The sequence below is a fragment of the Pan paniscus genome, chromosome 4 (assembly GCF_029289425.2).
Source record: "Pan paniscus chromosome 4, NHGRI_mPanPan1-v2.0_pri, whole genome shotgun sequence".
NCBI lineage: Eukaryota > Metazoa > Chordata > Mammalia > Primates > Hominidae > Pan > Pan paniscus.
The window spans coordinates 136547650-136763535 of record NC_073253.2 but is presented as its reverse complement, the minus strand read 5'-3'; the positions used below and the strand labels follow the sequence as shown (position 1 = coordinate 136763535).

At 44.6% G+C, this 215886-nt stretch overlaps 5 protein-coding genes across 27 annotated transcripts; 2 read left to right on the top strand and 3 right to left on the bottom strand.

Moving 5' to 3' along the window:
- Positions 1–1202: 1202 nt before the first annotated feature.
- LOC100979108 (protocadherin gamma-C3) lies at positions 1203–192537 on the bottom strand. Of its 23 annotated transcripts, XM_034960656.3 has the most exons (6): positions 192399–192537; positions 186850–188752; positions 180396–185722; positions 19262–19320; positions 8686–8774; positions 1203–3232 (listed from the first exon to the last, which is right to left on the bottom strand). In XM_034960656.3, the coding sequence occupies exons 3-6, from the start codon at positions 182814–182816 to the stop codon at positions 3006–3008; spliced, it is 2796 nt and encodes a 931-aa protein (XP_034816547.1). In that variant the 5' UTR covers positions 182817–185722; positions 186850–188752; positions 192399–192537; the 3' UTR covers positions 1203–3005. The 23 variants fall into 23 exon arrangements, 22 of the variants coding, with proteins under 22 accessions (XP_034816547.1, XP_034816544.1, XP_014200510.1 ...); XM_034960653.3 differs by lacking the exons at positions 180396–185722; positions 186850–188752; positions 192399–192537 and adding an exon at positions 172089–174725; XM_014345024.4 differs by lacking the exons at positions 180396–185722; positions 186850–188752; positions 192399–192537 and adding an exon at positions 167028–170099.
- Positions 85206–87620, bottom strand: LOC130541557 (protocadherin gamma-B2-like). The gene is given in 3 exon segments (XM_057302402.2): positions 85206–85693; positions 85696–87312; positions 87315–87620. Coding segments are annotated over 3 exon segments (2406 nt in total). The 5' UTR covers positions 87616–87620.
- LOC100983852 (protocadherin gamma-B7) lies at positions 93031–96033 on the bottom strand. The gene is given in 2 exon segments (XM_003846076.7): positions 93031–95933; positions 95935–96033. Coding segments are annotated over 2 exon segments (2427 nt in total). The 3' UTR covers positions 93031–93605.
- Positions 192538–192585: 48 nt separating the features above from the next.
- Positions 192586–195010, top strand: TAF7 (TATA-box binding protein associated factor 7). The gene has a single exon (XM_008954534.4). The coding sequence runs from the start codon at positions 193456–193458 to the stop codon at positions 194503–194505; it is 1050 nt and encodes a 349-aa protein (XP_008952782.1). The 5' UTR covers positions 192586–193455; the 3' UTR covers positions 194506–195010.
- Positions 195011–206491: 11481 nt separating this feature from the next.
- Positions 206492–211364, top strand: SLC25A2 (solute carrier family 25 member 2). The gene is made up of 2 exons (XM_063604352.1): positions 206492–208342; positions 208507–211364. The coding sequence occupies exon 2, from the start codon at positions 209600–209602 to the stop codon at positions 210503–210505; it is 906 nt and encodes a 301-aa protein (XP_063460422.1). The 5' UTR covers positions 206492–208342; positions 208507–209599; the 3' UTR covers positions 210506–211364.
- The last annotated feature ends 4522 nt before the right edge of the window (positions 211365–215886 follow it).

The following is a 215886-nucleotide window of genomic DNA, read 5'->3' as shown; positions in this document are numbered from 1 at the left end:
GCCTGGAATAGAACCCAGGCGCCCGGCACCCCGCCCCTCCGCAGCCTGGCTCTGAGTAACAAAACCCTGCTTCCATCTCAGCAACCGTGCACACCACCCTTCCTCCCACGCTAGAAAGTCGCCCCCAGATTCTTAAGTTGGAAGGTTTGGTTCCCATGACAACAGACTTGAGCTGGCAGAATGGGTGACCTGGCTCTGGGAGCCTCCGCAGCGCGGAGGAAGCCGCATACCCTTGCTGACCAGCCAGATAACCCCAGTGGCTCTGTCTTTGTGTTCTTGGGTCCTTCCGGGTAGTTCCCCTTTTAAGTCCCCCTTCACCCCCAGCTCCGTGTTTTCTGCAGCTTCTCTGGCTGCAGCAACCTCGGAATCCCACAGTGCTTCGAGGAGGCAGGCGGAGGGGGCGGGGAGATGGGAGAGCAGGCGAGTGAGTGGAAAAGCACCGACAGGAAGGAGGGAGGGGAGCTGAGTCTGCGATGGATCTAATTTCCTGCACGTCCTTTCAGTCCCCTTGACCCCCGCAAGAAGAAGATGAGCCCTCCAATTTCTTAGGCTTCGCTACGGAGATGTCAGCGGGAAGGCGAATTCCAGATGGGGAAACTGAGGCTCGAGCTGCAGACTTGGCTTTGGAAGAATCGCCTCCCGCATTCCCTCCCACTCCCGCGGCTTTCCCAAAACCCCTAGGCAGCGGGGGTGGGGGTGCGGGGGCAAAGGAGAGTCTACCCTCCTCCCGTGAAGCCCTCCGGGGCGCTTCGGGTAGGCAACTTTAGTCAGGAAGGGGCGGGAACTAACGAAACGTCCTCTCCCCTCTACCCAAGGCGTTTGCCCGGCGCCAACCCGCCCCCGCCCGCGCCGGGGTCTCCTCTTCTGCCTGGAGACAGCCGCAAGCGTAGACTGCACACTCCACTGCACACTGACACGCCGCACTCAGATCCCCACCCCCACAGCGGACCGATCACACAATGGCACACGGTACACAGATCCATAGGCACACAATCGCACACTGTCTCATAGGCACAACGGCATTGCAAGCATACACAACCATATTGCACAGTCTCACACACACACACGCAATTCGGAAACATCTAGACGCGCAGTGACACAAAGTGGCCTCCGGATTCCGCCCTTCTTCCAGCACCCACCTCAGCTCATCACTTCATGCACACATGCCTGGAGCTTCCATCGCTTATACAGAAACGTTCAGCTTTTCAGAAGAAACTTTTAATTATTTTTTTGTCGAAGAAAAAAAGCCATATAAATATTAGAGTATAAAACTTGCGTGAGACACAGGAAGAGGGTGGGGTGGGAGCTACGTGACTATGCGAAGAGAAGCGCTTATAGGAGAAGTCAGTACGGGGGAGGGGGTCGCCTTAGCGCGTGGACACAGCACAAAACACAACACGGGCCGCCGCGGGCAGATCAAGGACAGACGGCTGCGCGGAGCCCGCCGCCCGCTGCCCACCCGCCATCACGTAAAAGCACACCGCACTACACTACTGGCTATTCTACACCAGCCGAAAGAGGGAGGGGGCGCTACACTACTGTAAGGGCGGGTCTGGGGTTCTCTGGCAGCCCCGCTGGATGGCCGGGGACCCAGGGGCAGAAGGGGGTGGGAGAAGAAGGTCTATGCACAAGGAGGCACTGGGGAACTTTAACCAGGCTATGGCCACTAGGGGGCGCACTGGGGACCTGGGCAGTGGCCTTCACGGAAGAGAAACGGCACCTGGCAAGGTGAAGGACTGAGGCTTCAGGAGGGCAGGGGCCCTGTTGAAGAAGCCCCATCCTGGGCTGAGACTTTCTGTTCATTTGGTCCCTGCCCTAGCTCCCTGCCTCCCCAACCCAGGGACTAAGAATGGCCTGGCTGGCCCACCCTTCCTGCTGGGGCTCCGCTGACCCTTCCACCAGTGGCACCTCTGGAGTACCCAGCACCCACAGAGGCCCCTCTGACCTCTCAAGGGGACCTGGTCCTAAACCTGCTTCGAGCTTCCTTGGACTGAAATGCCAGTTTAATCCATTGGTCCTGTTAGCTCAGCCCAAAGCTGGCTGCCTGGGCTGAGCCCTATTATGTAGTGGGAAGGGTCCAGCCTAGTTATTGGTTTATGGCTGGAATCTGGAGGATGTTGTCAATCCCCTGAGGACATACAGAGCCTCCTCCAAGGCCTTGATAACTTGATGTGTCAAGCTTTGTCCATGCCCCCACCATCCACATCCACACACTTCCCTTCTTTATCTTACCACCCCATACTGTCTTGGAACATGCAGTGGAGTCTCTTGTTTGAGGAGGAGGTGGGGGAAGTCACGGCATGCAGTGGAAACGTCAAACAATGAAAAACAAAACAGAAGACTGGTCCCCAGGGCGTTGGGAAGAGGCTTGGTAGCAAAATGCCCTCCCTAAATCCAGCAAGCATCAGTACCATGGGGATGGTGATCATGTCCTCCAAAACTTGAGCATTGATCTTGGGCTCTGGAAGGAGGTGAAGGGGCTGGCACCAAACCATGCTTTGGGGGAAGATTGAGAATCAAAGGAGAGGCCAAGAGGTCATGATGCCCTTCCAACTTTTCAGAACTAGGAGGCTTGTAGGTTACTTGGTACTTCAACACCCCAACCACCTTACTCAGGAAAGAGGAACTGTTGGAGTGGGGTGGGGAGGAGGGAGGCATGGGATGGATGGGCCTGATTGATTTGGAAGATGGAGGAGTTCAGCTGTAACTAAACGGGGTGTGGCAAACGGTTCTTGGTGTCTACACTAACCCCACTACCCCCATGGGTACAGCAATTGATTGGATGGGGGTTCCCAGCAGAACTCCTTTTGCATATTCAACCCCCTGGGGGGGAAGGGGGTAGGTGTTGACTGGGCACTTGTTTCTGTTTCCCAAGGGGAGCATGGCCTTGGCCCCTACCAGTATTCTGGGGGTTAGCCCTGAAACTCTGAGGCCTGGGTACAGGTAAGGAGAAGCTGGGCTGGTTGGGGGGAGGCCGCCCTGTGGCTCTTGGCCTGGCCTCCATGTTACTTCTTCTCCTTCTTGCCCGACTTCTTCTTGTTGCCATTGCCACCTGCTGGGGCCTTGCCATCCCGCTTGCCAGCTGCGTTGGTCAGTGTGGCATTGCTGCCTGGGATGTAGACATTCTGGCGGTAGTCGGGCACGTGCTGCAGGGTGAACTGGGGTCCGTAGCGGGCGCTCAATCCCATGGTGCCGGCACCCCCTCCCAGGGTGGAGCTCCCATCAGCAGCTTCTGCAGAGACAGAGGAAGATCAGGTGGGAGCTAAACTTAGGGTCCTCAACAGTCACTGTCTTATATCCCCAGCAGTTAATGAATGCCTATACAGCACCCTGGGCCTTGACCACGTTGAGCACTGGGAATATAGGGTAGTCTCTCTTCACAAGAGTTGAAGGTAGAGGTTAAGAGGCTCTGGAGTGAGAAAGTCTAGGTTTGATTCCTAGCTCCTTTCCTTACTCACTGTGATCCTGGGCAAGTCTACCTAACCTCCCTATGCCACTTCAGTTTTCTCATCTGCAAAACGGGGATGATAATGGTAACCACCTCTTCGGGTTTTAGTGAATGCTAAATTAGAAAATGTATGTCAGGTACGTAAAATAGTGCCTGGTAGATGTAAGTGCTCAAAACACATTCGCTGGTATTTCTCTCAGGGCTGTGACATGGGCTCTCAGTTCCTTGCCCTGGCTTTCTCAAGGGAGCCTCTGACTCCCCCACTAGACCATGGGCTCCTGGAGGGCAGCAGCCATGAAACCATGGCTTTACATGCCCCTAGCCTTTGCCAAGCAAGGCCTGGCACGGAGTAGAGATTCGGTAGTTCCGTTAGTAATTGTGTGGGGTGGGGGTGAAGAGCGCTCTTCCAAGCCTCCATTTCAAAACAGCATTTTTTTTTTTTTTTTTTTTTAAGATGGAGTCCTGCTCTGTCGCCCAGCCTGGAGTGCAGTGGCGCGATCCTGGCTCACTGCAACCTCTGCCTCCTGGGCTCAAGTGATTCTCCTGCCTCAACCTCCTCAGTAGCTGAGATTACAGGTGCACACCACTAGCCCAGCTAATTTTTGTATTTCAAAACAGCATTTGAGCACCTACTGTGTGCCAGGCACTCTGCTGGATGCTTCACATGCACAATCACTTTTAACCTCTACATAACAGCCCAGCCAGCTATGTGGTATGACCCTCATTTTACAGATGAGGGAACCAAGTGTTAGAAGGACCAAGGCCATACCCAGTAGCATTTGTTAGAGGGGCATTCAGGCCCAAGTGTACCTAAGCGCATGCTGGAAGGGACAGTCAGTCACCATCACCACCAGCAGCTTGGACCTTATCCCTGTTCTGAGTGAATGGGAGGTAGAGAGAAGATGGAGAAGAGCCCTGCTCTATGAAGCTGAGGAGATGATGATCTCAGGGACTAGACATCTCAGGGACACTTTAGGCACAGGCTCAGAGTGTCACAGCTAGGTGACATCAGACAGCACCTCCAGTCCAACGTCCCACTGTACAGAAGAAGAAACTGGGGCCCAGAGAAGTCCACACTCTGGCCCTGGCTCAGCATCACCCAGGAACTTGTTTAGAATGCAGCCTCTCGGAATTGCCAGCTGATTTGTACGCACTGTGAAGGCTGCTGTGAGGACTAAATGAGATGGTGCTTCATCCTGTGCAATACATCATCAACACCGTCACATCCAGCATGCCATCACCTCTACCCCTCACCTGCCCTGACTGGGTCGGGGGTGGGAGAGGAGGAAACAAGAATTTGACTCATTGGGGCTCGCTGCTGGAGGCCCTGAGAGCCTCTGTGGTTAGGAGACAGTTAAAACCTCAGGGATGCCCAGGCCAGCCCAGGCCCAGCTGGCAGTAGAGCTTCTCTCCCAGCCTCCCTCTGCCTCCACCCTGGACCCTGGGAGCGGGTAGAGAGAGTGACTAAAGCCGGAGAGGCTGAGTAATCCTGGGACATCAACCAGGGATTGAGAAATAGAGAGACAGGAAATATTTTCAAGCCGGCATAAGAGGAGGAGGGCACACGGGAGGGGAGAGCCGGGATGCGCCTCGGTTTTTCTCTTCACGCACCAGCGCTCAGGTTTCTACAGCCCCCATTTCATGTCGCAAATCCCCGGAGCTGAGAGCTTTCTGGGGGCGGGGGAGAGGGGTTGAGTGGGAGGGAGCAGCTGCCCACTTCCTCCTCTCCTACCCCAGCTAGCCCCCACCCCCAGCCGTTTCATTCCGCTGACATTTCTCTGTTTTCCCTAATTAACTCCAAAAGGAAGCCAGATCCGCCACCGCCCCGCCCCCTCCCCTCCAGCCGTCAGCCTCTTCAGCCTTTCCCAGCCTGGGAATGGAAGGGGTAGGGGAGGGGGGCCCAGATCTGGCTTCAAAGAGCCAGGATTCCAGAGTGATTTAGGGGCTAGAGGGGGGACCTCAGAGGCGCCAGAGAAAGAGCGGGGTGGGGGGTGTAGTCTCCCTGCACACAGAAAAGAATGAGGAGGAACACGGAGAAGCAGGGAGAAGGGAGGCAGAAACAGAATGACAGGAAGGGCCTGACGGAGTAGCTAGAAGCTCGGCCCACCCACGTCCTATGTGCACCCAAGATCTCTGAGTAGCACCCCGAGTGGGTGCAAGTGACAAAGCCATCCCCCGCCCACCTCGTGGGGGGTGCCCTGAGGTTGGGCTGGACCAGGAGGGAGAGAAGATATGGAAATGCAGAATGTAAAAGAAAGAGAATATTTGCTCTGCTCTGCCACTAAGGAACTGTGTGAGCTTGGTCAAGTCTCTGCGTGGCTCAAGCCTGTTTTCCCATCTATAAATCTGAGGGGAAGAAGTTGGATTGCCAGCTTTGACTTTCTGTAGAGTCAGTTCTCCAGTGCCCCTCCCTCTACACCCCACTCCCCCCAAGGCCCACCTTGGTCAAGGACCGGGATTTTCTCTTGGTCCAAGGAGAGGCAGACTTAGGAGAGCCTCAAGAAGCTGGACATCTTCTGGCCTGGACGAGGTGGGGGTGATGCCTTCTCTCCTGTGCCAGCCTCTACTCAGGGAAACTCAGCCCCCAGCTCCCTGACCTCCCTCTGTCCTCTTAACCTACCCCATCCCAGGGCCAAGGCAGCAACTCCAGAGTAGCCCAAGGAGGCTGATTAGCTGGAACACAGCTGGCTGAGCTGCAAACTGCAGCCTCCTTGAGAGCATCCCTCCCCGCAGATGTTTATTTTAAAAGCCTCCTCCCAAGTGTCGGTTTTTACTCTCCCTCTTACTTAACCCCTCTCAGCAGCCCCACAGGCCTGGCTGGGCTGGACTTCAGGAACCTCTCTGGTTTCAGGGCTAGGAAGCGGGTGTGAAAGTGAGAGCAGGGCCTGACCCACCACCTCCACCCCCAGGGTCCGTTCCCCAGGGCGCAGGCTTAGACGAGGGTCAGGCCCTGTGTGGGCCAAAGGTGGGAGGCCTTGACAGGGGAACGAGCTGCATGACTTGCTTGGAGGGTTTGGGGCCATAAATACTGATTTCATTTCTGTTTTTAACATCTGGATTTAGGCTAAAAAGCTGCTTCCTGGCCTCAGGGCGCAAGGCCACAACAGCTAAATATACCTGTTTATTTCCCTCAAGAGGCCAACTTGGCAACTCCTCAGACCCAGCCGCCTGCCACTTTCATACTCAGTCTCTGGCCTCTCTGGAATCATAGCCCCACCAGACCTGGGACAGCTCTGCCTCAGGAGGCCAGCAGTCCCTGCCACCTCTCTCTCTGTCCTTCCGTCAGCTGTAGGCCTGGCCCCACTTAACCTCACAGACATCTGGGGTAGAGTTGCCAGATTTAGTAAATAAAAGTACAGGGCTCCCAGTTAAATTTGAATTTCAGGTAAACAATAAGCTTTTTTTTTTTAGTAGATTATGTCTCATGCAACATTTGAGACTGACTTATGCTGAAATAGTACTTGCTGTTTATCTGACATTCAACTGTAACTGGGCATCCTGTATTTTATCTGGCAACCCTGATCTGGAAGAATAAAGCAGAGCTCGAGGAAGAGGACAGCCTCTCATCCTGCTCAGGTAATAGAGAAGCCGAGGCTGGATCCAAAGGCAGCCATGGTCCCTATAGTAGAAAGAGCATAAACTTAGGAGTTGAGCCAGGTTAGAACCTCAGCTTGGCAGCTCAAAACTGAGGACCCTGGGGCAAGTGCCTTCTCGGTTCTCTCATCTGTCGAATGTGAGAAATCAGACCTGCCTTGCAGAGCTATTGAGAGGATTCATTGACAGGAGGCCCCTAAAGTTTGTTTAGCATGTGCCCAGGTGTGATGACAGTGCTTCTTGTGATTTCACCTGGTTCTCTACCCACCAGTCCTCCAGACGTGCTGGAGGGCAGGGCTATCAGTTCATGATATAGGGCAATGCCTTGATCCTCTGCCAGCCTCCTTATAAGCCCAGGATTTGCTGCTCCAGAAGCTAGTCTTTATTAATAGGCATTATTCTAATTCTGCTTTCTACCCAGTAAAAAACGGGTTTGGGTCAGCAAAGATAATAATATATTGTGCCCTTACTCTCTGCCAATCCTGTGCTGAGGGACTTGCATTTGGCCCTGGTAACACCACAGTGAGATCCGTTAATACTGTGCCCATTAATAGTAAGTGAAACCGAGGGGGTTTAATAACTTACCTAAGGACTCATTGCTAAGTGGTGGTGCCAGGTGCCAGGATTTGAATCCAGATTGGCCTGCCTCTAAAGCCTGTGCTTTTTTTTTTTTTTTTTTGAGACAGAGCGAGACTGTTGCCCAGGCTGGAGTGCAGTGGTGCGATTTTCTGCTCACCACAGCCTCCACCTCCCAGGTTCAAGCGATTCTCCTGCCTCAGCCTCCCAAGTAGCTGGGACTACAGGCACGCACCACCATGCCCAGCTAATTTTTGTATTTTTAGTAGAGACAGGGTTTCACTATGTTGGCCAGGCCGGTTTCGAACTCCTGACCTCATGATCCTCCCGCCTCAGCTTCCCAAAGTGCTGGGATTACAGGCGTGAGCCACCACGCCCAGCCTAAGCCTGTGCTCTTAAGGACAAATGATATTCTTCTTCTCCTGCTCTGGGCCCTAGTGACTCTTCAGGGACAACCACCACTAGCCGAATCTCTATTACAAAGGAAGCCCTTAGTCAACCTTATGGGAAAACCAGAATCCTACTCTGGAGTTAGGGGCAGCGAAAGAGGAGCCTCGCATAAAGAGGTGTTCTCTCTGCTGGGGATTTCTACACCCACTTTCATTGCTTGAGGGCTTCCAAGCGCCAGGCCCAGAACTCTATGCTTTGTGGTATCATCTCATTTAATCTCTACAACAACCCTTTGGGGTCCCTGTCCCCACTTTCTAGGCTGAGGAAACTGAGGTTTAGAGAGATTGAGCAAGTTGATCCAAGTCCCAAGGATAGTAGCAGAGCTAGGACCTGAGCTACACTGTCCCATTCCAGAGCTAGACTTGTAACAACTATTCCCTCCATGAGTCTTTTCCTTGTTCGCTCTCCTCCAGGCATCCCAGGACCCCCAACCCCTCTGCTGTTCCTTAGCCACAATTCCAGGCTTTATGTTTGGAATTGTGGGCCCTTTCAGACCTGCCGAAAGATCTGGAGAAACTACACAGGTTTGACATCCAGTCCGTGGGCATGGTGGCTGTGAGACGCACCCCAGAACCCCAGGTCTCCCACTCTTCCATACACACACTGACACCACTTACCACTGGCGGAGGCCAAGATCATGGCTTGCAGCATCTCTGTGTCAAACTGGTTGTTGGGCCAGGTGCCGGTGTCATCGCCATTTTGGGAGCTGGGGAGAAAGTTGGATGGTGAGCACAGACTCCCAGGCCGGCACAAGCTCATGCCCCTCCTGTCCTCTCCCAGGGCTCCCAAACCTAGTACCCTAACCCTACCCCATGCCCAAGACCTGTTTCTCTCAGCAAGGTAGGAGGCATTTCTACAATCCTTCAGAAGCCAGAATCCCACAAGTCAGTCCCTCAAACCAGCTCTTTGCTGTCTCCGATGCTTTTTTCTTTTTGTTTTAGACAGGGTCTTACTCTGTCATCCAGGCTGGAGTGCAGTGGCGTGATCTTGGCTCATTGCAACATCCACCTCCTGGGTTCAAGCGATTCTCCTGCCTCAGTCTCCCAAGTAGCTGGGATGACAGGCACCTGCCACTGTGCCAGGCTAATTTTTGTATTTTTAGTACAGATGGGGTTTCACCATGTTGGCCAGGCTGGTCTGATGCATTGAACATAGTGCATTCCCCCACCCACCATGAGAGAGCCTGGCTTCCTGTCATAGTGAGGGAGATCAGACCTTCTCCAGAGGACTGTGAAGGTGGGAAATGGAAGAGAATGTTCCAGAGCTAGAGAAAAAGTGGGGACCTAGGAGGTACCTAGGGGGAGATGTAGGAGGCCCCAAGAGACCCTGGAGCAGGGAGAAGAAATTTCTAAAATTCAATGGCTTCCTAAGCCCTCAGAGTAAAATCCACGGCCATAGAAGAACCTGCCCCTCCTATTTTACAAGAACCCCCACCCCCCGCCCTCAAACACTCTATCATCAAACCTTTTCCAAGGTGCACTTTCCTATCCCTCAAGTTCCCTCTTGCTGTGAATCCTGGGCAGATGGTGTTCCCTAGAATGCCAGTCCCCCAACATTTGCCATGATGACATGAATAAAATATATCAGAGGAGATCCACTCAGACTGGGCAGGTGCCTCCACTGTACTCCCATCCCAGCGGCTGCCCCACATGGCACTAGTCACACTGCAGCTGTTGTAGTGCCTGTCTGTTCCTCCACCACACTGACTTCTGTGAGGCAGCGACTCCACCTGCTTCCTACTGAAGCACCTAGCACAAAGCCTAGCACTTGGACCTAATTGAGACTTTTAGAAACTCCGAGTGTTGAAAAAACATGAAATGATTCATAATTTAAAAAAATACTAAACCATAAGAAGAACTCTCTGCTTCTTAGAAGGTTCAGCTCTACTTGGAATTTTCCCACAGTGACAATTTTCATGATTTTTTTGAATTTCCAAGGATGAAATTATTTCAATTTGCAGGGGAGTGTTGGCGGCAAACAGCCCTGGCACACACACAGTCTGCCCTTTAGGTAACTGTTTGGCACCATCTGGCTCAGAGAAGTTTTTCAATAAATATTTGTTGCCTAAATGAGTGGGAAGAGACCAGCAGAGACAGTTAAGTGACTGTAAGGTAAGAAGAAGGGTTTGGCACCATGGGAAAGGCTGTAGGGTAGGCCTTGAAGGCATGAAAATGTGTGTGTGTGTGTGTGTGTGTTGCGTTGTGTGTGTGCATATTTTGTCATGGTGGGTGAGCACAACCAAGAACTGCTTTACAATTTTTCCAAGGTCTGTCCCTGCTTTTGGTTTTGCCCAATCTGGGATTCCCCGTCCCTAAGTAGATGAACTCAGCCTAAGAACAGACACAAGGCTGCCATGTGTGACCTCTATACCATCACAACAAACATAAAGCTAGGGTTGAAGGGGAAAGCAGGAATCTCAATTCTCCTTCCCAAAAGTGGGAAGAGTTGTAATTCTGTTTCCATTGATTCAATAATTATTTCTTTTCTTTTTTTTTTTTTTTTTTTTGAGCTGGAGTCTCGCTCTGTCACCCAGGCTGGAGTACAGTGGCGCGATCTTGGCTCACTGCAACCTCTGCCTCCCAGGTTCAAGTGATTCTCCTGCCTCAGCCTCTTGAGCAGCTAGGACGACAAGTGCACACATGCCACCATGCCCAGCGAATTTTTGTATTTTTAGTAGAGACGGGGTTTCACCATATTGGCCAGGTTGGTTTCGAACTCCTGACCTCATGATCCACCTGCCTCCGCTTCCCAAAGTGCTGGAATTACAGGCGTGAGCCACCGTGCCCCTCCAACAATTCTTTCTTGAGCAATTACTATGTACCAGACACAGAGCTAGGTGCTGGGGTTATGGCTGTGAATATGATAGAAATTGTCCATCTTTACAGTGCTCATGGTGGGCACTGAGAGGCTGATTTTAAATAATTACACAATAGAGTAATTGCAATTGTGATACTTGCCATGGGCTGTGTCAGGGGCTACCAGAGGGTATGAAGAGAGGCAGGGGCGGGCAGACCACGAGGTCAGGAGATCGAGACGATTCTGACCAACATGGTGAAACCCTGTCTCAACTAAAATAGATATTAAAAAAAAAAAATTAACCGGGCATGGTGGCACACGCCTGTAATCCCAGCTACGTGGGAGGATCAGGCAGGAGAATCGCTTGAACCCAGGAGGTGAAGGTTGCCACTGCACTCCAGCCTGGCAACAGAGCTAGACTCCCTGTCAAAAAAAAAAAAAAAAAAAAAAAGACAGAGAGTCAGGGTTAGGCAGCTCAGCCAGTCCAGGCTTCCCCAAGGAAAAGACAGTGAATTTAAATCTGAAGAAATCATCCAGGTAATTTTCAGAAGAATACCAGCAAATACATGTAGAAGGAATGACAGAACATCACCGCTTTGTAATCACTGATGTAAAAACAGATACAGGCAAGGATCATCAGGGAATACTAAAATTGCATGAAGGGTTGCTGCCTATCTCAAAGTATCATCCACAGATTACTTATATTTTCACAAATATTTTAAAATATCTTTATAAAAATATATTTTTATAATGGAGAGATCTGGGACACTGTTTTTACCACACGAACAAACTCAGCATCACTGATAGTGGGACAGGCCGACATTAGATGAGTCCCACTGTGATGCTGCGGGAAGTATTCCTACCAAGGTGTGTAATCTGAATCTAACCATCAGAGAATAGCCAGCAAATCCAGGTTCGGGGACATTTTAAAGGACAACTGGCCTGGACTCTTTAAAAATATCCATGTCATTAAAAAAAATAGAAAGACTGGGAGCTGGCTCCAGATTAAAGGAGAGGAAAGACGTGACAACCAAATGCAATCTATGCTCCTTGATAAAATCCTGGATTAAAAAAAAAGGATAAAAGAACACACAGAACATTTATGAAAATCTGCTGGTGGATTCTATATTATTGTATTAATGTTAAATTCCTCAACTGAATATCTGGGGTCCTTACTTCCAGCCCGACTGAGCTCTGTGGGCCTGGCTGAGGGTGCAGGGTCAAGGCCAGGTGTTCTCAGCCCCAGGTGAAGGGGGCTAATGGGAGTAAAGTAGGGAGAGCAGGCAAGCGGCGGGGGTTGCAGGGAGGAGAGCATGCGGGTTGTCAGGGAGACAACGGGACCAGATGCCAGAGGTTAGGAGGATGACCTGTCACAGGGAGCAGTGGTGTTGAGGGAACAAAGCTGAGTGGAAAAGTGGGGTTGGAACCATGATGATCAGGAGTGTAAGGAGGCGTCCTGGGAAATGGTTGAAGGTTGAGGGCCAAACAGGTGGGTGGGCTGCCAATTATGTGAAGCTGGGTAAGAGATGAGCAGAGGGAGAGAGACCTCTTTTTTAACCATTTACTGAGAGCTTCCTATTCTAAGCTGACTGGGTAATATATTTGTCTTTTTTATCCTCGGAACCACCCTGCAGATAAGTGTTGTGATTATCTATATTTTCCAACAGATGAAAACAGGGCTCAGAGAGGTTGAGAGACTATACCAGAGTCACACAGCTGGAACTGGTAGAGTTGCAACCTGAAAGCCAGCCTAATATGATTCCAGGGCCTATGATCTTATGCACAACAACGTACTGGGCTTCAGCTTGGAGGCCTTGGAGCCCCAGCAGCAGATATGAGGGACTCTTCCAGGATTTGGGGAATAGTGAAAAGTAAAAATGGAAGAAATGGACTACATTTAGTCAACTATTTTCCAAGCAGTGGCCTGTGACAGGACCTAGGATTTAAGAGATGATGAATATGGTTCTTGCCCTATTGAGTTTGGGGGGTGTGTGTGTGTGTGTGTATAAGGGAATATCCCATAGACTGGACTATAATAAAATACTCCCTACATCATGCTCAAAAAACTGAGAAATCTAGGAAGTCACCCTGACAACAGCCTGAATTTAATTGTGTTAAAATGTAAATGAGGCTGGGGATGGTGGCTCCCGCCTGTAATCCCAGCACTTAGGGAGGCTGGGGCAGGCGGATCACGAGGTCAAGAGATTGAGACCATCCTGGTCAACATGGTGAAACCCCGTCTCTACTAAAAATACAAAAATTAGCTGGGCGTGGTGGCGCGTGCCTGTAGTCCCAGCTACTCAGGAGGCTGAGGCAGGAGAATTGCTTGAACCCAGGAGGTGGAGCTTGCAGTGAGCCGAGATGGCGCCACTGCACCCCAGCCTGGAGACAGAGCGAGACTCTGTCTCAAAAAAAAAAATTGTAAATGAATGTGTATGTTTTCTAATGTAGCAAAAGCCCATTAGCATTAGAAAAATAATATGTATATTCATATGAGGACTTATTCTGTAAAATAATATGTATATTCATAAGAGGAGTTACTCTGCAAATGACTTGGGAAGAATTTTGAAAGACATGGGGAAATTCTCATGATACACTGCAAAGAAGAAAAAAGCTATAACTCTGTTGGACAGTATGGCCTCAGTTGCTATTTTTAAAAAACTAGTAGGAAATGTACCATATGACTGGGAATAACAGTTCTTAATATGTGAATAAAGTGTCACATGAAAGTGTGACAAGTTTGTGAACAACTTATTTAGGTGAATGAGATTTTTTTAAAATGAAGCTTGGCCAGGCGCGGTGGCTCACGCCTGTAATCCCAGCACTTTGGGAGGCCGAGGCGGGCGGATCACGAGGTCAGGAGATCGAGACCATCCTGGCTAACACGGTGAAACCCCCGTCTCTACTAAAAATACAAAATAATTAGCCGGGCGTGGTAGTGGGCGCCTGTAGTCCCAGCTATTCTGGAGGCTGAGGCAGGAGCATGGCGTGAACCTGGGAGGCGGAGCTTGCAGTGAGCCGAGATTGTGCCACTGCAGTCCAGCCTGGGTGACAGAGCAAGGCTACGTATCAAAAAATAAATAAATAAATAAATAAATAAATAAAAATAAAAATGAAGCTCATGCATGTTCTTTGATTACACAAAGAAAAGTTTAGAAAGATACATATGAAAAGGTAGGGATTCAACAAATAAATTGCAAAAATGGAAGATGGAGGGGAAGTCTTTTACATTAAAAGAGCGTAAGATACTTAAGAGACACTCACTCAAATATAAAATGTGGACCTTATGAAAGAATCATCTGGCCGGGCAAGGTGGCTCACACCTGTAATCCCAACATTTTGGGAGGCCGAGGAGGGTGGATCACTTGAGGCCAGGAGTTCAAGACCAGCCTGGCCAACATGGCGAAACCCTGTTTGTACTGAAAATACAAAATATTAGCTGTGTGTAGTGGTGCACACCTGTAATCCTAGCTACTTAGGAGGCTGAAGCATGAGAATTGCTTGAACCCGGGAGGTGAAGGCTGCAGTGAGCTGAGATTGTGCCACAGCCTGGGCAAGAGAGTGAGACTCTGTCTCCAAAAAAAAAAAAAAAAAAAAAAGGTCATCTGTTAAAGATGGTGGAGACCAAGATGAAATTATATGATGTCTGAGATTTGCTTCAAAAGAATCCAAGGACAGGATAAGGGTAGGGATATAGGTAAAACAAGATAAGGCATTAGTTGAAGCTGGATAGTGGTATCATACAGGTTCATGACACCATTCTCTCTACTTTTGTACATATTTGAAATGTTTCATATTAAACTGCAGTTGGTGGTGGTTCTCCCTAGATTGTAAAATGATGGGTGGTTTTCCTTTTAATTTTTTTTCTATTTTTCATGTTTCTATAATGAGCATGTACTATTTTATAAGTGGAAAAAAATTAAGTTGCTATTTGTTTGTTGAATGACTGCCCAAACTGAGAGAGAGCAGGGATACTGTCTCTCAGAGGAGGGATGGTAGTGTGGAGCCATCAGAGAACAGGCTAGGGACCAAATGGAGACTCTTTGTGCAGAGGCTGGGGACAGCTGCAGGGCAGGGCCTGGGTTACAGCCTAAGAAGGGGGAAATGGTTTGCTGGGCTCAGAACTTGAGACAACAGCTATTGGGATCAGACACCCAAAGGATGACCTGAGAAGGGATAGTGGTGGTGGGGAGGAGAAGCATGTGCCAAGCAGGAACTTCAGAATGTAAGTCTTCTTCATTTTTTCTCCCTTTTTCTTTCTTTCTTTCTTTCCTTCCTTCCTTCTTTCCTTCCTTCCTTCCTTCCTTCCTTCCCTCCCTCTCTCTCTTTTTCTTTCTTTCTTTCCTGATGGAGTCTCGCTCTGTCACCCAGACTGGAGTGCAGTGGTGTGATCTCAGCTCACTGCAACCTCCGCCTCCTGGGTTCAAGCGATTCCCCTGCCTCAGCCTCCTGAGTAGCTGGGACTACAGGTGTGCACCACCACACCTGGCTAATATTTTGTATTTTTACTAGAGATGGGGTTTCATCATGTTGGCCAGGCTGGTCTCAAACTCCTGACCTCAGGTGATCCACCCACCTCAGCCTCCCAAAGTGCTGGGATTACAGGCGTGAGCCACCACACCTGGCCAGGTCTTCTTCCTTCTGTCTAGGCAGTGTGACCCAGTGCTGACTTGAACTTGAACCGAGTTTACTGAAGCACTCAACACTAGCCCTGCTTTGAAGCTGGTGTGTCTGACCAGACCAGGCTGGAGAGCAGTGGGCAAAATGGTGGGGAGGGAGTGAGGCAGGGCATCAACAGAAGGCTGGAACCAGGGTTAGACTGGATAAAAGGAACCTCTCCTCTTCATCCCCTCACTCCAGTGCCAGCAAAGAGAAAACTCCCTGCCATTCCCTTGATCCCAGGAGGCCTCACCACAAGGCTTTTGCATAGGCTTTTCCCATTTGGAATGCTCTTCCTTCTGTGTAGGCAGTGTGACCCAGAGCTGGCTTGATCTTGAACCAAGTTTACTGAAGAACTCAACACTAGCCCTGCTTTGAAGCTGGTATGCCTGACCATCTGGAATGCTCTTCCTTCTTTTCTTTAGCTGGTTAATTTGTATTTGTCTTTCAGATCTCAGCACAACTTCATTTCCAGGATGTCCTCCTGCTCCCTAAATCAAATCCCTATTATACGCCCACACCACCAGATACAATTCTACCTAGCATTTATGACAGTTTCAGTCTCACATTTATTTTTGTAATTATTTGGTCAATATTTGTCTCCTTCAGTGCACTGTAAACTCCTTGAGGGCAGGGGCCTCCCACATCGAGAACACTGCCTGGCCAACAGAAAGTGCTCACTGACCATTTGTTGAATGAATGAAGGAGAGAAGTTGAAGTTACTGGACTAGATCCTAACGCTTATTTCACTTTGGAGCCGCTGAATCAAAAATGTTTGTTGTGGCCGGGGGCGATCACACCTGTAATTCTAGCACTTTGGGAAGCTGAGGCAGGTGGATCAGTTGAGGTCGGAGAGTTTGAAACCAGCCTGGCCAACGTGGCGAAACCCGTCTCTACTAAAAATACAAAAATGAGCTGGGTGTGGTGGTGCACACCTGCTGTCCCAGCTACTCGGGAGGCTGAGGCAGGAGAATCGCTTGAACCTGGCAGGCAGAGGTTGCAGTGAGCCAAGATCGCACCACTGCACTCCAGCTTGGGCAACAGAGCAAGACTCTGTCTAAAAAAAAAAAAAAAAGGTTTGTTGCATCCTCCACAAGTTAACTAAGGAAGCAGAGAGAGGAGAGAGAGAGAGGTTCTGCACCTTCTCCTCCATATCTCCAAGAGCTCCCACATGTATTCCAGGCCACTAAGCCTCTCATTTGATGGAATGGGAGTTGAGGCAGGGGTAAGGTGCTCACCCCAGAGGACACATGAGAGGCAGTTGGTGGGGCTTCCAGGTTCAATGGTGAATTCTGCTTCAAAGCCAGTGTATGGCCTGGGGTGGTGGTAGGTAGAGGGAACATAAATGGCCTAGAACTTCTCAATGTCACCTCCTCCTAGAAGCCTTCTCTGATCTTCCCCCCCATTACACTCACATTGTTCTCTGCCTCTCAGAACTTACTGTGATTTGTGGCTAGATTATTTTTTTTTCGTGACCTCAGCTCACTGCAACCTCTGCCTTCCGGGTTCAAGCAGTTCTGCCTCAGCCTCCTAAGTCGCTGGGATTACAGGTGCCTGCCACCATGCCTGGCTAATTTTTGTATTTTTAGTTGAGATGGGGTTTCACCATGTTGGCTGCCAGGCTGGTCTCAAACCCCTGACCTCAAGTGATCTACCCACCTTGGCCTCCCAAAGTGCTGGGATTACAGGCGTGAACCACAGCGCCCAGCCTTTTTTTTTTTTTTTAAGTGTTACTTGTTGCAAATTTTCAGTCTCCTCTGCTGGCCTGGAAGCCTATGAGTTCTGGGATCACATCTACTTGTTCACTCCTATAGCCCAATGTTTAGCACGGGGCCCTGCTCATAGTAGATGCTCGATAAATATTTGTTGAATAAATGAACGAATGAATACATTAATGACTTAATGGATAACTTATGAGAAGGTTGGCAAGGCCAGCAGGGAGAAGGACAACAGCTGGGGTCAAAGGAAGGGCAAGGGCAGCCCAAGCCTTTTGATCTGCTGCTTTTTAGGGGCCTTCTAAGAAGCGCTTTGCGTTCCTAAAATGGGTGACAGGACTGTGCATGCCCAGAAGCTGGAATCTCTGCCATACACCAAGGGCTCCTGGGTCCTTGTGGCAACAAGGGTTTGGTTGGTTGCAGGATGGGGGAAAGATAACTCTTGGAAGCTCAGCATCTGTAGCAACTTGGCAAATGTTGACAGCAAGTACTCAACCATTGAGGAGGTAGGGTAAGGTGGCCCAAGCTCCTGCTTCTCTCCCTGGGCTCTGAGACTCCTCCAGGCTCCTGACTTCTAACTGGGAGGCCTGGCGCAGAGCCTATCCCACTCTGCTCAGACCAACTGAAGGTCTTTCTGCTGAAGTTTCCCTCCCCTTCAGCCCGCAGGGGGTTCCTGTCTCAGCAGGAATTCATACCAGATTGAAATGAGCAGCTGGGGCTGCTTGGATGGGAGGGTGTCTGGTGGAGAGCTGTGATCAAAGGCTCAGTGTGTGAGGGGCAGGGAAGGAAGAGAGCGGGGTGTTGGTGGTGTGTGGTTTTGTGTGCTGGCTTGCCCACAAGCACAAAAAAATGAGAGACAGAGACAGAGGCTCAGAGAAAAAGACAAGATAAAAGAAAAAGAGAGATAAAGAAAGAGTAACAGAGAAAGAGGCAGAAAAAGACAACAGGCACAGAGACCAGAGACAGAGACAAAGAAAGATATACAGAGACAGAGACAAAGAGAGACAAAGAACAGAGAGGAAAGCAGAAATAGTGAGAGACAGAGAAACATAGAGGCTGGGGATAGAAGAACACAAGGCGCTAGGAAACGGTGAAAGGAGAAACAGAAAAGAGGTCCAGGACAAGGACAGGGAGGCAGAGAGAGAGAAGGAGAAAGAGACTAAGGGTCCCGTGTAGTTACTCACTCCACATTTATTGAGCACTTATGCCATGGCAGGCACAGTGGGCGGTACAGATCAATGCAAGTAGACAAATGAAAGGGACTGAGGCTGAGGTGCAGCAATCAAGACGGAAGCTAAGACAGAGATGGAGAAGAGAGGGAGAGGCAGAGATTGCAAAGCGAGATAGAGACTGAGGGAAGGACTGAGAGGTAAGAGAGAGTGGCAAAGACAGAAACTCAAGAAAAAGGGGCAGAGACACGGAGACCCCACAGACAGAGAGCAGGACAAGTAGGGGCAGAGGACAGTGGGAGGAGGGGCCGGAGAGGGGGGCCTGCTCCATGCCCCGCCCAGTCCTTCCTCAGTTCCACCTCCAGCTGTGCTGCCTCCACTCTCCCCAGGCTGCAGTCAGCCTCGGCTCTGGAGGCTCTGGAGGAGGCGCTGAGTGCGGACCGCCTCCTCCGGTCAAATGTTTTTCTGCCTGAGCCCCAGGTCAGAATGGAGCCCAGCTCAACTCAGGGGAGGGGGTTGGCAGTACATGGGCATAGAAAGCCTCGCTTTCACCCAGAGACCAGCTTAAGACCATCCTTTGGTTCCACAGTGCCCTCAGGGGATAGGAAAAGGTGCCGGTCGTGGGGAGGAGGGAAGGGGCAAGCATGTGAATTGAGCTTCCTGAACAGTCAGGGCAGTCGCCTCTTCCTTCCGGGGTCTGTGTGCCAGCCCCCCGCACACCAAGACCTCCCTGGGATCTCAAACTGAGGGAGAAGCCATTTGTAGCAAATGCTGGGCCCTCCCCCATCTCCTCCCACGTCATCCCTGAGAAAATGCCGCAGAGAAGAGGGTGGGCTGGAGAATCAGTCACCTACCCGCTGGTGCCGGGTCTCTGGGCCTGAGAGAAACGCCAGTCCGTGTTGGGCGGGGCTTGCTGTGGAGAAAACAGAGGGAAAGGGGCTGAGTACCCGTGAGAAGTTAGAATGTCACCCGAGCCCCTAGGGATGGGCCGGGAGAGAAGGAGGGGAGTGGGCACAGAGAAGAAAACGGACTAAGAGGGGGCAGGGGTGGACTCATCTCCAAAGACAAAATACACCTCAGGTCTCAGAGGTCTGAGGTACCAGAAACCAAGAGATAAATCACATTTCATCTGACCACAGTGAGCAAGCTGAGACTCCTTTCCTAAAGAAATGGCCCCTTCCTCCCTGCCCCCAGAGTCAGAACTCCTAAGCCAAAATTCAAGGACTGAAGGCATCTTCTGTGGAACTGGGGGAAGAGGTGCAGAGAAAGCCCCCCTAAAGTGGCAAAGGAGGCTTTTCAATGAGAATTCTACCAGCCCTAGAATGAATTTATTCAACTCCTCAGCTGGGAACAAAGCATCCTCTGCAGCAAGATGGCTGCTGTTCCTGGTAACCCTTTTGGTGCCAGGTTGTGCAGTGACACATTCACAGGGACATCTTCTCTGGGCCCTTGGCTCGCAAGAATATCTTCCCACAGCTAAATACATTATTAATTTAGGAGTCATGCCAGATTGGGCCTTTGCGGGGCATCCAAGTCCCGGGACACTTCTCACCCCTAGAACTCCGTGCCAGACAATGGTCTGTGACTAAGGAGAAGAGAACAAGGCTGCTCTGTCTGAGACGGAGAAAAATGGAAGGGATGCAGCGGGGAGGGATCCAGCTCCCACAGCCTCCAAGCAGGGCCAACTAAGTCTCCAGGGCTCTCAAGGGGCTGATGTGTAGCCATCTCCCACCTAGCTGAAGGTGTGGGGCTCTGGCCAGCCACTTCATTCCTGAGTCCCTTCTGGTCTTTCCAGGGGATGTGTTATCCCATTGCACACTCTCATGGAGCACTCCTAGAGCCACCTCCTCACTGGTTCTGGGGTGGGCTGGTAATTAATACTCATACTTGCTCCCAGAAGCAGAGAGTGTGAGTATCTCAGATTACTCCAGGGAGAAGGAAGCTCCGGAACTGCCAGTGGCTCACTCAAGGCTCACAGGTGGCAGTGATATGAGCAGAACCCAGAAACCTAGCATTCCAGGTGTATTGAGAGTCACCAGCACCATTCTGGGGCTGCCATGGAGAAGGGCACAGGGATGGCCAGCCCTCAGCCACTGTATTCTTAGACACAGCAGAATCTACATGGAAATGCAGTGATTGTGATAGGAGGAAACGGAGCTGGGGGAACTCAACCTCCAAAAGGATAACTGGCCAAGTTTGCGCTGCGGGGACTGCTCAGAAATGAGGAGCCACAGAAGACTTTCCCCACATGTAAGGTCCTAAAAGGGAAGGAACCCCACCCTTGCCCCATCCCAGCAGAAGCAAAATCCCAGCAGAGGCAACTCCCCTCTCCTGTCCTCAAGCTTTTAAAGTTCCAAGTGCCAAGAAATTAAAAGCACACATTCTGGAGTTAGACAGGGGTTAGAATCTCTCTTACTTGCTCTGTGAACTTGAGCAAGTCACTTGACCTCTGTGAAGCTGTTATAAGAGAGGCATGTTAGTACCTAGCCAACAGCAATGGTGGGAAGAGCAAATGAGATGAGGTTCTCAAAGGAGTTATATAGTAAGTTTCTCTCAATCAGCTATCAAAATCACCTGGGGGTGTTTCAAAATACAGTCCTAGGAGCAGAGTTAGACATTGATATATTTTGAATAAAAGCTCCTGGAGTTGGGGAGACTTGTGTTTTTTACTATTGTAGTTTCCTCACACATAAGGGCACCCTGGCATCTGGCAGAGCCTATAGCTTTCCATCTGCCAGAGGAGACAGGACTTGTTAGAGTCTCAGATAGTTTGGTCACCTCCAAATCTCTGACCCTAGATCGCTGGGCACATTGTGATCACGACGGCGCCAAAAGCCTGTATCTCTGGGGGTTGAGAGCCAGGGCGCTCCAGGCTTTCACTTCCTGCGGGAGGAAGGGGCCGCTGGTGCCACTGGAGTCCCAGGCCTGCTGTCCTATACAGGCTCACTCACTCGCCCAACGCCGAGCCCTGCCGCGCCTCGGCCACTGGGCAGCTCTGCCTGTCCGCCTGCTCGAGGCTTCTGGGTTGAGGGGTCGCCGACCCTTGAGACGGAGTCCCGGGACCATCCGGACCTCTGGCCCAAGGATCGTAGAGTCCTGCCCGCCCGGCACTTAGAGCGGCAGTCGCTCCAGCGCTCCTGGCCCCGCGCCTCGCTCAGGCCGCCCCCCAGGCGACCCGGCCCAGCCCGGGGCGCAGGTGGGAGAGGTGAGAGGAGGCTCCGGAGTCCTCGCCTGGTCCTGGGCGGCCGCGATCTGGGACCCTCAGGCGCGCACAATCAGCTACGAGTACTCCTGAGCCCGGCGGAGGGAGCGGCAGAGGGGAGCTGCGAGTGGACCGGGACAGGCCTGTGAATCTGGCCGCGAGCGAGTGGCAGTGAAAGCTGGTATTCGCGTAAGCCCACGTGCGAGGAGTGCGTGCGTGCGTCCGCGCACGTGTTGGCGGGGCGTGGCGAGCCCGTGCAACTTGTGTGGGCCGTGGGGGTGGCCTGCAGGGAGGACACGCATGAGCCCCGCGCGCACACCTAAGTCCCGCAGACAGGTGCGGTTGGGTGATGCGGGGATAGGGAGGGTAACAGTGAAGTCACAGATGCTGGGAGCTGGGGAGAAATCGAAGAGGAAACCTACAGACCGGCGAAGCGTGCCGGAGCCGGCGCCTAGGAGGCTGGCTGCAGGGGTGGATCTGTGACTGCCTCCTCCCGGGACCCCCGACACCCGCGGAAATCGCCCGAAATTCACCGGAAGCTCGAAGGGGGCCCCGGCCTTTTTTGAGTGTAGGGGTGGGGGTCGGTCCCACCTCCCCTCGCCCACAGTCGCCACCACCCCCGGTGCTCGGAGCCCCATCCCTTAATCGGCCTCTCTGGTTCCGCGCAAACGGTCCAATGATCCCGAGAATCGGGTGGAGCGCAGCCAGCGACCAAGCCGGCCGGAGAGGAGTGGATGCAAGTTCAATCCCTTATGAGGACGGGCGGCTTCTCCAGTGCCGCCCCCTGGGGTCGCCCAGGGCGGCGCCGAGCCCCTCACCTGGCTCCGCTCCCGCAGCGTATTAGAGCGGGACCGGATGGCGTCAGGCTCCAGCGCCAGAGCTGTGGGCTGCTGAACGCTGAGGGGTCTTAGAAAAGTGAAGTCACTGCCGTCCGAGGCCGGTGAAAAGCACGTCCTGTAGCAGTGGCTCTGCGAGTCTGTGGGCCGCAGCGTCACCTCCATGTACTTGAGTGTGCCGTCCGAGCTCACCTGCAGGTTGGGGCTGGACTGCTTATAGAAGTCCGGGGAGGGTGAGTCCTGGCGCCTGCAGCACTGCCCTCCACCCCCGTCCCCGTCTGCGTTTCCCTGAAGGCACTTCGCTGACAGAAAGGTGAAGGTGACTAGGGATAAGAGACTGACGGTCGCTAGAGCCACAATGAGGTAAAGAGTAAGGTCTGAACGCTCAGGAGGGTGTATGAGGAAGTCACTGGATTTGGGCATTTCCTCAGGGTCCTCATCCTCCAGAACCAGCAGCACTGTGGCTGTGGAGGAGAGTGAAGGGTCACCATTGTCCCTCACCAGGACCACCACCTGCTGGGTGTCAGAGTCATCCTCCAGTAAGGCCCGGGCTGTGCGCACCTCACCAGTGTGTGTAGACACGAGGAACAGTCCTGGGGCTGTGGACTGTGGCAACAGTGAGTAGGAGAGCCACGCATTGTGGCCTGCATCAGCATCCACGGCTGTCACCTTGGTGACCAAGGAGCCAGGAGGAGCAGAGCGAGGGAGACGCTGGGGGGCTGAGTGTTCCCAGCCTGGCCGTGGGTGCAGCACAGCTGGGGCATTATCATTCTCGTCCAGGACAAACACATGCAGAGATGTGTTGGCATGCAATGGGGGAGAGCCGGAGTCTCGAACCCCTACCACAATCTGCAGCATCTGCAGCAATTCATAGTCAAAGGTACGCTGGGCAAAGACCCGTCCATCCTCTGGGTTGACATACACAAAGGAGGAGGCTGGGGCTCCCTGAACCTGATTTCCTACAACGGAGTAGGTGAGGCGGGCATTATCCCCAGTGTCTGGATCTGAGGCAGCCACAGTGCAAAGAAGGGAGCCCGGAGGCCGGTTTTCTAGGATGTAAGCAGTGTAAAGCTGCTGGTTGAAGCGGGGTGCATTGTCATTGACATCTGAAATGTTGAGCCTGATGGTGAGATGTTTGTGTAGGGAAGGTGAACCAGCATCGCTGGCCAGCAGCTCAATGATATAGTGGGATGTGGCCTCCCGGTCCAAAGGCTGGCTGGTTAGCAGCGAGTAGTGGTTCTCAGAAGGCTTAATCTGAAATGGCAGGTCCGGAGAGATATCAAGGCTCACTTCACCATTTCTACCTGAGTCCCGGTCTCGCACATTAAACAACCCCACTACTGTGCCCACTGGTGTGCTCTCTAGGACAGGGTTGGCCAAAGAGGCCAATAGCACCTCTGGGGCATTGTCATTGACATCCCCCACATCCACTTGAATCACACAGTGGCCCTCCATGGCAGGCTGTCCCTGGTCACGGGCTCTTGCATGAATTTCATAGAAACGTGACTCCTCAAAGTCTATGGGACCCAACACATGGATTGCCCCACTGCTAGGGTCTAGGCCAAAGAGGTTCCGCACTGCCTCAGATGTGTGGTCTCCAAAAGAATAGTCTAGTTGGCCGTTGGTGCCCTCGTCTGGATCAGTGGCATTGAGGCGGAGCAGCAGAGTACCAATGGGTGCATTCTCTGGGATTCCCACACGTAGAACTGAGGATTGGAAGGTTGGAGCATTATCATTGATGTCCAGCACGATGACAGAGATAAGGGTGGTCCCTGAGCGGGCTGGGGTCCCCCCATCCACAGCAGTAAGCACCAGCTGATGTCTTGCCTGGGCTTCACGATCCAGCTGCTGCTCTAGCACCAGCTCTGGGAATGGCTTCCCATCTTTTAGGGTCTTCACATTCAGAGAGAAGTGGCTGTTGGGGCTTAGAGTGTAAAAGCTCACAGTATTGGTGCCCACATCCGGATCCTGGGCACTGTCCAGTGGGAATCGTGCCCCAGATGCCGCTGATTCTGAGATGCGCATCTCTCGCTCAGGGGTGGCAAAGCTAGGAGAGTTGTCATTGAGATCCAGGATCTCTACCTCTACACGGATTAGCTCCAGGGGGTGTTCAGTCACCACCTGCACTGGCAGCAGGCAGCTGGTGCTGGCTCCACATAGGCTTTCTCGGTCAATCTTTTGATTCACTGCCAGGGCACCACTCATCAAGCTCAGGGAAAAATAGCGCCCATTCTCCTCAGAGCCCAATTGCAGCCGCCGGCTCAACAGATCTGTCATCTTTAAGCCCAGATCCTGAGCAACATTCCCCACCAGCGTCCCCGGCTCAGACTCCTCCACCACTGAGTAACGAAGCTGCCCAGACACCCAGCCCCAGCAGCACAAGGACAACATGCACAGCACTTGCCATTTCCCAGCGAGCTGTGGGAGTGTCTTGGGCCCCATGACCCAGAAGTCCCTTTGTGGAGAGTAAGTCTGTGCTGTCCTGTCTCCAAGGTAGACCCAGGGCTTGGAATGCAGCAGCTGAAGTCTCTTATGTCTCCTTCCAGCCTCTTAAAAACTGCTCGGAGGTTTGCCTGCTTGCAGCAGTTCTTCTTAGTCACCGAGTGGCGGGGGTGGGCAGGGGGGAGGGGAGCTGAATTTGAGTGGAGCCGGGGAGCTGGAGGAGGAGAGGCGGGCTGGAAGAGCAGATCTCCCACCTCAGCTCTGAGTCTGATTGGCCAAAAAGTCTGTGTGCTCTCAACCAATTATGGAGTCTCCTCAATCCTGGAAACCTTGGGAACACAGGCTGCAAATCTGTGTCACAGAAGCTTCCTACCTCCCCACTCACTTCGTGCTGCAGGTTGATTCAGCCCCCTTGGCAGCAAAGTTTGACAGCTCAGATGGTACTCAACAGGGAAGACAAAGTGATACAAAACTCCTCAGCGTTCTGTCCCAGCAACTTCCTGCATGACTTCAGAAGCTTCCACCACTTTGCTTGAACCAGCAAAATCTTGTCCTTCTGGGAGAGGCAAAGCCCATGTATTCCCCCACCCTCCCCCATCCTGCTGAATGCTGCTAAGGTGAGAGAAAAGATTAATAAGAACCTTGTAAAGTCTTGTCCTGACTCTCCAGCAATGCTTTGCGGAAATCTCAATGTCAGCTGACATGGGACTTAGCTTTTCTGACACCCCAGACCCCAAATGTGGAATGAGTGTTACAGTTTTTGGGTAGGGGAACATTTCTGGGGCTGAATCAGGTCACCCAGGAGGGTGGTCAGAGGCCAAGCATGGATGGCTTGGCTTCTAGGTTTCATGGTTTCACCAAATTCAGGAGAACTCAACTTAAAGATGCACAGGGTGGCTGTTTCTATGAATCAGCCAACTGTAAACCAGTTTTCTGACATAAGTGATTTCACTTACTGTTTTTTCCAAAGGTGATGACCAACCCGCCCCAACCTTCCAATTTACCGCATCTAGTTCAAATCCCCAGTAGGGACTTGATATGAGTCCTAAGACCCAGACCAAAAGATCTATGCTACCACTCTGATGCGTGCCTCTCTATTCCTTTAGTTCTCTCCTCTTTCTGCTGTCTCTATGTTTCAAATAGAGAGGTCCCTTCACAGTGTACTAGATACTGGGAGACAAAGATTTTATTTCCCCTCAATCCCTTGGGAAATGGTAACCTAGAGTTAAGGTACTTCAGAATCTGATCCCCTCTTTCAGGAAGAGTAGAGAAAACAGCCACCTTTGTCCAAGTGACTGCCTGGTGCACTGTACCCTGTGCACTGTAGCCTCCTGTGCTCCCACATTCCATCATCATGCTTCCACAACAGCCTGGCTCTTGATCACCAATTACTTTCATTTCTTACTCAGATATAGGCATGACCCGCCCCCAATGCTAAATTGTGACAACTCTGGTTAATTCACGAAACAGTTACAAAGCACAGCGTCTACCACATAGTTACCTCTTACAAAAATGGTGACATCACTATGGGCACTTACTGAGAGGCCAGTACTCTCTAGGACATGGCCTAGCCATATGCCTGGATCAGAATAACCCTCAAGCATTCGTTGAGCCTGCAAAGGTCTCACCTCTAGCCCATAGAGAAGATCAGAGGGTGGGCAGCTTGGGCGAACAGGCTCCCCTGCCATAGGTGCACTGGGTGACTTCACCATCATGAAGCTATCACTCCGAGTGGGTGCAGAAGCCAAGGGTGTACAGCCGTGAGAGTGGCCTCCCACATCAACAAACTTGATAGGGTCATCTGACCCTAGCTGGATTCGGAGGATCCCATTGGAAGGGGGAAGCCCCTCCCTCCTTCGAGATCTGGTGAGACAGGCACAGGTGCCAGCAGGAAAGCATGTCACTCCACAGGCTGCCCCACGAAGACACTTAGAGAGTAGTGCCACGAATGAGCCAAAGGAGACAAAGCAAATTGCCACTAGGGACACAGCCAAGTAGAGGGTTAGACGAGATTCTCCTTCCCTTGGAGCTGAAGATTCTCGAAGATCTGGGACAACTGGATGAGTGTCTTCCTCTAAGGACACTAAGAGAGTAACAGAGGTAGAGAGTGGTGGACTACCACTATCCTTTACCACAATGACCAGCTTCTGTGGTGGGAGGTCAGCTGGGATGGGAACAGCCGTCCGCACCTCCCCAGCATATCGAGAGACGGCAAACAGGCTGGGATCTGGGGCCTCCAGGAGCTGATAGGAAACCCAAGCATTGTAACCTGAATCCAAGTCCACAGCAGTCACCTTTGTGATTAGGTGGCCAGCACCAACTGATGGAGGCAGTGCTTGGGGACATAAGGAACCAGGCCGGGCCCGAGGACGGAGCACAGCTGGGGCATTGTCATTGAGGTCCAGCACAAATAGACGAACTGTTACAGTGCTGCTAAGGGGTGGGTTGCCCCGATCCCGGGCCTGCACCTCAAACTGCAGTGTCTGGGTTTGCTCATAGTCAAAGGATCGAGTAGCATGAACAGCTCCTGTCTGGGGGTTCAGAGAGATGAAAGAGGAAGCTGATACATCTCGATTCCTGGGCTCCAGGAGTGAGTAGGAGATAAGCGCATTCAAGCCAGAGTCTGGGTCAGAGGCTGCAAGGGAGCAAAGCAGGTCCCCTGGGCGATTGTTCTCAGGAACAAACACCTCATGTGACCTCTGAAAGAAAGAGGGTGGATTATCATTCACATCTGAAATATTGAGGAAAATAGTTCTGTGGGTACTGAGAGGAGGGTTCCCAGCATCAGAAGCAGTGACCATGATGTCATAGCTAGATTTGGCCTCTCGATCCAAGGGTCCAGCAGTCACCAGGGAGAACTGGTTCCTGAAGGCAGACTTGAGGGCAAATGGCAAGTGGTCGGGAATGCGGAGGCTCACATCTCCGTTTGACCCTGAGTCTGGATCCTGCACACTGATAAGTGCCACCACAGTGCCAGGTTCTGCACTCTCGGGGAGGGTTCCAAGCTCTGAGGTCACTGTGATGTAAGGGGCATTGTCATTTACGTCCAGCAGATCCACTCGAAGGCTGCAATGTTGCTCCATGGCTGGAGAACCCCCATCGCGAGCCCGCACATCAAATTCATAGTAATTCTCACTCTCAAAGTCTAGGGGCCCCAAAAGAGTAAGCTTTCCAGTAGTGGGGTGCAGGCTAAAGAGGTTTCTTACACGATCAGGGGTATGACCACTGAAATAATAGGTGACGTTACCACTGGGACCCAGGTCCGGGTCTGAGGCATTGAGCTGGATGAGCACCATGCCCGCTGGTGCGCTCTCCAACACACTAATCCTGTAGCTGGATTGCTGGAAGGCTGGGGCGTTGTCGTTTACGTCCAGCACGGATACCCGGAGCTCTGCGGTGCCAGATCTCGGCGGGTTCCCTCCATCGACAGCAGTCAGCACCAGGCGGTAGTCCGATTGCTTCTCTCGATCCAAAGGCTTCTCCAGGAGCAGCTCTGGGACCAGGCTGCCGTCGCTGCGCTTCTTCACATCCAGTGCAAAGTGTTCATTGGAGCTCAGCCTATAGCTGCTAATCGAATTGCTCCCCACATCTGCATCCTGAGCCTTTTCCAACGGGAAACGCTGTCCTGGAGGAGCTGCCTCCCCAATTTCCAAGTCCAGCTGCTGCCGCGGAAAACGGGGGGCGTGATCATTCACATCTACGATCTCTACCTCTGCTCGGTACATTTCCAAAGGACCTTCGGTGACAAACTCCAGGGGCACGATGCAGCTGGCACTGAGCCCACACAGTGCCTCTCGGTCGATTGGGTTCTTGATGAGCAGGGCTCCGCTGTCCAAATCCACACGGAAGTGTCTTTGGTTCACCTCTCCAGCGACCTGCAGCCTGCGAGCTGACAGACTGTCCGTATCCAGCAGGAAATCTTGAGCGACATTCCCTACAAAAGTCCCTTCCTGTGACTCCTCTGGGACCGGGTAGCGGATCTGCCCACAAACGTAACCCAGGTGGTAAAAGAGGAACAAAAGGGTAGCCCACCGCCAGATTTCTGTCCAGCTTCTCACCTTGCGGAGCATTGCTGCCGCCCGCTAATTCTCTACTTGCTCCTGAGACGCGGATGAAGCCGACCCGCCCCAAACAGCCACAGCAGCTGGAGACACCTATCTCCCTTTCCCCGCGCCAGCTCTGGCGCGGTTCGGCCGGCGCCGCAAGGGTTACGCGCCGTTTTTGCTGGTGGCGGGGTAGATTTGTCTGCCTTTCACCACCCGATTGGCAGACAGCGGCTCCCGGGCTCAGCCAATAGGCTGAGCAGAGAACGTCCCAACAGCAGCAGGGTTAATGCGTCGCAGCATTGGAGGGGAAAAAGCCCACCCTATCCTCCACGCTCCCCCACCCCCCAAAAAACCCAGCCTATCTTTTCGCCTTCCTCCCGCTCAACGGCATGTTTTTCCACGGGTTGTTACCTCTGTGGGGAGGCAGACAACATATATATATATATATATATATATATATTTTTTTTTTTTTTTCTAACACACCGACTGACCCCGCCCCTTTTCGGCGGGGAAAACAGCCACAGCCTGAGCCCTAGCAACCTGCGGCCCACTGAGAGGGAGAGTAGCCATTGGAGAGTGGTCACTTTGTTCAAGCCAGTGTTGTCATCAACCAGTATTCTAAATGAGTAGCTTCCGTCTCAGTCTGATTGTATTGGAGCAACTGCTAATTAGAACCACTGCCATATACTCAAAACTCTGCCCTTCTGCAGAATATTCAGAAACGGATCCATCTCTTTGCAGAAAAGGCTTACACATTAATGTAGCCAATTAAATTTATGCAGTACATGTTCTCATTGTAACAGGAGGCACAGCGGAAACCAAACCTCTCTTATTCAGACATTTGCTAGTGATACACTAGATACACTAAATTACCATTCATTGATTTCAAGGACAGTATGGAAGCGGGGTGGAGGAAGCCAGGAGAGGGAGATGTTTCAAAACAGTAAAGAATCAGTGTGTCTGGGAGGTGCTAAGGACCAGATCTCTTTACCTGGCAGAATGCTAATGTTCATAGATTTAACAGCTTCCTTGAATGATTGAGATCAGCTACCAACAGCATTGTGCCTACAAATTCCCTTTATCTGACACCAAGGTATTCTTGATCTCTTGTTAATTACCAACGAAGACCATTTCAAAAGAGCAAGCTTTTCACTTAGCCCCAGGGGACCTCTTGGAGCTGGAGACTTGATCTCACCCCACCCCCACCCTCATCCAGACCTCCCAGCAACCTAGCTACTCCCTTGCACAAGCACAGAAACACAACACAATTCACACTGTAGGTACCTAAGACCTGCAATCTGAGTGGGAAACACACCAGAGCTCAGAGAAATAGAAAAATCCATCCTGATCTGGACATGAAATTTCTTAATTCAACCAAGTCCTTACCTAGGTTACACTGGCTGCCAAAAAAAGCAGCAACAACTGGAGTTCTTATCCTTCCCCAATATTTTTCCAAGCCTCGATCCTCAGGAATATCCTTTTGACTATGGTGGGAACCAATATTCTGGTGTCAAAAAGAGGAATCTGGCTTTCTGTGTTCTTTTACACACACACACACACACACACACACCCCTCTATACCTTCTCCCATGGGAATGATGGAGGTGTAAACCAGCCTGACCTATTAGGTGTTTATGCCAGAATTCACTGTCTCTGTGAATGGCACTGTCAACCACCCAGCTTCCTTAGTCAGAATCTAGGGGGATCAGCCTTGACTCATCCCTGTCCCTCACTTCCTATATCATGTCAATCAACAAGTCCTGATGATTTTATTGTAGTCAGCTCCCTCCATCTGTACTGCCACTGTGCTGGTTCAAGCATTTATCAATCTTCTCTTCAAATATTGCAATAGCTTTCAAACTATTGCAAAGAGATAAGATCTCTTTGCCTCCAGTCCCAATGTCCCCAGTCCCTTCACTTATGACTGACAGAATAATCTTTCTAAAACAAAAAAACCTCATGATATATGCATATCAGTTCAAATTTCTGCAGTGACTGTCATCTATATGGAATAAAATAAAAACTCCTTGGCTTGGCCCAAAGGTAACTCAGGATCTAACTCCTGACTACTTGCTTCACCTCATCTCCTACAAAGACTGTCTGTTTTACACGCACACTTTTTTTTTGAGATGGAGTCTCTCTCTGTTGCCCATGCTGGAGTGCAGTGGCCTGACACCAGCTCATTGCAACCTCTGCCTCCCAGGTTCAAGCAATTCTCCTGCCTTGACCTCTCAAGTAGCTGGAATTACAGGCACCCACAACCACACCTGGCTAATTTTTTGTATTTTTAATAGAGATGAGGTTTCACCATGTTGGCCAGGCTGGTTTCAAACTCCTGACCTCAAGTGATCTGCCCACCTTGGCCTCCCAAAGTGCTAGGATTACAGGCATGAGCCACCGTACCCGGCCACACACACAGTTTAAGGTTCAGTGATAATGAAATACCATAATCCCTCTGCATAGAATTTCTTGCAATGGCCCCTCCCTGCCCTGTCCTTTCCCCTTTACTGTCTGACAAGCTACTACTCAACCTTTAGTTCATAGCTCAAGCATCACCACCTCTATCATTTCTTCCTTTCTCCAGGCTCATTTAGGTGTTTTTTCCCGTTTGGTCCCACTGCATCTTATGCTATGCAGATCTCCATTATCTTTTTTTTTTTTTTTTTTTGCATGTCTGTCTCATACTGTTCTCTGGGTACCAGAATGATAACTTTTAATTGTTTACAGTGTCTGGCACATAGGGATGCTAATAAATGGTGAATATCAGTATTATCATTTTTAGTTCAACAAATAGTTATTGAGTACTTGCTCCATACAGGGACTTTATATGCATTACTTTTCACTCTCACAACAAGTTTGCAAAGTAGATATTCTCTTTATTTTATAGATGAGGAAACTGGAGTTTAAAGAGATTAAAAGACTTATCTAAAGCTAAACAACTAATATGTACAGTACTATACTTATATTGGCAATTTCACACCAAAACAAGTACCTGGTCTGTTTTACTAGAAGATTAAGGCATCGTAAAGCCTTAATCTTACATATCTTTGACTTGACCTTTTTATGCCAGCCATATGATTCTCCCATCTCTAGATTTTTTTTTTTTTTTTTTGAGATGGAGTGAGTTTTGTTCTTGTTGCCCAGGCTGGAATGCAACAGCATGATCTCGGCTCACTGCAACCTCCACCATCAAGCGATTCTCCTGCCTCAGCCACCATGCCCGGTGAATTTTTGTATTTTTAGTAGAGACGGGGTTTCACCATGTTGGCCAGGCTGGTCTTGGACTCCTGACCTCGTGATCCGCCCGCCTCCGCCTCCCAAAGTGCTGGGATTACAGGCGTGAGCCACCAGGCCCAGCCTGATTTTTGTATTATTAGTAGAGATGAAGTTTCACCATGTTGGCCAGGCCAGTCTTGAACTCCTGGCCTCAGGTGATCCGCTGGCAAGTACTGGGATTACAGGCAGGAGCCACTGAGCCCAGCCCCATCTCTAGATTTTTACTGAGACATAATTCACATACCATGCAAATCACATATTTAAAGTGTATAATCCGATGGTTTTCAGTGTATTTACATGTACTAAACTGATACAATCATCATCACAATCTAATTATACAAAAATTTTGTCACATCCCTCCAAAAAGAACCCAATATCTATTGAACAGCTGTAGATGTTTAAATAATAGTTGTCCAGGAGCTAGTGCTTTAGGAAGGTTTTTCCCTTAGATGACTGAAATACCATTTTATGTCTTCCTACAGTGATCTTTTAGAGCTATGCTATGTAATACTTTAGGGCTGGGAGACCTTACCATGTTTTTTAAAAAAATTGGGCCTGGCCCAATAAAGCTGGATTCTGGTTCTGCAAATACCAGAATAACACTTTACTTCACAAATATGCTAAATGATGGATTGGTAGGTTCCAGAGTACTGCTTTTCTTTTTTCTTTCTTTCTTTTTTTTTTTTTTTGAGGTGGAGTCTCGCTCTGTCGCCCAGGCTGGAGTGCAGTGGTGTGATCTGGGCTCACTGAAACTTCCACATCCTGGGTTCACTGATTCTCCCTCACTGATGCTTCCGCCTCAGCCTCTAGAGTAGCTGGGACTAAAGGTATGCGCCACCATGCAAGCTAATGTTTGCATTTTTAGTAGAGACGGGGTTTCACCATATTGGCCAGGCTGGTCTCAAATTCCTGATCTTATGATCCACCCACCTCAGCCTCCCAAAGCTGTGGTTTTCAAATTTGTCTGCACATTAGGATCAAGTGGGGACCTTCAAAAAATGATGCCTATGTCCCACCCCCAGAGACTGTGCTTTCATTTGTCGGGGTGTGGCCTGGGTTTCAGAATTTTTAAAAGGTCTCTAGGTGATTTTAATGTGCAACCAAGTTTGAAAACATTGTTCTAGGGAAAATGCCAGTTGCTTTCCAGGCTGACCAGAAGAGCGGCAGTTATTTCTTGCTGGCTTTCATGCTTTCTTAGCCTTTTCATATGTGCTTCTACTTTGTCATTTTTGGTTGTTCTCATATGTGTATTTCTAAGGTGTGTTTGAGATTTTAGGTGGGTGAAGAACTAATAAAAATAATTATAGTAATAGCTGATAATTTTTTTTTTTGAGACAGGGTCTCACTCTATTGCCATGGTTGAAGTGTAGTGGTGCAATCACAGCTGACTGTAGCTTCAACCTCCCAGGCTCAAGCAATTCTCCCACTTCAGCCTCCCAAGTAGCTGGTACCACAGGTGCATGCCAACACACCCAGCTAATGAAAACACATTTTTTTTTTTTTGTAGAGACAGGATCTCACTATGTCGCTCAGGCTGGTCTTGAACTGCTGGCCTCAAGCAATCCACCTGCCTCAGCCTCCCAAAATGCTAGGAGCTGGCTAATAATTGTTTAACAGTTATGATATGCCAGGCACCATGCTAAACACTTTGCATACATTATATCATGCATGAATCTTATAAAACACTTATTATTCCCTTTTTGCATATGAAGAAGAGGCTTAGAAAGGAGATTGAGTAACTTGGCCACAGACTCATAGTTGGTAAAAGGTAGAACCTCATTTGACTAACTGCCAAATCCAAGAGTTGATAGCAATGATGCACTGAGTAACAAAATAACAGTGTTTCTCCTACAGTTGAGAGTATGTATAGGGTTCTCTCCAGGGCAAAGGCCTTGCAGTCACCTTGCATGGATACCATGCCTTGGATAGTATCCTTGCATACCACCCTGAATTAATGAATGCTTTACCTGTCTAAGGATATGAATTTATCTACCTTTCACATTGTGCATATACTTAAGAAAAATAAGGCTGGAAGGACAGGGACTAACACTGGAGGCACCAAAAAGACTCTCCTTTTGTAGTTTCTGGGATTTTTGTTGTTGTTGTTGTTATTGTTAAAGAGACATGGTTTCCCTATATTGCCTAGGCTGGAGTGCAGTGGCTATTCACAGATGTCATCCCACTACTGGATAGCACAGCAGTTTTGACCTTCTCCATTTCCAACCTGGGCCAGTTCACCCCTCTGTAGGCAACCTGATGGTTCTGCCCTCCCAAGAGGTCACTGCATTCATGCTGAACTTAGTGCAGACAGTGGATTGATCAATTGATCAGCATAGTGCACCACAGCCCAGAACTCCTGGGCTCAAGCAATCCTCCCACCTCAGGCACTGAGCAGCAAGAACTACTGATGCACACCACTGAGTCTGGCTACTTTATGTTTTCTTGGGTTGCCTAGATTTATTTTTGAAATAAATTATTACTTTTATAATTAAAAATGGTTATCTTTGGGTTTGGAGATTATAGTTTTAATTTTTTAAATACTTTTCTGTATTTTCTGAATTTTCTAGCAAACACGCATTACTTTTATAAGGTAAAAATATTTTGTAAGCAGGGTGCACATCATTTCCAGTAGAATGCTTGAAATAAAATTTAAAGGATGCCTGGAATTTCATTTCATTCATAAAAAATTATCTGAGAATGAGGTACACGATCTGTATAAACAAAGGAAAATTATCAAAAAGATATTAGTTTTAATACAAATGTCACAATCACTTGAAAGGTGGAGGAATGAGGTAGTTTTTGTATTCCTAGAAGCTGCCACTGGTTAGAGGTATCCAGCAGCTTATTCCTAATGTAAATGATACCAAGCTAAACTCTGATCGCTGAGATCTTGTGTTTTAGCTTAACCATCCCTTAGCAAGATTGGTTAGTTGTGATAGCAAAAGAGTGCTGAGGATGTGAATTAGGTCCACAGATGAGTCAAGTATCTTCCCCCTGAAATGGGACCACAAACCACACTCTGGCAGGCCACCATCTCACAAAGGCACTAACTTTGATCTAGGAAGGGCCAGTTGAAAGTGTGAATGCATCACCAGGAAAACATCTTCATCACTAAAAAAACAGCTCCATTCCTTCCTCAATATGATGTAGGAATAAAAAAGCACTAACAGGGTCAAGCATGACTTGCTAAACCTTACCTGTCCGGGAGGGGCGCTCTCTGCACCCAACACCTGCCTATAGAACACGGGATCACAGCTCCGCAGCGTGTTCTGGCGGCTGGCCAGTGGACTGGCTGCACCAGGTTTCTTCAGCAGCGGGTCGCTGCGGCGGGAGTCCGTGGTGAGATACACCTGATGGTAAAGGTGCGGCGACATCAGGCCTCCCCGCACGGCGTCCGCGTGCAAGGAGGGCCCTGGTGTTCGGTACAGTGAGCTCACCGGGGCTCGGTATAGGTCTCTAGACTGCTTCCACTTGTAAACTTTGAATATGATTACTCCGAACACTGTGACCACGAACCCCACAGAAACCAGGATTAGAGAAAGAAGTAGATAAAAGGTGAGATTTTTGTTCTGCTCCCGGGGGGCAGAGCCAGAGGGGAACTCGGCTCGGGCTTCAGGAGAGTCCTCGGTTACTGACACAGTGAGGGTAGCAGTGGTGGAGAGCGAAGGCTCCCCATTGTCTTTGATCAACACCGTGAGAGTCTGCCTGGGTGAATCTGTGTCTTGGACTGGACGGGCAGTACTGATTTGACCAGTGTGGAGCCCTATGGCAAAAAGGCTCTGGTTAGGGGATCCCAAGAGACTGTAGGAGAGCCAGGCATTGTGCCCTGCATCTGCGTCCCAGCCTACCACCCGTGACACTAGGTGGCCTGCTGAGGTACCTCGAGGCAGCATCTCCACCGAGCTCCCACCTGGCCGAGGATATAGGACCTGGGGGGCATTGTCATTGCGATCAGTGACAAATATGTTCACGCTGATGTTGGTGGCTAGGACCGGGGTGCCCCCATCGCTGATATGAGCTGTTAATTCAAATTCCCGCCGATCCTCATAGTCTAGGGGCACTAAGGATGACACTATGCCATTGTCACGATTTATTGTGAAATAGCGACCCACTAGCCCGGTTTCAGCTCCTTGCTCCAAGAGAAAGAAAGAAAGCCGAGCATTCTGCGGGGCGTCGGGGTCCCAGACACTTAGGTTGAGTATTGGAGCCCCGGGGAGGTTGTTTTCTTCTATGTAAACGTCGTAGGAAGATTGAGAAGATTGTGGAGGGTTGTCATTGATGTCGGACACTTGAACACGCACTATTGTAAGGGCTGAGAGGGAAGGGGTTCCGGCGTCTCGGGCGGTGATGCTGAGGTTGTATTCTGGCACAGTCTCCCGATCCAGGTCTGCACTGGTTTTCAAAGTGAAGTAATTCTTGAGGGAAGAAGTAAGGCTGAAAGGGAGACCCGGTGGAACTTCGCAGGTCACCAGCCCGTTCTCGCCAGCATCCAGGTCAGTCACACTGAGCAAAGCGATGACAGTCCCCAGAGGGGCATCCTCGGGTACTGGGCTGTACACGGAGGTGACTGTGATCTCCGGGGCATTGTCATTCACATCCACAACCTCCACCAACACTTTGCAATGTGCTCCTTCGGGATTGGCGCCCTTGTCTTTGGCCTGGATGTAAATCTCATGGAGTTTGGTGTCCTCGAAGTCCAGCCGACCCTTGATTGTCAGCATCCCGGTTACAAGGTCTAAGGCGAATAGTTCCCGCACGCCGGCGCGGTTGTGGCTGCCGAAGGAGTAAATAATTTCACCGTTGGGGCCTTCATCCAGATCCGTTGCAAGGACTTGTACCACGCGCGTGCCGGAGGGTGCATCTTCCAGGACGCGCGCCCGGTACAAGGACTGGTTGAAGACAGGCGCATTGTCATTCGCGTCCAGCACCTTGATGTGAATAGGCAGGCTGGCGGAGAGAGCTGGGGTCCCTCCGTCCAACGCCGTCAGCACTAACTGGAGACTAGGCTCCCGTTCTCGGTCCAGGGCGCGCTCCAACACCAGCTCCGCGTACTTGGTGCTGTCCTCCCGCGTCTGCACGCGAAGCGCAAAGTATTCATTTCGGCTCAGCTCATAGGTTTGTAAAGAGTTGCTTCCCACATCGGGATCGTGCGCGCTCTCGAGCGGAAAGCGCGTCCCCGGAGCCACGGCCTCGCTAATCTCCAATTTCATTTCCTGGGTAGGGAAAGCAGGATTGTTGTCGTTGATGTCCTGGATCACCACTTCCACGCTGAACAGCTCCAGCGGGTTCTCCACTACCAACTCCAGAGTTACAGTGCAAGAGGGCAGTGTCCCACACAGCTCCTCTCGATCCAGACGGTCGTTCACAAACATCTCTCCGGTCTCCCGGTTCACCTCAAAGAATCTTCGGCTAGCTCCAGACACCACCCGGAACCTGCGGGCTGAGAGGCTACCGAGATCCAAACCAAGGTTCGCGACCACGTTGCCCACAGCGAAACCCTTCTCTCTTTCCTCCGGGATCTCATAGTGAATGACCGTGGAAGCCTTGTTCAAGGCACCAAGCAGAAGCAAAACTCCCACTACCCTCCCGGTGCTTACCAGTCCGCTCCTCCAGGCCTCTGGGACCATCTCACTCAAAAGCAGTTCCTCTCAGCGGGGTCCAGATCGTCCCTGAGATTTCGCTGAGAAACTTTCAGCGGGTTAGCGCTTGGGCGCTGGGCGCCGAGTCCGACATGGCTTTCTGGATGCCGTTGATTTGCTCGCCGGCTGTTCAGTCTCTGCCTCATCCCGGGGCGCAGAAAGGGGACGGGCAGGGGCCCGATCTCCAGCGTCTTCATTGGCCGACAGCGGCACACAGAGTCCCAGCCAATAACTGCACGAAGAATGAGCTAGCGCCGGGCTCTCTGAGCAGGACACGCGCTAGCGCCAGGAACTTCACTTTCCTTTGGCTTCCTTCCAGAGTTTCCAGCCAAAGCGCCTTGCCAGTATCGGTGCATAGAAAACCTACCTTAGGGAAAGCCAGCCTTGGGGCTGTGAGGCTAGCCGTTCTGCAAGTCTCCAATCCAAATCAAGACCCATTAAACATTTGAATCACTTTCTTTGATCACAAGAAAGGGGATCGAACCAAACCGAAAACTACACAACATTGTCTGGAAAAACACCAACAAATCTGGCTTGTTGGAAGACAGACAATTAGCTGGACCCTACTTGTAAGGAGGCATTTAGCATTTCCGTGGAGACATTAATAATTTCAGTTTTATCTCTTACCAAATGAAATTAGCATTCCCTGTCACTTCCTCATTATCTGGAGCTACTATCAAATTAGCAGGAGTTACAATCTATTGGTTTAACTCTGGCTTATAAAATTTAAAAGTACAATTCAGATTTTATTTCTTTTAAAACTGGGTGTCATTGTTAGCTCTCATTTCTTAAGAACCAGGGAGCAATAAGAAATTTCCCTACCCTGTCTTTCACAAGGAGCATGATCTCAGTTGTAGAGCACACTCTCTCTATCATTTCCCTTTACTTGATCAATCATTTCCCCAAGATCTTGGGTACCATATGCCACAAGAAGTTGCACTGCTAATGAAGAAGAAGACGGAGAAGATTTTAAAAAGAAAAAAAGCCAGGCCTATTTACCACCTAGGATCTTTATAAAATTATTGAAATAATGGCAGCAAAGCTCCACAAATCTTTAGAGAATACAAAGCCTTTAGTCACAGCATAAAGAGCCTTAAGTTTTCTGCATTTAGAATTGTTGTCACCAAACAAAATTATAATGATTAGGATAGTGAATAAAAGAGTCCACTGTGATATAAGCCAGAGATGAGATGTATATCCTTGAACAAGAAATGAACCTCTAAGGGTTCCTGCTCCTATCCTATTAAATGAAGAAGGCAGGTAAAGTGCCTGGCACAGAGTAAGCCTCAATTAATGATGCAAACCACTCCATTAGATGTAAAGTGTTAGAGCCTCATACTATTTCTGTATATTTGTCTTGGACATCACTTTGATTGCATAGAGTCCTTTTGAAGTATAACAGAACCTTGAACATAAGTGAAGGGGTAGGCACATAGGTTAGGTAGGTAGAAAAGAAGTAAGGATATATAGGATATTTCCAGAAGAGATGAAAAGCCATATGTGACCTATATTTCCATGTCTTTAAAACTTCAATTAATCTCTGAAAACCCCATTTTAAATGCTCAAGTTTGATAATTAGCCAGACCAGCAAGAGGGCTAATAGGCATTAGAGGATAGAATACATTTAGAATTTAGAACATAGAGTATAGCCCAATCACTTGCTACTCAAAGTGTGAGGACCAATGGTCTAGGCATCACCGGGGAGCTTGTTAGAAATGCAGAAATGCCCTCCTCTAGACCTACTGAGACAGGACTTACATTTTAACAAAACATCAGGGTGATTTGAAAACACATTAAAGTTTGACAAGCACTGATCTAGTGGGTTATTCAGAGATACACTGGTTTATCAGTCTTTTTTTCCCCTATTCAGCATCACTTAATTCACAATCTGGTTTTTGAAAATCAGCTTTAAAAATGTAAGTAGTTTTCTCAATAATAAGGCCTGTCATTTTCTTGATAATAAGGCCTGTACTTTTCTGAGACTTACGTTGTTGTTGTTTTTGTTGTTGTTTGTGTTTTGGTTTTTGTTTCTGAGGCAGGATCTCGCTCTGTCATCCAGGCTGGAGTACAGTGGAATAATCATAGCTCACTGTAACCTCCAACTCCTTGGGCTCAAGGGATCCTCCTGCCTCAGACTTCTAAGTAGCTGGGACTACAGGCCTGAGCTACTGCACCCAGCTCATAGTTTTCTTAAGACCTCTTCATGAACCAACAGAACCCTTGTGTATGCATTCTCCACAATAGCGAGGTTCATCTTCCTAAAATTTTAATTGGATCACACAATTGTCCAGCTGCTCCTCAGTAGCATCATACTGCTCTTGAATTAAAATACCAAATCCTTTGCATAGTATCCAAGTTCTCGTGTCTTCTCCCTCTCTCACTATACTCCATTGCACCACTTGGAGGGTGGTCAGAACCCCAGCCCTTCCCTGTCTCAGGGCCTTCACACGAGTTATTCGTTTGCCAGGAAAGCTGCTTTTTCCTCCCTCCCTTTGCTTTGCTAATTTCTACAGGTCTTTCTGGTCTTAGTTTAAATGTTATTTCCTAATAGAGGTCTTCCATTAGGCCCCAGTTAAAACCAGGATCCTTTGTTATGCTCTCTCAGAACACCTTATATTTTTTCCATTGAACTTGGCACAACTTTAAATTTTATAATTATTTTTGCATAAGCAAAGTATCTGCTTCCCCCACTGAAGAAGAAAAAAAGAAGCTCCAGGAGGGCAGGGACTATGCTATTTTGGTGGCCACTTGTATCCTCACTGTCTAGCACAGCAGGCACTTAATGCTTATTAATATAGCAATCTTTATGCTACTGACATAGTAAAATAATCATAGCATACACTAAGGACTATATATGTATTCACTTGTGTGGATCCAATCTCCCTGGAAGTAAGCATTTTTTAGAAGATACATTTACTCCTTCAAGTTACCAGTGGGCCTTCCTAGCCCTAGTGATCTGAAGAGATAATATAGTTTGCCAAAGAGCCAAGTAAAGTGTGGTAATACAACTCACAGTGGATAATAAACAAAGATGCCGTAACTTGTTGTATCACTTCTTTCTTTCTTCTTTCCTTCCTTCCTTCTTTCTTTTTCTTTTTCTTTTTTTTTTTTTTTTTTTGAGTTTCACTCTTGTTCCCCAGGCTGGAGTGCAATGGCATAATCTTGGCTCACCACAACCTCCTCCTCTCGGGTTCAAGCAATTCTCCTGCCTCAGCCTCCCGAGTAGCTGGGAATACAGGCATGTGCCACCACGCCCAGCTAATTTTCTATTTTTAGTAGAGACGGGGGTTTCTCCATGTTGGTCAGGCTGATCTTGAACTCCCAACCTCAGGTGATCTGCCAGTCTCCGCCTCCCAAACTGCTGGGATTACAGGTGTGAGCCACAGTGCCTGGCCTGTATCACTTATTTCTAGGGGAAATGGAAGGACCGGTATACAGGATTTATATACTGATTCAACACAATTTCCCAGTCTTTATCTTTTTTCTTCTTTGTTTTATAATTTCAAGAGAGCTTCTGAGCAATGAGATGCAGCATTTATAATATAATTTTTTTTTTCTTGAGATGGTGTCTCACTCTGTCACCCAGGCTGGAGTGCAGTGGCATGATCTCGTCTCACTGCAAGCTCTGCCTTCTGGGTTCAAGCGATTCTCCTGCCTCAGCCTCCCTAGTAGCTGGGATACAGGTGCGTGCCACCACGCCTGGCTAATTTTTTCTATTTTTAGTGGAGATGGGGTTTCACCATGTTAGCCAGGATGGTCTCGATCTCCCAACCTCGTGATCTGCCTGCCTCGGCCTCCCAAAGTGCTGGGATTACAGGTGTGAGCCACTGCGCCTGGCTATAATATAACTTTAAAATAGAAAGTGAATGTATTATATGATCGAGAGTAAGGTCTCAGTGTCAATTCCAATACTGGATATTACACCTAGTAGCTATGTAACCATGAAACTTTTATTTTTAACTTCTTTTTTATTTTCTTTATGTATAAAATGGGAATAATAATAGTACTCATTGATATAACCACAGACATGTCAATCATTTTTAAAATCTTTTCACAGCTTTCTACGTACAATATAGTGCCCCTATACGATGCAGGGATTTTTAATAAATTTATACAGTAATGCAACCAACCCCACAATCCAGTTTTAGAAAACTCTCATCACCCCCAAAATTTCCCTCATGCTTGTCTGTAGTCAATCTTCCTAGCTTCAGCCTCAGGCAACCACAGTTTTGCTTTTTCCGAATATTTTATTAAAAAGGAGTTATAAAATAGATAGTCTTTTATATGTCTTTTATATGACATAGCATAATGTCAAACTCATCTTTTGACCACACCCTCAAATATGTTATGTCTCCAACCTTCCTTAACTGGTAAGTGGCACTTCTATTCCAGCCAGAATTTCAGAAGTAATTTTTAATATTTTTTTCTGCATCCCCACATCCAGTATATTACTAATCCATACCAATGCTTACTACTCCCAAAATATATTTTGAAACTATCAATTACTTACCCTATCTACTGCTACCCCTGAGTCAAAGCAACCTTAAATGCTATCATAGCTTCCTCGCTGTTATTTTTACTCCCCCTCTTGCATTCCCTAAATTCCATTTCACATGCAGAGACCTGAGTAATCTTTCAAAAGGTACATGAGATTATACACTTTCCTTGTTAAAAACATAACTAAGCCTAGCTACGTAACTTGTAGGGTCAGTGCAAAATAAAAATAGGGGGCTTGGAGGCCGGGCGCAGTGGATCATACCTGTAATCCCAGCACTTTGGGAGGCCGAGTTGGGTGGATCACTTGAGGTCAGGAGTTTGAGACCAGCCTTGCCAACATGGTGAAACCCCGTCTCTACTAAAAATACAAAAAAATTGCCGGGCGTGGGGGTGGGTGCCTGTAATCCCAGCTACTAGGGAGGCTGAGCCAGGAGAATCACTTGAACCCAGAGGCAGAGGTTGCAGTGAGGCAAGATCGCACCACTGCACTCTAGCCTGGACAACAGAGGGAGACCCTGTCTCAAAAAAAAAAAAAAAAAAAGAGGGCTTGGGCTTGTTAATAAAAATGATTGACCAGGCACAGTGGCTCATGCCTGTAGTCCCAGCACTTTGGGAGGCTGAGGTGGGAGGATCACTTGAGGCCAGGAATTTGAGACCAGCCTGAGCAACATAGGGACAGTCCCATCTCTACAAAAAACAAAAACAAAAACAAACAAACAAACAAAAAACTTATCTGAGCATGGTGGCGTGTGTTTGTCGTCCTAACTACTCAGAAGGCTGAAGTGGGAGGATTGCTTGAGCCCAGGAATTCAAGACTGTAGTGAGTCCACTGCACTCCAGCCAGGGCGACAGAGCAAGACCCTGACTCAAAAAAATAAAATAAAAATTATTAAGAATTTCAAGACGGTAACAGCAGAGCCCTAACAAAAGGGTAGGGGCCTTCAAAGCAAGGGGGCCTATCTAAGCATGAAGCCCTGTGTCCCCGCACAGGTCGCCTGCCTATGAAGTTGATCCTGCTTGGCACAGAGGAAACTCTCAATAAATATTACCTGATACATATTTTAATATTAGCTAACTGTCTAATTACCTAATATTATTCCCAGAGGGTTAGTAATATCAGAAAATCCTATTCAAGATGCTATTAAATTATTGCACACAAGGAAAAAATACATAAAATCCTCTTAAAATCCTAAATATCATCGAGTAGTCTTTCCATTCAACCTAATGTGTCTATTTGAACAGCTTCCTAAGGTCAAATTATGGGATCATTTGAGGAAAAATGGAATAAAAACAGTTAACCAATAAATCAAACAAACATGTATCTCAATTTAGACAGGTGGGACATTCAAGGGTTTGGTGAAGAAGCTGAATGGTTTAGCCTTCATATTTATCTGAAGTTTACTTGAATATTTTGCATACTTTGATTTGATAAGATGATCTATGAATCTTTTTTTTTGAGACGAAGTCTTGCTCTGTTGCTCAGACTGGAATGTAGTGGCATGATCTCAGATCACTACAGTCTCTGCCTCCGGGGTTCAAACAGTTCTCGTGCCTCAGCATCCCGAGTAGCTGGGATTACAGGCGTGCCACGACGACCAGCTAATTTTTGTATTTTTGGTACAGATGGGGTTTCACCATACTGGCCAGGCTGGTCTCAAACTCCTGACCTCGGGTGATCTGCCTGCCTCAGCTTCCCAAAGTGCCGGGATTACAGGCGTGAGCCATTGCACCCGGTCTGAATCTTAAGAATAACTTTTATGTGACCTCCATTTTATCTACAATGTTTTTGCAATTACAAATAACGCTGTAATAAATAAGCTGGTATATATGTATTTTTGTAATTTTTGAGGTGTGTATTTATGATAAATTCCTAATAGTGTGATTGCTAGGTCATAGGACAAATGCATATGTAGTTTTGTTAGAACAAGAAGAAATTATGTCATCAAAATATTTTGGAACTACAAACATTTATTTTATTTTACTTATTTTGTTTTATTTATTTATTTATTTAGAGACAGAGTCTCACTCTGTCGCCAGGCTGGAGTGCAGTGGCACAATCTTGGCTCACTGCAACCTCCACCTCCCGGGTTCAAGCGATTCTCCTGCCTCAGCCTCCCGAGTGGCTGAGACTACAGGTGTGCACCACCACGCCCAGCTAAGTTTTGTATTTTTAGTAGAAACGGGGTTTCACCATGTTGGCCAGGATGGTCTCGATCTCTTTACCTCATGATCCATCCACCTCAGCCTCCCAAAGTGGTGGGATTACAGGTGTGAGCCATCGTGCCCAGTCTATTTTGTTTTATTTTTTGAGATGGGGTCTTGCTCTGTTGCCCAAGCTGGAGTGCAGTGGGGTGATCATGGCTCACTGAAGCCTCAACTTCAAAAGGCTCAAGCAATCCTCTTGCCTCAGCCTCCCAAGTAGCTGGGACTACAGACATGTGCCACCATTTCTGGCTAATTTTTAAATTTTTTTAGAGACAGGTTCTTGCTTTGTTGCCTAGAATGGTCTCAAACTCCTAGGCTCAAGCAATCCTCCCACCTTGGCCTCCCAAAGTGCTGGGATTACAGGAGTGACCCACCGCACCCAGCAAAAACAATAATTTTGGAAGTCAAAAGCCTAAGGTAAAAAAAACCACAGGTTTACCCCATCTCCCATTTTAGTGCTATTCTCTTCTAGTCTGGATCATATTAGTACCTTATTATTATTATTATTTTTGAGATGGAGTCTCGCTCTGTTGCCCAGGCTGGAGTGCAGTGGCTTGATCTTGGCTCACTGCAAGCTCCGCCTCCCGGGTTCACGCCATTCTCCTGCCTCAGCCTCTGGAGTAGCTGGGACTACAGGCACCCGCCACCACGCCCAACTAACTTTTTATATTTTTAGTAGAGACGGGGTTTCACCGTGTTAGCCAGGATGGTCTTGATCTCCTGACCTTGTGATCCGCCCACCTCGGCCTCCCAAAGTGCTGGGATTACAGGCGTGAGCCACCGCGCTCAGCCTTTAGTACCTTCTTATTGTTTACTATATCACAAATGTTAAATATGTCAGGAAACTACCTGCAAAAAATTTACTAAATTTGTCCACATGAAAATCTTCCATGAGACCTACATTCTCCTCAGAAATAACTTGCTTTAATTTTGCACCCACATTTTGCTATTACCTTGCTATCTAACTTATTATTAGTTCTCACCAAATGGGTAGCCTTGTATGGCTGAGTTATTTCTTTTTTCTTTCTTTTTTTTTTTTTTTTTGAGATGGAGTTTACCGTTGCTCTTATTGCCCAGGCTGGGGTGCAATGGCGTGGTCTCGGCTCACCACAACCTCTGCCTCCCAGGTTCAAGCAATTCTCCTACCTCATCCTCCCAAGTAGCTGGAATTACAGGCACCCGCCACCATGCCCAGCAAATTTTTCTATTTTTAGCAGAGACAGGTTTTCACCATGTTGGCCAGGCTGGTCTCAAACTCTTAACCTCAGGTGATCTGCCTGCCTCAACCTCCCAAAGTGCTGGGATTACAGGTGTGAGCCACTGTGCCCGGCTTAGTTTTCTAAATGAAGTAATTTACTTCAACATATAACAGAGGAAGAAAGAATTGTGGTTTTCTGATCATTAAAATTTTCTGGCAGCCGGGTGTGGTGGCTCATGCTTGTAATCCTAGCATTTTGGGAGGCTGAGGTGGGCGGATTGCTTGAGCTCAGGAGTTTGAGACCAGCCTGGGCAACATGGTGAAATCTCATTCTACAAAAAAATATAAAAATCAGCCTGGTGTGGTGGCATGTGCCTGTAGTCCCAGCTACTTGAGAGGCTGAGGTGCGGGCACTTGAGCATGTGAGGCGGAGGTTGCAGCGAGCTGGGATTGTGCCACTACACTCCAGCCTGGGCAACAGAGCCAGACCCTGTCTAAAAAAAATAAAAATCTTCTGGCACTATAGAAGTTTGGTACATGATAAAGATGCTATCTCAAATCACTGGGACAAAGATGAAGTGCTTAATAAATGGCATTGGGACAACTGGATAGCCATTTGGGAAAAAAGATATAATCAGATCCATATCTCAGCACACAAAAGAATAAACTCCAATTAGATCAGGGATCTAAATGTGGAAACCAAAAACCATGCAAGTACTAGCACTGGAAGAAAAAAGTAATGAATGTTTCTATAACCTAGGTGTGGGGAAAGGCTTTCTAACTATGACTTAAAACCTAAATGCAATATAAGAAAACGTTGATTTGGCCGGGGGCAGTGGCTTACGTCTCTAATCCCAGCACTGTGGGAGGCCGAGGTGAGTGGATCACTTGAGGTCAAGAGTTCGAGACCAGCCTGGCCAACATGGTGAAACCCCATCTCTACTAAAAATACAAAAATTAGCCAGGCATGGTGGCATGTGCCTGTAATCCCAGCTACTTGGGAGGCTGAGAGATGAGAATCACTTGAACCTGGGAGGCAGAGGTTGCAGTGAGCTGAGATTGCACCATTGTACTCCAGCCTGTGTGACAGAGTGAGACTTGGTCTAAAAAAAAAAAAAAAAAAAGAAAACATTGATTCATTACACAAAAAACAAAAACAAAGGGAAAAAAATTGCATTGCAAAAAAATGCCAAAAGGTAAATGATGAGCTGTGAGAAAATATTTGCAGTCTGTTTACTGGACAAAGGACTAATATTCCTAATACAAGGAGTTTTCAAAAACTTCATGGAAAATGCATATTATGAAAAAAATGTGTGGATTTCAAAATATTTCTTGCACCAAAATAAACCCATACTAACTTGTTATAACATGTCTGAATAGGATCTAGTTTGAGGCACTAAGAAGAATAAGATAACAGTTTGAAAAGAGCCTCTATCAGAGTAACATGAATTCTGCTAAAATGGAAACAAGAACAGACATCAAATTTATGATGAAGCTTGAGTGGAAGAACGGTGAAATCACTGATGTTTTGTGAAAAGTTTATGGAGACAATGCTCCAAAGAAAACGGCAGTTTACAAGTAGCTAGCTTGTTTTAAGAAGGGATGAGACAATGTTGAAGATGAAGCCCACAGCAAAAGACCATCTACATCAATTTGGGAGGAAAAAAAATGATCTTGTCTGTGCTCTAATTAAAGAAGACCTACAATTAACAGCAGAAACAATAGCCAACACCATAGACATCTCGGTTCAGCTTACACAATTCTGACTGAAAGATTAAAGTTGAGCAAACTTTCCATTAGATGGGTGCCAAAACCATTACATCTAGATTAGCTGCAAAAAAATTATCCAGGCATGGTAGCATGTGCCTGTAGTCCCAGCTACTTGGGAGCCTGAGGTGGGAAGATTGCTTGAGCTCACGAGGCCAAGGCTGCATTGAGCCATGATGGTGCCACTGCACTCCAGCCTGGGTAACAGAGCAAGGCTGTGTCTGAAAAAAATAAAAATAAAATAGATCAGCTGCAGTTTAAGACCAGAGCTTTCACTTGATTTTTTTTTTTTTTGAGCTGGAGTCTCGCTCTGTTGCCCAGGCTGGAGTGCAGTGGCATGATATCAGCTCACTGCAAGCTCCGTCTCCTGGGTTCATGCCATTCTCCTGCCTCACCCTCCCAAGAAGCTGGGACTACAGGCGCCCGCCACCATGCCCGGCTAATTTTTTGTATTTTTAGTAGAGATGGGGTTTCACCATGTTAGCCAGGATGGTCTCGAAATCCTGACCTCGTGATTTGCCCGCCTCGGCCTCCCAAAGTGCTGGGATTACAGGCATGAGCCACTGGGCCCAGCCTCAGTTGAAATTTTAAACAAATGTGATCAAGATCCTGAAGGGTTTCTTAAAAAAAAAAACTGTAACAAGAGATGAAACATGACTTTACCAGTCTGATCCTGAAAACAAAGCACAAGAGGTGGAAGTGGTGGCATTTGACCAATGCAAAAGCAGACTGGTCAAGAGCAAATGTCATGGCAAGGGCTTTTTTGGGATGTTCAAGGCATTTTGCTGGTTGACTTCCTGGAGGGCCAAAGAGTGATAAGATCTGCTTATTATGAGAGTGTTTTGAGAAACTTACCAAAGCTTTAGCAGAAAAAATACCTGGGAAAACTTCCCCAGAATCCTTCTTGACCACGACAATGCTCCCGCTCATTCCTCTCATGAAGCAAGGGCAATTTGGTGAGAGTTTTCTTGGGTAATCATTAAGTGCCCACCTTTCAGTGCTGATTTGGCTTCTTCTGACTTGTTTTTGTTCCTAATCTTACAACTTTAAAGGGCACCCATTTTTTCTTCAGTAACCAATATAAAAAATACTGCATTGACATGGCTAAATTCCCAGGACTCTCAGTTCTTTAGGGGTGAACTAAATGGCTAGTATCATTGCTTACAAAAGTGCCTTGAACTTGATGGGGCTCATGTTGAAAAATAAAGCTTATATTTTTATTTTTATCTTTTAATTAAATTTCTTCATAAACATTTAGAGTACCTTCATATATCCCCTAAACTTTTTACAAATTTAGGCTAAAACACTTAAAAAAAAAACTACTAGAAAAATGAAAATAAGACATGAACAGACAATTCAAAAAAATATATAGGGTCATTTGTGGTGGTTCATGGCTGTAATCTTAGCACTTTGGGAGGCTGAGGTGGGAGGATCACTTGAAGCCAGTAGTTCAAGACAAGCCTGGGCAACATAATGAGACCCCACATCTCTACAAAAAAATAAAAAAATTAGCTGGACATGGTGGCGTCCATCTGTAGTCCTAGCTACTTGGGAGGCTAAGGTAGGAGGATTGCTTGAGCCCAGGAGTGCGAGGCTACAGTGAGCTATGACTGCATCACTGCAGTTTGGCCTGGGCAACAGAACAAGATTCCTGTCTCTAAAAAAACAAAAAGATATAAACTGGCTTTTAAACATATGAAAAACTATTTAACCTCATTCATAATAAGAGAAATTTTAATTAAAATTATTTGGAGATATCTTTTTACCCATCAGGTTGGCAACAATTAAAAAGCTTGACAATATACTCTGCAAAGGAGACTATGGGACAATGGACATTCTCATCTATTTGTAGGAATGCAAGATGGGGAATAGCTATATTTAACAAAACTACATATGCCTTTACCTTATGATGCAGCAATCACACTATTAGGAATTTATTATACATACACACTTCAAAAATAACAACAACAACAACAACAACAAACATATATATCTATATATAGAGATATATATATATCTCAGGTTCTTCATTAGCATTTTTTATATTGCAAAAATATTGGAAACTACCTAAATGACAAGTCATAGATGGGTTGAACAGATAATGATATGTGCACATACAATGGAGTTTTTTTTTTTGCTTTTGTTTTTTTAGACGGAGTCTCGCTCTGTTGCCCAGGCTGGAGTGCAGTGGCGCAATCTCAGCTCACTGCAATCTCCGCCTCCTGAAATCAAGCAATTCTCCTGCCTCAGCCTTCCAAGTGGCTGGGACTACAGGCGCCCACCACCACACCCAGCTAATTTTTGTATTTTTAGTAGAGACGGAGTTTCACCATGTTGGCCAGGCTGGCCTTGAACTCCTGACCTCAGGTGATCCAACCGCCTTGGCCTCCCAAAGTGTGGGATTACAAGCATGAGCCACTGCACACGGTTTTTACAATGGAGTTTCATGAAGCTATTTTAAAAATGAAGATTTCTATAAATTTATATAGAATGATTTCCAGGATATATTATTAGTACAAAAAGCAAAGTGAAAACTTTTCCTTTCAGTCATGTGAAACCAGATATACCACTATAACAACTGGGAAGTGGATCAAAATGTGTGATAAAAGCTTTTAGACATTTGTTCAAAAGACAGTGCAGGATTCTAATCCATAAGAGAAGAGAAGCAGGCCGGGCGCGGTGGCTCACGCCTGTAATCCCAGCACTTTGGGAGGCCGAGGTGGGCGGATCACGAGGTCATCCAGACCATCCTGGCTAACACGGTGAAACCCCGTCTCTACTAAACAAAATACAAAAAATTAGCCGGGCGTGGTGGCAGGCACCTGTAGTCCCAGCTACTCGGGAGGCTGAGGCAGGAGAATGACATGAACCCGGGAGCCGGAGTTTCTAGTAAGCCGAGATCACGCCACGTCACTCCAACCTGGGCGACAAAGCGAGACTCCATCTCAAAAAAAAAAAAAAAAAAAAAAAAAAAAAAAAGGAGAAGCAAATGAGGATCCGCAAACTAGGATCTCCATGTTTTTGCCTGGAGACAACTTTCAGACTGTGGGGCAGGAAAGGGGAAATCCAAGAATAACACCATGGTTTTGCTGAGTTGAGGAATAGATATTAGAGTTTGGGGAGATTAGGAGATTGAGGCAGCCAGAATTTATGGGATAGAGTACTAAAGAGAATGGAGCTACACAAAGAACTCCAGGAATATTAATATGGATCCCCAAGTCTTTGGCTAAATAATAATCTGAGCATACATAGAGTGCACTGACACTTTTCTGCAGCTGGGCGAAGAACTGCCAGGGAGCTATTAGCTGAATTCTTGGTGGTCACATAGGGCTGGAAAATGTTTGAATTTCATTTAGCCATAATAAAGAGACCCTGCTGAACACTCAGATTAATCAAAAAAGTCAGAATTAAGTGGTAGGTCTAAATTAGCCCAAGGCAAAAGTTACTATAGACCTGTCCTAACAAAGCTTAAAAACAAGCCTTGAAAAGATCAACCTGATCTGCAAAAAACATAGTAGCCTTCCAAAACAAACTGCAATAGTTCTTAAAGAAAGACAAAATCCAAACACTCAAAAATATAACATTTACAATGTCTGCTGTCCAATAAAAACATTATTAGACATGCAAATAAGCAACAAATTATGACCCCAAGCCAGGAAGAAAATCATCATAGGAATTACAGAGGTGACAAAATTAGCAGACAAGGACTTTAAAACCTCCATTATAAATGTGCTCAAAAATTTAAAGAAAAATATGAAGATAATGAGGATGGAAATGAAAGAGTCAAATGGAACTTCTAAAAGTGAAAAATACAATATATGAAATGGAAACTTCACTGGATGGGATTAGCAAATACAGTAAACACTGAAGAAGAAAAGATCACTGAACAACACTGTTACTAACTTGATCTAGTTGACAATTATAGGATACAACAACCACGAGAAGCAGAATTCACAGTTTTCAGTTACACAGTTGTGTGTAAGCAACACTCACCAAGATAGACCATATTCTGTGCCATAAAAGAAATGTTAACGAATTTAAAAGAATAGAAACCATACAATGTAAATTTTTGGATCACAATACAATTAAATTAGAAATCAGTGACAAATATATTTGGGTAATACTTAGATATTTGGTGACTAAACAATACACTTTAGGCTGGGCATGGTGGCTCATGCCTGTAATCCCTGCACTTTGGGAGGCCGAGGCAGGCGGATCACCTGAGGTCAGGAGTTCAAGACCAGCCTGGCCAACATGATGAAACCCCATCTCTACTAAAAATACAAAAAATTGGACTGGGTGCAGTGGCTCATGCCTGCAATCCCAGCATTTTGGGAGGCCAAGGCGGGCAGATCACCTGAGGTCGGGAGTTCAAGACCCGCCTGACCAACACGGAGAAACCCCGTCTCTATTAAAAATACAAAATTAGCCTGGCATGGTGGCATATGCCTGTAATCCCAGCTACTCAGGAGGTTGAGGCAGGAGAATTGCTGGAACCCAGGAGGCAGAGGTTGAAGTGAGCCGAGATCATGCCATTGCACTCCAGCCTGGGCAACAAGAGCAAAACTCTGTCTCAAAAAAAAAGAAAAAAAAAATTAGCAGGGTGTGGTGGTGGGCACCTGTAATCCCAGCTACTTGGGAGGCTGAGGCAGGAGAACCGCTTGAATCTGGGAGCCGGGATTGTGCCACTGCACTCCAGCCTGGGCAAAAAAAGCGAAACTCTGTCTCAAAATAAACAAATAAAATAACAAACTTTAAAATAATCCATGGGTCAAAGAAGAAATTGCAAGGTGTATTAGAAAATACTTTGAACTAAATTATAATGGAAATATAACATCCAAAATATTATCTTTGCAAAGTACACATCTGACAAAGGACTAGTATCCAGAATCTACAAGGAACTAACAAATCACCAAGAAAAATAAAACACAATCCCATTAAAAAGTAGGCAAAGGACACGAATAGCCATTTCTCAAAAGAAGGTATACAAATGGCCCACAAACATATGAAAAAATGCTCAACATCGCTAATCATCAGGAAAATGCAAATTAAAACCACAACGAGCTACCACCTTGGTCTTGCAAGAATGGCCATTATTAAAAAGTCAAAAAATAATAGATGTTGGTGTGGATGTGGGGAAAAGAGAACACTTATACATTGCTGCTGGGAATATAAATTAGTACAACCTCTATGGAAAACAGTATGGAGATTCTCTAAAGAGCAAAAAACAGATCTACCATTCAATCCAGCAATCCCACTACTGGGCATCTACCCAAAGGAAAATAAGTAATTATATGAAAAAGACACTTGGACACATATGTTTATAGCAGCACAATTCACAATTGCAAAAATGTGAAACCAACCTAAGTCCCCATTGACTAATGAGTGGATAAAGAAAATGTGGTATATATATATATATACACACATATATACACACACACACACATATATATACATAATACATATATATATACACACACATATATATATATATACACCATGGAATATTACTCAGCCAGGAAAAGGCATGAAATAATGTCCTTTGCAGCAACTTGGATCGAACTGGAGGCCATTACTTTAAGTGTGTATATATGTATACATACATATATATACTTTGTGTGTATATATGTATACATACATATGCAATATGTATATGTACACATATATATACAATGTGTATATATGCTTATAACAATAGTTTATTCTCATTCAACTGTTGGTGGATATATAGTATATAACTGTGTTTACAGTTACATATGTGTAAACACAGCTATATATCTATATCTGTCTATCTATCTGTCTAACACAGAGAGCCCAGAAAAAACCCACACCTACATATGTCCATGGCCAAATGATTTTTGATTAAGGTGCTAAGATTATTTGGTGGGGAAAAGATAGCCTTCTCAGCATATTTTTCCAAAGAGACAATTGGATATTCCTTTGGAAAAAAATATGAATCTTCATTGTTACCTCACACCATACACCATACATAAACATCAACTCAAAAGGATTCATAGACCAAATTATAAATGGTAAAACTATAAAACTTCTAAAAGAAAATATAGGAGAAAATCATCATAAGTTTTCAGTAGGCAAAGAGTTTTTGAATAGGACATAAGAAATACAAACTATAAAAGAAAAAATAAATTGGGCTTTATCAAAATTACAGCTTCTGCTCTTCAAAAGACACAACTAGGAAAATGAAAAGACAAGTCATAGTCTGGGATAAAATATCCGCAAAATATGTATGTGACAAAGAGCTCACATCAAGAATATGTATATTACATATATAATAATCATATATAATTACATGTATAATTATTATTTTTTAGGCGAAGTCTCACTCTGTTGCCCAGGCTGGAGTGCAGTGGTGCAGTCTCGGCTCACTGCAACCTCCGCCTCCTGGGTTCAAGCGATTCTCCTGCCTCAGCCTCCTGAGTAGCTGGGATTACAGGCACCTGCCATCACGCCCAGCTACAAGGATATATTTTAAAACTCCCATAGCTCAATTTTAAGAAGGCGTTCATCTCAGTTAAAGAAGAACGAATGCTTCAAGAAGATATACAAATAGACAATAAACACATGAAAAGATGCTCAGTGTCTCTAGTCAACAGGGAAAAACAGTTGAAACTTCAATGAGATAGTATCACACACCCACTAGAATTGCTAAAATTTAAAAAATTGACAATAGGAAGCATTGGTGAGAAAATGTAGCAAGCGGAACTCTTTATGCATTGCTCATGAAAATGTAAAGTGATATTACCATTTTGAAAAATAGTTTGGCAGCTTCTTATAAAGTTAAGCATATACTTCCCATTTCATATGACCCCCAAAACAATTCTGTTTTGGGGTATTTATCCAAGAGAAATAAAAAAAAATATGCCTACAAAAATACTTGTACATGATTGTCCACATCACTTTAATTCAGAATAGCACTAAACTGGACACAACTCAAATGTCCACCAACAGTTGAATGAATGAACAAATTGTGATATATCCACACAATGCAATACTGCTCAACAATCAAATGGAACACGCTGCTGATACACACAGGAACATGAATGAATTTCAAGAACTTTGGAGCAAAAGAAGATGGATACAAAATAGTATATGTTATAGGATTCCATTTAGATGAAATTCTGAAAGAGGCAACACTAATTTATAGTGACAGGAAGCAGACCAGTTGTTGCCTGGAGCTGGAGAAGTAGTGAATTGATTGCAAAGGGGCATGAGGGAACTTTTGAAGGTTATAGAAATGTTCTATATTTTGATTGCATGGTGGTTACACAGATGTAAACAATTGTCAAAATGCATTGTACTGTATAATTTTAAAAGGTAAATTTTATGTTATATAAATTATACTTCAATACAGCTGGTAAGGCTGGATGTGGTGGCTCATGCCTGTAATCCCAGCACTTTGGGAGGGTGAGGCAGGAGGACTGCTTGAGGCCATGAATTTGTGACCAACCTAAGCAACATAGTGAGACCCCGTCTCCACAAAAAATAGAAAAAAATTAGCTGCGCATGGTGTGCATGCCTGTAGTCCCAGCTACTTGGAAGGCTGAGGTGGGAGGATCACTTGAGCCTGGGAGGCAGAGGTTGCAGTGAGCTGAGATCACACCACTGCACTCCAGCCTGTGTGACACAGCAAGACCCTGTCTCAAAAACCAAAACCAATAGCTGGATGTGGTGGCGAATACCTGTAATCCCAGCTACTCGGGAGGCTGAGGCAGTAGAATTGCTTGAACCCGAGAGGTGGAGGTTGCAGAGAGCTGGGATCGTGCCACTGCACTCCAGCCTGGCTGACAGAGTGAGACTCGTCTCCAAAACAAACAAACAAACAAACAAAAACCCAAAACCAAAAGAAACAAACAAAATAAAGCTGATAAGTTTAAAAAAAAACAAAGTGTCAAACAGTATGTACAGGCAGTCCTCATTTTCTGCAGTTGTACGGTATTTTAAAAATTGCTAATGTGGGGGACCTCCTCTTTCGGCTTTGGAACCCCCCCTCCGTCTCTGCAAGGGGGAGCGTCTTCCTTCTCTCTTCTCCCTTCCTTCTTGCTTATTAAACTCTCCACTCCTTAAAACCACTCCACGTGTGTCTGTGTCATTTAATCTAAACCAGCATGAGGACCAGGAACCCTGTTGTTCCTCCACTCATCAGAGCCGTATCATTTTGGTGCATGGACTGGGAAAGGAAACTTATTTTAAACTATTTATGGCCTTTAATAATCAAGTAAGGTATACTACTGTGAACAAAATTTGGAGCATGTTCATTTTTCTCTGCCTGGTTCCTCTAAAATTTGGAGACTATCTGTAAGTACTCTTAACTTACGGCAATATAGTTGTTCGCATCAGTGCGGCAAGAATCCATTTTTCTTTGTCAACAGAACACAATTGGAAAAACCGGTTATTTTGCCAAGGCTTTAACTGAAAGGGTGTGTTTCCCTTTAAGGAATCAAGCTTGACATGCAGAGCCAATAAAAGCCCCTTGGGGAGAACTGGCCTCACACCTTCTCTACACAGTCCCCACACAGGGTTCCTAACCTGTGGTCAGTGAAGAATGTCACTTTCTAACAGGTCTGGAAGCTCTGAGTTTATCTTGGGACCTCAAGAGGAGAGGATAACCCAACTCACACGTATTAGAGGATACAAACCCATGTCTGGGCTCAGCTTTAAAAGTCTTATCTGAAATTCCTTGTGGAACAGTGTTTCATCAAAGCCAATCCAAAAGTCCTATGTAGAAATAACCATTCTTGCTGCACTTCATGCAAATAATCAGGCCAAGTATAAGACTAAAGTTCATTCATAATTAGTTTTTACCAAAAATGAGGACTGGAGAGAAAAATTTTGCTCCAAAGCTTATCATACATTTGTCATTAAACCCTAGTCTCATTAATTGTTTTTAAGCTTTTTGCCTACATTTCAGACTAACCCTGGCCCTGCTTATTCCTGTGAATCAAGTGGTGATCTTCTGCAGCTTGGCGGGGGGGTGGGGGGGAAGGGATGGGTAACGTAAAAATGTGAATCAATATGCTAGTTCTGGGCAATTATTTTGCAAATTGTGCCAGGTAATGAAAGTAAGTAAGGTACCTGTAACCCGGAGGTTTCTTTGTTTGGGAAAATAAAACCAAGGAACTTCGTAGGCCCACAGAGGGGAATTCTATATGTTGGCAAGTAAAATTTTAGATGGAAATTACCTACCACACCACATTTGTGGGAACTGCTTTCCTCACTCTACTATTTGCAATAGGGTTATCCATGGTAGAACCTTCTAACTGAAATATTGGACAGAGTTTCCATTGCTGTCGTATTTTGCTTAATTAGTATCCTTATAGCAGGGATAATAGTTACTGGCAAAAAGGAAGCATGAAAGTTTTACTATCACTGAGTCTACTAGGACTTTTTATTGGATTTAGTAATGCAGTTTTTGTTTGTTTGTTTTGTTTTGAGATGGAGTTTTGCTCTGTTGCCCAGGCTGGAGTGCAGTGGTGCGATCTCGGCTCACTGCAACCTCTGCCTCCCGGGTTCAAGCGATTCTCCTGCCTCAGCCTCCCAATTAGCTGGGATTACAGGCGCCCCCTACCACGATGGCTAATTTTTTGTATTTTTAGTAGAGATGGGGTTTCGCCATGTAGGCCAGGCTGGTCTCAAACTCCTGACCTCATGATGCTCCCACCTCAGCCTCCCAAAGTGCTGGGATTACAGGCGCGAGCCAACACGCCTGGCCAGTAATGCATTTTAAAATGAAACATGCTTCTTTGGGATTAACACCTGTAGTAAAGAAGAGGAAAATCTACAGGGACTTAAAAATCAAATCAAAATTATTGACAGGCTCAGGGAAAATGTGGGCTTCAGCCCCGAGTGGCTACAATCCCTCTTTAATTACTTCCAGTCTTCTTTATGGAATTGGTTAACCCCTTTATTAAGCACTCTCTTGCTTATATGTCTTGTATTGATATTTGGACTCTGTATACTCAATACTATAACTTGAATTGTTTCTTCTCGCCTAGAAGCAATCAAACTCCAAACGGTGCTGTAAACTGAACCACACATGGACGCCCTTCTTCCGAGGACCCTTAGATCGACCCCAGGAGGAGCCCTAGCTGCTGTTCTCCATTAGACGCCCCTTTTCAGCAGGAAGTAGCCAGAAGCAATGGTCGCCCAAAGCCTCCTAACAGCAGTTAGTTTGATATCGCCACAGGGAGGAATGTGGTAGGAGTTATTAAGAAATTATTCTGTAATCCCAGCACTTTAGGAGGCCGAGGCGGGCGGATCAGGAGGTCAGGAGATGGAGACCATCCTGGCTAACACGGTGAAATCCCGTCTCTACTGAAAATACAAAAAATTAGCCGGACGTGGTGGTGGGCGCCTGTAGTCCCAGCTACTCGGGAGGCTGAGGCAGGAGAATGGCATGAACCCGAGAGGCGGAGCTTGCAGTGAGCTGAGATCGCGCCACTGCACTCCAGCCTGGGCGACAGAGCGAGACTCCGTCTCAAAATAAATAAATAAATAAAAAATAAAAGAAATTATTTTATGCAGATAGACAGGAAAAGGGGTCCTTGGGAAGTTTTCATTTTTTAAAGCATCTCCGGAAAAGTTTCTTTTAAAGCCCCGGCTCTAGGAGCCAGGCCGGCAACCTTTGATATGCAAATGCAGGCCATTAGAAACTAGGTCCATTCAACTTGGCGATTCCCACAGCCTTCTTGCCCTTGCCCCACAAGTTCCTGGCCACATGGCTGCTCCCCACATATCTCCACGTGTTTAGAACATCCATGGCGCCCTACGTTTGCATATTAAAAGGCTGGGGTGGGAGGGCCAGCTTTTTCTCGGGCTACGTGAATGATATGCCTGGTCAAACCAACCCCCTGAGCCCTATGCAAATCAGACATCACCTCCACCAGCCTCTGCATATATACCTGGCTGGTATCCGTGGTAGATTGGGACCTCCTCTTTTGGAGCCCCGCTCCCTCTGTCTCTGTAAGGGGGAGCTCCTTCCTTCTATCCTCTCCCTTCCTTCTTGCCTATTAAACTCTCCGCTCCTTAAAACCGCAAACACACACACAAAATTGCTAATGCAAGATGAAACTATGTAAAGTGATGTTAATAATCAATGGGAAGAAATGCGATTGTACTATGACCTTTAACATTTTTTGTCAAAGCATTAAAAACTCTTATTATTGGTTGTAAATTTGTAGAGAAATAAAAAAACTAAAAAAAAAACAACAAACTAATATTTATTTAACACAGTGTAATTTAAAACATTAGACCCACCGGGCGCAGTGGCTCAAGCCTGTAATCCCAGCACTTTGGGAGGCCGAGGCGGGCGGATCACGAGGTCAGGAGATCGAGACCATCCTGGCTAACACGGTGAAACCCCGTCTCTACTAAAAATATTTTTTAAAAAATTAGCCAGGCGTGGTGGCCGGCGCCTGTAGTCCCAGCTACGCGGGAGGCTGAGGGAAGAGAATGGCGTGAACCCGGGAGGCGGTGCTAGCAGTGAGCCAAGATCGTGCCACTGCACTCCAGCCTGGGTGACAGAGCGCGACTCTGTCTCAAAAAAAAAAAAAAAAAAAAAAATTAGAACCATGGAGGATTATTTCCTTGTAAAAAACATGTCAAGATTAGTTTGGCCTCTTTTCATCCTATAACATATAATACGGAATAAGCAGGTGGAGCATGGTGGCTCATGCCTGTAATCCCAGTGTTTTGGGAGGCCGAGTTGGGCAGATCACCTGAGGTTGGGGGTTCGAGACCAGCCTGACCAACATGGAGAAACCCTGTCTCTACTAAAAATACAAAATTAGCCGGGCGTGGTGGCACATGCCTGTAATCTCAGCTACTTGGGAGGCTGAGGCAGGAGAACTGCCTGAATCCAGGAGGTGGAGGTTGCGGTGAGCTGAGATCATGCCATTGCACTCCAGCCTGGGCAACAAGAGTGAAACTCTATCTCTAAATAAATAAATAAAAAGGAATAAGCACCTTTTCTTCATCTTGACAAGTTGCCATACTCCTTTCTAAGTTTGGATCAACTTCCAACATTTTATTTATTCTTGGAGGTTTCAATGCTTTGAAATATCTGAGAGTTCCTTTAATGTGAAGTTTTTGCTGGCATTACTTTCTCTGGGACATCTTCATCCTTTTCATCACAACTACTTTTCTCATTCATGTCAATAAATTCACCTTCACTAAGCTCCTTTAGCTGCCCTTCTAGAGATTCTTGAAAGTAGCAGTGTGAACATTCTCATGGTCAGCTATTTCTTCTATAACTCCATTTATGTTCAATTCAAATTTCACTGAAAACATTATCACTTTTGTTTCTTTGCTGCACTTTTATCTTTGCTGGCCAATTCTTAATACATTTTTGTAAAATGTTATGTGGGTTTATCACTGGAAGGCAACACGACTACATGCTTTGCTGTCTGTGCATGAACTAAATTATAGGCACACAGTGACTGATCACTGACATACTTTGAAAGAAGTCATGTGATTGGCCACATTATTTTGCTCATCTGTTATTTTCAAAGTGCTCTGTGTACTGAAGGGCTAGCAGCCAAGTTTGTCCTTTATGGAACTACTCAAAGTTAATATACCATGGTAACTAAAATTTGAATTATTTTTAGGAGACTTATGTTATTTAAGCTGTAGTAACAAATATTTTTATAGTGAAACTGTTCAAAGCCAGGACTACCTACATAGTGTGTTACCTTTTGTGTAAGAAAGAAGAGGCCATAAGAAAATATAAATATGTATAGGTTTTGTTTTTGCATTTTGCAAAAAGAAACACAGTGAGGATAAACCACAAACTAATGAAATCGATTATCTACAGAGTGTGGTGTGAATGAGGCAGAAGGTATAGGGGAGGAATGACAATTTTCTGAGTACACCTTTTTTTAATAGTTTTGACTTTATGTTAATGTCTTACATATTCAAAAAAGAATACTAGGCTAGGTGTGGTGGCTTATGCCTGTAATACCAGCACTTGGAGGCTAAGGCAGGAGGATCACTTGATACCAGGAGTTCAGGGTCAGCCTGGGGAAACATAGTGAGACCCCATCTCTAAAAAAAAATAAAAATAAAAATAAATAATTAAAAAATTAGCCAGTCATGGTGGTGTGCACTTGCAGCCCCAGCTATTTGGGAGGCTGAGGTGGGAGGATCGCTTAAGTGCACGAGGTTGAGGCTGCAGTGAGCTGTGATTGTTCCACTGGACTCCAGCCTGGGTGACATAGCGAGACCCTATCTCAAAAACAAAACAAAACAAAACAAAAAAGCAACAGAAAATACACTAATCAACCAGAGAGTGGCAAAACTCTAAAACTGCACATAATAGAAACAAATTTTATTTTAATGAATCACATAACTATACTACAGGTAACTTTTCAGCACAGTACTTTGACAATATACCCTCAGTTTAAAGACAACCAATTGCAAGCAAATCTTCAGCAGCTCTTTCTTACTGTATAATGCCAACTAATAAAAGTAGAATAAATTATTACAAATGGAGTTAGAAAATCATCTCCCCAGAGTGTGGGCTGGACCAAGTGATTTTGCTTCTTATGAACAAACTACAGCAAAAATGATGGTATGTCACTTTCTCAGTCTTTCCCTCCCTCCCTTCCTTCTTCCTTCTCTCTCTTCCTCTCTCCCTCCCTCCCTCATTCCTTCCTTTCTTTCTTGACAGGGTTTCATTCTGTGGCCTAGGCTGGAGTGCAGTGGATGGAGCAAATGAGTAAATATATTCATAGCACTGGGAGCCAGGGTTCTTACTGTTGGAAGATAAAAATACAAAGATGGAAAGGGGGAAGGCTAGGAAGAACCAGAACTGGAGGTATCAATATGAACTCACGATTTTGAGGGAGTGTGTGTACAAATATAAATATGGGTGTGTTTATGTGTGTTTTTCCTAGCTCCATCTGCTGACAAGGCCTAGAAACAGTGACAGCCCATTAGCAGTGAGCATGCCTCACACCCCGATCTTAGTTTCTAAATACTATTCCCTACCAAAATGAAGCAAGGCTTTTGGATAAATGGTTCATCTCAGAACTGGAACAAGGAAAGTATGAGTCTCTAATATTTTCTTATATCAGAAAGTAAGAAAGGGTTCAAGAAAATGAGAGAGTTATGGCAAAAGGACACAAGAACCAGCTTGAAGAGGTTCTTATTGGTAACATCTAAAACAATTTGAGGTCAAAATAAAAAATGTTAGTAATAGAATATAACTCATTGGAAAAAACACATGAGCCATACATGAATAAATAAGAAGAGAAAAGAAAGCTCTTTCTTACTGTATAATGCCAACTAATAAAAGTAGAATAAGTTATTACAAATGGAGTTAGAAAATCATCTCCCCAGAGTGTGGGCTGGACCAAGTGATTTTGCTTCTAATGAACAAACTACAGCAAAAATGATGGTATGTCACTTTCTCGGTCTTTCCCTGCCTCCCTACCTCCCTTCCTTCCTCCCTCCCTCCCTTGTTCCTTCCTTTCTTTCTTGACAGGGTTTCATTCTGTGGCCTAGGCTGGAGTGGAGTGGTGTGATCTCGGCTCACTGTAATCTCCGCCTCCTGGGTTCAAGCAATTCTCTGGCCTCAGCCTCCTGAGTAGCTGGGACTACAGGCATGCACCACCAGACCAGCTATTTTTTGTATTTTTAGTAGAGGCAGTGTTTTGTCATGTTACCCAGGCTGGTCTTGAACTCCTGGGCTCAAGCAGTCCACCCTCCTTGGCCTCTCAGAGTGCTGGAATTACAGGTTTGAGCCACCATGCCTAGCCTTGTATGTCACTTTCAAAATTAGGTTTATAAAAAGATTGTGGCTTTCATCACATTTGCCCTCTCTGGCACTCTCCTTTACTTGCTCTAACGGAAGCTGGTTGCCCTATGGAGGTCCACATGGCAAGGAACTGAGGTAGACCTCAAGCTAACAACCAACAAGAAACTGGAATCCTTAGTCTAACAATCCACAAGGAACTTAATTTTGCCATTAACTATGTGAGAGAGATTAGATGCGGATCCATCCTCTGTTGACCCTTCAGATAAGACAATAGCCTTAGGTGACACTTTAATTGCTGCCTTGTAAGACTTTGAGGCAGAGGCACTCAGCAAAGCTATACCCAGTCCTGATCCACAAAATTTATGAGATAATAAATGCTTCTTTTAAGCCACTAAGTTTTGGGATAATTTGTTACACAGCAATGGCTAAATAATATACTACCAAAAAAAGTCTAGTCTAAATACAATCATAAGGCTGGGTGTGGTGGCTCACGCCTGTAATCCCAACACTTTGGGAGGTCAAGGTGGGTGGATCACAAGGTCAGGAGTTCGAGACCAGCCTGGCCAATATGGTGAAACCTCGTCTCTACTAAAAAAAATACAAAAAAATTAGCCGGGTGTGGTGGCACATGCCTGTAATCCCAGCTACTTGGGAGGCTGAGGTAGGAGAATTGCTTGAATCCGGGAGGCAGCGGTTGCAGTGAGCCGATATCGCACCACTGCACACCAGCCTGGGTGACAGAGCAAGACCCCATCTCAAAAAATAATAATAATAATAATAATAATATTAAATAAATAAATAAATACAATCATGAGGTCCGGGCACGGTGGCTCATGCCTGTAATCCCGGCACTTTGGGAGGCCAAGGCAGGCGGATCACCTGAGGTCAGGAGTTGGAGACCATCCTGGGCAACATGGCAAAACCCCGTTTCTACTAAAAGTACAAAAATTAGCCAGGCATGGTGGCAGGCATCTGTAATCCCAGCTACTCAGGAGGCTGAAGCAGGAGTATTGCTTGAACCTGGGAGGCAGAAGTTGCAGTGAGCCGAGATTGCGCCACTGCATTCCAGCCTGGGTGACAAGAATGAGACTCCACCTTAAAACAAACAAACAGACAAACAAACTCTATATATAAAATCACCAGGAAAAATAAAACAAATATAAATTAAAGCCATTATACAAGACAAATGGCTTCTAGTCTTTACAAATGTCAGTTTCATATAAACAAACAAGGCTGAGGAACTGTTTCAGATTAAAGTAGATTAAAGAGACATGGCAACTAGGCCATGCATGGTGGCTCACGCCTGTAATTCCAGCACTTAGCTGAGGTGGGCAGATCACTTGAGGTCAGGAGTTCAAGACTAGCCTGGCCAACATAGTGAAACCTTGTCTCTACTAAAAATACAAAAATTAGCTGGGTGTGGTGGGAGTGTGGTGGCACATGCCTGTAGTCCCAGCTACTCAGGAGGCTAAGGCAGGAGAATCATTTGAACTGGGAGGCGGAGGTTGCAGTGAGCCAAGATCATACCACTGCATTCCAGCGTGGGCAAAAGAGTGAGACCCTGTCTCAAAAAAAAAAAAAAAAAAAGAGACATGGCAACTAAATGCAATGTGTGATATTTTGGACAAAAAAAAAATTACTATAAGGTATAGTAAAATATACTATAAGGTATGGTAAAATTTAAATATGGACTATAGGCTAAATAATTATATTGCATTGATGTTAAATTTTCTGATTTTTATTATTGAAATTTAATTATATAAAAGAATGTCCTTGTTAGGAAATACACAATGAGGTATTTAGGAATAAAGAAACATAATTTCTACAACTTACTCTCAAATGTCATAAAAATAATCCTGTCATAAAAAAATCATATCATATAAAAATAATGTGTTTGTATACATACACACAAACATATATACATACACACTTGGGTGTGTATGTAAATATGTATATATAGATACATCTTTTTTAAAAACTTTTTTACTTTTTTTTTTTTTTGACACAGAGTCTTGCTCTGTCGCCCAGGCTGGAGTGCAGTGGTGCGATCTCGGCTCACTGCAACCTCCGCCTCCCAGGTTCAAGCATTTCTCATGCCTCATCCTTAGGCGTGGGGTAACAGGCCTGGCTAATTTTTGTATTTTTAGTAGAGATGGAGTTTTATCATGTTGGCCAGGCTGGTCTTGAACTCCTGGCCTCAAGTAATCCACCTGCCTCAGCCTCCCAAAGTGCTGGGATTACAGGAGTGAGCCACTGCACCTGGCCTACAGATACAATTATATAATACATATATATATACACACACAAACACACACACACACACACAGAGTGATAAAGGAAATTCAGCAAAATACAAAATGTTAACAATAGGTGCATCCGGGTGAAGGAGATACAGTTCTTTGTACAATTCTTGCAACTCCTTTGAAAATTTGAAATCATTTCAAAACAGAAAGTTAAAATTAACACTTCTTGTGAAAATACCTAAGAAAATTACACCTATTTACTCTTTGACCCAGCAATTTCAATTCCATTTCTGGGAATTCATCCCAAAGATATACTGCATATGTAAAAACTGATGTAGGTACAGGGCTATTCAATAGCGCTCATTTATGAGACTGGTTAATAATCCAAAGGAATACTAAGCAACTGTTAAAAAAAACAGCTTTCTATATATTAATATGGAAGTTCTTTTTTGTTTGTTTGTTTTTTTTTTTGAGTTGGAGTCTCGCTCTGTCGCCCAGGCTGGAGTGCAGTGGCGCGATCTCGGCTCACTGCAAGCTCCGCCTCCCGGGTTCACGCCATTCTCCTGCCTCAGCCTCCCGAGTAGCTGGGTCTACAGGCGCCCGCCATCACGCCTGGCTAATTTTTTTTTGTACTTTTAGTACAGACGGGGTTTCACCGTGTTAGCCAGGATGGTCTCGATCTCCTGACCTCGTGATCTGCCCGCCTCGGCCTCCCAAAGTGCTGCGATTACAGGCGTGAGCCACCGCGCCCGGCCAATATGGAAATATTTTTAAAGGATATAATGTGAAGAAAGGAAGATATAAAGTGGTGTATAGTATTTTATCTTTTTGTAAAAAAAATGGGGAAATAAAAATATATGTACGTATTTGCATAAGAAATGCTGACAGGATGCCTAATAAAGTTATAAAATGTTTACCTACAGGGGACAGGAGGAAGCAAGGGTGGAATAGGAGTAGGATAGGGATGGAAGTCAGACTTCTCAATATATACATAGTATATTGTTTTGATTTTTAAAACCATGTAAATGTATTTCCTATTCAAAAATAAAATAAAGAAAACTACTAAGATTGAGGTACGTGGCTATAAAGATTCAAAGAAAAGATTCCTTGAGATATTAAGTGGAAAGAGCAAGTTGCACAACAGTATATATACTGTAAAATGATCCTGTTGTGCAAAGAAAACCCCACACATACATTCGCATACACACAGAAAATGTTTGTAAGTGTACATAACCAGGGATGAATAGTAGCGATCTTTCAGGGGTGAGTCTGAGGTATAGTGAGGGTGGGGGAGGCTAATTTTCTTTTCTTTTAATTTTTTTTTTTTTTAAGATGGCATTTCGTTCATGTTGCCCAGGCTGGAGAGCAATGGCATGATCTTGGCTCACTGCAACCTCCACCTCCTGGGTTCAAGCGATTCTCATGCCTCAGCCTCCCGAGTAGCTGGGATTATAGGTGTCCGCCACCATGCCCAGCTAATTTTTGTATTTTTAGTGGAGACGGAGTTTCACCATGTTGGCCAGGCTGGTCTCGAACTCCTGACCTCAGATGATTCACCCACCTCGGCCTCCCAAAGCACTGGGATTACAGGCGTGAGCCACCACGCCCAGCCAATTTTATTTTCTTAAATTTATTTTCAATTAAAGTATAATTTATATACAGTCACATGCAAGACTCTTAAGTTCAATGAGTTTTGGAAAATGTGTACATCCTTATAACCCATCCCTCTATCAAGATATGGAACAGTTCTAACTTCCTGGGGGGGAAAATTCTACCATCATTCATACTGTTGGTTTCAACTTTAAAATGCTAAGGACTCTATAGGATGTTTAAGGTATGTGTGGACATAGAATCCTCCAAGTGTACTCATAACATTAAAACCCAACAATTTTGTTATGATTGTTATGCATCTTTTATCCTAAACATTCCTTCTATGCAGTTTTACAGATGGTGAAGAAAAACTGAGGTTAAAAATTTCCTCCGGGTGCAGTGGCTCACTCCTGTAATCCCAGCACTTTGGGAGGCCGAGGTGGGCAGATCACCAGGGTCAGGAGTTTGAGACCAGCCTGACCAATGTGATGAAACCTGTCTCTACTAAAAATACAAAAATTAGCCGGGTGTGATGGCATGCACCTGTAGTCCCAGCTACTTGGGAGGCTGAGACAGAAGAATCACTTGAACCCGGGAGGCGGAGGTTGCAGTGAGCCGAGATCAAGCCATTGCACTCCAGCCTGGGCGACAAGAGCAAGACCCCGCTTAAACAAAAACAAAAACAAAAAACAAACAAACAAAAAAATCCATGGAGCACATATAATCATGTGAAAGAAAATTAAACAACAAAAATTAAAACAGCCTGACACATTTTAATAGAATTCCAGACACAGAAAAAAACAAAACAAAACTGAACACTAGGACTAGTCTGAAGAGTGGAGTATGAATTAGACAGCAAATTTCCCTGGGTGCTGGATGTTTCTTACAGTGAAAAAGAGGTCAGGAAGATAAATAAAACACAAAAGTAGCTCAGTCATGAACCCCAAAACATACCAGTGTAGAGCTATCAGGAAGCTTATTATGCTCAGCCTTATAAGGATCTACCCATCTGACTAGATGATCACAATGGAAGAACTCAGAGTAAAAGAATGGTAACCGGCTGGGCGCGGTGGCTCACGCCTGTAATCCCCACACTTTGGGAGGCCGAGGCGGGCAGATCAGAGTTCGAGACCAGCCTGGCCAATATGGTGAAATGCTGTCTTTACTAAAAATACAAAAATTAGCCAGGCGTGGTGGTGCACGCCTGTAGTCCCAGCTACTCAGGAGGCTGAGGCAGAAGAATCACTTGAACCTGGGAGGCAGAGATTGCAGTGAACAGAGATAGGGCCACTGCACTCCAGCCTGGGTGACAGAGCGAGACTCCATCTCAAAAAAAAAAAAGAATGATGACCATATGTCTAATCACACACTGAATATCTGCACTGTTTCTCAGATCCTTCAAATGAACATGGCTGGAACTCAACTCGATTTCTCTTAAATCTACCATTCTCTAGTCTTCCATTCTCACCAAATGGTAGCTTTGTCCATCCAGTTCCTTAATGTGGAAACCCAGGAATCACTCTTAATCCCTGCTCCCCATTTATCCATTGTATTTATTCAGTTAATAATATTTCACTGAAGATCTACCACTTGCCAGGCAAGACAACAATATTTTCAGACACCTAGGAATATAATAATAAACAAAACACCCCCTGCCCTCATGAAATTTATATTCCACCTATTCCATTATTAAGTCTTATTGAACCCATTTCCTAAATATATCTATAATTCATCCATTTATTTCTACATCCACTGCCTCCCCTTTAATCCAAGCCAGCTCTTCTTCCATTTCTTACCAGGAATATTGCCATAGTCTCCTATCTTATCTTCCTATTTCTATTTATAACCCTCATAAATCAATTCTCCATATAGCAGCCAGAGTAAGCTTAATAATTCAAATATCTTGTCACTGCCTTGTTTAAAATATTTTAATAGCTCCTAAGTACAAGGGTATTTAGAATAAAATCCAGAATTTTAAGTGTGATTTACAAGGCTCTCCCTGCCTTATTAGTCTCATCTATTTATTTTCTGTTTCTAGCCTCCCTAGCTCTTTTACTTTGCTTGAGTCACACCTTTTATTTTTTAAAAAGATCTTTACACATGCTATTTCCTCTGCCTGACAATTTTTTACTCTCCTTGTTACCTAGATAACTTCTACTCATCCTATTAATCTATTCATCTCTCTAAATATCACTTTCCGAAAAAAAGAAAGCCTTCCTTGACCTTCAGATTAGGCGAAGCTTCCCTACTATAAGCTTTCTCTTAGTGCTTTTGTATTTCTCCTTGTTGGCTTTTATCAGACCTGTAAAATATCATGTATTAGAATAGGGCCCATTAACTCAGGAATCATATATGCCTTGTTCATTGCTGCATCCTTAGTCCATAGGTCAGTGCCTTGCATATAGCAGACAGTTAATAAATATTTGTTATGTAAATGAATGAATGAACCACCCAGGACCAGACTTGGGCAGACACCAATGTTTACTGTTTCTGGATGGGTTCTCTCAACCTACAAACTGAAGAGAATGGAAGCCTGAACTTATGCAGAGTGGTTTCGACTTATATTCTCACACAATATAGTGTAAGAATAGAGCACTTTGCACCTCTTACTTTTCAAAAGCATATAGAATACATAAAAACCATAGTTTTTCATTTTTCTGTAAACTAGAAATGAACAATTAGAAGACACAATTTTAAAAATACTATTTACAATAACATTAGAAAACATCAAATATGTAGGGACAATTTAATGAGAAATATACATGACCTCTCTACACTGAAAACTATACAACATAGCTGAGAGAAATTAAAGACGTAATTAAATGGAAATATACACCATGTTCATGGATTTGAAGTGTCAATATTGTTAAGATGATCCTCCTCCCTCCTTCCCTCTTTCCCTGATAAAGGTATAGATGCAATGCCATCCCATTCAAAAATCCTACAAGCTTTGTCCTGTAGTAAGACTTTGTAGCAAGACTTACTATAAAGCTACAATAATTGAGACAGTGTGCTATTAGTAAAAGAATAGACAAATGAAACATGATCAAGAATATAGAAATAGAACTACATATATCAGTGAAATGACTTTCAACAAAGGCACCAAGCGAATTCAACAGAAAGAGGAAAATATTTTTAATAAATGGTATTGAAAAAAATGGGAAATAAAGAACTTCAACCCCTACCTCAATGAACTGGTGCATCATGCCACATGCAAACATCAATTTTAAATAAGATAAGTAGAAAGGAAGAGTCAAAAGTGTCAAATAAGTGCCTTTTGCTCACTAGACACAGTCACTGTCTCACCTACTATACTGCTAGAGCAAAGTATTACACAATATAAATCCAGTACGCGACCGGGCGTGGTGACTCATGCCTGTAATCCCAGCACTTTGGGAGGCCAAGGAGGGAAGATCACCTGAGGCTGGGAGTTCAAGACTAGCCTGACCAACATGGAGAAACCCCGTCTCTACTAAAAATACAAAATTAGCTGGGCGTGGTGGCACATGCCTGTAATCCCAGCTACTAGGGAGGCTGAGGCAGGAGAATCACTTGAACCTGGGAGGCGGAGGTTGCAGTGAGCCGAGAGCATGCCATTGCACTCCAGCCTGGGCAACAAGAGTGAAACTCCATCTCAAAAAAAAAAAAAAAAAATCCAGTACACACAAGTGACACATATCTGTTGAGATACTTCACTTTTCTTGGTTTCCAATCCTTAGCAGACTTTTCAGGTGAGCATCAGAATCTAGATTGAAGATGCCAAATTATCTGATTTACTGAATTCCTTTTAGAAGCCAATACCCAGGTAGCATTTAAAATAAAATTAACATAGCTTAGATGGACCACAGAATACATACCAATAAGGAAACCTGCTGTGAGTAGTCAGACACACTTTTATGAATTTTCCTACTAATATTCCTTTTCTCTTGACTTACCAGTAATTTTTTCACTGTTTTCAGACTTTCCATATTACCCATTTTACCTAATTATGTTTTCCAAAGGTAACTGTTTCCTTTTCATTTTTTTTGTCTTTTTGGTAATATTGTATATTGTAAGCTTCCAATTCACTGATAGGGAAATGTATGAGGAATTTTATATGCAAATGTTATTCTATAATTTTTGAAGTGTTTGTAAACTACTAGTTCAGTAAAATGCTATGCTAACATTATCTGGATCAATTTTTACAATCACCTGATTATAAGAACATTTCATATACCACATTCTGTTTTAGCTCAAGTCCATTTAAAGCATTTGAATTGAAACAATTTCCCAAGCTTTAAATAAGTCATAAGGAGAGAAGCTCTTTATTTGTTTGTTTGTTTTGGGACAGGGTCTAATTCTGTCACCCAGACTGGAGTACAGGAGCGCAACCACAGCTCACTGCAGCTTCAATCTCCCCAGACTCAGGTGATCCTCACACCTCAGCCTCCCAAGTAGCTGAGACCACAGGCATGGACCAGTAAACCTTGTTAATTTTTGTATTTTTTTTTTTCGTAGAGATGGGTTTTTGCCATGCTGTCCAGGCTGGTCTCAAACTCCTGGGCTCAAGTGATCCACCCGCCTTGGCCCCCCAAAGTGCTAAGATTATAGATGCGCCTGGCGAGACAAGCTCTTTGTACTACAGAGAATGATGCAGTGGACATGGGTAGGGAAACAAAATGCAGTATAACTTATGATAGTGTTCTTAATCTGGTTTGAAAAGCAAGGTTCAGCTTGAGAAGGAGACTGGAACACTCAGTCATAAGACGCTCTTCAGTGGAACAATAATTTTCAAAGTTTAGGTCTGGCAACTTCCATTAGTCATATTCTTAGATTTACTGAAATTATAGGCTAACTTTATCAGCCAGAATGTCTTTTTGCAGTGAGAGGAAGTTTCTTAAATAGAAAATGAAACAGTTGTGTGCTGAAGGAGAAGTGATAAGCAGGGATTCTGAGTTGTAAATTTACATCTCTCATACTACAATGGCCAAGATTTGTCCCTCCCTTATTTTTGGATCAGTACAATTTGAATATCAAAGTAAAATTATAAAATATAATCAAGCACATACAAATATATATAATCAAAACATGCTCCTTACCTACAGGCCCCAAATGCTCTGGCATGTCTGATACTCTTGTCTGCCTGACTACTGTCCCTCAAGCTCACCATGCCAAATATTTCTCATCTTAGGCCTTTGGTCTTGCTGCTAGAAATGCTTTTTACTGAGATCTCTGAAAATATTTAATGCTAGAAGAAAACCTGCTTGTGACTGAACTTAGTTTCATCAAGAATTTTTCACCTTAGAGAGTGGATTCTGCCCAAGCAATTAGAATAATCACAATCATCCCCTTCCCCAAGGGGCTTTCTGCAGTGAAACTGCTATTGAGTCCTGAGGGGTAGGGATTCAAAAAAGAAGTTCACTCAGCCCTGGATTCGTAGGAGAAGCACACACCTGGTAGGAATATGGCATCATAGAGCTACAGTTACCCAGAAACCTGGGGCTTAGCGCGGGATAGACATCCGTGGGAAAGACTCAGACAGGATCATTTTGGGGTCTTCGGCACTTTAAAACCAGCACAAACAATGCAATCAGGAAGAATAAAAAGGAAATTAAAGCTAAGGCAATCACCAGATATAAATTAATTTTGGATTCAGGCTGTAACTTTGCAGAGTGATCGCTGAGGTCTGGCAGAGTCTCCTGCAGGCTGTCGGCGACGAGGGGCGGTAGTGGTGGTGACGTGGCGGTGGCGAGAGGAGCGGCTGTCCACCGCAGTGCACCGCGACCAGTAGGCGCTGGCGAGTCGCTTTCCTGTGGCCCATCGCGCGAGCTGTCAGCACCTCGTCGGTGCGCATTCCAGGCTGAAGAGCCTGGGCTTGCTGGCCTGCAGCACGTGGTAGGACAGCCACGCATTGTGTCTCACATCTGCGTCTACAGCCACCACCTTGGTGACCAGGTAGCCAGGCTCCGCGGCATGCAGCACCATATCCAAGAGCGCGAAGCCATTGCGCTCCAGAGCTGGGGTACAGCACCCGCGGTGCGTTGTCATTCAGGTCGTCCACCAACACGCGCAGGCTCACGTTGGCGCCGAGCGCGAGCTAGTCCTGGTCGCGGGCCTGCAGCGTGAGCTTGAAGGCTCGCGGCTGCTCTCGGTCGAGGGCTCACTGTGCGCTCAAGGACACCTAGAACCACAGCGCCTGTGGCTCCAGGTCACTGGCCACGATGGAATAGGGAACTTGGCTGTTGGGTCCCAAGTCTAGGTTGGAGGTGTCTACTTGCACACTATGGAGGCTTTGGGAAGATTGTTCTTGGCCACGTGGACGACGTAGGAGGCCTGGTAGAAAACCAGAGCATTGTCGTTGGCATCGCCAATGAGTAGGGTGACGCTTGGGCGGGACAAGAGGGTTGGCTTGCCTCTGTCAGTGGCAGTGATGCTGATGTTATACCTTGGGTCTGTTCCTGGTCCACGGCCCCATTTGTTACAAGCATGTAGTTAATTATTGGAGGAAGATTTTTCTCAAGGTGCATTTTCTTATATCAGACATGTGACCTCGTTTTCTCCTGAATCCAGATCTTGTGATTTAAAGATCTTGTGATTTAAATCCTGGACAGTGATTACTGTCCAAGGTGCAGAATCTTTGGGAATCATTGTGGAATTAGAAGTAAAAATCCCCTCTAGGATATTGTCATTATCTTCTAGAATTTCGGTCTCAACTGTACACTGGACAATGAGTCCCTCTCTGTCACTTGCTACCAAAACCATGGAAATTTAAAAATCTTTAAAAGTCCAATGTACTTAAAGTTTTCATTTCTCCACTATTTGATCAAGGCCAAACTAGATATGGGTACTCTGGGTTGTGAAGCCATATGTGATCTCTGCCTTGACACTCTAGTCCTGGTCGGTGGCCCTCACTCTCAGCACAGAAGTGCCCGGATGCACATCTTCCTAAAGGCCGACGCTGTACACATCCTAGATGAACACAGGGTTGTCATTGGCTTCAACCAATAGGATCAGGAGTTGAGTGATGCTGCTTTGTTGGGGGGCCGTCTAAGGCTGCTAGCACTAAGGGATGGGAGCTCTGCTTTTCCTAGTCAAGCAGCTTCTCTAACACAGGATCAACATATGTCTTTCCACTGTTGGTCACTTTTACTTCAAAGAGAAATATAGAGTTGCTGCTAAGGTGATAATTTTGTAAGGAATTTCTCTCAACATCAGGATCTTCTGCAGGTTCTGTTGCAAATCTTGTTCCAGCTGGGTAAACTCAGAGATATGTAACTTAATAACATTCCTGCTGAACCGTGGTGCATGATCCTTCACATCCTGAATCTCTATATTAATGTGAAAAACATTTAAAGAATTTTCAACTACTGTTTGTTCATTTTTTTTGAGATGGCACCTTGCTCTGTCACCCAGGCTGGAGTGCAGTGGTGCGATTGCCTCTCGGGTTCAAGCGATTCTCCTGCCTCGGCCTCCCGAGTAGCTAGGATTATAGGCGCGCACCACCATGCCCAGTGATTTTTGTATTTTTAGTAGAGACAGGGTTTCACTATGTTGGTCAGGCTGGTCTCGAACTCCTGACCTCGTAATCTGCTCGCCTCGGCCTCCCAAAGTGCTGGGATTACAGGTGTGAGCCACCATGCCTGGCCTTCAACTATTTCAAAGCATTATGGCCCAAGCTATAATTGGGGGGCGTATCTGCTCCTGATCCATTCAGTCATTCACAAGTAAGTCTCCACTTTCCCCACTTAGAATGAAGTATTATTCCTCAGCATTAACCCGAAGCTTTCAAGTGGGCATGTCCTCGACACTGAGTCCCAGATCCTTGGCAAGGTTTCCCACCACCAAACTCTTGGCCAGCTCCTCTAGGACTGAATAACGGATCTGCATCATAGAGAATGCCCAGCAGGATAGAAATAGCAGGAAAGGAGGCAGTAGTTGCCTTGGTTCTACCCAGACTGTCAGTCCAGCACCATTCCCCATCTTTTCCACAGTTAGAGTTGCTGCTGCTCCAGCCCAAATAAGCCCCTTTTCGAACTCTTCTTGGATTATAGAATCTCCAGCCAAGAAGGAGCTGAACTCATTGCCTGTAAATCCGTTCCGTTCCTGCTTATAATTTGTAGAACTAGGAGCCATAATAGGAATGTTGTGGGTCTGCTCTTGGATTTGCATTCCATGAAATTAGAAAAGCCACCAAGCCAGAATGTTTGGGGATTGGCTCATTTACCTCTGTTTCCAGACTGGCCAACAGTGGCACTCTGAGTCCCTACTCTAGAACTGCAGCCTGAAGAAATGAGAGGACAGCGTTCTGTAGAGTTAGTTGAGAGGAGAGAGAAAGACGTTTCTCACTGGAATTTGCAAGCTGAAAGGCAGCAGTGCAGTCTTGCTCCCGCAATAAAATATTCCTGGGAATTTATAACCTCAGTGATGTTAGCACATGAAGTCGAAGTGATGACTTATTTTTATTTCTTCTTGATGTTTGAGTATTTGTAGGCTTAGAATCTTTCTTTCCATTCCCACTTCCATGCCTGGGCTTTACTTTTTCCATGGAACACAGTCTCAGAATGAACTGTTGGCTGAATCTTCAGCTGAAATTGTATAGGAAGCTTCTAAGAATTTTCACATATGGATTTTTTTTTTTTGTCAGAGTCTCACTATGTCGCCCAGGCTGGAGTGCAGTGGCGTGATCTCAGCTCACTGCAACCTGTGTCTCCCGGGTTCAAGTGATTCTCTTGCCTCAGCCTCCTGAGTAGCTGGGATTACAGGCGCCTGCCACACAATATGGAAATCTTATGAACTGAGGCATCTATTTTCAAAATTTGACAAACAAACCAGGTCCTTAGCCTTTTAAGATAAGTCAGACAGTTGGCAGGGTGCGGTGGCTCATGCCTATAATCCCAGCACTTTGGGAGGCCAAGGCAGGTGGATCACCTGAGGTCAGTAGTTCAAGAGCAGCCTGGCCAACTTGATGAAACTCTGTCTCTACTAAAAATATTTTTAAAAATTAGCTGGGCATGGTGACAGGCACCTGTAATCCCAGCTACTGGAGAGGCTGAGGCAGGAGAATCGCTTGAACCCGGGAGGCAGAGGTTGCAGTGAGCTGAGATCACACCACTTGCACTCCAGCCTGGGTGACAGAGCAAGACTCCATCCCCTACTCCAAATATATATATATATATATATATACACACACACACATATATATATATATGTATATATATATATATGTATATCAGACAGCTGCCTCTTATTAGGGCTTAGATATAGAGGAAAAGTCCATGTAAAATAATTGGTTTTGCACTATGATTCTTTTTTCTCCAAGAGACCACTTTCCAATAATTGAACTCAAGCATTGTATTGAGTACTTAGAAGGTGTACAAACTACTGTGTGAAATACTGTGTGAAATAGAGTTAATGATGAACTAAGAAATTATATCTGCCCTCAATGACAATACACAGAGTAGATCCTTATATGACATGTATAAGAAAAATTATGGTGGTACCAACTTCTTTTACATACAGATTAAATTATTTTGTTTGATTCTATGGTCTCTTCAATGACAGTTTTTTAAAAACATTTTCCTGAACCAGAGCCCTTCCCATATGGTATCCAGAAGTCTCATCCTTTATAAAATATTTTTTCCAATTAGCTTTGCCATAGGCTGGCTATCTTTTGCCATCAATATTTTAGGAATGCATCCTAAACAGTATGCCCTGTTACTGGTAATTTTCCATTAAGTATGGTTTCTTAAAAGTGAACTCAAAGTGGTCGGGCATGGTGGCTCACACCTGTAATCTCAGCTATTTGGGAGGCTGAGGTGGGGTGGGTGCATCCCAAGATCAAGAGATCAAGACCATTCTCCAATATGGTGAAACCCCATCTCTACTAAAAATACAAAAATTAGCTGGGTGTGGTGGCGCGTGCCTGTAGTCCCAGCTACTCGGGAGGCTAAGGCAGGAGAATAGCATGAACCCAGGAGGCAGAGGTTGCAGTGAGCCAAGATAGTGCCACTGCACTCCAGCTTGGCGACAGATTGAGACTCTGTCTCAAAAAAAAAAAAAAAAAAAAGTGAACTCAAAGTGTAACATTAGAGGGTAACTGTGTCTCTTTCTTGAGATTTAGCCTCATCAGTTTGATCAATATCCCTTCGAAACTATGTGTTTGCTTTTCTGAACCTGACATCTTATATGAGGATAAAGCAGATTTTTACACCAGAACTATCCAATTCATGATCACAGCTATACTCTGTTACATGTCATAAAGAAAACTGATACAATTTGCTCATTTGTCATCAGCCTTATAATTCATTGAAAAGTGATCTATGAGATTAAATACGCTATAAAAGTGTAGTATAGTCTCCTCAACATTCCTATGCTATTGCTGCTTCAAAAAGCATAATACTTCTGGAATGAAAGCAGTGGAAGAATGTCTTCTGACTGATTACATTCCAATTTTAGGTACTATAAAACAGTGAAGCTACAAATTTTAAATTATAACTGAACGCTTTAACTTATTAGATGAAATGGATACATACACATCTGTCATACACGTAAGAAGACAAGGAAAGTCCTTGACATAATTTTATGACTGGAATCAGAAGAAATGTAAACACATCCAAACCCATTGCCCAGTTAGTCTCAGAAAACAATCAACACATATGTTAATTACGAATCCTAAATTATCAACAAGTGTCCTAAAAATCCTAAAGCTAAGCCGTTAGTTTCAATTCTTATATGGCCCAAACCAAATAATGATCACCAGCCTTCTGGTTTCGGTGATCCATTTTCTGGTGAAATTATCTAAGATCCCATTGAAGTAAACTGCTTCTTTAAAATAAGTTTCACAAGATCCTTGTTTAGATTTCACTATGGTTCAGACAAAGAAAAAGTAACACTCACAAAATTGTCTCATATAAAAATCTTTCCCCCATCTTTTATGGCCTAAAACTGTGGCTTCTCAATCAAGAATGTGCCTAGGCACTTAAGATTTTTAAACCAGCTTTCACAAAAATTTTAGAACAGTTTTATTTCCATCCACAAATCATTCCATTATACCATATGGAGAAGCACACAAAAATCATTATTATTTTTCCCAACAGAACATCGAGTGTACTGGCATTGAAAATATAAGTCCTTTCTTTTGTCAACCACTAAAAATGGCTACTGTTAATTAATTGCATGTTGTGAATCAGATTTTTGTTAGCCCTAGCCATCACCACGACCTTTCAAATTAGATATGATTATTCCTACTTTGCTGAAGTTCAAAGAGATTAAATAACTTGCTAAAGGTGACACAGTTAAGAATTTACCTAATTGCAAAGCTGCTATCCTTCTATGATACATCTGAAAATTCAGAATCCTGGTATCAGGTAATCCCCAGAGTACATTATTTGTTTATCCATTCATTCAACAACTATTTAATAAAGCCTATTCAGCTTAAACTGGAAACATAGTTGATTGAAGTCACTGATATTTGAGATATGGTCTAACAGTCTTGACTATTCATGCTCTAACTCTCAATGATTTGTTCCTAAATCAAGTTAGGTGAGCAGAGGTCAGAATAATTAGACCATGTTAGCTTAGTTTCCCAAGTCATTTGTTTTCCTATTATGTCTTTCTTTCTATTTGACTATATATGAGAACTGTCCATATGATAAACATTTTGGTAGTTCATACAAGATGATGGAGGAGAGAGGTTTCATTGTCCTCTATTTCTCTCAGTATTACCTATAGAACACTGTACTTATTAAATTCTATTTGAAAACTAATGTAAATACAAATTTAGTATTTTTAGATAAATTCAAATACTTTCTTTCAAAAAATCACACAAGTAGAACCACACACTCTATATTTTGCCCCCTTTTTTGGTCTCAGAAGCAGCAACTGCCGCATTTTAGAGCCCTTGGATGTCTTTCATTCTCTAAGTGGTTTCCAATCTCTTTTCTGGGTTTTAACTATTGTATCTTTCAAAGTAGATAGGCAGCAAACAAAGAAGAAAGAAAAAATAATTGGGACGTTATGTTTCCCTACACCTTTACAGAATTCACCAAAAGAAATCAAGCAATGCTTTTCAAAGAGTAATACACTTTAGTATTCAGTGTCTGTAACCACTCTACAATAAGCATAAAGTTCTCAGAAAACACTTGGAATCTGTGCACGTTTCAGAAATTTTCCCATAGTTGTAAAAGTTATGGGGAATTTAATGTAGAAAGCAGGCGATATTACTGCAAATTTGCCCCAGTACTAAAAAAAGCACTCAAAACACATTTTGTTAATTCTGAATATTCCACAAAGTCATCATTAGTATCATTAGTGTAGGAAATGGGCAAAAGAAATATCTAACTTGGAAACACATACAGATATCGTATTAATGAAATGCATAACAGAAGTAAAAAATAGTCTTTACCATTTTTCGTCATGGCAATACGGTATATTGTATATTTAAGTGATAAAATTTTAAATGCAGAAGAAATAAATTCACTATATTTGGAAGTTCATGAATGATTTAAAACCATGAAATGACTTGGGATACTGAGAAAGTATAAATGGACATATCCCTAATGGCCAGAAAGAATTACTGAACTTTGAAAGAAACTAAATTCACTTTATGAATTTGCTAGCCATCTCAAGTGTAGTTAAAAGCCACTCTATTTACAAAAGTTTATCAAAATTTTATTTATATTTTCCATTGAATTAGATTTCTCCCCCCTAGATAAACAGATCAGTTGTTATCAGATGGTCTACACAAAACTGCTGCATGGTCAATGGGAAAAAAATAAAAGTGGGAAAAGAGCATTATCATTGATAAATTCAGCTAGAAAATGATATAGAGTATTAACAAAGTAATTTTATAAATTGTTAATAAATTATATCTATTATATAAAATATATGTACATAAATAAGGTATGAGGGAAGGGGACTGGATTGTTGTTGGTATCTGTCACATATATATAAATTTATTGATGTCTGCTTTACGAATTCCAAGTGTACTAAGGGATATATTTCTCCAAGCTCAGAAAAAAAATTTTTTTTTTTTTTAGAGGTGTGAAGTGGGGAATCAGGGGTCTCATAGCCTTCAGAGCTGAGAGCCCCTAACAGAGATTTACCCACATATTTATTAACAGCAAGCCAGTCATTAGCATCATTTCTATAGATATTAGATTAACTAAAAGTATCCCTTATGGGAAACGAAGAGATGGGCGGAAATAAAGGGATGGATTGAGGTAGTTATCTGCAGCAGGGGCATGTCCTTAAGGCACAGATCACTCATGCTATTGTTTGTGGTTTAAGAACACCTTTAAGCAGTTTTCTGCCCTGGGCGGGCCAGGTGTTCCTTGCCCTCATTCCAGTAAACCCACAACCTTCCAGCATGGGCGTTACGGCCATCATGAACATGTCACAGTGCTGCAGAGATTTTGTTTATGGCCAGTTTTGGGGCCAGTTTATGGCCAGATTTTGGGGGGCCTGTTCCCGACACAAAGAGACAAGCAGCAAGAGGAAGAAATGCAAGATCCTACAGGAAAAACAGAGAATACCTCTAATTTCCACCTCCCCCACAATGCCCAAGTCATCTAGTCCAGAAATCGTACTTTGTTTACACTGACAGAAGTAAGTACATTGGAATTACAAATCTTGGATATAATCCCAAGCTGGCTGTAACAGAAAGGACATAGAAATCAGCCTAAAGGGAGTCCCAAAGGCCAATCCTGGGACAATTTCAGCATCAAAATAAATAATTGATATTAACAGATTACAGGCCATTGAATAAAATAGAAAACCATGCTTCCAGAATCATAGAAACAAACATATATAGAGAATATAAAACTCTTCTTCAAGGTAGAAAGCCAATTAACAACTGTAGAAGAAACAATGGAATTATAAAATCTTCATTTGGAGGTGATTGTAATAAGTGATTAAAGCAAGTGTCATCAATGGATGAAACTAGAGGATAAAGTTTTTTTTTTTTTTTTGAGATAGAGTTTCGCTCTTGTTGCCCAGGCTGGAGTGCAATGGCACAATCTCAGCTCATTGCAACCTCCACCTCCCAGGTTAAAGCAATTCTCCTGACTCAGCCTCCCAAGTAGCTGGGATTACAGACATGCACCACCACGCCCGGCTAATTTTGTATTTTTTTTAGTATAGACGGGGTTTCTCCATGTTGGTCAGGCTGGTCTCAAACTCCCAACCTCAGGTGATCCACCCGCCTCGGCCTCCCAAAGTACTGGGATTACAGGCGTGAGCCACCGCGCCCAGCCAGAAAAGAATATCTGATAAGGGCGGGGCACTGTGGTTCACGCCTGTAATCCCAGCAGTTTTCGAGGGAGAAGCAGGAGGCTAGCCTGAGCCCAAGTTTCAGATCAGCCTGCTCAACATAGTGAGACTCCTGTCTGTACAAGAAAGTAATAGATAGATAGATAGATAGATAGATAGATAGATAGATAGATAGATAGATAGGCAGACAGTAGGTGGCTTGCACCTGTAGTCCCTGTTACACCGGAGGCAAAGGTGGGATAATTGCTTGAGCCTAGGAGTTTGAGGCTGCAGTGAGCTATGATCGTGCCGCTGCATTCCAGCTTGGGAGACAGAGCAATTTAAAAAAAAAAAGAAAGAAGATTTGATATAAGCTCACCTCAATTAACCCATGACCGTCTTTAGAAAATACCGAATCACCTGACAGCAAAAGGGGCTCGCTTTTTTCAAAGCTCTCCTGGCTGACGAGCATGTCTGCATAGTTGGGCTGGGGGAAGATCAGGTGACTCCTCCGCGAGTCCGTGGTGAGGGAAACCTCGTGGGAATAGGTCTGCAGGAAAGCCTGCACCCCGTCCACGCCCAAAAAGTGCGACGCCGGCGCTCCTGTCAAGCCGCCTCCTGAAGCCTGCAGCAGGCGTGACTTGTGCCAGCGCCGCAGCCTGAGCGCCAGCAGCACGATGACGAAGGCCAGGAAGACGCAGGAGACCGCGGCCACCGCTACCACCAGGTACAGAGTGAGGTCTGAGGTTTCAGAGTTAGCTGGAGACTCGAGGCTGCCGAGGTCCGCCAGGACTTGGGGGATGCTGTCGGCCACGGCCACGGTGAGCGTGACAGTGGCGGAGAGAGGGGGCTGGCCGTGGTCCCGGACGGCCACTACGAGGCTCTGCTTGAGCGCGTCTCTGTCCAGCAGGGCTCGCGCCGTGCGCACCTCGCCCGTGTGCAGACCCACCGAGAAGAGTCCCGGCTCGCTGGCCTTGAGCAGACGGTAGGACAGCCAGGCGTTCTGGCCGGAGTCTCTGTCCACCGCCACCACCTTGGTCACCAGGTAGCCGGGCTCTGCGGAGCGGGGAGCCAGCTCCACGCCAGTGGAACCATCTGTGGGGAGGGCGGGGTACAGGATCTCGGGCGCATTGTCGTTCTGGTCCAGCACAAACAAGCTCAACGACACGTTGCTGCTGAGGGGCGGGTGCCCGTTGTCCCGCGCCATCACTTTCACTTGCAAGTCTCGGAACTGCTCGTAGTCGAAGGAGCTCAGCGCATACAGTACCCCAGTGTCGGAGTTGATGGACACGTAGGACGATAGGCTTGCCCCTTGGATGGTGTTCTCAGCCAGGGAATAAGTGATCTGGGCGTTCTCTTCACAGTCGGGGTCGTGGGCGGTCACAGAGACGAGGGAAACTCCTCTGGGATTGTTCTCTGGGATATAAGCGGAATAGGAGGCCTGAGGGAAGACCGGCGGGTTGTCGTTGGTGTCTGCCACGTTCAGCGAGATATGAGTTTCCGTGGATAGGGGCGGGGTTCCCCGGTCAGCGGCGGTCACTGTGATGTTGTAGCTAGGAACCTGTTCCCTATCCAAGACTATGTCTGTGACTAAACTATAGTAATTTCCGTAAGATTTTTCTAATTTAAAGGGCAGATTTCCTTGGATGAAACAGATCACCTGTCCGTTTTCCTCAGAATCTTGGTCATTTACATTTAAAAGGGCAATTAATGTCCCTCTGGGAGAGTTTTCGGGAACCGAGCTGGCGAGAGAGGTGAGGACCACTTCTGGGGCATTGTCGTTCACGTCCAGAACAGTGATCAGGACTTTGGCTCGCGCAGAATATCCTGCATTATCCATTGCTTGCACTTCCATCTGGTAGAATCCTGACTCCTCGTGGTCCAACTCCCCTATTGTTGATATTGTCCCTGAATTACAATCTAGTTTGAAAACTTGGGCCGCCTTGTCGTCCACAGACCGGAAGGAATACCTCACTTCCGCATTGACTCCTTCGTCAGGGTCGGTAGCGTTGACTACAAGCAGCTGCGTGCCCAAGGCCAGATTCTCCGGAACGCTCGCGCGGTACTCGGGCTGAGCAAACGCTGGTGCGTTGTCGTTCGCATCCAGAACCATCACGCGGATGCGCGCGGTGCCTGTGCGCACCGGGTCGCCCCCGTCGGAGGCCGTAAGGACCAGGTGGTGAGCAGCCTTTTCTTCGCGGTCCAGGGCGCGTTTCAGCACCAATTCGGGGTACTTACTACCGTCGGCTCCATTTTGCACGATCAGGGAGAAGTGAGTATTCGGGCTGAGCTCGTAGCTCTGCAGAGAGTTCTTCCCGATATCCGGATCCCAGGCGTGGGGTAGAGGGAACCGCATCTCAGTGGCTGCATTTTCACTAATTTTTATTTCTAATTCACTTTCACGAAAGTAAGGCGCATTGTCGTTAATGTCCCTTACTTCTACTTCTACTCCATATATTTTCACTTTATCCTCCATCAGAATGTCTAGATTTAATTGACACTTGATGGCCCCCATACAGAGCTCCTCCCGGTCTATCCTGCCCGCCGTGACCAAGCTGCCGCTGCGCGGGTTCAGGGCGAAAAGCTGCGTCCTACCTCTGGGGATGATGCGGACTCCGCGCTCCGCGAGCTCCCGGGGCTCCAGCCCCAGGTCCCTGGAGATGTCGCCCACCCTAGAGCCTTTCTCCAGCTCTTCCGGAACTGAATAGCGTATCTGGGTGCATCCGGTCTCCCACAGAGTCCCCAGGAGGATTCCCAGCAGGACAAGCCCTTTGTAGTCCCGGTGCAGTCGCGCAGGAATCATTCTCATCTTCCTCCAGAATTATTTTCAATTCTGCCCTTAACCACTGAAGTCAGGAGCAGTTCCTTCGCCCATAGAATGGGACAGTTGGGAAGTCAGAGCTCCTCCGTTGTTTCCACATACTCCCAGGGATGGTTCATTCCTAGCTATCTGCTTTGTGCTTCAGGCGCGTGCAAGGCGAGCAGGATCTCCGCTTTTCTCTCCCCGATTGGTGAACAGCGGCGCTCAGAGTCCTAACCAATTACTGCACAATCTTGAACTCCCAGAAAGGATATTTCGTTTTTATATCTTAAATAGCTCCACCTACTGTTCTTCAAAAGGGGATGGAACTCTACAGTATTCGCTTTAATAGAAACTTTAGTGAGCTTTTTTTTTTTCCCAATGAGCTTTTTTTCCCCAATGAGCTTTTAAATGAATTGGAAGTTTCTATAAACAATGATTTTAATCTTATAATGTTAGTGCATCTGCTTTGAGATTACTGTTCCCCCAACACACCTATTATGGGGGATGTCTCCCTAGGAGTTTCTCTTTTTGACAAATCATATAATATAATAATTTAAACTTTCTGATTCAGCTATAATTTGGGGAAAATATTTTTAAATAGATTCCTTGAACGATCCTGAATGGAAGGATTACTTTACCAGGTTGTTGACATGTAACGCTTAAAAATCAAATTTTCATGATATTATGGAAACCTAAAAATGATATGTGATTGTATACATTATCAGAATCACACTTAACAAGAACCCAAGTGAAAAAGAAACATTAATATTTTTAGCATAAAGTAGAAGCATTCCAAATTGCATTGACTGGAAATAATGGAAGTACTCCAGAATTCTATTAATACATTATATTTCAAAAATATTTATTGTTCAGGAAACTTAGTAAAAGAAAATTGGTAGTCCAAAGAATGTTACAGACTTACCTTTTCCTGGGTAACTGACCTAATTGTAATTACTGAGAATTACTGGTAATACTTTTGGAAGCCCATCAAAATATAGGGAAAAAATTCTCCCTAAGAAATAACTGGCTACGTACTTTCATGAGTGTAAATATTTATACTGTAAAGATATTTGCTAGGCATAAAATAAATAATATATTTTAAATTGGGAAGAAATATATAGGTAGCTGTGAGAAAATATCAGACATAAAATTGAGTTTACTTGAATTACAAGAATCACAAGTAAATGTAACTGAATATTATCAAATCATTACCATGTTCTTATTTTTTTAAGCTTTTTTCTCTGCCAGGCACAGTTTCAGGCAACTGTAGTCTCAGCTACTCTGGAGATTGAGGTGGGAGGATCGCTGTAGCCCAAGAGTTTGAGTCCAGCCTGGGCAACATAGTGAGACCTTAATCTCAATTTTTTTTAAAAAAAAACGCATTTTCTCCATTTTCTCATGCATTTTCTTCAAAATTTATAGTTAATGGATTAAAGAAAAAGCCTTATATACTCAAATATTGATGTCCCAAGAAACGTTACAGGAAAAAAATTTATTCCTCAATTAAAATATCTCAATGACAGCAGTATCATAATACCCACTTTTCACACGTGTGTGTGTGTGTGTGTGTGTATAAAAAATGTCTCCGGGCCGGGTGCAGTGGCTCACGCCTATAATCCCAGCACTTTGGGAGGCCGAGGCGGGCGGATCACGAGGTCAGGAAATCGAGACCATCCCGGCTGACACGGTGAAACCCCGTCTGTACTAAGAGTGCAAAAAATTAGCCGGGCGTGGTGGCGGGCACCTGTAGTCCCAGCTACCCGGGAGGCTGAGGCAGGAGAATGGCCAGAACCCGGAAGGCAGAGCTTTCAGTGAGCCGAGATCACGCCACTGCACTCCAGCCTGGACCACAGAGCAAGACTCCGTCCAAAAAAAAAAAAAGTCTCCCGTAAAAATGGTCAAAATGTTTCAAAAATACATGAAAGCTAATAATGAAGTTACTGGCCCACACAGAAAGGAACAGGAAATATTAAGAGTGGGCAAACAAACCTGAAGCAATAGTAGATATAATATGTTTAAGATTTTCTTGCCAAAATATTGGTTTGAAAATTAAACCTCATCCATTTGTAAATGAAAGACATTCATTGGAACTCACGTGAGTAGGAGCAACAGAGTTAGAGCTTATCTTGTTATTCTCTTCAGTGAAGCTTGCTACCAGAGAAACTTCATTAGAAAGATCTTGTGGGGGGACTGTTTCTGGTGTCATGGTGAGAAAATTAAATCTTCTTTTTCTAGAATCCGAGGGAACATACAGATTGCAGGAATAAAGCAAAGTTCCCTCATTGTAGTTGGGAAAAACCCCTGGTCTAGTCTTAGAACAGAGACCAGGGTGAAAGCAACCCCAGGCAGAGGGGCTGGAAGAGCATCGCAGGTGCAAGGCGACCGCCAAAATCACTGCGAGGAAGAAGAGCATAGAAATCAAGGCCAAGGCCACGACCAGGTAAATCTGCAGCTTTGCTTGGGAATCAGAGGGCACAGGACTGTCATTGAAGTCTGGCAGTGCCTCCTGCAGGCTGTCTGCGAAGACTAGGTGAAGCGTAGCGGCGCAGAGAGCGGCGGCTGTCCTCCGTCACGCACAGCAACCAGCAGGTTGCCCGTGTGCAGCCCCAGGCTGAAAAGCCCGGGCTCGATGGCCTGCAGCACCTGGTAGGACAGCCAAGCGTTGTGTCCCGATTCTGCGTCCACCGCCACCACCTTGGTCACTAGGTAGCCGGACTCTGCGGCGCGTGGCACTATATCGAAGAGTGCAGAGCCATCGGGCCCCAGCGCGGGGTACAGCACCCGCGGCACATTGTCATTGAGGTCGCCCACCAACATGCGCCGGCTCATGTTGGCGCTGAGCGCGGGCGATCCCTGGTCGTGGGCCTGCATCGTGAGCTCGAAGGCGCACAGCTGCTCGTGGTCGAAGGCGCGCTGCGCGACCACCACCCCACTCTGTGCGCTCACGGACACGTAGGACGACAGTGCCCGCAGCTCCAAGTCAGTGGTAACGATGGAGTAGGAGACTTGGCCATTCAGCCCTAGGTCCAGGTCAGAGGCGCTGACTTGTGGGATGGAGGCTCCGGGAAGGTTGTTTTCGGCCACGTGGACCACGTAGGAGACCTGGTGGAAAACCGGAGCATTGTCGTTGACTTCACCAATGCGTAGGGTGAGGCTTGTGCTGGATGAAAGCGGAGGCTTGCCCTTGTCAGTGGCAGTGATGGTGACGTTGTACTCCGGGATCCGCTCCCAATCCAGGGTCCCATCTGTTACAAGCTTATAGTCATTACTGGCGGAAGATTCGATTCTAAAAGGAACTCTTTCGTTTATGAGGCATGTAACCTCCCCATTTTCTCTCGAATCTTTATCATGTGTTTTGAACAGAGTGATCACCGTCCAGGGTTCTGCGTCCTCAGTTACAGAACTGGACACCGAAGTAAAAACCACGTCTGGGGCATTGTCGTTCTCATCTAGGATTTCTAGTATAATTTTACATTCGCTGGTCATGCCTCCACCATCCTTAGCTTCTACTCTCATGGTATAACTGCTACGAAATTCGAAGTCTATTAAGTCTTTGGATTTAATTTCCCCATTTTGATGGTCTAGCACAAACATATTTCCAATATCATCTCGTAGGGATTTGAAAGAGTAGGTGATCTCCGCATTGACACCCTCATCCTGGTCAGTGGCTGTCACCTTTAGTACAGAGGTGCCTGGGGGCACATTCTCTCTAAGGCTGACTTTGTATACATCCTGGCTAAAAACTGGGGCATTATCGTTGGCATCAGTGACCTCAATTTGAATTGCAGCAGTGCCAGTTAGGACTGGGTCACCCATGTCCATTGCTTTCAGGACCAGGAGATGAGAGCTCTGTTGCTCCTGGCCCAGGGGCTTCTCCAGCACTAATTCTGGAGCGTTCTTGCCTTTAGTCTTGTCCATCATCAGAGAGAAATGTTCATTAGAACTGAGCTGGTAACTCTGGAGAGAGTGAGGCCCTACATCTGCATCTATAGCAGATTCCAGGCCAAACCGAATGCCTGGAATTGCTAGTTCATTGATTTGTAAAACAATGCTATTTTGGGGAAAATGAGGTGGATTATCATTTATATCTTCTATCATCACATTTATGTGAAAAACATTTAGAGGATTCTCTGCTACAATCTCTAAGGGTATGACACAGAGGATTTTGAAGACAGTGACTCTCGATCTATTCTGTCACTCACAAGTATGTTCCCATTCTCCGTGTTCACGGTAAAGTATTGTTTCTCTGCACTAACTCTAAGGTTTCAGGTCAATAAATCCTGAACATGCAGCCGCATGTCCTCCGCAAGGTTCCCCACCACGGAGTCCTGGACCGTTTCTTCTGGAATAGAGTAGCGGATCTGCTCCGAGGGTGCCCTGCAGAACAAAGGTAGCAGGAAAGGGAAGAGTGCTTGCCACCGCCGGGTCCTGCTTCTCTGCTTCACCCTGTTTCCCATCCTTCCCATGCGTTGCTGCAGTCTCCGATGTTAAGAGAAAATGTTTCACAAAGTGCTTTTAAAATATTTACTTCCACACATAGAAAACTCAATGCTCCCAGTTTGAGGGCACCCCAATCCGTATGGAATCAGATTTGCAGGAGCAGAAAGCCCAAGTCTTGGCCACTCTCCAACTTGCTTCTGTGACTGAACAGAATATCGTCCTGGTAGATCCCAGGCTCCAGTTCTTGCAGCACATTGGCCAACAGCGGGGCTCTGAGTCTATTTAGAAAACTGCAGCCGGAAGCCTTTGCTAATTCAATGGGATTCAGAATTAGACAGATGTGTTGGACTAATGTATAGGAAACTAGACATTTTATGAGTTTTGGTAGTGACTGTTTTCCAGTGTTTACTACCAAAGAAGATTCCTTAGAGATGGGATCCTATAGAACAGTCATTAACCCAGCAAAGAGAATTTAAAAGTTTGTTATTTTCTAAGCAGAAGCAATGCACATATTGGAAGAACTAGGCAAAGTCTTCTCTCCTGACGTAGAACAAAAACCTTGTGGGAAAACATCCCCATCAAGTGGTATGGGAAAATTTTGACCACTATGAAATGATATGCAGTATTATTTTCAATCTGATGTGCAGATAATTTTCCTCCTAGTTTTATCAGAGAAAACTGGAGGAGCACTGAAAGCTATATAGGGCATATTCAGAATAAAGTTAGCCAAACCCTTCTTATCACTTATAAAAGAGGTTTCTGAAAAGGATTATTAAGTGTTTCATGTTTCATCATAAAGAGAATATAAAGGTATAGCCTAGTAGGTTGCCATAGGAATTAACAACATGAAATGTGATGGTGTTTTATTTTTATCCTCTATTTAATGGGACTATATGTTATACCTTAACAGAACTTTATCACTACCTCCGAATCAACATAACCCTCTTAATATCACATTTCAAAGCCAACCCTTCCTTTTTGTTCTCCACGATCTTGGGAAGTTAGTTTAGATGAGGTTTTATAATATGGAACAATCTCCTTTTCCCAGCCAAATACCTCATATCCTTTTTATTTAACTAATTCCAGTCAAAGTACAATGCCTTACATCATTTTTCTCAGTTTGGAATTCCACAAGTATAAATCCTATCCCTAGATGCTCAAAATACCTGAACATTTTTCTTGACTTCAAGAAAAATGTAGGCATCTGTTGGAAGACTTGCCTTTCCTACAGTTGAAATTATTTTTGTCCGAGCCCTAGATAGTCAGTTTACAACTAATGACATAAGGTAAATTCCTAAATGAGAAAACTAAACTTGAAAGGGAACATAAATATCCAAGTAATTTGGGGCAAATACCTAGAAGTGATGTGAGAGTGTTGACTGAATTGATTATGGAAATGATTCCTGTGATCAAAAACCCTAGATAAGTCTCCTTTCCTCATTTGGCTTTCCTAGACATTGCTTCAGATAACATGTATGTCAGGCAACTATCAAGCTTCAATAACAAGTTGGTCTGAATAAAAGAACTGAATGTACTATTTGCCATAAGAATGACCTTATAAAGAAAGAAAGAAGGAATCTATGACTCCCAAGTACACTGAAAATGAACAAAAAAATAGCCAGAAGGATACTAGCTAAATCAGTTTAATTAAAGTCCAAATACCTTCAATCTATTTATATATTCACAAACTACTCTATTTGAATAAATCTGTAGACATCTTTAGCACATTTGAAAATAGGTTTTTGAGAAGCACTGAATCAAAATCAAGTTATTTCTATATATGGATTTACTACATTAAAAAACCTTCCATACATACAAACACAGACACCAAAGTAAAAGAATAAAAGGAAATAATACCAGTTCAATAATTCAATTATTTCCTCAGAACAGTCAATGTAACTTCACCATAGTAATGGAAAAGACATCTAGAGCTTAAGAAAAAATGTGATCTAAATTTTATCTCCCAAGGAAATCCAGTAGTTAAAAGCCAGTCAATATGTCTGTGTTGATAGGATGAAGAAATGAGACAAAGTTGAAATAGTCAACAGGATCTAAGCATATTACCAGCCACCAAGAATCAAAATAAAATTGCTCAGAGAAAAGCTTACATGTATAAGTGTGTGTGCATGTGTATAGATAGATAGATGAGAAGGAGAGCTAGAGGGAGCATGCTATTAAATCAACAGGATCAAAATTTGAACATTAGCAGTAATAGCAAATAATGGTGGAATATAACTACAAATCAGTGAAGGCACAGCAAAATTGAAATGGAAATAAAAAGTGTTTGTGAATCATTAATTTGTATCTATATATAATAAATTGAGAGCCTCATACACTGATAATAGAAAAATAATACTAAAATTCAACTTACTTCAAACCAAGCCAGCATAGTTGAATGGCCCCTTTGAAATCAAAAGAAAATATGCCAAGATTGAAAAATGACTTTCACAAAAACGTTCTGAAAGATTATCGTAATCTCATGAAAGGCAAAGTAAAACTCACATGTATTGCTCTAAATATATATGAACTAAATATATGCCGCCCCACCCCCCCAAACAGTTTTCATAACAGGCTCAAAAAACATCTCCTTAAAAGACTTGTGCCAAGACACCAACAATTAGGAGGCAGAGAAATAAATCTCACCTGATTACTTGTCGGGTCACATTTGCCTAAAATGATAGCTGAGTCTTCAGCTATCAAGAGTGGCTCGCTTTTCTCACAGCTCTCCTGGCTGATGAGCGTGTCCCCATAGTTGGGCTGGGGGAAAATCAGGTGACTCTTCTGCGAATCCGCAATGAGAGAGACCTCGTGGGAATAGGTTTGCAGGAAAGCCTGTACCCCGTCCACGCCTACAAAATGTGACGTGGGCACACCTGCCAACCCGCCTTCAGAAGCCTGCAGCAGGCGTGACTTATGCCAGCGCCACAGCCTGAGTGCCAGCAGCACGATGACAAAGACCAGGAAGATGCAGGAGACTGCGGCCACCGCCACCACCAAGTACAGCGAGAGGTCTGAGGCTTCAGAGTTAGCCAGAGACTCGAGGCTGCCGAGGTCCGCCAGGACTTCGGGGATGCTGTCGGCCACAGCCACGGTGAGCGTGACGGTGGCCGAGAGAGGGGGCTGGCCGTGGTCCTGGACGGCCACCACGAGGCTCTGCTTGAGCGCGTCTCTGTCCAGCAGTGCCCGCGCCGTACGCACCTCGCCCGTGTGCTCCCCCACCGCGAAGAGTCCCGGCTCGCTGGCCTTAAGCAGGCGATAGGACAGCCAGGCGTTCTGGCCTGAATCTTTGTCCACCGCAACCACCTTGGTCACCAGGTAGCCAGGTTCCGCAGAGCGGGGCGCCAGCTCCACGCCAGTGGAGCCGTCTGTGGGGAGGGCAGGGTACAGGATCTCGGGCGCATTGTCGTTCTGGTCCAGCACGAACAGGCTCAGCGACACGTTGCTGCTGAGGGGCGGGTCCCCGCTGTCACGTGCTATCACTCTCAGTTGTAAGTCTCGAAACTGCTCATAGTCGAAGGATTGTAGGGCATAGAGAACACCAGTGTTGGAGTTAATAGAGACATAGGAGGACAGAGGCACCCCCTGGACAGTGTCATCCGTCAGAGAGTAAGTGACCAGGGCATTCTGTTTGCTGTCCGGGTCGAGGGCGGTCACTGAGAAGATGGAGGCACCCCTGGGGTTGTTTTCGGGAATGTAGGCAGAGTAAGAGGAGTGAGGAAAAACGGGAGGGTTATCGTTGTCATCTGCCACATTCAGCCAGATATGAGTTTCTGCAGACAAAGGCGGGCTTCCCTGGTCTGTGGCTGTCAACGTTATATTGTAGCTCTGGACCAACTCCCTGTCCAGCACTCTGCTTGTTATCAATTTGTAATAATTTCCATAAGTCTTTTCTAATTTAAAAGGCAGGTGGTTAGGAATAAAACAGGAGACTTGACCATTTTCTCCAGAATCTTGATCTTGCACATTTAGAAGAGCAATGACTGTACCTGGAGGAGAGTTTTCCAGAATTGAATTAATAGAAGAGGTGATAGTTATTTCTGGAGCGTTATCATTCACATCCACAACAGTGATCAACATCGTCGTGGTGGTAAAGAGACCTCCACCATCTTGGCCTTGAATTTCCATCTCATAGAATCTATATTTTTCAAAATCCAGAGACCCCCGTACTTGAACTTCTCCAGTTTGTGAATCCAATTGGAATATTTCAGAAGCCTTGCTTTCCATGTTCCGAAATGAATACATTACTTCCCCGTTGGTTCCCTCGTCTGGATCCGTTGCATTAACCATCAGCACCCGAGTTCCGGAGCTGATGTTTTCTGGAACACTCACGCGATATACGGACTGTGTAAACATTGGGATGTGATCATTTACATCGAGGACCACCACACGAATGGGAACTGCGCCCTTTCGGATGGGATCGCCTCCATCTAAAGCTGTGAGGAGGAGCAGGTGAGCAGCCTCTTTCTCTCGGTCCAGGCTTCCCTCCAGTACTAGCTCTGGATTCTTGGCCCCATCCGTTCTGCCCCGCAGTTGCAAGGAAAAGTAATTATTAGGGCTGAGCTGGTAGCTCTGGAGGGAGTTCACGCCCACATCTGGATCCCTAGCATTAGGAAGAGCAAATCGCGCCCCAGGAATTGCGTGCTCACTGACTTTTATCTCCACTTCGTCTTCCTGGAAGCTGGGGGCGTTATCATTAATATCTATTATTTCTACCTCCACTCCGTAAATCTTCAAGGTGTCTTCCACGAGAAGTTCCATATTTAAAAAACAGGAGGACACCGTCTCACAGAGCTCCTCCCGGTCTATCCTGCCTGCCGTGATCAAGCTGCCGCTTCGCGGATTCACAGCGAAAAGCTGTGTCTTCCCTCTGGAGACGATGCGGACTCCGCGCTTCGCCAGCTCCCGGGGCTCCAGCCCCAGGTCCTTGGAGATATTGCCCACGAAGGAGCCCTTTTCGGTCTCTTCTGGCACCGAATATCGGATCTGCCTGGCCCGGAACCCCCGCAGCGTCCCCAGGAAAATGCACAGCAGCAGCAGCAGCCGACTGCGGTCCCCGCGCTGTAGCCGATTCGCCATGGCAGGCTCTAAGCCGATATTCCGCGGTTTCTCGAGCTGGTTGGTTGTGAATCGGCTTATGTATCTATGAAGTCCTAGGCCGACTACATCCAAAATATATCAGAAAGCGAAGGAAAATACTTCTAAGTCTCCAGTGTCAGGATCTGTGAGTATCCATCTCATTCCGCTTTGTGTGGTAGAGGCGGGGGAGGGAGGGACTGAATGGCGCGCAGCTTCCCATTCCCTGATTGGTGAGCAGCGGCGCCTAGAGCCCATTCTTATTATTGCAACGACTAAGAAATTCCAGAAGAAATGATTACGCTCACCTTTGTGAATCACACTATTTGTAGAGCTTAAAAACGATGATACACAATACTTATATTATGTGACGTTAAAACTTTACCAAGAACACCTGCGAAAGGAGTAATTATTAAAAGGGCTTGCTTAATTTTTAAAAAGTTTTCAAAATATTACTGGAGCTGAAAACTTGTAGGTTGTAGTTGGTTCCAATTGATTTTAACCGACTGAAAGGAACGACATTTCTGGAAGTGGAAATAATACGGTCCCGATAAAATCATCAGGTAGGATGCCTAACTATAATTCTTACAAGGTTCCTTTATTGAGTAAATGAAGATGAAATACTTGAGAAAAATTGAGTAGCATCAGGGTTTCAATTAAAATACCATGCCGTAAAAATATACCTGTATTTTATATTTTTAACCGAAAGGTATTTTACTTCATAAAAATGTCATCGGAGATTACCCATGTAGTTTGCTTTAAAATGTCTTTGAATAGTAGGAAGACTGAGGCATTTAATTTAAACTTTTGTTTTAATAATGATAACCATAAATTTGACCTATATTTTGCGAACTCTATGAAGAAGTTATCTAGAATCTTAAAATAATACCACTATATTGGAATATATTGGCATATTGTAATATAAAAAGGATTAAATACATTTTTAAATACTTACCTGTTTAAGAATCTTCTTATCTGCTTCAACGCTGGGAGTTAAAATGCTAGCCAGTAGCATGCTATCTTTGTTGAGGTTATCTTGTGTGGCTGGACAATGATCAACAGATGCGAAAAAATTAAATTCTGGATTCATTTGATCCCCAGGCACACAAAAATTATAGGCATAGGGCAACGTTCCCTCACTGTAGTTGGGGGGACCCACAGGTCCGGACTTGGAGCAGAGAACTGACTCAAAGCAGTCTCCTGCAGTAGGGCTGAAAGACTGTCGTAGGCGTAGAGCAATAGCTAGAATCACCGCGAGGAGAAAGAGCACAGAAATCAAGGCCAAGGCCACCACCAGGTAAAACTGCATCTCAGCCTGGGAGTCAGAGGGTGTGGGATGGTCGCTGAAATCCGGCAGTACCTCTTGCAAGCTATCTGCGAACACCAGGTGCAGCGTGGCAGTGGCTGAAAGGGGTGGCTGTCCTCCATCTCTTACAGCGACTAGCAGGCGCTGGCGGACCGAGTCCTTGTCACCCAAAGCACGCACCATGCGCACCTCGCCTGTTCGCAGCCCCAGACTGAAGAGCCCGGGCTCACTGGCCTGCACCACGTGGTAGGACAGCCAGGCATTGTGCCCCGAGTCGGCGTCCACGGCCACCACCTTGGTCACCAGGTAGCCTGCCTGCGCGGCCCGCGGCACTGTGTCGAAGAGCGCGGAGCCGTCGGGACCCAGCGCAGGGTACAGCACCCGCGGTGCGTTGTCGTTACGGTCGCCCACCAACACGCGCAGGCTCACATTGGCGCTGAGCGCGGGCGAGCCCTGGTCGCGGGCCTGCAGCGTGAGCTCGAAGGTGCGCAGCTGCTCGTGGTCGAAGGCGCGCTGCGCGAACACCACCCCGCTCTGCGCGCTCACGGACACGTAGGACGACAGCGTTCGTGACTCCAGGTCGCTGGCAATGAGGGAGTAGGAGACACGGCCGTTGGGCCCGAAGTCTGGGTCAGAGGCACTGACTTGCGCTATGGAGGCACCCGGCTGGTTGTTTTCTGGCACGTGGACCAGGTAGGCTGACTGTCCGAAAACCGGCGCGTTGTCATTGACGTCAGTAATGTGCAGGGTCATGGTTTTGCTGGAGGATAGCGGAGGCTTGCCCCTGTCGGTGGCTGCGATGGTGACGTTGTACTCTGGGGTCTGCTCCCGATCCAGGGCCTCATCTGTTACTAGCTTGTAGTAATTATTAGAAGAAGAATGAATCTTAAATGGAACACCTCTACTTAAACTACACCTGACTTCCCCATTTTCCCCTGAGTCTCGGTCCCGTGTTTTGAAGAGGGCAACAACCACTCCTGGAGGGGAATCCTCCATAATCTGATCAGAGAGTGACGTGATGATTATTTCTGGGCTGTTGTCGTTTTCGTCTACAACTTCTACAATTACTTTACACCGTGTTGAGAGAGATCCTCGGTCTTTTGCTTCTATGTTCATCGTATATCTTTCTACTTCTTCAAAATCCAAAGGCTGCTGAGTTAGAATGTTTCCTGTAGTGTAATCCAGAGAGAACACGTGCTGAGCTTTGTCAGCCACACCAAAGAAGGAATAAGTGATCTCTGAGTTGATGCCCTCGTCCTGGTCAGTGGCCTTCACTCTCAGGATGGAGGTGCCTGGAGGCACGTCTTCCCGAAGGCTGACCCTGTACACGTCCTGGCTGAACACTGGGGGGTTGTCATTGGCATCTATTACCAGGATTCTTATCTGAGCAGTACCGCTTCTGGGAGGGTCCCCACCATCTAAGGCGGTCAGTACCAAGTGGTGAGCGCTCTGCGTTTCTCGGTCCAGAGTCTTCTGCAATACTAATTCTGGATATTTGCCACCATCAGGATTGTCTTTCTCCACCAATGAGAAATACTCGTTAGGACTTAGTTGGTATTTGCTCAGCGAATTCATACTGATATCAGGATCTTCTGCAGACTCAAGAATTGTTCCCATCCCCAGGCTGACGGATTCACTGATTTCTAAGTTTATTTCATCTTTCTGGAATTGAGGGGCGTGGTCATTAACATCCTCAATCACCACAATGATATGAAAAATATTTAAAGGATTTTCCACCACAGCTTCCAATTGCAACTCACATCTTCTTCTCTCTTTGCATATTTGCTCACGGTCTATTCGGTCCTTCACAAGTAAGTCCCCGCTCTGCGCGTCTACGCTGAAGTGCAGCTTCTCCGCGCTAACTCGCAGCTCGCGAGCCGACACATCCAGGACACTAAGCCCTAGATCCTTAGCGAGGTTCCCCACCACCGAGCCCTTGGCCAGCTCCTCCGGAATCGAGTAGCGGGATCGGCTCACACAGCGTGGGGTAGAACAAAGGCAGCAGCAAAGGAAATAGTACCTGCCGCGGGCCGGCCCGGCGCCTCTGCGCGCAGCTCCCTCCCATCGTTCGCTCGGGTTCTCGCTGGGTCCCCGCTTTTCCAGTTGGAGAAAGTGCACTCTACCGCGCTAAAAGAGCATTCGGCCCAGGACAGGAGGAGTCCCGGGTCTCGGAGCTGGCAATCTGGTGTGCTGGGCAAGGTCTGCGCAGCCGGGAGCCTCTGTGTGGGAGCTGGTTTTCTTCTTTCTGTTGTTGGCTGCGCAGGGAATCCCAGGCTAGGGGCTGAGGGATCCCCGGCGTCAGCGCTTGCTCTGCACTGGCCGACGGCGGCGCCCAGAGGCTCTGTGTGGGACTGCAACTTGACTTTTCTCTACCTCGTTCAAGGAATTTTTTTTTAACTACGAGTTGACAGCCAAAATATTTTAATCTTTTTCCTCAGTGATTCCTTTTACATCAGGAAATATATTTCCACTTGGTCATAACTATCATATCTTTTTATTTACTGAATTTACATATATCTTGAATAAATGAATATTTTTTCTTCAAAATTTAAAAAGGCACAAAAGAATATAGCATGAAGGTTTATAGGTCTCCTATCCCACGGCCCATTGCTATCCAATTCCTCCATCCAGAGGAAGTCATTCTTGTTCCTTTTAAGAGTAATTATCTATGAAGCTGGAAGTACTGAAGATAAGCAACAAATTTTTTTATCTTCAATTCTAGCCTATATTCACCTAGAAAGTAATAATTCCTTATTTCATACTTAAGTACTGGAATGCAATCATTGCCCTAGTCATTACCATCATCCAGGGTGTCCTGTATTGCTTTTAAATAATTATAATCAAAATATTTTCTCACAATAGCTACAATGTCAAGAGCAGTTTTTTTTAAAAAAAAAAACCCTGTATTTTTCAAAATAATAGAATTATTTGAGATGAATGCACAATAATTTTGACTCTCATTAACACAAATATAAAATAATAGTTTCAATGGTTTAATAGTTAATAACTATGACCCTAAAGAGTGTGCTTTCCTTCCACAGACCTATCATTCAACAAATGTTGACTGACCTGAAAAAAATCATGGAATTATAAGGGTCTTGAGAAACTTCGGAATGCTTTTTGACTTTATACTACCACATTTAGTAGAATACTAGTAATAAAATTAAGAGATCTACCTAATACATCACTATTTTCATTGAACTAAATGAACTCATCAGTACCTCCAATGATCCTTTGTTTATATAATTTCCCTTCGTTGCATATATTCTTTTCTTTTTTACAGCTGTGGTTGGTGTTTATATTCGGAGCTGCAGAAATGGCATTTATTTCTTGACTCTAAGTTTATTTTGCCTCTCAATTTCAGAGTTTTCAGAGTTTCAGGTGTTTGCCTCCTTATACATTAAAGAGCCACTGAAATAGCTTTGTCATGTATCTCTTGCTCCTGTTCTCGGGAACATGTACAAATTTATCTGTCTTCCCAACCCATATTTACTTTCAGCCTTAGTCACTAGAAAATTTAACAAAAAAGACAAAAGCAGAATCCCAAATATTCTTAATTTCACCCTCTATAGCCTCCTCAGGATCCCTATTGAGCAATGAAAGTTAAATTAAAATGCTGTATCTTCCACATAGTAGTGTGAAATTAGAGAATTGTATGCAAAAAGGATACTGCAGTGTTATCAGTTATAAATAGGGCTGGAAAAATCTAAGCATACATTGTTATAAATAAATTGTTAATTCAATATTAATGAAAAACTTAGTATATTCAACTGCAACTATCACCACAAAGTATAGATTGAAAAATATATAAAATGTAGTTTGAAAAAGGCCTATTGCCCTTCTCCTTGGGAAGAACTGCATTGAGTATTCTTGGATTTGGGTTGTGTTTCCAGAGGAGATTTCTTTCTGATACTTACCTATTCTTACCAGACCTGCCTTCAGAACAAGAGGGTTGCTTAAGGGGCTGGAGTTTCAATATGTGACCACCCAGGAGGAAATATAAATTGACAGGCACTTCTGTATGGAAGTCTGTCTTAGGAATTGTCAATATTGTACTCAACAACACTATAAACTACAAGGTTCTGCAAAGCTAATCATAACAAAGCCTTATGACATATAGGCCTTGATTGAGACTAGGTGAATTTTACCAGAAAGTAAAAAAAAAAAAAAAAAAAAAAAAAAAAAAAACAACCTTAATAAACATCAAATTCTACTCATCAGTGTTTTAGCATTTACACTTTCCACCATCATGCCGCAAACTTCAAAGTAAAAACCAATCTTTGTTTTTTAACAAAAGTAAAAATGAAAATAAAACTCACTGGAACCAATGGGGTATCCTCTATAGGAAACTTCGAATCATCTAACAAAGACAAAGGATCCTTTTTCTCACAGCTCTCCTGGCTGATGAGCGTGTCTGCATAGTTGGGCTGGGGGAAGATCAGGTGACTCTTTCGCGAGTCCGCGGTGAGAGAGACCTCGTGGGAATAGGTCTGCAGGAAAGCCCGAACCCCGTCCACGCCCACAAAGTGCGAGCCGGACACGCCTGTCAAGCCGCCTCCTGAAGCCTGCAGCAAGCGTGACTTGTGCCAGCGCCGCAGCCTGAGCGCCAGCAGCACGATGACGAAGGCCAGGAAGACGCAGGAGACCGCGGCCACCGCTACCACCAGGTACAGAGTGAGGTCTGAGGTTTCAGAGTTAGCTGGAGACTCGAAGCTGCCGAGGTCCGCCAGGACTTGGGGGATGCTGTCGGCCACGGCCACGGTGAGCGTGACAGTGGCGGAGAGAGGGGGCTGGCCGTGGTCCTGGACGGCCACTACGAGGCTTTGCTTGAGCGCGTCTCTGTCCAGCAGGGCCCGCGCCGTGCGCACCTCGCCCGTGTGCTCCCCCACCGCGAAGAGTCCCGGCTCGCTGGCCTTGAGCAGACGGTAGGACAGCCAGGCGTTCTGGCCGGAGTCTCTGTCCACCGCCACCACCTTGGTCACCAGGTAGCCGGGCTCTGCGGAGCGGGGCGCCAGCTCCACGCCTGTGGAACCGTCTGTGGGGAGGGCGGGGTACAGGATCTCGGGCGCATTGTCGTTCTGGTCCAGCACAAACAGGCTCAACGACACGTTGCTGCTGAGTGGAGGATCCCCGCTGTCGCTGGCTGTCACCTGCATCTGTAGCTCATGAAACTGCTCATAGTCGAAGGATCTGAGTGCATACAGGACGCCAGTGTCTGAGTTGATGGATATGTATGAGGACAGAGGTACCCCCTGGATGGTGTCTTCAGCCAGGGAGTAAATAATCCGGGCATTCTCTTTGCTGTCCGGGTCCAGCGCTGTCACTGAGAAGATGGAGGCACCCCTGGCGTTGTTCTCTGGGATATAGGTAAAGTAGGAGACTTGAGAGAAGGTAGGTGGGTTGTCATTGATATCTGCCACTTGTAGCGTAAAGTGAGCTTCCGTTGATAGAGGAGGACTTCCCCCATCTGTGGCTCTCACTGTGATATTGTAAGAGGATACCTGTTCCCTGTCGAGGGCTCTGTGTATCACCAATCTGTAATAACTGTCAATGGACTTTTCTAATTTAAATGGTAGATACGCCAAAATGGAACAGGTTACCTGTCCATTCTGCTCAGAGTCTAAATCATGCACATTTAAAAGGGCTACGACTGTTCCCAGAGGTGAATCTTCAGTCACTGGACTAAATAGAGACGTGATGGTCAGCTCTGGACTGTTGTCATTTACATCTTCTACTGTAATCAACACTTTTGCAGTTGCAAGATATGCTCCTCCATCTTCTGCTTGTATTTCTATTTCATAGAAACCGGTTTCTTCATAATCTAGATTTTCTGATATTTTTATTTCTCCAGTATATTTGTTTAGTTGGAACTTCAACAATTGCGTGTCAGGTAATTTTCGGAATGAATATGTCACTTCTCCATTGGCACCTTCGTCCCTGTCGGTGGCTGTGACTGTCAGCAGCTGAGTGCCCACAGGCAAATTCTCAGGAACACTCACTCGGTATTCTGGCAAGGTGAAGACCGGCGCGTTGTCATTTGCATCGAAGACAGTCACACTGACAAGGACAGTGCCAGATCGGAGAGGGTCACCCCCGTCGGAGGCGGTGAGGACCAGGTGGTGAATGGCCTCTTCCTCGCGATCTAGGGAGTGCTCCAGTACCAGCTCCGGGTACTTGACGCCATTGGCACGGCTCTGAACTCTTAGGGAGAAGTGCTTATTGGGGCTGAGCTGATAGCTCTGCAGGGAGTTCACGCCCACATCCGGATCAATAGCTTCCGGGAGAGGAAAACGCATTCCCGCAGCGACATTTTCATTAATTTTTACGTCTAGATTTTCTGCTTGGAATTTTGGAGCATTGTCATTGATATCAGTTACTTCTATTTCTATCCCAAAAAGTTTCACCCTGTCTTCCACAAGGATATTAAAACTCACCACGCACCGCGCGCTCTGAGCGCAGAGCTCCTCCCGGTCTATCCTGCCCGCGGTGACCAAGCTGCCGCTGCGCGGGTTCAGAGAGAAAAGCTGCGTCCTACCTCTGGAGACTATGCGGACTCCGCGCTCCGCCAGCTCCCGGGGCGCCAGCCCCAAGTCCTTGGAGATGTTGCCCACGAAAGACCCTTTCTTTAATTCCTCAGGAATTGAGTAGGAGATCTGCCGGGCTCCAGCCTCCCATGGAATCCCGAAGAAAAGGCAGAGCAGGACCAGCCCGCTGCAATCCTTTGATTCCTTTGAGCGATTCCTTTGAGCGGCCATTGTAGTCTGGTTACAGAATTCTGCAAAGTCCTCACTGGACACGTTGTGTGTTTCAACCGGTTCCTTTGTCTTTCTGTGGCTTCAGGGTGTCTCTGTAGCCTGGGCACTTTAAATTCTGGAGTGAGCTTCCCTGCAGCCCAGCAGCCGGTTTGTGGGGCTTGTGTAGTTGAAGCCCTGAGAATCCGGATTGAGCTCTGGCTGCGTTTTCTCTCCTAGTAGGTGAACAGCGGCGCTCAGAGTCCTAAGAAGTTACTGCACCCAAGTGATACATGCAATGGAAAGTAAACTCTATTCTGTTGGATTATTATATTTTACATAGATTCTTTGGTTTCTCCACTCCTATCTTTAAATAATTTACTATATGTAGGTTTCTTAGGGGAGGTGTGATAAAGTGGAGTGAAAATATTGTAAATATTTCAAGATAATGTTTGGTTAAATATATATTTGCAACACGTTTTCCCAACAGAAATGTACACACTTTAATAAAAGGTAAATAATACTTATTTTAGGTCATATTAGTGTCTAGGTAAATTCAGAAAAGTCTTATAATTTAAAATTGTGATTTGAATAGTCCAATTTTATTTAGTATACATTCATACAAAGATTATATTAAATAAACTCATGAGATAATTCACTCTGAAGCTTTATAATTGTAACTACTTAATTCATTAAACTTATTTAGCTTAGGATTGTGTAAGAGGTTTTTAAAGTACTCTTCTAGAATAGTTTTACTGAGCCTTAATCAACCTTTTTGTGTAAAACATACTTTATCTTACAGGGATACAAGTTAAATGGACCTATTTAAATGATTAAGCAGGTAATCACAAACTAAAATGAACATATATTACAGTTGAAAATTAAACTGTTTGCATTGTAATGAGAAAAGAAATACGTAGAATTTGAAGTACTAAAAATTTTAGAAAACAAAGTTAGATGTAGTGATATAGGTTTTTAACAAGTAAGTGTTTATGTCAAATGACCTGTTTTCATCAGAGCATTAATACCAGTATAAATAATCTCTTCTCTTAGGCAGTTTGTATCAGAGGCCAAAGTCCAGTGGTTCACATATCTTCAACTGTGTGTGCCCATCAACCCAGTAGCAATTATTCCCTCAAATGCAAAGGGTATAGAAGTTCACTTCTTTCACACAGAGAACAGGATGTTCAGAAGTGTTTATGTCACTATGCCTTCCAAGTATAGAACTCTTCAAAGATTTTATCTTTTTTCTTCAAAAATCTTCTATCAGAGAATCAGAGACTGAGTGCAAAGGCAATAGTATTTCATTTATTTCTTAGAAATGTCTTTTTTTTTTTGAGACAGGGTCTCACTCTGTCACCTAGACAGCTCACTGCAGCCTAGACTTCCTGGGCTCAAGCGATTCTCCCACCGCAGCCACCAGAGTAGCTGAGACCACAGGCATGTGCCACCACACCCTGCTAATTTTTAAATGTTCTGTAGCAATGGAGTCTCCCTGTGTTGCCCAGGCTGGTCTCAAATTCCTGCGCTCAAGAGATTCTCCACCTCCACCTCCCAAAGTGCTGGGATTACAGCACACTTGGCCCTGCCTGCATATTTATTTATTTATTTTAGAGACAGGGTCGCACTCTGTCGCCCAGGCTGGAGTGCAGTGGCAAGATCAGGGCTCACTGCAACCTTGACCTCCCAGGACCAAGCAATCCACCCAGCTCAGCCTCCCAAGTAGCTGGGACCACAGGGGAATGCTACCACACTCTGCTAATGTTTTTTTTTGTTTTTGTTTTAGTAGAGATGGGGGGGTCTCCCTATATTGCCCAGGCTGGTCTCAATTCTTGGGCTCAAGTGATACTTTCCGATTCAGCCTATCAAAGTGCTGTGATTATAGGTGTGAGCCACTGGGCCTGTCTTCTGAATATTTTTAGGCTTTAAAAATATATAAATAAGATATCGTAAATTCACTAAGTCTTCGCAAATTTGAATAGATAGGTTACTTGTTTGTTTTCTTAGATGCCAAGACCACTGCTTCTGTTCGATAGTCAGAACTTGACAAAATATTGTGGCTCACGCCTGTAATCCCAGCACTTTGAGAGGCCAAGGTGGGAGGATCACGAGGACAGGAGTTTCTGAACAGCCTGGTCGACATAGTGAAACCCCATGTCTACTAAAAATACAAAAAATTTAGCTGTGGTGAGGGGCACCAGTAATCCCAGCTACTTGGGAGGCTGAGGCAGGAGAATCGCTTGAACCCAGAAGGCGGAGGTTGCAGTGAGCAGAGATCACGCCACTGCACTCCAGCCTAGGCAACAGTGCGAGACTCCATCTCAAAAAAAAAAAAGAAAAAGACAAAGACAAAATATCTTCAGTCTGGTGACATTATTTTACAAAAAGATAGAGCAACTTATGAACCAAATACATAGTGAAAACTATAATTGAAAAAACATTGAGAAAATATTGTAAAAAGCTATGGATTTTAAACATATGATTCTAGATATGAAAATAAAGTAGTATGCCTAAAATATGAGAAACTAGTAGACTATTAGATAAATCACACACAAAAAAGAGAAACTCACCGAAGTTAGAGTCTCAGGATGTGAAGTCAAATCCTCCCCACCATGAGGTGGAATTAAGGCTCCAGGAGAAACACTGCAAACCATGTCTTCATTGGAATGTAGGGGCACACTGCATTTTAGGAAATTAAACTCTTTTGTACCCGTATGTGCAATGCACAGATTATAAGAATAAGGCAAAGTCCCCTCACTGTAGTTGGGGGGAACTACAGGTCCAGACTTGACACAGAGACCAGGATGGAAGCAGTCCCAAGTAGTAGGGCTGAGAGAGCGTCGCAGGCGCAAGGCAATGGCCAGAATCACGGCGAGGAGGAAGAGCACTGAGATTAAGGCCAAGGCCACCACCAGGTAAAACTGCAGTTCAGCCTGGGGGTCAGAGAGTACAGGGCGGTCGCTGAGGTCTGGCAGTATCTCTTGCAAGTTGTCTGCGAAGACCAGATGCAGCGTGGCGGTGGCAGAGAGTGGCGGCTGTCCACCGTCACGCACAGCGACCAGCAGGCGCTGGCGGGCTGCGTCCCTGTCGCCTAAGGCTCGAGCCGTGCGCACCTCCCCAGTGCGCAGCCCCAGGCTGAAGAGTCCGGGCTCACTGGCCTGCAGCACGTGGTAGGACAGCCAGGCGTTGTGTCCCGAGTCGGCGTCCACCGCTACCACCTTAGTCACTAGGTAGCCGGGCTCTGCAGAGCGAGGCACCATATCGAAGAACGCGGAGCCGTCAGGACCCAGGGCTGGGTACAGCACCCGCGGTGCGTTGTCATTGCGGTCTCCCACCAACACGCGCAGGCTCACGTTGGCGCTGAGCGTGGGCGAGCCGTGGTCGCGGGCCTGCAGCGTGAGCGCGAAGGCGCGCAGCTGCTCGTGATCAAAGGCGCGCTGCGCGAACACCACCCCGCTCTGCGCGCTCACTGACACGTATGACGACACCGCCAGGGGCTCTAGGTCACTCGCCACTATAGAGTAGGAGATGTGGCCATTGAGCCCCAAATCCGGGTCAGAGGCGCTCACTTGCGCAATGGAGGCTCCTGGCGGGTTGTTCTCGGCCACGTGGACCACGTAGGACGTCTGGTCGAAAACTGGGGCGTTGTCGTTGATGTCAGCGACATACAAGGTGATGCTTCTACTGGAAGAAAGGGGCGGCTTGCCCCTGTCAGTGGCTACGATGGTGACATTGTATTCTGGTGTCTGCTCTCGGTCCAGGGCTCCATCTGTCACCAGTTTGTAGTAGTGATTGGAAGAAGAATAAATCTTGAATGGAATGTCTGTTTCTATATTACACCTGACTTCTCCATTTCCTCCGAAATCCAGATCCCGTGTTTTGAAGAGGGCAACAACCATTCCTGGAGGTGAATTCTCCAAAATCTGATCAGAGAGAGAAGTGATGATTATTTCTGGGCTGTTGTCGTTTTCATCCAGGATTTCTATGATTACTTTACACTGGGTAGAGAGACCACCTCCGTCCTTCGCTTCCACTTCCATGGTGTACCTTTCTACATCTTCAAAATCAAATGACTGGTTATTCTTAATCATACCTGTTTTCTCATCCAATGAGAACATGTGTTTTGTGCTCTGGGCAGTGCTTCGGAAGTAGTAGTTTATCTCAGCATTGACCCCCTCATCCTGGTCAGTGGCTGTCACTTGCAACACAGGGGACCCAGGGGGCAGATTTTCACTAAGACTAATTCTATATTCGTCTCTGCTGAAAACCGGGGGGTTATCATTGGTATCCTTGACAGAAATTTCTATGTGAGCGGTGGCACTTCTTGGTGGGTCCCCTCCGTCCAAGGCAGTCAATATCAAGCTATGAGATCTCTGTTCTTCCCGGTCTAGGAGTTTCTCCAGAGATAACTCTGGGTATTTGCCACCGTCGGAATTAACTCTAACCATTAATGAAAAATAAGGATTAGAGTTTATCTTATAATCTTTAATTGAGTTTATGTTTATATCAGGATCCGTGGCAGGGTCAAGCGATAGTCGTGTACCAGCGGATGCAGATTCGAAAATTTCTAAATGTATTTCCTTTTTATCAAATTGAGGGGCGTGGTCATTAACATCCTCAATCACCACAATGACATGAAAAATATTTAAAGGATTTTCCACCACAGCTTCCAATTGCAACTCACATCTTCTTCTCTCTTTGCATATTTGCTCACGGTCTATTCGGTTCTTCACAAGTAAGTCCCCGCTCTCCGCGTCTACGCTGAAGTGCAGCTTCTCCGCGCTCACTCGCAGCTTGCGAGCCGACACATCCAGGACACTGAGCCCTAGATCCTTAGCGAGGTTCCCCACCACCGAGCCCTTGGCCAGCTCCTCCGGAATCGAGTAGCGGATCGGCTCACACAGGGTGGGGCAGAAGAAAGGCAGCAGCAAAGGAAATAGCACCTGCCGCGGGCCGGCCCGGCGCCTCTGCGCGCAGCTCCCTCCCATCGTTCGCTCGGGTTCTCGCTGGGTCCCCGCTTTTCCAGTTGGAGAAAGTGCACTCTACCGCGCCAAAAGAGCATTCGGCCCAGACAGGAGGAGTCCCGGGTCTCGGAGCTAGCGATCCGCTGTACTGGGCAAGGTCTGCGCAGCCGGGAGCCTCTGTGTGGGAGCTGGTTTTCTTCTTTCTGTTGTTGGCTGCGCAGGGAATCCCAGGCCAGAGGCTGACGGATCCCCGGCGTCAGCGCTTGCTCTGCACTGGCCGACAGCGGCGCCCAGAGGCTCCGTGCGGGACAGCAGCCCGGTTTTTCATTTTGAATTCGGTCTCCGAAATGTATATATTCTTCGAAAATGCAGGTGTACATTCCCCTCAAATTTTGCTCTCACCATAATATTATAGTAGATATTTCTATGCTTTGTGTTTTAAATAAATCTATTATGCACAATTTCAAACTTATACAACAGTAGGGAGTATATATAGTGAACCTTCACATAGCCATCACCCCACCTTCAACAATGATCACCACAAAGCCAATCTTTGTTTAATATATACTGCGCTCCCCCATTATTTTTAAGTAATACGAGATATAGAATGTCAACCAATGCTTCTTTTTAAGATGAGACATTAAGGTCAAGAATTTTATCTTTCAGCTTATGTTCTACAATCTGTTACCAATGCACAATAAGTTAAGTCCTACATAGCCTAAGAAAAACAGAAATAAAGATTTTCCATACTCCATTCAGTCATCTGTCTGGTGAGCCTCGTGTTCTGGTTTTAAGGGCAAGAGACATTTTTGTGGTATCGAATAGTAACTACCTACCATGACATACAAGCCTTCATGGATATCTGTTATATTTTCCCCAAATTAACACACATTTCAATATTTATAAATACTAAGTATGAAGGCCACTCCTCAGAACAGAAATTGTAACAATTTTCTTGTTGCATGGTTAAAAATATGAGCCTGAAGTATGCTTTATTTTTTTTGCTACCCGCTTAAGGGGGAAAACGTGTTTGAAATAATTAAAATGTCTGTATGTCATAAAGGATTCCCAGACACTTTAGCTTTTTTTCTTAAAAATAAAGCAACTGAAACCCAAATAATTACAAACAAATAAAACAATTCTTCATTTCCACAGAAATGCCAGCAGTCATCAGTGTATCTATGGATCACATGTTTAGCATAGAATTTTGAGTCAACTTCAAAGCTTATTTTCAAATGTCTTGTGAAATGTTATTTACTATTTGAAACAACACTATGTTTAAAATAACATTAAATAATACATTATTCTCTTCCTTATAGCTAAAAACAGTAAAATAGTTTTAGAATCTTCCCAGCAGTTCCTGAGAATATTTTCTTAAATTATATCTGATATGCAAGTTCATTTCTAGACTCAAAAGTTGGAGAATTGAGCCAGAAATAATATATGTGAGAGAAATATTTTTAATTCCTTGTTTTGTCATTTCACAGTGTCCAGTCTTAGAAACTTCTCTTGAGCAAGCATATACTATAGAAAAGAAGAATGTCCTACTATTCTCCATAATTTAACATTAAAGCATTAGGAAATTGAGACCTTTGAAGATATGAGAATAAAAGATGTGACAACTTTCACCATTAAAGGGAAAAAATTGGTTTACTAGGGTTTGGAAGTGGATAACTAAAGTTTGAATCTTCGTCAGAAAATATCTGTAAACACAAACAGACTTTACACACTTGTGATCTGAAAAATATAACCTCAAAGAGGTGTTTTCCTGTCATAGAAATGGAAGAATAGAAGCAATAAATCTGGGCTTTCAGCTGTTTCTCTAAGAAGAATACATTTACCTTTTTATCAGTTTACCCTTACAAACATAGTATGACCTGAATAAATGATCGTAGGAGTAAGAATTTGCTGGGTGAGGTGGTTCACACCTCACCCAGTGCTTTGGGAAACTGAAGCAGGAAGATCGTTTGAGACCAGTCTGGGCAACATAGCTTGCTAGCCCTCCCACCTCAGTCCTAGCTACTGTGAAGGCTGAGGTGGGAGGATTGCATAAGCGAAGGAGGTTGAGACTGCAGTAAGCTTTACTCACACCACTGCATTCCACCCTGGACAACAGAATGACACCCCCATCTCTTAAAAAAAAAAAAGGAGTAAGACTTTTATGATATGAGTCCACTGCAACCAATGAAGCAACCCTACCCAAAAAGCCCACGTCAATGCAGGCTGAGAGCTACCCCATGAAGTATGGTTTATGTTGACAGCAGGTTAATTATGAGAACATGAAAGTTATATCAGCAAATATAACTAATAAATGCCTCCTTTCAGTGTTGGAGCAACAATTAGGCCCAGTGAAAAGTGATGAGAAACACACTAATATCAACTTATACTACCTTAAGTACAGACAGTTAAAGAGAAAGCTAACTATAATAGAAAGTTAAGGGCCAGGCGCAGTGGCTCACGCCTGTAATCCCAGTGCTTTGGGAGGCTGAGGTGGGTGGATCACTTGAGGTTAGGAATTCAAGACCAGCCTGGCCAACATGGTGACACCCCGTCTCTACTAAAAACACACAAAAAATTAGCCGGGCGTGGTGGCACGTGCCTGTAGTCCCAGTTATTCTACTTGGGAGGCCTGTAGTCCCAGCTACTCTACTCTAGTCCCAGCTACTCTACTCTAGTCCCAGCTACTCTACTTGGGAGGCTGAGGCAGGAGAATCGCTTGAACTTGGGAGGCGGAGGTTGCAATAAGCCGAGATCACACCACTGCATTCCAGCCTGGGTAACAGAGTAAGACTCTGTCTCAAAAACAAAACAAAACAAAAAACAAAAAAAGAAAAGAAAGAAAGAAAAAAAATGAACTCACCGGAACCAAAGGGGTGTCTTCTATAGGAAACTTGGAATCAACAGAGACGCACAAAGGCTCATTTTTCTCACAGCTCTGCTGGCTGATGAGTGTGTCTGCATAGTTGGGCTGGGGGAAGATCAGGTGACTCTTCCTTGAGTCAGCGGTGAGGGAGAACTCCTGAGAATAGGTCTGTAGGAAAGCTCGAACCCCATCTACACCCACAAAGTGTGAGGTGGGCACACCAGCCAACCCATCACTGGTAGCCCGCAGCAGATGCGAGGAGTGCCAGTGCCTCAGCCTGAGGGCCAGCAGCGTGATAACGAAGGTGAGGAAGACACAGGAGACGACTGCCACAGCCACAACGAGGTAGAGGGTAAGGTCTGAGGCCTCCAGGTCTGCAGGGATCTGAAGACTGCCCAGGTCAGCCAGGATGTCTGGGATGCTGTCAGCTATGGCTACTGTGAGCGTGACAGTGGCCGAGAGAGGGGGCTGGCCATGGTCCTGTACAGCCACCACAAGGCTCTGTTTGAGCGCATCTCTATCTAGCAGGGCCCGAGCTGTGCGCACTTCACCTGTGTGCAGCCCCACCGAGAAGAGCCCTGGCTCACTGGTCTTGAATAGGCGGTAGGAGAGCCAAGCATTCTGGCCTGAGTCTCTGTCCACTGCCACCACCTTGGTCACCAGGTAGCCAGGCTCTGCAGAGCGGGGTGCCAGCTCCACACCAGTAGAACCATCAGTGGGGAGGGCAGGGTACAGGATTTCCGGGGCATTGTCATTCTGGTCCAAAACAAACAGTCTCAATGACACATTGCTGCTAAGTGGTGGGCTTCCACTGTCACTTGCCGTCACCTGCATTTGCAAATCTCTAAACTGCTCATAGTCAAAGGAGCACAGAGCATACAGCACGCCAGTGTCCGAGTTAATAGAGACATAGGTGGAGAGAGGAGACCCTTGGATGGTATCCTCTGCCAAGGAGTAAATAACTCTAGAATTCTCATTGCTATCAGGGTCATAGGCAATCACGGAGAAGATGGAAGTACCTCTGGCGTTGTTTTCCGGGAGGTAGACTGAGTAGGAGGCTTGAGAGAAAGCAGGTGGATTATCATTGATGTCGGTCACTTGCAGGGTGATGTGAATTTCTGTGGACAGGGGCGGAGTTCCTCTGTCTGTTGCAGTCACCGTGATATTATATTCTGAGGCTTTTTCTCGGTCAAGAATTTGAGCCGTCAACAATCTGTAATAATCTTCTTCTGAATTTTCTAATTTAAAAGATAGATTCTCCTGGATAGAACAGACAACTTGACCATTCTTCCCAGAGTCTCGGTCATGAGCATTGAAAAGAAGAATTACTGTTCCCTGAGGTGCATCTTCTCTCACTGGGCTAAACAGAGATGTAATGGTCACTTCAGGTCTATTGTCATTTACATCTTCCACCGAAATGAGCACTTTTGTCCACCCTTTCAATCCCCCACCATCTTCAGCTTGTATTTCCATTTCATAAAATGAACATTCTTCATAATCTAGACTTTTTGCTGTTGATATTTCCCCAGTATTTTCATTAAGCTGGAATAGCTGAGATTGTTTTTCATTAATTTTCCAGAATTTGTATGCCACTTTTCCGTTGATTCCCTCATCCAGGTCGCTGGCTGTTGCAGTAAGCAGCCAGGTGCCTGGGGGCACGTTCTCAAGGACTTTAACTCGGTAAATCCGTTGAGCAAAAACCGGGACATTATCATTTGTATCCAACACTGTCACATGGATGCGCACTGTGCTGGAGCGACGCGGCTCGCCGCCATCCGAGGCCGTGAGGACCAGGTGGTGGGCAGTTGCCTCCTCCCTGTCCAGGGCGCGCTCCAGCACCAGCTCTGGGTTTATGGCTCCATTGTCTCCAGTCTGCACGTTCAGGGAGAAGTGGTGATTGGGGCTGAGCTGGTAGCTCTGGAGGGAGTTCACGCCAACATCCGGATCAATAGCTTCTGGAAGTGGATAACGTGCTCCAGGAACCGCGATTTCGTTAATTTTTACTTCCAGACTTTCGGCCTGGAACTTTGGGGCGCTGTCGTTAATATCAGTTACTTCTATTTCTATTCCGTACAGTTTCACTCTGTCTTCAACCAGGACTTTAAAGTTCACCAGACACCGCGGGCTCTGAGCACAGAGCTCCTCCCGGTCTATCCTACCCGCGGTGACCAAGGTGCCGCTGCGCGGGTTCAGAGAGAAAAGCTGCGTCCTACCTCTAGAGACGATGCGGACTCGGCGCTCCGCCAGCTCCCGGGGCTCCAGAGCCAGGTCCTTGGAGATGTTGCCCACAATATAGCCCTTTTCTGTCTCTTCAGGCACTGAGTAGCGAATCTGACTGGCCCTGGCCTCCCATAGCATCCCCAGGAGCGAGCATAGCAGGACTAATCTTCCGCGGAGCTGGCATTTGGTTGGAGCTGCCATTGCTGCCTCGCTTTGGAATTTTCTCAAAAGGCTCTCTGTGCGCGCTGCTTCATCAGGTTCTTTCTTCCACCCTGCAAAGTATGGTGATCTTTTCCTTAGGAGAAAGAGGCTGAGTTTTGCTGCAGCCTGGGAGCAGGTTTGTGGTATCTGCCGGGTTTTGTGTAGTCGCAGAACTGGAAATCCGGATGGAGTCCTGATTTTCGCTTAGAGTTGATCAACAGCGGCGCTCAGAGTCCTAAGCCGTTACTACACCCACTGATGTGTAACATTATATCAGATGGCTGATAAAGAAAACGCTACTCTCTTCTAATTATGATTTTAGATTTCTCCAATTGTTTCTTGCATTTGTATTTAAAAAGCAATCTATTTTTTAGATATCTGAGTTGTAAATAAAGTGGAATAAAATTTCTGTAAGTGTATTATAAAATCACAAACCATTGCTTAATATTAATTTATTCTTATTCTTGGTAGAACTTTGCACTCTTGTTTCTAGATATGTAAACTATTATAATTTCCTTTTTATGATGCTTCAATTTTTTCTGTATATCTTAACAATTTTCTGAAGTAATTTTTATGTGCAATCTTGTTTGGAAGTACAGTCATTTTTAATTTTTATACCTATATATTTGTAAATGTAAAATATATAATTGTATTAATACATATATAAGGATAGATTATCCACTTTGAAATTATTTTCTGGGGTTAATTTATTTTGATGATAAAATTCCTGGAAAAACATTTATTTTAAATTTTTGTATTATAAAAGTAATATTAATTCAGCAACAGTTACAGATGTTCTCGCCTAATATTGCTAAATATTAACAGGATTAAAGTTGGAAATTTTCACATTTTTGTAATTGCTTAAACTTTTCTGCTATTTCAAAAAATGCTTAGTTTTTTAATGTGAATATGTAATGCATGCACAGACTGTGTTTCAATGATTCAAATGCATATACACTGAAAAGCAAGTTTCTATTTTAATCCTTCATCAATAAATTATGCAATTTTAAAGTGGTCTTAAACATTATTCTAAGCATCACTTAAACTTATATAATAATTTGGGAAAAAGAACACAAAATATACAACAAAGAAAACTACTGAAAGGTTAAAAGTAAGTGGTATTGTAAGAAATCTCAGCACTTTGTAAGGAACCCATTTACTGAATCACATACTAAGGGAAACCAAGCAAAAGACTTATACCATGTAATGGGAGCTTTGTATGTACACAAGACTAGTAGTTTTTGTCTTAAAAATGGAATAATCCTGTATTCACCTTCCGTCCTACAAGGATGTTGAGAAAACATCCAGTCATTTATATTTAAAGCTCCAAACGATAAGACAAATCCGGTGTCTTTTTCCCCTTCTTCAAGAATATATGTCAGGATTCCGAGCAAGAGAAATTCAGGCAATAGCATTTCCTTTTTTTGTAAGTTTCTTCTGGTAATTATATAGAGGTGGAAAAGGATTTTGCATCCAAGAAAACCTGGATAAACTTAGAAAATTATTTGGATGATTTGGACCTTCTAAGTTCAGTGAATCAGTCTCTCTCTTTCTCTCTCATACACATAACATGTAGTATTTTTCTTCTTCTTCCTCTCCTTTTCCTTCTTCTTCCTTTTTTTTGAGATGGAGTTTTGCTCTTGTTGCCCAGGCTGGAATGCAATGGAGTGATCTCGGCTCACCGCAACCTCCACCTGCCAGGTTTAAGCAATTCTCCTGTCTTAGCCTCCTGAGTAGCTGGGATTACAGGCGCCCGCCACCACACCCAGCTAATTTTTGTATTTTTAGTAGAGACGGGTTTTCACCATATTGCCCAGGCTGGTCTTGAACTCCTGACCATGTGATCCAACCGCCTCGGCCTCCCAAAGTGCTGGGATTACAGGCATGAGCCACTGCACCCAGCCAACATATAGTATTTTTAATAAAATTTTAGGAGATTCAAAAAATCATAAATCCATTAGGTAGGAATAAGAAAGTATATATGAGGAACATAAGAAAGAGATGAAAACTACCAGTGAAATCAGTGAAGAAAGACATCTACTAGCAGTTTCTTTGCTTTAAAAGATGAATTAAATGATTACATACATTAAATTTAATGGTTTATCTACATATAATAAAATATAAACATGTTAAAGAATGAGACAACGAATAGGTAAATTCATTAGCTTTGAGAAAGAGGACAAAAAACCGCACCAAATGTTTTTGCTAGATAGGAAGCTAAGAGCAAACTCTCACTACTTTGTAAATCTATAAGGCTACTTCTTTTATGCGACATAAAAACTCACAATTTACTGCTCCTCTTAAAGAATGGTAGGACAGCTTTCTGAGCAGCTCTGATTTCCCTAAGACAACTCATTGGACTTGAAAATGTACGGTAGTTTCATGTAAATACAGAAAATTGGGTGGGTAATGAAAAAGAATAGACATAAATGAAACTCACCAACTCAGGATGGGAAGTCGACTCGCTGGAATTACAAAGTGGAAATAAGGCCCCAGATGAATCACCACAAAGTATGTCTTGTTCTGAACTCAATTGCTCACTACATTTTAGGAAATTAAACTCCGTCTTTCCTGTATGTGCAACACATAGGTTGTAGGAATAAGGCAAAGTCCCCTCACTGTAGTTGGGGGGAACCACAGGTCCAGACTTGACACAGAGACCAGGTTGGAAGCAGCTCCAGGCGGCAGGGCTGGAGGAGCGTCGCAGGCGCAAGGCAATGGCCAGAATCACGGCCAGGAGGAAGAGCACTGAGATCAAGGCCAAGGCCACCACCAGGTAAAACTGCAGCTCAGCCTGGGGGTCAGAGGGTACAGGGCGGTCAGTGATATCCGGCAGCACCTCCTGCAAGCTGTCAGCAAAGACCAAGTGCAGCGTGGCGGTGGCGGAGAGTGGCGGCTGTCCACCATCACGCACAGCAACCAGCAGGCGCTGGCGGGCCGCGTCCCTGTCGCCCAAGGCACGCGCTGTGCGCACCTCTCCTGTGCGCAGCCCCAGGCTGAAGAGCCCGGGCTCGCTAGCGTGCAGCACGTGGTAGGACAGCCAGGCGTTGTGTCCTGAGTCTGCGTCCACGGCCACTACCTTGGTCACCAGGTAGCCGGGCTCTGCAGCGCGCGGCACCATATCGAAGAGCGCAGAGCCGTCGGGACCCAGCGCGGGGTACAGCACCCGCGGTGCGTTGTCGTTTCGGTCGCCCACCAACACGCGCAGGCTCACGTTTGCGCTGAGCGCAGGCGAGCCCTGGTCGCGGGCCTGTAGTGTGAGTTCGAAGGTGCGCAGCTGCTCGTAGTCAAAGGCGCGCTGCGCGAACACCACCCCACTTTGCGCGCTCATGGACACGTAAGAGGCCAGTGCCAGAGGCTCTAGGTCGCTGGCCATGATGGAGTAGGAGACTTGGCCGTTCAACCCCAAGTCCAGGTCCGAGGCGCAGACTTGCGCGATGGAGGCCCCAGGAGGGTTGTTTTCGGGTACACTGACTAAGTAGGACGCCTGGTGGAAAACCGGAGCGTTATCGTTGACGTCTCTGATATGTAGGATGACGCTTATGCTGGAGGAGAGGGGCGGCTTGCCCCTGTCTGTGGCTGTGATGGTGACATTGTACTCCGGGGTTTGCTCTCGGTCTAGGGTTCCATCTGTTACCAACTTATACGAATTTTTGGATGAAGAGATAATCTTAAAAGGGACTTCGCCTTGTAATTGACAATTAACCTCCCCATTTTCCCCAGAATCTTGGTCATGTATTTTGATCAAAGCAATTAGTGTTCCAGGCACCGCGTTTTCCAGAATCATTTCAAGTAGAGAATGGAATGTAACTTCTGGGCTATTGTCATTTTCATCTTGAATATTAATTTCAACTGTACATTGTGCAACCAGTCCACCACCATCCCTCCCTTCTACAACCATTGAATATTCCTTGGTTTCTTCAAAATCCAGTTTCTTTTGAGTGGTAATTTCTCCGCTCTTTGAATTCAGACTAAAGATTTGCCCGGTTCTGTAGAAGGAATAAGTAATTTCTGAGTTGATGCCCTCGTCTTGGTCAGTGGCTGACACTTGCAGCACAGTGGTGCCTGGTGGCACGTTTTCCCGAAGGCTGACTCTGTACACATCCCGGTTGAATACCGGGGGATTATCATTGGCGTCGGTTACCTGGATCTGGAGCTCAGTGGTGCCGCTTAGGGGTGGATTTCCACCGTCCAAGGCAGTCAGGACTAAACGATGGTAACTCTGTTGTTCCCGGTCTAAGGTTTTCTCCAGTGCCAGTTCCGGGTATTTACTACCATCCTGTTTCTCCTTAATTATTAATGAGAAACTTGGGTTAAGAGAGAGTTTATACTTCTGTAGAGAGTTTAAGCCAATATCTGCATCTTCTGCTACTTCTAATATAAATCGTGTGCCAGGCTGTGCAGACTCACTTATTTGCAGCTCAAAGGAATTTTGCGTGAATTTTGGCGTGTGGTCATTAATGTCCTCGATCTCCACATTCACGTGATAAAAGTTCAGTGGATTTTCAGCAACAGCCTCAAATTCCAGAGCACAAGCTGGCTTCTTCCCGCATATCTCCTCCCTGTCTAGCCTGCTGCTCACAAGCAACTCCCCGCTCTCTGCGCTCACGGTGAAGTAAGGCTTCTCCGAACTGACGCGCAGTTTTCGAGTCGGTAACTCCTGGACGCTGAACCCCAGGTCCGTGGCGAGGTTCCCCACTACGGAGCCCTTGGGCATTTCCTCGGGAATCCTGTAGCGGATCTGCTCACAGAGCGCCGGGCAGAACAAAGACAGCAGGAAGAGAAAGAGCACTGGCAGCCTCTCAGCCCGGCCCAGCTCCCCGGTGCCTCTCCCCATCCCTCTTGCTCTCCTCAGCTTGCTCACCAGCCTGGAGACGCCGGGTTACAAATAACCTCTGTATTGTAGATTTTTGGATCTCCGAACGGGCTTTAGTTCCAGTTCCAGTTTAGGAAAAAATTCTTCTTTTTCCGAGGAGGAAGCGGTGTAAAGGCTGGCGCTGGGGAGTCTGAGCTGGGGCTGCCCTGGAAAGCGCGCTGCGGCTGCGCGAGGAGATCTGGAGCGCCAAGCTCTCCACTTTGGCCAACAGCGGCGCCCAGAGTCAGCACTAGGAAACTACAGCCTCTGCTGCTTCAAGTTAACCAGTGCAGTAATTGTTTTTGTGTGCCTAACTTAACAAGCCAAGTTTTTACGTTCATATACTTAACAAAAAATTATAACACCTTCTTTAGGGTATCTTTCTCTGCTTTCCAAATTGTTAGAAATATCACGTTGGGTTTTTATACAAACCTGCATACATTGGTCCATTCTTTCACCATTCTGCAAACATACCTTGAACTCTTAGCTAGAACTAAGTATTGCCCTTGTCACTGGCAATATAATAATTAATATGATACAGTTCTTGCTCTCAGAGGCTTCATACTATACTGATTTCAAAAATTCATTTTTTATTAGCTATGGAAACAATTTTATCATTCTTCTGTTCATTTCTATGATTTCCAACTCCCCAATATTTCTAGTGTTTTATATTACACATATTAGGGAAATCTATACTATTTAAAACTATATTGTAAAGTTGTGGCAATTTTATACCAATCCCCAAACATCTCCTCTTCCTGACTATATTAACATTCTTTATAAAAATAATTTTTCTTTACTCTTCTACTTCAGGAAATATTCATTCAAGTATACTGCCCATATGATGTAGCTAAGAAATGATATACCCTACTACATTGCTCTTCTTCATATCTCAAAATACTTGTCTTATGTCATATCTTTTACAGTACATAAATTCATTCTTAAGAGTTATTGGGGAAATGCTTATCTATTCTGCAATACAAGGTACAAAGGGATATTCTAGTGGATTGCATTATTATCCTATCTATGTACCATCACTGTAGTGAAGAAATGACTTTGGAATTGGATAAATGAAGCTCATAAGTTCATTTACATAAATTTGTGGACATTGGTCAACCTTCTTTAGTCCATTTGTCAGATTAATAAAAACAACTAGCCAACATTTTTAGGGAGAGTAAGGATTTTCTTTCCTACCAGGGAAACTTTCATCCCAGTTTTTAAAATTGCAAAGTGCCAATAATATGTTGTCCTCTCAAATGTGCATCCAAATGGTACACAAACTATGAAGTTAACTCCCACTCCACTGAATATGCACCATACAGTAGAACACTACACAATCCTTAGGAAATGTCCTTTTCATTAATAACAAACATTTATTGGGTCATCTACTTCTACCTTACAACAATCAATTCAGGGATTAGCTTTATTCAAATGCTACAAGAAGGTATGCAGGAATACAGTAATGGATAGCCTATACCGAGTTTTTACTATTAATATTAGTTTTTTTTTTTGAGACGGAGTCTCACCCTGTTGCCCAGGCTGGAGTGCAGTGACAGGATCAAGGCTCACTGCAACCTCCACCTCCCGGGTTCAAGCGATTCTTCTGCCTCAGCCTCCTGAGTAGCTGGGACCACAGGCGCGTGCCACCATGCCTGGCTAATTTTTGTAGTTTTCAGTAGAGACGGGGTTTCACCATGTTTGCCAGGCTGATCTTGAACTCTTGACCTCAGGTGATCCACCCACCTCAGTCTCCCAAAGTGCTGGGATTACAGGCGTGAGCCACCGCACCCGGCCTAATAATAGTTTTTTTAGAGACAGGGTCTAGTTCTGCCACCTAGGCTGGAATGCAGTGGCATGATCATAGCTCACTACAGTTTCAAACCCCCGGGGCTCAAGCGGTCCTCCTGCCCCAGCCTCCCAAAGTGCTGGGATTTCAGACATGAGGCACTGTGTCCAGCCAAGACTGAATAACTTTAATTGAATTGATCAGCTTATTTAGAACTTGTGTACCTGAAACATTGGTTCTTAATATCAACATTCTCACCACTTCACATCGATGCACAACTGAAACAGCTCATTGGAATTGTATTGAAATATGTTCTTTCATATTTTACAAAAGTCACTTTCAACAGTTTAAAATTACATTTTAATTCAGATCTAATGTTTTTGCTTTTGTTTTTTGTTTGGGGGAGCAATGGACATTCTAGGCTTTAGATTTCATGTCTCCATGGGCATGGAGCCCAGGTGACCACTGACACACATACTTAATATTTAGTAACCAGTCTCATCTCCCACCAAGATCCATCTTTAAAGTTTGTTCATGTTTTGAAGGATGGTAAGAAGTATTAAAGTTTTGAAGGGCACTGGTACAGAAACAGGGCTCAGAAAAGAGGTTTAAAGTGAAGAAATCTACAAGAGCCTAGTTACAGGTTCAAATGCTAAACATAACCCTAAAGATTCTGAGATATATTTTACTTTTGCTAAGCTAATAACAAGGCTTTAGACTTCTTGATAATTTTCTGAAGTTCTAGTTTGGGATACACACACACACACACACACACACACACACACACACACACACACACACACAAACAATAGCAAAATTACCAGTATGGACGGGTAGGTACTTCTTAAGGAATAAAATACTGGAAGGCTTAAAATGGTTGAACAATCTTTTCCAAGTCGTTTAAAAGCAAATGAAACAATAACCTATGACTATTAGAGTTCAATTTTATAGTAACACCACCAAAATAAACCCAAAACTCTGTGATCCGCCTTAAAAATTATTTTCAACTATCTTCACAATGTTTTTCAAAACATAATTTACGCCAAATAAAATTCATCAGGAAATTAAAAGCAAGCAAAGAACTAAACTCACCTGACCATGATCAGCTTCATTCTTATATTCATGAAAATCTACGGATGTTAACAAAGAATCATTTTTCTCACAGCTCTCCTGACTGATGAGCGTGTCTGCGTAGTTGGGCTGGGGAAAGATCAGGTGACTCTTCCGCGAGTCGGCGGTGACGGAGACTTCCTGGGAATAGGTCTGCAGGAAAGCCTGTACCTCCTCAACACCCACAAAATGTGAGGCAGGCACGCCTACCAATCTGCCACTGGAATCCTGGAGCAGGTGTGACTTGTGCCAGCGCCTCAGCCTGAGCCCCAGAAGCACAGCGACAAAGGCGAGGAAGACACAGGAGATGGCAGCCACTGCCACCACGAGATAGAGTGTAAGGCTCGAATCGTTCGGGTCGACCGAAGGCTTCAGACTGCCCAACTCGGTCAGGACTTCGGGGATGCTGTCAGCCACGGCTACGGTGAGCGTGACAGTGGCGGAGAGAGGGGGCTGGCCATGGTCCTGGACGGCCACCACGAGGCTCTGCTTGAGCGCGTCTCTGTCCAGCAGGGCTCGCGCCGTGCGCACCTCGCCCGTGTGCAGACCCACCGAGAAGAGTCCCGGCTCGCTGGCCTTGAGCAGGCGGTAGGACAGCCAGGCGTTCTGGCCCGAGTCTCTGTCCACCGCCACTACCTTGGTCACCAGGTAGCCGGGCTCTGCGGAGCGGGGCGCCAGCTCCAGGCCAGTGGAACCGTCTGTGGGGAGGGTGGGGTACAGGATCTCGGGTGCGTTGTCATTCTGGTCCAGCACGAACAGGCTCAGTGACACGTTGCTGCTGAGGGGCGGGTCCCCGCTGTCGCTGGCTGTTACCAGTAGCTGCAGGTCTCGGATCTGCTCATAGTCGAAAGATTGCAGCGCATACAGGACACCGGTGTCAGAGTTGATGGCGATGTATGAGGACAGGGGCGCCCCCTGCAGCGTGTCCTCGGTCACAGAGTAAGTGACCTGGGCATTCTCCTGGCTGTCGGGGTCGTGTGCAGTCAAGGAAAAGATGGAGGCTCCTCTCAGGTTGTTCTCTAGGATATACGCTGAGTAGGAGGCATGAGGGAAAGTAGGAGGGTTGTCGTTAATGTCTGCCACGTGCAGAGCGATTTGAGTTTCAGTGGACAGAGGTGGTGTTCCTAGATCTGAGGCCATCACTGTGATATTGTAGATAGAGACATTTTCTCGGTCCAAATATTTCCTTGTCACTAATCTATAATAATTATCTATTGACTTTTCTAATTTAAAAGGTAAATTATCACGTGTGTGACAGACAACTTGACCATTCTTTCCAGAGTCTTGGTCATGCACACTCAAGAAGGCAATTACTGTCCCGGGAAGAGAATTTTCTAACACTGGGCTAAACAAAGACGTAATGATCACTTCTGGTCTATTGTCATTTACATCTTCCACCGAAATGAGCAATTTGGTCCTCCCCAGAAGTGCCCCCACATCTTCGGCTTGTATTTCCATTTCATAAAACGAACATTCTTCATAATCTAGACTTTTTGCTATCGATATTTCCCCAGTATTTTCATTAAGCTGGAATAACGGAGTTTGTTTTTCATTAATTTTCCGGAATTTGTATGCCACTTTTCCATTGATTCCCTCATCCGGGTCGCTGGCTGTTACAGTAAGCAGCCGCGTGCCTGGGGGCATGTTCTCAAGGACTTTCACTCGGTAAATCGGGTGAGGAAAAACCGGGGCATTGTCATTTGTATCCAACACTGTCACGTGGATGCGCACTGTGCTAGAGCGACGCGGCTCGCCGCCATCCGAGGCCGTGAGGACCAGGTGGTGAGCAGCCTCTTCCTCCCTGTCCAGGGCGCGCTCCAGCACCAGCTCTGGGTTTATGGCTCCATTGTCTCCAGTCTGCACGTCCAGGGAGAAGTGGTGATTGGGGCTGAGCTGGTAGCTCTGGAGGGAGTTCACGCCCACATCCGGGTCAACAGCTTCTGGGAGTGGATAACGTGCTCCAGGAACCGCGATTTCGTTAATTTTTACTTCTAGATCTTCGACCTGGAATTTTGGGTTATTATCGTTAATATCAACTATTTCTATTTCTATCCCAAAGAGTTTTCCTTTATCCTCAACCAGGATGTTAATATTTATCAGACACCGCGGGCTCTGAGCGCAGAGCTCCTCCCGATCTATCCTGCCCGCGGTGACCAAGCTGCCGCTGCGCGGGTTCAGAGCAAAGAGCTGCGTCCTACCTCTGGAGACGATACGGACTCCGTGCTTCGCCAGCTCCCGGGGGTCCAGTCCCAGGTCCTTGGAGATATTACCCACGAAGGAGCCTTTGTCCGTCTCTTCTGGCACCGAGTAGCGAATCTGTCCCCTCCCGATTTCCCACAGCGTTCCCAGCAGCGCGCACAGCAGGATCAGCTCGCCGCGTCTGGGGCGACTCTGTGGAGCGGCCATTGTTGTTTTGCTGCAGAATCCTCTCAGAATCTTCACTGTGCATAAATGGGTCTTATTTAGTTTCTTGCCGCAGCTATGGAGATGACAATCCTCCGGAAACTTGGAGTGCCTCCAAACAGGGGTGGGGTTTCGCTGCAGTCCAGCAGTTAGTTTGTGGGTCTTTGTGAGGTGTGAGATCTGAGTGTTTTCGGTTGCATTTGTCTTCCAGTAGGTGAACAGCGGCGCTTACAGTCCTAAATAGTTACTGCACTGAGATACAGATTACTTCTAAATGTAATACTCTACTAGATTACTGAGAAAAAAAAATCATTTGCTTATTACTTTGCTTTGAATTTATTTGATTTATCCGTAAACCCATATTTTAAAAGAAACAGCCAAAGAATGTGAGATGAAGGTTTTATTTAGTGTTATTAAATGATCAGATTAGATCAGAATGATCAGATTGTAGCATCGGATTAAATTACTCACATTTCTGCAATACATTTGGTCTTAAAAAAAACATGATACTTTCATTTCCCATTGTGCTCTAAGCTTTATTGTAAATGTCTCCAATATATACTAACAAATAACTAAGAACTTCAGTTGTCACCAGAAATGAATTTATCTTGAGACTAAAATAGACCTACTGGAGATGACTGACTTAGAAATTGTTTTATTTGGTTTAAACTACTTAATCATTTTACAAGCTTTCTATAGAGTTGTTGCTTTTAAATCATTCTTCTAAACGCCACTTGAATTACATGTCGATAATATTTTCAAATAAAAATTGTGGAATTTCAATAGGATAAATGCTTTTACCATTGCAGTTTTATGAGATATTACATTGTTTTGCTATTTTATTTACATTGTTTATATTTTTCTATTTGAATACTTGAAAGGTACAGATGAATATATGATAAAAAGCAAAGCTCCATCCCATCCCTTTCACCAAAGAGATGATTAAATTTAAAGCAGACTTGACTTTTACATATATTCTAAAGTTAACTTTACCTACATTAACACTTTGATCTAGAAAACTGCAAAAAGTAATGACTATATAATACTTACTAAGAAGCCAAAGGATAAGTATGACTACAAAAAAGTCTGTTTCCCTTCAAGACCAGCCTGGGCAACATAGCAGATCAACTTATTTCACCCTTCCTTTGAAGAATGGTATGATAGTTTTTTCACTGACTAAAACTTTCTTAAAACCACTCATGAAATCTGAAAACTTTATATTTTCCTGTGAATATATTTTCTTATGCATATGGAAAACTGGGTAGACAATGGAAACCATACCAGTTAAATTAGTGAAGGAAAATATTTTCTCTACTGAAAACAGAAAAATTAGCCAGGTCTGGTGGCATGAGCCTGAGTTCCAGTTAGTCAGGAGGCTGATGCAGAAGGAATGCTTGAGCCCAGGAGTTTGAGGCTGGAGGGAGCTATCATTGTGCCACTGCACTACAGCCTGAGTAACAGACAGAGACTCTGTCTCAAAAAAAAAAAAAAAAAGAAAAAAAAAAAAGAATTGAAAGACGTTTCCTTCTTTCAGCAATTTGTAAAGTGGCCATTAACTGAAGCAGTTGCTTAGAGATACCTAGCAAAAGGCTCATATAATGTTCCTTGGTATTTTGTATATATTTTGTATGCACACCAGATTGGCAGTTTTCAAGACTATATTTCTTTCCTAGAGGTAGCAGAATGACTAGAAGACCTCTAGCTATATTAGTTTAGGGCTGCAGATAAGGCAGTTACACATTATATATTAGGGCTGTGTGTGAGAGGGACAACAGACACAAAACATTGTCTTTTCTTTGATGAAGGATATAGAATGAGCTTGAATACAGATGAATCCTGAAACTCCTATGTTACAAGTAAGGAGAATCTGCTTTTGATCTTCTAATGAGCATAGTAGACCTTTTTCTAAGTAAAAGGATCTCACACACACACACACGCACACACAGCGTACACTGCATATAATCACAAGGGGTCCATGGACATAAAAATCCAGTTGACTCCTTATTCTAAGAGCTTTTGAAACAAAAGGGAAGTTAACACAGGAAACAAAACAGTGGACTACTATGGAGACCATACCAGTTAAATTAGTTAAGAAAAGTGTTGAATTTTAGCTTAAGTTCTTTGGCTTTATTATTTTTATATTTATGGTATGTTCAAGCTGAAAAAAGTATTCATCTTATATTAGTCAACAAGAAGGAAAATGTATAGGAAAAATCTCATTCACTTTTTAGGAGAGAGCCAACAACTGTCTAACACTTTCACTTTGTGGTTAAAACCACACCCTCATTGCTTTATAAATCTAAGCTTGGCTAAAAAACAAACAAATGTTGGGCCACACAATTGCTCCTACTTTACTCCTCCTTCGAAGAATGATATGACAGCTTTTTAACTGACTGCAACTTTCCTAAAATGATTCATGACATCTAAAAATTATATATTTTCCTGCAAATATGTATATTTTCTTGTGAATATGGAGAAATGGGTAGGCAATGAGCATTAAATTATACTTAAAGGAAACTCACCTGATGGGAAGTCAATTCACTGGAATTACAAAGTGGAAATAAGGCCCCAGATGAATCACCGCAAAGTATGTCTTGTCCTGAACTCAACTGCTCACTACATTTTAGGAAATTAAACTCCGTCTTTCCTGTATGTGCAACACATAGATTGTAGGAATAAGGCAAAGTCCCCTCGCTGTAGTTGGGGGGAACTACGGATTCGGATTTAACACAGCGACCAGGCTGGAAGCAGCTCCAGGAGGCGGGGCTGGAGGAGCGTCGCAGGCGCAAGGCAATGGCCAGAATCATGGCCACGAGGAAGAGCACTGAGATCAAGGCCAAGGCCACCACCAGGTAAAACTGCAGCTCAGCCTGGAGGTCAGAGGGGTCGGGGCGGTCAGTGATATCCGGCAGCACCTCCTGCAAGCTGTCGGCGAAGACCAGGTGCAACGTGGCAGTGGCCGAGAGTGGTGGCTGTCCACCGTCACGCACGGCGACCAGAAGGCGCTGGCGGACGGCGTCCCTGTCGCCTAAGGCACGCGCTGTGCGCACTTCGCCCGTGCGCAGCCCCAGGCTGAAGAGCCCGGGCTCGCTAGCCTGCAGCACGTGGTAGGACAGCCAGGCGTTGTGTCCTGAGTCTGCGTCCACCGCCACTACCTTGGTCACCAAGTAGCCGGGCTCTGCAGCGCGCGGCACCATATCGAAGAGCGCAGAGCCGTCGGGACCCAGCGCGGGGTACAGCACCCGTGGCGCATTGTCGTTGCGGTCGTCCACTAACACGCGCAGGCTCACGTTCGCGCTGAGCGCAGGCGAGCCCTGGTCGCGGGCCTGCAGTGTGAGTTCGAAGGCGCGCAGCTGCTCGTGGTCGAAGGCGCGCTGCGCGAACACCACCCCGCTCTCCGCGCTTATGGACACGTAGGATGACAGCTCCCGCTGCTCCAGGTCACTGGCGATGATGCAGTAAGAGACTTGGCCGTTGGGCCCCAAGTCCGGATCAGAAGCGCTGACTTGTGAAATAGAGGCTCCAGGCGGGTTGTTCTCGGCCACGTGGACTATATAGGAAGACTGTGAGAAAACCGGAGCGTTGTCGTTTACATCACCAATGTGCAGGGTGATGCTGGAACTGGAGGAGAGGGGAGGCTTGCCCCGATCTCTTGCCGTAACGGTTATATTGTACTCTGGATTCTGCTCGCGGTCTAGAACAGCATCTGTCACTAATTTATACGTGTTTCTTGAAGAAGTTAATATTTTAAATGGAACATCACCTTCCAATTTACAAGTCACTTCTCCATTGTGTCTGGAATCCTTGTCACGGACTTTGAGCAAAGCAATATGTGTTCCCAGCTCGGCGTCCTCCATAATTAGGTTGGGTAGAGACTGGAATATCACTTCTGGGGCGTTGTCATTTTCATCTATGACTTCTACCTCCACTGTGCATTGCGCAATCATTCCTCCACCGTCCCTTGCTTCCAAAACTATGGAATATTCTTTGACTTCTTCAAAATCTAATGTATTTAAAACAGTAATTTCCCCGGTGTTAGAGTTCAGGTCAAATTGGGTGATCTGGCTAGCTTCACTGAAAGAGAAAGTAATCTCGGCATTGACACCTTCATCCTGGTCCGTGGCAGTCACCTGTAGCACCGTGGTCCCCGGGTACACGTTTTCTGAAAGGCTCACCCTGTATATGTCTTGACTGAACACTGGAGCATTATCATTGGCATCAGTCACTAGAACGTGTATCTGTGCAGTGCTGCTTAGGGGTGGAGCTCCAAAGTCCAAGGCAGTCAAAGTCAAGTGGTAGGATTTCTGCTTTTCTCTGTCCAAAGGTGTCTTCAATACCATCTCAGGGTATTTACTGCCATCTGATTTCTCTTTATTTATCAGTGAGAAATGATCACTGGGACTCAGTTGGTAATTCTGCAGTGTGTTGCTACCAATATCCGCATCATGGGCAGATCCTAATATAAATCGTGTGCCAGGCTGTGCAGACTCACTTATTTGCAGCTCAAAGGAATTTTGCGTGAATTTTGGCGTGTGGTCATTAATGTCCTCGATCTCCACATTCACGTGATAAAAGTTCAGTGGATTTTCAGCAACAGCCTCAAATTCCAGAGCACAAGCTGGCTTCTTCCCGCATATCTCCTCCCTGTCTAGCCTGCTGCTCACAAGCAACTCCCCGCTCTCTGCGCTCACGGTGAAGTAAGGCTTCTCCGAACTGACGCGCAGTTTTCGAGTCGGTAACTCCTGGACGCTGAACCCCAGGTCCGTGGCGAGGTTCCCCACTACGGAGCCCTTGGGCATTTCCTCGGGAATCCTGTAGCGGATCTGCTCACAGAGCGCCGGGCAGAACAAAGACAGCAGGAAGAGAAAGAGCACTGGCAGCCTCTCAGCCCGGCCCAGCTCCCCGGCGCCGCTCCCCATCCCTCTTGCTCTCCTCAGCTTGCTCACCAGCCTGGAGACGCCGGGTTACAAATAACCTCTGTATTGCAGATTTTTGGATCTCCGAACGGACTTTAGTTGCAGTTCCAGTTCAAGAAAAAATTCTTCTTTTTCCGAGGAGGAAGCGGTGTAAAGGCTGGCGCTGGGGAGTCTGAGCTGGGGCTGCCCTGGAAAGCGCGCTGCGGCTGCGCGAGGAGATCTGGAGCGCCAAGCTCTCCACTTTGGCCAACAGCGGCGCCCAGAGTCAGCACTAGGAAACTACAGCCTCTGCTGCTTCAAGTTAACCAGTGCAATAATTATAATTGTGTGCCTAACTGAAAGAACAAAAACTACGTGGATACGTCTGTATATTTAATGACGTCTAAAAATGTACTCTTAGGAATGCCTTCATCCCAACTTTGAAGATTTTTAGGCAAATCATGTAGATTAAGTACATAAACATCTATTGACATAAGCTTTCCCCAATCTTCAAACATGCACTATCTATATAAAGATAGCCATAACACAGACTTGGCCTAAACCGTCTCAGAGTACAGTAATTTTCCATACTTACTCATTAGAAATATACTGGATACATTTTATCTTTCTTTCATTGTTCCTAACATTTTCTCCACTTTTCTAAGTACCTCCAAGTTGATTTATTTCAACTTTTTCCAGAGAGTATCAGTAATGCCAAAATTGCCTTTTAGAAGGTGCAATTTATACTTATCTTCAAATACACCCCCTTTCCCAATAGTTTCAGTGATTTCATTACAGGAATATTATGTGATTCTCATTTCGATGATCACAGGCAGTAGCCTACTCCTCTCCTCATTACACAATTATTTTCCTGGTTATGAAATACAACATTCATCTTCAAAGTTATCAGGGGGATAATACATAGCCTCAAAACACAAAGTCACTGAGATCTGCTGCACTGCAGCACTGCTTCCTACCTCTGCACTTATTTTACATTCCTTGGTGACTTCTGAATTGAAGGAAACAATCCCTGGAAAGTTTGATTGCAATAGCTCACTGAGTTTAGTGATTATGTTTCTCCATTGCTTAAAAACAATTTTATGCATCTAATAAATTTTGGACAGGAGATTTTCTTTTACAAAATACCTTATAACCGTAGTTCTGCCATAGGACCTTCCCTCAGTAACATTGTTGGTGTCAGCAACATTGTCTTCTACCCCAAGTGATTGTACATCTGAAATGTGAACACTGCAGAACTTGTAAAATGTATCCAGCCTGGGTGACAGAGCGAGACTCCATCTCAAAAAAGAAAAATGTATCCCCCACACTATTGTACAGTCTATCATGTGCAAAATACTACCAAATACAACACTAGTCTAAAAAGAAGTCTTTTTTTGAAGAGACAGAGTCTTGTTATATTATCTAGGTGGGCCTCCAATTCTTGGGTTCAAGCTGTCCTCTTGCCTCAGCCTCCCATGCAGGTGGGCTATAGCTTGCAACACCATACCTGGCTAAAAGTGTGTTTTTAATTAATACTCGAAGGTCTCTGGAATCAAGATTACCTTGTCATCCACCCCTTCTGGATGACAATCACTCGATATACTGAGCTTTACTAAAATGTTATACAAAAGAATATGGAAGTAGTTAATCCCAGATTGGGTTATTTCCAACTGATTTTTTCAGTAGACGTAATAAATAAAATCAACTACTGGTCTAGGATCTGTGTACATAAGATGGTCTAAGGTTTGAGTACGTGAGACAGTTGAAACAAAGCCAGTATCCCCAATCTCCCACTTCGATAGCCCACAGACACACTTCATCTGGCTGTACCACTAAAACAGCATACTGGAATTCTCTGTTAAAACATGTAATTGCCTATGTCACAAATGCCAATTACAACACTTAAAATGACATTTTATTTGACATATTTTATTGGTTTTGTCCGATGGCCTTTAGTGTGGCATTAGACTTGATGTCTGTCTTTGATATAGATCTTAGTGAAGTGTGATACACACACATTTCATTCTTTAGGCATAAATCCAACCTTCTACTACCACCCCATTAATAAATGATTATACTGTAAATAGGTCAAGAAGCAATCAAGATTTTTTAGGACCACCAAGCTGAGGTACATGGAGGCACAATCAGGCACAGAAAAAAATCTTCACATGGAAGAAATCTTTCAGAACCTTTTACATATTTGAATGCTAAAGAGAATCCTGAGAAGGCAGCTGAGGTGTGTTTTATTCCTGCTAACCTTGTGCAATATGAAAGACTCGATTCATTCCAATTTATAAAATATATGAGTTAAGAAAGTAGGTTGGAACATAGATTGGAAAGTAGGTGGAAATTATAAAATGTGGTAGTCCACATATTCATAATCTTGTCCATAGGCTTTCACTAAAGAAATACTATATCCTATGTGTTCTATATTAAAGTGTCACCACTGAAGGAAACTGGTAAACTCATTTTTACCTCTATAAAGTTTTTTAAATCCCTATTTTCAAAACATTTGTTTTGCAAAATAATAGAGAAATATCATGCAAATAAATTCCTCATGGAAATAAAGGAAGGGCTGGGCTCACCTGAATACTTGGCACGTCGTCTTTACATTCCTGAAAATCTACGGATGTTAGCAAAGAATCATTTTTCTCACAGCTCTCCTGGCTGATGAGCATGTCTACATAGTTGGGCTGGGGGAAGATCAGGTGACTCTTCTGAGAGTCCGCGGTGAGGGAGACCTCATGGGAATAGGTCTGCAGGAAAGCCTGCACCCTGTCCATGCCCACAAAGTGCGAGGTGGGCACGCTCGCCAAGCCACCTTCTGAAGCCTGCAGCAGGCGTGACTTGTGCCAGCGCCGCAGCCTGAGCGCCAGCAGTACGAGGACGAAGGCTAGGAAGACGCAGGAGACTGCGGCCACCGCCACCACCAGGTACAACGTGAGATCATAGCTGTAAGGACCGTCGGAGGGCTCAAGGCTGCCCAGGTCGGCCAAGACTTCGGGGATGCTGTCAGCCACAGCCACGGTGAGTGTGACGGTGGCTGACAGAGGAGGCTGACCGTGGTCCTGGACGGCCACCACGAGGCTCTGCTTGAGGGCATCTCTGTCCAGCAGGGCCCGAGCCGTGCGCACCTCGCCCGTATACAGCCCAACCGCAAAGAGTCCTGGCTCGCTGGCCTTAAGCAGGAGGTATGACAGCCAGGCGTTCTGGCCTGAATCTTTGTCCACCGCCACCACCTTGGTCACCAGGTAGCCAGGCTCTGCGGAGCGGGGTGCCAGCTCCATGCCAGTAGAACCATCTGTGGGGAGGGCCGGGTACAGGATCTCGGGCGGGTTGTCATTCTGGTCCAGCACGAACAGGCTCAGTGACATGTTGCTGCTGAGAGGCGGGTCCCCGCTGTCATGTGCAGTCACTCTTAGTTGTAGTTCTCTCAACTGCTCATAGTCAAAGGATTGCAGCGCGTACAGGACTCCAGTGTCAGAGTTTATGGAGACATAGGAGGACACTGGAGCCCCCTGGATGGTGTCTTCGGCCAAGGAATAAGTGATCTGGGCATTATCCTCACTGTCGTGGTCCTGTGCAGTCACTAAGAAAATGGAGGCCCCTCTGGGGTTGTTCTCAGCGATGTAGACTGAGTAGGATGAGTGGGGGAAGGTGGGTGGGTTATCGTTGGTGTCTGCCACCTGCATGAAGATGTGAGTTTCCCTGGACAAGGGAGGAGTTCCACCATCTGTGGCTTTCAGTGTGATGTTATACAAAGAGAGTGTTTCCCGGTCCAAGTTTTTGGTTGTGACCAATCTATAATAATTATCTATTGATTTTTCTAATTTAAAAGGTAGGTTTTCTGGAATGGTGCAGGTCACCTCACCATTCTTTCCAGAATCTCTGTCTTGTAGGTAGAAAAGAGCAATGACTGTCCCAAGAGGTGTGTCTTCAGGGATTGAGCTACTTAAAGACGTCATAGTCACTTCTGGAGCGTTATCATTTACATCTAAAACTGTGATCAGTACTTTTGCCTTTGTCAGACTACCAGGACCATCTTGAGCCTGAACCTCCATTTCATAGAAGGCAGTTTCTTCATAATCTAATCCTTCTAAAGTTGATATTTCTCCTGTAAGCGAGTTCAGATGAAACATCTGTGGAAGTTTAGGAGTTATTTTCCGAAAAGAATATGTCACTTCCCCATTGACTCCCTCGTCCAAGTCGATAGCATGTACCGTGAGCAGTCTTGTGCCCACTGGCACATTCTCGGGGACAGTTACTTGGTACTGAGGCAGAGAGAAGACAGGCGTGTGGTCATTCACATCCACCACTGTCACCTGTATGTGGGCGGTGCTGGATCGGGGCGGGTCGCCGCCATCAGAGGCTGTGAGGACCAGGTGGTGAACCCGCTCTTCCTCCCGGTCCAGCACCCGCTCCAGCACCAGTTCCGGGTACTTAGTTCCATCGTCTCCACTTTGCACAGCCAGGGAGAAGTGGCGATTGGGGCTGAGCTGGTAACTCTGGAGGGAGTTCGTGCCCACATCTGGATCCCCAGCCTCGCTTAACGGAAACCGAACCCCAGGAGCTGTATTCTCCATTATTTTTACATTTATTTCTTCCGTCAAGAATCTTGGAACGTTGTCATTAATATCTATTATTTCCACGTCTATAGGGTAAAGATTCATTTTATCTTCCATCAGGATGTTAAAGTTTACCAGACACCGCGCGCTCTGAGCGCAGATCTCTTCCCGGTCTATCCTGCCCGCAGTAACCAAGCTGCCGCTGCGCTGGTTCAGGGCGAAAAACTGAGTCCTACCTCTGGAGATGATGCGGACTCCGCGCTCCGCCAGCTCCCGGGGCTCCAGCCCCAGGTCCTTGGCGATGTCTCCCACAAAGGATCCTTTGTCCGTCTCCTCCGACACGGAGTAGAGAATACGTCCTGCCCAGGCTTCCCAGGGGGTCCCCAGAAGGATGGAGAGCAGGACGAATCCTCTGTAGTCCCCGCCCCTCGGCTGAGCCGCCATAGTCGTCCTGCTTCTCTTGCTTAGGCGCCGATCTCGGGAAGTGCTTCAGAATGCGGGTGTATCCGGGTGGACCCCTCTGTCTTAGGAAGGGGAGCTCAGAATCCAGCAGGATAGAGGCTTGAGTTTAGTGCAGCCTGGAAGAGGGCTTATCGCAATCTGTCGTTTCTCTGTGCTGTAAAACTCGGTGGTTTCTGTGGGATCTCTCGCACCATTTTTCCCTGGTTGGTGAACAGCGGCGCTGTGAGTCCTTACTAAGTTACTGCACCACACTGATGCACACAATACACTGATTTCATAGAAAATTGTTTCATCTTTCAAAATTTCCCTGTTAGATTTCTTTGCTCTAGATATCCCTGATAATTAAAAATCCATTTTAAGACACTGAATTAATGCAACAGTGTTCATGGACCGGTGTTTGATAATCTTAGATAATTTTTAAAAAACTGCTTTGCCTTGCAACTTTCAAGTGACTCTTTTGGGCACTGACTCACACGTTATTGCACATGGGAAAATCAGTTATTGAAGGCAAAAAGGTAAATTTTATTTAAATACATATGAAATATTTTACTTAGAAAATATTTACATCAGTGTATATAAATTTTAATTAATTCAGTATTAATTGAACACATATGTTCTAGACACCATGATGCAAGATTCAGAAAGTCAAAATTGTTGTAAAATATATAGACCTATTTTAATAAATTTTTGATTGTATAGAACCTTAGAGACGGTCTAACACCTTCATTTTAACCGTTTAAAAAATGAGAGGGGGGGCCAGGTGCGGTTGCTCACGCCTGTAATCCCACACTTTGTGAGGCCGAGGCGGGCGGATCACCTGAGGTCGGGAGCTTGAGACCAGCCTGACCAACATGGAGAAACCCCGTCTCTACTAAAAATACAAAATTATCCGGGCGTGGTGGCGCGCGCCTGTAATCCCAGCTACTCAGGAGGCTGAGGCAGGAAAATCGCTTGAACCCGGGAGGTGGAGGTTGTGGTGAGCCGAGATCACACCATTGCACTCCAGCCTGGACAACAAGAGCAAAACTCTGCCAAAAAAAAAAAAAAAAAAAAAAAAAAAAAAAAAAAAAAGAAGAAGAAAGAAAGAAAGAAAGAGGGAATTGCCTTGCCTTGTTCCTGATTATTGATTATATAGTAGTAGAACAATGTCGGAATCCAAATATTCTCACTCCCAGTCTTGTGAGAAAAAAAAGAAAGAAATCGTTGTTTGTCTTGGCTGCAGCAATCAGCTATAGAAGCAACCCATTTTCTACAGAAGGCAGAAATCTGCAGAGATCCTACTGGGCTGTGAATTCATAAGAAACTGGATAATGGATTGGCTGATTCTTTTCATTATGCAATTCAATTCAAGTCTTCATCCTAGTATGCAATTCAAATCTTCATCCTACTCTATTCTAGTGTAATTGAGAAAACAGGGATATCTAGACAGCATTTGAGCAAAATGCAGGACTGTCCTGACAGGATCCTTAGAGGTACTCGTCTCTCCACTGATGTTGATAGAGTAAAACTAAATTATTGATGGATCCGAGGCTACCCTCTGCTAGCAGAAAGAAAAGAAAGCTCCTTTCACATAGTTGCAGAATAAAAGAGAATGACCTGCTCTGGAATAAAGACCTGGCAAGAAACAGTCTTGGTTTGTAAATTCTTCTAGGTCCTGGAGAGTAGTTGGTGGAACCAGGAGGAGAATCCAGAACTAACACTAAGAAAGCTTAACTTTGTTTTGTGGGAGGCTCCTAAGTAACCTATTTCTGCTTTCTGGTGGCATTGTTCCAGAATACAGGGAACACTTTGAAGGAGATTCTGTTTTGATCTATCAAAATAATCCATAGTTATCCTTGCATTCACAAAGTAGATAAATTTTGTTTAAAGGAACTAATAGAGGTATTATAGATGAATTCTGTAAACTGGAGTTAAATTCTATTTGTTTAATAGCACTTTTGAACTTCTTGTTGAGGCAAGCAAAGTATATGATTATTAAACAATGTAAGCACTTGTAGATATTTTCAAACAAACTTTCATGTTTGGAGGTTATAGCTCTCAATGTCTTGATCCATTTTTACCTGATGCCTCAAAATTCATAGTTTCATCTCACATTTGTTTCTTATTCTACTGTTTTAAAAAAGTCTCAATTAACTTATAGTGTCTTGGTACCTTCTTTGGAGAAAAGGAAATAAGAGCTAGTTAAATTAAATTATAGACTACTCCGAACACAAAGCATACATACCCTATGGAGTAAATGGCTTCATTGTCTCTAGCATTCACATTTTCTAAGTTATCGAACATCATAAAATTAAATATTAAAGATCTTTACTAGACCACCAAGATATGTTTAATAAAATCTAACATAAGCTCATTGTATCAAATTGAAATCATTTCATAGTTTAAAGAGTGTATATTATTGTTGACTGAGATATTGGGAAGAATCCTGACCATTTGTTTGGTTGCATTAAAAAGAATTCTATGTAAAGTCTATTTGGCTTCCTGGGCATCGAATTGATTATCTTCTCTCTTTTCTTTTTTGGGACTTTTTTTTTCTAAAAAACAAACAACAAAACAGTTCTTTGAAGTTCCATTTAGATTTTCATTCTCAAGCAAAGATATAGGTATTTTCCAGTGTTTCTCCTCTGAGATTTTACTCCTTCCCCTTTGACAATTGCCACCTCAACAGAAGCCTGAGCAGAAATGAATGCCTTTCAGGCCGGGCTCAGTGGCTCATGCCTGTAATCCCAGCCCTTTGAGAGGCTGAGGCGGGTGGATCACTTAAGGTCAGGAGTTTGAGACCAGCCTGGCCATCATGGTAAAACCCCATCTCTACTAGAAGTATGAAAATTAGCTAGGCATGGTGGCATGCACCTGTAATCCCAGCTACTTGGGAGGCTGAGGCAGGTGAATCGCTTGAACCCAGGAGGAGGAAGTTGCAGTGAGCAGAGATCACACCACTGCATTCCAGCCTGGGAGACAGAGCAAGACTCTGACAAAAAAAAAAAAAAAAAAAAAAAAAAAAAAAAGAGGCTTTCACAGACCATAAAATAAGAATAAGACAATAATTTGGTAGTTTTTTTTCCTGATGCTTCAAAATTCTATACTGAACTCTCAAAACCTCAGATAGCCTATCTTATTATTAATGATCTGTATTGCAGGTGGATTAAAGAACCTCATTTAGCCATAACTTAGCAAATTCCATGACTGCCTGGATGTTTAACAGTTGGTCAGTCCACATGAGTGAATGACTTTTGTGAGAGTAGAAGTTGGTAGTTTTTCCATCAGTGAAATATTTTATTTGTTTAAATGAAATGGTCACAGGTAATAAGAGAATAAAATAAACCAGCCTGATCTCCATGAAAAGTAGTTAGTGAGCTTTCCCTATAACAACAAATGCTCAAGATGTAGTTTAACATCCCAAATTGGTGGTATAGTAAAATAACCTTCACACTTTCAGAGTTTATGAAATAATCATATGTATAACAGCCCATCTAACTCATGAGACTAATATCCAAGATTCAAGTTGTTTAAAATTGTTATTTTATCAAATTATATCACAAAGATACAAGAAAATGAGCTTTGAAGATGTGTATGATTAGATCTCTTGTTTAGGTATATACCTTTGGAAACTTGAAATAAATAAATCTATAACAATTCCTTAAATGTAAATACCACAATATTGGTTCAGAAAAACACATATTACTCTTAGCAGCTTATTTAAAAACACATCAACTCAATGTTATCTTTATGAAGACTGACAAAGTCAGGTTACAAAGGAGGTTCTCATTTATTTTCAAGGTATCTTCTCAATTGCTTTTTTCTTACACATTCATAACAAATTCAGATGCACAAGTGGCCAATCCATTCTATAATACCACCAGATTGTAGAATCTTCCAACTCGTGACTGGAGAAAAATCTTGACTATAATGTAGTTCAACAAGTCATCAAATTAGAGAATCCCCTGTACTCCATTCATTCCAGGGCCATCAACTTACTTTTGAAGACTGTCGATAACAGAATCTCCTATCTCCTTAGTGATCCATTTTCTATTCGAACATCATTGACAGTCAAAAACTCTGCTGTTTTCTGTTCATGAAACAATGATTCTGTTTGCACATTTCAGTCATAATAAATAAGACTAATCAGTCTTCTAAATGATAATCCCTTTTTTCTTGAAATATTTCAATAAAGAGTTCCTATATGATGAAAGCCTTATTGTCTGGGTTAAAATGCTAAAATATTTAAATTTTTATTTGAACCTCATTAACATTTGTTCTCCCATTCACCAGTCAGTCATCTATTTTTAGAGATATGTCCTGTAAGCAGACACTACCGAGCATGTTTTAAAATTCATGTTCACTCTTTATTTATTAATTATTATTATTATTTTTTGAGACAGAGTCTCGCTCTGTCACCCAGACTGGAGTGCAGTGGCACGATCTTGGCTCACTGCAACCTCTGCCTCCTGGGTTCAAGCGATTCTCCTGCCTCAGCCTCCTGAGTAGCTGCGATTACAGGCCCATGCCACCTCACCTGGCTAATTTTTGTATTTTTAGTAGAGACGGGGTTTCACCATGTTGGTCAGGCTGGTCTCGAACTCCTGACTTCGTGAGATGCCTGCCTTGGCCTCCCAAAGTGTTGGGATTACAGGCATGAGCCACCGCACCCGGCCATTTTCACTCTTAAATACTATCAGGCACACAGTATGCAAAAGACATTGTAGTAGGCACACAGCATCGGTGCTTAGTTATTGTTAACAACCCAATAATTATAATAATGGTGATGTCAACAAATACGTGTTCACTATGCTGCTTTAGAGTTTGAAAAAAAGTTATAAAATTATTTTCTTAGAATTTGAGTCAGATAGATAAGGAAAGTCTTGTTTTAAAAAATAATATAAGTAGAGCTTATTTGAGCCAAGCTTTAGGATTGCAACCCAGGAACATAGATTCAAGTTGCCCTGGGTACACACTCTATAAGCAGCAGTAACAAGTGGATTTTTACTCCAGACTGGGCAACAGAGGGGGATCCTATCTCTGATAAGAGAAGTCTTTTAAATCTTAATTTTAATTGGAAGATAATGGCGATTGTAACTGGCCCAAGTAAATAACAGATAGTTACAGGAATGTTATTCAGGTCTTTTAACACCAAAGATCAGGTGTCCCCTGCTGCAGTTACCAATGATTCTTATCTTTTCAAAAATAATTTTTGATTCCTAAGTAGTAAAGGTGAAAGATCTCTTGTATGAATGTCTGTCGTTTATAGTTATCAAGTAACACTGAGAAAAAACAAAATCTTTTTTTTTTTTTTTGAGAGAGAGAGAGAAAGAGTCTCATTCTGTCTCCCAGGCTAGGGTGCAGTGACACAATTATATCTCACTGCAGCCTCATACCCCTGGACTTAAGCAATCCTCCTATCAGAGCTTCTTGAGTAGCTGGGACTACAGGCGTACGCCACACATCTGGCTACTTTTTTTTCTTTTTGGTAGAGACAGAGTCACCCAGGCTGGTCTCAAACTCCTGGTCTCAAGGGATCCTCCTGCCTCAGCCTCCTGAAGAGGTGGGATTACAGGCATGAACCACCATGCTAGCTAACACCAAGATCTTGATCTTTAACACTGACCTAAATTAAGGTTATTTTTTCCCACATTAGAAAAAGAAAGAACCTTACAAATGTCACATAGTAGGAAAAAACCTAAGAAACGAGATGTACTCAATCCAAGACACAAATAGTTTGCCAAGAAGAGAAAGGTAAAGAAAAACTAGGACATGCATTATTTTCCCCCACAAAACTAAGACTTCAGAACATTCTTTTGATATAAAAGAAAAACATTAGAATTATGTGATTCTCTGCAAAGGACTAAGAAAACTAAGCACTAATCAAAGACAATCTTTAATTTTCCTGTCAACCAATAAAAACGATACCCTCACCTGAACAAGGGAGTCTTCCACTTTACAAAATCACGAATCTTCCTGTACCAAAAGAGGTTCGCTTCTATAACAGCCGATCTGGCTGATGAACCTGTCTGATTAGTTGGGTTGCGGGAAGATCAGATTACTCTTCCCGCTTAGGCGGAAAGAAACTCACCTGAAGTTGCCTGGGGTCTCCTTTCGTTTCAAGTAAATCCTGAGTTATCAGAAGAGGCTCGCTTTTCTCATAGCTCTCCTGGTTGATAAGCGTGTCGGCATAGTTGGGCTGGGGGAAAATCAGATGACTCTTACGCGAGTCTGCAGTGAGTGAGACCTCGTGGGAATAGGTCTGCAGGAAAGCCCGAACCCCGTCCACGCCCACAAAGTGCGAGCCGGGCATGCTCGCTAAGCCACCTCCCGAAGCCTGCAGCAGGCGTGACTTGTGCCAGCGCTGCAGCCTGAGCGCCAGCAGCACGATGACGAAGGCCAGGAAGACGCAGGAGACCGCGGCCACCGCCACCACCAGGTACAGAGTGAGGTCCGAATCGTTGGGTTTGGCGGAGGGCTCGAGGCTGCCCAGGTCGGCCAGGATGTCGGGGATCCTGTCGGCCACGGCCACGGTGAGCGTGACAGTGGCGGAGAGAGGGGGCTGGCCGTGGTCCTGGACGGCCACCACTAGGCTCTGCTTGAGCGCGTCTCTGTCCAGCAGGGCTCGCGCCGTGCGCACCTCGCCCGTGTGCAGGCCCACTGAGAAGAGTCCTGGCTCGCTGGCCTTGAGCAGGCGGTAGGACAGCCAGGCGTTCTGGCCCGAGTCTCTGTCCACCGCCACCACCTTGGTAACCAGGTAGCCGGGCTCTGCGGAGCGGGGCGCCAGCTCCACGCCAGTGGAACCGTCTGTGGGGAGGGCGGGGTACAGGATCTCGGGCGCATTGTCATTCTGGTCCAGCACAAACAGGCTCAGTGACACGTTGCTGCTAAGAGGCGGGTCCCCGCTGTCGCTGGCTGTCACCCACAGCTGTAGGTCTCTCAACTGCTCATAGTCGAAGGAGCGCAGGGCGTACAGAATCCCAGTGTCGGAGTTGATGGACACGTAGGAGGACAGGGGCGCCCCCTGGAGGGTGTCTTCTGCCAGTGAGTAGGAGACTTGGGCGTTCTGGTCCACGTCAGGGTCCAGTGCATTCACAGAGAAGATGGAGGCACCCCTGGGGTTGTTTTCAAGGACATAGACTGAGTAGGATGAATGGGGGAAGGTGGGCGGGTTGTCGTTGGTGTCTGCCACATTTAGAGAGATGATTGTTTCTGTAGACAGAGGTGGTGTTCCTTTGTCCGTGGCTGTCACAGTGATGTTGTACAAGAATACCTCTTCCCGGTCTAGAGCTGCATTTGTCACTAATCGATAATAATTGCCAACTGATTTTTCCAATTCAAATGGGAGACTTCTCGGGATGGAACAGGTTACCAGGCCATTCAGGCCAGAGTCTCGATCGAACACTTGAAAAAGGGCGATTACTGTTCCTGGAGGTGCACTTTCAGCAATTGTTCTGCTTCCAGATGTAACAACCACTTCTGGTACATTATCATTGACATCCAAGATAGTTATTAAGACTTTCGCTCTGTCTCGAAGACCTGGCCCATCCCGGGCTTCAACACCCAGCTCATAAAAACTCGAGTCCTCATAGTCTAGATTTGCAGAAGTTGAAATTTCTCCAGTCAAAACATTCAAACAGAAAATTTGTGAGATCTTTTCTGTAATCTTCACAAAGGAATAAGTTACTTCCCCGTGGACTCCTTCATCCTGGTCGGTGGCAGTCACTGCCAACACTGGTGTGCCTACTGGCAGGTTTTCAGGAACACTTACACGGTAGACAGGCTGAGTAAACACTGGAGTGTTGTCATTCACATCTAGAACTGTTACCAGAATTTGGGCGATGCTTGAGCGGACAGGGTCGCCGCCATCCATGGCAGTAAGGACCAGGCGGTAAACGGCTTCTCCTTCCCGGTCCAGTGTGCCCTCCAGCACCAGCTCCGGGTACTTGGGCCCATGGGCTTCGCTTTGCACGTCCACTGAGAAGTGACTATTACCACTGAGCTTAAATCCCTGAAGGGAGTTCATTCCCACATCAGGGTCATAGACCTCCATTAGTGGAAAACGAGAGGATGGAGCTGCGTTTTCGAGAATTTTCACTTCCAATTCTTCCTTTAAGAATCGGGGTGTATTGTCATTAATGTCCACTATTTCCACTTCCACGGGATAAAGATTCAGTTTATCCTCGACAAGGATGTTAAAACTCACCAGACACCGCGGGCTCTGAGCACAGAGCTCCTCGCGGTCTATCCTACCCGCGGTGACCAAGCTGCCGTTTCGCGGGTTCAGAGAGAAAAGCTGCATCCTACCTCTGGAGACGATGCGGACTCCGTGCTCCGCCAGCTCCTGGGGCTCCAGTCCCAGATCCTTGACGATGTTGCCTACGAAGGAGCCTTTCTCCAGCTCCTCGGGAATAGAGTAGCGGATCTGCGCTGCCGCGGCCCCCCACAGCGTCCCCAGGAGCGTGAGGAGCAGGACCTGCTCGCTGCGCTGCGGATGCCTCTGCGGAGGCGCCATTACTGGCTTATTAGGGACTTCTCTGGGATTAAGAAGAGGAAGAACAGATCTGCATCACTTTTGCTCTTCTCAGAAATGGCGGTGAAGGTCCTTCAACAAGCAGAGACCGGATGCGAAGCGTTTCAGGTCAGAATTTCTGCACAGCTTTCCTGCTTTCCCGTCTAATTTGCTTTGTGGTTGGAGGATGTAACTTGAGTTTCCGTTGATTTTCTTGCCCAGGTTGGTCAACAGCGACGCTTAGAGTCCTAACTTAATACTGCATCGTTTTGTGAAACTATCACACAGAGGATTTTATTTCTGCTAAATCTGCAGAGATGACACTCATAATATTTCCCTCCCCAAGATAATGAAGCATTTAGAAGAGTGTAAGAGATTATTTTGAATAATTTTAAATGTTCTCTGAAGTTTACCATTCATTTTTATGAAAATATCTCTTAGGACCTTGGGGAACAGAAATAATATTACAATCTTCTGTAAATTTTGAATTATCATCACATTTCACCACCATTTATGCTAGTCCCATTTTCAGTAAGGGTACCAACAACCACAAACACTTTTTTTTGAGACAAAGTCTCGCTCTGTCTCCCAGGCTAGAGTGCAGGGTCACAATTATAGCTCATTGCAGCCGCTACCTCCTGGGATCAAGGGATCCTCCCACCTCAGCCTCCCGAGTAGCTGGGACTACAGGCATATGCTACACAAACACATTTTGAACCAATTCATTACAGTGCCCATTACAAGAGTTGCCATTTTAGATGCCATTATTTCTTTTGATTAGCATAGAAGTTAAAAACTGCCCTGACATAGGCAACATCTGTGTATACTTTTAAAAACATGCAAAGGGAAGTAAAAATATTATATACAGGTTACATTAAAAATGTGTTAAGATATACATAATGTTTCATATATTTTAGGATTGACTGCATTAAAACTAAGTAAACCACTTAATTGTGAGGATTTGGGTCTAATTCTGGATAGATATGTCTGAAAATGACAGTGTGAGATAATACTGTATTAAAAATGTTTCAGATTATAGTGTATTAGGATTAAGAAAAGTTTCAAGACTATCAAAAGGAGGCTTTCTATGAAAGAACAACTGCAACACAGATATTCTACAGGAAATTCTACAAAGAATTTCCTAGACACCCTACTCTACACCAGAAAATCAATAAAATAATGTAATCAGGGAATATTTAATCTGTATTCTTTTTATCTCTAAATCAATGAATTGAAACCCAATTATATTTATGGAAGGAAAGGTTTGAAGAAACTCACCTTTTGCAAATTGCCTGAATTAGAAGGCATTTCTGGATTGTCATTACTTTCAAACCAAGACGCTTCATCACATAGAAGATCTTGTGGTGCAGCATTTTCAGCCTTTATATTGGGAAATTTAAACTCGGTGTTTGAGGAATGTGAGGCAGCACACAGATTGTAGGAATAAGGCAAAGTCCTTTCGCTGTAGGTGGGGAGAACTCCAGGTACAGTCTTGAAGCAGACACCAGGCTGAAAGTAGCCCTCAGTGGCGGGTCTGGAGGAGCGTCGCAGGCGCAGGGAGATTGCCAGAATCACCGCGAGGAGGAAGAGCACTGAGATCAAGGCCAACGCCACTACTAGGTGAAACTGCAGCTCCGCCTGAGGGTCAGAGGGAGTGGGGCGGTCGCTAAGGTCAGGTTGTATCTCTTGCAAGCTATCTGCGAAGATTAGGTGCAGCGTGACGGTGGCTGAAAGAGGCGGCTGTCCTCCATCACGCACAGTGACCAGCAGGCGCTGGCGGGCGGCCTCCCTGTCGCCCAAGGTACACGCCGTGCGCACCTCACCCGTGCGCAGCCCCAGGCTGAACAGCCCGGGCTCGCTGGCCTGCACAATGTGGTAGGACAGCCAGGCGTTGTATCCCGAGTCTGCGTCCACCGCCACCACCTTGGTCACCAGGTAGCCAGGCTCTGCAGAGCGCGGCACCATATCGAAGAGCGCGGAGCCGTCGGGCCCCAGAGCTGGGTATAGCACCCGCGGTGCATTGTCGTTGCGGTCGTCCACCAACACGCGCAGGCTCACGTTGGCGCTGAGCGTAGGCGAACCCTGGTCGCGGGCCTGCAGAGTGAGCTCGAAGGCACGCAGCTGCTCGTGGTCGAAGGCTCGCTGCGCGAACACCACCCCGCTCCGCGCGCTCACGGACACGTAGGATGACAGCTCCCGCGGCTCCAGGTCACTAGCCACGATGTAGTAGGAGACAAGGCCATTAGGTCCCAAGTCGGGATCCGAGGCGCTGACATGCGCAATGGAGGCTCCAGGCGGATTGTTCTCAGCTACATGCACGGTGTAGGAGGCCTGGTGGAAAACGGGAACGTTGTCGTTGACGTCAAGGATGTGCAGAGTGATGGTCTTGCTGGAGGAGAGCGGTGGATTGCCTTTGTCGGTAGCTGTGATCGTCACATTGTATTCTGGGATCTGCTCCCGGTCCAGGGCTCCAACTGTCACCAACCTGTATGTGTTTTTGGTATCTTGAACGATTTTAAAGGGGAACTTTCCTTTTAGTTGGCATAGGATTTCTCCATTAAATCCAGAATCTAGATCACGTGTTTTGATCAGGGCAACGGCAGTCCCCAGCTCAGCATCTTCTTGTATATGTTGGGATTCAGAAGCCAGGGTTATCTCCGGGGCATTGTCATTTTCATCTGAAATATCTATCTGTACTTTACAATATGCAGTGTGATGTCCACCATCTTTTGCTTCCACCCCAATTGTGTAGCTATCTCTCTCTTCAAAGTCCAGTTCTCCAATAGTGGTGAGTTCCCCCGTTTTACTGTCCAGCTTGAACAGTTGTCTCACTTCCTTACCAATATTGATGAAGGCATAGATGATTTCGGCATTGATGCCCTCATCCATGTCAATGGCCATCACTTTTAATACCGAGGAGCCAGCGGGCAGGTTCTCTGCAACACTGACCCTGTACATGTCCTGAGTAAATACTGGGGGGTTATCATTTGCATCTGCGACAATTATCCTGATCTGGGTGGTACAGCTTCTGGAGGGCTCGCCCCCATCCACAGCTGTGAGGACCAGGTGGTGATGTGGCTGCTCTTCCCTGTCCAGGGGTGCTTTCAGTACTAGCTCTGGGTACCTACTGCCATCCAGGTTCTCCTTCTGAATCAAAGAGAAGTGCGGATCAGGGCTGAGGTAGTACCGCTGCAGCGAATTGAGACCTACATCAGGATCTTGCGCAGATTCCAGGGCAAATGTGGCTCCAGTGAGCGCCAGTTCGCTGATTTCCAGCTCAGTGATATTTTGGCTAAAGGTCGGTGGGTTGTCGTTAATATCCTGGATCAGCACAATTACATGAAAAAAGTTTAAATGCTTTTCAGCAACCATTTCAAATTCCAGAACACACGTCGACTTCTTGCCACAAATCTCCTCTCGGTCTATACGGTCGCTCACAAGTAAGTTCCCATTTTCGGGGCTCACGGTAAATAATTTCTTCTCTGCAATAACCCGCAGGTTCCTAGTAGGTAAATCCCCCACGCCAAACCCCAGGTCCTTGGCGAGGTTCCCTACCAGCGAGCCCCTGTCCAGCTCCTCGGGAATAGCGTAGCGGATCGGTTCAGAGAGCGCCTGGCCTAACAAAGAGAGCAGGAAGAGAAATAGCATTCGCCTCTGCCCTGCTGGGCCCCTCCATCCGGAGCTATTTCCCATCCCGCTCTCTGCGCCTTTGCCTTTCTAAATCCGAGGAGAGGAGATCTTTAAATAATCCCAAGAGTTCTCCGAGCAGGACCAACTATTTGCTTTGTCTTGGTGCTTGGGTTCTCTAATGGGTGTCTCCGCTGCAGGAAGCCTGATAGAGAGTGCACTTTTCTTCCGAGTTGGCTGCGGCGGGAGGAGCCAATATTTTGCACAGCACTAGCCAAGAGCGGCACCCGGCGCCTCTGCTGCAGAACTGCAGTAATGGTGACTAAATCAGCTCCAAATAAGGAGCCAGTTAGGAGAAAAATCGGCAGTGTACTGATAGTGATACTTTCTTCCCATTTTAAAAGGACTTTTAAAAAACATTAAATATACTTACTATATCTTTAGTCTGTTATTTCTTTTAATTTGAGATTTATCCGTCCAAATCAAGTACCTTTTACTTGTCAAAGGGCAGAGATAATCTTGCTCAATCCCGTCACCTTTTTAGTTTCCATTTTCATAAAATGGTCATAATAATATCTTCTCTGCTTACTCTAGTAGAAATGAGGGCCAAATAAAATAATACATAGAAAATCATACAAATGAAAGCTATTTTTGGTGATGGCAGAAGGCGTAGTATAAAGAGGCTTGAAATATCAGCTTCACGTGTATTCTTATTGCATTCTATTTCCTTTACTTCTAACTTCTAAAAGTTATAATGTCATAGCTTTTAGTTTTATTCTATGTTTCACTTTCTTCTCTTTTATCTTTATTATCTCCCCCCAAAAGAAGTTAAAGGTAATGAGGAAATGATTGACCTTATAAAATAGAAGTATAGTAAAAAGCAAGAGGGTCTCTTTTCCTTTGTTTCCAAGTATCTACTTTTAATTAAATAAGTATGATTGAAAACTTTTTTTTTTCTATAGAGGTGGGGTTTTACTATGTTGCCCAGGCTGGGCTAGAACACCTGGCTTTAAGCAATCATCCCACCTCAGCGTCCCAAATTGCTGGGATTATAGTCATGAACCACCCTGGCCCAAATGAAAAACTTTTACAAAGGATGTTTTTTCATACTACATCACAATTGTCCTGAAATGTACTGTTTCTTCTCAAGTAGCCTAACAATGATGCATTGTTAGGATTGGGGAGTGAATTGTAAGTCCTTATAATTATATTATTTAATTATGTAAGTAATCTTCCTGTCCACTTTTCCTTGGTCCCCAGTTTACCATCTGATCATCCTAACTTTTTGTTATTTACACTTTTCCCTGGTCAATAACATGCCATTTTCCATGTTTCTGACAGGTGTCTTACAGTTTTAATTCCATTTTCAAACCAGAAAATCTTCCTAAAGAAATTATCTTTAGCCTACATAATATATTGTTACTCTAAAACTAGGCAAGTGTGCAGCAATAAGCAATGAGTTCCACACCGAATTCACCTTATAGTGGAAAAGCATTATAGCATCTTAAACTACTCACAGTATCCAGAATTCTAGACAGCCACTCATTGTCACCTTTATACAAACATCAAAAATATAACTGACTCAAGACTTTGCTCCAAAACATTCCAAAGCAAGTGCCTTCCAACCCAATGCCAAGTGTTCATTGTATGAACACTTCAATTAGTATGAAAAATTATTCTTCAGAACACATATAAAACTAAAGATTCAGATATTTAAAAGTATATGGTATATACAGTACATACATTCAAAATGTATGGATCAAGCATTTTATAGTCTGTTAGTAGTTTATAGAGGGTTTAAAGATATTTTTCCATTGCACAAAACATTTAACTCAGAGGAAATGTACCCAAATCTATAACCTTTACTTTTTTCCCAAACACCTACCCTAAGAAGCATATAACATTTTCTTTTAAAAAAAATGGAAAAGCAAGTTTTCACATAGGAGTGAATGATGTCAACACCTACTGTATAGATTCGCTTGTTACTCTTTGGATGCATTCACTATTCGGTGAGTTTGTACATTTTACATTTTGGTCAGAATGTCCGTGTGTATGTATGTGTGTTTGTGTGTGTGTACGTGTGTATATATATGTGTGTGTATATGTATATAGATATAGATATACTTGAATGCTCTTTAAGAATGTTTAAAAAATAAAAATCAAGTGGTCTTAGGTTCTTTAATGTGTCAATTAACCTTTCATGTGGTTGAGTAATGTAGCTTACTATCCCATTTGTAATATTTTATTACCTTTTCCCCTTATTTAGTCGTTATTTGAAGCTGATGCTCAAGGTGTTAAAAGTACAAAATTTGAAGGATTAAGAATATTTTAATAAGAAGCATCTGAAAATCATCTTCAGCAAATCAGATGCAGAAGGGAAATCTAGTAGTTCTTTCATTACATAACACATCCTCCTGGAATTTGAGGCGCATAGACCAGTATTTCATTAAGACAAATCTATTAATTTAAGATGAGCACATATGTTAGATATGAAATTTAAAATTTTGAACCATCTTTAAGTTGAGTTCTTTTTTTTCAAATACAACCTTAAACTCAAGTAATAAAGAAGAATTGCACCTACACTTAAAGAAACGCTAACATTGCAGTAGGTATTGATTCTAATAAGTAAAGGGTTTATCTATAACAGAAGATGCCAGGAGTGTGACATATTTACATTTATTGAGTGCAGCAGTATGTAACTCTCTGGAGGCTTTACATCACAGAACGAAGCCCAACTTTAAGGTTCCTTTACACTGATTTCTTCTCTCAACAAGCCCACATATCCAATAACTACATGGCTTAACACAAACTTTCCAGACTTTAGAATGCTACATGTTATCATTAATATAAATTTTATCTACTTTTCTGATATTTATTTATTTATTTATTTATTTATTTATTTATTTATTTTGAGACGGAGTCTCGCTCTGTTTCCCAGGCTGCAGTGCAGTGGCGCGATCTCGGCTTACTGCAAGCTCCGCCTCCCGGGTTCACCCCATTCTCCTGCCTCAGCCTTCCGAGTAGCTGGGACTACAGGCGCCTGTCACCACGCCCGGCTAATTTTTTGTATTTTTAGTAGAGACAGGGTTTCACCGTGTTAGCCAGGATGGTCTCGATCTCCTGACCTCGTGATCCGCCCACCTCAGCCTCCCAAAGTGCTGGGATTACAGGCGTCAGCCACCGCACCCGGCCTCTTTTCTGATATTTATGACCCAGAAGTTCTCTGTACCTTTCCACTGATTTATGTAAATACTGTAAATTATTTCCTTAAACAAATTTCAGGTAGACTAAAATATCAGTCCTATACATTATCCTTTCCAAAACACATTCACTAATGGTGTCTAGGCAGACACTCAAAAGAGAACAATATATCTAACAATTTGAATAAATAAAACATCTTTTCTATTAATAGAACTGCGGTTCCAATATAACAAAATATTTGGGTAAAATGATTATATTTAACCACTTTCCTTTAAGGTATTTGTTTCACTTAAGTCTACAGATATCAGCTAGACTTCCCAAAACAGAATTTGAAAACAAATGGAGAAAGCATGAATTATATAAAAAATTAATCTCCAATACAGCAAATAATGTTCCACTATTTACATAACTAGCTGATTCTGAATATGACAGAAACATGAAAAAGGAAACAAATGAAAATGTTCTGGTCATCCTTACCGAAAGAGAAAACTAACCTGAACACGCCGTTCTTCTTTGTTTGCATCTACCTTATCAGACATCAGAAGAGGCTCGCTTTTCTCACAGCTCTCTTCACTAAGGAGCGTGTCTGCATAGTTGGGCTGGGGAAAGATCAGGTGACTCTTCCTCGAGTCCGCGGTGAGGGAGACCTCGTGGGAATAGGTCTGCAGGAAAGCCCGAACCCCATCCACGCCCACAAAGTGCGAGGCTGGCACACCCGCCAACCTGCTGCCTTCAGCCTGAAGCAGGCGTGACTTGTGCCAGCGCCTCAGTCTGAGCACCAGCAGCACGATGACGAAGGCCAGGAAGACGCAGGAGACTGCAGCCACTGCCACCACAAGATAGAGTGTGAGGTCCAGATCCTCAGGGTCAATGGGGGTCTTGATACTGCCTAGGTCAGCCAGGATGTCAGGGATCCTGTCGGCCACGGCAACGGTGACCGTGACGGTGGCTGACAGAGGGGGCTGGCCATGGTCTTCGACGGCCACCACGAGGCTCTGCTTGAGCGCGTCTCTGTCCAGCAGGGCTCGCGCTGTGCGCACCTCGCCCGTGTGCAGCCCAACCGCAAAGAGTCCTGGCTCGCTGGCCTTAAGCAGGCGGTAGGACAGCCAGGCGTTCTGGCCTGAATCTTTGTCCACCGCTACCACCTTGGTCACCAGGTAGCCAGGTTCTGCGGAGCGAGGCGCCAGCTCCACGCCCGTGGAACCGTCTGTGGGGAGGGCGGGGTACAGGATCTCGGGCATATTGTCGTTCTGGTCCAGCACAAACAGGCTCAGCGACACGTTGCTGCTAAGTGGAGGGTTCCCACTGTCGCTGGCTGTCACCCACAACTGTAGGTCTCTCAACTGCTCATAGTCGAAGGATCTCAGCGCATACAGGACACCGGTGTCAGAGTTAATGGATACATAGGAGGACAAGGGCGCCCCCTGAAATGTGTCTTCAGCCAGGGAGTAGGTGACTTGAGCGTTGTCGCCGCTGTCGGGGTCATGGGCTGTCACAGAGAAGATAGAGACACCTCTGGGATTGTTTTCTGGGACAGAGGTGGAGTAGGAGGCTTGAGGGAAATTGGGTGGGTTGTCATTAACGTCTGCTACTTTCAAGGGGATGTGGCTTTCTGTAGAGAGGGGCGGGGTTCCATGGTCCATGACGGTTAAAGTGATATTATAATCTGAAGTCTCTTCTCTGTCCAGGTCTCTAGTTGTTAATAGGTGATAGTAATTATCAACTGACTTCTCCAATTTAAAAGGCAAGTTCCTAGGAATAGAGCATGCAATCTCACCATTTTCTCCAGAATCACCATCATGTACGCTAAACAGCGCGATTACAGTTCCGGGAAGACAGTCTTCAGACAGCGAACTGGTCAGAGAGGTGAGGATCACTTCGGGGGCATTGTCATTCACGTCCTGTACTGTGACCACCACCTTAGCGCTGGCAACAAGAGCGCCTCCATCCTGAGCTACCACTTCCATGAGGTAGAATCTGGATTCTTCATAGTCCAGTGATTGTAGAGTTGAGATTTCCCCCAGGTTGGAATCAAGTTGGAAAGTCTCCGAAATTTTTTCTTCTTCATTGCGAAAAGAGTAGGTCAATTTCCCGTTTATTCCCTCATCTGGATCCGTGGCGGTTAGCATGAGCAGCCGAGTGCCCACAGGTATGTTCTCTGGAACACTTACGCTGTACTCGGATGGGGTGAACAGGGGCGCATTGTCGTTTGCGTCGAGGACCGTAACATGGATGTGCGTGGTGCCGGAGAGTACCGGGTCTCCGCCATCTAAAGCTGTGAGGAGGAGGTCGTGAACAGTCTCTTTCTCGCGGTCTAGGGGCTGTTCCAACACCAGCTCCGGATACTTTTGTCCATCAGTTCCGATTACCACATCCAGAGAGAAGTGCAGATTGGAGCTGAGCTGGTAACTCCGGAGGGAGTTCACACCCACATCCGCATCCCGCGCGAAGGGAAGCACTAACCGTGTCCCTGCAGCCGCATTTTCATTAACTTTTACTTTTAACTCTTCATCCCGGAAACGCGGGAAGTTATCATTAATATCGATTATTTCTACTTCTACTCCATAAATTTTCATTTTGTTCTCAACCAAGATGTTAAAGTTCACCACACACAGTGGGCTCTGAGCGCAGAGCTCCTCCCGGTCTATCCTGCCCGCGGTGACCAAGCTGCCGCTTCGCGGGTTCAGGGCAAAAAGCTGCGTCCTGCCTCTGGAGACGATGCGGACTCCGCGCTGCGCCAGCTCCTGGGGCTCCAGCCCAAGGTCCTTGGCTATGTTGCCGACGAAGGAGCCTTTGTCCAGCTCCTCCGGCATCGAGTAGCGGATCTGCCCGGATCCTGGCTCGCACAGCGTCCCCAGGAGCATGAAGGGCAGCAGCAGCTCTCCGCAGCCCCAGCCCCTAGGTGGACTCGCCATTGCCTTCTCTCTGCCCAATTTTCTCTTAGTTCTGGTTCAGCCTGCTGTTTCCTTATTTATCTAAAGCCGATGGGTACATATTCCCTGACGAAAATGGGCGTGGAGGGTTGGCTTTTCGTAGGAGCTTGTCTGGTCTGTGTGTTTAGTATGGAGGGAGCAGAGTCGGGTCGCCTCTGCGGCAGCTTCTTTCCCACTTTGGTCAACAGCGACGCTCAGAGTCCTAACCAGTGACTGCACCAAATTCCATTTTTATTTCTCCTAAGTTTAGTTATAATTTTATTTCTAATAATGTTGCCATATCCTTAATGTTTAACTGTGTAGCGTTGTTTATGACCGTTAATTCAGCTTTAATTCTGAATAGCAAGACTTCCACAATCCCTGGGATCAATATGATTATTAGATTTCAATACCTTACAAAAATTTTATTTAATGCGTCATCGGGGGAGCCTATGTCCTTTATTTACCTCTTATCTATATTTAGTCCATTAAATTAGGACATTCAAATTCTTACCTTTGTAGGATTCAAGATTTCATCTCTTTATTAGGATAAATTTAGGAAAACGTGCTTATTTGCATATAAGAATACCAAGGAAACAAACCCAGTTCTCCATGCACCTTTCCAAACAGGCCTACTGATTTATGTAAGTTATATTAGCTGTCATATGCAGAAGAAATAAAGATCTTTGTTACTTGTGAGGACTTTGAGAAATTCTCTCCACTATCTCAGACAGCGTTTGAGTTGGGTTAACTATGCATTTTTATGTTTTTCTATTACCATGTTCAAATATTTGTAGTTCCAGTGACAACCAGTATAGTAACTGTGGAGGATGGGGTTTTATTTCATCATCCATGCAGGAAAGCATGAGCAGATACTTGTTGAGCAGTACTGAGTGACCTTTCTATGTTGAGACAGATATTTACTGCTATCATCTTTATATGACAACAGAAATAGAAAAACCTCTTGATTGAAAAAAAAGGACATTTCAGAAAGTCATTTTATTTAATAACACTTTCATAGAAAACTAAGAAAATTAAAATTCTATATAATTAGGAAATTCAAAAGCAAAGTTTTAAGTAATATTTTGTAGAAAATGATGTGAACATAGGTTGTAACATTTTTCTCAATGTGTAGTTTTTCTCAAGAGCAATTTGTTAAAATGCATGTTAGAGAATGATTTCTCACATTTGTTAAATGCACTCTTTCTAGCAGACACCTCAGACCTCAAACATTGCCTGTCCCTTAGAAATACATTTGTGATTCCAAGACATTTAGCTTACTGAGTGTTGGTCTTCAAGTCAATGGGACAATGTCCTACCCATGCCCTGTGATTAACAAGCCATGCCATTATGCAAAAGTCTTTCTTCTTTGTTTCCCAATTTCCAAAGCCTACTAAAATGAAGACTCTCTTTACTCTGAAGTACTATGATTCTAAGAGGAAGTAAAACTAAAATTTGAATAACAAAGAGCCTGAAGGTGAAAGTAATTGCCTAAAGTCTCAATAGCAACAAATCTGCAGAGAGAAGTAATGTAAAGATGAGGAAGAAAAAGAAATACAGTGCAATATCTCATGTGATAAAGGTTTGCAATCATGGGTAAATAAATCTCACATTTCAGAGAGAAAACACTTAAAATTCAGTTAGATAAGATTAAGACAATTAAGGCACAACATTGGCCAAATCTAACTCACAGACAAAGAAATACGCAGTGGAACTTCCTACCCAAATTAGGTGAAACAATAAAGCCAGAAGTGAAAATAAATTAATTAAAGCTCACCTTCAAAATAGTATCTGAGGCAAAAGGGACCCCAGCGGCTCCATGATTTGTATTTTGTTCCCAAGAGGCATTGTCACAGAGGAGATCTTGCGCGGGAACCAATTCCGGGGTTATGTTCAGAAAATTGAACTCTGTCTTGGCTGATTGTGAGGCAACACACAGGTTGTAGGAATAGGGCAATGTTCCCTCACTATAACTGGGGAGAACCCCAGGTCCAGGCTTGGAGCTGAGACCAGGCTGAAAACAGTCCCAAGCATCTGACCTGGAAGAGCGTCGCAGGCGTAGGGAGATTGCCAGAATCACCGCGAGGAAGAAGAGCACTGAGATCAAGGCCAAGGCCACCACCAGGTAAAACTGCAGTTCTGCCTGGGGGTCAGAGGGCTCTGGGCGGTCGCTGAGGTCTGGCAATACCTCTTGCAGGCTATCCGCGAAGATTAGGTGCAGCGTGGCGGTGGCGGAGAGTGGCGGCTGTCCTCCATCACGCACAGCGACCAGCAGGCGCTGGCGGGCCGCGTCCCTGTCGCCCAAGGCACGCGCTGTGCGCACCTCACCCGTGCGCAACCCCAGGCTGAAGAGCCCGGGCTCGCTGGCCTGCAGCACGTGGTAGGACAGCCAAGCGTTGTGTCCTGAGTCTGCGTCCACCGCCACCACCTTGGTCACCAGGTAGCCGGGCTCTGCGGCGCGTGGCACCATATCGAAGAGGGCGGAGCCATCAGACCCCAGCGCGGGGTACAGCACCCGTGGCGCATTGTCATTGAGGTCGCCCACTAACACGCGCAGGCTCACGTTGGCGCTGAGCGCGGGCGAGCCCTGGTCGCGGGCCTGCAGTGTGAGCTCGAAGGCGCGCAGCTGCTCATGATCGAAGGCGCGCTGCGCGAACACCACCCCGCTCTGCGCGCTCACGGACACGTAGGATAAAATCTCCCGCGGCTTCAGGTCGCTCGCTACGATGGAGTAGGAAACTTGGCCATTGGGGCCCAAGTCAGGGTCAGAGGCACTGATTTGAGCGATAGAGGCGCCAGGAGGATTGTTCTCTGCCACGTGAACCATGTAGGAAGTCTGTTGGAAAACTGGGGCATTATCGTTGACGTCGGAGATGTGCAGGGTGACAATTATGCTGGAGGAGAGGGGCGGCTTGCCCCCGTCGGTGGCTGTGATGGTGAGATTGTATTCTGGGATCTCCTCCCGGTCCAGAGCGCCGTCTGTCACTAGTTTGTAATAGTTCTTTGAGGAAGATTTCAAAATAAACTTGGCATTTCCCAACACTTGGCAGTAAACTTCTCCATTTTCTCCAGAGTCTCTGTCTCTCGTTTTTATCAAGGCGATCACTGTTCCTGGTGGCGAATCCTCCGGTAGGGGAGTAAATACTGAAGTCACAATAACTTCAGGTGCACAATCGTTGTCATCAAGAATTTCAACTTGGATACTGCAGTGGGCTGCTAGATCTCCAGGATCTTTTGCTTCGATACTCAGAGTGTAACTACTTGCAATCTCAAAATCCAAATCATCCTTTGTCGTGATTTCTCCTGTTTTTTCATTTAAGTTGAAAAAGTGTTTCACTTGTTCGTCCACATTATGAAAGGAGTAGGTGATCTCTGCGTTTATGCCTTCATCCCGGTCGGTGGCTGTCACCTGAAGCACAAAGAAGCCCGGCGGCACGTCCTCCCTCAGGGTGACCCTGTACACGTCCTGGCTGAACACTGGAGGGTTATCGTTGGCATCCGTGACTTTGATTCGGATTTGGGTCGTGCCACTTTGAGGTGGGTCTCCGCCATCCACAGCTGTGAGGACCAATTGATGTAAACTGTGCTCTTCTCTGTCCAGAGAATGTTGTAGAATCAACTCAGGATATTTACGACCATCTGGAGTCTGTTTCTCAGCGAGATCAAAGTACTCGTTGTCATTAAGGTGGTATCTTTGTAGTGAGTTAGGACCAACATCTGAATCCAGGGCTGGGTCAAGTGGAAATGTTGTACCTGGCTTAGTGGATTCGCCAATTTTTAAATTAATCTTAGTCTGTTTGAATAGCGGGGTATTATCATTTATATCCTGCACAATTACTGCTATGTAGAAAATATTTAGTGGATTTTCAGCGACAGTATCGAAATCCAGAACACACAGAGGCTGCTTCCCGCATATCTGTTCTCGGTCTATTCTGTCACTCACAAGTAAGTCTCCGCTTTCTGGGTTTACTGTGAAATATTCCTTCTCCGCGCTAACCCGCAGCTTCCGGGCTGGCAAGTCCCGGACGCTGAGCCCCAGATCCTTGGCGAGGTTTCCTACGACCGAGTTTTTGGCCAGCTCCTCTGGAATTGAATAGCGGATCTGGACTGGGAGAGCCCCGGGGAACAAAGACAACAGGAAGGGCAACAGTACCTGCAGCCACCGCACCAGCCCGCACCTCCCTGAGCTCGCCTTCATCTTCCGGCTCCCTTTGCTCCTTTGCCCATAGGAGGAATAAGCCTTCTGGGGATGGCAGAATCCGGGCTAAGGTCACTTTTCCTGCTTTTGTTTTCTGTTTCCGAATCTATACTGGCCTTCTCTGTGTGGTTGGTTTGTGCAGGAAGTTCCCCTCTAAGAGGCTCCCAAACGCTTCTCTTCGTTCTTTTGAACAACAGCGACGCTCAGAGGTTTTCTCAGGAAACTGCACTAATGGCTTGTCAATATTTGCTAAGAACTTTTTTCTTTTCTTTTCTTTTTTAATTTATAAAGTCTTCATTTGTTTTAAAATATGTGAAATATTCATATAGTTCCAAATTCAAAAGATGCATTCAGCATAGGTTCTTCCTTTCATCCCTGCTTTAGATGAGGAGAAATGCTTTCACAGGGGAAATGAGTGTTAAAGTTTCTTAGGTATCCTTCCGGAGATATGTCTTGTATAGGGCAACGGATTTTTATAAATATTCTGTCTCCTTCTTTACACAAATGTAAGCATACAACATACCATATTCTGCACATTGCTTTTTTATTTGTTATATCTTAAAGATCATATCAGTACATAGAGAGCTTTCCTATTTATTTCTTATAGTTATCTAGTGGCCCATAATATAGTTATCTAGTAGTCCATAATATGAATATACAACAATTTGTTTAATCAAAATTGTTATTTGCTAAAAGGAACCCACTGCCCATTCTAACAAAAACACATTTTAAAAAAAATTTGATTTTAGGTTATAAATTATCTACTGCTTTCCTAGGCCTTTAAAACATGTGGCACTCTCATTCTGGAATATATTCCTAATGCCAACACCTGAATATGCTTGACACAGTTTCAGACCAATTGAGCATTTCCAAATTATATTTTATGGCTTAATTACTTTAAACAATCTCTCCTCAGATGTAAGTTGTCTCTCAACATTCACTTGTTATTTCTGTTTTCTGCTCCCCAAGCCGGGTAACTGCATCATATCATATTCCAGCTTACTCTATGTATTGCACCACAACTTTCTATGAATACAAAACCATGTAGAAACTAAAACTCTCCTTTGTAAGTCAAATTGAGGCATATTCCACAGTCTATCACTACAACTTCCAGTTATCAAATTACACTAATTCGTGTAAGCATATGCATTCATGAATTTTGAATTCTCACAGAACTAAATGAAAGCACAAAGAACAAAAGTGTTGTATATCCCCTACACACAAAATATTTTCCCTCATATAAAATAATCCCAGAGCCACATGATGACAGAAATATCTGAAAGCAATTTGTAGCAATAGGGATGAGGCCACCTTACTAAGCAGCGTAAATCATATCAGTCCAGAACTCAAGTAACTCAACCTTTGAAAGAGGCTCACATGATGAAAAGAGAAAAGACTCCAAAAACTTATATTTTCCTTGGAAATCAAGAAAGTCTCAATAGTGATGTCATGATAGGCAATTTAAAAATTATTAAAGTTACTCCTAGAATCTACTTAAATATGACTGAAATTAACTTGGAAATATTTCTCATAATCACAGGAGTGCACCAGAGGAATCACACATAGTCACTTCTGGTGCATCTCAGAACAGCAAGAAGAAAATATTTGAAATATACCAGTTCATTGAGAAAATATCCTGTTAAAGTTATATCTAAAAGTTAAACTCATAAATTGCCAGTATTCTTAAATTGACGTTGCCTGTTATAATGCAAAATACCCTTTCAAGGAAGGAAAAGTAAACTTCAAGCAAAGCATGGTACTGTGTGAAAATAGGAAATTAAAAAACCCTCAGTCCAGATCCAACAATAGCTTCATGAGAAAGAATATTGTAAATGTGAATTTACACAATTGCCTTCTATTTCACAGGTCTCTTGTATCTTTTCAGGAACACCTAAGGGAAAAGGAAATTTATTCTTTATTTTACTTTATTTTATTTTACTTTTTGGAGACAGAGGCTTGCTCTGTTGCCCAGGCTGGAGTACAGTGTCATGATCTCAGCTCATTGCAACCTCTGCCTCCCAGGTTGAAGCAATTCTCATGCCTCAGCCTCCAGGGTAGCTGGGACTACAGGCGCACACCACCACGCCTGGCTAACTTTTTGTATTTTAGTAGAGACTGGGTTTCATCATGTTGCCCAGACTGGTCTTGAACTCCTGAGCTCAGGCAATCCATCCTCCTCACACTCCCAAAGTGTTAGGATTACAGGTGTGAGCCACCACACCCAGCACAGAAAAGGAAATTTAAGGAAATGAGGTGGCTCAGAGTTGTAAAATTAGAAAATTCTGGCTGAAACTACAACTGAATGAAGACCAAAAAGGATAAGTAATAAACAACATTTTTGTGTGGTAAATACTGTTGATCATTATTGGAAGGTCATCCACCAGTTTTCTTTAAAGCAATAAAATATTAAAAGAGGCACCTTTATTTGATATATTACATATAAAATGAGAGACATTTACACAACTCTTTGTCTATATTTCAGTGTGGTATGATCTACTATAAGATTGACTCACCTGAAGATTAGGGTCTCCTTTTGTTTCAAGTAAATCCTGAGTTATCAGAAGAGGCTCGCTTTTCTCACAACTCTCCCGGCTGATGAGCGTGTCTGCATAGCTGGGCTGGGAGAAGATCAGGTGACTCTTCCGCGAGTCCGCGGTGAGGGAGACCTCGTGGGAATAGGTCTGCAGGAAAGCCCGAACCCCGTCCACGCCCACAAAGTGCGAGGCAGGCACACCTGACAACCTGCTGCCTTCAGCGTGAAGCAGGCGTGACTTGTGCCAGCGTCTCAGCTTGAGTGCTAGCAGCACCGTGACAAAAGCCAGGAAGACGCAGGAGACAGCGGCCACTGACACCACGAGATAGAGTGTGAGGCCCGAGTCGTCTGGGTCTGCTGAAGGCTTGAGGCTGCCCAAGTCAGCCAGGACATCTGGGATGCTGTCGGCCACAGCCACAGTGAGTGTGACGGTGGCCGAGAGAGGGGGCTGGCCATGGTCCTGGACGACCACTACAAGGCTCTGCTTGAGCGCGTCTCTGTCCAGCAGGGCCCGTGCGGTGCGCACCTCGCCTGTGTGCAGCCCCACTGCAAATAGTCCCGGCTCGCTGGACTTGAGTAGGCGGTAGGACAGCCAGGCATTCTGACCTGAGTCTCTGTCCACTGCCACCACTTTGGTCACCAGGTAGCCGGAATCTGCGGAGCGGGGTGCCAGCTCCACACCAGTGGAGTCATCCGTAGGGAAGGTGGGGTACAGGATCTCAGGGACATTGTCGTTCTGGTCCAGCACAAAGAGGCTCAGTGACACATTGCTGCTGAGTGGAGGGTCTCCACTGTCACTGGCTGTCACCAGTAGCTGCAGGTCTCTAAACTGCTCATAGTCGAAGGAGCGAAGAGCATATAGGATCCCTGTATTGGAGTTGATGGAGACATAGGAGGACAGAGGTGCACCCTGGAAGGTGTCTTCGGCCAGGGAGTAAGTGATTCGGGCATTGTCACCACTGTCAGGGTCTTGAGCAGTCATAGATAAGATGGAGGCTCCTCTGGGGTTGTTTTCAGGAACGTAAGCAGAGTAGGAAGCATGAGGGAAAGTGGGTGGGTTGTCATTGATGTCCATCACCTGCAGTGAAATATGAGTTTCTGTAGACAGTGGAGGAGTTCCCTGGTCAGTGGCAGTTACAGTGATGTTATATTCTGAGACTTCTTCCCTGTCCAGTGTTCTGTGTGTCAACAACCGATAATAATTTCCATAGGTCTTTTCAAGTGTGAATGGCAGATTATCTGGAATAGAACATGTGACTAGGCCATTTCCTCCTGAGTCACTGTCATGCACGTTGAAAAGTGCAATTACTGTACCTGGGGAAGAAGTTTCCTGGACTGAGCTGGTGAGAGATGTAACTGTGACTTCTGGTGCGTTGTCATTTTCATCCAGAACTGTCACCAGTACCTTGCTTCTAGCTCGGAGACCAGGCCCATCATGGGCTTCTACATCTATGTCATAGAATCCAGAGTCCTCATAATCTAGATCCCCCAATATTGTTATATCCCCACTCAGAGAATTCAACTGAAATAGCTGTGATATTTTGTCTCTTACTTTCCGGAAAGAATACGTCACGTCTCCATTGGCTCCTTCATCTGGATCAGTGGCTTTTACGGTGAGTAGCCGAGTGCCTACAGGAACGTTCTCATGAACACTTACGTGGTACTCGGGCTGAGTGAACACGGGAGCATTATCGTTGGTATCCACAAGTATTATGAGAATCCTGGCAGTGCCAGAGCGAACCGGGTCACCTCCATCGAAGGCCGTGAGAACGAGGTGGTGAACCGCCTCTTCCTCGCGATCTAGAGCGCGTTCCAGCACCAGCTCTGGGTACTTAATCCCATCGGCCCCGCTTTGCACGTCCAGGGAAAAGTAACCGTTTGAGTTGAGCTGGTAACCCTGCAGGGAGTTTACCCCTACATCCGGATCAAAAGCTTCAGGAAGAGGAAATCTTGTCCCAGGATTTTCATTTTCAGCAACTTTTATTTCCCTCTGTTCTGTCCCAAAACTGGGTGGGTTATCATTAACATCGATTATTTCCACCTCTACCCGCAAAATCTTCACTGTATCTTCTAGAAGAATCTCCAGGTTTGTCACACAGTTTGGAGATCTGTCGCAGAGCTCCTCCCTGTCTATCCTACCCGCGGTGACCAAGGTGCCGCTGCGCGGGTTCAGGGCGAAAAGCTGCGTCCTACCTCTGGAGACGATACGGACTCCGCGCTCCGCCAGCTCCCGGGGCGCCAACCCCAGGTCCTTGGCGATGTTGCCCACCACTGAGCCTTCTTCCTGCTCCTCAAACACCGAGTAGCGGATCTGTTCGGCCCTGATTTCCACCAGAACCCCCAGGAGAAGGCAGATGTGGAGCAGCCGGGTGTGGTCTGGGCGAGCAGGAGGCGCCGCCATTACAACCCCGCCGCGGAGTCGCCTGTGCTTCGGTTTTCCCTCTGTCGAGGCCTGAGGAGCCCCAGGATCTTCTGGGTCCAAAATAAAGTGCATTCACAGCCGGAGCTCTCAGGGCTTCCGCTTGAAGCTTTCATAAAGCTCCAGAGCCAGTGCTTTGTGCTGCAGAAATCTTGTGATTCTGATTAAATTTCTGGTTTGTCTTTTCCCCCTGATTGGTGAACAGCGACACCCAGAGTCTTAACCTGTTACTGCAATTTATTCTTGGTTAAAAAAAGTTTATTTTTTATACACTTTTCTATTCCTATTTCTCCCAAGATAATAAAGTCAAATTCCTGTTTTTGATTTGCAATGAAAATTCAAGAATGATCCAAGTCTTCCTGTACAATAAACTTTATGAAGTTATTTATTTTCTTAGAGAAAATATGACGATTTTTTTTCCTAAAATGTGTTCTCCCTCTTTTCAGTTTTCACATTGTTCATCCCCACAGCCCATTCTCAGTATAGCGTATTGTGTGAGGGACATAATTATCTCTCCTAAAGACAAAGGTGGACTTGAAAAATGGATGAGACAGATAAGTGAAAAGACAGTGGGACAGGAACTAGGAGGTCTGGCTTTAGTCCCAATTTATGCAGTAACAAGTTTCCTCACATGAGTTGACCCTCTAGAACCTGGGGCAATGCTTCAATTCCCTTGCAAAAAACTCACCTACTGTTCAAGAGTTAGCCTTACCCTGTACAAATGAGATTGACAAATAGGATAATAGGTTTGGGAAGAGAATTTGCTCCTTAATTTTGTGTACAGTAGATTCTTGGCCACAAGCTATGCATATGACTATCTTGTTCACAATGTGTTCTCAATCTTTAGAACAATACCTTTCATAGAGTAGTAACTTTTATGAAACCTTTCAATGTTTCATGAATGACCAGTTCAAATGCAAAGCCTAAAACAATGGGTAAATAACTCTGATCTTAAAAATAAAAAGAAAAGTTAGACTGAATAACTATAAAGTGCAGATAATAGTTTAGTGATTTTTTCACATGACACATTCAGTATTATTTTACAATTTCTAACTTTACTTTAGCTCTCATTTTAGAAATAGCCAGTAAAAGGAAATGTTTTGGTAGCCGAACATGGATTATCATTGCATGTGCCATCGCTTTCTTTCTTATGAATACTTACAGTAATTTACTAATCTGTGAAAATTTGAGACAAAGCAGTACATCAGTTCTTAAGCTTATTCCTCACTTAACAATTAGCAGTAGAAATGACTCATACAAAAGGGCATTAGCTATACAGAATTTAAAAACCCTCAGACTTTGAGTGAGTAGATTAAACGTGTATTTCACAATCCTCAAAGACCGCACAAACTGCGGATGATTGAGAGGTGAAATAAGATGTTTGGAAATAAATTTGACAGTATGCATTAAAAAAACTCAACATGTTTATAGATTTAACTAATTCCTCAGAAATCTACACTAAAGAAACAAGAAGTATGGAAAACACTTTATAAACCCAAATGTTCATTACATTCTTTGTTTTAATAGAGACAAAATAGAAAGAGTATGAAAATAAATAATTTAGGAATGGTTAAGAAAATTATGAAATATCGTTGACTGAAATTATAGAGTGGGAATAATATTGACTCAAAGTTAGTGATGCAAATATAAAATTGGACAATATTTGCTACTTGTGATGAGACAAAGTGTTAAGAGTCTTAATAATTGGAAGGCTGTATTAAACATACATGTTGCTGCAAAAAGACAAACTAGAATGTAATTGACGAAGATGAACATAAACTTTAACTTGGGTGGGAAGAACTCTAAATACATTTATAAAGAGCTAAGAATAAAATGACTTGAAAATATAGTATTGCATATCAACTAAGAAAAGGCACTGCTATTACTAAGTGTTAACATCTAGGAAACAGGTCTCTTTAGCAAGATTTGCCAACCATACAGAAATGCCAACAGTAAAGATTGAAAATCAAATTGCCAAGACTACTGAGCAATCAAGAAAGCAATCTCCATCTATCTAGTACCCCCTCCCCCAGTAGATACCATCACTAGAACAATGAAAGAAAATCAAAATTACTTATACACCAATGAGAAGAAAATGCAATATATAATTTTTGTTTGTTTGTTTTTTTAGACAGAGTTTCCCTCCCATCACCCAGGCTGGAGTGCAGTGGCACACTCTTGGCTCACTACAATCTCCACCTCCCGGGCTCAAGCGATCCTCCTGTCTCAGCTTCCTGAGTAACTGGGACTACAGGCGCATGCCACCACACCCAACTAATTTTTGTAATTTTAGTAGACCGGGTTTTACCATCTTAGCTATGCTGGTCTCAAACTCCTGACCTCAAGTGATCCACCTGCCTCAGCCTGGTTACAGGCTTGAGCCACCGCGCCCGGCCTCAATATATAAAATTTAACTAGATTTGCAGAAACTCACGTGCGAAGACAAAGAAGGGTCATAAGCGATTTTGTGATCTTCATTACTGGCACATACAACCATAGAAGGATCATCACACAGCAGATCCTGAGGGGGAGCCATTTCCGGTGTCAGGTTGAGAAAATTAAACTCTGTCTTTGCAGAATGAGAGGCAACACATAGATTGTAGGAATAGGGCAAAGTCCCCTCGCTGTGGTTGGGAGGAACCCCGGGCCCAGACTTGGAGCAGAGACCCGTTTGAAAGCAGCCCTCAGTGTCGAGGCTGGAGGAACGTCGCAGGCGCAGGGCGATCGCTAGAATCACCGCGAGGAGAAAGAGCACTGAGATCAAGGCCAAGGCCACAACCAGGTAAAACTGCAGTTCCGTCTGGGGGTCAGAGGGCTCCGGGCGGTCGCTGAGGTCTGGCAATACCTCTTGCAGGCTATCCGCGAAGATTAGGTGCAGCGTGGCGGTGGCGGAGAGTGGCGGCTGTCCTCCATCACGCACAGCGACCAGCAGGCGCTGGCGGGCCGCGTCCCTGTCGCCCAAGGCACGCGCTGTGCGCACCTCACCCGTGCGCAACCCCAGGCTGAAGAGCCCGGGCTCGCTGGCCTGCAGCACGTGGTAGGACAGCCAAGCGTTGTGTCCTGAGTCTGCGTCCACCGCCACCACCTTGGTCACCAGGTAGCCGGGCTCTGCGGCGCGTGGCACCATATCGAAGAGGGCGGAGCCATCAGGCCCCAGCGCGGGGTACAGCACCCGTGGCGCATTGTCATTGAGGTCGCCCACTAACACGCGCAGGCTCACGTTGGCGCTGAGCGCGGGGGAGCCCTGGTCCCTGGCCTGCAGCGTGAGCTCGAAGGCGCGCAGCTGCTCGTGGTCGAAGGCGCGCTGCGCGAACACCACCCCGCTCTGCGGGCTCACGGACACGTAGGACAACAGCTCCCGCGGCTCCAGGTCACTGGCCAGAATAGAGTAGGAGACTCTGCCGTTGGGTCCCAAATCCGGGTCGGAGGCGCTTACTTGTGCAATGGAGGCGCCAGGTGGGTTGTTCTCAGACACGTGGACCACATAGGAGGCCTGATGGAAAACAGGTGCATTGTCGTTGATGTCGGAGATGTGCAGGGTGATGCTTGTCCTGGAGGAAAGGGCTGGTTTGCCCTTGTCGGTGGCTATGATTGTGACGTTGTAGTCTGCTGTCTGCTCCCGGTTTAGGGCTCCAGCAATCACCAGCTTGTAATAATTCTTCGAGGTGGATTCTAATTTGAAAGGAACTTCTTCCTGAATATAGCATGTCACCATGCCATTTTGCCCAGAATCCTTGTCTCGCACTTTTATGAGGGCTATTACAGTTCCAAGGTCTGAATCCTCTGGAATCTGGTTAGAGAAGGACACGAATGTCACCTCTGGGGCATTGTCATTCTCGTCAACAATTTCTATTTGAACATTACAGTGAGCTGTGTGTACTCCTCCATCCTTAGCTTCCACACTCAACACACATCTACTTGTCTCTTCAAAATCCAATGTGCCATTGGTTGTGATGTCGCCAGTATTTGGATTGAGATTGAAGAGGCTGGTACTTATTGGGGAATTGAGGAAGGCATAGGTGATCTCTGCATTAATGCCCTCATCCTGGTCTGTGGCCATCACCCGCAGCACGGAGGTTCCCCACGGTACGTTTTCTTGGAGGCTAACCCTGTATACCTCCTGGCTAAACACGGGAGCATTATCATTGGCATCCGTAACTCGGATCCAGATATGGGTGGTGCCGCTTAGAGGCGGGTCCCCGCCATCCATGGCAGTCAGGATTAAGCGATGAGAGCTCTGATGTTCCCTGTCTAGAGGTTTTTCCAGCAGTAATTCCGGATATTTACTTCCATCAGGACTTTCCTTCGTTGACAGAGAGAAGTATTGATTGGGGTTGATGGTGTATAACTTCAGTGAATTGCCTTCCACATCTGCATCTTGAGCAGAATCCAGAGAGAATTTTACCCCGGGTAAGGCTGACTCACAAATTTCTAAGTCAATGCCTTTTGCAACGAAACGTGGTGCATTGTCATTAATATCTTGGATTACAACAACCACGTGGAAAACATTCATTGGGTTTTCAGTGACCGTTTCGAATTCTAGTGCACACTCAAGTTTCCTTCCGCAAATCTTCTCTCGATCTATCCTACCGTTCACTAACAAATCCCCGCTCTCCAAACTAACGTTGAAATAATCCTCTGCACTAACCCGCAGTTTTCGAGTTGGCAACTCCCGGACACTGAGCCCCAGATCCTTGGCAAGGTTCCCCACCCGTGAGCCGTTGGCTAGCTCCTCTGGAATCGTGTATCGGATCTGCTGGGAGATGGCCCCGCAGAACAAAGACAGCAGGAAGGGAAACAGTACCTGACTTTTCATCATTTCGGCTTCTCTGGCTCTCCGCATTTCAGGAACTCTCCGCGGAGCTTCTTTCCTCTGGGATGTTTTTCAAAAAGAAATGGCAGCACCCTGGACTTCTGTGATTTGAGCTTAGGACTTATTAGTTAGGCGCTCGAGGGTGAACAGGAGCAGCGTCTGTGCTCAGTGCACCGGACAAAGCAGGAAGGCACCCTGCCTGACGCTCCTGCAGAATTGAGAGGCCTTCACTTCCTTTTGGTCGACAGCGGCGCCCAGAGGTTGTCTTGGAAAACTGCACAGGGCCCAGCTTTTTATCCTCAAAGCGCAACCTCTTGAATCTATGTACCCTGTCTTTAATTTGCTGGAAGGAACCACATACTCACATTTTCCCCTTTACATTTCAGTTTTCTAGTTTGTCATCATCAAATAAGGGTCTTCATCATTTCGTATTCTTTTTTCATTTAAAAAATTCACAAGGTACACTGCCATTTTTTTCAGTTTTGGGGGCAAAAAAAAATCTTCAGTGATTTCACTATATTTATAAACTCTGGCATGACTGCTGTATCCAAATAAGTGAATTGATAATTTTTATTTATATTTTTAGTGGACTAAAATACCTACCTTTCTGTAAATTCATCGGAATAAGCTCTCTTATCTAGTATTTTAAATCTCTCCATATATATGTTATCAATTCAGTAATACTTTTCAAAGATAGTTTTGCAAAAAAGAGGAAATCACAGCCTTACTATTATGTTAAGATATTTCTCTTCTTTATAAAATATAGATAATCTTTCCAGTTAAGTAGGACAAATTCTGATATTTTGTTAAAAGGGCCAAGTTAGTGTTGGGGTACACATACATGCTTTTATGAAGTGGAATCTCATATAATGTACATTTGTTTTTTGAAACCAGTGCTTCTTTTTTATATGAATGTATATTAAATACTCTAGGCTGGTTGCAGTGACCTGTGATCCCAGCACTTTGGGAGGCCAAGGTGGGAAGAACACATGAGGTCAGGAGTTTGAGACTAGCCTGTCCAACATGGTGCAAGCCATCTCTACTAAAAAAATAAAAATTTTCCGGGCATGGTGGCGGGTACCTGTAACCCCAGCTACTTGGGAGGTTGAGGCAGCAGAATCACTTAACTCAGGAGGCAGAAGTTGCAGTGAGTTGAGATCATGCCACTGAAGTCCATCCTGGGTGACAGAGCAAGACTCTGTCTCAAAAACATTCTCTATAATGCCAATTCTCAGCTCCAGCTGACTTATACCATTAATGAGCAAAACGAGTTTGACTTGACCACTGGTAAATATTGGAGAGGTATTCAGAGTTCTTAGACACCCAATTTTGGAACTTATTCTGTAGTTCCAGGCTTAGAACCAGTCTTGGTTCAAAGCAAATCCCTTTATTTCAAATGCATTACCAAATGAGATCCAACTCAACAATTTATTCTGCTATTTTGCAGTGCTCACCCATACTCATACTCTAGTCGAAACAGCCTATTATCTGTTTTCTTAAGATACCTTTTCACTTGTTTCCTTGCATCATGCCTTTATACTTTCCATTCCTTTTATTATGAACTTCTCCTCCCTTTCTGTTGTAATGGATTCTTGCCCATTCTTCAAAAAAATAAAAATAAATCCTTTTTAGTGAAAATGGGATGTCTGAGATCTTCCATTACCTGTACAAGTAGGTGGAATTGTATGGGTTCCATACTCTCAGTGTATTTTCATGACACATATATAGGCTATGTTTCATATAGAATTCTTAGAAATTATCTTTGAGCATCCAAATTTCCCCTGACACAGCTAATTAATTTTTTTTCTCCTTTCAGGGAAAGTGATACTGATACTATAAACATTTTTTTTCTAAAAATGATATGTTAAAAGTTACATGCCTTTTTCTTTTGAGACAGGGTCATGCTATGTTGCCCAATAGGTCTCGAAGTCCTAGGCTCAGAAGTCCTCCCCTGGCTATGGGCCTTTTAAATTCTGTGATGTATTTCCATGTTTGAGTGACAATACACCTTACTCTGCTTACAGCTTTTGTGTTCTGACCCTGTTGTCTCATACATTTAAATGTGCCTTTTCCTAATATATTGAGGGAGGAATCTATTCTTTTGTTTGAGTTCTAATAAAACATATTTTGGTCTAATTTTGGATGACTCTCATATGATTTCATGAGTGAAAATAATTTCATAAATTGCAGAATAAGCCAACAATTTCTGGCTCAAGAAAGTTGTAGAACATGACAAAAGAAGGGACTTCTATTCCATTGTTGGAAGAGATTGTCTGGAAATCTCCCGCAGAGGCTGAGACATATTCCTTTACATGTTTTTGATGTTCTTCTCAAGGACAAGAAATACCACTCCAAGGCTCATAATAATTTAGCTAGGTGAACTTTCCACCCTCAGGCAAAATGTTGAAATCAATATGAATATACACATAAGTATATACTTTAGGCATATGTAACAGGCACTATAGGTAAAACCATTTGACCAGCCTCTACTTTTTTTTTTTTTTTTTTTTTTTTTTGAGATGGAGTCTCTCTCTATTGCCCCGGCTGGAGTGCAGTGGCCCAATTTTGGCTCTCTGCAACTTCTGCCTCCTGGGTTTAAGCAATTCTCCTGCCTCAGCTTCCCGAGTAGCTTGGATTACAGGCGTCCACCACCATGCCCAGCTAATTTTTGTATTTTTAGTAGAGACAGGGTTTCACCATGTTGGCCAGGGTGTTCTTGAACTCCTGACTTCAAGTGATCCACCTGCCTCGGCCTCCCAAAGTGCTGGGATTACAGCATGAGCCACTGCACCCAGCCTCTACATTTTTGTTCTCCAATTTTTATGTTATTGAGATGAAAAGAATAACAGGCCAGGCATGGTGGCTCATGCCTCTAATCGCAGTACTTTGGGAGGCTGACGTGGGCAGATCACTTGAGCTCAGGAATTTCAGACCAGCCTGGGAAACATAGCAATTGCCCCATCTCTACAAAAACAAAAACAAATTAGCTGGGAGGGTGGCTCGTGCCTGCAGTCCCAGCTACTCGGGAGGCTGAGGTGGGAGGATCACTTGAGTCTGGGAGGTCAAGGCTGCAGTGAGCCGTGATCATGCCACTGCACTCCAGACAGAGTAAGACCCTGTGAAGAAAGAAAGAAAGAAAGAAAGAAAGAAAGAAAGAAAGAAAGAAAGAAAGAAAGAAAGAAAGAAAGAGAGAGGAAGGAAGGAAGGAAGGAAGGAGGAAAGAGAGAGAGGAAGGAAGGAAGGAGGAAAGAGAGAGGAAGGAAGGAAGGAAAAGAAAAAAAGAGTGTCATCTGTCTTGGAAGGAGTCAAACATAATTTAATTTCATGGGCACAAAATATCTTTTATTCATATGTATTTTTACTTGTGTGTATCAGGATAAGCTATACAGGTTGGAATGACAAACTCTAAAGCACAGGGATTTAAAATGAAAAAGGCCTATTTATCACAGGTATACAAACCAGTGTTGTGTTTCTCTCATCATAGTTACTCAAGGACCCAGGTAGAAGGAGCAGTCACAATTTCAAATAGTAACTTAGAGATCTGAAAATTCTCACAGTGGCAGATTCCTCTAGGAAGTGACACTTTATTTCCACTCACGATGTATTATTTTTTCCCTAAGCCCACTCAACCATAACCAGACCGGGGAGTGCAGTCCTACTATAGGCCCAGAAAGAAAGGGGGACAAATATTTAGTCAAAGGACTAATGACAACCTCATGGCTTTATTTCTCAAATACATATGTGTTAAAGCTTTATAATAACCACATTCTCATACTTGTTCTTAATAATCAAAGAAATAAATAAACTCACCTGAAGTAGGTTGGAATCTCCTTTCATTTCAAGTAAATCCTGAGTTATCAGAAGAGGCTCGCTTTTCTCACAGCTCTCCTGGCTGATGAGCGTGTCCGCATAGTTGGGCTGGGGGAAAATCAGGTGGCTCTTCCGCGAGTCCGCAGTGAGGGAGACCTCTTGGGAATAGGTCTGCAGGAAAGCTCGAACCCCGTCCACGCCCACAAAGTGCGAGCCGGGCGTACTCGCCAAGCCGCCTCCCGAAGCCTGCAGCAGGCGTGACTTGTGCCAGCGCCGCAGCCTGTGCGCCAGCAGCAAGATGACGAAGGCCAGGAAGACGCAGGAGACCGCGGCCACCGCCACCACCAGGTACAGAGTGAGGTCCGAATCGTTGGGCTTGGCGGAGGGCTCGAGGCTGCCCAGGTCGGCCAGGATGTCGGGGATCCTGTCGGCCACGGCCACGGTGAGCGTGACAGTGGCGGAGAGAGGGGGCTGGCCGTGGTCCTGGACGGCCACCACGAGGCTCTGCTTGAGCGCGTCTCTGTCCAGCAGGGCTCGCGCCGTGCGCACCTCGCCCGTGTGCAGACCCACCGAGAAGAGTCCCGGCTCGCTGGCCTTGAGCAGGCGGTAGGACAGCCAGGCGTTCTGGCCCGAGTCTCTGTCCACCGCCACCACCTTGGTCACCAGGTAGCCGGGCTCTGCGGAGCGGGGCGCCAGCTCCACGCCAGTGGAACCGTCTGTGGGGAGGGCGGGGTACAGGATCTCGGGCGCGTTGTCATTCTGGTCCAGCACGAACAGGTTCAGCGACACGTTGCTGCTGAGTGGAGGGTTCCCGCTGTCGCTGGCTGTCACCAGTAGCTTCAAGTCTCTAAATTGCTCGTAGTCGAAGGATCGCAGCGCGTATAGGACGCCAGTGTTGGAGTTGATAGAGACGAAGGAGGACAGGGGCGCCCCCTGGAGAGTGTCCTCGGTCAATGCATAAGTGATGCGGGCGTTGTTGTTGCTATCTGGGTCCTGGGCTGTCACTGAGAAGATGGAGGCTCCTCTGGGGTTGTTTTCTGGAATGTAGGCGGAGTAGGATAAATGAGGGAAGGTGGGTGGGTTGTCATTGATGTCAATCACATGCAGGGTGATGTGAGTTTCTGTGGACAGTGGCGGGCTTCCCCCATCTGAGGCTCTCAGACTAATGTTATATTCTGATATTTGTTCGCGGTCCAGGGATGTGGCCGTCACTAAGCGGTAATATTGATCTACTGATTTTTCTAACTTAAATGGCAGATTTCCCAGGACAAAAACTTCAACCTGCCCATTCTGCCCAGAATCTCGGTCATGCACGTCGATAAGAGCAATTTCTCTTCCAACGGTGCCCTCTTCTGGGACTGAGCTTGTGAGAGACGTGATTGTAATTTCTGGAGCATTGTCATTCACATCCAGAACCGTGACTAGAATCTTGGCTCTTGAAAGAAGACCTGGTCCATCCTGTGCTTCAATTTTAATTTCATAGAACATGGCATCCTCATAATCTAGACTTTTTAATATTGATACTTCTCCACTCACTGAGTTAAGATGGAAAATCTCAGCGATTTTCCCAGGCATTTTATCTAGAATATAAGACACTTGAGCGTTGAATCCCTCATCAGGGTCAGTGGCATTCACCGTGAGCAGCCGGGTACCCACAGGAACGTTCTCCCAAACACTCACACGGTACTCAGGCTGAGTAAACATTGGTGGGTTGTCATTTGCATCCAGGACTATCACTTGGATGTGCAAGTTGCCAGAGTGGACAGGGTCGCCACCATCAGAGGCAACCAGGACAAGCTGGTGAATTTCTCTTTTCTCACGGTCCAGGGCCCGCTCCAGCACCAGCTCTGGATACTTGGCCCCCTCAGAGACGCTATTCACAGCCAGGGAGAAGTAGTCATTGGGGCTAAGCTTGTAGTTCTGCAGGGAGTTAATGCCTACATCTGGGTCAAAAGCAGTTTTAAGTGGAAATCGGGTTCCAGGAACCGTTAGTTCACCAATTTTTATTTCCAATTCCTCTGTTGGGAAATTAGGAGCATTATCATTAATATCTTTAATTTCTATTTCTACTTCAAAAATTTTCAATTTATCCTCAACCAGAATGTTAAATTTTACCAGACACAGCGGGATCTGAGCGCAGAGCTCCTCCCGGTCTATCCTCTCTGCGGTGACCAAGCTGCCGCTTTGCGGATTCAGAGAGAAAAGCTGCGTCCTACCTCTGGAGACGATGCGGACTCCGCGCTCCGCCAGCTCCCGGGGCTCTAGCCCCAGGTCGTTAGCGATGTTGCCCACGAAGGAACCTTTATCTAGCTCCTCAGACACCGAGTAGCGGATCTGACCGGATCCTGTTTCGCACAGCGTCCCCAGGAGCGCGCACAGCAGGGCCAGTCCTCTGCCATTTCGGAAACTCAGGCAATTGGTCATTTCCTTTTCGGTGAATCGCTTTCTCTGAATTCGGTTCCAGTTTCCTACGACGGACTCCAATCTTATTTTCTCAAGAAACGAAGTCTTTTACGGGCCTAATTCACAGGTCAAACAGCTGGTTGACTAAGAGGTGAGGTTGGCAGCCGCCCCGGATCTTCTGAGTCTGATTTGCTGGTTCTTTGCATTTTAGGAGCAAGGAAATGGTGGACTAGGTCTCCAGCTGCGTTCTCCTTCTTGATTGGTCAACAGCGACACTAAGAGGCCTAACCGTTTACTGCATCCTCTCAGACACATTATTTTTGAATTATCCAAGACCTGAAATCCTTCTTGTCAGAGATAAGAGGACTAGTGTTGATTTAACATAATTGAATTGATATATGTTAAACAGTGTCACCTCAAGTTATCTTTCTTGGGAATCCATGCGCTAACCTTAATGCCACCAATATTGCTTCAAACATAGTGGAGTTAACTGTTTTGAATTGTTCAGTTTAAGAAACACACAGTAACAAAGAACTTGCCCTAAGGACCAACACAACTATTAAAAGACATGACCACCACTTGTTCTTCCACCACTGAACCTTGATAATGTGTTTATTCTTATACTTACTACATTTATCAGGGTTATTTGATAAGATATCCACCTCCTCTTTGACCTTTCCCTCTCTATACTCTTAACTCTCTAAGAGCTGAGACAAGGAAAAAAAGAAAAGAAACACACAGAAATCAGCCATATTTATACATTATATTTCTTTAAGTTTGTTCTTGGTGACCTGATAACTTAGTTTCGATATTTGTTGTTATTTAATATTCATTAAACAAACACATAATTAGGCGTCAGACAATATGTTTGGGGATTTAAGGTGAACAATATAGACACAGTAGCTTCCTTCACAGAGATTATAAGGATATAAAAGCAAACAGGGAATTGCAGTGTACTGAGATAATTACCATAATGGGAGAAGCCAAGGGGGTTAGGGGGGCCTTCAATTGGGCCTTTAATGTTAGCAAAGGCTTTCCCAGGAAACATGAGAGGAGTGGATCAGTGAAAAGGCCTGGATGTGGGAGAGAACAGCATGACAATGCCTAGGTGTGAGAGAGAAATCACAGACCTTCAGGGTACTGAAAGAAGTTTCCTTTGTTTAAATCTAGACTGTAAGGATGTTTTTTCAAAACCCACAACTGAAACTAGTAGAAATAAGCTTTTATGTTCCAGAATCTCTTTCCCCATAAGTTTCCAAGCACAGAAATATAAATACAATATATTTGTCGTTTCAATCATGATGCATTACATATCTATGCATAAGGCATTTATTCTTGTGGAGTTACTACACACACTAAAAATAACTTTGCTTTAATTTTCCTGTTTATACTTTATTATTCACTTACAAGTAAAGCTATTATGACATATTATTCCACAGTGAGTTCCAATTTTACTCATAGAGAATTATGTAATAGTAACCAAAACAACACGTTGTCTCAGAAAATTTTTTCTTGATCAAATGCAACAGAAAGAATCACAGCACTTTGAGAAATATGGTATCATTCAATAAAAGGCTCAATTGGTACATGATAATTTCCAAATAAAAATAAAAAATGATGCCAGTTACATAGAACATTAGTGTGCTTATTATTCTCTGTTATTAAATACATAACCAACATACTAAAAGCCAACGTAGGAAGAGGAATGGGGAAAGAAAATTGATCAGAGGGGCACTAGGATTGGGTGAGGGATTGGGAACATTTCTAGCAGCTATTGTGAGTAGAAACCTTGAGAAGAGAGAGGTATAAAGAAGTTGGTTCTGGGCAATTGTATGATATGAATCTTTTGTATCTTTTCTTTAAGCAAAACTATATTGAGGATATATATTATTTTAAAGATTAAAAGACAGTATGGTTCCCACGTATGAGAAAGATAAAAAAAAGGAGAAACCTGTTTATTACCACTCTACAGCTTTATTATAGAGCAGATGATAAGTCAGTCACTTCTTCAAGAAGCATATAGCTTAGAGGCTAATGTGATTTTTAAAACTAAGCCAAAATAATATGACATACCTTCCTGAAACACTGTAAGGAATGTATATTTCTAAATTTCCATATTTTTAACAGGGAAGGGCATGCAAGTTAAGGAAAACAATTTTGCTGCCAAACTGAAAGAAATGTATTAAGACTGAATGAGAAAGAACTAGCCAACTAACATGTTTCACTGTTCATATACAGATTCAAATATAGAGTAAGAGTCATAACTTAAAAGAAGAAAGGACTTGAGTAAACATAAACTCCAATCTTTATATTTTTAACAAAGAAAAAATTGTTGATCTGGGTGGATGAGATGATTTGCCCAGGGATGGAGAAGAAAGTATAAGAAACCAGACACCCTAGTTCCTAATGCAGTGCTCTTTGGATAATCTTATCTATTAACTCCTGGTTTACATTCATTGCACAAAGATTCTCATGTCTCTTCTTCCTCTTACAGCCTGTGAACACTAAGACCTACCAAGAAATAATTCACCAAGACTCACTTCCTAAAACTTGACCCTACCCTCAAGGAAATATGGGGAACAAAATAGATATAGTAAACAAGTAAGTGAATTACTTCAGCAAACTAGCTAGTACGTATGTTGTGAAAAGATAGATTACCTGAGAAAACGTTTCTTCTCTTTCTTCTTCGAGTAGAGATTGAGGCGCTGATAAAAAATCCTTTTTCTCACAGCTCTCCTGGCTGATGAGCGTGTCCGCATAGTTGGGCTGGGGGAAAATCAGGTGGCTCTTCCGCGAGTCTGCAGTGAGGGAGACCTCGTGGGAATAGGTCTGCAGGAAAGCCCGAACCCCGTCCACGCCCACAAAGTGCGAGCTCTGCATGCCTGTCAAGCTGCCTCCTGAAGCCTGCAGCAGGCGTGACTTGTGCCAGCGCCGCAGCCTGTGCGCCAGCAACACGATGACGAAGGCCAGGAAGACGCAGGAGACCGCGGCCACCGCCACCACCAGGTACAGAGTGAGGTCCGAATCGTTGGGTTTGGCGGAGGGCTCGAGGCTGCCCAGGTCGGCCAGGATGTCGGGGATCCTGTCGGCCACGGCCACGGTGAGCGTGACAGTGGCGGAGAGAGGGGGCTGGCCGTGGTCCTGGACGGCCACCACGAGGCTCTGCTTGAGCGCGTCTCTGTCCAGCAGGGCTCGCGCCGTGCGCACCTCGCCCGTGTGCAGACCCACAGAGAAGAGTCCCGGCTCGCTGGCCTTGAGCAGGTGGTAAGACAGCCAGGCGTTCTGGCCCGAGTCTCTGTCCACCGCCACCACCTTGGTCACCAGGTAGCCGGGCTCTGCGGAGCGGGGCGCCAGCTCCACGCCAGTGGAACCGTCTGTGGGGAAGGCAGGGTACAGGATCTCGGGCGCGTTGTCGTTCTGGTCCAGCACGAACAGGCTTAATGATACATTGCTACTGAGTGGAGGGTTCCCGCTGTCCCGCGCTATCACCCACACTTGCAAGTCTCGCAACTGCTCATAATCAAAGGAGCGCAGTGCATAGAGTACTCCAGTGTCGGAGTTGATAGAGATGTAAGAGGATAAGGGTGCCCCCTGAACAGTGTCCTCCACGAAAGAGTAAGTTACATGAGCATTGTCGTTGCTGTCGGGGTCATGGGCCGTCACTGAGAAGACAGAGGCTCCTCTGGGGTTGTTTTCGGGAATGTAGGTGGAGTAGGATGTGCGGGAGAAGGCGGGTGCGTTGTCGTTGATGTCTGCCACCTGGAGCAAAATGTGAGCATCCGTGGACAGGGAGGGATTCCCTCCATCTTTAGCGGTTAGAGTGATGTTGTAAAAGGAAAACTGTTCCCTGTCAAGGGCTCTAGTTGTAACCAGTCGGTAGTAATTGTCTACTGACTTTTCTAACTTAAAAGGAAGATTCTCGGGGAGTGAACAGGTGGTGAATGCGTTCTGCCCAGAGTCTCTATCATGTACATTAAAAAGCCCAATTATGGTTCCTGGAAGAGAGTCTTCAGAAACTGAGCTAGTAGCAGATGTCATGTAAAATTCTGGGGCATTGTCATTCACATCCAGAACCGTGACGATAACCTTCGCTCTGGTTAGAAGGCCCGGACCATCCTGAGCTTCAATATCAATTTCATGGAATGTAGCATCCTCATAATCTAGATCTTTTATGATTGTCAGTTCTCCAGATGTTGACTTAAGCTCAAATACCTCTGAGGTTTCTCCAGGGCTTTTCTCTAGAAAATATACCACTTGAGCGTAGTAGCCCTCATCTGCGTCAGTGGCGGTCACCGTGAGTATCCGGGTGCCCACGGGCGTATTCTCCGGAATGCTTATGCGGTACTCGGGCTGTGTAAAAACAGGCGCATTGTCGTTCGCATCCAGGACCTTCACGCAGATGCGGGAGGTGCCAGATAGCACTGGGTCACCCCCATCAGAAGCCACGAGAACGAGGTGGTGAACAGCCTCTTCCTCGCGGTCCAGAGCGCGCTCCAGCACCAGTTCTGGGTACTTGTTCCCATCAGCTCCGCTTCGCACGTCCAGGGAGAAGTGGTCATTTGGGTTGAGTGCGTACTTCTGAAGGGCGTTCTCACCTACGTCTGCATCATGCGCATTCTTAAGAGGAATCCGGAATCCTGGCGTAGTGGTTTCACTGATTTTTAGCTCCAGTTCCTCTACTCCAAAGCGAGGGGCATTATCGTTAATATCTGTTATTTCCACCTCTACTGAATAAATAGTCAATTTATCCTCCAGCAGAATGTTAAAATTCAACAAACAGGGTGCGCTCTGAGCGCAGAGCTCCTCCCGGTCTATCCTGTTCGCAGTGACCAAGCTGCCGCTTCGCGGGTTCAGAGCAAAGAGCTGGGACCTACCTCTGGAGACGATGCGGACTCCCTGCTCTGCCAGTGCCAGGGGCTCCAAACCCAAGTCCTTGGCGATGTTGCCTACGAAGGAGCCTCTGTCGATCTCTTCCCGCACAGAATAGCGAATCTGCCCGGCCCTGGCCTCCCACAGGGTCGCCAAAAGGAAGCACAGCAGGAACAGCTTTCTGCAGTGTGGCAACTTTTGCAGAGCCGCCATTTCCCTCCTGTCGCAATTTTCTCCGAGTCAACTTCCAGCATCCAGTGCGGATTCCAATCTTTATTCCTCAGGGTGTGAGATGACCAGCATTCAAGGGACCCAGGTCCCTATGGAGAGAACTGGTGGGCTGTTCGACTGAATTTCTTTGGTGTCCTGAAGCTTTAGGGCCAAACCTCCACCCCCTTGTGCTGTGGGAGCCGTATTGCTGGATTGGATGTCTCGCTGCCTTTTACTCCTTAGGTGGTCAACAGCGACGCTCAGAGGCCTAAATAATTTCTGCACCTGCTCAGGAAAACCTAAGTTACTTCTTGTTTGTTTGCCTTTGTTGACTTTCAAGGTGCTTTAAAGAATCTTACAGCTCTAAGATACCCTAGAATTAGATCTTTCAAAACAGGAATCTTTTTATCAGGATTAATAAGAATGGTATAAATGAACATGATCTTGATAATAGTTGCTAGGAAAGTATTATTGACTGCTCAAGGCATTAATCAATGCCACCACTGCCCTTGCTCCAAACATCTTCCATCTCTTATTGTATAATCAGAAGCAGTAAGATCAATTAAGAAAAGTTAGCTACGTTTTCTTCTAAGGTTATGTATTTTGAACGTTTGTGGTTGATGGCTTAGCATTTACCTTCAAAATCTGCCTTTAAATTATTGAATCATCAGACACTTAATTGGGTACATGTGCCTCCCACTTTGCATGATTGCAGCTGGAGCTAGAAATGGTGAACATGATCAACACAGGCCCTGGTCTCAAGCGTGAAGGTTGGAGGAGGACATAAGAAAGTAAAGAGAGTGTAATAGAGTATGGTAACTGCTGTGATATGAGGTAGGAAACACTGGGTGATGGAGGAATACCTAGGAGGGGTATCCAGTCTAGATTTGGGGTCAGAAAAGTCTTTTTGAGGGCATGATTGAAGCTGAATCATAAAAAGTAGGATTGAATCAAGAAAAAGGCTGAAGAAGTGTTCTAGAACCTCTGAACAAATGCTTGAAGGTAAGAGACAGCATGGAACATTACAGAAACAGAAAGCAGGTCTATTTGATAAAGCTAGAGCTGGAAGGGGTTTTTCACCACACTAGGAATCAGTCACTCAAAATTGTTTGAGGTTGTCAAGTTCTTTTTCTGATATTCATTTTCCAAGGGTGTAAAATACAATGCAGTGGATGTCTTCTTACTCCTGTTTCATCTTTACCATTTTGACCATAGTCAAGCATACAATTCTGTGACATTAAGTACATTCAAATTACATTCTGGTGTGACCATTACCACCATCCACTTCCAGAACTTTTTCATCCTCCCCAACTGAAACTCTGTACTTATTAAATAGCAACTCCCCATTGCCTTTCACCTAGTCCCTGGCAACTACCATTCTACCTTTTTTCTCTATGAATTTGACTAATCTAGGAACTTCATATATGAGGAATCATACAGTATTTGTCATTTTATAACAGGTTTATTTCACTTGATATCATGTCTTTGAAGTTCATCCATATTGTAGCATGTAACAGAATTCCCTTCCTTTTTAAGGCTGAATAATAGCCCATTGTATGTGTGAACCACTTTTTATTTACCCATTCATCTGTCAGTGGACACTTGGGTTACTTCCACTTTTCAACTATTGTGACTAATGATGCCATAAACATAGGTGTACAAATATCTGTTGAAGTCCCTATTTTCACTTCTTTTGGGTAATAACCAGAGTGGAATTGCTGGATTATATGGTAATTCTATGTTTAAATTTTTGAGGAGTCACCATACCATTTTCCACAGCAGTTGTATCATTTTATATTCACCAGCAATGCACAAGAATTCCAATTTCTCCATATTCTTGTTAACATTTCTTTTCTTTTCTTTTATGACAGCAATTCTAATGAATGTGTAGTAGTATCTCATTATGGTTTTGATTTGCATTTCCCTAATGACTAGTGATGTTGAACATTGTTTCATATGGTTTTGGCCATTTGTATATCACCTTTGGAGAAATGTCTATTCAAGTCCTTTGCTCATTTTAACATCCAATTGTTTGGGATTCTTTGTTGTTGAGTTCGAGTTCTTTATTCTGGATATCCATTCTCAGATACATGATTTGGAAACATTTTCTCTCATTCTGTGGGCTGCCTTTTCACTCTATTGATATTGTTCTTTGCTGCACATAGTTTTTAACTGTGATAAAGTCCAGTATACCATTTTTTTCTTTTGTTGCTTGTGCTTTTGGTGTCATATCCAAGAAATCATTGCCAAAAATCAATGTTACGAAGGTTTCCTCCTGTTTTCTTCTAAGAGTTGTATAGTTTTAGTTCTTAAACATAACAACTAAAAGGGTTTTATTGCTTCTGAATATTGCTTCTTTGATCCATTTTGAATTAATTTTTGTATGTGGCATAAGTGGAATTGCCCATTTCTGGTGACACTTTAATCTGTTTGCCTTTTGGCTCCTTCCTTATTGAAATTTTCTCATTTTTACTTTCATCCATTCCTCTTACAAGACTGAAGAAAAATGTATTGGAAATAATTGATACCAACTCACCATGTTTTCTTGTAGAGCTACTATGGTATATTTTGCTTTTGTTTTTTATTTTTATTTTTGTGTTTGTGTTTGTGTTTTTTTGTTTTATAGAGATTGGGTCTTGTTATACTGCCCCGGCTGGATTCAAACTCCTGGGCTCAAGCAATCCTACTGCCTCAGCCTACTCAGTACCTGGGATTATAGGTGTGCCATTGTGCCTGGCTCTCTTACATGAGTCCTAACGTTAGACTTGACAGAATTTTCATTTTCTCCCCACTGGTTTTATTACATTTATTGTCTGCTTCCATTACTTCATCCTCAGAACTTTTCCATGGTTGCATTTCAAAAATGTACCTCTTTGTTATTTTTTCCATCATTTTATTTTAGTATATACTCATTGTATGTTTTTTATCTTACTTCTTGAATGGCAAGCTAAATTCATGTATTTTAAATAATTTTGTTTGCTTTTTAAAAAATTATTGCATTTCTCTATAAACTTACTCCTAATTAGTTTTAGCTGCATCTCACAATTTTTAATAAAGAATATTTAAGTCCTTTTTTTCTGAGTAGTTTTCATTGTCATTGTGATTTTTGAAATCCAAGAGTTATTTAAGGGTGTAGATGTAAATATCCAAACTTTTTCCCCTTTTCTATTTTTAAATATTTGCTTTGTGATTAAGTATGTGTTGTAAGGCAAGTATATTATTAGTACTTTGCAATTTGCTGAACCCTTTTTTGTAATGACTAGGTAATAAACTTGTAGATTGTCTGTTTGTTCAAGGATGACTATTCCATATTTGTTGTGTGCAGAACGGATCTATTAGAATCCTAATAGATCAAGCTTCTAAATTATGTTGTTCAAATCTTCTTTATGTTAACTAACTTTCTTCCTGTGGGGTCTATTATTTCTTATGGAATTATGTTAAAATATTCTGGTATTTTCTAAGCTATATTTTTCAGTAATAGAAGCTCATATTTTTATATCCTTTTGATCATCTGCTCTTTTTACAACTATAATCAGTTCATTTTTTAAAATCACAATTTGTGTTTGTTACCTTAAATATGACTTTGTTGTTATATTAATATTAACATGACTGCTTTCTTTTTTGTGTGTGTACATATATATTTAGTTTCACTGTTTCAGAGTATTTTTATTTTAAGCACGTGTATTATTAGAATATGGATTTTAAAAATCAACCAGTTTTGTAATATTTGTCCTTTAATAGGTAAATGTAGCTCACTTGTATATACACAGAAAAAAAATTATGATTATAAGAGCTGAGAAAGTCCAGAAGTGAGATAACTTAGTTATCAATTGAGAGTATACTCTTGGTACCAAGCAAAAAATAAAAATAAAAATGCAACAGACACACAGCAAGAATGAGAGAAAGTCTTCAATAGTTACCAGAGAGAAAACAGAGATTACCTTAAAAAATAACAGTGTGTTGACAGAAAGTTTCTCACTAGTAACAATAAATTCTACGAGACAAGTGTGTTTTGAAATTTTGGTTTGTATATTTATTTTTAGTGGAAGAGCTCTGTTTGTTTTTAGTTTTAGTTTGTTTTTTTCTCTTCTACACTATATCCCTCTCTCCTTCCCTCCTGGGTTCAGTGCTCATTTGTAATGGTTTTGAAATAGTTTCTATCTGACCTCAGGTCCCAGGCCATAACTAGGTCTCTTAATGACGCTTTAATGATGCACAGCAGTGATATTCTGGATACCACAGCTCACATATGAGAGACTTGGTGTTCGCTGTCTCTATCCAGCATCCGTGTCTGTCTCTCTCTCTTGGTCTACACAGCTTACGAAGAAAGTTATAACCACCGGAATTGGGAAACAGCTTTTATTATTATATTTATTTATTTAACAGGGTGTGGCTCTGTCGCCCAGGCTGGAGGGCAGTGGCGCGATTACGGTTCGCTGAAGCTCTGACTTCCTGGGCTCAAGGGATCCTCCCACGTCAGCTCCTGCCCCGCCCCGCCCCGCCCCTCCCCGCCCCGCGTAGCTGGGACTACAGTCGCAGGCCGCCCTGTCCGGCTGGTCTTGAACTCCAGGGCTCCAAGGATCTTTCCGCCTCAGCCTCTCAAATTGTTGGAAATACAGACGTGAGCCACTGCGCCCAGCTAGGCAGCATGTTAATGCATCTTTCTTTTCCTTTTTAACCAGATGAAGGGCCTCATTGCTTATTTTGGATTCAGGCAGTAAGCCTGGTCCAGATATTTATCTAGTCTGAAGCACTTCTGTCCCTATTACATTGCTGGAGGCAGTTTCCAAACCTTCAATTTCTGCTTTTAAGTCCAAGACTATAACTCACATGGCTTTAGATTAGCTCACCACTTTGCTTTTGCTTTCCTCTTATATTTTATGTATCTCTGTATTTTATTGGAGCAGAGTAAATACATCAAAGCATGGACTTACTCCCCGACCATACTTTTTTTTTCCTTCTGAAAAGTTAACACACATTAAAATAGGATATATACTTGATTTTTGTTAGTTGATTTCATTACAGGTATAATGTATACGTCAGGAGGCTTCAAAGCTATTTCTCAAGTTGCATGATAAATTTTCTGTTGTTCATTTTGTTACTTCATAAATTACTTAAATAGATGTATTCTTCAGTACAGGCACCACAGCTCACACCTGTAATATCAGCACTTTGAGAGGCTGAGGTGGGAGGATCGCTTGAGCCCAGGAGGTAGTGGCTGCAGTGAGCCATGATCATGCCACTGCACTCCAGCATGACCCCATCTCAAAACCAAAAAAATCTGATAATAAAGATAGAATAAAAGGCTAAAATATTCAACAATAATTTAAAATTGCAGTTTATATAGATCTCTATAATCTTATATGAACACAACTAAAAATACTACTTTAGACAATCTTCACCTCTTCAAATGTCCCCAAATAAAATATCACAGTGTCCTGACAGATGACATCTACATTAAATTCAGGGGTAGATTAGCAGGTACTTATAAAAAGAAAATTTGAAAATAGTGTTAGTCATTTAAATATTGGTGAGCCTTTTCTAATCAAACCCTTTAGCCCAGAGGCAAGTAAGAAAATGTTAGAAGCTAGATCGCCCTGTTTCTAATGCAGTGCTCTTTCCAAACAGAGATGGCATCTCACACATACCTTCAACCCAACCACCTACATTATGATCACAGTCTCCTTTTCAGTGCAAGAACAATTATAAATATACCTGCATATGAACGTGTAGACTCACTTAATCGTGATTTTGCAGGACTTGTAATAAAAAGCTACAAAGATACATGGGTTAGAAGAACTATCTGTAGCAAAGAGCGAACGCTAGTAAGTTAAATCAAGAATTATTTTTCTCTAGATAGCTTATACATTCATCACAAAAGTTTACCTGAGAAAATGGTTCCTTTTTGTCTTCAAGTAAAGACTGGGGTGCTGATAGAAAATCCTTTTTCTCACAGCTCTCCTGGCTGATGAGCGTGTCCGCATAGTTGGGCTGGGGGAAAATCAGGTGGCTCTTCCGCGAGTCTGCAGTGAGGGAGACCTCGTGGGAATAGGTCTGCAGGAAAGCCCGAACCCCGTCCACGCCCACAAAGTGCGAGCTCTGCATGCCTGTCAAGCTGCCTCCTGAAGCCTGCAGCAGGCGTGACTTGTGCCAGCGCCGCAGCCTGTGCGCCAGCAACACGATGACGAAGGCCAGGAAGACGCAGGAGACCGCGGCCACCGCCACCACCAGGTACAGAGTGAGGTCCGAATCGTTGGGTTTGGCGGAGGGCTCGAGGCTGCCCAGGTCGGCCAGGATGTCGGGGATCCTGTCGGCCACGGCCACGGTGAGCGTGACAGTGGCGGAGAGAGGGGGCTGGCCGTGGTCCTGGACGGCCACCACGAGGCTCTGCTTGAGCGCGTCTCTGTCCAGCAGGGCTCGCGCCGTGCGCACCTCGCCCGTGTGCAGACCCACCGAGAAGAGTCCCGGCTCGCTGGCCTTGAGCAGGCGGTAGGACAGCCAGGCGTTCTGGCCCGAGTCTCTGTCCACCGCCACCACCTTGGTCACCAGGTAGCCGGGCTCTGCGGAGCGGGGAGCCAGCTCCACGCCGGTAGAATCATCTGTGGGGAGGGCGGGGTATAGGATCTCGGGCGGGTTGTCGTTCTGGTCCAGCACGAATAGGCTGAGAGACACGTTGCTGCTGAGGGGCGGATCCCCACTGTCCCGCGCCATCACTTTCAGTTGCAAGTTCCGGAACTGCTCATAGTCGAAGGATCGCAGCGCATACAGGACCCCAGTGTCGGAGTTGATGGAGAGGTAGGCAGATAGGGGTGCCCCCTGGATAGTGTCCTCTATTAGGGAGTAAGTGATTTGTGCATTCTCATTGCTGTCCAAGTCGTGGGCCCTCACAGAGAAGATGGAGGCTCCTCTGGGGTTGTTTTCGGGAATGTAGGCAGAGTAGGAGTCCTGATGGAAGACTGGGGAGTTGTCATTGATATCTGTCACTAGTAGTGAAATGTGAGTTTCAGTAGATAGAGCTGGAGTTCCTTGGTCTATTGCTGTTATTGTGATGTTGTACCCAGAGATAAGTTCTCTGTCCAGTGTTCTTTCAGTCACTAAACGGTAATAATTATCAACTAACTTTTCCAATTTAAAGGGTAAATTTCCAGGAATGAAACATGTGGTGTAGCCATTGTCTCCTGAGTCCTGGTCATGCACACTGATAAGAGCAATTATGGTCCCAGGAGGAAAGTTTTCTGGAACTGCAGTGGTGACAGAGGTGATGGTCACTTCTGGGGTATTATCATTTACATCCAAAACTTTGATCAATACCTTAGCTTTAGCCATGAGCCCCGCACCATCCTGGGCTTGAACTTCCATTGAATACATTTTGTATTCTTCGAAATCTAGTGGTTCTTTATTTGATATTTCTCCTGTGTAAGAATCTAAATGAAATATTTGGGCCACTCTGTGGTCTACATTGTGAAAGGAGTACGTTACTTCCCCATTGGCTCCCTCATCAGGGTCAGTGGCATTTACCATGAGCAGCTGAGTACCCAGCGGCACGTTTTCGGGGACATTTATATGGTATTGTGCCTGAGTAAATGCTGGAGGATTGTCATTTGCATCCACCACCTGAATGTAAATTCTGAGGGTCCCTGAACGGACTGGTTCACCCCCATCAGAAGCTGTGAGGATGAGGTGGTGGACAGCTTCTTCTTCTCTGTCTAAGGGACTCTGCAGCACCATCTCTGGATGTTGAGGCCCATCGGCTCCCTGTTGCACATCCAGGGAGAAATGAGGGTTAGAGCTGAGTTGGTAGCTCTGGAGTGAGTTCATACCCACATCAAGGTCTTGCCCAAAAGGCAATGAGATTCTGGTACCTGGAGTGGTTATTTCATTCATTTGAAACTCCAGTTCCTCTAACTGGAATTGGGGAGTGTTGTCATTAATATCAATTATTTCTACTTCAACAGGAAAAAGCTTCATTTTATCCTCAAAAAGGATATTAAAACTCACGAGACACGGCATGCTCTGAGCGCAGAGCTCCTCCCGGTCTATCCTGCGCGCGGTGATCAAGCTGCCACTTCTAGGATTCAGAGCGAAAAGCGGCATCCTACCTCTGGAGACGATGCGGACTCCGCGATCTGCCAGCTCCTGGGGTTGCAGCCCTAGGTCCTTGGCGATGTTGCCCACGAAGGAACCTTTGTCTGTCTCTTCCGGCACTGAGTAGTGAATATTCCCAGCCCCAGCTTCCAACAGCAGCTCCAGAGAAAGACACAGAAGCATCAGCCTGCTGCAGCCAGTCAGCTTTTTCTGAATCTTCATGGCTCTCTCACTTCGTAGTTTTCTTCCAGTCCAGTACCAAGGGTATCGTTTCTGCTTTTCTGAGCTGAAATTAACCCAATTTTCAGGAGAATTCTGAGTGGAGAGTCATCCAGAAGTAGGATTAAGGCAGTCTTGGACAGTCTGTTTTCAATCTGGCGGTTATGGAGGTTCTAAGAGGCACGAGAGCTTTTTTTTTTTTTTTTTTTTTCCTCTTCCTGACGTATGTGTACTGCCTGTATCTACCAGATTAGTGAACAGCGGCGCCCACAGTCCTAACCAGTTACTGCATTCCTAGCAAATACTGAAAACCTCATTAACTTGGTATTTTCTTAAGTTTTAGTCTATTGTCAAGGAAATCATTCTACAATATATGTATGAAAAGGAGAAACTATATGTTCACTTCTTTAAATGTGCCTAAATGTCACCAAATTGAAATATACAGGAGAATCCAAGTATTCCCATGTTATCTGCTTTCCTTGTTTGCTATTCAGGGAATGATAGTAAAAACCTAACATTACAATGAGGACAAAATCATCTCTCCACTTTTTCTGTAGTAAAGCTTGACCACTTGGTAATTTCCCAGGCCACATAGAGCAGCTCCCCTTTGACTGGAGGGTGAAAAGTATTAGAGGGAAAAATAATCTTTTAGAATATAAGCTAGACTTTAAAAAAATCATACCATCCCATTTCCTTCCCATTATGATTTGAATATTTATCAGAAACCTTGGGATTTTGAAGAGCATGGTTTAACCCTATCCTTATTTTTCCTCTTTTTTTTTGAAGTGTCTTTGCATTATGTAGGTTTTTAAAAATTTCTTAAGATTCACCAAAGGCAATATATTTTGAAAAAAATAAAACTGGGCTCTTGGAATTTCATTGAAAAGTCACATGAATATATAATTTAGATTTCAAATTTCAGAGACAAAGTCTATGACATTATTCTTCACAGCTGAAAAGAAAAATGGTCTCATCTTTATTTTTAGATAGGCTCTTATAATATGTATTCCTCTATAATCGCGCTTAATATTTTCTCCAAGAGAAGTTGGTTTTCTCCTAACAGTATTTTTTAACCAGTTAAGATGAGGATGTGGCCTTCTTTTTTTTAATCACTGCACTATTAGCAAAGGGTTACTAATTAAAATGTCTCAGGCTTAGAGTGACTTACTTATCTTTACCCCAAAGTTAGAGAAGCGTGCTATCTGTACTCCAGAGTCTGATAATTTCAGGAACAAATTCGGCCAGCCAACCCATGGACACCATGACTGAGAAAAGTTAAAAATGAGGAAAGAAAGAAAACAATGAAAGGTCTCAAGAATAGTTTTTGGAAAGAGAACTTTAGTTCTCAACCAAATCTACAGTTTCTCAGCTTCTCAAAGACAAGTATATGGAGCCAAAGAGTAGAAATTTAAAGGTGCAATAAATCATCTTCAATATTGCAAGGAAGTAACTCTTTAACAGAGAATGTAACTTTTCAGAATACACATTAATAGGCATAAACTTTTCCCCAAAGAAATTGTGAGCCAATGAGGCAAATTAAAATATACATAAGAACTAGTAAGTAAACCTGTAGAGCTCCCTACTTTCAGCAACCAAAAACACGCAGGAGTGATTTATAAAAGGATGATAAGTATAAAATAAAAATGTTAAAATATCACACAAATACATTTGAATCAAATGCAACATTTAAAGCTTCATTGCTGGCCACACACAGTGGCTCACGCCTGCAATCCCAGCACTTTGGGAGGCCAAGGTGGGCAGATCACTTGAGGCCAGGATTTTGAGACCAGCTTGGTCAACATAGTGAACCCCGTTTCTACAAAAACAAAAATAAAACAAAGCTTCATTTCTGGCACTGCAGAGAATACCTGATTCAAAGCTGTTTCTTGAGTTAAAGAAATTAAGATTTTAAAAATATCTAAAACCACACATACGTTGTAGGAACAGGGCAAATTTCCTTTCTTTAAGTTGGAGACAACTCCATATCCGGGCTTGGACCAGAGATCCAGCTGAAAACAGCCCCAGGCAATGGGGCTATAGGGGGCATTGCAGGTTCAGAGAGATGGCCAGAGTCACACTGAGGAGAAACAGCATGGAGATCAAGGCAACGGCCATCGCCAGCTGTTGAGTGCTGTCTGCTGCCTGCTGTTGGGTGCTGGGCAATTGCTGAGGTCTGGCAGCAACTCCTGCAAACTATGAGCAGCAACCAGGTGATGTTTCAGCGTGATGATTCACCATTGACCACGGTGACCAACAAACCTTGGCACGTTGCATCTCTGTTACCCACAGTGACACGGCACGCATCTAGCTCGTGCACATCCCTAGTCTGAAGAGCCACATTAGCTGGCCTGAAGCACATGATAGGACAGTCAGCCTTTGTGCCCCAGCTGGTGTCCACTTTGGTGATGGGATAGCTGGGTTGCATTGCAAATGGTGCAGCATCAAAGAGGGCCCCACTTGGCTGCAACTCCTGGCATAGTGTCCTTGCATTTTTGCAATGGTCATCCACCATCACATGCAGGTTCAGGATGACACTGAGCAAGTTGAACCCTGGTCACTGGCCTGCAGAATCACCTCAAAGATAGTCTGCATGGTAACCATAGCACTCTGCACTCACTGACATGTAGAATGACAGTGCCCACAGTGGCAGGTCACTGGTCAAGAAGAAACAGGAGGCATATGGGACCCTAAGTTAGGGTGGGAAGCGCTAAAGCATGTGATGGAGGTGCTGGGCAGTGTTCCCAGTCACCCAAAAGAAATAGGAGGCTTGTTGAAGAATGAGCATTTTTGTGGATGCAGATGGTATGCAGGGTGATGCAGGAGAGGGACAGTTTGTCCTTGTTGGTGGTTCTGATGGTGACATTGTCCTTCAGGGTCTGCTACCAGTTTAGAATTCCATCTGTGAGTATCTGACAAAGAATCACATCATAATTCTTGGAGGTGAATTGTTTGCCAGTATGATCATTTCTCTCTATAATAACTTTCATCTTTCATTTAAGGTCTCCTAGTCCTATTGTTTTGGTTAGGGCAACCACAGTTCTTACCTCTGATAGGACTAGACACCCAGCTGAAAGTCACCTGCACTGACTGCATTATACTTCTCAACCTCCATTTCAACCAGGACTCTGAAGTGGGCCCTCAAACTGCCTCCAGTCTTCTATTCCACGCTATAACTGTTACTCTTCAAAATCAAGTATTTCTGTCATTATTGCACAGGAAATATATTCTGTATGCCCTGTAAAATTGTGTAGAAAAATCAGGAGAACTCTATATTAAAGATATTGTCTAGGTCAATGGGGATCACCTGAAGGATGAAGAGGAGGAGGTGGCGAGCAGGTTCTCCTGCAGGCTAACCCCACTTACACATTGCTCAATATCTGACGGCTGGCATTGGCATCCAAGGCCTGTGTCTTGCCCTGAGCTGTTCTGCCCCATCCCCACCACTAAGTGGTGGCAGCTCTGCTCCTCTGGTTCAGGGTTTCTTTTCTTAAGAGATGGGGTCTGGCCATGTTACTCAGGCTGGAATGCAGTGGCTATTCACAGGTGTTCTCATAGTGCACTGCAGCCTCTAGCTGGCATCAAGCAATCCTCCTGCCTCAGCCTCCTGAGTAATGGGGACCACAGGAGTGCCCCACTGCACAGGCTCAGGGGTTCTTCAACAGCAGCAATTCAGAGTACAGACTGCTGTAGTACTCTCCTTTACTTGTAGGGGAAGGGGAGATGGCTATTAAAACTAATCCGATATATTTGTACAGTTATTGCCGGTGTTCAAAATCTACTGCAGACTTAAGAGTAAACATTCCTCTTATTAAGACGTTTTTCAGAATTTCCAAAACAAAATTTGTGCTAAAAGCCATTTTGTTATTTATATCAAAGATGCATACGTTTATATGAAAACATTTATACGATTTTCAGTGCCTTCAAATTCAAAGGGCCGAGGGTCTTCCTTGGGCATAACTGCTAGATCTATCCTGTCATTCTCAAGCTCGGCTCTGGCTTGTTCTCTGGCTGTAAAGAGAGGCTTCTCAGCACTTACCCTTAGTTTTTTCCGTCACCGAGACGCAGATCTTCTGAGAGATTACCAACCTTAAACCCCTAGCCTTCTCTTCCAGAATCTTACAGCGTACGGCTACGTAGAATAAAGACCTAGTAGAATAAAGATCTCAGGCAGGGAAACAGCGCTTCCTGTGCTCCTCACGCCTTCCTTATGGGGGACTTCTTCCTCTGTTTCTTCTTCCTGCTGATACTCAGATCCGAATACCTCTCGCTACTGTTGCTCCCTGCTTCCTGCTTCCAAAGATGCTCAGGAATAAAAGGCAGCACCTCACTCGGGGTCACTAGACATCCTGAGATTCCTGACCAAGATATTTCCAGCAGATTGTGAGACAGACAGCGGGCAGAGTCCTCTCCTAATGTGTTTCTCAAAAGCCTGCGGGGACTGCTGCGTCAGTGGATTGCTTTGTTTCCCTCCAGCCACGGATTGGCGGACAGCGGCACCCAGAGGCCCAGTATGATATCCCTAGCAGGTTAGTTTTCAAGGTCCTCACAAGAGACTGTACTGGCTTTTTTCTCGAGACATATTTTAAAATACCAGCTGCTTTACTAAGAAGGGTACAAATCATTGTTTTTGATAAAATATTAACAAAATGATCATTTCACAAAATTTAGTTCTAACGTTTTAATTTATTAAAATTCTTAATTTTTTTTTTTTTTTTTGAGACAGAGTCTTGCTTTGTCACCCAGGCTGGAGTGCAGTGGCATGATCATGGCTCACTGCAACCTCCGTCTCAAGGGTTCAAACAATTCTCCTGCCTCAGGCTCCCTAGTAGCTAGGATTACATGTACACACCACAATGCTCGACTAATTTTTGTATTTTTAGTAGAGATGGGGTTTCGCCATGCTGGCCAGGATGGTCTCGAACTCCTGACCTCAGGTAATCCGTCCACCTTGGCCTCCCAAAGTGCTGGGATTACAGGTGTGAACCACCGCACCCAGCCTAAAATACATTAAAATTCGACTAAGAATTCTTACAAATTTTTCCCTCTTGACATTTCCTTTTCAAGATGACACACTATTGAAACTTATTTTCTGTAAAAATGGCTACTCAAGAAATTATCCACTGTAAAAAAATTATAAAAAATTCTCACTGTAAATTCAATATATTAAAGGAGAAAATTTCACTATAAAAGATAGAAAATACTAATAAAAATGTAAAATTATGAATAATTGCATTATGTAACTACTGATATAAAGAATTTACATTCAATGCTTATTCATACTTTTAAAATAGATATATACTTTCACAATTACAAAAATAATCAGCTCTTTTATGGATACTATTGGTTGCTCATGCCCCTTTTTCCTCTTGTAACACTTCCTTTTAGTTTAGGTGTTTGCCCTTAATGTACCTAGGGAAGCAGAACCTATTCAGAGCTGTAATAGGTTCTGATAAATTTAATCTAATAATGATAATCTCATCCTCTTGACAGTGCTTAGTTAGGAATATAGACTTAAAATAATAAGCTTAAAGCAGGGCTTCTCAACCCTGGTACTATTTTAAGCCATATAATTCTTTGTGGTGGGGGAGCTGTTCTGTGTCTTGTAAAATGTTTAGCAGTATCCCTGGCCTCTATGTACTAGATACCAGTAGGACCCACCCCCTACAGTTGTGACAACCATAAATGTCTCCAGACATTACCAAATGTCACCTCACCTCTCCCCAACCATTTTCAGAAACACAGGCTTAGGGTATTTCCCTAGTATTACTGAGCTAAGAATAGGAACATGGCCTAAGTTGGTCCAGTTGGATTGAAAGATAGACTGTTTGGGGAGAGTCACTCTCTTGTCACGGACAAGGAAGAAAGTTCTCCAGTTATTGCTGCTGGCTGGTATCTTGTGACTACAGCCTTTAGAATTCCACAAGGAGAGGAAAGCAGAGCTGAAACAATAGAAAAAGTATAAATAAGTGCTCATTCTTCAAAATTAGGAAGAAAAAACAATTTGTGCTACACCATGATTGTATCTGGCCTAGAGGCAGTGAAACTTCTAGACCTGCACTGTCCACTAGAGTAACAACCAGCCACATGTGGCCACTGAGCACTTGAAATGCAGCTAGTCCAAACTGAGATGTGCTGTAATTGTAAAACACACACTAGGTGTTGAAGATTTAGTACAAAACAAGAATGTAAAATGTATTATTAATATCTTTACATTATTGTAAAAATATGTTGCAATTATATCTTAGATATATTGGATTAAAATTATTGAAATTTCACTTGTTTCTTTTTGCTATTTGAATGTGGCTACCAGATAATCTAAAATCACATCTGTGGCTGACCATCTGTGGCCCACATTATATTTCTATAGGACAATGCTGTGCTAGACTACCTGTTTTTTGGGATCACAGATTTTCTTACTGTTTAAACCAGCATAAATTAGATTTCAAGTTTTCCTATAGAAAACATCCTACTAGATACAAGAACTGCTAAATATTTTTAGTTAACGTTTTTATCTTTAAAATATATGGTGATATAGCAATATGTAAGCTGGCTTTTCTGTGGTATTTGCTATTTCCTCACCCCTATAATTTTCTACCTCCTAAATATAAGCAGGATTTCTCCCATCACCCATAATTTAACCTCCAAAGTATAAGCAGCCCTTTAAGGAACTAAAAAGTGTATTAAAGGGCAGCTTATACTTTGGAGCCCTTTAAAGAACTAGAAAGTGTATTAAAGGGAATTTTCAAACATACACGATTATTAGTAACCTGATTGCCACACTCCTTAATCACAGACAGGAAGTCTTTGGAGGACTTGTTACCACACTGGGGAATTTATTGCTCTCCCCAAATCTTTTGTTCACTGGTATCACAGATATTCCATGGAACAACCACAGGAGTGTAATTCATCAATTCAGAGTTTTTCTGAATGTCTAATGGAACTTTTTAAAAAAAAAAAACTGGGGATTTATCAGTAGACATTAAGATAATGTGATGTGGCAGAGGCCTTAGGCCTTAGTGATAGGCAGAGGCCTTAGGCCTTAGTGATAGGCAGAGGCCTGCCACATCACATTATCTTTTTTTTTTTTCTTTTTGAGATGGAATTTTCCTCCAGTGTTGCCCAGGCTGGAGTGCAATGGTGCAATCTTGGCTCACTGCAACCGTCGCTTCCCGGGTTCAAGCAATTCTCCTCCCTCAGTCTCCCGAGTAGCTGGGATTACAGGTACCCGCCGCCAAGCCTGGCTAATTTGTTTTTGTTTTTTGAGAAGGAGTCCCCTCTATTGCCCAGGCTGGAGTGCAGTGGCGCGATCTCGGCTCACTGCAAACTCTGCCTCCCCGGTTCACGCCATTCTCCTGCCTCAGCCTCCCGAGCAGCTGGGACTACAGGTGCCTGCCACCGCACTCGGCTAATTTCTTGTATTTTTAGTAGAGACGGGATTTTACTGTGTTAGCCAGGATGGTCTCAATCTCCTGACCTCGTGATCCACCCGCCTCGGCCTCCCAAAGTGCTGGGAATACAGGCGTAAGCCACGGCGCCTGGCCCTTTTTTTGTATTTTTAGTAGAGATGGGGTTTCACCATGTTGGCCAGGCTGGTCTCGAACTCCTGACCTCAGATGATCCATCCGCCTTGGCCTCCCAAAGTGCTGGGATTACAGGCATGAGCCACTGCACCCAGCAGATTATCTTAATGTCTACTGATAAATCCAATTTTAAAAAATATTTAGGGTCAATATAATTTCCTCCTCTAAAACAGCATATAGAAAATGTGTTAAACTCAAAAGCAGAAAATGTATTTCAGGACTGAAGGAGCTAGATACATTAAAAAAAACCTTAGTTAATCCTTTTAACTATGTCTGGCAATATTCCATGTAAAGAAAGGTTTAGAAACTAAAATACACAGTAATTTTGGAAAATGAAAAATTGCATACAATTTATCTCAAGTTACCTTCTATGATAAGAATATTTGAGCATCATAAAACTCATAGGGAAGATGCTGAGTAATATTTGGATTATTTTCATGTGTAATGACCTCACATTTTATATGGTTAAACAAAACACAGCCAGGCGAGGTGGCTCAAGCCTGTAACAGAAAAAACTTCATCTTTGAAAAAGAGGAAATAGATCATTCTGGAAATTACAGGTAAGTCAGCTAACATTCTTCAACACATTATAAGCAAAGAGAAATAATTTACCGTTATCTGGAAGGGCATACTTTCTCTTTTAAAATTAACATTAAAAACCAAACTAACGTCAGGTCATTTTAATTTCCTCCCACAACAGTATCTCATTCTAGCTAAACCACATTCACACACACTATTAGTAAACCTCCCCACCTCATAACAATTAGAATTGTCCTTGACTAGAAAGGAAATGTATGTAAAGTGGCTCTATCTCATTTTAAAATGACAAAGAATGTATTTTCTCTCAGAAATCACTACAGGATTTGAGACTATGATCTTTCTAGACAGATCAGTTTTTTCATTCAATTAGCAAATATTTTTTGTGTATCTCCCACATTCCGGTACTAGGCACTGGGACACAATGACCAGGATAGAAAAAGATCACTATCATGGAGCTTTTAATCATACACGAATAAAGTGAATTTTGGAAATGTTAATTACATCTTAAGAGAATTCTCTTAAATTTAGGGGCAATTGTTAATATTTTAGAGGATAGAAATGAAATATTAACGGCCTTGATGCTCTCCCAGATATTTTAAAAATAAATGGAAATAAATAGAAATAAGTACCAACTGTTGCCCAGTTATGTTAAAATAATAAAAATATGTGTTGATGAATACCTGACTATTGATAGAAAAGACAAGCAGAAAACAGCAAAATAGTAGAGGTGGAGTTAAAAAAAATGTCAAAGTAATTTAAAATTACTTGTACATGACAGACAGGAAACAATACTTCAATTATATCTACTTTAACCAGATGCTCAGTCTATCAGACAATTCTGTCCAAAAGAACACTTCCTTCTCTGTTTACATTTACATCTAAATCAAGCACATAAAAAGGAATCACCCTTGTTTCCCCAGAAGTATTATAGAACACAAGTAAAACCAGAGGCACAATTCCCCTACAGGGAATTATATTAAAAAATACAGACTTTGGGCCATGGGCGCTGGCTCACACCTATAATCCTAGTACTTTGGGAGGCCAAGACGGGCAGATCACCTCAGGTCAGGAGTTCGAGACCAGCCTGGCCAACATGGTGAAACCCCTTCTTTACTAAAAATACAAAACTTAGCTGGGGTAGTGGAACGTGCCTGTAATCCCAACTACTTAAGAGGCTGAAGCAGGAGAATCGCTTGAACCCCAGAGGTGGAGGTTGCAGTCAGCCAATATTGTGCCACTGCACTCTAGCCTGGGTGACAGCCTGAGACTCCATCTCCAAAACAAACAAACAAACAAACATATATATAGAGACTTAGAATTATATAGTAAGCTGCATGTCCTCCTCACTCCATTGATTTGGGTACTTTAAAATCCATTGTATAGTAGCTACACATTCTTGTATTGGCACCAGATAGGCTAGACTCTAGGGAACATCCGAGATGTTTCCAGAAGCAAAGACGCTTACTGCAAGGCGTCCCCCATCTCCCGGAATCACCCGGAAGTCTAGAAGCCATCCGGCCCCACAGCGATCCCGTAAAAGTGCTGGCTTAGCGGGGGACGAATCTGTGTCTTTCTTGGAACTTCCAAGCTCTAAGTAGTTTGAAACCAACAGCTCTTCCGAAACACTGTCATTTCCATCCCGGAAAAACAAGTTCTCGCGAAAAGATGAGTTTCACGCTGGGCAGCGTAATTGCGCTATTGCGCCTGCGCTAGCTGGGGCTCCGCCCTTCCGCCCGGAGGGGCTGTCACTCACAGCCGCCTCCCGCCCCGCGTCGCGACGCAGCACTTCCGTTTTTGCTGGGTAGGCGACCCGGACGGAGGGCCGGCGAGGTGCGGGGTCTGGTGATCCGAGCTGCGCCTCTCGGCAAGATTTCGCGCTGCCCATCCCGGGCCCTTTCATCAGTAATCGGTAGTGGATCACTCTGCCAAGCGGCAGGAAGAATTAAGGAAACGACAAGGAGACGCTCGGCTCTCTCCCGCTTGGCTCCTTGCGTCCTCCTCTTCCCTTCGCTCCGGCCCGGTGAAACTGAACTTATAATCGTCACTGGATTGTAAGTACCCGAGGCGAAGAGAGCTCGCTGAGCCCTGATTTTTTGTGTCTTTGTTCCGGGAGAGTTTGTGAGTTGAAAGTATCTCTGCTGGGCTTTCTGGGCCGAAAACCGTTCCGGGGGAGCCGCCATTTGCTTTCCTGTTCCCTAGCTAGCTCGCTAGCTCTCTCCGCGTTGTCCGGCAGCGGCACCTAGAGGTTGGGACTTGGCATTGCATCTGATTTAATGAACTTAAGTCTGTGAATAAGCCTTTGTGTTAACGACTGGTATTCGGTCACAGCATATTTAGAGAAAAGACTTGGAGCTTAAATAAAAACTAAGGCAAAATAGACGCTTAGCTGCTGATCTACAGAGAACTTCTTGTAATTAAAAGATTTCAATTCATAGCAAACTGGTGTTTTAAACTATTGCAGTAGCTGGAACTTTTTAGTGTAACCAGCATTTATTGGAGAAGTGAATCACAAGGAAATAAAGATGAGTAAAAGCAAAGATGATGCTCCTCACGAACTGGAGAGCCAGTTTATCTTACGTCTGCCTCCAGAATATGCCTCTACTGTGAGAAGGGCAGTACAGTCTGGTCATGTCAACCTCAAGGACAGACTGACAATTGAGTTACATCCTGATGGGCGTCATGGAATCGTCAGAGTGGATCGTGTTCCATTGGCCTCAAAATTAGTAGACCTGCCCTGTGTTATGGAAAGCTTGAAAACCATTGATAAGAAAACTTTTTACAAGACAGCTGATATCTGTCAGATGCTTGTATCCACAGTTGATGGTGATCTCTATCCTCCTGTGGAGGAGCCAGTAGCTAGCACTGATCCTAAAGCAAGCAAGAAAAAGGATAAGGACAAAGAGAAAAAGTTTATCTGGAACCACGGAATTACTCTGCCTCTAAAGAATGTCAGGAAGAGAAGGTTCCGGAAGACAGCAAAGAAGAAATATATTGAATCTCCAGATGTTGAAAAAGAAGTGAAACGATTGCTGAGTACAGATGCTGAAGCTGTTAGTACTCGGTGGGAAATAATTGCCGAAGATGAAACAAAGGAGGCAGAAAATCAAGGCCTGGATATCTCTTCTCCAGGAATGTCTGGTCACAGGCAGGGCCATGACTCATTAGAACATGATGAGCTTCGGGAGATATTCAATGACCTCAGCAGCAGCAGTGAGGATGAAGATGAGACCCAGCATCAAGATGAAGAAGATATAAACATCATTGACACGGAGGAAGATCTGGAGAGACAGCTACAGGACAAGCTAAATGAATCAGATGAACAGCACCAGGAAAATGAAGGAACCAATCAGCTGGTTATGGGAATTCAGAAGCAGATTGACAACATGAAAGGCAAGCTCCAAGAGACCCAGGACAGGGCAAAACGACAAGAGGATCTCATCATGAAAGTGGAAAATCTGGCTCTCAAGAACAGATTTCAGGCTGTACTGGATGAGCTCAAACAAAAGGAAGACCGAGAAAAGGAGCAACTCAGCTCTTTGCAAGAGGAGCTAGAATCACTCCTAGAGAAGTAAAAAGAACTGATATTTAATTTCAGTCTTCAGACTGGTCAGCATTAGAAAATTCTTGGCTTTATTGTACTGGGTATTAAGACCTTGCGCTTCCTAGTCCTTTTAATGCTGTGTGTTCTGTTAAGTTCTTTCATTTGTTTGTAATTTTGTTTTTCAGCAAATTTATATTGTTTTGCTAGGTGTTCATCCTATAAGAAGCAGGATTGTATAGGCAGAAAAATGATTGTAGGAAAGTTGCAGGATTAGTGGAATGTATGGTTCAACCTTAATTATAGCTTCATTGCAGGACTTTACTGTTTCTCCATTTTCTAGAAGCTGCTGTTGCTGCTTTGTGATGACGTGAGATCAATAAGAAGAACCTAGTCTAGAGACAATGATGCTAGTTTGCATATGTTTTCCCATGCAATAGTTGTTTTCCCAGTTATTCAAAGCAGCTTTCTATATGTAGAGATGCAAATTATTAAGTTGTTTCCAATACAATAAATAAAAGCATCTGTTTTTCACTTTATAGTGTATCTTGTTCTTTCATGGTTGGTGGGAGTCAGGTCCTCTTGTGAGGTGGTTTCATCGTGGAGTTTAGTGACTAAGCAATTTGATCCCGTTCTGCAGGTAGAGGCAGTAGGGTTTATGAAAAAAAGGAACACAGAGGGGTAAAGAAATTGGGAATGTTCATGTTTGCATCATATTAAGATTCCAATTCTATTTGATCTACTTGAAAGCTGGGAAACATTAGATACAGAGCTTTCTTAAAGTACCCTAATTTTTGTAGATGAAGGCCTTTGTGCCTTTTTTAAAAAGCGCTAAATCTACCTGCATAAAATGTTGGAAACAAAGCAGTGGTTATCAAGTGCAGTCCAATGAACCATTCCATTGGTTTGGATTAATATTTCTAATTTTCTTCAGTTGAGTTCCTATAATTAATATTCTGAGAACTGAGGTCATTTATCAATGTTATTTCATCAAAATTGCTCATAAAGGAAGTTGGTACCAAATTTCTCATGCTCTAAAGATAATCTAATGCCTCACAACATAAGCTATTTTTGAAAAATTAGTTACTGATAAAAGAGGCAGAGTTGTATGCAATTTGACAGGTTGGTTTATGAGAAGCTTGGGTTTGAAAATATTTAAAGTTTTTTTTTTTGAGACGGAGTCTCGCTGTGTCACCCAGGCTGGAGTGCAGTGGCACCATCTCGGCTCACTGCAAGCCCCGCCTCCTGGGTTCACACCATTCTCCTGCCTCAGCCTCCTGAGTAGCTGGGACTACTCAGGTGCCCGCCACCGTGCCCAGCTAATTTTTTTTTGTATTTTTAGTAGAGACGGGGTTTCACTGTGTTAGCCAGGATGATCTTGATCTCCTGACCTCATGATCTGCCCGCCTTGGCCTCCCAGAGTGTTGGGATTACAGGCATGAGCCAGCGCGCCCGGCCTCTTTTTTTTTTAAGACAAAGTTTTGCTATTGTTGCCCAGGCTGGAGTGCAATGGTGTGATCTCGGCTCACTGCAGCCTCTGCCTCCTGGGTTCAAGCGATTTTCCTGCCTCAGCCTCCCGAGTAGCCGGGATTACAGGCATGTGCCACCACACCTGGCTAATTTTGTAGTTTTAGTAGAGACAGGGTTTCACCATATTGGTCAGGCTGGTCTTGAACTCATGACCTCAGGTGATCTGCCCACCTTGGACTCCCAAAGTGGTGGGATTACAGGCCTGAGCCACCACACCCGGCCTAAAGTCCATTTTACTTCTATCTGACAAGAAACAGTATTAAAATGTTAAAAAAAAAAAGTCAGTTACCTAGTCCTCAGGTCTATAATTAAATATGCTGACATTTGCAGACTTCAGAAGGCTAATTTATCTTTTCAAGTGAAACGTTTTTATGAGTAAGTTTTTTGTTTTTTTTTTTTAGATGGAGTCTTGCTGTGTCGCCAGGCTGGAGTGCAGTGGCGTTATCTTGGCTCATTGCAACCTCTGCCTCCCAGGTTCAAGCGATTCTCCTGCCTCAGCCTCCGGAGTAGCTGGGACTACAGGCATGTGCCACCAAGCCCAGCTAATTTTTGTAATTTTAGTAGAGACGGGGTTTCACCATGTTGGCCAGGATGGTCTTGATCTCTTGACCTTGTGATCCACCCGCCTCGGCCTCCCAAAGTGCTGGGATTACAGGCGTGGGCCACCGTGCCTGGCCGTGACTAGGATTTTAGCGCAGAATATGTAAGCTTAAGCAAGGTTTCCCTCAATATCTAGGTTTTGTATTATTTCTTGAGGTTTCCAAATAATATATATTAAACAACAACAAAAAAACAGTTTAGGATGCTAGGTGACAAAATTTCCTGTTTTTGTAATCTAGGTATTTTGCTACACTTAGAAGATTGACACCTGAAAAGCTCCCACCATATCTGGCTTTACAGTGGATCATTTATCAAGTAGTTTATTCTTACCAAGATCTCAACACCAATGGTGGCAGTTCCATCAATAACAGAAAGGAAAGATTCTGGATACAATAACAAAATAGTATATTGATCTCACTATTCCTGTTTCAGTTATGAGTTCTAAGTGGATTCTAAAATCCACATTTCCAACCTTGATTCTTCTGTGCTTCAGGTTTAGTTTAGCCAGATGTGTACTAGAAACATACTTGAAAGTATCTCTCAGGCAACTCAAGTGTAAATGTTCAAAATGGCCGGGTGCAGTGGCTCATGCCTATATCTCAACACCTTGGGAGGCTGAGGCAGGTGGATCACCTGAGGTCAGGAGTTCAAGACCAGCCTGGCCAACATGGCAAAACCCATCTCTATTAAAAATACAAAACAAATTAGCTGGGCATGGTGGTGGGCACCTGTAATCCCAGCTACTTGGGAGGGTGAGGCAGGAGAATAGCTTGAACCTGGGAGGCGGATGTTGCAGTGAGCCGAGATCATGCTACTGTGCTCCAGCCTGGGCAACAGAACAAAACTCCATCTCAAAAAAAAAAATACAGGTTCAAAATGGAACTTTTCCTCTTCCTCGAAAATTTGCTTTTCCTTCTGGGTTCCAGTAAAAATAAATGGCACCACCACACATCCCAACTGTGGAAGCTGGACACTAGAGCCATAACTTTACATTTCTCCCTTTCCCTTGCTACTTTTGATTTTACTTAAGAAGTTCTTCACTCACTCTACTTCATCCTTACAGCCACTGTCCTATTTCAAGCCATTATTATTATCTATCAAATGGCAATAGCTTCTTTACCATCCAATTTAGTTTTCACTGCCACCAAACTGATTTTTCTGAGACATATTTGATTGTGTTACTACCATGCTGAAAACCCTTCAGTGACATCTCATTGCTCTCAGGGCTAGGTTTGTATTTCTCAAAAAGATGCACAAGATTATGAGTGCTCCATTTACCTTTTCAGCCTCAGCTCCGCATTCAGTATATGGTCAGTCCACTCTGAACTTACATTTTTTTCAAGGAGCTTACTCATTCTCCCACTCCTGGGCCATAGATCCTTTTAACAAGCTGTTCACTCCACCTAGATGACTTTACCCTTTGTCTGAGTCCTACTTAACCCTCAGGTCTCAACCTAAGTGACTTCAGCAAGGCTTTCCTGACCCTTTTCTCCCTCTAGGTTAAGCAACCCTATTATGGCTTTGCACTTTGTTCTTCCCTCTCTCATTTATTTGACAAACATTTTGTGTGTGTGTGTGTGTGTGTGTGCGCGCGCGTGCACCAAACTACAAGCTACTGGATATGCAGTGATGAACAAAGCATTTAGTGTCTATAAACTCATGCACTGCACGGTCTACTGGGATGAGTATCTGTTATAACTAAAGTGTAAATTACCTTTGTTCGTATCTCCTGCTTGGCTTTAAATTTACTGAGATATTTTGCTACATTAGTGACTGTAAACTTACTGAAGAATAGTAGAAAGATCAAAATCTTAACATCAAGACATGTCATGCACGGTTCGTATCCTAGCTCAGTTACCTATTAGTTGTGTGACCTTGCACAGGTAGCAATCTGTTTACCTCAATTTTCTCATCTCCAAAGTGGAGGCAATAATACTACCTACCTCATAGGGTTATTGGGCTGTTGGCTGCTGGCTGCTGAATCATATAAATGACTTATTTAGAACAATGCCTGGAACATAGTAAGTAAACAACAGAAGTAAATTTACCACTATTACAACCCATTAAGGTATGGACCATAACAGATACTAAATAATTAAAGAGTGACTGAAATGTTAGAAAAAGTGTTTATAGGGAAACAACTATTCTAAATGTAATTGTTTTCAAATTTAAGAAATTTTAGAGATCAGTTTCAACCAAATTCAGATGGGAAAAAAAATTCTAAATGAAAGCTTATAAATTAGGTTACAGCAGAAACGGTTTGCTTCAAATTTATCTGCAGCATAAACAAATTTACTCAGCTCTTTCCTCCTACAGTTTAGCACTTACAGTTCTCTTTTCTTGGAATAGTCACCAGATATTCTTATGGATAGCTTTTTGTCACTGAAGGCCCAACTCAACCCTTATTTTCTCTGGTAACCCTATCTGGCCATTCAATCTAATTCTTAAGAAGCATGTGATTTAGATGTTTCATCATGTCAGGTGCTATGTCAAGTGCAGTGGTCTTCATTAAAAAGTTGGAAGGTTCTTTGCTACTATTTTCTAATATATGTGTTCTGGAGGATATGTGCTTAAAAACAGAAGCAGCATCATTTTGGTTAGTTGGAATCAGGGAAATGGTTTTAATTGCTTAAGATTGCCTATTATCTTGGGCAATGTTACTGTATATGCTTGGCTCTGTTTTCTCCAAGTCCAACTGTATGGTCAAATGTATTTCATAGAACCTGACCTCAGGGAATCTGCCTCTGTTACTTGTGTTATTATGCCTGACAATTCATTGAAGGTATTAATGTTCTTGTACTGATCCCTGGCCTTGGTGTTATGGAGTATGGTTTCCAATGTGATATTTTCCTCCAAATAACTTTGTTTAATGGAACTGGGGCATACTGGGACACTGTCATTTACATTTATCTTTAGTTATGGGTATGTGGGTTCCTCTCACTGTTTCACCTCTGGTGGTCTAATGAGATGATGAAAGACTTCCTCTTTCTTTTCTAAATCATTCTGTAAGATCAGCTACATGGTGGTGTCTATTTTTGTTCTAATTTTAATATCTAGGGAAAAATAAGCATTGCTTTTCAAATTCTAGTTTGCAGACAACATATTCTCATGTTGAAGTTTCAGGTACCCCTTAACTGGAAACTCATGTCAGGCAATAGTCTTACACTAATTTTAGTAGATGTCTTTCTACTTGTAAAAGAACACCCGGCTGGGCATGGTGGCTTACGCCTGTAATCCCAGCAATTTGGGAGGCCAAGACAGATGGATCGCCTGAGGTCAGGAGTTCAAGACCAGCCTGACCAACAAGGTGAAACCCCACCTCTACTAAAAATACAAAAATTAGCCGGCTGTGATGGCAAGCACCTGTAGTCCCAGCTACTTAGGAGGCTGAGACAGGAGAATTGCTTGAACCTGGGAGGTGGATATTGCAGTGAGCCGAGATCGTGCCACCGCGCTCCAGCCTGGGTGATGGAGCGAGACTCCATCTCAATAAAAAACAACAACAAGAACAAAAAAATCAAAAAACAAAAGAATACCCATGAATTGTCACTCATAACTAGAATTTCACTATCTGGTTTTTCAACATCTGCAGGTATTTTCAATATCAGCATGGGTTTTGTACAGTTTTTCAAAATGTATAAGGCCTTGGCTTTTCTCATCATGTATCTCTTTCTAATTACTGTTGCTATTGAAACATATGACCCCATTCTGTAAGCTTCACATGAAATGTGTTCTACCTTAAGAGACAATGTCCTGAGAGAGCACTATTCTGAAGTCCTTGGTTGTTACTCATAAGAAAGACTTGTCTCATTTCAGGTACATTTTATGAAGAATGCTCAGCAGGGCTGGGCGCAGTGGCTCACTCCTGTAATCCCAGCACTTTGGGAGGCCGAGGCAGGCAGATCACTTGAGGCCAGGAGTTTAAGACCAGCCTGGCCAACATGGTGAAACCCTGTCTCTACTAAAAATACAAAAAATTAGCTGGGCATCTTGGTGGGTGCCTGTAATCTCAGCTACTCAGGAGGCTGAGGCGGAAGAATAGCTTAAACCTGGGAGGCAGAGGTTGCAGTGAGCCAAGATCTGGCCATTGCACTCCAGCCTGGGCAACAGAGCGAGACCCTGTCTCGGGAAAAAAAAAAAGAAGCTCACCAGAATAAGCCCACTGCAGGGGCAGTGTCACAGTTCAGCCATTTTCTAGTACTTCTAATTCCTCAAATTTCTCTAACATCTATGCTTCAGTTTCTTTTTCTTATAGTAGCTAGTGCATTGACTCCCATTAATAGCAGGCATATGGTTAATGTAGCATATTCATTTTTAAAAATCCTGTTCTTTCTGTTGCCATATGCAGTTTCTATATTGTATCTCCTTATAGAAGAGCAAAAGGGAAAAGGTTAGATGTCTCTCTTTTCTCTCCTTCATAAATGAGCAGCTAAATTCAGAATACAAAGTAAGGTACTGTACTAACATGAGAGAAAATTGAAAATAAAACAATTATAGTCCAGTATTGACTTTCCAAGTGCACGCATTCCAAGTCAGTACCAGACAATAAACGCATCAAGAGGAGAGCAAGAAATAAGCAAGAAAGGAGCACTTACCCAGTAAAACATTTCTCCTTTCTTGCTTATTTCCTGCTCTACTCTTCATGAATTTATTCACTTGGCCCCATCAAAACTCTCATGTCCCCTATCAATATTTATGATATATTTTTATACAATCCTAACATTTTTTCTTATAAATAAAACATACTCCTAAGCAGAAAAAGTAATTTTTCATGGGTATCCTTATCACTGGGATATTCTTTTCTAGGCAAGAGCTACATTTCCTGGATTTACTTCCATTTCCTACATGTCCTGAACTCAATGCCCACCCTTCCTATTCACCTGAAGCCTGAGAGTGACCCTTCCATGGAAATTATCTCCCACATTCTCTCTACAATCTTTTCTTAGATTTTTTTTTTTTTCTCACAGGTACTGTGATAGCTAGCCTCCAAGATGGCTCCCATTGATTCTTACCTCCTGGTATTAATCTTGTATAGTCCCCTCCTACATTGAATGGGAATGTCCTGAGTAAATGATAAGCTATTGCAGAAATAATGATTTGTGACTTGCAAGGCAAGGTCATAAAGACATGTGACTTTTGCTTCCTCTCTCTTGGATCGCTCACGCCAAGGGAAATCCGCCACAATATTGTGGGGACACTCTTTAGAGAGGTCCAAGTGGTGACAAACTGAGGCCTTCTTGTGAACAGCCAGCAGAACTTGCCAGTCATGTGAGTGATCCATCTTTGAATCAGATTTTCCAGCCCCTGGTCAAGGCTTCAGATGACTGAAACTGTAACTGACATCTTGACAGAAACCTCATGAGAGACCCCTAAGTGAGAAATACCCAGCTAAGCTGCTCCTAAATTCCTGATCCACAGAAACTATATGACATATAAATGTTTGTAGCTCATTTATTTCACTTCATTTTGGAGTAATTTCTGATGCAGCAGCAGATAACCAGTACAAATTTTTGCTACCTACCTAGAAGTGAGGTGCTGCCATAAAAATATAAAGTGTGAGAGTGGCTTTGAAATCAGGTCTGTACACACTTCTCAAAAGAAGACATTTATGCAGCCAACAGACACATGAAAAAATACTCATCATCACTGGCCATCAGAGAAATGCAAATCAAAACCACAATGAGATACCATCTCACACCAGTTAGAATGGCGATCATTAAAAAGTCAGGAAGCAACAGGTGCTGGAGAGGATTTGGAGAAATAGGAACACTTTTACACTGTTGGTGGGACTCTAAACTAGTTCAACCCTTGTGGAAGTCAGTGTGGCGATTCCTCAGGGATCTAGAACTAGAAATACCATTTGACCCAGCCATCCCATTACTGGGTATATACCCAAAGGATTATAAATCATGCTGCTGTAAAGACACATGCACACATATGTTTATTGCAGCACTATTCACAATAGCAAAGACTTGGAACCAACCCATCAATGATAGACTGGATTAAGAAAATGTGGCACACATATACACCATGGAATACTATGCAGCCATAAGAAAGGATGAGTTCATGTCCTTTGTAGGGACATGAATGAAGCTGGAAACCATCATTCTCAGCAAACTATCACGAGGACAAAAAACCAAACACCACATATTCTCTCATAAGTGGGAACTGAACAGTGAGAACACTTGGACACAGGAAGGGGAACATCACACACCAGGGCCTGTTGTGGGGTTGGGGGAGGAGGGAGGGATAGCATTAGGAGATATACCTAATGTAAATGATGAGTTAATGGGTGCAGCACACCAACATGGCACATCCATACATATGTAACAAACCTGCACATTGTGCACATGTACCCTAGAACTTAAAGTATAAAAAAAAAAAGAAATCAGGTCTGTACATGGAGAGAAACCACTCTGGAATTTTGGACACACAGAAACTATGGGATATAACAAATGTTTATTGCTTTTTAATGCCACTAAGTTTTGGGAGTGATTTATTGTACATAAGTAATGCTTGTACATAAATGTCATTTGAAAAAATAAGCAGAGTTCATTAGAAGAGTAGATGGAATTAGTACATGGAGAGCCTTCAACTCTTAAATTCAAGATCTAATATTGGTCCCCTGGTACAAGTGTTTAGAAAAAAAAAGATATAATATTGGGTGTTGGTATCAGTTGGGAGCAATTGTTATTTCTGTGTGTTCTTGATCCGAGAGACAAAGTGAAGAAAAGTGTGATATTGTGAAATATGTATTTGGTCTTTGACTCATTTCCTGGTATACAGCTGCTAAAATCCTTAGAAACTCCAAAGTGATGTTTTTTTCTATGCTAATGATTGACTTGAAGGCTGGCAGTCCCTAGGTAGCCTTAGGATGGGGTCTGGTGGCCAGAAAGACCAAGGCAGGATTAGGATCAACCTCTAGAGAAGGGGAGAGGGGCTGAAGGTTAAGCTGATCACCACTGGCAAATGATTCAATCAACCAGTCCTGTGTAGTGAAGCTTCCATAAAAACCCTGGGTTCAGCAAGCTATCTGATAGCTAAACACATGGAGGTTCTTGGAGGATGGAGCCCTGGGGAAGGCATGGAATTTCTGTGCTTCTTTCCCTATGTCTCACCTTATGCATCATTTCATCTGTATCCTTTTGTAATATTTTTTATAGTAAACCAGTAAACGTGTTTCCCTGAGTCCTGTGAGCAGCTCTAGTGAATTAAACCCAAAGAGGGGCCATAGCAACCTCAACATGAAGCTGGTCTGTTAGAAGTTCTGGAGCCCCGGACTTAACGACTAGTGTCTGAGGTAGGAGTGGGGTGGGGTGCAGTCTTGGATACTGAGCACTTACCCTGTGGGATCTGATGCTTTCTCCCGGTAGATAGTGTTGGAATTGGATTGGAAAACACCCAGCTGGTGTCTGCTGTAGAACTGATTGCTTGCTTGGTGTGTGGGGAGAAACCCCGACCCATTTGGTCACAGAAGTCTGCTGTGTTGATTGTTGTGGTGTGACCAGACACAAAACATCTTGAGTGCATTTTTCCACTCACAGAAACAGTGCTTAAAGACTGGCAATATGTGTCCATCATGAACTGTAGCCCAGTGGGATCCATATATTTTGATGTCATTCTCAGAAAAGGGAAGGGGGGAAAAAAGGTTTTGTTTTGTCTTGCTCTGTCACCCAGGCTGGAATGCAGTGAAATGCTTTTTATGGAGGCAAAAATAGCCTAGCATGGCTGTTCATACAGCAAAAGAAGATAAAATAGCAATGTAGAACTTAATCCATTTATTTGCAATGAAAGATAAAATATATAAAATATTTTTTAAATCTCACTCAGATAACACCTTTACAGTAAATAACCTTAATTATATGTTTTAGGCTCTCTCCATAATGAAATAGTAATGCAGACTATATGCCATGTCACTAGACTTGGAATGCCTTGGACTTGCTTATATTTATTACACATATAATGGGCTCCCTTTGTCTTAAGGTCTACATCTAATGGCTAAACCATTTCCAAATATCTGTTTCATTTGCCATTCAATGTTTATTTTTAGACTACAGGAGGCTTCGAAGGCAAATTTCTAATTTATATTAGGTGACCTTGCAAAATCTACATAATATGTTATTATTTAAATAATTTCTGGGCTGAGCGCAGTGCCTTATTCCTGTAATCCCAGCACTTTGGGAGGCTGAGATGGGAGGATCACTTAAGCCCAGGAATTTGAGACCAGCCTGGGCAACATAGTGAGATTCTGTCTCTACAAAAAATTTAAAAATTAGCTGGGTGTGATGGTGCACACCTCTGGCCCAGCTACATGGGAGGCTAAAGTGGAAGGATTGCTTCAGCCTGAGAGGTTGAGGTTACAGTGAGCCATGATTGTGCCACTGCATTCTGGCCTGGGCAGCAGAGCAAGACAAACCAAAACAAAACCCTTTTCCCCCCTTCCCTTTCCTGAAAGTGAAATCAAAACATAGAAAAAAATTCCTCAAATATGACATGAAGGATTTAAAAATCCTAATGAAGTTTTCTATTTTCAAATTGCAGATTGTTCTCATCCTTTCTGCTTTACCTAAGAGGCTGCTAAATAAAACAACAGAAAGAATTTTTAAAAGATGTTAACTTCTAAGGACAAAGAGAATAGGAAATGAGACAACAGTGGATGAGAGATGTCAACCCATTATCTGAAGGCCAAAACAGAGAAATGATAAATGAATTCATAGATCAGAAAAAGTTACATGCTAAATGTCTGCAAGTAGTTATACCAAAGAGAGACAAACCCACTTGATAGAGCCTTGTAAGATGCAAAATTTTTGCAAGCAGAAGATTCCAGGGAAGGTGGGAAGGTGTAGGGTTAGAGATGTGAGATTCATTAAAGTCTGTGTTCAGAGTTGTTGGGTGTCCAGGATCTCTATACCACTTTATGAAGCCAGATAACTCTTTCCATCCCACAGAAGATGGAAATTTTATTTTCTGGATAAATTGAACCAAAGAAGGCCCAAACTCAGAGAAAGTAGGCACAGTGTCAAATAAGGAAAAAATTATGTGAAAGTCTATATATTTACTCCAGGTGTGTCACCCCTCTTCCCCTCTCTTGTTCTCTTTAAATCAGTATCTAGGTTTATAACCTACCTCTCCCCCACCACACCCTGCACACACAGAGTCAAGGCTCGTAGAGCATTCTCTGAGGAAACTATGTGGTACCAGAGAAAAGAACTGCAACTGCTGACATTTGGGCATTTCCCAAAGAAAAGCCCAGATTACTATTTACTACAGTGAAGACTACCTGGTGACAAATTATCCATGCACAATTTGCTTTTTAGTACCTCAATAAAAATTTTTTTTTTAATTTTCTCAGAGACCTTTGTTCTGAAGTACCTCACTTCTAATTGACAGCCAAGGATAATTAGACAAGGAAAGTTTTCTAAGTGAAAGAGAATGCTTTCAGCATACTTTCTTCCCCCCAGATTTTGTTTTTACTACCCATGGCCGACTACGGCTTGGAATGTAAGCCTGGAGAGAATTCATTCCAATGCTGGGATTATAAATATCTGGGAGGAAAAAGTGTGTCCTGACAGTGGTATCCTCACTAATGTCCAAAAAACATCTTGCCTTGAAAGCTAGACATGTCATTTGTATCCCGAACTTCTACTTCTTTTTAAATTGAATTTCATTTTAGATTCAAGGAGTACATGTGCAGGTGTGTTACATGGGTATGTTGTGTAATGCTGAGGTTTGGGCTTCTAGTGAACCCGTCACCCACATAGTGAATGTAGTACCCAACAGGTAGGTTTTCAACCCTCAATCCCTCCCACCCTCCCCACTTTTGGATTCCCCAGTGTCTGTTATTCCCATCTTTATGTCTTTGTGTACCCATTGTTTAGCTCCCACTTACATAAGTGAGAACATGCAGTATTTGATTTTCTGGTTCTAAGATATTTCACCTAGAATAACAGCCCCCAGCTCCATCCATGTTGTGAAGGACATAATTTCATTCTTTTTTATGGCTGCATAGTATTCCGTGGTATACATATACCACATTTTCTTTATCCAATCAACTATTGATGAACACTTACATTGATTCTGTGACTTTCCTGTTGTGAATAGTGCTTCCATAAACATATGAGTGTAGATGTTTTCTGGTTTTTTTTTTGGAGACAGGGTCTTGTTTTGCCACCCAGGCTGGATCATAACTCACTGCAGCCTCCAACTCAGCTCAATCAATCCTCCCATCTCCGCCTCCTGTGTAGCTGCCACTACAGGGGCATGCCACCATGCATGGCTACTTTTTGTATTTTTTTGTAGAGATGGCATTTTGCCATGTTGTCCAGGCTGGTCTGGAGCTCCTGGGCTCAAGCGATCTACCTGGCTTGGGCTCCCAAAATTCTGGGATTACAGGTGTAAGTCACTGTCCCCAGCACAGGTGTCTTTTTGATAAAATGATTTCTTTTCCTTTGGGTAGATACCTAATAGTGGGATTGCTGGGTTGAATGGGTGTTCTATTTTTAGTTCTTTGAGAAATCTCCATACTGCTTTCCATAGGGGTTGACCATTTTACATTCCCACCAACAGTGTACAAACGACAAATTTCTACTTCTGCATGAGGCTGTGTGGGTCCTCAAAGAGAATCTCAAAACTTAGAAAGCATAGTGCTGAGCCACCCAGCTCTTTTCTATCAAGTTTCTTAGCAATGCAGTATATAAATACTATCTATTTTCCAAGTTGATTTTATAGTGCCGTGTTCTATCTTCAGAAATGATAAGGACTCCACGTTCCACCAGTTCCCAGGGCTGCAAGCCCAGATCCTTGGGGATGTTGCCATGTGATAGCATTTCTCCAGCTCTGCAGGAAAGCAGTAGCACATCTCCAGGGCTAAGGATTCCCACAGTGCCTTACTCCCCTCCTTGCCCCCCAGGAAAGTGAGGAGCATGGGCAGATCGCTGAGGGTTTTCTGATCAAAAGCAGTCACTGTCTCTCATGTAGCAACCCTCAGATCGTTTCGTTACCGGACAGGGGTCCCGATCCAGACCCAAGAGATTGTTCTTGGATCTCATGCAAGAAATAATTTGGGGCAAGTTCATAGAGTCAAATGAAAGCAAGTTTATTAGAGAAGTAAAGAAGCAAAAGAGTGGCTACTCCATAGGCACAGCAGCGGCCTGGGCGGCTTGACTAAGGATACTTACAGTTTTTTATTGAATGTAAGCTAAACAAGGGGTGGATTATTCATGAGGTTTCTGGGAAAGGGGTCCAAAGTTACCGGAACTGAGGATTCCTCCCCCTTTTTAGACCATATAGGGTCACTTCTTATTGTTGCCATGGCATCTGTAAGTGGTCACGGCGCTGGTGGGCATGTCTTTTAGCATGCTAATGCATTATAATTGGCGTATAATGAGCAGTAAGGACGACCAGAGGTCACTTATTATGCCATCTTGATTCTGGTGGGATTCGGCTGGCTTCTTTACTGAAACCTGTTTTATCAGCAAGGTCTTTGTGACCTGTATCTTGTGCCGGCCTCCTATCTCATCCTGTGACTTAGAATGCCTGTCTTCCTGGGAATGCAGTCCAGTAGGTCTCGGCCTTATTTTACTCAGTCCCTAGTCAAGATGGAGTTGCTGTGGTTCCAGCGCCTCTGACAGTTTGTCTTCTCTACTTTATTTTTTGTAGGGGGTAAGGGGTGTCTCATTTTGCTGCCCAAGCTAGCCTTGAACTCCTAGGCTCAAATGAGCCTCCCTCTGCAGCCTCTCCAAGTGTTGGGATTACAGGCATGAGCCACCACACCTGGCCTGTCTTATCTACTTTAAAGCAGTTTTCTTGTAGATTGACCCTCTGAATTCAGGCTCTATTCAAGTGAGGGCATCTTCTTTTCAGGTTGTTTGTTTTTGTTTTTTGCATGGTAAGAAGCGTGGGATAGGCCGGGTGTGGTGGTTCATGCTTGTAAGCCCCAACACTTTGGGAGGCCAGTGGGTGGATTGCTTGAGTTCAGGAGTTCGAGACTAGCCTGGGCAACATGGCGAAACCCCGTCTGTACAATACAAAATTTAGCCAGATGTGGTGGCTTGCGCCTGTAGTCCCTCTAATCTCAGCTACTCAGGAGGCTGAGGTGAGAGGATCGCCTGAGGCCAGGAGATTGGGGCTGCAGTGAGCCAGGATCGCGCCACTGAACTCCAGCTTAGGCGGCCGAGTGAGACCCTAACTCAAAAAAAAAAAAAAAAAAAAAGAAAAAGAAAAGAAAAGAAGCAGGGCTGACTGATTAGGACAGCATTTCTTTTGCCGCCAGTTGAACTGCGGCGTCTAGAGTTCCCGGCCATAATTGCAAGAATTTATCGAAAAGCTTTACATGTTTTCTTGGTTTTGGTTTTGTTTTGAGACAGAGCCTCACCCTTTCGCCCACCCTGGAGTGCAGTGTGCGATCATAGCTCACTGCAGCATCGACCTCCCGGGTTCAAGCGATCCTCGCTTCATTCTCCTGAATTGCTGGGACCACAGGTGCGCGCCATCGCGCCCGGGTATTTTTTCGTTTTTGTAGATATGGAGTCTTGCCATATTGCCCAGGCTGGTCTCGATCTCCTGGGCTCAAGCGATCCTCCCGCCTCGGCCTCCCAAAGTGCTGGGATACAGGAGTGAGCCACCGCGCCCAGTCGCAGTACACTAAAAGTATTTATTCGGTCCGCGTCCCCCGCCTGCGGGTGCAGGGATGGCGGCTCCAGGCTGGAGGCGGCTGGGGGCCCGGCCAGTGCGCCAGGAGCCGCAGGAACGCTAGTGAGCCGCGCGCGGGGCCGGCAGCTGGGGGTTATTTTAGTGCGCGGGGAGGGGGCGGCCCGCGGCGGAGCGTGGGGTTGAGCGGCTTCCCCCGCACTGGGGTGAGAGCCCAGAACAGGCGGCAGAGCCACCCCACAACCCCCAACCCCAATCCCCGCGCTCGCTGCGGCTGGACGTGAAAAGCCGGTCTCACGCTCTGGGGAGTTAGTCGCCTTCCACTGGGACCCTCAGACGAGTGAGCGAACATGAAGTCCGGTCCTGGCATCCAAGCCGCCATCGACCTCACAGCGGGGGCCGCAGGGGGGACAGCGTGTGTACTGACTGGGCAGCCCTTCGACACAATAAAAGTGAAGATGCAGACGTTCCCTGACCTGTACAAGGGCCTCACCGACTGCTTCCTGAAGACATACGCCCAAGTGGGTCTCCGGGGCTTCTACAAGGGCACCGGCCCGGCACTTATGGCCTACGTCGCCGAAAACTCGGTCCTCTTCATGTGCTACGGGTTCTGCCAGCAGTTTGTCAGGAAAGTGGCTGGAATGGACAAGCAGGCAAAGCTGAGTGATCTCCAGACTGCAGCCGCGGGGTCCTTCGCCTCTGCATTTGCTGCACTGGCTCTCTGCCCCACTGAGCTTGTGAAGTGCCGGCTACAGACCATGTATGAAATGGAGATGTCAGGGAAGATAGCAAAAAGCCATAATACAATTTGGTCTGTCGTGAAGGGTATCCTTAAAAAGGATGGCCCCTTGGGCTTCTACCATGGACTCTCGAGTACTCTACTTCAAGAAGTACCGGGTTACTTCTTTTTCTTTGGTGGCTATGAACTGAGCCGATCGTTTTTTGCGTCAGGGAGATCAAAAGATGAACTAGGCCCTGTCCATTTGATGTTAAGTGGTGGAGTTGCTGGAATTTGCCTGTGGCTTGTCGTGTTCCCAGTGGATTGTATTAAATCCAGAATTCAAGTTCTTTCCATGTATGGGAAACAGGCAGGATTTATTGGTACCCTCTTAAGTGTTGTGAGAAATGAAGGAATAGTAGCCTTATATTCTGGACTGAAAGCTACTATGATTCGAGCAATCCCTGCCAATGGGGCACTGTTTGTGGCCTACGAATACAGCAGGAAGATGATGATGAACCAGTTGGAAGCATACTGAAGTGTCTTGGTGAACCTGGATCCGAGTCCATGAGTTTGAGGACTACAGTTCATCACAGGGTTCAACAGAGTACAAGACCACTGTCTAATTTTGACTTCATGGGAATTTTGGTTTTATCTTCCCTTCTTCTACCCTAAATCTTAACTTTATGGAAGGGCCTCTACTTTACATCATATAATTTCTGCCCATAATTGTATTGAAATAGGAAAGTTGCTGCTCTTGCACTTGCTGGAATGTACAGGGTGGGCTGGTTGGCCCTATGTACCTAATCTGAAAAACTAAATATCGTTCTGTCAGGGCCTTTGCATAAATCCATTTGTGTGTACATGCAGTTTGGATGATTCTATGTCGTGAGTGAAAGAATTTAGTTCTATATATAATCTCAAATATCAGCCCCCCAAACCCAGAATTGACCATATTTTGTGAAGATAGGTATGAATGATTACTCAGGATCACTCTCTCTTTTTTTCTTTTTTTTTGGAGACAGAGTCTCACTCTGCCGCCCAGGCTGGAGTGCTGTGGCATGATCTTGGCTCACTGCAACCTCTGCCTGCCTGGTTCAAGCGATTCTCCTGCCTCAGCCTCCCGAGTTGCTGGGATTACAGGTGCCCGCCACCACGCCCAGCTAATTTTTGTATTTTTAGTAGGGATGGGGTTTCACCATGTTAGCCAGGCTGGTCTCGAACTCCTGACCTCAGGTGATCCACCCAGCTCGGCCTCCCAAAGTGATGGGATTATAGGCATGAGACACCGCACCCGGCCAGGATCTCTTTTAAAGTCTGCTTAACATGTGCACTACATTAGGCGGTTCAAGTTTTGAAACATGTTCATGTGGTGCTTGATACCAAAATACTCCTCTCTCTCTCTCATATATATATATATATATATATATATATATATGAGAAAAAGTATATATATATATGAGAAAAAGTATATATATATATGAGAAAAAGTATACATATATATATACTTTTTTTTTTTTTTGAGATGCAGTCTCACTCTTGTTGCCCAGGCTGGAGTGCAGTGGCACGATCTTGGCTCACTGCAACCTCTGCCTCCCGGGTTCAAGTGATTCTTCTACCTCAGCCTCCCAAGTAGCTGGGACTACAGGTGCACGCCACCACGCCCGGCTAACTTTTGTGTTTTTAGTAGAGATGGGGCTTTGCCATGTTGGCCAGGCTCGTCATGAACTCCTAACCTCAGGTGATCCACCCGCCTAGGCCTCCCAAAGTTCTGGGATTACAGGTGTGAGCCGCTGCGCCTGGCCTCATCTGTATTTTTAAGAGGAGAAGGTACCTGCATACCAGTGTGACTTTGACATTCTTGAGTTAAAAGTTTCAGAGTAAGCATTGTGGATTTTCCCAAGAAACAATACCCTTAATATAGTGTTATCCATTTTCAAAGCGGGATTATATTCTGCACTCTGCCTATATGGTTAGGGATGGTCTAGAGTATCATCAGGCCTTGGGGAATCCACACAGCCTTCCTGCGCCAGCTTCCGTTCTCCCCCTCAAAGGAGCTGGGCTTTAGTTCCAGGAAGGAGCTGTACACCTATGCTTTGATGAAGACCCATGTGGCTGATAACAGTTCTTAGCTTCCAGTCTCTGGGTCCTGGCCTGGGTAGGACTCAAGGGTGTTCTGTCGGCCCATTTAGAGGTTGTTGATTCATTTTGGGTCACTTACTGTCCTCTCTGCCTCCATCAGCCAGAAACCTTCCTGGGGAACAGAAAGTGACAAAGCTAAGCGAAGCTTTTGTTCCCTGTTTGCTAATAATACTTGTGGGTAAAAGTCATCTACTCTCAGATAGAACTAGACAGAACTTAGTGCTTTTGCTCCACAATGAGTCATGTTAGGGACAACCCTTTCTTGAAGTTTACCTTGGGGTCCGTAATACTTTCCCATGCCTTTACAGTGCTAGAGTCTTCTAAATTTGGTACTGTTCATCAGTAAATTTTAATGATAACTACGTATGGGGTGTGACTAAGGAATGAAACAGAAGAAAAGTAATTTTATTGAACTATATACCATATGTATGTATATGTACACTGTCAAAACCCCTCCAAAACAAAGAACAACCCCCAACCCCAAAACGTAGTTCATTTATCTGATCCCCACAGACTTGGAGATAAGCAACTGTTCTTTGGCCATGTCATTCTTGTCACCACTAAAGTAAGCCCCATCATTCTGTGTTGCTCCAAGACCACCAGCAGGGTCTCTTTCAGTAACAAGTTTTCTTAAGAGCCTCTAAAGCTGAAAAGAAGCAGGCTACCAGTCTTAATAATAGTCTGTACCATGTGGGTTTATTATTTGACAGAATGTAATTCCTGTGGGAAACTTTGTTTCCTTAAGCTTTTTGCTATCTATGAAATCTCTGTGGTAACTCTAGCCTTAGTGTCAGAAGCAAGATGGTCAGGGAAATGAGATACTGACCAGTAAGGGTTGCTGCGGACATTTAGGGGAGGGGAGGCTCAGTGTCAGGCCTGGTGTGCCCCAGAGCTATGGCTGATCTTCCATTTATTTACTTTTACTTTTAAAGAAAATCATGTTTATACTTTAAAGTTATTTATAGATTTAAGTTATATATTCCATACTTAAATGGTCAGTAGCTATGGAGTGGTGCTTCATCGAAGCAGGCCTGTATTAAATATAAAACGGGACTGGCGTTTAACAGGAAGTGGATCATTTCAGAGTCCACCGTCCCGCTGCCTGGCACCCATGAGGTAGTCTAAGTTAGCTTTGTTGTCAGCATACCTTCTTACGTGTCATCCATTAAAGATTTAACTCAATACCTTCAACAAAAATGGTATGAGGCAAGTAAGGATAGTGGGAGTGAGGAATAGAAATCTAAGTCAGGAGAATTTTTTTCCTGTCCTATTTGCTTAATTCAGAGTTCAATATTTGGGTACAACTTGTATCATTTCAGATCTCTAGGCAAAATATAGTAATTTGAAATACTGTGTTTAAAGACATTTGAGGGTTCTATCGCCAAATTATTTATCTACACAATACTTATTTAACTCACACCATTTACAATGTATTGTATTGAACTGTGGCTATTCAGACACTAATGGTATCTGGTTTCTGACTTTAAGGATCTGACAGTCTAGATGTTTGTTCTATAGTTAGAAGAGTGATATTTTAGAATAAAATTCAGAAGAAAAAAGTGGAATCCAAATTTTATATTGTGTGTGTGTAATCAGTGATGGAATCTCTGAATTTAACGAACAGTCCCCTTCTCTTTGTTTTTGTTTGTTTGTTTGTTTTTTGAGATGGAGTCTCGCTCTGTCGCCCAGAGTGCAGTGGCATGATCTCGGCTCACTGCAACCTCTACCTCCCGGGCTCAAGCAATTCTCCTGCCTTAGCCTCCCTAGTAGCTGGGATTACAGGCCTGTGCCACCACACCTGGCTAATTTTTGTATTTTTAGTAGAGATGGAGGTTTCACCATGTTGGCCAGGCTGGTCTCGAACTCCTGACCTCAAGTGATTCACCCACCTCGGCCTCCCAAAGTGCCGGGATTGTCCCCTTCTCTTAACTGTGTTTTTGTATTGTGGCTTTTTGTATTCTTTAAATTAGTGCCATGGTATTTGTTTCTAAGATTTAAATTGATCAAATCATTTTTCTGATGCCTAGCCTTATTTAAAAATTTTCTTCACTTCCACATAACATAATTTGCCCCTTAATTTTGAAAAATCTTTTCTGTAGTTTATTATACCTTTTGGTCTATTGTCAAGGCCAAAGGGTCTGCATCTTGCATTGCTGAAAGACATTGTATTTAGAAATTTTTTCTGTGTCCTATCATTCACTGGATGCTAAGCTGTAGTAGTTAAGTATATGTGATATCTCAGAAGGATCATATCTGGCAATGGAGTATCAAAGCTGCTCATTTTCTTCATGATCTTGTTGCTGAACTCAGAAGAAATGTAGATTCTCTTTCTTCTGGCTCAGACCTCTAAGGAGGGTGATAATTATTTCCAGGAAGTTGTTGTGTGACTGAAACTACTGGAGATTTTTGCTCAAGACCAGAAAGTATCCCTCTTTCCAGGGCCTGCACTTCCAACTTGAGCAGCTCCTTAACTTTAAAATCCCTGTTTTCAAAGTCTATAATTCTCTACTCTCTCTGATCTCTCTAGATTCATGTGAAATAGGCCAGACATCTTCTCTGAGATTCATTTATTCATGTGAAATAGGCCAGAAGTCTTCCCTGAGATTCATTTTAGAAAGCAAATTATTTCAGTGTTGAAACTGAAAGGAGTTAGTTAGCTTGCCTTAGGTAGAGAGCAAGGGAAGGGTCCCTGGAGAGCCCCCAGCCCATGGGTCAGTGTCTCATCCCCAGATAACATAAAAAGGAGCCTGGGAAAAAAATTCAAGCTGCAGGCACCGATAAGGAACTAGCACAGGGTGTTGTGCCTGGAGACATGCCCACAGCTGCACAGATAGAAAAACCTCCGGCCCATTTGGATAAAAACTTGCATAGACCTCCGGCCCACTCAGATAAGGGAACAAGGCCTGGCATAGAAATAAAAACGTACATAAACCTCCGGCCCACTCAGATAAGGGAACAAGGCCTGGCATAGAAATGCCTTTGTCCTTTGTATAGTCAGCAGGCTCCCAGGAAAAAGTTTCTTCTCCTTTTGTGGGCAGGGGCACAGTGGGCTCTAGTGGGTTCTGGTGGGCACTTTTCTTTCTTTTTTGGACTGTAAGTCTGGGCTCTATGAATCATCACTTCAGCCCCTGATTGTTCCCAACCCAAGGTCCCAGGCAAACCTTTCTGGTTGATGTCAGGTCAAGCTGAGTCACATGTTCTCCAGACAGCCCAGGGACTAAGCACATTCCTTCCTCTTCCCAGTCCCTGAAAACCCTGGACCCCAGCCTCACACGGGGCACCCTGTTTAGGCCCCCCTCTCTGCTGACAGAGAACTTTCTTGTTTCGCTTATTAAACTTTCGCTCCAACCTCACCTTTGTGTCTTCTTGGAGGTAGGACAAAGAACTCTGGGTGTTATCTCAGACAAGGAGAGACTGTTACATCTTGGTGCATTGCTGAGACTACAACAAAACTATCATCAGGGTCTGTGGCCTGCTTTCTGAGCTCCACTGTCTACACTGTTCTTGGCTTCCTCCTAATGCCAGCACTTATATACAGACTTCTTGTTAATGATGTTTAAAAGGTGGACTGCTATCTTCCTGTTTCCCCAACCTCTTCAAGGTTGGTAGCATCACCAGTAGTGATGCTCTATTCCTTACATGAGGCTTAGTTGATTTTTCAAAATCAGTTCAGGCTGGCTTTAGTCTGCATGTTGAGAAGAAAAAATATCACAAGTGGGTAAGTAGCTTTGTAGATAATTGATGTCTCTTAACAATCATGCACATTCTGCATGTGAA

Coding starts and splice junctions, on each gene's coding strand:
- SLC25A2 (XM_063604352.1), top strand. CDS start 209,600: ATGAAGTCCGGTCCTGGCATCCAAGCCGCCATCGACCTCACAGCGGGG.
- TAF7 (XM_008954534.4), top strand. CDS start 193,456: ATGAGTAAAAGCAAAGATGATGCTCCTCACGAACTGGAGAGCCAGTTT.
- LOC100979108 (XM_014345015.5), bottom strand. CDS start 158,479: ATGCACTTTATTTTGGACCCAGAAGATCCTGGGGCTCCTCAGGCCTCG. Junction 19,321..155,965: donor AAGGAGACCCTAATCTTCAG/GTGAGTCAATCT, acceptor TTTTCTCCACAG/CAAGCCCCGCCCAACACGGA. Junction 3,233..8,685: donor GATCTTGGCCTCCGCCAGTG/GTAAGTGGTGTC, acceptor CTGTCTCTGCAG/AAGCTGCTGATGGGAGCTCC.